Source organism: Triplophysa dalaica, chromosome 5, assembly GCF_015846415.1.
Source record: "Triplophysa dalaica isolate WHDGS20190420 chromosome 5, ASM1584641v1, whole genome shotgun sequence".
Taxonomy (NCBI): Eukaryota; Metazoa; Chordata; class Actinopteri; order Cypriniformes; family Nemacheilidae; genus Triplophysa; species Triplophysa dalaica.
Genome location: NC_079546.1, coordinates 11,536,040 through 11,824,397, shown reverse-complemented (window position 1 = coordinate 11,824,397; position 288,358 = coordinate 11,536,040). Strand labels below are relative to the sequence as shown.

Sequence of the window (288,358 nt, the reverse complement as noted above, 5' to 3'; positions counted from 1 at the left end):
TTTCAAAATGTCTGGAGTACACTCCTCTAGACTTTATTTAAATCAAAATTAGCATACTTTGTGGGCCTAGTTATCTTTTTTCATGTCAAAAACATTCCCTCCACTGCTTTTCATCTTTCTGCACAGTGTGATCATCTTTTGCTTGTGCGCGTGTGTGACTGGGGCAGACGAAGGTGCAAAGATAAGTTATCAGACACACTCACTTCCTCTAATTACCTTTTAATAGACGACCATTAAAGATTTCTATCCTGAACCGTAATTAACCTGGGTCCACTCAAACGCCAGTCACTTTTATCTGTCTCTATGCATGTGTGAGTGTGTGAAAAAACTAAAAGTTTAAAGCGATTATCTGATGTACAACTTGTCAGATGGTAACCTCTAACAGAATTGAAACAGTGTATTCGTGTGTGGCATAAGGTTGGGATATCAGACCATAAAACAGATGCTTACCCTTAACTGCTTGCTTTAATCAATCTGTATCATTATATTTATATTAAGTATTTTGGTGTCCTATCAAAATGTGGTTTTATCTACTTCTGTAAAATCGTTACAGGCTTTCACACTTCATTAATATTAGATTATGAGACGTCTTTATCTATTTGGTTTCCTTTTTGATATCCAATTTAAAGTGATTTCATCTACCTGTCGAGCCATCTGTTTAATTGTTTTTACCAAAAACAACACCAACTTTGGCGTTATTATGGTTAAGACTAGTTGGATGGTGAAGTTGTGCAGCATTGTAGGGCAGGCCGGAAAGACAAGAAGTTCTGCTTTAGCTATGTGGAGTTGGAGAAGATGTTCTCATCCAAGTTGACTTCCAGGCAGTCTGAGATTAATGGCTCTGTGGTGAGATTGTCTGCTTGGAAAGAAAATCTGGGGTGTCGTCAATTTGGGGTGTAACGGTGCGTGTATTCGAACCAAACCGTCACAGGCAACATTCCAAATACAGTTATCATTCCTATGCCCTACTCCCTTTAAAGGGCAGAGCCCTCAGAGTTTAGACTTTGGAGTGAACAAGACATTTGCGTGCCATTATGTAGACATTTGGAGTGCACTTGGCAAAGGAAGCAACATAATTTCCTCATTATCTTCAGCTGGCATGTTCACGTGACAATGCAGCATTTTGTCCGTCAGCAGATGTCGCTGTTAAAATGGGATATCTTTAGCATAAAACCTGTTTGCAAATAAACAATACATTTTATATTTTGAAAAAGTATATATATATATATGTTAACGGCGTTAACGTGCTGCGTTAACATGAGACTCTCATCGCGCGATAAAAAAAATGTCGCCGTTAATCTATTCTCAAAGTTGGGTTGGCAGCTGGGTCTATACTACGCAAGCTATGATGACTTTCACCTTGATATTTGAGCGCGGATGTATACCAGCTTAACTGCACTGTACGGGGCGAGAACAAGATTTTTCAACTCGCGTGATTCGCACCTCCTCATCATCTCATGACCAGGGCTTCATTCGCGCGATTCGCGCCGCAAGTAGGTCTATCGCATCTTTGCATTGACTTAACATGTAAATCACTCGCACTTGACGTGCCATTCGCGTTTGGTCTGAACACAACATATCGTCACTGTGAAATTACCACATCAAACGTAACGTGCTAACATGGATGCAGCTTTGAAGCCGCCGGGTTGCTTCAGGGAAATTTTATTTTTAAGAAGCTTCCCAATGGAAACATCGACAAGACTAAGGTTGTTTGCACCTTGTGCAATGCGGAATTGGTTTAGAGAAAAATAAAATCTCTTAACAGGTAGTGGTCTAGCTTTAGTCGAAACCAGTAAATTTGTATTGGCACCTAATGTATTATGGCTCCTGTATGACATATCGCTTGTTGCTCCCTCACTCTTTGTAAGTTGCTTTGGATAAAAGCGTCTGCTAAATGACTAAATGTAAATGTACTGTAGGAGCTCTTCCAGTCTCAAGTACCACCTAAACGCAAAGCATCCCTTAGCTAATGCGGAAGTAAACACAAGTACATCTTATTGAACATAATTTATTTTCATCACCAATTATCATAGTAAAACAGCTTTCTCAAGCAGTTTGTGATGCATTTTGGAAACAGGAGATGAGCCCCTGGTCTAATGCGCCACCTGGCTTGAGACACCCGTTCTCAAAGACTTACTTTTAATCATTATTTGGGTAGCACACATATTCTGAATGCCTTCGGCAGAATTCAAATGAGCCATTTTAATCTAGATTAATCTAGATTAATTCCAAGATTAATGTAGATTAATCTAGATTTAAAAAAAATCCATGCCCACCACTAATATATATATATATATATATATATATATATATATATATATATATATATATATATATATATATATCAGTGTTTATATATAATATAGCATATTTTAAAAACTTAATATAAAAATATAAAATGTATGTTTATTTGCAAACAGTTAGGTTTTATGCTTAAGGATAATTTTAAAACCCTTTTTAACAAAAGCAGCGACATCTGCTGATGGACACAATGCTTCGCTCTCACTTGAACATGCCATCTGAAGATAATGAAGAAATCGCGTCGCTTCCTTTGCCAAGTGCATATCAAACGTCTACTTAATGGAACGCAAATGCCTTGTTCAGTCCAAAGCCTAAACTCCTAGGGCTCTGCCCTTCGAAGGGTGTAGGGCATAGGAATGATGGCTATATTGTGGAATTTTCCCGGCGACAGCTCGTGACGGTTAAGTAAGAATACGTGTACCATTACACCCCGTCGTCAACATAACAGTGATGAGGAAAATAACCTTCTTCTCTGTGATGGGACCAAGCACTGGTCCTTGAGGAACCCCAGTATCCATGTGATGTGATTTGAGACTCAAGCCATTAAAGTGGAGTACCTGAAATCTCCAGCAATGAGAGGGTTGCTGAAATGTTCTCATGATTAACTGTGTTCAACACTGCAGGGAGATCCAGGCAAATGAGGACAGATTTGTATTGTGCTATTATGTCACCTTTTAAGTCTGACTGTTCTTTAGCTCCCATGGGCTTTCGGGATGGCCAAGTGTTGCACATTTCAGAATTTTGGTAGATACTGTACATCTCCGTAGATCATTGTTCATATCCAATATAATGAATGCGGTGCATTCAAACATCCTATTCATTTACAAACACGTTTTGCATACTTTGCATCAGGGAAGTATGCATATTGCGACACAAGGATTGAGTTCATTAATGTGCTCCCCTTCTCTCTCACGTCTTGCTTGACTCTCAACTAAATTAGTTTCAGCCTCAGACGGCTCGCCCACAGACCATTCACAGCCTGTCATTCACCAACATGTCTGATGCGCACTGCACAGAAAAATGGCAGCCTATTGTCTGACTCTTATGAAACGTCCGGAAGTTGGAGTGCACAAGTTGTTATTAGTCTGGAAAGACTAATAAAAATGAGAAACAAACGTGTGCCTTTGCCCACATTTGGTAGAACTGAATTATTCAAATATGTTTTGAGTGTAGTCAATAGCTTCCTCTACTTTCAACACTGGTCTTTTTTCCCTGTGCTGACACAATTGTGTCTTTACAGCGCCCTGAGGATGTTTTGTGGTCCGATGTGCATGATTGCGTGTTTTCATGATTGGCAATGCAAGAACGTTTGTCAAAATCTGTTCTTGGTCGATTTACATGTTTAAGCAATCAATGTTTGGCTGGTCTAGCATAGGCTCATTAGTCTCTGATTGAACATGCCATAACTACATCATCATGACCCAAAATTCACCAATTATTTGAATTTCCTTTATTTTTTTGTATTATTTGTAACTATATGATTCTGGAAATGTTTCTAACAAGCATATTTATTCAGCGTCTAATTCTTATTGGCTGTTCATATTATAATATCGTATGTAATAGGGGCTGCATTGATACATTGATACATTGATACATTGATACATTGATACATTGATACATTGATACATTGATATATTGATACAGTGTTCCTGTTGCCGGTTAATATCGTCATGATGTCATTTCCCAAATTCATAAGTCGTGGTACTCACAGCTCAAAAATGTTTTGTAGTCCCATGAGCAAAGATGGCAGGTTTCAATTTTTGTGCCTCTGGGAGGTCATGCATCAGCTGAAAAACTGCCAGTTGGATGAAAGGAAAAGCTAGTGAATAGCTCTTTCTAAGTGTTACATTCCACCTTGGTCCAAAAAACCTTGAAGTGGATCAGATTTAGGTCCATTGTCAAAGTCTGACTTTGTGAGACAACCTATCCCATGTGCTCTTTGCATTTCCCACATCTGTCTCCCTCTCTTTTTCTCCGTCTTCTCCTGGGACTAGTTTTGGGGGGGGGTTGCATTCTGTGTCCCTCCAAAACTCACATTCTAATCCCTTGTAAAACAACTTTACCCTGCAAGAACAGAACAAAAGAAAGTCAGTTTATTAAACAAGTCAGTTCCTAAGTAATTGAGCGACTCACTGTGAGTCAAATACACGATTGAGTGAGCAATTACGTTGAACGACTGAAAAAAAGTGCTTGGAATGCTAATGCCTTAACCAAATTGTCTTGTTAACACACCGGACCTTTAGCATTCATACACACTTATGTTTGTGCCAAGACGATAGGCTTGCGCGCGTGCGTCCGCGCTTACGTGAGTTAGCATCTTTGTTTAGCTGCGCTTTTAGAGTTACCGCGAGTCAAGCCGATAGATTAGAACAGAGCCGGGTCAGCATCTGACGTGAAACAATTTAGCTGTGTGAAAAATGAATTACACTCGAAAATGAAGTGACAGGCGGAGGGGAAAAGAGGTGAGCCACAGACCTCTGGCACTCCGGAGAGGAGAGGCCGAGCGCGACCCAGAGCTGCGAGCCTGTGTGGGGGTTGATTGAGAGGGCAGGGTCAGCAATCTTTCTGGCTGGATAATTTGGTTTTGACAGCAGCTGTTGCATGGCCTCGTCCTGCCCCTATTAAAGAGGGAAACGGGGCCGATTATACACACACGGAGACCCGCACACCTACTCCGTCAATGTCACTTTTCAGCTGGTGATCATAGCAATGATGAGGATGAATATTTGGTTAATAGTCTGAACTTTTAAGCATTCGATAGCGAGGGGCAATGGTGTGTGATATCACTTATCTAGATAAACAACTTAATTTGTATCATCTCTATTTTTTACGCTCTCTGTCCTTTTTCCGTCTACCTGATGAGCAAGCTGTCTAGACTGTAATACATTTTAGACATTCCTATCTCTAGGAATAAAATGGATTGTGGCTGCCGCCTGTTCTACGTATAGATGGTTTCAGCAGCAACAACATACACGAACGTTCAGTCAGGACGACTGTCGTCAAATTCAAACAATAGTAATGTTTAAGGTTGGCGGAATGAAACTCTCGCATGGACAGAGCAGGAGTGTAGCAATACATGTTCCCCAACATGGGGAACCGGAACAGTTCATGATGCATAAAATAATTAAATTAAACAGATAACAAAAAATCTAAGCACACTATTTATAAAAAAGAATCGATTACTCTCCCTACATAAAAAAAGCCAAAGAAATCTTTATTCGAGAGTCTTAGATCTTTCCAATGATATATAGTTTGTCATGATTTGATTAGAAATTACGTACACAATATTGATGGAAACTTAGGTGTCCCGTGTACGGAACGGGTAACAGTTAACAGGCTACAATTCATGTACCGTAATAATCTTCAGTTCAGAAAATGCACTTCCTCCCTGAAATGACCTTCCGTCTCAAATGACGTGAACTAGATGGCTTACAAGGAGCATCCGTTAACTCCTCCCATTCAACTGTTTCAATTTAAAAAAAGAAAGCCACGTCCACTCTTTTTCTAGTTTGAAATCCCTTTTCACTCTGAAGAGTGTCCTAATACGGAAGTCAAAACGATCGCAACTTCCGGTTCACAGGGAATTAAAATAGGAAGCAGTCTAGTATGTGTCGTATGACTGTTGGTAAACGTTAATTAGCTGCAACTGATGTGATCAGCTGATGCAAGCTTGACTTGCATAATATAAGGGCTGTGCAATATATCGAAATAGCGCAAATATTGCAAATGTGCATATCGCAATGGTCAAATAATGCGAAACAAATGTTGGTTACATAATTTTTTTAATATATTTTAATACAATTTAAATTTGATTTTAGAAAAATAAATATCGTATTGCAAATCGAATATCGCATTGTTTAGCATGCTATCGCATATCGCATTTTACCTCAATATCGAAGGAGATTTCAATAGTCTGTAGAATGTCCTCATATCGATTGTTAAGTAAGCGTGTGTCTATTTACGTGAGAGTATCAACTGAATGAAATGTCTTGCTGAACATTGTGAAGACGTGATTTAAAGCAATTTAGCGGAAATGCATGTGCCATTTTAGCTTAGACTGTGCAATCATACAAACCTTTTGTAAGAACCCAGTGTGTTTTTTGATCTAGTCAGCCCTTAGAACATACCACATGCATCTTTTCGCAGACTGACACACTGTGGGGAGGGGATGGATTCTGTGAAGGATTGTGGGTAATGATCATTACACAGTTTGCCAGCACTAAAACTATCTATTATACTGATGACAGCTCTTAACGGGAGCCAGCAGTATGTATGAGCGTTCATTCCCATAGTAGACAATATGTTCCTTGTTGCTTCACAAGTTTCATAAAAGTAAACTAAATGGTTTTGTTGGAGACACTTCCATAAGTTTTGTCCTCTTGAGAGCAGTTTCTTGTCTACACGCACATGGACTACATAGACTGCAGCACTCGTGTAAAGGGATAGCTCAAGCAGAAATGAAACAAATTATTCATCCTCATGTCAATAAAAACCTGGTCATGACTTCTTTTTTTATGGAACACTAAAAAAGATGTTTTGAGAAATGTGGTTTTGTATGCATGTAGTGGAAGTCAATGGGGTTTATACCAACATTCTTCGAAATATCTTCTTTTGTGTTCTGGTTAAGAAAGAAAACCATTCAGATTTGTTATGACAAGAAGGTGAGTAAATTATGAAAGAAATTAAATTTTGGGGTGTAATATCTCTTTAATTCTACTATAATTTAAGTGGCAAAGACCTGTGCTGGGATTTGAATTCTTCTACAATTTAACATACACAACATTTACAAACATAAATTATATTCTAAATTATAGATTTATTTAAATGAACAGCTTTTCAACATCAGTCCTCTAACAAACATTTACAAATCAAACCGATCTAACCGCATTCATTTGCTATTTCTAATAAATAGCAGACAGTGATCCTAATTAATAATGACGATCTCATATGTAGAGTGGAACCATGACTCTAGCTCTCAAATTCCTTATCGGGCGCTCTGCAGTTGTTTGTTTATTTGTGTTTGTTGTGTCAACATACAGTGAATTTTATTATATTTGTGTATGGATAGGGTTTGGAACACTCATCACACGTTTTTTATATTTCAATTTTTCAAGCACCCAAATACACATACAGAGAGATGTCTGGGTGGCCTGTGAGGTAATCATGTCCAGGATTGGAACGCAAATATAAACTGATGGATTGTGGATGAGCGCATGAGCCTTGGCATCTCCATGACGATATCACCCAATTTGACTGACAGGTGGCACGGCATCGCGCCGTTTACCAATCGGAGGCCATCAACAAACTCATCAAAGATGAATTTTGAAAAAAAGAAAGAAAAACATCAATGCAATTGGATGAAAAAAAATAGAAGAGACGTGTAGGAATGCGGCTACTTTTTATTCATGGGTTTACACTGCAATATCGGTTAGGTCAGCGGCAAAGAGGAAAAACACACGTTCATTTTCAAATTCCGCCCGTCATTCAATCTTGTCCAGCTGGGATGGCATACTAATGCACAGAGCCACACACTCACTACGGCAGGAAATCAAAAAGTCTTATCTCCACATATGAATATCAAAATGAATATGCAGCACAAAAAACAACATAACCCACTGTTATGCTACTTAAAACATCGGCTTAATCATATAATTACAATATAATAATTTATCTCTGTGCCCACTCAATTAATTGGCAGATTTGTAATTACATCACTATGTGATTAAATAGCAAATGCATTCAAATCAGCTAACAGTTATCCTCACAACACCAATGTTCCATTATGAAATCACTGATCATTGAAAATATATTTTGTTTCATTTATTTTTTGTTTGGTAAAACAAACCTATAGTGAAATATATTACAAATAAAGACTGGGAACAGGACTTAAAGGGATAGTTCAACCAAAAAATGAAAATTCTGTCATTATCTCCATACCTGTATAAATGTTCTGCTGAACACAAAGGAATTATTTATATAGAATTTTTAAATATAATTATAATTATTTATAGTATTTACTTTCCCTACTATGGTAAATAGTGGGTGAGATCTGACATTTTTCCAAATTTCTTCCTGTGTGTTCAGCATAACAAAGAAATTGATATAGGTTTGGAACATTTTAAGTGTATTTTATGGGTAAATGATGACAGAATTAAATTTTTTGGGTGAAGTATCCTGTTAATGGCTTTAAAAGTGTATCTCACTTTTTTGGTGTCTGAAAACACTGCACACTTCCTTTAGAAACGAAAGGATTTGAGTCATTGTACTTACTGTGCACATTCGTGTTGTTCTGGGTCAGGTTAGGGGTGGATTTAAGGGTCAAGAGTCTAAATAATGTACCAACAGATACTTCAAATGTAAATTCATTTGAAGGACACATTTGATACAGTACATTTTTCTTGGAGACAACTAATATAAAGTGGTCTAAAAGTGGTTCATTTCATGTTGGCATTTAGTGTACACAACAGTGTTTTTAACACAAAATCGAAAACGGTTTGCAGTTTGTGGTTTCGAATACGTGACAACAGCATCTGAGGGACCAAAAACACAACTTTTAAAAAAGTATGTGTTTTTGAATACGATGCTGTTCCCGGTTTTGTGTACTGTAAACAATGAGAATGTGAATTTGTGAAAATGGGGATGTCAAGAGCATATGTTTTAAGTGTTCAGTCTATAGGCATGCGTGAGTGCTTGACAAACAACAATAGCAGACAACAGAAGTGTGTTTGTGCCGCTCAAGATAGTCTTTCTCTGATTGAAATATCCTACAGGTGCCAATACATCAAGTCGTTGTGCGGAAATCAGAGTTTGAATTTGATATTTATAGAACTTAAATGTTTACCCAACGCAACTGTAAAGTACTGCACCTAAGTAGCATATTAACTATAAATGAAGCGTTTTCTAAATGTATCTGGCTACACTCAAGTCAACAAAGATTCATACTGTATCACACGCATGCACAGCCTTTTTTTGCTGTACCCGAGCAAATAAATAAACAAGCATCTGTCTGAATGACAGTTGCCCATGACAGTTACGTTTAATGCATCACCTCATTTCCATTGAATACGTGTCATTCAATTGCCAGAGGCTACCATCTGTTCTCTTCATTTCAATTCTGTGCTATTGTCGAGCAATATTTAAGGTAACCTAAAAATGTTCAATTACAAACTTTGAATATGTGTACGCTTCAGGGACAAGCACTAACATTACATGTGTGAGTAATGGGTTGGGCCAGGAATGTGATATTGGAGAAAGAAAAGGAGTACATAGACGTGTCAGTATCAACCAAATTGTTACTATTGAAAATAAGCAGTCAATCAATATAGACTTGAACTGTAATTCTTAGGGTCTGGAAATAGGCTTTTTTTCCCAAGTGATTTTGTACTGAATACAGAGAGCCATCACCTGCTCGCTAACCAATAAACCTGAAAGATATCATTGCCAACCCTTATGCACAGACACGTAAATGTATGCAGTTGTTTCATTTCACGAAATTACAGGTCTTGATTTATACGATTTTGCAATCTCTCGTTGTCATGATAATAGGGAAGAAAATGTGAGTAGCTAGATATTTAGGTGCAGACCCTGCAATTTTCCAACTAGAAAGTGATGCCTGCAGCTGTCAGATTGCTAAAAGGATCCCCATCCTCAATTTTTAAGTAAACCTTTTTATTTGGCTGAGGAAGTACAGAGTACGAGCCATTTGATTTTAAATTGAAACCCCTTTATTCAGAAGGAAGCTTTCAATTAATGCATGAGCCAATAGAGAAACTGTGAAAGGGATGAGATAAGATCGATGTTAAGTAATAATTGGGCAAAAAAACATGGCATTTGCAGACGTTTTATTTATAAATAAGTGCAGCATGTAAGCGTTGTAGTGTGAGATACACTGGGTCTCATTCACTAATAATTGCGTAGATTTTTCGTATTAATACGCACATTTGAACTTCTCAAGAAAACTTTATGCCTAATTCACAACACGTGTGTACGCACATGAATTTGTTCTTAACCTTGTCCTAATCTCCATATTAAGGCTTTCAGCCTTACCTTTCCTTTACCACCTGTCGTCACTTAAATCAAAGATAGTCCAGGCAACCCCATGTGACGCTGTCTACAGACGCGCTCTCACAAGTAACTCCAAGTGCGTAGTCCTCAAATTCATTGCATACACAATAAAATACATTTTATACAGAAAGAATTCTCGTTAGCCGGCTTAAAAAAAACTGGTATTCAGAGAAACCTCGCAGCTTGAATTTTAGACTAATGTAGTTTTTTAATACATCATAGGATAATAATTTATATACTGTATGTATATATAATTTAAAGTATACCATATAACTATTATCTTAAGATGAAACATACATTTTGTCATTGTGTTGAACAAAAGAACTCGTGATTTTTGCGTACGTGTACTTCCAGCTTTTCCTATCCTTTTTATTTGATTTAGAATAAATTTTAGCACAAAAGTTTTAGTGAATCATGAATTGTTTGTGAAAACCTTCAGAAGCAGGTTTCAAGCACAAATGTGTGCATACGCAAGCTTTGTGAACGAGACCCATTGTTTGTATCTTTGCTTTACACTTGCAAAGCTACCAGTAGAATTCACGTGACTGTGAAGTATTTATCTATGATTTTTATATTTTAGATATGAAATATACATTTCATATATTTTATCAACACTGACCTTCTTAAACCTCTTATCTCCATTTTTTTATTTTATAAATCGCCATTGTTAGTCCCCACCTTTGTTCTGGGTTTTGCAATATCTAACCAATAAAAAGTATTGAAAAGTGATTTATAGTATTTAATAGTTTAGAAAGTACAGTGTCATCCATTTCCTGAAAAAAAAAATCTTCTGAAAGACAGCAACTATACTATAATGTAAATGCATAAATATTATTTATATTATTAAATATATACTGCACATACATAGTTAACCACTGCTGCTTTCTATTTAGTGTAAATAGTTTTACACCAAATTGTTATGTAGTATGTGGTGCTATTAGTTTTTTTATACAAAACTGTAGGTTCAATGTAATGAAACAAAATGTACTCGGTTTAATACTACAAAGCATTACTGAACATTAGATCTGAAAAAAGTAAATAAACACGCTATTCTGAGAGAGCAGTCTTAATGCGAGGGTTTAGTAATCAGACATCGAATAATGACCTCATCACAGCGTGCTTGGCTGCAAACGTCTAAATTCCGTGTCGTCAGATTTTCTCACATACATTTGAACCAGCTGAAATATGAAAGGTCATGTCCATTAACAACAGCGTTTTCTTAATGTCAGTGCTTTTAAGAGCCCCTGCTAAAGCACACCTCTGAAAGCCAAGCATCACTTTATAACCACCGATGGGTTCAGACTGCTAGTTATGGAATCGGAGCTCGTCAGGTCTCCATAAAAGGAACGTTAATGACATTAATGGCCTATTACTTTAAGTGCAAAAGAAGGCATAAATGTGCCGTCTCTAAAAATTACCTCTCTGAAGATTAAAATCTTTACATGTAGGGAACAGCAACAAGCCATGTAAAGGTGACTGTACCTTCGAAAAACTTGATTATTAAATGACGGTAATTTAGGATGGAATGGACAACATTCTTCAAAATATCTTCTTTTGTGTTCTGCGTAAGAAAGAAGTCTGAAATGATTGTTGACTGGTTTGAAATCACAAGAGGTTGAATATCAGATGACATAATTTTCATTTTAAGGGAAACTCTCTCTTTAAAGCGTTCAGTCAAAAAATAAAAACAAATTGTAAAGCACCTAATCTTAACCAGCAAACTAACTAAGAAAAAGAAAGAACAGACTGTTCTCAACCGTCATCAATGTTTTTTTTTCAATCTGAAGGGTTGCTGACATTTCTTTGAAATCTCACAGAACAGATAAGAGTAAGCAGTCTGTCAGATAAACTGCTCAGTCAGGAAAACGGTGCCAGAATCATTACAGTCATAAGAAAACCTTGCGTCCCCACAAATGTGTTTGCGCCCGTTTCATTTCTCAGAAGTGGAAAAAATGGACTGTTCTCTAATTCAGTGCTTCTTAAATGTCACAACAACATGTTTCCAGTTACTCTCTGTAGAAGATATTCAGCTTTTATATTTAGTAAAAAAAAGAAAAACGTGGAAATTGCATATGTGGTGGTAGGATTAGTGAAGTACAATTTGTGAACCAAACATTCTTTTGAATGAAATCGCTTAATTTGAATCACAAAACCTGTTCTCAAGCTCATGTCTCTCACTGTCTCTCTGCCCAGCAGTCAGTGAGTTGAAGGTGCCTCGTAAGGAAGCCATCAGACATCCTTTTCAAGTCACCATAGTGTCACATCTAAAGATCTATAACCATTTCAGGCTCTGTGGAATCATTTATTGACATCAATGCATAATTCTCTGTAGAAATTAGGTCAAGTGGAAAAAGAATGAATTTAATTGAATTCACTCCTGTCAAAAACTCCTTCAGATGTTATTTGTATTATTTCAACCAACCACTAAATTCCGCAGGATTGTGGGACTACAAAGCCAGTGAAGGCTGCATCTATGATGCCTTCAAAATCCCGACCAGATAAAAGCATCTCGATAGACAGGAAGTGATGCGCATATTAGGATTCAACACTCTTATTAAACACACGGAAAATATATTCACATAAAGTTATGATAGTCTTGTGTAATGTATATTTAAATTCTAAATGATTATGTTTGTATGATCTTAATTATTATCTGACTTATTGTTTGGAGCCCTTCTTCCCAACAAGCATAGTTGGAAACACTTTCTGGGTGCACCACAACAGTTCCTGTTTGTAACCACATTCATAATACTATACATACTTTTCTTAATTAAACACAAATTCGTAAACCATGTTTACTCCCCAATCCTAATATTGAGATCAAATTCGAAGAGCGCTTTTCCACAATCGCGGCAAATTGTTCTTGTTGCCTAATCGTTCCACTCCGTGCAAATCCATGCCAGCGGTACGTAAATGGTTTCATTTTCCACCTCTGGGCTGATAACGGAAAGGTGTAGAATGTAAACACAAACGCGCTGCCTTGGTAACGCAAGAGACTGAGCTATAACGCCTCTGTGCGCATTCATTAGCACGATTCCGAGCCGAGAACAGTTTAGCAATCGTGTCATGTCAAACCAGGCTCACGTGGAAACATAACTGCAACCATTTCAGACTGTGCTCAGAACGGTTCGGTGCGATGGTGGAAAACGCTCTAAGATAGATATAAGAATATCCTAAAAGTCTTATTGTTGATTATCTTTACAATGGCTTGAAATGATGTCTAACTAAGGTTTCCTGCAAAGTCCTGTATGATAGGAATATTGTTACGTATATTGAAATTGTGTTGCCTCAGCTTTAAAAAAATCTTTACCTTGCCTTGCACTTATTTGCCACGAAAAGTTTTGATTTTTATCCCAGAAGTTATTCAATCATTGATTACAGTGCATATCTAAATTACCTTATACTTTTACAGTTAACATAATTAGTCATATTTCTTTTTCATAAATCATTCTTATTTGATTTAATTAAGCAAAAACAAAGTTTGCTCGTGCTCTTTGGGACCTATTTAAAAACCTCCTGGTTTGAAGCTTTTATCGCAACCGTGACTATCACAACACAAATCAATTTAGATTGAAGTGTGAGATTAAGATCATCGTAGAATATATCTTGTTTTGGTAAATTAAGCTTGACTGACTGACAGTTTATAGCAGTGGCTCGCTGTCTCAAGCACATGCTAGACTCGGCCTTAGACACCACACCCACGGACCGCCTACAGTTCATTCACTGACCGTCTTATGCATTTTCCACAACAACTTAGAAATCACTTTTGATCAGGCAAGCTGAAAAACAAATCATGTTTACAAGGTCTCCTGTCGATACGATGAGCACTGTTGAGTATAGGACTAATCACAGAAGTTGCCAAACCTGAGGTTTTAAAGGTAAGCAGCATCAAATCCATAAAACATATTCAGAGTTTCATTTGAGGCACATGTTAAAGTCACCATGAAATCAATTCTTATTTCTGCACAGAGTATTGCACTGTTTATTTACAAATGTATACGACATATGTATGTCGTTTTTTCATTCATGTGCCCACATCTTCGTTGGCAGATTTAAGTGATAGTTCACCCAAAAAGGAAAATTCTGTCATCACTTACTTCAAACCTGTATTCAGAATACAGAAGAATGGCGGTACCCATTCACAAACAATGCAAGTAAATGGGTACCGCCGTTATTCGGTTACCAACATTCTTAAAAATATATTCTTCTGTATTCTGAATACAGAATGCAGAAGAATATTCTGAATAGATCTTTTACTATCTTTAACCTTTAATGGCAAAACCCCTCCTGTCTGTCTGCTTCCAATTCCATTTCTCACTGAAATATACTTTTTTAAAATCAAATCAATTAGCAGTGGAAAAACAAGCCAAAAAACAAATTAAAGTTCTCTCATTCATTATACTCCCTCATGTTATCTCACATAAATACGCTTCTTTTTCAACTCGAAGCCAATAAATATATTTAGAAATGTTCAAAGACCTGACGTGGCAATACGAGGCACAGTGACACTGATCAATGAACATTTTATAGAGAAACTGAAATAGTTTTGCTATTATTATGTATTTCTTAAAGGGGTGATATAACTCGGCTTAAACGAATATTATGAATTGTTTTAGATGTAATGCAATGTGTATACACGATTTTAAGTAAAAAAAACACTGTGCTTTCCACATACCGTGCATGTTTGTATGTCCTCTTTGTCCCGCCTCTCTGAAATGTGCAAATTCTTTCAAAGCTCATCGCTCTCAAAAGCAAGGTGTGCTATGATTGGCCAGTTAACCAGTGCGTAGTGATTGGTCGAATACTGCAAGCGTGTGACGGAAATATAACGCCTCTTACTATATTTAGAACATCAGGTTCCAAAGCAATTGTACTGACAGATACGCCCACCTAACTTGCGTATACATTTGGGTGGTCTTAGTCAACTCATACCACAAACTGACGTTGGTTGTGGGGGTGTCTTTACAGGAAGGGGTATTCATGCAGGTCTGGGTGAGCATTCGCTTTTAGATAGAATGCATCTTTTGTTCTGACACTTACATTTTTTGCAATTTCACTTGTCTAATACATGCATGGGCAACACACCGAAGATACAGAAAAACATGTATTCGCGACATGTGACCCCTTTAATTGAATCGAAGCACTCTTAGACTGGGTTTATCTGTCCAAAAAATTAGATTACATCCGTTGTCATTGTTGCAATACAGGGGTTTCATTTTTCATGCTTTTCTCTTTCAAGCATTCTGGACAGACTGATCCATGGCGGTTCGTTGTTCACTGAATAATCAAAACACCCACTCGAGCTTGTGTGAACATTTCTCTTCTGACGATTTTAGCATAGACAAGGAAAAGATCCGCAGATATCGAAACGTAACAATAACTGAAAGTGAGTTGTACAGTGTGTCTTGAATAGCTCCGCTGGTCTTCATTTCATGTATTCTTGTATCACTTTCTTTTTCCAACATAATAAAAATGAAGAAACCAATAAGTATTTCATGTTCATTTCTTCACCCTGTCAGGGTTTATTTTGCGATAATGACCGTCTGTCTGTGCATTATCCCTTGAAAACGAACCGCCACCCTTCATGTGTTGGCAGAGTAACCTTTATATACATGAATTAGGCACAAAAGTAGGCCCGTGTGCTGACGCTAACAGACAAAGCATGGATTGACTGATTTCGGTGAGTCTATGGGTTTTGTCACAGGTGCAGTGTTGTTTGCACTGGCTATTGTGAGAATGTTAATTAACTGTGTGTTGTATCCAGGAGCTTTAGCTGGTAATCCCGGTTTAATTGTGTGTGTGTGTGTGTGTGTGTGTGTGGGAGTCATGCCTGATGCAAACCTTACAATGACGATTATAAGGCCAAAGCATGTATCACCGGTATGCAAAGGGATTGAATATTATTGGGAATAGTGTGTATGTGCTTGTGTATCAACCCACTCTTGTTTGCTTGTGTGCAATGGTGTGCCAGCATAACCCACAAAGGAATGTTTCCGGTGTTGCCAAACCTGAACAGAAAACAGCTGCCGTCAAGTGTGTACTTGCGCGTTTGCGTGCACACGTATGTGTGTGTGCGTGCTTCCACTCAGAGAACTACCCATTGCAAGAATACACACACAGCCTCTCACAGACTGCTGGTTTTCTGCATGGGAGCACAGCATCTGAAATGGCTGTCACTGCAGGATAATGAGTCCTGTTGTTAAACAGGTCTCTCCGCGCATGTGTGCGTATTTGAGGGAGAAATGCTGTGCGTACGATCGTACGGATGCCTGTGTGTGGGAGGACAGCCTTTATACACCTGTCTCTTGAAGTCAATTTTGCTGTGATACCAAAAATGATTGGATAAAAGACTGAATGTTTATGGCTGTGTGGACACACAAGCGACTCATGCTTGAAACAGCCCTACATCAGACATTTTACATCTGAGGTTTAAAAATATCCAGAGAGAAAAACTTTAAATAAAAGGCAGAAAGGAGGTTTTGTCTTTTATACAGAGATTTTACCCTTGTAGGTAAGCAATGCTCTGGTGAGGCGTTAGGCTGAAGCTACACATCGCTAGTGCTCACTTGTGTTCTTTGCTATTCTTTGAACAGTTCCCTGATGTATTGCTTGTAAGTTGTTGTAACCTTTTGAACAACGTGTGCGAGGGGAGGTTGACGATGGCCGTTATGCAACGTTTTTATGATAGAAGATTTCTGGTAACATATTAGCTTGTTTTTATTTAGCATATAAGCTTGTATGTATGCTAAAGAGACAGTTCACCCATCATTTACTCACCCTCGAGTTGTTCCAAATCTGTATACATGTCTTCGTACTGATCAACACAAATAAAGTGATTTGGTAGTATGTAACCAAACAGTTCTGAGGCACTTTTGACTACCATTGTAATTTTTCCTACTATAGGAGTCAATGGTTTCAAAGAACTGTTTGGTTACATACTACCGAATCACTTTATTTGTGTTGATCAGTGAGCTTTCATAATTTCTTGCGATATATAGTGAGTAAAATAATTATTTGATCCCCTGCTGATTTTGTAAGTTTGCCTGCTTACAAAGAAATGAAGGGTCTATCATTTTTATGGTGTGTTTATTTTTAACTGCTTGACAGAATATAGAAAAAATATATATAAAGGTAATAAATTGATTTGCATTTCAGTCAGTGAAATAAGCATTTGATCCCAGAGCAAAACATCACATAGTACTTGGTGGAGAAACCATTGTTGGCAAACACAAAGGTAAGACATTTCTGATAGTTGGTCACCAGGTTTGCACATGTGTCAGGATACATTTTAGTCCACTCCTCTGTAAATCTTTAAGGTTTCATGGCTGTCGCTCAGCAAATTGGAGTTTTAGCCTCCTTCACAGATTTTCTATCTCGACTAGGGTCTAGAGACAGCCTAGGACATTTAGTGTGCTTCTCCTTAAGCCACTCTTTGGTTGGCTTTGTCATTTTATAGGCACATCCAAGACCCATCTTCAGTGATCTAGTTAAGGGGAGGAGGTTCTCGTCCAAATTTTTACGGTACACTGGCCTGTCCCTCAGCCCCTCAATGCGGTGAAGTCATGGTGTGACCGTAGCAGAGAAAAAGCCTTAAAGCATAATGTTTCCAACACGGTGCTTCTCTGTAGGGATGTTGTTCTTGGGGTCATAGTCAACATTTTTCTCCCTCCGATTACAGGAGTAAATTTTGGTCTCACAGCAGTGCAAGCACTTTCTCCAAACCTCTTCTGAATCATTTTGATGTTCATTGTCAAACTTCAGACGAGCCAGGCGGGCCTTCTTGGGCAGGAGGACCTTGCAGGTTCTTCAGGATTTCAATCTAATGTGGCATAGCGTGTTACCAATGGTTTGCTTGCTAACTGTGGTCCCAACTGTCTTGAAATCATTAACAGGCTTCTTCCGTGTAGTTCTGGGCTGATCTTTAACCTTTCTCATTATCATCTTTACTACATTGGGGAAATCTTGGAGGGAGCTCCAGACCAAGGGCATTTGATAGATATTTTGTATTTCTTCTATTTCCAAATAATCGCACCAACAGTTGTCTCCTTCTCACCAAGCTTCTGTCTGTAGCCTATTCAAGGTTTGTGCAGGTCTACAATCTTGTCCCTGACATCCTTTAGACCTATTTGGTCTGGACCATGGTGGTGGAGAGGTTGAATGGAAGATACAGTCTCTGTTGTCAGGCATCTCTTATATACATAACAAGCTGATTTAGGAGTACTTTCTTAAAGTGACAGGACTAATCTGTGGTCCATATAGGCATAAAACCAATCTGTCGAGCCAGAATTCTTGCTAGTTGGTAGGGGATCAAATACTTATTTCACTGACTGAAATGCAAATCGAGTTATAACCTTTATATAGCATTTTTTAGCCTGATTTTTTGTATATTCTGTCTCTATCCGTTAAAATAAATCCACCATAAAAATTATAGACCCTTCATTTTTTTGTAAACAGGCAAACTTACAAAATCAGCAGGGGATCAAATAAATTTTTTCCCACTGTACATTGTAATTCACGTCTTGTGATTATTTTCTGCATAGTTTCTACTGTGTATATAACAAAGCGATTAAATGTACATTTTATTTAATTATGTACTATACCTTTATTACTCAAACGAACAGTTTGTTCTGAAATGGCAATTCTGCTATTGTATTCAATACTCTTACCTTTATGTCATTGCAGACCTTGCGTGCATTTCCCGAACAAAGACATTACTTGCTGCTTAACCACGATAGTATGATTTTTATGAAAAATTGAACAGCTAGACTGTTTCTCAAAAACATCCTCGTTGGTTCAACAATCCGCCTGTTACAGTAAGTCCGACATCATTCAGCATCGCTTCCGGGTACAAACTGTCTATCAGATGTAAAAAAAGTGCTGTAAAACTACCAGAACCACCGAAATAATTTACATTTTTTTAATTAACCTATAATTCATTTTTCTGAAAGATTGATATCAGAGATTCTGTGAGCCTGGAAACTGCAGCGATCATTCTGAGTTTATAAAACTTTAGCTCAAAATAGGTGATATGGATAAACAGTATTTATAAATGACTGTTTAAATAGTGTCCTCACTTCACTTGTGTACTTGTTTACGTCCCAACAAGGATGCTTGGAAATGGTATTCTTAATGTAATGACTTTACATGCGGATATACTGTAGTTGATGATATCACCAAACATCTACTAATCTCTATATTCAGATTGATTTAATGTCAGATTGTTCCTTTAAATAATATACACTGCATCCAAAGACTACTTTTGTTATCACATTTTTGTTCTTCGTGTTTTTAATTCATTCTTTTCCAAGTTTCCTGGTCTGTCTGGATCCCCAGGGTCCTAGAGCATTAATACTCTTGACAAACTAAAAGACATCAGATAAATTGCGTATATATTTACAGTAATGGATATGAAATGGTCAACGTTGTACTTGATTCTTTTGCTCAAGGACACGGTCTGTGTAAATCATGTCATACTAAAAAGAAGGATTCTAACCACAGAACTTCCAACCATTAAAATTAGCGAATCTATTTGCGAATGTTTGTTGGAATGATGGGTCATAGAACTCGTATGCTGGTACCGCAGAACTTGCAACCATAGTGGGCTAATGATGCTTTTGAGAAACGCACCCCTGTTTGACGTTTTTCTTCTGTAGACAAAGAAACAAAGAGATTTTTTTATTCTTTCATGGAACTACAATGAATAAAAACTCGAAACACTGAAATGTCAGTATAGCTGCAAAATCATCAGAAAACACTTATAAAAGAACTCTATACAACAAGTTAGGTTTATTGTTACAATATATCATAAATCCTTTGAAGCCATGGACTGGGGACAGATTATGTTCCCTAGTTTTCCTTGCAGAATATATGAGAAACGAAGCACTTTTTATTCATGAACTGAACAACTTTTTTTGAGTTCGACCTCTTCAGTGAATCATTTTGAGAAACAATTTGAGAAACAAACTGATTCAACAATCCAGTTGACAGCTCAATGGAGGGAAATATTATTAATGAATAAAAGCTTGAAATGTAGTCTCTTCCTTGACCAAAGCTATGATATGACAAAAGAAGAATTGAAATATAGCATTACAGCCAAATGGACAACTTTCGTGATACTTGACTGATGCGTTAACTCATTTGCGAAGCCTCTGTCCCATTTATTGTTATTGCATCAAAAGGGCAACCACCATATTCCTCAGCGTTTCTCTTTTTGTGTTCCACAGTTTGGAACAGGTGATTCACAGAGACAGGGTCCTTCAACCATAGGCAATACAAAATTGTTTGTTTGCTTCTTCCCACTTCTTTTGAGAAAACAGAAAAGACGAATGAGATATGACTGAGAATTCTCTCTCTCTCTTAACACATCCTTCTCAAAAGTCCCGCCCTCTGTCTATCCTAGATGAAGTCTTGCCCTTTGATCTTTCATCTTTCAGTCCATCATCCTTTCTTCTCCCCTCCTTCTATCATTATTTCTTTCCATTCTTGCTGACTTCAGGCATATGTTAAATTTATGTATGCAGGCTGCAGTCATGGGAATAAAGATCTACACACACACTTGACTATCAACTACACGCATTGGAATGCATCTGCCCTCATAAACAGTTGGATGAAAGAAAACACTTCATCTTCTCTCCATCCTTTCATCCGTTGACTCTGGTGTGACCTCAGGGCGATACGCTGAAATGTTGCTTTGCTGACACCAGCTTTGGCCTGTGTTGGTGGATGCGATGACAATGGAGGCTTTTGATTGGTGGGGTGGAGAGAGTTACTCGTGTGTTGGGTATAACCAAGTGATCACATGACACTGAATTTTGTGACATTTCACAAAACAGTCTGTTTCACATTTCTTCACCTCCCGGTCCTGATTAAACCCGTGTCCGAGCGGGAAAGGGTTTGTTTCAACAGGCGAGTTGTTCCATCCTGGTTACCCACCTTTTATAATTTGTCCACGTAACTTCTACCTCGATTTTTATTTTCTCCAGCTGGGCTTGGCCCAGACCCACACACACACGTCTCGTGTTGTACTTTTTTTTTATTTTCAAAGGTTCTGCCGAACTGACTCATCCCCTCTGGCAGGGCACCCCCGTGCTGTCATACATTGGCGAGGTCTGCTGCCCTACATGACTTGGCTCAGGAGGGAACAGGCCGTGTGTTGAGGGGGGAACAGGGCGGATGTTACTGTGATCGGACCCCTGCAGTAATAAAACTCTCACTGCTGTTCAGCATACACGGAAGTACAGCTCAGCACACAAATAGGCTTTAAGAAGTTTGTTCATTCTCTAATAGTACTCCTGAAGTGCGTAATTTTCTTCGCCACCAGCAGCACCAAAAGGAATGAATAAAACGAACTAGATACTTTCATTCTTCATAGCAGCAGTGAAGACCGAAAGCACTTGTGAGATAGTTCAGAGAAATCAACCTATACATAAACAATACTGTTAACTGTTGACACGTCCGTGAATGTACACCAGTCTGTTACTGAAGGGGTATTTCCACACCCTTAAAGACCCAGTGATATTAATAATTACGATGCCTATTTTTTCATGAAATATAGCAGCATTTATTATAAATAGCATATCAATGTAGGTCATTCTCTTTTTAAAATTCATAATGTCCAGTAAAAATCTGAATAAGTACTCCCGTCCTGCAGGGACTATCCATCTTAAATGACGTAAATTAGAAGGCTTGGGCGGAGCATCCGTTAACTCCTCCCCTTCAACTGTCAGTCTGCTGAAATGGCTGTTTTTATAAATCAAATCGCAGAGAAAGACGAAATCCACGCCCACTTTCTTCTCATTTGAAATTGAATTTCACTCAGAAAATGCGTCAAAATATGGAAGTAAAATTATCTCAACTTCTGGTTCACCTGGACTTTAAATACGAAGCGCACAAAACATAACGTGATTCGTTGTTTTTCACTCGCGTACTGTGTGGACACAGTGTTATAGACTACTTGATGTTTTAAACGTTTTATTTATTATTTATTTGCCCTTTTTCTGAGCTTGGAAGCCCTTGATCCTTCAATTTTTATTGCATGGAAAACCGCAGAATGAACATTTCCATTTTTTCTTCAGCAAAAGAAGGCTATGGGTTAAGAATGACATAGGGGTAGTTACATGAAGACCATTGTCTATTTAATTCCAATGTTAAAGTGCGAGCTTCTTTTTAAAATGATTTAAATGTCCTCGTATGTCTTTGATAACAAAACATCAGTATGTGCATGAGCAGTTGTGCTTTTTTTGAATGACCAGGTGAGCGTAGTAGAAATGAATGAAAAACACCTTTGAGGGAGGGGGAGGAGTTGAGAATTTCAGCAGGATGCAAGAATGAATAAAGGTCTCTCCCTCTCTCACTCGCCATCATTCTTGCTTGTCCCCTCCGAAGAGTTCTCATCATTATCCTGGTATCTAAAAATATCACTGTCTTCCTAGCTCTTTTTTTCTGCTTTCTGGGTCACCCTCTTCTCGCCTGCTCTGCTCCTGTCAGCATCCCACCAGCTGAGCCTCATAAACACAGCCTACAGCAACACACACACACATTTGTGCCTCTTCGCATTGTAAGCTGAAGCCTCGCACCTTTGCATGTTGGTGTCGTATAGAGTAGAGAAATGCGTGTGCGTGTGTGTTTGCGAGCATTACATAGTGACTGCTGTCATTTGATCAGCAGGATATTCTCATAGGGTACGTGAACTTTATTTGTAGGAGACAAAGTATTAGGTTCATCCATCCTCAAATATCAGATTACGATATCAGAAAAGGTTACCTATTTCCTCTCTCAAAGCGAACAACAGCAGACTGCTTTACTTAAAGGTTATTCTCATCGGAAATATTACATGTGATCTGTTCTTCTGCAGAAAATAAGGCTACCTTTTTTAATTGGTGCTATTGCAGCTTTATTGCAATCTGTGCTCTTTCAGTAATATGTTTTTATAAGTTAAAGGGAAAGTTCAAGCAAAATTGAAAATTCTGTCATCATTAACTCACCCTCCGAGTGTTCCAAACCTGTATACATTTCTTTGTTCTGCTTAGCACAAAGGAAGATATTTGGAAGAACGTCAGATACCAAACGGATCTCATCCCCCATTGACTCCCATGGTATTTATTTTCCCTACTACGGCTCTAAATGGGGGATGAGATCTGTGTGGTTACTGACTTTTTTCATATCTTCCCTAGTTTTAAGCAGAACAATGACATTTAAACAGGTTTGGATCAACTTGAGGGTGAGTAAATGATGATTGAATTTTGCCTGAACTATCCCTTTTCAGCCGTGTCATCTTAAAGGGATAGTTCACCAAAAAAATGAAAATTCTGTCATGAGTTACTCACCCTGAAGCTGATCCGAATCTGTATAGATTTCTTTTTTTGGTTGAACACAATGAAAGATATTTAAAAGAATGTTAGAAACTGAGATTTCTGTGGCACCATTGACTTAAGTGGGGAAAAATTATTACATTTTGTTATGTTGAACACAAAATTAGATATTTCGAAGAATTTAGGAAAACAAACAGTTCTGGTGAACTGTCCCTTTAATATACAGTGGCAGCTATACACAGACAGAAATTTTATCGCTTTGAAGGTCACGGTCAAGGTTTAGGAGATCTTAGCGATTACAACTTTATTCAGTTCTCCTTAAAAACAGCAGAAATAAAAATATGACAGTATGTATATTGAAATCTCTGACTTAGCGTTCATAAAATAGACTCATTTTGTTGTTTGAGAAACACAACTGACCCAACATAGCAGCAATGGTGTAACACATCAACAAATAAGTGTAGAGTAGAACTACTGTATCTAAAATAATATACTCTTTTAAGCATTCAGTAGCGCTAGTGTACAGATATTACTTCCCCTTTAAATCTGAAAAGTTCCCCTGTCAGCTAGGGGTCATTTTGTTGTAAGAGTCTAGTCTGGCACACACCTGTGTGAGAAAATAATAAAATACACTCCTAATAAATTTTAATTAAATGTGGTTTATGTAAAACAAATTTTAAAACCAAACTTAAACTATACAGTGGGTCAACACTTAGTTAAAGATAACTGAACTGTCAGCATAATATAAATACAGAGCACTTGAGCTGTGTTTGAGAAAATGAATTAAGACTGAATAGAATAGAATTAGAATTAGAAACTTCTGGTAAATCTAACCACAGCAGTTTGAGCAATTTATCACCCAAAAGTCAAAAAATGAAATAAGAATAATATAATTTAAATAATAATATAATAGAATGATTTATTTATTTATTCCATTATGGTAATGAAGATTTGAGACCAGAATGCACTTAAGCACTTACCAGCTAAACAGTCATACATACAGTAGTTTTAACAATGTAGGCATAAACATGTACATATAAAAGTACAATTTTAAGGTACACTGTAGATGCAGTTGTACATACAGTAGTTAATACTGACTTATTGTAGATTCTGGTGTATTTCTTAGGAAACCGATCTTGCTGTAGACAGCGATAGACAGTGTAGCAATTAGAGTGACAACAATGAGGAACAGTGAAGGAAACTATAGAAAGTATTGTTGAAATATTATATTGTTTAAAATGGCAGGTAAATGGCGCTTAACTTTAGTGACAATGCGGCTCTGCAGACCAACTTTATGTCCCCACCAATGTCAAAATCAATCTGATGCCTTTGGATTTTATGGTGATCTGACAAGTTTTCAATTTTTTTACCCTAACTCGAAAATAGAAAGCAGAACAAATCTTCCCTGCGACTAAACTGGAACTAAAATCCAAGCCAGGATTAATACTGACCAATCGCAGCCCACCAAAGACATTTCCTCCATTGCATCACATGGTTAAGCATTTAGTGCTGATTTAATCTCTCTCACACGGTTTGCATCACGTCTGTCCAATATGACATCCGATAATTGAATTTGCCTTCCGACATGACTCAAATTGGTTAAATCAATTGTAGTCTTGGTTCCAATCCACGGGGCAATGGTGAAAACAACAGAAATATTCCTGATTCTGTGTTGCTGAACATTCAGAATTGTGTTAGAGACATGTGCTTATACACTGATTGAATTGATCCATAGATGAATGTACTAAAATAGTTCTTTAAATATGACATTCGTCCCTATCAGCGCAGACCAATTTTGCCCCCAAAGCACGATTATACATAAAATGGAATAAACTATTATAATTAAACTTCTCCTAAGCAAGTTTTGTTGCACTAATTCTTTTTGAATACAAATGTATAAACCAGACGCAGACAATCTTGGTCTCTCTAGAAAAAAGAGGTGTATTTATTTAATTAATTTTATAATACAGTCAGTAGATTTAATTTGTACAATACACATCATTCGTTTTCATACGTCTATGATTTACATAAAATATCCCAATTTAATGATGAAGATTTAAGACATCAATTTTAGTCCCAAGCTTTTGTTATACAAGAGGAAATCGTATTCAAGCGAACATCAAGTTTGTGACGGAACTGAAAACGCCCTTGTTACTGAAATTGCAACTTTTATTGACACCAGGCCCAGCGAACGCCAGGTTCTAGGAATGCATCTATCTATGATGACATTGATAGGTTGAACACCGCCTCCATAGAAAAATATCAACAACTACTTCTCTGGCCCCGCCCACTGGTAAGATTACGACAGTACTGAAGTATCACAAGTTGCGCGGAACCAGATAGAGCTAGCAAGCAATAAACGTACCGTTAAAGAACGCAAAATACTGTGCAGTGGCTGGTTGTGGGTCGCTTCATAACCTTCCTTCGGATTTCCAACATTACTAATGTGTGGTTATAGTTTATTTTTAAAGACGTTCCAGCTCACATGGGTAAAACATTGAGCGTCTGTTCGCTTCAACTGGGCGTTTGTAGGGCCAGTCTCAATACCCGGTTAGAAAATAGACTTTTAGGTATTGATTTTGATTTCTTTGAATGTAAAAACCATGCAAACATTTAGGGTTAGGATCTTTGTTTTTATCTTCAGGCCACAAATTAATATATTCATGAAAAAATGCCATGTGCTTTCTGAACTCCCATTGGCAGCAATGAAAATACCAGAAAAGTGGTTTAACCTTGATTTTATGAAGCAAAAGGAGTTTTTTGTGTACAAAAAAAATGATTCAATCATTTGTTCTCTTCTACGACATGAGGGTAAGTAATTAATGAAAGAACTTTCATGCTTCATTGGACAAAGAAGATCCTTAACTCTTTCCTTGCCATTTTTTATTTATAACCCTATTCATTATTTATGAAAAGGTTTGAGTTTTTCTAGCTATCTATGTTTTCAGTTTTATGCAGTGAGGGAACTGTTATACATCTGAAAGAGTACAGCATTCACAGATCCAAAAACAAGTAATTGCTCTGTTTTGATCATCGTTCTAAATCTTATCTGGACGAAGTCTTTGACCAAAACACAATTTACTCAGCTCTTCACCTTCATATATTTTTATCCATAGTCTTTAAAGAAAACTTCCCACATTCAGGAGAAGAACAAAAGAAACATATCAAGATGGAATAATGTTTTTTAAGCAGAGGATCTGGGCCCGGTTGCAAGAAACCCCTTTGGGTAAGAAAGCCCTTCATCCTAATTGTAACAGTTTTTTTACTAAGGCTTTTCATACCCAAATGGGTTTCTTGTAACCGGCTACTGTTCTCTCATTTGATATATTGTATGCATATTGACAGTTTTGTAAAATGTATCATAGATGCTTGCGCTGGCAACTTTATTAAAAAAACACTGGCCGGGAAAAGATTTAAACTTGCAACATCACATCATCTCTCCTCGTGTCTCTGCCTGCCTTCTAGACATTTCTTCTTGGATGAAAGAGCATCACCTACAACTCAACCTCTCAAAGACAGAACTCCTGGTTATGGTGGAAAACCCTAGTAAAAAATAAATATACTAAAATGTTTTTGAAAAACATTTCATTCCAGTGTTGGGAGTAACGCATAATGCAGTCAAGCCCATGCAAAGGATCCAGAATGCAGCTGAACGTCTAGTTTTCAATCAGCCTACAAGAACCCATGTAACACCCTCCTGATTTCACTTCACTGGCTGCCCGCATCAATTTTAAATCGCAGACACTGGGCTTCAGAACGATAACAGCAAATCCGCCCCTTTACCTAAACTCACTGCTCCAGGACTACATCCCCTCCCGTCAGCTTCGGCCTGAAAATGAGCGACACCTGGTTGTTCCATCACAGCGAGGCACCAAATCCCTTGCAAAAACCTTTACTCGTTTGGTTCCCCTGTGGTGGAATGAACTGCCAGCCTCCGCCCGAACTGCAGCATCCTTCACAACAAAACAGCTCAAAACATACCTGTTCTGAATTTATTGGACTAACCAATAACTGTCTGTCTTGTGTCCCAAAAAAATTAACTTGTCGTTCATTTTCTTCCTTGCTTACTCCAGATTTAATCCTCCTAGTAGCATTGCCTTTTAAACTGATGGTACTGTTTAGCATGTTGACAAAATGTTTATATGCTCTCCTACTCGTATGCCAAATGAATGAATGTAAATGTAATGATTTAGAAGCATACACCAATGTTTTGAAAGCTACACAGATCCACAGTGTTTACACTATCCTGCAAATTATCTCTGCAGATTAAATTTGCAGACATGTTTTACAATGATAAATAACACACAGCACCTGTAGCACCTTCTCTACACCAGACGCAAAGCCCAAAATGTAAAAAAACCCTACTGTTACTAATATAGAATTTATTGTAGTTTTTCGCCAGGGCCGGGTCTGGGGGGCATTTTTCTTGGGCCCCTCCAAAAATATTTAGCTGACAATTAAAATAATTCAAATTAAATATTATTACATTATTAATATATACTTATTTGTATGATCTATTAAATAATGATGACAGAAAATTTGGAAAATGATTCATGGAATGGAGTATTATTATATATCTGCCCAACCAGAATATATGATTCAGTCGAGCGAGCCTAGTACGGGGTCTGTTTGTTGCACAAAAATGATAAATAATATGGAACAGAGTTTTTCTCTTTTTTTAATTAGTCGCAACGTGACGACATAAGTTGTGTAGACTCTGTGTACAATGATATCGGTACATTTAAATGGTCCTGAATTCTAGTTTAGACTGTGATTTGGAAATGGAAATGAGAGGCGTAAGAGGAGTACGTGAGAGTGTTGTTGTTATATTCTGGTTCTTTGTAAGAGATGAAATACAGTGTGTGTCTGTGTGCGTGACGCACAACCCTCACTTTGTTCATCAGTGTAAAGCACTACTGAAGAGATGTGCTCACCTGGCCAACAGCACACTCCAGCCAATGAGAGAGAGTGAGAGAGATGGAGGACGAGGGGGGTTGGATTGGCGGGTGCAAAAGCTTTATTAAAATCCATTAGCAGAGGAAAAATTCTAAATATGATTTACATCGCACATCAAACACCAGTAAGGATTAAAACCTGTCATTACCACAGTCAGTCGGTGTAATGGCAGTTAACACATATCGAAGCCTACACGTTTCTGAAGTAGTGTATCAGAAGAACACAGTCCAAAATTGTGACCATTCTGTTATCATTTACTCACCCTCTTGTCATTTTAAAGTCCAAGTGAAATATAAAATTATAGTTCCTATTTTTGCATGAAATAGTGCTGTGTTTAATTCTAAATAGTTTATCAATGTGGGTCATTCTCTTTTGAAATTCTGAAAATGCACTTCCGTCCTGTGGCAATCCATTTTAGATGACGTTATGTTATACTGCTTGGGCGGAGCATCCATAAACTCCTCCCCTTCAACTGTCAGTCTGCTACAAGTTCCATTTCACAATAGAATGGCTGTTTTTATAGATCTAATCAAATCGCAAAGAAAGACTAAAGCCACACCCACTATTTTTCTCATTCAAAATTCCATTTCACTCGGAAATGCGTCAAAATATGGAGGTTAAGATGATCGCAACTTCCGGTTCACGGGGACTTTAAACCTGTATGACCTTATAATGGACTGTACTATGATGTCATTCTATCATCTGACAGGGAATGTTTGAGGGAATTAGCAGACAATCTCAGTAAGGTCTTGCCAGTGCACTCGTGCTGTCCCAGTATAAACATGAAATTCCATTCCTGAAGATCCCTGTCCTGCAGAGTTTAGCTACAACCCCGAACGAACTGAAGAAGCTAATCAAGGTCTTAACAGGTGATAATTACAGATAATTCATCTTTACAGCTAATTACAGACAGGTGTGTTTGATTAGCGTTGGAAGTAAACTCTGCAGGATGTGGCCCTTCAGGAACGGAATTTAATAGCCTGATGTAGCGTGTCGCCATGATGTCTGGTAAGGAACATATAATCTGGAAAGCATTGGGTTTTATTAATTGTGTACAAACAACTGATGAACATTTGAGAAATGTGGATAAAAGAGAAATAGAGAAAAGTTGCATGCTAAAAAATATTTTCGCATTTGACAGACGCTTTTTCCCCAAAGGCTATTTTGTTTTGTTTTTTCCCAAGCATTACAGGGTATACGTTTGATCAATATGTGTGTTCCCTGGGGATAGAACATATAACCGTTTATAACCACCAGCTCTGATCGCTTGAGGGTGCTTTTTTAAGATGGGACACTTTGGTCACTGTATACAAAATATTGAATGAGTATAGTGTTCTATAGTGTAATTTCACAGATTGTTTGTTTAATTAAAGGTGCAATGTGTGAGATTTACACCGTGTCCTGACCAAACATGACGTGCGATAAAAAGGTATCTTTCCATGTTATCAGAGATTTTGTCCTAACCAGCCGCGACATAATAGCATGATTGAATATTTGGTATTGCTTTTATAGTTTACCGAACAGCTTATTACAACAGCAAGCTTGTTAACAAGTAAGGACATACCAATGAGAATCCCAAATGTCCTCTTTTGTGTGTAACTTCTTTCCTAATGCTACAGGTTGACAATCATACAAAATATGCATCTAAGTTTTAGTAATCTCAGATTTGAGGATGTAACTTTTTATTGTGAGAATATACTGTAACATCATCAATGTTTTCAAGTGCTGCAAAGACAAATTTTATTGCTACCATGTATCATTTTAGTGGGCGAATAAAATTGACTTGCAACCCTGGTAGCAAAATATATTGCTACAGTATGATGTCTGTTTAATATGTTTGTTTTATACTGTGGATGATGTTGAGATGTTCTTCTAAACAACTCTAAATAGTCTGTCAGATGTCAGACATGCGTATTGGACATGTGGTCTGAAGAGGGGCCTGACCCATGAAGACCCCATCAAAGACGGTTTTTACACTAAATGATAGCAACTGACAGCAGCTAGAAAACAAGAGCATGGTATGTCTTGGCAGAGCTGCCATAGCTCTTCGGTGTAAAGACACTGTATAAGCTTTTGCCGGGTCAAGGGAATTCCTGATTTAAAGATATAATTTTAAAGAGGTCCTATCGCTTCTCTCTCATGTACATCACTGCCAAGCTCTAGTCTAATGTACTGTGCTTACTGTAACCACATAATAATGTAAACAGATACCTCAATATTGTTCTATCTATACACTAGAGGTGCATATTTCTGGTGCATGCCAACACATCTTTTCTTCCAGTCATCCCTCATCTGACCATCCTTCTATAGATATGTACATATATGGATATGTATATTATAGAAAAGACAACTCAACATTGGTTAGGGTAACACAAAGTGAATAAGATAATATAAGGTTGAATTTGGATTCTCTGACACCAAACTCAGAAATAAGAAAGCATGCTGGTGAAATTTACTTTTACGACGGGAAACAATTTGTCCTATATCCTGATCAAAACTTTCCATAAAATCACAGACGACGGCAATGACAGGAAAAGAACAAAATCACAAAGTGCTCGACCCTGTTTGACTAAGTAAAAGGGCCGTGTTACAATTAACCCAGCGAAAGGTTGTGCACCGCTCACCCCTACGCTATGTAGATTGCACAGAAAAGGTTGGACATACAGTTATGAGAATGACATAAGTATATAAAATGGGTTATTTGCATAAAATATTGTATTCGGTAATGAGGATACCATCAGCAAAACAGTTCCCCAACGAACACATAATGTCCACCTGATCATATTTTACCAGGTCCAAACCTTTGCTGCATTGGCTGCCGCTCATGTTTAATCATAATCCCTTCTGTCCCTTGATGTTACAGTTAAACAAATTTGAATGAAGAACACAGTTTTTTGCTATTGGGTACTTCATTAAAAAAGAAGAGATCATAAAAAGGTTCACAGGTTCAGCCATAACTACAGTTTAGTTTGGACCTAGAAACAGAGGTAAGAAAAACATTAAATTTGGTTAAATCAATGAAAAAACAACACTGTAAGACATCTGTTTGGTGTGTGTTTATAAAATCTGTAGAAACATTTATCTTACGATTGTACGCAAATACGATGTTTAAAATAGAAAAGGATATTTAAAATATAATGCTTTCCAGTCAACACTATCCACCTGTGATATCTTAAAGGCTAACTCAGACCTACAGTACAGCAACCAGCATATGCTGGGTTAGGTATGTTTTGATGCTGGTTTGGCCATCTTAAACCAGGACATGACCATCTTAAACGTGCACAAACCAGCATCAAAACATACCATACCAACCTATGCTGGGTTATGTATGTTTTGATGCAAGTTTGACCATCTTAAACCAGCTAAGGACCAGCACATGACCAGCTTAAACCAGCACCTGACCAGTTTAAACCAGCACAAACAAGCATCAAAACATACCATACCAACCTATGCTGGGTTATGTATGTTTTGATGCAGGTTTGACCATCTTAAACCAGCTAAGGACCAGCACATGACCAGCTTAAACCAGCACCTGACCAGTTTAAACCAGCACAAACAAGCATCAAAACATACCAAACCACCATATGCTGGGTCAGGTATTTTTTGATGCAGGTCTGACCATCTTAAACCAGCTAAGGTCCAGCACATGACCATCTTAAACCCGAACCTGACCAGTTTAAACCAGCATCAAAGCATACCAAACCACCATATGCTGGGTTAGGTATTTTTTGATGACGGTTTGATCACCTTAAACCAGCTAAGGGCCAGCACATGACCAGCTTAAACCAGCACCTTACCAGTTTAAACCAGCACAAACAAGCATCAAAACATACCAAACCACCATATGCTGGGTCAGGTATTTTTTGATGCAGGTCTGACCATCTTAAACCAGCTAAGGACCTGCACCTGACGATCTTAAACCGGCACAAACCAAACATACCAAACCAGCATATGCAGTTTTTTTCAACTGGGTATCTTGACTTTGAACGAAATGCAGAAGGTTGCTTTACTCCAGACGACGATGTGCTGATTTTGCCCTCCGCAATTTTGCTGAGATTGATTTGGGGTTTGCGTTGTGTGGTCTCTTTCCATCGTGATGTTTTGGGCTCTGTTTTGGTTAGAAGGATATTTCTCCTGAGAGTCGACGTGAGGTTTCCTCCAGCGAAGTCTTAGATCAAAGTTTTATGATGGAGGGAGCGACTGGTCGAGTGTGTGCGTGTGTGCTGCACCCAGATCAGTGGTTATTGGAGTCATTAAAATGTGCAGATATGTATCACAGCACCTTCCACCAACACCAGCACCACAGGTAAACATATCCTTAATAGGATTCCTGTGAGACGTGTGTGTATGTATGTGTGTGTGTTTGTGAGGTAAAAATAAGAAAGATGGGGTTAGGGTAAAGTTTACCGTAACCTCAATCTAACTCCTAATCCTTCCTAAAGGGAACATGACGGAACATGATTCCAATTCCAAAGCCTAACTCTAAACAAAACCACACAGAGCACTGACCTCTGTCTCTCTCTCTTTCTCCCTGTCTTCCATTCTTATCACTATGTTAAGTTGTTACAGCCGAACTGAGTGCTCTGTGTGCCCCTGTCTACCATTTATAGAACACAAACTTTATATTCTCGGTTTTCATCCTTCTCGGATAAAGACACTTGTTCACCGTGTGAGGTTTAAGGTTCAATTCCAGTCCCCCTGGAATGTTTTAGATGTCTCCCTATATAAAATCCCTGACTCAGCTCATCTACTTTTGGGTTATTTTTGGCAGAAAACATCTACAACTTGTTAGACTTCATGCAGAGCCACGCAGACTTGTCGGTGTTTAACATCACAGTACTGCAGAGCTATCTGAGACTAGAGGATTCTGTGTCCTTGATCTCAAATGAAGTTCTAAATGTAGGTTTGGAGCCTAAACATTTAGCCCTGTCAATCATCATTAAGAGAGTATATAAGCGGCATCCCTCCTCTTCCCCATTTCCTCCTGCTCTGTTCCTATTGAGTTGGTCAAATCACTCTTGTGGTACTGTGATGTTAGCCTGTGTAGTACAGCATTAAGTTGAACAAGTCTGTTCTGGAAGGGTGCTGATGAGTTGAATCAGATGTTTTATATAAAGAGGCATGTTAACATTGCAGAGTGCAAAGGATTTAAGTAACATTGGCGAATGCTAGGTTAATATTATTTAACATGCGACTCCATTTCTGACTAGAATAATGCAATATCAGTTATGCTGGATCTTCCATGTTGTTTAAAGCAATAAGCCTCTCAAGGCCCCGTGTTGTTGTGTGTGTAAAATGGCTGGATGCATGACAATAGTGTGCTATGAATGGTTACATTTATATGAATTTATTATATAATAAATGGTAAATAATATTATTCAACATGTTCATTTTACATCTGCAAAAAAACTTTTGTGGTCTGTACTATTTAATTAGCTTTATAAAAGACAATACAGTATGGTACTAGCTAGGTAAATGTGTAAATGTGTGAGTAAGTGGGTGGGTGGGCGGAAGTATGTGTGTGGGAGTAAGTCAGCCTAACTCAAATGCCTAGAGCTGTTAAAACTAGTGTGTAGCATCTGAACTTTTCCACTCTCTAGCTATCTTCTGTATAAAAAATGGCTGTGCAATAATTATATTTCTTTTAATGGGGAAAAACCAAAACCTCAAAAGCAGTCAAGATTACATTTGCAATGCTTTTTCACAACTCAAAAATGTATAAAACCAACGGTGTCAAAAGTGTCCACACTATAAACTGATTATCTGTCGTTACTGTGCATATTAAAGAAAACTTGAATCCCAGCTAACACAGTCATTCGGACGACATCGCCATTCGTCTTCATTTGGTCACCGTGACTTTACTTTGTGACCACTTTCTGAAGATCTCTTGGCAACGTTCCATTTCTTAGAACTTTTGCTTACGTTCCAGGAACGTCCGAGCCACGACCTCAAATAACATTGTGAATTAATCCCATGGAGAAGGTTGTAGCGACATGATGTACTGGTCTTCAGATAACCTGGACACTGGTCATTTGATTAATGATTCTAGTCATTTTTATTTATTATGTTTTTGTATGGAAAATTGATGTTAGTAAAATCGGGTATAATGTCAAGAGGAATGCTATAAATCCGATTTCTGAGAGCTATTAAACAAGATTTTAATTAAATACTACATATATAATAAGAATAAGAATATAATGTTAAGCTTAAACATAAACATAAAATATCTGATTGTAATCTATAGTGCTGTGTTGAGTTTTATAATCGTTATACTGTGCTTTACACATATTTGAATAGATAATTACTCCAATTATGCATAAAATGTAATAACGCACAGATTAAATCTCAAACTATTCCTCCATGTGAGGGATGATAGTTGTTTAAATTCAATTAAAAAAATAGATTTTAACAACGTGACTGTTTGGTCGAAGAACGTGCTCATCGCGTCCCAGAAACTTTATTTGGTATGTCGCTGCGTTGAATATGGTACGTTCCAGGTATGTCATCAGGAGGTCTTCTCCATGTCCTAACAACGTCCAATGTCACGTCATCATGACGAAATAGGAATCACAAAGTTACGTCGCTGGAACGTTACTATGGTACGTCGTTGCAACGCATATGGTCCGGTCCAGTTACGTTGTCACAACGTAACTGTGTTAGCTGGGATGAAAATTACACATCCAATAAATTGAGTTTGATTTCTCCCATTCAGTATGTTCTAATTCATTTTAGACTATGTATAACTGCCTTATGTCGGCAACCTAAATATAATTAAACCTCGTTAGTGACTAAAATGGAATGATTTAAAGGTTCAGTGTGTAGCATTTTGAAGGATTTATTTACCAAAATGTTATATATAATACAAAACTATGTTGTGGGTGGTGAAGAAATACCTTCCAAATTAACCAAAATGTTTATATTACCTTACAATGAGCCATTTTATGTATATACACCGCGGGCACACCCTTACATGTAATTTATCAAATTGCACAGCCATGTTTCTATAGTAGCACTTCACAGACAAACTGAGCATGTTTCGTAAAATGAAGGATGCACGGGACTATGTTCTTATTCTTCGGCTGTGTTTTGCAAAGGGAGCTTGCAAAGCCACTACATAGAAGGATTAACAGAAGAAGAGAAAGAACAATAACAACATTTTCGTGTAGTGTTTTTTATTAGAAATAGAAACGGTTCTTTGTTGCAGTAAGAAGTGAAATTTGTGCTAATGGCGGACCACACATATGCTACTCTGCACACGAGCCGACAGAGCGTCAAATCTGTGTCGTCAAAAAAGAGAAAATACGATGGAGCAAGGCAAAGTCGAGACAAAAAACGTCAGAAAACCTGAATAAACATCGGCGTGGTTCTTTTCAAAAAGGTGGCCATGAAGCAGGAATCGGGTTTGCTAAGCGACGCCGAAGTTGCCAGCTTTCTGCTGGACCGGTAAGTTTGTCTAATTTCCACGATATAAGTGAACTGTTTGATAGCTTTAGCTAACAGATGAGCATGATCATCAAGTGAAGTAGCGTTTTTACTTGTAAATATTTAGTACTTCGTAATTGTATGATAAGTCCTTGTTGCATGGCCGTGTGCAAATCAAGTTAGAAATCATGTTTACTATCAGAATTTGCATAAATCGGGTGCAAGTTATTTTATAATACTGCTTAGCTTCCACATCCTCTCTTGTGCGGTCCTCCCGGGTAACGTTAGCTCCTTTGCCTCTCCTCGCCCTGCCTGCATCTCCAACATCCCTACCTCTATGCCCTCTTACTACCTGTGTTAAGTCCTCTGATTGACTCTGTGATGATGAGAAAAACGTCTGCTAAGACTTTCGCGGTTAGATTACACGGCTTTAGCATTAGCAAGCCGTTTCAATAGGCTGTAAATTACGAACCAAATTACCGTGCCAAAAAATTCTATGCAAAATATGCGAATAAATCACTGACACAATGTTAACAAGTAACAATAATATTCACTATAACGATTAGAGTAAATGATGAATTAAATACATTTAATTTATTTATTTTTCTTTGTAAATAAACCTCGTCACTTGACTTGCCAAGGTTAATCTCTGCTGTCTCAAACAACAACATCTCTGTCCTGTGTCCGTAACTTCAGTCTGTTGTTTGCCTGTGAGACGAAGATTGAAATTATCAACACCACCGATAATGGCCGCTATCATTTACGGAACCCTTTTGTCCTGTGACGGCAACCATAGCCTCTCTAATGGGAGGGAATGGGGGGTAGAGGAGCTGTAGATTGCAATTTCCTACATCGCCAATAGTGGCCTCTGAAACTTACACACAGAACCATTAAAATCAGCAACTCAAGTAACAACACACAAGTAACACTCCTCATGCATAGTCAAACGAAAAATCTGACACCAGATATCATTTTTGATATTTTTTTAAATTGACTAGTTAGGGCAGGACACTGTAGTTCATTTATGTAAATCCCATGAATTCTTGATACTGTGTCCTACCAGGAAAATTGATAAAACTTTGGGTCCAAATTATTCAGACTTTTTTTTCTTTAATTGCTAATACAACCTTACATCAAAGACTAACCAAAATGATGCATTGCTTGGTTCCTCTATATTGGTATTTTCTAATTGTGTACTTACATTTAACACCTGACATCTATTCAGCGTAATCCATTCTGTCAATGTTATCTGACATTATAAAGATGAATTTGTTCTGAAACTCTTTCCCTGAGTTTTTGTCATATTTTATTGCCTTTTCTAAACTATAGCGAATAAACTGTGATAATGTGAGAAATGTAGGAGGAGTCTTAGTACATTTTTGTTTTACTGTATCTCACCGAGCCTTCATTAACTTATATGTACAATCAAATTAATTGATGTCACTTGAGTTTAATATTAGTATGTTGCTATGCTAACAATCCTATTCTTTAAAGGAAACGTTCTTCTCAAAAACAAAATGTGTGTTATTTTTACTCACCAACTTGACGGTCAACATGTTTTGAGACCTTCCGGCATCTTCGGAACACAAATAAAGATATTTAGGTGACATCCGAGGGATTTTCATGGTTCATCATGGTTATAGTTGTTGTCAAGGTCAAGAAAAGTACTAAAGACGTCGATTAATTGGTCCATCCGCTCATAGTGGCTCAATTGAATCTTTTTGAAGAGACGACAACCTGACTTTTTTTAATCATCTTTCCATCACTGCTGTCCTTCCTTTTTTCTTATGAAAAGTGTTATGAAATGAGAAAGGTGGATAAAGAGTAAAATATAGAGAAGGAAAACGAACACAGTTTCCACAAACGCTCTCACATTTATAAAGGCTCTTAAATCAAGTCATGACCTTAAACACAGAAAACATGCTCAGATTGTGCAACACACACACACACACTTATGTGCTTTTGCTGTGAATGTGTGTTTGTGTGTGAGAGAGGGCGAGAGAGAAAGAGAGAGTGTGTCAAACACAGGAACTGTTCCAAATGCTCACAAGCTCAGAAATGATGATGGGAAGGATTCCACGCTGTAATGAGAAACAGATGACCACTTACATCAGTGTTTATGTGTGTGTGTTCTGTTTTGGCTTACTTCTCACACATTATTATTATGGCCACTCTATTTAACTTGTCTAACAGAGTGTACTTTTATTTTGTGTGTTTCCATGTTTTCTTGCCCCCCCCCAACCCCCTCAAATCATTCTGTCTTCTGTGTCTCCTTTGGCCTCTAAATGAACTTACATGAGATCTTTAAACATCGTCCGCTCTCTCTTTTCACTTCTAACTTGGTTTCACATAACATGACGAAAAGTGTGACGCTATTCTGTACAATTATGCATTGCCTTTTTGGTTTAATACTTAAATACCGCAACACTTTGAGATTTGCAATGTTTTCTGGACGGTTCACTGTACTAAACACTCACACTATCACAAACACTCATGCGGTAAAACAAGTTATATTTTAGCTCATTATTTTCAGATTTATTTAGATTTCAGCTTGCGGTTTGATTGTATGGGAATGATTAAGTATCGTATAAAACACATATTTTTATTATTCACTGTTTGCAACACAATCCGTGTTTAATGATCCGTGTTTCTATGTACTGCTGAGTTATCTGTTTGAATCAGTTTAACAACATGAAGTTGAATCAAGATACTCGAGTCTCTGCTGATCCCGCTTGGGTTTTCCTGAACGGACGAGGCGTTTGAGTAATGAATGGGAAACATGCGTCCCTTCGCGATCGCATTCAGGGCAGGGGTTCCTCCGGCTGCTTACGATCACGTTCCGATGAAAGGAAATTATTGGATGCTAACAACTCGACAGAAAGAGGAATTACAAATTGCCCTTATTGTAGACATTTTAGAGACATTTTTCATATTAACTTCTTTTGTGTTCCACAGATAAAATGCTGTACACAAGCTACAAGTTTGAATGAGATGAGTGAATAAATAATTGATTGTTTAACATTTTTGTGTTGTTGGAAAAATGAAAGATACATTTGTGTACAATACACTTGAAGTTGGTACCAGTTTTAAGATTTAAGTACAGTTCTTTTGTATTTTGGTTTTTAACTGTACAAACTGATGATGTTACGCTGTATAAGAATAGTAAATCGTTACTTTACTTATAACTCATCACTACTCTCCATTGCCACAAGGGGCACTATAATAGGCAAGATCATAGAAAATGTCTTCCTAAAGTAAACCTATTTACATGTTTATCTAAATAATGTGTTTGGTGTATTGGAAAACAGACATGAGGTTACTCAGTCGACCCCTGTAAGACATGAAGTAATGCATTCTACCCATAAATACAAATTCTCTTATATTTTACTACTTTTTTACAGCTCCTTTGATTCCCGTTCCAGGACAAACATTGATGACATTTTTATATCAAATTCTTCATTTTTGTTCACCTGAAGAAGAGATGTATAGATCTGGTTGAGTAAACTATGAGAGAATTTGCATTTTTGGGGCGAGATATTTTTTTATTGTACGATGGCTCACATAGTTCTATAATGTTTTCCATCTGTGTTTTTCACTTTATGTTATAATCTTATTTACTCTCTCACTCTTTTCTTTTTCCCACCGTGGGGATTATAAACTGATATGGCATTAGTGTTTAGACACCTTTGAAAGGTACAGTTTGGTAACATGAACTGAGAAAATCTGTGGTTAGGGTGACCACCACCCAACAAACCAAATGTGGGACAGGTAATCCATTTGTGTGGGATAACGTGGGACACCATTGAAAGGTAGCGCGAAACTGTGATATAAAAACGGAATGAAAACATTTTATAAAAAAGTTTCGCTTATAAAAATAATTTGCCATTTAGTCCATCCCAACTACAACATAATTAAGGCATAGATAAAATGTTATGTAACTTGAAAAACATAATGGCGATTTCAGTTTGAGGTTCGTTGTCACTTACATTTTTTAGCACAGAACAGACGTGGAGTTGTCATTTTGTAAACTTTGAAGATCTTCTGCTGGCAGATGTCGTACCCTCTTGATGACTGAAATCACTGTCCCCTTCTGATACATTGGGTAAAGTCAGGCTCTAAAAAATAGTTGCATTTGTTTGAGCTTGTTGGACACCAGTGCACAGGGTTGTGCTGTTACATAGTTAAATAAACAAGGGCGCAAACAAGCGTCCTATGTGCGTAGCTGGTTGAAGAACGTGTTTCTTAATGTGACAACTAAAAACCAATAGACTGATGAAATTGCGTGACATTTTCTCATTGTGCGACGTACAGGACAAGGGGTGAAAATGCTGTGCGGTACAACGCAAAGCGGGACAGGTGGTCACCCTATCTGTGATCAACATTTAAAAACACAAACACCATATCAATACTGCAATTCCAGTTTTCCATTAGAGCTAAAACACCTCATATCACTCATGGCAGAAGATAGAGGTTTATCCCCATATCTTAACCCCTGACTGCCACGAATATCTGTGTGTATCTTTTGTGTGTGTGTGTATGTGTCAGATCATGCTGACAGATATGAGATTGTTATTATTGCTTGTGATGCCCTTGGCAGCGATATGGCAAAGGATATTTTCCACACAAGGTGTGTTGGCGTGTGGAGCGAATATTATTGTCTGTGTGTGGGTAAGTGTTTGTATGTGTTATAATGCCCTAGGTGTAAAGAGATCCCACATGGCAGTTCAAGTGTTTCCTGAGAGGGGCTTTTACCGGACTTCCTGACCGGTGTAATCATGACACACAGAGTAAGCCCCTACAAACCTATTGCCTCAGAGCAAATGTGATGCCTCAATTTGCTATCTATCCTGTAAAACAAATCTCACGAAAACAGTCAAGAACTGTTTGTCCCAGATAATAGTCAAAAGTAGTATATCTAAGGTGATGTGTTGCTTTATGTTTTGCTGGAATTTCTCAGTATGTGGGTTTTTTTTGGCTTATATTGGCAGTTGTACAATCCATTGTGTTACAGAGGTGACGGCTTTTTTTTGTTGTTGATGTTTTTAGTTTATGTATTTTTATTTTTAAAGTATGAGGCAATATAATTAATTTAACTAGATGCTTAAGTGCTACAGTAATGGAATGAAGTGATGGTAGTATTAATGGTCCAGTTTATAAAATTTTGCAGCATCCTGTGGTGATGTTGCGAATTGCAACCAACGGCTCACTCCACCCCTCCCTTTTGAAGCACCACGGTGGCTGGCACGGAACTAAGATGTCGCCACATTAACGCATTTACAAAACACCCTCTGTGTTTAGAGCTACTGCAGAAACAACATGGCGAATTCCATGTAAGGCCATGTATGTAGATAAAATAACTCATTCTAAGGTAGTAAAAACATAAGACTTCATTGTGTAAGGATCTTTATACACCTCCGAAGACATAGTTATGTATATTATATTGCTTTACGGTCAAAAGATCTTCCAAAAACGACACACTGGCCCTTTAAGAGGTAGTTTCTATGATGTGAAATGTCATTCTTGGGCCTGTTCTTTATTATGTACATTTTTCGTGTGTTGTTGCTAGAACTAGATTGTTGTCGAACAGTAAGTGTAGTAACTTTCTGATGGTACAGTACGTCTATTAGCTATTTCATGAAAGTATTTTAGAGTTTTATCAGATCACATACGTACATAATCTATTTCACAGAGAAGAAAACACGAGATCAGGGGGCTGAAACGACATGATATGAAACTTCCCTGCTGAGGGTGAGATGAGCTAAGACTGACAAATTGTTTCTCTCCAAAACAGGAAGTGAGAAAAAATGCACTTCCTGCTCAGACAGTTGGGTGCACAGGCTAAAGCCCACAGAGACAACGAGCCTGGTGTATCAAATTCCCAATTTTACATCTGTTTTCACAGCCTGAATCTTCTTTTATACGGTTACGTACAATAGAAAACAGCATTTTGTCATTGATTTATTGTCGCGTAATATTTTAGGGAGGTTGTCGCACCATCTGTCTTCGTCCTTGGATCTTCTTCTTCATTTCACAAACCGTACTTGACATATTTCTGGTATTTTGCTTTGTTAATTCATGGGCACCGTTTAAACAAATTGAATGTATTACAACACAACTGTGGCATTGTTTCCAGATTGATTTTTAGTTTTTACCACACACCAGCTGATATTGATATACTGTGGCAGCAGTTGTCTTACATTTCATTTGAGTAAATCCGCTGTCTGTCAAACCTGTGTCATTTATATCTGTGGGCGATGCAGATATATACCCTGAGTGAGCTGTTCATTATTACGGCTTTCAGTGTTTTAATAGTTTGTCTTTAAGGTTTAAGGTCACAGTGAAGTATTTTAGAAGGATATGTCAGTAATTTCCTCTAAAACTTTCCTCTGTATGCATTGTACAAAAGAAATCATGAGATGTTTTAATATAAAGTCCATTTTCTTTAAAAAAAAATTACTTTATTCTTTTAATATTTTGTTAAAAATAACTAAGACTTCATGAGACTTTCATGCAATGCTAAGAAGTCAGTGGTTCTCATCTTGTGGGCTGTGACCCCAAGTAAGTATCCATTTTGATGGAAAGCTAACCATCTAAATGTGTGAATGTATGTGTAAATTGTGCGAATAAAACAAAGGCTTATCAGCCTTACAGAAACATTTTCCATATCTTTTGTCGTTGACATTAAAGGCAAATAATAATATTATTTTCAATAAATAATTTGAATTACATGGGTGACATGTAGATAGGCCATTTTATTGGGCACTTAATATAAAATTCACTTACAATGAGGATAAACATGATTTTCTTTTTTTATCTGTCTTTATACAAATAGTAACCACTTGACAACCACTTATCTGAATAATGACATCTTTGTATTGAGTATCACCCTGAAGTTTGTTAGGTTTCTGTTGTTTGTGTGTTTGGTTTGAATTAGCCTGAAGTGACTTATGTATACCTTATTAGTTTTCAATAACTACAATAGAAATACAATTCATTTTTTTCTCTGTGCTTTTCTCGCTCGCTGGCCCGCCAGCCAACTCGGTTATTGATTATTTTCTCCATATGTTCCATAACCTCTAATTTCCCAACAATTGGCTCAACACAACAAGAACATCAGAGGTCTCATTCAGGCTATGAGAGATCAATAACTCATGATTATCACTGATAAAGAGCAATAAAGAGCTGAGGGAGGAAGATTTGGAGTGTGGAATGATTGGTCAAGTGTTTGTATTTATCAGAAGTTCTATTATGAGGTCTACTTGGCCTCACAACCTTCAAATAAATGGGCGTCTTAAAAAAAAACACCTAGTCGTACGACATACTTTGTGTTTCGAGCTTCGGTTTAGATGGCATTGGGGATGGTTTTCTTCAGTTTCTTCATTTCATACATTTGGTCTTTATTTCAAACAAGACATGAGGCTAATACGGTTTGATCATTATATTGTACAGGCAATAAAACCTACAATATAAATAAGTATAAAAACAGATAACACAATCCCGGTGTTTGAAGTAATTTAGCTGGAGACACACAGATATTGATTAATTTCTGCTCAGCAAATCCAGATTTCACCAGCTCTGTATAACTACGAGATGCATCTGTGTTTGTTTGATGTGTCTGTGGAGTAGATTTGATTTGGAGAGCACTGTAAAAATAATGTTTTGACATTATTACTTACAGGGATTTTAAGTGTTTACTCATGGTGTGATAGGATTAAAGATGTATCCATTAAATTCATTTCAGGATATGTAACAAGATGGCAAACTAGAAATAGTTTGGATTCATAACAAATATATTCCAGTACGTATGTACAGTACGGTTAAGCTCTGCTCCAACTCTGTAGTTTCAGGGAAAAAAACATGAAGTAATCCCTCACTGCCAACCTGATCTCACTGGAATTCGAAATTCTTCTTCCCACATTTGTGACTAATTTGTATGAATTTGTACAATGTGAATCAAAAAAAAACGTATGATTATAAGGAAAAATATATATTGAAGCCCCTCCTCTAAACCTAACAGTCACTGACATGGTAGCAAATACTACATTTTGTCCTAAAACGTACTAGTATGATACTACAAATTAAAGGGGTCGTATGACACGGCTAAAACAAATATTATCCTTTGTTTTAGATGTAATGCAATGTGTATACACGATTAAGGTATAAAAACTCTGTATTTTCCACATACCGTACATGTTTGTATCTCCTCCTTGTCTCGCCTCTCTGAAATGTGCAGAATTTTTACAAAGCTCATCGCTCTGAAAAGTGAGGTGTGCTGTGATTGGCCAGTTAAACAGTGCGTAGTGATTGGTCGAATACTGCAAGCGTGTGACGGAAATGTAACGCATCTTAACATATTTGGAACATCAGGTTCTAAAGCAATTGCACTGACAGGTACGCCCACTTTACTTGCGTATACATGTGGGTGGTCTTAGTCAACTCATACCACGAACTGATTTGTGGGGGTTTGGTTACACGAGGCCTTTCAGGAAGGTCTGGGTGAGCATTCACTTTTAGAAAGTATTTTTCGTCTTTGATTTTTTTCATCTTTTGTTCCGATGCTTTAATTTTTGCAATTTTACGTGTCTAATACATGCATTGGGAACTTATAACAAAGAGACCGAAATCCTGCATTCGCGCCATATGACCCCTTTAATACGAATTAGCCCCCTTATAAAATACTTACAAATTCCTGTGAGATTATGTGGCTGCATGTATCCTTTATATGCTTTCACCATGTGGTTTCACACATTCTAAAATTCCGGAAAAATTGCAAAGACATTTTTAAGAAAAATTCTGGGCTTTTTCACATTGTGTGCTTGCACGCATCCTGGACTGTTTTGACATCACAATTTGCCATGTAACATAGGCTACATATTCAAAATCTGAGTTTTCTGTGACCACAGTGGAAGTGTTTACAATACCAGGCAACCTATCACTCCAGTACATTATAATCTTTTTATTTGTCTTTATACAAATGTCTTCTTCCTTGCTAGTGAGCTGCCCCGGTCAAATAGTTGCATGATAAAGCGATGTCACTTGCTCTTCCTTTTCTTACAGAAACATTACGCCGCTGATCCCAGCAATGTTAATAGGGTCTGATTCTAGGATTAAATTGTCTGACATTCCATCTCTGGTTTGAATTCACAATGAACGTTCTCTGGCAATCTGATGAAAAATTCCCAGTGTCAATGCAGCAATACAGAAGGCAAACCCGGAAAAGAATCAATAAACTCAGTGATAAGATGGTGGAGTCAAGAGAAAGGCTTATAATATTCTTAGATTTGAAAGGGCAATATACTTAGACATGCTATTTCATCCAGTATTTATAGCTGTTATATATCCACCTTATTTTTGAGCGCAGAATTGAACAATGTGACGTACTTCCTTTTTTTCTTGAGACCATTAAAACACCTCTGGTAAATGTTTTTCACATCGCAATGTATTACACAGTGGGAGGATGACCTGATATATCATATGAAGATATATTAAGTTATTTCGTATTTTCTCTCTTAGTTTATTGGTCTTCCATGCGCAACTATTAAAGCACAGAGACGTAACGTTAAGTTACCAGTAACTTACATGCACAGTGGGAAAGTCGGTTGAAATTTGTCCACGAATTTGTGTTTTTGAAAGCATATGTGAATCAAAGTCAAAATGGAGCAAACATTCCTGGATCCTTACAACTAGTAACGGAAGAATTCCAGCAACGGCTGGTTGCTCTTGTATCACAGGTCTCCACCGAGCTGCAGCATCCATCACAACTTTCCAAAAACAACTCAAAACATCTATTGAATAAAGAATGATGTCATGTTGTTCATTCTCTCTCTTATTTCCTTAAGCTTTAAGCCTCCTAATAACATGGCCTGATAAACTAGGCTATCTGTACTATTTAGCGTGTTGACAATAAATTTGTGATTTGGATAAAAGCGTCTACCAAATGAAAGAAATGTTAATATCCTGTAACTGTTAACACAGTCATGCAGTGTCACTCGCACTATAAATGCCTTTGAACGATATGTATTAGTTATTGTAGTCAGGACGGTCGATTGTCCAGGAGAAAGGGCATTCAGTGGGCTAAAATAATGAATAATGGATGCAGATCATACGCTGCGCAACGTCCAGATTCAGCTCTGTTGCACGGATTAAGGTAAAAAAACCTTCGCGTTTCTACCGGCTATTATAGAAACTTTGAACTGCACACATTAAGCTTGTACCTTTGAATACATAATACATATTTACTAGCCAGTCAAAACGGCACACTTGTCTCACTAGCAATACGACTGCCATTAGCTATAGTAGCGCATCGGAAGTCTAAACACAAACAGCTGAAAGATGGCGGCGCCCACAATCACGCCAAAAATAAGGCGGATAGAGCTTAGCATCGTTTTGTTAGCTTAGCAACATGCTAATGTTAAAATCGATTGCGCGTCTCCTTCACTACCAAAACGAATCATGATTTTATCATAGTTTAAGTGTAGTAACCATGGTTTTACAATGAAACAAAAATGTTTTCTACATTCAAACCATGGCTATTTTGCATTTAGAAATGCTAATGCGCGAAAAAGCTAAAGAATTGGTAAATAGAATCTATGTAATTAGCTGTGTTTTCTCATGTGTTGTCACAAAGAATGATGGGAAGTGTAGTTTGGTCAAACCTTATCCTCATTATCCAGATAAACAAGTTAAATAAAAAAAAAACTGCATAATGCGCTATCAAAAAGTACAATTAAAACCAAAACCAATTAACTTTCACCATTATTCTTGATACACTCTTCCCCTTGCCTCGAATCTAACCACATCCCCTAAAATCTAACTACAGTTCCCACTGGTAATTACAACCTTGTGCCATGTGCTGGCATTCGTCTGTGCTCATCTTGTAAATATCACCATACAGGCATGACTTGAAGGCAGCAATAGACAACAGTCATTGACAGCAACACACAAAATCCTAAAGTGAGACAAAAACATCCAAAGCGCAATATACCCTCTACAGCCACTTTTCAACTCTATGTGTAATCGTTCAGGGTGTTTATTTCAAGTGTCTTTGTTTGTCACTTTTCTACTTTACAGACCTGCTAGCTTAGCGTGATGAATGTAGCCAATAACATCATGAGCGCCTCCTCTGACATTCTAATGTTACATTTACATATGCTTACCCGCAAGGCCAAAAGGCTGCTCCTTTATCTCTCGTAGTGTGCTTCTCGTTTTCTATATCCAATCTAACATAAATATCACCCACGATAAAGGTTTAATTCTTAGATGATTAAAACAAACTAGCAATTTATACTAGATGCACTATACTTTGCATCTACAAAATAAACTTCTGGGTAGATCTAAAAGATCTAGGTGGGATTATGATGGCTATTGCTTTAACCCTTTCAGCAGGTATGCATTTGATTTGATTGCGAAAAGAAGGTGTTATGAGAAGGTGTTATGTACCCGAATGCGGAAAGATAGTTGGAGGGCAGGGTGAATTTGTGATTTCATTCTGTGAACAGAGCAAGCTGTTACATTTTAATACAAGATTGAAGACCAACAATATAGAGGGTTTCATCTTAACAACATAAACAAACGTTGCCGCGCCTGCGGACTTTTGTGGCCCCAAATGAACTTCCGGTACACATTCACACACAGTGTCTGTAGATTTTTTCTGATCACAATCAAAAGAAACCGAGAAGAAACGTTACTTGGCTAAACTTGTTTCTGTAATATTTCGAATTTAGACTGCGATACCAATCTCAACCGCTAGATGTCAATGTACCGAACGTTTTTTTTAAATGCGACCGAACTACAGGACCCATTCAACAAATCATTTATTTAATAGAATTATTAGACCGTAAAATAATTATACAAATTCATATAACACAAAAGAAATAAAATATTCCATTCCATTCCATTTTCTACCGCTTATCCGAACTACCTCGGGTCACGGGGAGCCTGTGCCTATCTCAGGAGTCATCGGGCATCAAGGCAGGATACACCCTGGATGGAGTGCCAACCCATCGCAGGGCACACATAGTTATATTATTAGACACTAGTCAAACACAAACCGGACGGATTGTTTAAATGCGATTTACCGAACGGTTTATTTAAATGCGACCGAACAACAGGACCCATTCAACGAATTGTTTATTTAATCAAATTAAAATACAACAAAATTTAACAAATCGTTTATTCGATACAATTATTAAACAGTAAAATAATAATACAAATTAATATTAACATAAATTAAATAAATATAAATAGTTATATTATTAGACACTAGCCAAACACAAACTGGAAGTTTACTGGGCGTCAGGCATGCTCGAGTCTATATTACCAGTGGATTACTTTTATTATGGATATATGTGGTTTTTGGAGCATTAACACTTACACTTTTGATTTGTGTTACAAAGATAAGAAGAACAAGTTTTTTTTTGTGTCCATCTGAAAAGAGAAAGTTATATACCCCTAAGTTAAAATAAGGGTGAGTATATTATATATTGAAATGTACTTTTATGTGAACTATTCCTTTAAGAAATTGATCAGGGAAAATATTTAATTTTAATCTCATGTCAATTATCTCAATTGCATGTTCAGTGTCATCCACAAAGGGACCGTAGATGACAATAGGACGTCTTTTTTTGACCTCATCCATTGTCTCATTGAAAAAAAATCAACATTTACATCAATTGAAACAGCATTTCAAAGAGACCACACATTTCATAATTGCATTCAAAACCGCTTCAAACCCTGTGTTATTCCTGTCCTCTCTCGACGGGCAGCTTTATGAAGCCTTAAACTGTGAACAGTGGCTGCACTTTATTTCCGCCTGGTTAGGCAGAATAGATCCTCATCAAATCGCTCTTTTTAAGACAATGTGCATGTGGGTGTATGGCTTTGGGCTTATTTGACAGCATCAAATGGATTTCACAAGAAAGGAAATATCGTCGTTTATGAAATAATCCCCGCATAGTTATTTCATCCCTGCGCCGATGTATGCGTGCCGTTGTTTTGCGCTTTTTCTCATTTTCCTAAATCCTTTTTCCTTTTTATTTCCCCTGAATGGATTCTGACAGAAAGAGACAGGGTGGAATAGACTTCGAAAGGCTGACGTTGTACATACTTTATTTAGATTAGACGTGCTGATGATATGGGCGGTGAATTATACCCGAGATCTCAGGTTTGTAACAGTATTGCATATTGTAGTGGAAAACAGAATGAAAAAAGATGCTGGAAGTCCCCACCAACTAGAAAGACTGTCTTGTTTGACCAGCATCATGAACCAGACCAGTTCCGAACCAGTTTAAATAAGCCTGAAACTTTGTTTTAGTCTTGGCTATCCGTTTTATCTTCTCTTTTCTCAGCTCCTGTAGATAAGAAAAAGAACAAATGAGATCTTGCTAATATCTCAGTTATTTCTTCAAAACTTTAATGAGATTAAATAGTCAAGTATTTCTCATAAGAACAAAACTAAGAAATCGCACAAAAATGTTGATTTTCAAAAATCTCAACAACGTCTCAGATTTGCCAAATCTGCCATCAAAAGTCAAGACTATTGAAGATTTTAATATGAACTCAAACATTTTTCAAGTAACTGTATGAGAAATATCTGAGACTTAATGGATCTTTATAAAAGCAATGAAGTCGAATATAAAAGCATTTTACATGCTATGAAATCGAATTGAATGGCTACCAAATGCATAAATGTGTTCAGCGGGGTTTCCTGGTTTCAGTTATAAATATATACCTCTCTCATCCGTTTATTCATTTTAAAATGAGCCAGAGAGGTGTCTTAAGTGTGTGAATGTGTGTAAATATGGTCACTAACAAGATTACAAGCCTTAAGAGAGTAGGTAACGGGTGAAGATGGAACATGTTGTATGTTTAAGATAGCACATTTAAGAATAAACATGCTTGCACCCACACATACTCTTGCTTTCCATAAAACCAGATTTGGCTTTCCGGCTGGGTTTGTTAAGCAAACCTTTTTGCTTATTGGTTGCTTATTATCCGTTTTGGTTGGTGTGGCAACCATTTGTCTTTGTGAAGACAAAGCAACACTTAGAAAATATGCCACGCGAATACACTTTCAATTGCACAACAGCAGATGTTGAGCTGGTGTTAATGTGTGATCTTGAAAATTGGCCACTTTAAGTCTCCATTAAATCTAAATTGACCCAGTTGACTTTCTTAATACACTTCCAGATCACATTGTGTCCGACTCATTACCTTGTGATATTCCAATATTATATCCACACATTCGATACCCTTTTCCACAGACCTACTTTAGGCCGCGTGGCCATTGGCTGCAGTATTGCTTCTAAAGATCCGACTCCATTCTGGTATGAAACATCAACTTTTCCAAACCAATAAAATCCTGTTCAATAAAATCATTTTATCTTGTAAAATTTTCTGTCTTTTAAACGTCCGTATACAAGATTGCAAATGGCAATATCTGTCACGGGACACTGCTCCTAGAAGTCTAAAGCACAGAGACACTGATGAGGGTACAAGGCCATCTTTAAAAATCCACAGAAAGTCCAACACAAGCATTTCATCGACGACACCAACCCAAACAAGACATAACTTAAACAGTAATAGTGATGAGGTGAATGCAGTCAGGTGAGGGGGATTGCTTATAGAGTGCAGGTGAGGAATGATGGGAAATGCAGTCCTGATGATGTGACAGATTGGGGTCGACAATATCAGTTTGAAAGGCACACTAAAGGTGCTTTTTTGTTTATGTTCTGAATTTATACCGACACCTGTTGAAGTAGATGCAGCATTGTGCAAAGTTCTTTGTTATCAGTGTCATGGTAACATTTAAATGCATTCTGGTTACTCATGAATAACAGTCTGGTTAGAATGTATACAATAATAAATGTTTCCAAACCACTGGAGTTTTATTCTCATGTGACTGTATCTCATCTCATTTGAAGTTATATTTTAAAGCTATATAACGGTAAAAAAAAGAAGTTGTTACAAGTAATACAGTCATACTATAACTGAGACTGCCTACTCATGTCTGTGGCTTATACATGTCTTTTTTATATGTAATAGTATCTCACTTTGAGTATGTCTAACTTACCATTTTTAAAATGATGGTTCAATTATGATTTACTCGTCCTCTTGTCATTTTAAACCTATATCTCTTTCTTTCTTCCGCAGAACACAAAAGAAGATATTTCGAAGAAAGTTGGTAACCGAAATGCGCCGGCACCCATTCACTTCTACTGTATGGACACAAAACCAATCCAAGTGAATGTGTGCCGGTTAACGATATTCTTCAAAATATATGTTCTGTGCAGGGAAAACCATCATGCAGGTTTATTAAGACAAGAGGGTGAGTAAACAGTGACAGAATTTTTAAAACATTTAAATACGACCCCTTAGAAACACATCACTGCATAAAAAAATTCATTATGATTTAATATTATTGAGCATGAGACGTACAGAGGAAATGAACGATTATTGGAGTCTCACACGTACACTAATAATGAACAAATATGATTTTACAAAGGAATAAACCTATAGCTTTACCTTCAACTATCTGATTTTACATGGCCAGTGAGGCACGGTTAAAAACACAAGGTGACAGCAATAAAACAGGATGTGGTGATGTGTCAAAGGGGAAGTAAGCATTGTTAGATACAGCAGTAGTGTCACATGAATTGTGTGTCTGTCTTCTCATTTGACTCACAGTCGTTTTATTAATTCTATTTATTTTTTACTCGTCACAGTTGAATCCCTTAACGTTAATGCTTTTAAGACAAGACAGTTCGCTCAAAAATGCAAACTGTGTGCAGTTATCCATTCGTTGTCCAGATTATAGTTTGCAGAACTCAAAAGTGCTTACTCGGTTTCAAGACATACTATTTGTGTTTTAAAGCACTTGATCACAACACTTCAATAGCCTGTCCGGGGCTTTTAGCTATGAACAGAATCAAGGACATCATGAACAATTGCCAGTAAAACAAGAAGGCTGCACGTATTGGAAAAACATTTGACAAAACTGAAATTGAAAAAACACATTATACTTCAGGGTATTTGGCCCACTTTACATCATGCATGTCTCAGTATCTGCTTGTTTAGACATGATGTAAGGAGTACCGTTTCGGGGTCCAAGCCCCCATTTCGTACAAGTGACATGACTATTTAAACAGACGTTTATGATCACTGTTTATTCATATCACGTTTGCGCTAAACTTATAAACTCATCGTGTACACTATACAGTCTTCAGGCTCACAGAATATCCAAAATCAATATTTGAATGATTATTTAATATATTTTAATTATTTCAGAATGAATCGCTGTCTGGCCATCTGGGATTTCGTTATACAGAAAAAGGTTAGAATTTAGGTTTTTGTGGAGTTTTGTCGTGCCATGATTGTTTATTATCATTTTTGGTTGTTTGCCGTGGCATCTGACAGAGTGTTTAGATCCGGCAACGGTGGTGTGTGACGTCAGACTTAACATGTGGAGTGCCTGTTTATAGTACAGTAGAGAAGCTAGATCTTAACTAATAGATCAAGGCGTGCTGTCATTCATTTTTTGGAGGAAACAGGTCCACTAGGGGCACTGAAAGTCTTTACGTGTTTAATTATTATTTTATATAATATTTCATATAATTGTAATATTTTGTTTATAATATATGTATTATGTGTGTGAGTTTGGACTCATAGGCCTGTTTATTGTCAATAGGCTACTTTAATTTCGTTGGCACATTAATCATAAGACTTAACATAACTAGTATATAATAATGAATCTATTGCCTTCCTTTAGCTGAATATAATGTAGGATTTACGCATGGAAAAGGTTAGACATTATAATATTAGGGACCTTACAGAGAGATGAGGTAGTGAGAGAGAGAGAGAGGGAGAGCTGAAGTGATTGTAAGGGGCGGAGGAAAAAGAGACTGTTTTCAGCGCTATCACACTCAGAGCAGTGCAGAGAGACAGTCGGAGTAACAACGCTCACTCACTCACTCCTATCAACCGCTTTCTGTCCGAACAAAGCCCAAGCTGCCCGAGCCTCAACCATGGTCTCTATAATCTCAGACCTGGACCCCCTCAAGAGCTGGAACGTGTTAAGGTAAGACCCGAGTCACCCGACCCGAACATGCATGCGGAGAGCGCCGAGTGTGTCTCCATCTATCCGCGCTGAGGACGCGCTTTTGTAGCGCTCCGCTCGACATTACGCACTCCGCGCCTCGTTGCCAGTGTGTGCTATTTCGGTTTGAAAAGTGTGTGCGGGACTTTTTTTCTTGAGTTCTCACTTACTGTCATGTGTCTGACGCACGGGGTGTCTTATTAACCCTTCGAGGGATCCCAAACCCTCCCCCGAATACGTCGGGAACTGTTGAAGCACAGAAGTAAACGGGTCCGGTATGAGGAGGATTATCGGACCGGGCGCGTCTCGTCTCATCTGTGATGCGGGATGATGGTGCTGATGCTGAGAAGATGCAGCGCGCATCGTTGCCAGTTTTATATAGAAACAGCACGAAAGTTCATTTTGACGAGTGAAATCAATCGACTTTAGGTTATTTTAAACCTTTTTAGGATTCCGCTATGGCACAGTGTTGCGCATATACAGCTGTTACGCAAAGAAATGTGCGTATTTGAAGTTTTTTTGTTTGTCTTTTTTCTTCTTTTTCTTTATTTTTAGATAAACAGCTTCTTTATCGTTTGGATGGTTTCTACTTTTTCTTCTTATACAGTTTATTGGGGACATCGTACAAGGTTGACTCTATCCCTAAAATCTTTTATTGGCTACATAGAGAAGGTGCTTTCTGTGAAGTGTTTAAAACATGAGCCAATCTACTTTTGAGACAACGCCATTGTGTGAAGTCAGTTCTCTGTCAGTTTTAGGAGGAAGTATAGAAGGGCAACAGAAACCACAGAAAGCCTGTCATGATGTATCATAGTTCCGCTTTAGTTCTCGGAAGCTTGCACACATTTACAACAACATATGACCCCAAATAGAGAAACATTTAAGCAAAACAATTTCACTCGAATTAGGAACAATATATTCATTCGACATTATATTGTATTATATGTAACCGTTATTTAAAGCTTTACAAAGTTATTGACCTTTTAATGCCACTTTATATTCCTATGCACATATCCGGAGTTAATTTTTGAATGGCTTATTAATGAGGGTATGAAGTGTACTATAAATACTTTGGATCCACAGATATAGTTCAGGATTCTGGGTTGTTGTAAATTGGGGCACCACTGTATTCCTCACTGAATTATGAAAATAGATCAAGGGTATAAAGATGACATGCTGTGCTCTCTTAGAATAAGTGTTATTTTTGGTCAATTATTTATTCTGGTAAGCAGGTCACAGCTCAAGATGCACCGAAATGTGCACTCACATACATATCCATAAATGTGTACTAGCAAAAATAGATTTCACCTCTGATACACTTTAGGTCCCTTGAATATTTGACCAAAAAGCGCAAACGATACGTACTAGAACACACACACAAACATGCATACTGTCCAGTTTTTCACTTTAGCCTGTTCCGTCAGAGTCTACTGCTGCATTTAAGTAGACGTTTCCAGATCAATATGGCACCATTAGTCAGTATGTTCCGTTTCTTACTCTTCGACTGACGATCACAATTTCAACCCAGAGCCAGGGCATAGTCTTATGTTCGGAGAGAAAGATGGCTGAGGGGGGAGGACGCGTGATGGATCACCATTTGTCTTCCTCTTCTTTATTAGTGTAGAGGCTCTAGATGAGCCCGAGGAGCAGGTGCCAGACCATCTCAATAAAGACCAGCTTAGGATCAGCTGTTGCCCTGTCGTCCCTTCTCTTCTTCCTTTACCTTTACGTTTCCTTTTTCTTACTTTTGCTTTCCTCCCTCCATCCTTCCTTCCATTCTTTCATTCTTTTTTCATTCGTGGCCCCGGGGCTCTCGGTGGCATTCTTTACAGCCTAATGAAGCCACCCGACGACCCGGAACACTGTTGTCTAATGAGCACACACTTGTGTGTGCATGTTTGCGCAGCATCCGATTAACTTTCTAATTATCTCTCCTTTGGTTCAAACTCCTTTTTTTCTGTCGTCCTTTATTTGAGTAAGGACCGGAGAAAACCGAGATGGAGCTAAAATTGGATCCAGAAATAAACAGCGGCTTTGCTATTTATTAAGTTGATCATTCCGGACGCGAAGCTGACGTGCCGCGCAAACAAATGCTCCAAACAAATACATCTGCATTAAATTTTCTTTTCATGCATGTTTGTTTCGAATTAACACCTTTGAATGTCTCGGCTTGCAAAAATGTCTGCATGCGTAGTTAGAATACATTATTGTGAATTGCATCTGAAACGAAGGATTGTAAGAATAGTGCAAGTCTCTCTCCATCCATCCAACCCTATCTATCTATCTATCTATCTATCTATCTATCTATCTATCTATCTATCTATCTATCTATCCATCTATCCACCTATCCGTTTTCAATAGATCCATTTTCCTCTCTCTCTCTCTCTCTCTCTCTCTCTCTCTCTCTCTCTCTCTCTCTCTCTCTCTCTCTCTCTCTCTCTCTCTCTCTCTCTCTCTCTCGCTCGCTATCCATCAATCCCTCTCTGTCTCTCTTTCTCTCTCTCTCTCTCTCTCTCTCTCTTTCTCCATCCATCTCCATCCCTCTCTCTCTATCTATCTACATTCTTAAATGTATTGTTTAAAATTGTTGATCGAGGTCACCTCCCCGACTTCTTTTTTCTTTCCCTTACTTTTGCGCGAGCGACTTAAACTAGAAACCGAGAGATGCAGCAACTTCTGTCAATGCAAGCAACAAGAACAAAAATACCATGGAACTCATGTCCGCCCACACAGACACACACAATGAGTCATGAGCACATGCATAATGTTCTAACGCACACACGCGCGCGTACAAGAACACAACAGCGTCTCTGTCACGCAGACGCGTGTGCGCCGCGCGCTTCGGAAGGCAGGTTGAGTCGGTAATGAGAGGCAGCATGCTTATTAATACCACTTGATTACATTGAAAATTACTTTAAATAACAATGACAAGTTGTTGCCTTTATTGAATTAGCCGAGAGGCAGGCGGGGGAGATGATGTGATTAGAGGCATATTTAAACACGAGATTCGGTATTTTCACGCCCAATGGCCAGTAAACTTCTCTTCCTATTTGACATCCTTATGTCTGTCCGTCTCTTTCTCGTTTGGACCGAAATAGAAATCAAGTCATTTCGGAGTGCGCTGGAGAGGCAGTGGAGTGGCAAGCATCGGTCCTTAGCAGCGGGTGACCTCTGACCTTTGCAGTGTTGGTCTTAATGAACGCTGTTAGCGGCAACGGCTCTGAGTGTGTGTTTAAGCGTCTGCCCAGGACGCATCCGTAATTATCTGGCTGAGTGGCTTTTCTGTGTGTGTGTGTGTGTGTGTGTGTGTGGGCGGCTCATGCCGTTAGCCTCTCCCTGATCCCCGGCATTAGCGGCTGTCTGCAGACAGTGGGGCACAGACGGGCATCGCAGATGAACGGCATTCAGCGCTGATCTCTGCACCTGTACAGCCTCACACGCTCATGCTGCTTGTGCCTGTCACTCCTGCCGTGCAGTTCTGGACACAGAGTAACAACGAATATAACGAGAACGTTAACCGTGTGATTAAAGCTAGTACTTTAGAACGCACAAGCGTTTCCACGGTTGTATAGCTCCGTCTATATCACGATTGGCGACTTCATATGAATTCCTATGATGTGAAAATGAGGGATCATTCCAAAAAAGCAATAATGAAGCTCCTCCCCCGAAAACCTAACCATCGCTGGTGCGAAAGCGCGTCGTACATACGAACGAGATCGTAAACATTCATATGAATTAGCCAGCTTGTTAAATAGCTGATCTGTAAATTCAGTGCATTTCTGCTTTTGGCTGTTTTAATGTGGCTTTATTAACATTCATAGATAAACGAGATAAAAAATTGCATTTGTTGTTTTCGGGTTGGTTAGACGTGTACTCTGGTCCTGTGAAAGCTCGGGGTAATAAGGAAGAGATGTGGCAGTGCCGAGCTAGAGTGAAGACAACATTTGACAAGTGTGTGTGTGTGTTCGATTCGCTGCTCTCCACAAGCGCTCTGTATTATTGGCTGGAGTCAGAGTGGCGATGCACTGCCCTCCGTCGTCTAGTCAGCGTACCCATTATACGGCTCGTATGTGCGCGAGACCAATATCGTTCCTCCGGCTGACATTTTCAAAGCTATGTGAGTTACCCAGATGGGCCCACCTCTCGAAGACGAACCCCCCCACACTCACTCTACCTAGAGAACGTAATTACAATTATCAGCTCACCCATCACAATTACAGCAGAGGGAGAGAGCGGGGTAGGGAAATGAAGGCAGACAGAACAATAGACAATAGGAAAAATTAGACAGCCAGAGATAAAGGTGGAGAAGAGACGGAGAGCATCGTACCGCTTTGTTAATGGGCCTGCTGGTGTACTTCCTGTGCCCCAAAAGGCTTTCAAGAAGCCACGACACGCACACTGTCGCTACGCAGTCTTTTCTGTAAACAACATTTGATTTCTTAATTAATATCTCAATTGTTTTCCTTAGAAAGCAATGGGATTAAATGGAGACCGATTTGTCTTGATGAGAGATCGTACCAAGCAACACTTCTCTTCACATTTTTCCTGATGTTTGCTATCCTCATTAGTTTGATAAATAGTTGTACTGCTTGTCAAACGATTGTTTTTTTCTATAAGGTATTTTATGGAGAAATGTTGAACACAAATAAATACGATCTAAAATTGACATCAGGATTGTGCTCCCGTGTTCCTGTTATTGGACACCGGGTGTTTGCGCGAACGATAGAAACTGGGATTTTTTGGCCGGTTGAAGCAATCGGGAAATGGTCGCAGGATTTAAATGAGACCGTCTGTGTGCAGCATTGTTTAAGCTGTAGGAGAGCACAGAGCTCTGGACAGAGGCTCTTTTCAGGCCTCGCTGAATGACCGTGATTAAAAGCGAGTGTCTGACTGTCTGAGAGACTATTGTAATATCTCTCTCGTTCTCCGTCTCCCCTCTCTCATTTTGTGCATGTAGGCAGTTTTCTACGATAAGGTTGAAATCCAGAGAGGCATATCAGTGCTGGTTTCCTCCTACGCTAGTTCTGAGAGGAGAATGTGCTGCAGCTATGTTTGAGGAGTGCACTTCAGGAACCATTCATAGAGCTTTTACCCTTACACACACACACATCGACACCCACGCACAGATTTTTAACCCGTGGATGTTTCACTTTGCTGTCAAAAGTAGCACCCGCTGTCTCTGCACAAATGTAGAAACCCGCTCACTTTTTACTAGCTGGCTAAATGAGGGCGTTATTATATAAAGGTAATTCTGAACGATCGCCATCTTAATGCCTAAAAAAACTCATCTAAATAAAATTGTATTGTATTGTTTCTATATTAATACATAATTGATATCGACGGTTTCAAGCAGCAGCAATATAAACAAACATATGTGGCCCAATTTGAACTTGAACTACTGCAAAGAATCAATAACTGTGAAATAGTGTTAATGTCATTTAATACAATTAATCGCAGATAACAACCTCTCAATCTGACAACACATGGTAACCTGGATGCAGCAAATCCTTTTGACAGCTTTATTTTGACAAATTAAACATAAATATGTATTTTAATAACATATATGACATTCTTATTGCAAAGGATTAAACCAAATTGCCTGTTGTGTGACATTTGAACAATGTTCTTAACTAAAAACCGATAGTAAATGGCTTTTTTTAGGTCCGCATTCGGTTAAAATGAGCTAACCAAATATTTGCAGTTCACATATCATGTCCAGTTCTTTCTCATGTGGCAAGTAGCTGTGTAATAAGCGGGGTAATGTACAGTCAGCCAGCTGTTATCGCGAAATAATCCGCTTCAGTTTGATACAATAACCTCTGTATCGTGTGGGGTGCTGATCACACTGTCGGGGTTTACGTATTCCTGTGATAACAACGGGATGGCTGCAACTGTCGCGACTGGCCAATCAGAATCAAGCATTCCAACGAGCCGTGTAATAATTAACAATAAAATAATATCATAAATTCAATATAAAACAAATTGTATTATAACCAACACAGACCGAAAGTTATCTTTGGGCCAGGCAAGGCATGTGCGTCCGATGAAATGTATATGAAAAAAGACTTAAAGAAAGCTTTAGATTTTTATCTTTATATTGATTTGAATGATTTTTATTCTTGAAGAGGTGTCTGAAAAAGGTTCTATGGTCATGCTTTTTGTATCTGTTGTGTTGTGTAATGTTTCACGATTCACTTGTATTTATAGTTTGAAGTCCCACCATAACTCTCATGGTAACCATCAAACCATCTACAGTACCAGCAAATGCAAATTTAGCAGTTTTACAAAATGAGGTTTTTCTTAATTTTGCTAATTTGGGAAATTCAAACTACAACGAAGGAAACACTTACAAGCTTGTGTTATGTACGCATGTAAGCATGCTGACACTGCTCAGTCCAGAACTCTATATTTCAATGAAATGTGTTTGTTTTTATTCCTGTGTTGCATCTGGGGCAACTGAATATTACATGATAAATGTGTGCAGGGAAAATATGATACTCGTGGCTGTGTATATGAACACAACTTGTTTTTCTATATTTGTGCGAGTGTGTGTGTTGCTTTATAAAATTTTCTGTTAACAGTAGTGCGGGATTATTGTCAAACTGCTTGGATTCTGCAGCCTCATGCATATTTACAGAGAAGCGCTCCTCGTGTTCGCACACTTATTTTTTTATTAAAAAGAATCGAGTCTCTTTCCAGATGCTGCGCTTTGGGAGAGAGCGCCACGCTCATGGGTACAATCTCTCTTTTTTTTCGCTCTGTCTCCCTTTCTCTCGGCCACATGCTGATATCCTTTGTTATGATTTTACGCCACAGTTTAAAGGGGATTGTGGGAAGAAGGCGACCTCTCTCTCTTTTACTATCACACACACACGGGTCAGGCCAAATAAAGCGATGAATCAAACGGGAATTAATAAACCGGACACTCTCTAATACTTTCGTCATTAGAAACAAAGAATAGATTGATGTAACTTAGGAAGGCTTGGATGGCCCGGCCCTATAAAGGGGAGAGGGAGCATCGTGAGGTCATGAGGTAGTAAAATTCATGAGCCTTTTCACTTAAAGGGCGGAAAACATTGTTATCAGAAGGGCCAAATATATCATGAGCCAATTATAGTACGGTTAAGTTTGCCTCTCTGAAGCGCATACACTCTGATGCCTCTGAGCTGCATATATTGAGCATTGTATATTAACAGATTAAAAGTCATGGGTGACAATATCTCAAACACTCGCATAGTTATTGTTCCCTTTGCACGGTCAACTGTGATGTTAAGTGAGAGTTTTACTTGCCGTAACAAGATTTTTTGTTATACGTCACATTTCATGTGTACTTTAATGCATTACCGTCATGAACATCACTGTAAATTATAGCTTTTCCTCAAATATTTTCCCTTCTCCCCAGCTGTTTGTGTGTGTGTGTACATCTTTACATTAGCTAGCATTAACACAGGGAGTTCTTGACTTCAACTGTGTTGTGTTGAAAGCATCGTTTATTCATCCTAATGTCATTCAAAACCTGTATATGGCTTTCTTTACGCACTCTATTAACGTCTCAGTGGTTTAGCATCTATGGAAGTCAATGAGGGCCCATGTTGTTTGCTTACCAACATTCTTCAAAATATCTTCTTTTATTGTTCTGCATAAGAAAGAAAGTCGTACAGGCTTGGAATGTCAAGAGCCTGTAATGATGCAACTAAGTGATGGCAGAAGTTTCATTTTCAGCTGAACTATCCCTTTAATCGTGGTTGTTGCGGTCTCTGCACTGTTTCTTATGTTTTTACTCACTGTCAAGTGAAAGGCAGGCCTTATGCTTGTAAAAGAGATCACACACACACATCCCGGCATGGCCCAGTGAGTGTCAGTCCCTGGGGATTAAATCCAGCATGTGGTCCAGAGCAAGAGGGCAACTGTATGAGTGTGTGTTCTCCTCTGTGAGGGTCTTTTTGCATAGGTTTACCACATATGAGAGTAGATTGTGTATTAACAGTAATGGTTGTATTTTCACTTGTCATTCTGGTTGGAAGTAAGAGTTCAGTGAAAGTCGGAAGCGTGCGCATGTGTGCGTGCAGGAGGGCCGCAGTGTTTTTCCAGCTGTGCAGAGCTCAGGTTGTTGGACGGTTAAGTGGAGCTTTCGTTCTGATTAACGTCAGGTGACTGAGCCCAGGCAGTGTGCGTGTGATATTTTTTAACTTTCCCTTTCTCTGCTCTCGCAGGAAGACAAGAACGTCTGTTTCCTGTCGTCTCCGAGCGCTAATGAGCACACTGTGCACGCATGCATACACGCGCAGCTGGAATCTAGGCAACACCCTGCAATATTTTTACTCTTTTTCATTTTTGTCTTCTCTCTTTGGTGCTTTTTTCTGTCTTTGATATAGATCCTTTGTGCGTTTCCGTGGTTACGCTGGCTTAATGTCGTACCGATGTGACTGTTTCAGCCATGCTAGTCATCGAAACTTGAACTAAACATTTGTTTTTCTTCTCACTTTTTCTGCTCTCCAGCCATTGTATAACCATGAAAAATCTGATGCACATTGCACACAAATGCGACAAGAGATTTCTACAAAAAATGTTTTTGCTATATCTGGGTGTTGGGTGTACAGGTCGAGCACATCAAAGGGAAAAATATGTTTGCGAGTCTTTAAAAGACGTTCAAGACATTTGTCTTTCGATAGGCCTTAGTAGACAACATATTTCTCAGCACACTCATGTTGTTCGGCTTGTTTTTTCTTGACGATTTCACAACTTCCTGTCCCCGAAAGTCTTGTAAAGCGAGTCAGGATTCCTTCAGGGTTGTTATTGCATTTAAAACTGCAGCCTGTTCATTTGATTTTGGTTACAAATGAACAAAAATCAAGTACATTAAACATCAGTGATCAAAACCATCTCCTTATTGTTCCCCAATTCACAATGGTAAGCTTACAGAATCTCATTGAGCCCCAACGTTATAGCAGAAATGTTATGTTTACAGCTTGGACATGAAAGATTGCCCTTCATGACAACTGTGAGGGGGGTGAGTATTTTTATAACTCATTGTAGTAGAGTAGGCGGGGCGAGACCGTGGTTCGAGTCCGGTGAGTAATTGTGAATTAGCGCCAGCTGTGCGCACACCGGCCTCGAATCACGTAGGAGATGGGAGCATATAAAAGGAACGAGCGACCGGACCGTCGAAGAGAGAGGACCGGGCCCGAACTTATGTTATGTTTGTATTTATATTTATGTTCATGTTTTGTTCGCCGGCGGTCGTCCGTGAGGGGCCGCCGGCTGTTATATTAATTTATTAAATGTTTAAGTGTTTGCCGGTTCCCGCCTCCTTCCTTCCCTTTTAATGAATTTTGTTACACTCATCCATTGATATTATATTAAGCCTTAAAATTGGTGCCCCTTAAGTGACAGGTGGTTCAGCAACCAAGCACCTTAGGTCCACCCACGTCCCACCTTTTACCCATTTTCGGGAGCGACACGCAGAGACGCGCTGCTAAGATGGCGACGACCGCCTCCTCCAAATTTAGGCTTCAAAATTGCTCTTCACAAACATACGTGTGACGTCTCAGACAATACTTCCATGTTTTATACATTCTATGACCCACGTATGGAAAATAGTTTTGCAGGTAACCTGCAATTTTGTGTTTTTAACCGAGATGGCATCAAAAATGACAGATGTCAGTTTTAAAATCAACATTTAAGACAACTTGCGGGTCTCAGACATGTTCCTACAAGTTGATGAATTTCAACTCGAAATGTGACACTCGTGACGCTAGGCACTGAGACACAGTGAGCTATGATGCAACTGCCGAAGAGTCTCATAGTGGGAAAAATAAAACTGTTTACCTTTTCACTTTCAGTTTTCTACAGTCAATTGTTTATACGACTTCACCGTCCCAGCCAAAGCATCAAACACACAGCATACTCAAGATGCCAAGTCAACATTCTGCCAGCGGTCTTGCCAAACCTCCGCTGATTCAATCATCTCTACAGTTGCCTTTGGCTCCCTCTCGGTGCTTCTGGTTAAGTGTGAGCACGTCCACGTTTGCCCACCCTCGTACCCCTATCACAGCATATTTAGGCACAGCGAGCGCTCATCTTTGCTGTTAATGCCTTCCACATCCCCATAAAAATTATGAGCAGAAACACATTACTGGCAGCGCACCCCATGTCTGCGTTTATTAGCCTATCAGGCTGGGTTTATATCTGATCACGCCTTCGCTCTAATGAGATCTCTTTATAGCCAATCAGGAGCGCATCTCTTATGTGGCAATGGACTGATCAAATTTATGGTCAATAACCCGCCTTTTAACGATGATGAGATGTGGGCGACATCAATTTTTATTCCTTTGCGATCCGTCCTTGGATGCGCGGAAATCTGCGCATGTTGTGGTCCGGTGCCCGGCTGAATGAAGGTGTTTCTGGCACTCTCGGAAGGCTGACCTGCACGCCCGGAGCAAGGGCTCTTATCTGAGGCAGAGCGAGTGAGACGGCCCCAGGAGTCTGGACATTACCAGGCCTTCTCAGATCCTAATTATGGGGGGAAGGTGTGGAATGAGAGTGGAGGGCCGGCGAGGCAGCCAAACTCAGACCCCTCGAGTCCCATTACAATTACTGCTGAGAGACACACATTCGAGCGTATGGACATGCTCGTACTTGCGCTCACACACGGCAATGAACGTACACAACCCTTTCGCCCTGGTGCGCTCACACACACCGAATCGAAGCACGTTTCTACACTCTCATTCTCGCGCGTAATTGGAATAGCGTCGATGCCTGCTCCCTTCGGCCTTAACGGGACACGCTTCCGTTTTTTTCCGTCACCAGAGCCACGCACATACAATCTCTGTCACTGTTTGTCACAAATCTCTAAGGTTCTATAAGAAAGACGGGTGTTGTTGTCATGACTGACAGGTTTTATATGTTATTGATGTGTGTGTGTCAGAGATGTCTATAATGCCCAAAGAAAGCTTTGTGTTAGCATGCCCATTAATCTCAATAGCGGGACGTGATATGAAATGTCAAGCGTGCTTGATTGTCTTACGGCACAGTTACAAACACTTGAGTAGCCACTGTCCTGAGCCGTTCTGGCGAAGGAAGCGGGCAAGAAAAAATCACTGTCAAATGAAACAATATAATATTAAATTATGTAGTACACGTCATTCCAAATGCAGAACACAAGAGAAGATATTTAAATATTTGTTATTATGTTGCTAGCAAAAGTTTGCAGTTCATAATTTAAAACAATAAAGGAAAAATGTATTTTGCATTCTTTCCATTACTGTGAGGGGGCGCTATTTGCAGGGTTAGCATAAACTCTTATTCTACATATTATTATTATTATTATTATTGATGTTGTTAATAATAATTATGCAATTTAAAATTATTTACATTATAATTATTTGTATTATTATTATATTATATATTATTATAGTACAATAATGATATTAATAATAATGTTTTGTTCTGTCAATGTGAAAATAACAGACACATTTTTACCGATATATTGTTTTTAGTCAGCTCCTTAAATAACAATATGTCTCATAAAACATTTTGGGTAGATATTCTGATGCTGTGCACTTGCTTGGATCAGCCATGCATTCATGTCTTTGTCCATATACTGTACTGTACGTATGGCCTTTAAAATCCAAATAATGGCACTTTTGGTCTGGTTAGCCTACAACTAGATATATCCCAACACACACAATCTCTTGTGTTCCAGAAGTAAGAGGAGGGGGAAAACAGATGGAACGCTAACCTCGGATGACCTCACAGCATTTCCAATGCAACATGTCCAAACCTGCGTAGCCACGAATAAATGACCTACACAGAGATACACACATACATGCATAGACCAGATGACAATTCTCTTTCTTGTGCTCTGGCAATGACCCGATCTCCGGGTGACACGTTCACCTAAAAGAATGCCGAGCGTGTACGAGAGACGGTGGGAGAGAGGCTGATGAAAGAATTAGAGAGAATGAGAGAATGAAGGTCTTTGATGAAGCATGGCTTTATGTAATCATTCTCATGGATGACCTGTGTCGTGCTGGTTCCAGGGAAATAAAACTGTAGAGCACGGCAGTGTGTTTGTTTCATGGCCACATTCATGTTTTTTTTCTGTCATATCTACTTCTCTCAATCAACGTATGCATGCAAGTGCAACAGGCTTGTGACTGCAGGGTTGTGGTAACCCGTGGGAAAGAACATTCTTGTTACGTTAAGACAGCAGCGAGGTTGAAAGCATAGCAAATGGCGACATTTGATGAACCTTTTAGTTTTCAAGCATTTCATCTGGAAATAGGCTGTACGAATCTTTCCCCAAGAGTTTAAGAGATCCCAACAATGTCTGAAAATGTGCTCAAATGTCAAAGATGTCAAACATTTCTCTCTACAAGACCGATTTCTCTGAGCTATGCTCTCCGCCATAGCTCTCTAACCGTGTATGACCAGTTGACTGCTGAAAGCATAAATAGCCCGGTTTTTATATCCATTGATTTCTATTTCAAAAAGAAGTTCCAATGGAAGATTTATAAAGGCTTGCACGTTTTTATTTTCAAGACGATGTAGACGTGAATAATTAAAAAAGATTATACAGTCAGATTAAAACGTCAAAACCTGTATCTCCCTATGTGTGATTCCTTGACTCCCACATGTGTCAAAAAGTGTAAAAAAGCATGCATGCTCATGTGCTCACGTGTCCGCCAAGCTGCAGGGTACTGGCATTGCGATCTCTTCCATTCCACACTGCTTTCATCCCTATGTTTGAAAGGAGAGGCCAAGCATCCAAGCGTGCAGCCTATGGGGTGGTGTGTGTAAATGTGTCCTCATGTAAGGCCCAAAAGCAACCTCATTAATTCCTTTGATACCGTCTGATTGGCCCGGCATCACTAAGTCGCATTAAGAACTGTATTTCCTCGCTTTAACTTAATGATGCTTTTCCAGCCAGCGCAATTAACCATGGCTCCTCGGGAGTGTGCGTGCATCTTTTTAGATCTGTTTGTGTGGGCCTGTTTGTGTGTTTAGGTGCTCTTAAGTGCAATGGAAAACTGGTTAGACTACAAAGTGCCTAAGCTTTAACAGAAAATTGCCCTGTGATGAGTGCGGCCCTTTAATAGGCCTCTAATGTCATATGTTTCTGCAACATTGGCGGAATATTTTCACAATTCACGGTTTCTGCCGTAAGTCGTTTAGTTACTTGATGGAGATTTAATGATATGAATTGACTCGTTTTCTTTATGGATTAGTCAGTAGCCTATATAGTACGACAAGAACTTTAATGACAGCCGTGAAGTTGTTCGGTAACATTGGCTAGACGAGGATCACCAGTTTGTTTACTCATCATCTGAGTAAAACTACATGCATTATTACTTTTTTAGGCATGTGCGAGTGTGTTAAACCTGTGTATGCTTGGGGCATAGTGTTTCTTTATAGGGTAACATCGCCAACTACTGGCCTGGCATGCTTAATACAGCGTTTTTACACATTTTCATTTTTTGACAATGTCATTATGTAAAACTTTTGAAAAGCGTTTTCATTCTTACTCCGTCATTGTCATATCCTGAGTAAAAACGAATCATTGGGTTTGTTTAAGGCATTAAGGCAGTTACATGTAGTCAGATATATACAACCAATTTGTATATTCAACTTTTGAGGTTGGACACATTTCTTGTCATTTTGAGATAGAATTCAACCGTGATTGACACGGAATAAACACATAAAAGTCACTCTGTTGTTTTTTACCAGTTTATTATTGTAAAATATAAATGGTATTAGACAAACCTGCATCTAAACCTTATGTTAAAACTAGAACCGGTTTATTGTTGTAGGACGTCTGTTAAAGGGATAGTTTGCCAAAAAAAGGAAAAATCTGTCATCATTTGCTCACCCACGTGTCATTTCAAACCTGTATGTCTTTCTTCCTTCCAAAGGAAAACAAAAGAGGATATTTTGAAGAAAGTTGGTAACCGAACAGTGCCGGAACCCATTCGCTTCTATATGGACACAAAATCAATTCGAGTGAATGGGTGCTAACAACATTCTTCAGAATATCTTATTTTGTGTTTTGCTTAACAAAGAAAGTCATATTGGTTTAAAATGACAAGGAGGTGAGTAAATGATGATAGAATTGGCATTTTTAGGTGAACTTTCCCTTTAACAAACATCCTACAAGCATCATTTTGGGTGAACCACTCCTTTAAACCATTTCTTTCCATCTAAGTAGTAAGTGAACCAGACTATATGTCTGCTCACGTGACACTATGAGAATGCAGTCTCAGGCAGATCAGTGGTGCAGTACACACAAAACTCCTATTGTGGGATGCCGAGAATTCAGTGTCCTGTGATCGCACTCGCTCACAGACATTCTTTGTGAGACACATTCCAGCATGGTCTTGTAGACACTCTATATGTGCATACATGTTATCCAACACAGTGAACACACAGAAACGGATACACGCTCACTATAACACATGTTGACACAAATCATGTTCTGCCCATGTAAATATGGTGTGCGGTGGTAAGTTGCACAAACAAGTGGTAACATTTGGTATCAGGGTGGGCTCAGTTGACCTTTAAAGACACAGATGCCACAATCCATCCCCTCACTTTGCTATTTAAATGTGTTCAGTCTCTAATGTGCCTTATGTGGTAACCTACACTGTTATGGAATCTTGTACAACTTGACAATAATATTTAAAATGTTTATAATATGAACAATATATTGGTATTTAAAATAATCACATTATTAAAAAACATTATTATTTTTGAACATCATCACAATACTCTATGCTAATATCATAAATAATTCAGCACGTCTTTAAAATTTTGCCCTCAGAAAATTGTCCGCCTTGTGTTGACTTTGACTGATCACAATTTTACAAACAAATCAATAGATATCGCGATAAAAAATTGCCACACAAAATTACCATCTGAAAACCATTACATTGCTCAATGAAAAATTAAATTATTATTACAGTATTAAATTCCAAATTTTTGTTGTGATATTTTTCTGGCATCCCTGCTGCTAGAATACTAGTTTTTCAAATGGGACTTTTTGTAAAAATATGTTATTCTAATTTGTGACCCTGAAGCACAAAACCAGTCTTCAGTAGCACGGGGACAGTTTTAATAAAATACAAAAATACATTGTGTGGGTCTAAATTATCGATTTTTCTTTTATGCCAAAGATCATTAGGATATTAAGTAAAGATAATGTTCCATGAAGATATTTTGTAAATTTCCTACCATAAAATATATAAAAACATTATTTTTGTGAGTGGATGTCCTGCCACAGTGCCCCTTATTAACAACTTCAAAGGCGATTTTCTCAATATTTTTATTTTTTTGCAATCTCAGATTCGTGAGTTTTAAACGGTTGTTTCTCAGCCAGATATTGTCCAATTATAACAACTCATTCATCAATAGAAATCTTATTTATTCAACTTTCAGATTATGTAAACATCTCAATTTCGAAAAATTTACCCATAGGACCGGTTTTGTTGTCCAGGGTTGAGTTGCTGCAATATTATTGTCAGAATGCTTGGCGTACAATAAACCTTTAGTATTTAACGTTGTATAGGGGAATGGTGGGTGGGTGTGGGGGTGAAACCAGGTTTAAACAAGTCCAGGGTAATTTATGAGTGTGTCATGAGTTTAGGGCTTTAAAACTCTATCAGGGAGGAAAGCAGATAGCCACAACGCAGCTGGAGTTTAACACCACAGTAAATTTTCTCTCTGTCTGACACAATTCATCCCTCCAGCCTCCCCTCAGAGAAATAGAGAGATTATAAGGGAAAGGAAAAACAGAGGTAGAGTTGGGGTCACATGATCATGAGGCATGTGACCGCTACAATGATACAGTAGATGTGTTCAAGATGTGTGTGAGGGAATGTTTGTGTCTGTAATAGGAGACGGGGGACCTTCTCTTTCCCCAATTTCCTAATTTGGTTGTCATAGCAATAACAAAAACACATGGCCGCTCATGCCCAGAGCAAAGTTTCGTCACTCCAGTCGACTTAATAACATCATTACTAACACCATTACAGCCTTTTGGAGTCTGTGTATGTGTCTTTATGAGAATAAGAAACTAAAATGTGTACTTGATGTGGTGCGCAGAACACAAGTAACTCATTTGAACACGTTTTCACTGTTAAAACCTTACAGAAAATACTGTACACTGTAAGACAGGCATTCTTACTGAGCATTTTTGTGTTGTTTTAAGTGAAAATAAACCTAAAACTTCTTAAATCAATGTAAAATTACATGACAAGAACGATATGAAGCATGTTTTAGTGCTAGTTGTTTTAAAAGAAATGTGATGAAGTAAGTTTATGGTAAAACAAGCCAAAAAATCTGTCCATGGGGTGAGAAAAATAAACTTGACTTCAGTTTGACCTTTTTCTCAACTACCTATTTGAAGTTTATTTTTCTCACCCCGTGGACAGATTTTTTTGCTTGTTTTTACCATAAACTTACTAAATTTTTGTATTATTTTTCATTAAAAAAAGACCAAATACCTTCTCGTCAAGTAATTGTATTTTGATTTAAGAATGTTTAGATATTTGTACTACAAAACTAGACAAAGACTCTTAGTGCGAATGTCATTTTTTACAGTGTACTGTGGAATTCTGTACCGTACCTTGTTATTTTTTTACAACGGATTTACACTGTCAGGGGTAACACAACCGCTTCCGGTCACCATCCTTAAATGAATAAAATCTGGATTAACCTGTAGATATTTCTCGGGGAGAAAGACAACAGAAGGGGAAGAAGAGCAGGTGGACAAACAACAAGAAACATGCAGCCACACACACGCACAAAAAGAATAAAACAAGCAACTCGATGCATATCTGATGTCTCATCGTGGCATCTCTCTCTACCCCTTGGTCTTCAATCTTACCTTGACAAGAGAAAGAAGCAATCGACCCTTTACACTAACATGATTTTGCCCCTCCAGGCCCCCAAGGGCCAGCAGAGGAATCCCCGGGTGAAGGCATTAAACTCATTACAGGGCATTGTGTTTCTGTCTCCTTCATTAACTTCTCCCAGAGCCATGCAGATCGGCCTGAACGCGAGCACCCCGACCCCATCTGTCTGAAATGTGATCTAACTTATGAAATCTGCAGCCTACGGCAGCTGTGCAATCACATTACATCCGCGAGATTAAAAATATATTGAATTTTTTTTCTTCTCCCTCCTCTTGCCCTGGTTTTGTTCAACCCAACGACGTGCTTCCAGTTCTCTCGCTTTTTGGGTTTCTCAGCTTGTTTTCTTGTGTTCGTATCATTCTGGGTAACATCTTGCGTTTCCTCAAGTGGATAACAGTGTTAAAGAGATAGTTTGAATGAAAATGAAAATTCTGTCATCACCTTTTGATCTTCGTGTTGTTCGTTCCTCATCCTGTTTCTTGCGCGGAACACAATGGGAGATGCTGAGCTGAATGTCCAACCGGCCTTTTCTTATACGATAAAGCAGATGGTGATCCATGCACCAGAAAGCACTTAAAAAGTGATCTGTATGACTCTCTTACACTATATTTAAAATCGTCTGAAGCCATACTATACTATAATAGTTGTTATGGTTCATTCCCAATAGGTGACCATGATTATATTACAAGAACATTGTGAGTGTGCCAGATTTTAAAGAAGGAAAATGTGAGAGAAATTTGAGCTAGTTTAGAAAAGAAGTATATATATTTATGGCATTTTTGTTTCATTTTGTTTCATTTCTCCCAAATTCCAAATGAAAACATTGTTCTTGATCGCATTTGTTTTGGAGATCATTGAAAAAGGTTAAATCTGGATCTGACACGAGAAGATTTTTCTACATGATAGTCAATAGCGTCCCAAATATGTTTGGTTACTAGCATTCTTCAAATATCTTTCTTTTTGTTCAGCAAAAGTTACAGAGGTCTGGAACAACTTAAGGGTGAATAAATGATGACGAATGATTTTTGGGTGAACTATCCCTTTAATGTCATTCCTGAGGTCTGTTTCGCGTCATTCCTCACGCTCGCTCACAAATGATTGAAATGATATTTTTAGTGTTTGTTTGGATCCTGTAGTGGCACAAAATTTAAAGAGGTCATATGACACGGCAAAAACTAATATTATTGTTTGTTTTAGATGTACTGCAATGTGGTTTAAGGTTCAAACCTTTCGCCTTTAAGGTTCAGAACGCTCAAGTGAACTGGCCAATCATAACACACCTCGCTTTTCAGAGCGATGAGGTTTGTAAAATATTAGCACTTTTCAGAGAAGCGGAGCAAAGGGGAGATACAAACATGCACGGTATGTGGAAAATACAGCGTTTTTTAACCTTAAATCGTGTTTACACATTGTATTACATCTAATGCAAACAATAATGTTCGTTTTAGCCGAGTCAAATGACCCCTTTAATAATTTTCTTTAAGCATTACCCCCTTCTTTGGATATAGCGGAAAAAGCCTATATTGTTTTCCCGGATTTATTAGTTCCGCCAGGCCAATCACCATCATTTCTACTGTCACCTGTCATCTCCACCCATCACTTAGACGCTGATGAGGTTTGCGATGTGTATGTTATGTGTCAACGTAAATTACATACACCATAACGGACACCCGCATTTCGGATCTTGGTTTGGAGAACTGGCCCGAGCAGGTTGATGGCGAGTGTGTTACGTTGCCGATAATATGATGTGGTTTGTGTATGTGTGACACAGAGCTCGACACGGATGGCCAATTACTGTCCAGTGCAGGAAAGGACAGCCGTCACCTCTTTTTCTCCTAATGCTGTCACCACAATGACCAGACAGAATCATCTGCTCCCACTGGGAGTTATTACTACAGCGCTCGACACACACACACAAACACACTTAAGACCTCCCAGCTGCTCTGTGGTCCTGCTCACATTGTTCGGTCAATTTGTTGGAATATGTTGACATTTTTCCAAGCTATTAAAACTCTTCAGTGTGAACGTTAAGTTGGATCTATGCTGTATCAAACTAAATAGGCAGGCGGTGCAAACTGAACTTTTCAGGGGTATGGATTTGCTCTTCTAATGGCTTAAATGAAATGTCACTTGCTTAATTTCATGCTCGGGTTTGTTTTAACCTAAACCCACTCGACCAAAATTTTCCTGACGAATACGGCAGATTTTCTCTCCCCACACATCCCCAAACACATTCAATCGAAAGAGAGCCGTTTTAAAACCTCATACACCAATAGACCACAAATGTACGTGTCAATTTATTTGTATTTCTTGACGAGGATTTTGCTTAATTAAAAACTGTGCAGAAAGGCATGACGCCAGCACCTGTTTCTGTCATTTCTGATTGGGCGCTTGCTTAAGGTACTACAGTAATATCTGCTCTACATTGCATGAAGAACAATTTTTCATATCAGTGCTTTTTCATGGGGTGGAGGAATAAATTCAAAATCTTGTGTTGGTGGAAGTTAAAACATATGTACATTTGCTTCCATTACTTCCGTTAGTTACGTGTAACGTGATTGACACATTTTCATATGTACAGGTTTTTAGTAGCTGAAAAAAATAAGACATCTCTACAGTTGTGCATTTCTGCATTGTCTTTGAATTCCAACATCCATCGACATCTAACAGCAATGTGAAAGACTGAGAGAATGCAAAAACACATGAAAATGTGAAAAGAAATGCCTTAGATAAAAGATAAAATACATGTAAAATCACCCGTATTGTGTCGTGAACACCAAGATGCACATGCTTTTTGCAATATTCAAGATCTGCAAAGTGCATACCTGGCAACCTTTTTACACGTTTGTTCCATTTTCAGCAAATAAATGAATAAAAAAAATTGGTCAAAGTTGGAATTTGGGAGAAATGTTGTCAAAACTCAAATGAAATCATTTAAGGGTGGTGTCTTAATTTTTGTGCGGTTGTGTTATTGAATGGAACTAAATGGAAAGTAAACACTGTTATGTTTATAGAGGGTTTCAAAGCAACAATTTGGAACAAACGTTACTGCGCATGCATGCATTAATGGCCCAAATTTAACTTCTGATACACATTTAGCCAAAAATCGGGTGGTAAATCTGGTAACAAGAAAATTAAATAACACGTAAATTACATCAGCTAGCAAGTTAAAAGTATGTTTTGCCAGTGTTATCGGCTAGCCATTATAGGAACCGTTAATTGGCTAAACTTAAATGCGACAAAGTTACACGAGCCATGCAAAAACAAAAATATTAAATAAAATGAAAATACAATAAAATTCAACATATTGTTTATTTAATACAATTATTATGCAATAAAATATACATTAAATAAAATATAAATAGTTATATTAGTAGCCACTAGCCAGACCGATCAACAAACACACACCAAAGTTAACTTCGAGCCAGGCGTGTACATCCAATAAAACCATTTATTACTTGATTACTTAACTTAAATCATTGTTGCAGATTATAGATCTAAATAAGTAATTATTCATTTTAGCTATAACCTTTGTTGTTATTACAGATAACCTCAGTTACAGGTTTAACTCTATAAAGGCTAGGTTTGGCTATTTCTTTTACATCTGTACATCTGCTCTGGTTCCTCTATGCCTGTCGGGTGAACCGTGGTGCTCCGATCAGCTTTTCTCATGAATACCTTATAATATAGATCAGCATTGATGTAGAAAATCTGACCCCAGGTCAGCGAGAGTGTCGGCGTTGGAAAAGGGAAGTGAGTGTCGGCTGTAGACCTGTGATAAGCGGTGATAAGAAGCGGCTACACACATTGTCAGTGATGTCTAGAGGTGTTGAGCCAAAATCCATTGAACCGTGATGTAAACTTTTCCAAAGCGTATGTGCATGTGTGTGTGAGAGTGTTTATCTGAAAGAATCTACACCTGGAGAGGGCAGATATCTTCAGTTTTACCTGACGTTCCTCTTTTTACAGATCTTGCGCGCATGTGAGGAAGTGTGTGTGTACTCAACAGGGTGGTATTTATTTCATGGTGTATTGGAGTGTGCAAGGTTTATGCATGAGTGGGTTAAATGCATGCAGATAAAGAGGAACTTCTCAAAATCAGATGTTTGTTAATGTTCATTACTTTTTTTAAATATGTTGGAGGCCTGGCGACCCAAGTTTTTGTTAATTCACACACCTAAAACTGACAGTAGAAGTTATAAGACCACGTATCATTATACTTCCAATCGGTAGAATGGAAGTGAATGGGCGTTGACTTTTTGATGCAGCTCCAAAAAGTGCATCGTGCATGCGTGCGAACCAAAGGCTTGTTTTTCCGGCAAACGACGGTGATGAAAGCTCCCACGCAGAGGAGATAAATAAAATAACAAAATAAAAAATGCTGCGTTCATCATCCGGAACACGCCTGCGTCATTTGCCGGAAAAATTCAATTCAAGTTTATTTATATAGCGCTTTTCACAATGTGTATTGTTTCAAAGCAGCTTTACAGGGGCAAACAGGAAAAACAGAAAAGTTAAAACACAGCACAGTGCATGGTATTTATACAACGAGTAAGTTCATTCTAATAAATAACATCTAATTTCTAAATAAATAAATGAATGAATGCAGTCTCCCGGTGAGCAGGCCAACACTGCCCTGCTGTGGCGAGGAACCCAAACTCCAATGATTGATTAATGGAGAAAAAAACCTCGGGAGAAACCAGGCTCAACCGGGAGGGCCAGATCCCCTCTGACGTGTCATAGCTGCACTCAGACTGGTGACATGTGATTTTAGTTTAGCATTTAATACCAAATATTGTAACTTCAGCATTAATAAGACAAATAGTCCGTCTTTGCTCTTGGTTGGGGATGTAGTGGTCTGAGCTGGGATGGTCCGATGGTCATATTTCTCTTGGCAGATGGTGGAATTGCCTTAGATGGAGCTGGGATGGTCAGTCAGTCTGCAGCTGTATCTGGTGTAATCTCAAATTGGGGATGGGCATCTGTCGGTCGTCTGGACATGGTGGAACTTCTTCCTACCTCGGGATGGGCATCTGTCGGTCGTCTGGACATGGTGGAACTTCTTCCTACCTCGGGATGGGCATCCCGAGGCAGAGGCGGAAAGAGAATAAAGAGAATAATTAGCGTAGCTGCTGTTCATTAACTATGCATTAAGTGAAAGCTTGGCTGAAAAGATGTGTCTTTAATCTAGATTTAAATTGGGAGAGTGTGTCTGACCCTCGAATAGTATCAGGAAGGCTATTCCAGAGTTTAGGTGCTGCGTATGAGAAAGCTCGTCCACATTTGGTGGATTTTGTTATTCTAGGTATTGTCAAAAGTCCTAAGTTTTGAGATCTCAGCGAGCGTGATGGGTTGTAACGTGATAAAAGCTCGGTTAAGTAAGTAGGTGCTAAACCGTTCAGGGCTTTGTAAGTAATTAAAATAATTTTAAAATCAATGCGATACTTAATGGGTAGCCAGTGAAGCGATGATAAAACTGGGGTTATGTGATCGTATTTTCTTGACCTAGTAAGAACTCTGGCAGCTGCATTCTGAACTAACTGTAGTTTGTTTATCGATGATACAGGACAACCACTAAGTAGAGCATTACAATAGTCAAGCCGTGAGGTCACAAATGCATGAATAAGCTTTTCTGCGTCTGCAACACATAAACTATTTCGTAATTTGGCAACATTTCTAAGGTGGAAGAAGGCTGTTTTTGTGATATTTGAGATGTGATTTTTAAATGACAGGTTGCCGTCTAATATAACGCCTAGGTCTTTAACTGTATTTGTTGGAGTAACAGTGCAGCTTTCAATTTGCAGGCTGTAATCGGAGATATTCGGTTTACTTAATTTTGGTGCTATAAGTAATATTTCTGTTTTGCTAGAGTTTAAAAGGAGGAAATTACTAGTCATCCAATGTTTTATGTCCTCGATGCACTCTGCCAGTTTGGATAGCTTAAAGAAAAAAACAAGCCTCATGTTCATGTGCATTCAAGGGATAACGGATGTTAGACATTATCATTAATGGCGTTGTCAATATGGATATTTCTATTAAACAAACACATCGATTGTCCTCAGAAGACCTTTGTTAAGACCACTGAGCCGCGTTGAGCCGTTCTTTGATCGATAGATGCACTGTTTGGAGCTTCAAAAAGTCGACGCCCATTCACTCCCATTCTACCGCTTGGAAGTCAAATATTTTGCATTATTCTTCAAGAAGAAAGTCATAATCCGTTAGAATTCCTTGAAGGTGAGTTAAACATAGTGGAATTTGGATTCTTGCATGAAAAAACCCTTCAAAACACGTTCAGGTCACGTTTCACCCCAAAGGCAAAAGAAAGAAAGAAGAAATCATATTCCCATAATGAAGACAAAGCCTATTTTGGGACCATTAACTAAGCACATTCCCCGAAATTGTCATTACCGGAATGTTTTAGTCTCGGATTTGTTTGTTATTCTCATTATTCTCAGTGGTGATTCTCATTAGATTCACATTACTGTAATACAGTGTAATATTTTATTTACATCAGGGTAAACGAAAGGCATTACAAAGTAACAAAGTTAAACTTTCAATTATTGATTTATATATATATACATAGACTTATATTTTCTTTTTGATTATGGGGTGAGTTATAACGTAAAAATCTTTTCAGCTGTTTTTGGAAAGTTTACCCAGAATACCAAAATTCGAAATGTAATTGTCTAAAACAATAACATTGAATATACACGCAATGCACGATTACATACTGATGCAACTGAAGTCCATCCGTTGCACATGTGAGTTGTTTGCCTCCACTACCTGAATTCACTACTACTCATTACATCGCTTTAGAATATAGCTTCAAACACAGACATGTCTGGATGTTATTACCACTCCATGACAACGCAATGACATCATCGGGAACTCCACGCCCACCTCTTATTTCAACACACTGGTGCGAGGCCCAAAACATGCGCCTGGTTCTCATAAAGACGTTGTGTGCCGCATAGTATGTAGATGAGAAGATATCGCCCTGCAGCACTGATAGATGTGTGAGCCATCGTGCTGTGTGTGTACACACCATAGCTTTATCTTATTACATCAAACTCTCCATTAATGATGCATATATTCAGCCCTCCTGTAGGGAGTGTGTGTTACACACATGAAAGTTTGTTTTCTTTTTCATCGCTGTCCCACTTCGGGCCGCTCTGCTCGGAGACCATTTATCACAATGGCGAATGTTTAGTTGTGGTATGAAGCTTGAACGTAATTGTGCGCTTTTTGTGGTTGCTATGGGCGTCATTTTGCAGATCCCCGACAGACTTAATTAGTTAAAACAAAGCGAGATGTCCATTTTGTCTACTTCTCCACCTAAATTTATATTGATTTGTTCACGCCTCTCGCAGGGATTAAAAGTGTGTTTTGTCCCGTCGCCAGCGGTTTTTCCTCGTTTCTCGCCAGGGAAGTCAGTCAACGTTTTTTTCTACGGCTTTTCTTTTCTTAAAACGCGCGCCGTCGACAATCGTGTCCTCATTAAAACGGCATTAAAATTATGCAGGTAGTTTATGAATGCCTGTGGCTTCTGCCAAATGTAACCACACAGACACAAATAGACACTTAAAGAAACACCAGGCTTGATAAGTGCACTGCTGTTAATTGGCAATGCAGGAAGAGGGTTTGGTAATAAGCTCTTTATTATCAGTTGTTTTGTTCTTGTTTTAATATGATTTTATGGTTGACTGTAAAAACTGGCAAGGTCCAATTTAGTGGTTGGTGCCATACTAGCTCTGTTCTAAAGCCTAGTGAGCTACCTTGTAGACTAGTGTCTACCAAATAAGGCGGCATCCTAGCTGAAATGTAACTTAGAGGGATAGGTCATCCAAAATGAAAATTCTTTCATCATTTTGTCATGCTCATGCCATTCCAAGACTGTTTGACTTTTATTCTTCGGCAGAACACAAAAGAAGATATTTTCAAGGACACTGGTAACCAATCGACGTTGGCTTCAGTCGACATCCATTATATTGAAAGAAAGCAACTGAAGCATTTCTCGAAATATCTTTGTGTTCTGCAGAAGAACGTGTATATACAGCAACAGTCAAATAACATGAGGATGAAAAATTATGACGGAATTTTTATTATAACAAAAATGTGGAACTACACAAGAAACAAAACACATTCTTGACCCAACATAAAAAGACAATCTTCAAAACGGTCTTTCTTAGTTTGACGTCAAGTTATTTCAACATGGAGTGGCAGAAAAAACCAAGATACTACTGCAAATTTTAATTTCAAATCAGCATTTCTAGACGTGTTGTGGTCATTCCAGTCCAGTATCTGTTACATTTCAAAGATATCAAACCTCAGGTTTTCTCAAGTCTGATGATCCAGAAATCCAGATGATCACATAAAAATGAGTTGAATGAACTTTTCTTAAATACAAATACAATTTTGTATACAATTTTAAGTACAAATGTATACAGAGCCTTTTTCTGTTATTTTAATCTATTTTTCCCGCTTTTATTTTCTGCAAATAAATGCAAATTTTTATTTGAAATTTGGGAGAAATGTTGTAAGTAGTTAACAGAATTAAACAAAAATGGTAATTTTACCTTAACACATGCCTATATAGTACATTTTAAAATAAATTTTCTGCGGCTTTATCTATCTATATAGCAACCTGCAATTTGATTTTTCAAACAGAGATGGCGATAGAGACGCTTATGTTACAAATTAGATCTTTAACTCATAAACATTGTTTAAAATGTACATTTGTGTCTATTTCATCTCTGCTTTGGACTTCTTTAACTGAACTGCAGTTCTTTCTTGGAATGACATCTTAGAATAAAGCATCAGAATGTTTGCTGCCAGCAGTTTGGACCAGCTTTCCCGCCTGAACTCAACATTGACTCCCTACGATGTTGCATATGTAGCCATTTTAGTAGGTTTGGAACAGTGTGGCACTGTTCGTTCCTGCGGTTTAGTCGATATGTGATGAGTGTGTGTGATAGAGCAGTCCTTCAGCACATACAGATAATACACTACCGTCTGAGACGTTAGTCGGCTTTTCATCATGGTGATTGATGGCGTGCAGACCCGGATCTCGAGCAGTTATGATCATATCAATTTGCCGCCAACCTCATTGACATCTCTTTACAAGCCCGTTATCTATCGTTCTTGCCGTAATGACACCTTGCGGAAGGACCGCACGGCTCATCGCTCTGGTCCCCGGCGGAGAGGGCCCGGATTACGCCGTCAATATAAGGGCCAGATTAAGTGGTAATGTGAGATTAACGCATGGTATGAGTTTATTAAATGGGATTAAAGATGACATTTCACCCCAGCGGGACACCTCTGACATTAACATTCGAACTCATTTATGCATACATCCAGAGAGAGATGACAGAACCGTTACCATGGCAGCCACGAGTCGCACCGTGAAACGATGGACACAAAGCATTCTCTGTATTTTCATTTTTTAAGTTTTTGTTTCCAGATAAACTTAATTGAAATTTAGTATTTGCTGCTAAAACGCATTTCATCATATTATTGCATGTAAAGTCCGTTTCTACGCTCCTGTTCTTATATCATTTTCTTTCCTGTAGTATCATGAAGTGTCAAGGTGGAATTAGTATAAGAGATGACTTGTGTAAAGGGCAGATGTGCAGGGGGTTGGTTTGGTTTTGGTGATGTGGGAGCCACAATGCTTTGTAATTTATAATGACTACATATTATTTATTTTAATTACATTACAAATCAGACAAAGAGTGTGAGTCAGGGATTGATGGTATAGGACAGGGGTGCCCAAAATTGGGCCATGAGGGCGGGGTCGCAGTCGAATCAGTTTGATGAAATTTGACCATCTGTATTTATAGTTTGTGGTTTATGTATAACAACTTAAATCTATCTATCTTCTTTTAATAGTTGATTTGACATATATGTATAATCTGTATTTTATATATATATAATATTCTGTGTTAGTGTAATTTGTATGCACCAAGGGTCTGAGAGTAATGCGATTTCAATCCTCTATGTACATACAGTATATATGTTCTGTACATGTGGCAGTATTGACAATAAAGCAGACTTTGACTTTGACTTTTGAACAAGTAAAGTAATGAGTAAATTACTATAAAATAATATTATGTTAGACTGGGATCTTTTGTGTTGTCATTATGCGTGTTTGGATATGTGCATGTTTGCAGTTGTACTGTAAACACCTTCAAGGATAATGGGGGTCTCGAGTCACTGGCACTGTTATTTTGGGGGTCATGGGCTGAAAAGTTTTGACACCCTTGCTATAGGAAACACTTATAAGAGCAAACATATACATGATTTATAGAGTTATATAGCATGACTGTGTGATATTGCTTTCATAAAATAGCTCATCTGAAAACAAGGAAAACTGCCCTAGTGATGTTCTGGTCCTATACTGTATCAGCGCTATTGGATCATCTTTTATCTGATCATATTTAACAACCTGAACTTACTTTGCTTGTCATTGAACAACATGGTTATCTTCAGCCATGAAACACCATTTTTAATACTAGTGGGATGTATTAAAACTGAATATTCTTCTGACTGAGGCTCCGTCAGACCCCTTAAAGGAACAATCCAAACATTCTGTCTTCATTTACTCACCCTCGAGTTTTTCAAATCTGTCTAAATTTCTTTGTTGTGATGAACGGGGAGAAAGTTATTTGGAAGAATGCTTGTAACCAATCAGTTCTTGACCACCATTGACTACCATAGTAGAATTTTTTTTTTTTTTAAATGAACCGAATTTAGGAAATGTTTGACTACCAATGTCATTTTTCCTACTATGGGAGTCAATGGTGACCAATAACTGTCAGAATTTTCATTTACAGTTTAAAAAAAGACTACACAAGATTTATTGCCAATGTGTTATGTTAGTAACTTGAGAGACCAGCTTGTTTAAAGGTGTGTATCATAGCAGGGCTTTAAAACACCAGCATGACTGAATACAAAATGCTGTGGCGGTTAATGAAATCTTGGCATGGTTGTGCAACTCTTCTCCTTTCGTTCCAGAGCTCTCCTGTTACACCGCACAGCTGTGGAGTGTGTGTGTCCTGTTTCATTTCAACAGACCCTTGTTGCTCAAGTGTTTTAGTATCAGTACGTTATAGACAAATCTTTTCTTTCTCTGATTATTTATTTTGCTGCGTTCTCTCTGAGACACACATCAGTATGGAAAACAAATGTCGTCTCTTTAATATCTCTGTTGTTTCTCCAGACTGGAGTGTGATTCAATTCAGAGCATAAGGAGACTTCTGCTTCCCCTGTAAAGATCCCAGTAGTCTCGTGTGTCTCTTCTAGAGTTTCAGAAGAGGTCTTAAAGGGATAGTTCACGCAAAAATAAATTCTGTTTGGTCACTCTTATCATTCAAAAGGCGTAAATTACTCTTTTTTTTCTGAGAAGCACAGACAAAGATATTTTGAGAAATGTCTCAGTGTTTTGTGTACATACAATTGAAGTCAATGGTGTTCGGTTATAAACATTCTTCAAAATATCTTCTTTTGTGTTCATTAGAAGAAAGAAAGTCATACAGGTTTGAAATGACATCGTGGTGAGCAAATTATGAAATATTTTTCATTTTTGGGTGGAAAATCCCTTTAACAATGTTATCAATTATCAAGTCTATATGAACGATCTTATTTTTGTTTTCTAAAGTGTTTCCTCGTGTTTTAAGCCTTAATCGAACCAATTGTAGTATTTGTATCTCATTTGTCTCCCTATTTATTTTTCTTCTATATTTCTCCCCCGAGGAAACAACGTTTTTGAAGTTAGTGAAAATGAAACATAACCGAGAACTCCTGAGCCATCGAATAGAAACATCTAAGTGATAACATATTCATACACATGTAGACCAAAATATAGGCTGCTGACATGTATGTATGTTATAGCGTTATTCTATCGGGGTCTAGCGCATGCATTGGAGTGTTATGTATGAAGACAACTAGGACAGTTAATGTAGCACTCAAATTGCAATGCTAACAGCAGCTCCCCAAGGGCCTTTCTTTTTTATAACCACACACATCCGCTTCATCTAGGGCAAGGGCTCGAGGCTGCTCAACTCGCCGTCATTGATAGTCCGAACAAAGAGGTCAAAAAGAAATGTTCCGTGTATGGCGAACGGCTACGTATGTTTTGCGTGTGTTTCCGCGGCAGCATACGAATTGTGATGTTATTCTGCCGGGTCATTATTTGGCAGTGGCACTTTTTGGCAGGATCAGTGTTTGGCAGCGTACCAACCTTCTGCCATCAGGTGATACACTGCCCTGCTGTGTGTGTCTGTGTGTGTGAGAGCCGGCGCAGTGAGAACAGCTGCTGGGGCACATCTGTCTACCGAGCAACACGTACACACACAAACACACACACACACACACAGACACTCACTCAGTTCAGCAGTGTATGACAACCGTTTCCTAGCATTCAAAGAGTTGTTAGGGGCCATCGACACAGGACACATTCTTGCTTCCCCCTTTGCTCATTTTTTTAAGTGTAGGGCTTTGAAAACATGCACTAGACAGACGCATATGAGTTTTTTAGGTTTTCTTTCATATGTCAGGTTAAAGACGCTTATTATTGGAAGTAACATCACAAAGTGCTCCTCGGAGGGTTGTGTTCAGTTCAATAGTGTGGCGGCTAGTTGTTTTAAAAACACAAGACCGGAGCTTTTGTAAAGTCTCTATGCTGTTTAAAGTGAAGTTAATCTCAAAATTACGTTCTTTTTTACTCGCACCACATGATGTTCAACGTGTTCGGAACACAAATAAAGATATTAAGGTGACACCCTAGAGATTTCCAAGCCTCTTCATAGACATCACGCTTATAGTTGTTGTCAAGGTCCAGAAAAGCACATAAGACATCGTTTAATTGGTCTATCCGCTCATAGTGGCTCAATTGAATTTTTTGAAGCGATGACAATACTTTATGTGCGAAAAACATATCAACCTAAAAACTTTAATCTATAAATTCTTCTCTGTTTTGTCAGTCTAAGGTGCGTGTTCATGAGACTCTTTGGCGCATGTGCGTTCGGTGGGGGCAGACGCCGCTGTTCTGACTGACAAACTCTATGTTTACAAGCAGACACGCTGTATATATGCTGGTCTTCGTAAATTGTCTCATGATTTCGATATTGAGGAAGACTTGCACATTTTTGGCCCAACCGAATGCGCATGCGTCAAAGTACTCTCATGAAACGCACACCATAGACTGGCAAGACAGAGAATATATCGATTTTAGTCGTTTGGTTATTTTTTCGCACATAAATTATTGTCGTCTCTTCGAAAAAATTCAATTGAGCCACTATGAGTGAATGGACCAATTTAACAACGTCTTTAGTGTTTTTCTGGACCTTGACAACAACTATAACCATGATGATTATGAGGAGGCCTGAAAATCTTTCGGATGTCAACTTAATATCTTTAATTGTGTTCCGAAGACGCTTGGAGCTCTTAAAACATGTTGAACGTCATGTGCGTGAGTAAAAAGTAACACAATTTCGATCGAACTTCGTACGTTAAAGCTGCAATTCGTAACCTTTGCACCTATAGCGCCATCTCTGTTTGAAACATAAAGCTGCAGGTTTTATTTGAGGAAGCAACCACCCAAGGATACCCAAAGAAATACATCAACAAAATACTCAGACCTCTCTTGCAAAGTGCCGCAACACTCTAATCTAGGAACCGGAAAGCAATGCACAAATATTGAACATTTTCAAACTTGAAAAGTGACAACATAGCGACTCGCTGGCAACCACCCAGAACATCTTAAAAGCCACAAAGGAAAACCCTAAACACCCTAACAACTACATAACAAACACCCTTGCTCTAAAACGCTAACTTTTCACTCTCTCCTCTCTCTGGAGACATAGATTGATATCGTAGCCAGTTCCTCATAAGCAGTGTCCTGGGACAGTTTAAGATTGTGTATGTCAGTCCAACAAACAAGCCAAAACGCAACTCTTCTATGACCAGACTGTGTACTCTAAGTTCTTTATAAGGTGCACATCTTCATTCATAAGTGGTAGGCATTCTGCATTTATGTTTATGGATTTTTTGTGGGAGACTTTAATAGCTCATAATGCCTCATAAACTGAGATCTGCGAGGGCTTGTGGGTAATGGAGCCTATGAGAGAGGGAGGGTGTAGTTGATTGATGAATGCTGTTGTCTAATCTGTTGCTTAAGGTTATGTAACTCGCTGTGTAACTTCAGTGCGAGTGTGTTAGATTGATAGGGTCTTGGCTTCGAGCAGTAAATTTACCCTTTGAGCAATTCCCGTCAAATGAAGCCTATCGCTGGACTTCCACGACAAGTTTATTTGTCGTCCCCATTTCCTTCCCTCTCTTTTATACACGCACACAGACAAAAGGAAAAATGTGTTTACACATTTATTTGCAAAGATGTAAGATGCTGTCTGAAACTTAAGCATAATTAACCACATTAAAGTCTACGTTTTTACACCAAAACCTATGGCAGTGACATCAGTACTGTAACTTTTTATTAGTATGCGTTATGTAATGAGTGTAAATACATCTTTAAATACCTCGTGCCGAATCCTGCCCGGTACTTGTCCTTTCTGTATTTTTTTACTGTCTCTATCAATTAAATTACAGAGGTGTAACACAAATCTGTGTAAACATTTTATTAAATATTATTGTAGAGAGATTCAAAGTAGGGAAGGAAGGAGACGGGAACCGGCAAACATTTAAACATTTAATAAAGTAAGAACAGCTGGTGGCCCCTTACAGCTGACCGCCGGCGAACAATACATAAATACAAATACAAACATGTTCGGGCCCGGTCCTCTCTCTTCGACGGTCCGGTCGCTCGTTCTCTTATATGCTCCCGATCTCCTGCGTGATTCGAGACACAGCTGGCGCTCATTAACAATTACTCACCGGTCTCGAACCACGGTCTCGCCCTGCCTACTCCACTACTACTATTAATATACAATTTTTTTAATGAATTTTGTTGAAATATATATTAAAACTACAATATAGAATCACCTGAAAATCCATGTCTCTCATCAACAACTGACCGATCAGTTCTGACTTCTATCTCTTTACTACTCTTTAAAAAAAAAAGACACTTAGCTTTGTATACTGTGGTAGGCTATATGAGACTAGTTTTTTATTGCACTTATGCTTTTTGTTGTCCTTATATTGTTCCAATTGCTTCCATTGTTTATATCATCTCAAATCTTTGGATAAAAGCGTCTGCTACTGGAAATTACTTAATGTAAATATAGTTTGACCAAAATAAAAGTCCTTTTAAAATCTTGTCAGAAATCACGGACACAAAAAGGATATTTTAATAAACATTGATAAACATCAAAGAACATTGGACCCCATTGACTTCCATTGCATGGACACAAAACCACCAAGACGTTTCTTTAAATATCTTCATTTGTGTTCCCCTAGAGAGTCATAAACAGTTTTTGAACGACACAAGTGTGTTTAAATGATAACAGAATTCTTCTTTTTGGGTGAACAATCCCTTACGTAGGAGCAAGTGGACTGGTTTTGGTGGAAAGGAGTAAAAATGCAGATCTTAGCTGTAATGTCGTAAATAGTGTAACACTACTCAAGTAACAAATATTGACAGACATTTGCTAGAGTTTAAAGTCCATCAAAGGAAACTAGGATAAAGCCGTGGGTTAGGGGTTTTCTTCCTCCCAAGAGGTTAAATGAGTCTTTCTCGTTTCAATCAAACTCTTATTGGGCTGTGAGCGCCAGTCACCCAGAGAGAGTATCAGCTTCACTCTACCTAACTCGAATCGGACAGGCAGGCCGGGATGACCTAAGGGCTGACTGACCATACACATACACAGCACTCTCCATTTCCTCAGTAACACATCTTTTCATTTTACGTAGTGTTCTAGACAGGTGTGACTCAACAAAGCCACATACTGTACCACTGTGAAAGGTAGAGGGTTCCCACACTTTTCACAGAAGAAGCAAACGGAAAAGACATTTTGGTGAACATTTTTATGACAATAAGATTTATCATACATAAAAAAAATCTATTATATATAAATTCTTCAGTGGCTGTTGTAACACCAAAATACCTTGTTCATCTAATAGTCGCTGAGACGAATAATGATTGACAGGACATTCTGTCGGTCGGTTCATTTCTATTTCTGTGGTGTTGTGCTGGGTAACCCTGGCTCAAGTCAAATGTCATTGGTCCAATATCCTTCTTCAAATCTGTCATCAAATATTTGCAGGTTGGCTTTGACTGTCACTTTGCGCATTTTCGCTTTCAGCATGGACAGACGATTTATCCGTCCCTGGAGACAAGTACATATTCAGAACAAATAAAGAGAAACTCTTTCATCAGGAAGAAGTTTAGTGACTGCCGTCAGCTCAAGTCTAGTCTGAAGTGCATATAAAAACCACCTGCGTCAACGAATGCATTATCGCTTAAAAAAATGAGACGTCTCTCAAGCAAGCAAAACGTATATGGAAAAACAAACTCTGTTGCACAAAAGCTTTGATAAGAGAGAGGATGTGCAAGCGTTTATGCGCGAGACTGATAGAAAAAAAACGAGTAACGCACGAAGATGAGTAAAAGAGACGCAGACGCACAGATGGTGGGCTGTTGAAGAGAAGATAATGATTACAGATGAGCGAAGATGGAATCGGCACAGTAAGAAAGAAAGAGTGATAGATAGAACGGGAGAAAGAGGGTAGACATTTCATTTCCATCTACCACCCTCCATTTTTTTAATAAGGTAATTTTCTGTCGAAATCTAGCCGCATATTAAAGGGGCAAAGTGTTTTCAGACACGGTATCTCACAATTTAGCTACAAATTGAGGGGTTTATTTTGAATTGATTGGTTAAGTAGAAATGCCATTTGGGCCTGCGTGTTCGTGCACGGGTTATGCGACAAAGCACACGTCGAATTTATGGTTGCAAAAGAGGTTACATCTTAGGTGAGGTAGACCTTTCAATCTTTCTAATTTAGGGTCTTTTGGTGTGTTTGTGTATGCGATATTAAACCAAAATGTTTTTTTACACTGTGAGTCTTGGTGCTCAGTTAGGTGACAAAGGTCCGAGCCTTGATCTCATTCCCCTCTCTACATTTCTTCCCTAAAAAAATCTGCTTTGTATTTCATAAAGGTGTCATTTAGCCTGATATTTCAACTTCAGCATATGGTGTATTTATTTTGGACAGTATATGAGACCATGTATGAAAAGTAGGTGCTACAGAAACAGATTACATCATCGAAGAATTGATGCCACGAACTTGGCACACATTTGCTCACAAAAATGCTCAACCTGGCAACCCCAAACCATGGCAGATTAAAGGTAAAGTTACCCCCTAAAATGAAAATTCGGTCTCAACCTCTTGTCATTTCAAACCTGCGTGGCTTTCTTTCTTCTAAAGATAGAAGATAAGAAGATATTTTGAAGAATGTTAGCAACCAAACAATGGTGGTACCTATTCACTTGCATTGGTTTTGTGTCCATACAATGGAAGTGAATGTGTACTGACATTGTCCAGTGGATTGGGTTCTGCGGATGAAAGAAAGTCATACAGGTTTGAAATGACAAGAGGTTGAGACCGAGGTTGAATGCAAGATGACAGAATTGTCATTTTTGGGTGAACTACCCCTTTAAGAGCGCTTGTCTTTTTTTGTGTTCTTCATCAGACAGTCAGTAAACCGGGCAAGGGGCGTGCCATCTGAGGTTGAGACTAAATAGAGAGAAAAGAAAGATGTTTGTGAGTGCGAACAGTTCTGGGTTAAGGCCTTGCATAATTCATGCCAGTCAAGCTCTATGGTGAAGGTCTACGCGGGCGAAACTGTGGACAGATCTCTAGCTGTGTGGCTCTTTGAAATGGAAAGTAACCTCCAGCCCACCTTTGGTCTGATCACCAGAGCTGGCATACGCTATCCCTTTGCATCCCTCTCATTTGGGCCGGAATAAAGGAATAATTCACCATTAATAAGTGCATAGCTGGCGTCCTGTTATTCGACAGAGCTGACGGCAGCTGTTATCAAACAGTGCCCGTTTCAACGGAAGCTTTCAGAATCATGACCGCGCACCTCCTCGCTGGCATCCACAGGGGACCAATTTAATAACATGCGATAGGAAGCACGGCCTCTTTCTTTCTGCGCGACGGGAGCATAGCAGTAGGGAAACGGAGGGATAAGAAGAAAACAACACAAAAAGAAAAAACAATTTGGAGTGGGCTAGTTGGTGCTAACAAGAGCGGGGAGTTCATTTTGATTACCTGAGCTTGGGTGCCATGTTGAATGAGGGCCAAAATTAGCCGTAGCGAATTGGCCACAATTGATTTGCTCTTTGAATACAGCAGTCTGGCTTTTTTTGCCCGTGTTTGAATACGGCACTGGACCCTTTGTATATTTTTTTCTGGGTGTAGGCAATTGAAAAGGGCAGACATAGTGATTGCCAGTTTTTATTTCTGTTGATTTATTCCCAGAAGCACAGCACATCACGTGTTGCCACACACACACACACACATGTGCTATGGCGAATCTCCTGAAACCTGTCAAAAATATGTCACATGCCACATTTGAGTCATATTTTTCCTGACAAACTGTTTTTTTCGTACATCTCCAGGACCATTATTTTTCAGTTTGCATTGCAACAATATATAAAATGCATTATAATAATATTCTAATTATACAATATTTAATCATATAAATATATTTTTTTTAAGTTTCCACAGGTTTAATGAGATTCCCCCACATATCCTACTGTAAATAGTACTGTACCAACCCGTACATAGTAGGAAATACTCTACGGTATTTCGCATTAATAGCCGTCGATTTAGAGTGCAACGCAATTTGCCTATGTCAGCGTAACGTGTAAATTATGATTCATACAGGAACCGGTTGCTAATGAGGTGCTGTATTAGCCATTTGTAATTGTCAGTGGGTAAGATTATATTTTTTGGGTGAAATATGTCAAGAGAGCCTGAAAGAGGTGCTCGCAGTGTGCTATTCCTCCTTCACTCTCTCGCTCTTTTTCTCTCTCTCTCCGATCTTTCACTTTTTGCTTCTTTTGTGCTCAGTGGCTCGTAACGCTCCATATGTCTGTCTGCTTTTCCTTGGAGAGAGAGAGAGAGGGAGAGGGGGAGACATTAATACAGGCACCCTCTGCCTCGTACATTCACTGCTCATGTTTTCCCAAAAGCCGAACGCTCTGAAATGACAGGAGAATGGTGGGATTGGGAGAGAAAGCGAGAACGAGGGTGTGGATGATTGGACGAGTGAGAGACAGACAGTTGGTCTGTTCAGATTGAGAGAGAGGGGGTGTAATGTGTGCATGTGTGTGTGTGTGTGTGTGGTGTAGACAAAAGTGGAGTGAATGTTATCTTGCAGTCCTTGAATGCACGCATGAGAGCTCCCCACGGAAATAAACAGATACACGTCATTACAGCTGTACTATTACAAACCATACAAATACACAAAAACACCAACGTTTTTGTATTTGAATAGTTTAAATAATATTGGAGCTCAATACTGAAATATCAATGCTACTGACATATGTTGTTTTCCCCAGGATCAATTCTTATTGTAAACGTCAAATGTGTCAGTTGTTGTTATAAGAGGAAAAAATAAAGTATTACTTTAAGTGAGGTTTATTCATTTATTTGTAGTAATATTTTATATTAAATTGATATGATTATGGGTTATAATTTATTATTATTCGTTTTGTTTTTGGTTGTGTTTGTATTGTTATATATTATTTGATTTAAATGTATATGTTTTTATTATAATGCTATTTATTTGTTTGATGTTAAAGTCTTAAATTTGTTTTTGTATTTATGGTATATTTTTGAATGGCTGTAATGTAAAATGCACAAATTACCATCATGGTATTTAATATAAGATCAAAAAGAAAGTGATGTTGACTGTTTTTGACTTATTGAAGTACTGAATTTTCCCTTTTTTTTCTTACAGGCAAGACGCAAGTGATCTCTCTGGAACTATACAGAGGTAGGACCATCTATCTCTCTCTTGCTCTCTCTCTCCCCTTTTCTCACTCCCTCTTTCATTCCCTTTTATTTAATTCTCCCACTTTAATAATGTGTTGACAGCTGTATACTTAGGATGCTTCTTGAATCATACACAAAGCTCATTGTATTTTTGTACCTTCAAGACCTTTTGTGAGGTCTTGAGTAGATCGCTAGATTGTGCAACTGGCCGACACAACATTTATACGTTATATCTCTTCATGGAGCTGTCCATTCATTTGGTCTCTGTCGCATTTAACAAAACCCACCCATGTAATATCAAAATAGGGACGTAATAGTTATTTTGTAAATCCAAGGGATGTTTTTAAGCCAACAAAAGAAAGAGAGTAATTTTATTCTGCCTTTTAAAATACCTTTTTAGTTCGAATTTTGAATCAGCATTAACTGTAGACTTCACAGAGAAAACGTTCCCAAAATGCATTGCAACAAGCTCAGTGAAACCCCTCCAGTAATGGAGATCGAGTTGAAAAATGTCAATTTCAGTATTATGCTGTTAGCTTATGCAATATAAGTCTCTCATGAACTTTGTATTGTGTGGTACGTGGAGTTGCTGCCTACATACAGTAGATAGCTCCAAACCAGTCATTAGAGGTTCAATTTTAGTTTCTTTATATCTAGGTTGGTGGATAAAGTGAGAAAAATGTTGACTATAATTCCATACTGAAAAGAAAATATGGACAGGTTAGCAATTAATTATTTTACCCAGTATTTCTGTGTGATATGCAGTTTTAGGCCTAATGCAGTTTTACACATTTCAAAGTATGCACGTACTTAAAATGTCTCTTACATCACACATCACCGAGTCTCGTCCGATAAGAAAGCAACAGGAAAAGAGGATGATGGGATTGTGGTGAGAAGAGAGATGAAAACAGGAACGTGGTATGATTAACATTTCCTTCTCTGAAATTCTGACACCGGAGAAGAGCAAGATGACAGGGAACGAGAGAGCGAGAGAAATAAAGAGGAGGTATTCTCAGCGAGTCAAGGGTGCAGAGTTGAGGCTGGTAAAGATCTGTGACTGAGGGCCATTAAACCCAACCCTACGGCTATGAGACGACACGTCAAGAGAGCGGGCGAGAGGTTTTTGATAAACTGCTGATCTTAAAATAGCTACACCTATTTTTCATCTGGGATTCTGTTAAGAATAAATTGTCACGTCTCATCTGGAGAGGAGCTTTCTTCATCAGGGCGGCACGGAGAAACTCAAAGCCGATGCCAGAGTGTGCCACCTTTCCGTTGTTACAGTGATGCGCTTTGGGTTACCCGTCGACGAGCACCTGATTGACGGACAGCCTGCTAGATTTCAAGGGCACTCGGAAGGAAAAAAATGTCACTATGGGAAAGTGCGATGGACAAGGGCGTTGGAGCAGGGGTAATGGTGGACATAAATTACAGGGGCACTTGCTGAGGGAGGCTCGGTTGAAGATGAATAATCTCACAGATTCAAATCCTTACTTCGATGAGGATGTATGTAACCATATGCCAATGTCTATGTATGCTTATGTTTCATAATATTGTCACTCACTCGTTAAACAGAGATCATCCAAACAACACCCCAATTTAGTTTCGTCAATGGGTCTCATTTAAAAAAGGACAAAATATAGACAGTAAAACTAAATTCTTTGTGTTCATCGTTTATTAATAAATTAACGTAAATTGTCCAAAAAAATTCAATGCGAAAGAAATTCTGTTTTACACTGTCAGAAAAAAGTTACAAAAGCTGTCACTGAGGTGGTATCCTTTCAACAAGTACACCTTTGTACCTAAAAAGTGCATATTAGTACCTCACAGGTACATATTAGGACCTTTTAAAGGGTACCGTCCCTGCGCCAGCTTTCATACTTTTCTCTGACAGCGTACAAAGAGATTTGTTCTGGTCATATTTAATGAATTAGTTCACATTTTTATACCTCGGTGATGATCACTTAATTTAGGAATCATTGAAAATATCAAATAACTTTCCATAAAACATGTAAAATGTAAACCAAGAAAACACATAACATAAAATGTCTTTCTGGACAGAAAAAAAGGAACCTTCTCTCAGACACATTCTCAAGATTTGGGATTTCCAGGAACACAATGATGTCATGAGCTGAGCATAAGGCCTGTTTCGTGTGTGCATATGGATCTAATTTGCCAGATATTGTTGGATTAATCACTGTTTGTTAGAATTCCCAAACTGCACATGTGCACCACACCCGGAATTACCTCACTGTACATCAGCACGCCAAAACCTGCATGTATATGTGTGTGTTCCCAGCTATTTCTGTGTGGTTTTATGTGGTGTGCACCGTCAGCAGGCGAAAACAAGTCAAATATGCAGATGAAAATTGAAATTCGCAAGAATAACAAAACAGCTCCAGGAGTGAGAGGAAATAAGACACACAGAATGCAGAAAGCGAGAGGAAATATTGAATATTGCTCCTGTATTAGTACAAATCGAATTTACTGCTGTGTGTTTTTGTGTAATCCAAGTACACAAACCATCGCGTTGCAAATGCACTACCGTGTAGGCTACAACTCTATTGCACATTAGCAATGGTCCGTCCCGCTAAACCAGATGTGTTATTTATTTAAATATGTTGACAGCTTAAATAACTCACTTCCTCAGCAAGATCCTTTTTTAAACTGTTTCTCCAACATGAAAGTAGTTGACCTGGAAGAGAAAAGCTAATCCAAGAAAGTTTATTTGTTGATTCCTGCTATCACGCTAAGGATGCCTCGCATGCTTGCTTTGTGTTGACACACAATGCGTTCTGACAGATTTCAGAAAGCAGTAATGCTGAAATCAAGCTTGCGTGACTCGAGGTTGAAACATACTGCAAGCAGACATACCATATCTCCAGTCCTGACCTTTGAATCGGCTCTTTAAAAAGATAAAAGTCTACTTGACTACACAACACATCTGGATATATGTCTGGTTGTAGCATCGTGTAAATATCGTGCTGCCACGAGCACTAGAAAGTTGTTGGACCCTGACTTTACCCGAGTAAATAACTGACAGTTAGGAATACAATAGCACAGATATTTCTGTTACAGCATCTCAAACCTGTATGACTTTCTCATAAGAAACAAATAATTCAATAGTTTAAAGAATCTTCACACAGAACTTTGCCTTAGAAAGAGCCTTGTGTGAGGAACAAACAAATGGACTCTGATTGAAAATCTATTGCAATTTGCTAATTGATATTGAGTCCAGCTTGTGAGTCAGATCTCATAGATAAAGAGATATTTCACCCCAAAATGAAAATTCTGTCATCATTTACTCGCCCTCTTGTCATTTCAAATCTGTATGTGGTTAGGAAGACGTGACGAGAGCCGCAAGGCGGTGCCGGTGGCGTGATTGATAGTTTGAATCAGCTGTGTGCTCTCCGTCCCGGATATCTCACTGTGGAGATTGGGAGCATAAGAGGACGAGCGACGGGACTGTCGAGAGAGGACCGGTCCCGAACATGTTTGTATTTGTATTTATGTTCTTGTGTTTTACTTCCGTGTTTTTGTTTTGTTCGCCGGCGGTCGGCCGTGAGGGGCCGCCGGCTGTTATTATTTATATTAAAACTTTGTTTAAGTGTCTTCCGGTTCCCGCCTCCTTCCTTCCTTTTATTGAACCTCGTTACACTGTACAACTCATTTTTTTCTGCATAACGGATCCTTTGAAGAACGTTTATAGCAGAACAGTGGCGGGCCCCATTCGCTTCTACAGAGAGTCGATGGGCACCACCGTTTGTTCGGTTATCAACATTCTATAAAATTTCTTCTTTTGTGATCTGCAGAAGAAACTGAGTTATACAGATTTGAAATGACAAGAGGGCGAGCAAATGATGGCAGAATTTTCATTTTTGGGTGAAATATCCCTTTATCTATAAGAAAAAAAGTCATACAGGTTTGAACTGACAAGGAGGGTAGACAAATCATTTGGGGGATTAACTGATTGTAATAGACGTTATGTATGTAGATATTTCCTACGTATAAATATACAATTTGGAATGACATGAGGGCGAGTAAATATTTGTATTTCGGTCATACTAGCCCTTTAAAGAGACCTCATTTACGATATTGCTTTCCGACAGCGACCGTCCGAAATACGGCAGCGAATGCACAGATGCTCCGTCTCTCTTTTTTCCCGCACCCTCCGTCACATAACAAAGGGAAAAGGAACGGAAAGAATGGGAACAGTGGAATAAAAGAACGTGTGACTGTGTAATTAGATCCTGTGTGCAATCACAGATTCCCTTGTGCTGAATGACTGACTGGCTGTTAGCTAGCTGCATCAAAAACCATTTCTTTTTTCTTTTCCAATCCTTTTTTCCGGTACCGGGGGTCTTAACAGCAGCGGGGGGGCTGAGAGGAAGGGGGGCAGAATCGGTTGTCAGCTAATTGCGTCTCTCCGTGGCGATTATGCTCTCATAGAGAAAACAACCGATAATTACGGGAGCCAGGATGGCAGCGCGAGAGAGCGGTTACCGAACCGTCATGGCGGTCGTGTGGGACCCGGCCTCATTATCACCACGGAGACTGACCCGCCCCCTTCACCCCAGCAACCGTTCTAATTACCATCCAACCAGACCTGTCAATCAACGCTATTTATAATCCAACTCTGAGGGACGAAGAGAGAAACAGTGTAGGAAACGATGTGAAAGTGGGTCCCCGGGTATCGCAAGTAAACCTTCAAGGTTTATGAAAAGCGTTCTGGTTCGTCCCTCGTGTGAATAAACGTGGAACGTGAATGAGCCTGTTTATCTCGTTTTGTTCTGTGTTTTTTCACGAATTGATTATCCGGCCTCTTTTCATAAGAACCTTTTAAAACTACCGACAAAGAGAACTGAGTAGACTTCCTTATTCTTAAAAAATCCCCCAAAACACCAGAAAACATAGGTTGTAACAAATTAAAATGTCTTTTTTGTAGCGCTTGTGCTTCTTCAAAACGTCATTTAAATGTTTTCCGCCAGATGTTTGGCGACATTCAGCAGATGTTTACGCAACGTACGACGTTACTGTCTTTATATGATGTTATTGACGTTTAAAAATAGTATTAAAGCCTTTCCAGATGGTGCGGTTTTTGTATACTCCTCATGCCATACGTAAGTTTACATACATTAAACACGTTAACAACATAATTGATCCAAAACAATGTATATTTTCTCTATCTAGGTCATGTTCTGCAAACAGCCATATCGTTTCTCATCGTAACTATTGTTACATTTCCCATAATGGCCCGTTGGCGTTTCTCTCCTATTGCGAAACTCTGAATGAGGCACCTGAGGTCAGGCCTTGTAAAGGGTTCATTACGCAGCTCTTTGAACTAGATGCGCCACAGAGCCCCATCTCCATCTTTATTGTAAGGCCCCTGGAAGAGCTCCACGAAGAGGCCTTATGTATGCTGAGTGATATGAGGCGTGAGACCTTGGAGCTCTGCCCTACTGTTACTAACAATCCTAATACCTCACAGATGTGCTGGATCGAAAAACAGCTGTCTAACATTACGTACGCACACAAAAACGCCCATAGCCCCCAACAACTGGTGCATGGGATGTCTTACCCAAGCGCATTAACAAGCAAATCCAAAAAAATCACCACCACCGAGAGAACATCCTTCTTTCATAAGATTCTAAAACCTCCATCTAAAAAGCATTACGCTTGTCACCGAACACTTTGTAATGTCGCTTATGCCTTCTTGTGAATTCTGCTTCATATTTCGCATTCGTTCATGCATATTTTTGGATGTTTTGCAAAAATATTTGCGTTTGTTGTTCAGCTAGCCGACGGTCCACATGAATACGGAAAGGTTCTAATCAGAGAGATGCTCCGAATGAGTCTTAATGCTCTGCTTAATTACACATTCGCACACAAAGTCCCGTCCCTCATCCCTGATTGGGTTATTGTCTCAGATCTTTCTCCGCTAATGACCGCAGGGCCCCCCCACGCACTGAATATTCATGAGAGGAAGTGTCTCACTAGATGGCAGTGGCGCACAGTGTGGCCATGCTAATGAGCTCGCAGGGGATTCATATTTATGAGATCAGGGTGGAGGAAACGGCAGTTCGACAGTGCGTATGTGTATGCGTGTGTATGGTGTCGCAGAACTAAATGGCAAATCAGTTCGACAGCAAGAGTGGCCGGTCAAACACACTCAGTGAAAGAGCAAAAAGTGGTTATTTCACTTATAGAGGATTTGGTGCATCAGTTGTTTCACGGAAAGAACATACGCAACTGCAGTGGTGCTGCCTTCACGTGTTTTATGTTTATGCATTTGGCAGACGCTTTTATCCAAAGCGTTTTGTCTGCTGGGGATGGAACCCATGACCTTTGCATTGCTAAGAATTGAGCTACATGAACACTTTTAATGGGATTTGAGAAATGATGACAAAATTGTAGGGTTTTTATAAGGTTTTAGTAGAGGATAGGATGTAGCGAGTTCAAAGAGCCTTTAGAAGGCTCTCACTTTCCAGGCTGGCCTCTCACTTTGTCTTTCTATTTCGAAAATTCCACACTGTACAACAAATTGTTCTCAGAGATACTGTTCCCAGCCCAGACAGGTCCATCAATCGGCAAACACCCTTACCGAGTTTGACCAGCTAGTGTCTAACCCATTCACCTGACGTACACACACACACACACACACACACACACTACAATAGTACACAGTCTCTAACACTCACATGCCTATCTAATGTAAAGTGTTTTTTGAATGCAAATTTTTTGGAGTAGCTGATCTCCAAAGGATTTCAGAGTTTAAACACACAGTCGCGCAGACATACTTGCAGCAGATGAACTAGTCCAGACCTGAGTGTCAGTTTGACAGCCTCAAACCCAGAGGAATGCTTCCTTTTAGCTGACAAGAGAGCAAAAGAAACTCTTTCATTTGAGACTGACTGATAGAAATGTGCAGCTGATGCATTTCAAATGCGCGCCTAAATCTAATTCTTGAGTTACTGTGGTTGTAACAAATTTAAATGATCTTTAAATGTCTGTTATTATACAAGATGTGTTATTTTTTTAGCTATACGATTAAAAGCTTTCACAGGATTCTATTAACTGTGTCTTTTAACTGACAACAGAACATTATGCTAATGCTCACTATAGCACCCCATGTGGCCTACTTCTGTTTTGTATTGCACTCTGACTTCTTAACAAAATGATTTGTCGTGTAGCTAACATTCACAGGGTAGCATAGATGCATCCCAAATAGCATTCGTATGCTATGTTCTATACGCTGTGTAGTATAAATACCCAAAAAAGACGTGCGCTTTAAGTATCCGGATGATGCTCTCATTCAACCGAAAATATGAATTGTGGAACGTTTAAACTTAACGTAAAGTAAAATGTATCGTACTTCATTTTCATAATAACACACATCTGTGAGATGTCGATTTGATGTCCGCATTTACATCTGCAAAACGTCTCTGAAACGTCTCCTGTTGGATGTAACAAACATCTACAAGATATTTAGCAGACATCTTACATGCGTACCTGCGTCCTGGGTTGGGAAACAAATAAGACGTAAAGGCATAGTGGGAGATCCTGTCCAGAAATAATTTTTTGTCATGTTGGTTGGAAATCTCTTTACATCCGGATAGCAATCAAGAAGTATAGTGGTCAAATAATACTTTTATAATTATATTTCGTCTGCGAAAGGAGTAGATTGAAAAAGCGTTCACCCAATCGGAACGTTCTGGCCGAACACTGTGACAACAAGTAAACCTACAAAACCAAAGTCAGTTTTTGAAAGAGCAGAGACGAGAAAACGTCAGGAACGAGGAAAAACCTGAATTAACATCAGTTCAGCTTTTACACTAAAGAGACAGCTCTGGCAGGAAAAGGGTCTGAAAGATGATACCATGGTTGCTCTCTTTCCTTTGGAAGGGTATGTACATGCCTCGAGAAGAATTTCATAGTTTGTAATTCTTTACGTGGATTTCCCATTCGTTTGGAGGAGGCGTGGCTTTGGACGCCCAATCGCATAGAGTCTGGGATTATAATTTCAGTGCTAGCACGCTTAAATTAGCACCTTTCCAAATCAACCACCCCACCTTAAAGGGTCCGTTATTTTACCTGTTTGGAAAACTTTCCTAGGACAGGAAGTGGATTAAAGTGTAGAATATAACTCTTTTAACATTTGATGTTTTTGGCATTACTTTGAGGTGGATGTTTTGTAGCGTTGACAGCTCCTTACGGAGAGCGGGAAATACTTGGATTATTTTGATGCTTCTTTATACCCAAAAATACGCAGAAAGAAGAAAGAGCTGTGTTTTCTCTCGCTCTCTCTCATTAGCATCCTAATGAACAGATTCTCTACATCTTCTGTTTTCTGTCATTCTTATAGAGACTGTGCTGGCTTTGAAGTTCTTATACAGACACAATAGTCCCTATTCCTCTTTGAAAGCGCACACACACGCTGTCCCTTACAGAGAGTAAGGTCAAATATTGACCTGAAATTCAATGACAATGTAGAAAAATATTAATTTATCCTAGGAAAACATTTTTCCCTATAAACAAATGGCTTTTGCTGTGCGTGTGTGGATGTGTGTGTTCTTTGAGGATATAATTGAGGAGACAGAACTCCAGAATCAGGCCTCTAATGGAAGGTGACAAATTAATTTCTGTCTGCTAATAGCTGAAAATAGAACATGCCCGACTGGCTGTAGCATTCTACGTGCCGCTCTGAAGTTTGAGCGGGTGGGTGTGTGCGAGGGGGATAGATCGAGGGAAATGATCATTCAGTGCAGTTGTTTGTTGTCATTTTCAGAATAGAATACTTCCAATTTTGAAAAAGCTCTGACAGACTGTTTGATAGAAAATAATCGGTAAAAATAAATAAAAAATGTTGGAAGACGATTGGAAATTGTGTAAGAATACAGTGAAAATATTTTTTGAAAGCACAACTTGGACCCGCCTCTCTTACAAGGTGCGTTGCAGCAAACATTTGACAGTAGTTCAACTTTTAACGTATTTATTTTGTGTATGCAAAACCAAACACACAATACTTTTCACAATACTTTGCTCAACTAGTGCGAGAAATTTTTGTTGTTGCCTAAAGTATTGTGTCGGGCCAGATTGCAAAGGTTTTGTTTACGGGCCAGTTTTCAGCTTTAACGTGTTTTGTCAACACAATTCCTATTTAGATCTCCACTATGCAGCAAGAACAGGCTCTTGAGTTTATTACAAGCTTCTCACTTTTCATTAGACACATATACACACACACAGTTCCTGCCAAACCTTTGATCAACCGCATCATGAATAGTCACGTTGACAATAATTCTCATCGAGCGCTTCACTCTTGCCATCATTCATGGATTTGATCTTTGTGTCTTTAATCTCCGCTGATTGGCGGTCTTAAAATTAAAAGGGGGCAGTGTTTGTGTTCGATTGGCCATAATAACATTTTCCCAAGAACAATGGATGATCTATCTCATCTCGTCCCTCTAATACGGTTGTCCGAACGCCTCGAACTTAAGAACAATTCGGCGCTACGCTTTCATGTGCACGTTCTAAAATAAGATTAATTCTTCATATCAGCAGTCTGATTGTGAACCCGTGTCTCTCATGCAAGTTTTATAGGAGCTCCTTCTTCTAAACTGCTGCGTCAAGCTTTTTCTTTGGGAAAAAAAATCTAAATTATTCATCTATGTTTTGGTGCATTCCTCCTGCAGAACCAGAGAGAGAGAGAGAGAGAGAAAGAATGAATTGAGGGTCTTCATTTGTTCCAAGGGTCCCATGTGGACTGAATTTTGATCTGGATGAGAGCTGTGGACCCAGTGAGAGACAAAAATGACGTAAAGCTACAAAAAAGTTAGGCCAACAGCTGCTTTGAATAGGTGAAACCACACAGCGCTAATGTCACATAATTCTGACTATAATCATAATTCAAATATTCAGACAAAACAAGAAACATTTCCGTCTGCCTCTCTCTTTTTTTCTGTCTCTTTACCCGGGGAGATGTTACTTTGATATTCCATCTCTTAAAGCCTTGAACATTTAATATTGCTTTAATTGATTGCCGAAACCCATTTACTGTATATTGTGTGTGTGCACTTCTTAATGTTGGTATGGATTTCTGTGTGTGTTATTCATACATTGTGACACAATTGTAAGGATTAATCTTTAAGCAATCCTGACTGTCCAAGCTAGAAGCCATTTTTAGACTTATAATGAATTTGTTACGAAAATATTGAACCATCTATTTATATTTTACAGAACCCTTGTTGATAGAGTCTAAAGATACAAAAATGTGTATGAAAACATTTTCTATTTGAAAAAAGGGACGTAAACGTGCGTTATGGATGTGACAAATAAAGGAAGCGGTTTTTGGTAGACAACAAACTTTGTAGGATCTCTGCGAAATAAAATGCACAATCCTGAAGCTATAATACCCAATAAATAGAGAAGGGATGCCTCTTTATAGAACATAAAATAGTTACTTTATATTCATTTTCATGTGTCCATTTATGAGGAATATGTAGCGTTATGGATGTGACAATCCTGAAAATGGCACTTACAAAACAAAACAAATGCTTTACAAATTTGAAAAGAGATCTCACATGGGTATTTGAACCACCAAATGTTAAAATCTGGGCTGTTACAATATTAAAAAACTTGGTAACAACAAAGGTTGACATTTTCATGGAATTGCCCATATTTGTTATCTGTAATTCTTTGTATGATTAATGGGGTGTATATACTCTAAACATATGTGGTGTGGGGCAAACATTTGACCTATAGTCAGTGTTTAAAGTAGCAAAATTCTACAATACCCAACCCCTTATCCCATCCCGCTTGACCTCTGCGGGGTCATGGGAGGGCTGGACTCTTTCCCACTATCTTAGACCGCAGGCGGGATACACCCTGGATAGATGGCTGGTGCATCGCAGAGCACTCACAGAAACACACACACATTCATAGCCACATTTAGACATCTAAGGGCGGGTTTAGTAATTCTAATTAATCTATTTTGCATGTCTTTAGACTTGGGGGGAAAACTGGAATACCTGCTATAATGTTCTGTGTCCTAATAATATGCTAATTGTGAATAGTAGAACGTAGAAGGTTTTTAAACAATCCTGGGTTCTGCATTCTGTTTATTTTCTGTTCCAACCAGCTATTAGTTAACACAAGAACTGTATGTGCATCCATTTACGTCTGTTTCTGGAAGGTCCTTGAGGGAGATTTTAGGATGAAATGCCCCATAGTACAGTCCTAGGTCAGTGTAGGAAACTGTTGAAACATTGACACTATTGTGTCTACACTTATCCGGATACATTTTAAAAGCTTTTTTTGTCTAGAAAAATGTCATCCGTCCACACTTGCATTTTCTAAAAGCTGCTCGTCCACACTGAAATGTCTGAAAAGACTTACATCTCTGTTTTTGCACGAGTAAAACTTAAGACGCTTTGACATGTGTCATCTCTGTCAGGTGTTTATTTACTTTCCCGCTTCTTTGAAATGTCACGGCAATGTAGAGGAAATGCAGAGTTTTTTTTTAAATAGACAGACCAAAAGGTAAGATGTTTTTTTGGGTAATACAACACTATAAAGTTGGAATAGTGTGTCCCTGGGTTCCACCGCTGAACAAAAAATGCACGTAAACATTACGTTTTCTATGCAATCTTAAGCATGTATAAACTGACATTTAAAGATTGTAAATCTTTACAGTGGCAGTGAAACAAAAAATGACGTTTCCTATTTTTCATTAAATATGCGTCGTTTATGGTAAATAGCTTAAGAGTGTGGGTCATTCTCTTTTTAAAATTCATGTGCCCTCATAGTATTCTGTTCAAATCTGAAAAGGCACTTCCGCCCTCTAGTGAGTGACTATCCAATGATGTGAGTTAGACAGCTTGGGCGGAGCATCCGTTTACTCCTCCCCTTCCACTGTCAGTCTGTTGCCGGTTCCATTTCGGAAGGCTATACCTGTTTTTACACATCCAATCACATCGCATTGAACAAACAAGCCACGCTCACTGTTTTGATTCTCGTTCGAAATTACGTCAGATTACGAAAGTAAAAACGATCACAAATCCGGTTAACGGGGCTTTAACAACACTATCTAAAACATTTAAAAACAGTTTTTAAAGTTTTCGAAAGCCTCTGCTCACACTTCAAAACAAAAAAAGTGTTTTTCAATAAACTTCGTGTTGAATTGACGGACTGCGAAAATGGAGCGAAAAAAAATCGTTTTCAATTAAAAATGTTAATTGGACAAGGCCTGTATGAGTGAAAGCAATTGGGCATTGAGCTTTAATCACCCTAAAGGAACACACAATTTGTACAGTGACTACAGTAGCGATAAACAGACAATTAGAAAATTAAGACAGTCAGATATAAATGGAAAGCAAACGGGCAGAAAGAAAGAAGATAGAGGCCTGCGCAAGAAGATCCTGTAAGTAGGTCATTTCATTAAACTGTAAATGCAAAAAGTGACTTGACAGAGGACGTTATGTTTGTGCGATGAACTGCACATGATTTTATAATCGGCCTGCTTTGTCTGTGTGTGATGTGCATATTGTCCCAGGCCTCTGTGTCTCTTTATGCAGAGATATCATCTATTTTCATCCCGTTTCACTGCACCGTTCTTTCGGTTCCATGATTCATTTTTGTATCTTTGGTCGTCTCCTACCTCGTTTGTCTCATCTTTTCTCCATTCCTCTCAAGTAGCCTCTTCTTGTCTTATCTCATCATTTCTCATCTGTTCTTTTCTCGACTCGTCTCTTCTCAGTTTCTTTATGTTAATCTTAAATATTGCACTAATCACTTATAATGGGCCCAACGGACTAAGGCAATTGACTGTGATTAGGCATCTGTCTCAGACACAGCTAATCAAATGCCTTTGCCGGAGATCACAGGAAAGCAGGGATCATGTCTGGCATATCATTTCTCTATGGATGCCAGCAATAACTCGACTTGAACCCTCACGAAGACAGACGCGCCGATTCACTCGTTGCAAAACAAATGGCAAAAGAGAGACTACCTTGATCACAAAGGAGCTGAACGCAAACACTCTCGCAAATTGCAATGAAAAACACTGTGAATTAAAATTGATTGGTAATGGATTTGGCATTTTCGTCCGGCCTGCTCAAATGTGGCTGTATGCTTGCCACTCAGAAATGCTTGCTGCTGGACAACCATTACATTGACACCGACTAGCTCGTATGTGAGTGGTGGGGGGGCTGACGTTAGGGAAAGAGAGAGCAAGAGAAAGAAAAGGTGGTGGCAGATGGAATGGAGAGACATTCCAAAGTGGTTATTTTACGCTCCTAACCAATTTTATTTGCCTGACATCCATATTCGAAAATCAATATGGTCAATGAAAGGCGCATTTCGAATCAGCACCAATAGAAAACGTATTTTAGAAGCCATTGAGAGATGTGCTTCTATTGCAATAAATAACTTTTTAGGACATATAATGGGGCAAATCTGCATAGCAGGTGTTTGGTAAACAAATTACTTTGCCAATTATCACAAGTGTTATGGAATATCCAGGCGCGCAAAGGTGCAACACAAAATTTTGTCCTTTAATGAATCGGTGCCCTTGATCCTCTGATGTGTTTTTCTTGCGATGAAACTTTCATGAGCCGTAATAAACACAATGCATTTTTAAACAGGCAGATCTGGAAGACATTTGGAAAGGGGAGAGAGAGCTAGAAGCTTGTGAAAGGAGGAGACATTTAAAATAGAAAAATCGTGAATATGTTTTTTTTCCAGAACAGTGGGAAAGAGAGAGAGATGGAGAGGTAAGAGCAGATGGGGAATATAAAGAGCAACGACAAGAGGTTATTTTTACAAGAGTGTAACTTTTTACCAAAATGTCCCCATTGGGAGGCGAAATAGGCTTCTTGGAACAACACACGCTCTGAAGCCTCATTTAAACTAATCCACATCCCTGATGGTTTTCTGCTTTCCCACTACCAGAATAATTCATCAAAACAATGGTCCTCAAAAACTTAAGCCTCTTTATAAGAATAAATAAATAATTACAATAAAAGCAACACAGTTCGTGGCTTTAAATTTGGTGGTTTAAACAAAAATCACGAGAAGACGTCCAGTTTTTTTCCCAATGGAGAAAGTTTGATCAAATATTAAGATCTCCGTTGTGCAGTTAATAAGCAAGTACACATGAACATTTAAAGGCGTCTCCTTAACTTAACCTGATTTGCATTGGTGAGTTAAAACAATAATTCAAATTTTACACATTTAATAGGTAATGTCACTTTGACATCATTTGACTTCAACTGATATAAAGAAGCTGCAGTTTATATCTTTTGTCCCCCATTCACAATTTCTGAAACAAAAAATTGCAGGTTACTTTCTACTTATGTTTACATAGGTTGTAGTCAATTAAACTGACGTCTCCCACAAAATCGTACTCCATAGCTTTAATCATAAATCATTATAAATCATCTTTTAAGCTTACCGTTGGAAATCGGGGTAAGGCTGATTTCTTTCTTTTTTGTTTTAACCAACAAAATTGCAGATTGCAGCTTTAAGAAATGAAACCAAATGACATCAACAAAATGTATGAAGGAGATCCCATTCTAGTTTATTACTTTTTAAAGCATGAATGTTTTAGGAAACCTCTCAGCGCATTCACTCGGTTTTTTGTTTAACCCCAACAAAGTTAATAACTTTTCTGACAATGATTAATCAATGATAAAAACAGAAAGCTAATAATTGTGAGCTGTCCGGTTTTTAGTATTGAATAATAAACTCATTTTTGTCATCAAGCAGTGTTCATGCCTTACGATTTTGCTTCAGTGTTGCAAATTTAGGGACTTTGTCGCTAGATTGAGCAACTTCACACCCATTTAGCAAGACTGATTAGACACCATTACTGCTCCACAAGTGCGATGTCAATTTCCCATGGCAAGTCATTTATCCGTAGAAGTCAGTGGAAGAATGATGTACTGATCCTTATGCGGATATGCATGTTATTAGCATGACATCATCTTACCAAGCAAGCTTTTTTCCTTGAAAATAGTTGGCAACACAATTGTGCGTTCAGACTTTTTTATTGTTTGTGTCGAATTTAAGTTTATTTACAGTATGCTTTCTCACACATTTAAAAAATTGTTTGACTTAGAAAAACCTGATGGGATGGCATTAAGTTGTGTATAATAAAAAAAGCATCCTGTATAAAAGGCCCATTATTTGCCAAAAATGCGAGGAAAAGAAGAACAGGACTTCCTTCAGAAAAAGATTTGTAACCAAGCACCAAACCTACTTTTGTAAAATATTCGTAGTCCAGTCTATCATTTGTACAACTTGTACAGACGGGCGAGACCAGATACGAGCTGTCCTCAGGGACTCGGGGCATTGCAGGCATCCAACAGCAAGCTTCTCAACGCTAGCAAGAACCAGGGTAACAGCTCTAGCTCTGGCCCAAAAACAACATGAGCTGTCAGAAAGGGTTATCACAGCCCAGTGAATCAGACAGAAGGGGGGAGGGAGGAGTGGAGAGGAGAGGAGGGAGCCGATGAGGGTGGGTGGGAGTGTTACAAGGAGCGACTGAGCTAGAGAGAGCGATTTAGACACCAGAGAGAAGGGCCAGTGCACACCCGCCACAACCAAAAGTACAAGGATCGTGTGCGTGTAGTGCGTGCTTGCGTTTGGAGTTACGACGATGTTGGAGCACTCGTCTGAGCTGGGCTTTGTGCCGAGTGTGTGTGTGGACAGCATGCGCTACCCATCCACGGCAAACAACCCTGTCTCCATGAGGAGCACAGAGGAACTGCTACTGAGGTAAAGCCGTCCCCGGACAATACACAAAGACATGCATGCATGTGCGCGCACGCACGCTAGTGCGGGAAGGATCGTAGCTGCAAGCTTGCGGTGAGATGTTTTAGGAATGTTTGGTTGACGGCAGCCCTGCGGTTTTGTAGGCGAGGTTCGCTGACATGCCGTCCGTAGGCCGTTTGAGTGCATGCAGATTTGTCAAATTGCAGGATCCTGACTGCGCTGCACCGCCTGCTCTTGTCATCCCAGTCGTAGAAATTCACAGCTTGTATCGTTTCTCTCGATCACGTCTCTTTCCTGCGGTTGTATCCTCTCAAAAACTAAAGAGTTGATACAGCCATCAGACATGTGTTTGTGCCCGGAGGAGCGCGTTTATCACTTACCCAGCGTGCATGCGGGATGCGTGTGTACGCGAGAGCCAGAGAATGAGAGAAAGAGAGATAACCTGTCTCGATACAACTGCGAATGCAAATTGTGCATGGAAGATGCAAATCACCGGCCGCACTTGTTACAAACGTCTTTGTGTACTTATTGCGATCATTTTAATGTGCATTATTGCATCCCACAATGCGTTTTTATGGACGGTTACATGTGCAAACACTTGCGAGAACATACAACCTGAGTTTGTTTGGATGTAATAATCGCATTAAACAAAGAGAGATAGATGAGCAGGAAGGGTTAAGCCCCGTCCCGCCACTAGAAAGATGTCTGCTTTTGTTTGCACGCCTCTCCAGCGATTGGATTTGGAGGGGGAAGTGGGGGGAATGGTGAGTGGGTTGTGTTAAAAGCGCTCTCAACAATGGGACGCCCCGACAATGAGGCTGTCACTCATTTCATGGCTTGTTTTCCACCTCTCTTTTCTCATCTCTGGTCATTTTTTAGAAGCACAGGAGAAGGATGCTTATCAGCCCGTGCTGTTTTTCTTCCAAGGGCTACGGGCAGTTAATAACACGGGTGTTTAATGTGTGGAGTGTAATGGGGTGTGAGGGCATTAGTTGGGCCGGAGAGCCGGCCATGTTGGTTTAAACAGCAGATTTATTGCCTTTTACTCATTCACCGTGCTCGTGCTCAATGGCTTTTAAAATAGTCCCCTAAGGAGCATGAATCTCTCCCATGACTGGTGTCAGGTCTTCTGCTGTTTAACACACGCTCGTAACTCAATGACCTCCAATAAGAAATGGCAAATGGCTTGGTGCAAGTGTGTGCCCACTGAAACGCATAACAATCACACACGACTGAGAGAAATATGACCGTCTGTTTGTTATTGCACCCTAACACGACACTTTGAGAACGTTTACGTTTGCTGTTGTTGATGAATCGGAGTGATTTATGACATTGGGTGAAGCGTCACATACATGGGACAACCCAATATACCGACCAAAATAAATCTATTACACGTGCCCCTGGCATTTGATGTAATGCTTCGTATGCTGCGGCTTCGCATCGATTTATGTCGCTATGCCTAACTTCAATCCATCTAATTCTGAATGTACCGTAATGATGTCTTGAAATACAATGACTACAATTACGATTGATTGCAAGGTGTTATGTTACTGTTGTTGAACAGCTCTGATACATCTTTTGTTGTGCCGTTTACGGTCTGGCTGGTTTCTATAGCTGTGTTTGAAAACTTTGCAATCTGCCCACCAGACATCTTTCGGGCTTTATGGGCTAAGAAACTAATGAGGTGCTTCGCTAGACACATTTACTGGGCATTTTAGTCTCGAAATGTAATGAGATGCCTACCTAGACAACATTTATGGAAATCAGTATCAAACCCTATTGAGTTGCATAGCTAGACAGTGTTTTGGGGTTTCTTAGTAATAAAACTTACAGACTGCCTGGGTGAACTATCCCTTTAAATCTCAATGATAAAATCTTTACGTGTGGGGTTTTTAAAGACAAACAGAGGATATTCTCTGGTTAAATTCTTTAACTAAGGCTGAAATTGTTTCTCACACAAGCCGAAAGCGGGGTTAAGCAATCGCTGATGATCCCGGGTCAGATCGTGCTTCGCGGTCTGTCATAAAAGCTTACACTTTCTCTCTAAAACCACTCGTAGGCATTACCGACTTTTTGCTACAAACACTGGAATCTGCACTCTGCAATTAGTGGTTTGGAAAGCCTTCATTGCGGTAAAACAAGGCGATGGCGGTCATGTCTGTATGTGCCTGTGGTGACAGCCCGCTGTCACTGTGCATTCTGGGATATGCGTGTGTGAGAGTGTGCTGCAGAAACGGGTGTTTTCGTGTTTTAGGAGAATGACCTGTCCCTAGGTACCCACCGTCGAGACGAGGCTCAGCGGAGCTGCGCGAGTTTCAAATGAAAATAAATGAGAAGCAGTGACCGGCGCTCTCAGGGTCCTGCTTTAATGAGGGAAACGGGGGGAGGGATGCTGAAACAAAAGAAGCGGGGGGGAGACGGAACGAGAGAAAAAGAAGAGAAAGGTTTCTTAATGAATGTAGGACTTGGAGAGAAATGGCAAATTTATTTAAACTCCTATTTCTCTACCCAAGACCTCTTCAATTAAACCTGTAAGGTCCACTGCGCAGGACAAAAAACGCACAGGGGATGGCATTCTGGGATAATATGGGAAGAAATGGGCCTTTAGTTTGAATGTTGGGTGATTTCTGCGGTTTAGCATGTGGGTTGTGTGCTGTGTGTGGAATGAATATTAGGATAGTGTACTAAGCCTCGTGTTACTCTTGCATGGTGATGTCATAATAGCATTACAACTCGTCGGCATGGTGACAGTATAAACAACAGAGGTCAAATAAACATAGAAGATTAGACAGGCTAGTGATCCCAGATTAAAATGACAAGCTTACACATATACATTTTCTCGCTCTCTTTCTTTTTTTGCTCACTGTAAGTATGGAATGTTACACAAAACATTGCAAGTCCTGCTGAGCATTGCATTGTGCATGTTAACATGCATTCTCTCAAACCTCAGTACTCGAGGGGCTGTGTATCTGGATGCTTGTTTGAAAACAGTACATGACCCGAAGCAAAGTATGTACCGTAGGTGTACTGTACATGTCTGTTCATTTTTTTATTAATTTTTTGCTCTCATCCAAAGGAGCGTTCTGACTGTTTTACATAATCCAGAGCTAATCAACTATTCATGAGCCCAAAAGGATTAATCTGACAGACCGCAGACAGTCCACCATGGGCTGGGCCTTATGACAAAAATCTATGGTAGAGATTTTTACTGTTTTTTTAAGTGTTTTAGATGTTTTTGTGCTGATATCAGTGGACAGCACTGCTTTACAATATTTACATAATCGATGATGTACCATAGAAGAATGTAAAAATACAAAGAAGTCCAGACCAGGAAAGATGTTTTATTTAAAGGGTGTAAGGCACCCCAACATAAAGCAGTTAAGTTATTCACTACGGAGACTGACTGCATTAAAATAAAGTCAAATTTCACTGTTGTCTGATCACAATGCGTAACCATATGGTTATGCGATGGTGTGGTTCTTACGTGGCGAGTCGCAACCCCCAAAATGAGTCATAGTTCTGTTCTGAAAATGCTAACATTTTTTATGTATACATATTAATTAAAAGTCTGCATAGTTACATAAGCAGGCTATTCAATAATAAAAGTTACAAGGAAACCACCGGACGCAACACAGGCAACAGGATAATGGCTCTGTTGTTAATGGTGTTGTAGTCTCGCATCGCGCAATATCTAATGTAGACAAAAAATGTAATAACATTGGGTTCAAATGGGTTCTTTTTTCTTTTATTTTGTCATGCCATGTCCGGATACAGGGTGTAAGTATCATTCATCCGATGATAACATGGACCAGTTATGCTGGCTATATGCTAGCTATATGCTAGCTATATGCTAGCTAAAATTAATATGAATAAATTTCAATGTTTAATTTCAACATTTTGTACACCCTTTAAAATTGTGGTTACTGTGCTGGGTCATTACATGATGTCCAAAATTTAATCTGCGCAAAAACAGCAAAAAAAACCTTGATTTTTTTAAATCAAAATATTTTCTTTGTTGAATTTCCAGCAAAACAGTTATAGTGTGAAATATACCCGTACTGTGATAAAAAATGATCCTTAATTTAAGATTTCATGCATACTACCTTCCTCTGCTACCTGCGTTTATTTTCACATCAGCCATCTTTAACATATTCTTCTTTATTGTTTTTCTCGCTGTGTCTACCTGCCACGCCCCCCACCCCCTTCTCTCTGTACGGGATGAACTCCTGGGTGTACTATTTTTGTCTCTGTGCGTTGCAGCCTGCTGGGCCTGTCTCTTTCTCTCTCTCTCTTTTTGTCTCTTGTGTTCCCTCGCTCTCCTTCTACGTGGTCAATCAATACGTGTTATAGGCCAGCTGGGTCCAGACCCATGGGGGAGAGGCGTAGAGAGAGAAAGGGAAGGTGTGAGAAAGAGAGAGCGATAACACAAAGAACAGGACCCCAAGAAAACGAGGGATAAGGTGAGGGAAAGAAAAAAAACATGACAGCAAAAGAACAGGAGATATAAAAAGAAAGGTAACAACAACAGCAGTAGGATGAGGGACAGGGAAACCTTTGACCTGGACGTGTGAGAGAAAGAGAGAAGGGATGCAGAGGCAGTGACAAAGAGGGAAACCCGAATAAAAGACGTCTTGTGGCTAAATTCCGTTAACGTCAGCAAGAGAGAATTATATCAGCCCTGAAGTGCTTTCATCAGATAGACTTCTTAACCCCGAGAGAAGCACATGCTGAGAAAGAAGAGACAAAGATGAAAAGGAAAACATGAAGGCTTGTGGCATGAGCTCTTATTCGGAGCTGCCTAAAGGTGCTGTAAGCTATTTTTTAATGCCACACGTAAATTGTCCCTATTACCTACACGACATCTCATCTGAGAATGAAATCTCATCCGTCTCTGTTGACTGTTTTCCGCTGACTGTAGAGAGAAAGTTGGAGGGATGGAAATTGTGCCCATGCACTTCAATCCTGGTGATACTAAACTGGGAACTATATTCAATGCCAGAGGGAGGGTGCAACAAAGTTCTGTAAAATAAAGGTTCACACATTAAAGTGGCCATAACTCAGACAGTTTCTGCATGTATATGTTAATCTTGAGTATTTACAGAATAGTATCTTATACCTCAAATATCTGTAGAGTCTTTAGTTTAAACATATTTATAAAAAAATATACAGCGATTATTTCCCAAATAATCGGAACTAAATAACGTGTGCTCTCATTGCCAACAAAACACAGACATATGACTCAGTTTCACTTACCGCGTGCGGTTCGTGTCTGGCATCTTTCACCGCTCCATTTAGCAGTTTCAAACGATCTCTAAATTCAGCGTTATATCCACCGCTTTGTTCTTAATGCTCGTCGGTTGATGCGTGGGTGGGCTATTTCTTTGGCCATGCTGTGGGCATGCTTTTCCGGGAGAATTGCCCAATAAGGCACTAAGAAAAGTTGTCACGTGTACCGCTTTTTCATGTTCGAAAAAACTTTCTGAAACCTCGGGGGGGGGGGGGGGGGTGTATCGAGCACAGTAATACTACATAATACGTCCAACTCGTTTTTGTTGTTTTTTTATATAGTTTCCTTAACAGGAAATGCATCTTGGCGTCCTTTTAAAGTCATTTTGATGTCATTTTACTGTCTGTTTGATGTCTTTACATAAACTAACCTGCAGTTTATGTTTTAAAGGAAGGGTGATAGGCAAAAGTTACATATTGCAGCTTTAACTAATAAGAAAATTTCTCTATGGCTTTTGCATACAGTATTCGGTTTGCAAGCAATAGTATCATTTTGTTCGTGGAGCAGGGTTTCACAAAAAGGGTGTGTGGTTCGAAAGAATGTATGAAAGTAAATCATCCAAAATTGCCTGAAAACAGCTATATTAGGTGATGTCGCACCTTTCTACACAAAACTTCTTTGAATTTCTTTATGGATTAGCCGTTTACTGTGGGTATTTCTTTGTCTAGCTTTAGCTGTCTGCAGGCCTATTCTGCTTAATTTCTCTACAAATAAAATTCCATTTAGTGAATTCATCATCTCTGTAACATGCGTAACAGCAATAGGGAGCATTTGTAAATTGCCTCTTTATTGCACAATCCATTATGTTATGGTATATTTGCTCAAGGTAGTGAGTTTTGCTTTGTGAGGCAATGGCAAAATGTTTGTGAATATGTCATAGAGCGTTCATTTCTTTTACTCCTAAATTGATCTCTTATTGTAATTTCATTGGTGCACAGATTGATCCCATCACTCTTGTGTTCGAGCTGGGTGAAGTGGTATATGTACTCATATTTACTTTTTGGTCTGTTCACGCCTTACAGGGCTTTATATATTGACTGGAATAATAAACGAATAAGTATTTTATGCATATTATGATTCACTTCTGCTCAAGTGTGCTAGCTGTAGGCAGTATTGACAAAAATGTTTCTTAGAAGAAAGATAACCCCGGATCATTCTGGATTATAATAAATTGTGCAAAATCATTAAAATAATCTTCACCTGCATATAAAGTGTTTCTATTATGCTCTAGGGTTAGTTTTTTTCTTTGTGTTCTCACAACTGTTACAGAAGGATATCGATTGTGTTTTCCGCATGCAAAAACATCTCTATTGAACGGCATAACGTTTATACACAATTTCGTGTGTGTAATGAGCAAGAGTCAGCATGGGTTATGTGTGGGTCACGCCACGCTGTCGGGTACTGGTCACAACACACCGCAACGTGTTTTATAAATACAGGTCAATTTATTCTGGTTTATTTTCGCCATGCTTCCTGCATAAGTGTTTAGTTTAAACGATTTTTAATGACAGCTAAAACCATTGCACTTTTTTTATTCTGAAGATCTTATTATCATATCACTATCGACAATTGAACAGCATATACTGTAAAGCAATGCAATTTTACAATGTTTTCTAATTTACGCATCATCTTCCTAGATCTTCCACATGGTAATGTGCAAGACAGCAAGATGAGGAAGAACTCTTGGTTATTCCGTAGCATTTTCGTGTGTATATGCATTAAGCATGAGCGCGTTTCCCATGACCTAGTTCTTGCACATGCTCTGTAGAACCGAGTTTGAGACCCCCTTCCCCCTGGGGCACGTGAGGGGAAAACAAAAAGAAAGCTCGCTACTTCATACGCATCAATGGATGAGCACAGTAAAACGGGAAAGTGTGTCGCTTAATGCACTTGCAATACATTTTCAGTACCTACAGTATAGGTTCCTTTTTCATATCTCGCACTGATTTAGTTTAAGCTGTTACAATTGATACATTTCCCATAGTAAGTGTAGGGTAGGTAAAGATTACAGAAACACTGTGCCCTTAATAAAATTGTCATTAAGAGGGAATATTTTTACTGAAGAACATATTCAATTTCAGCTTTGTTTATCACACAAATCTATCTTGTAGCTTCAGAAGACAGCTTACAGAATGTAGGTCGTATGGACCACTTTAATGATTTTCTGCCCTTTGGGAACTCTGTAGCCCCAGTCCTTAACCACGTTAATGGCATTGAGAAGAAGAACAGCTCTGACATTCTGCAAAATGTCTTTTGTGTCCCATTAAACTAGTAAATCACAAAGGGTTGACAGAATATTCATATTTGAGGTATATATTTGTCTCCATTCATGCTTTCCTCTTACGCATGTTGGGCTGTGCACAGAGATGCATTGGTTAAAAACTCGCTGCAGCAGCGCAAGGAGCCACGCCCCTCTCCCTCTCTTTCTCTCTCTTTGGTGCTTGATGCTCCGAAGCGCTTGGTTGTATCGGAAGAAAGGATTTTGAGAGATTGTTTGGGACGAAACTTGAATGACTGAAGGGAAAAGAATGTGGCAAGTGCAGTGAGCGTATGTGTGTGTGTCCAGTGCCGCTCGAGCTGCTGCACCTGTCCCTCTCAGTCTCCCGCGCCCAAACTCGGCAGGCAGGCAGGCAGAGTCGCGCGGAAGGCGGGCGTTATCAAGTCAGCGGCGCACAACACGATCTGCCCGAACATGACTTCGTCTTACAATCTGGATTTTCTCCCCGAGATGATGGTGGATGGAAGATTGCTGGGCACCGGAGAGAGGATGTAAGCGTTTAATTGTTTTCTTTATCTCCCGTCGTCCTATTTGCTGGCGCGAGCGTGTTGACAAATAGGGCACGCGGCGGCGTGTTTGCTCCGCGTTGTGTTATCAGCCGTCAGATAACGGGCTGATGCTGTTCTTGATGTTGTTTTTGCATTGATTGTGGTGCTGCTCCCGAAACGCGTCGGGGAAATAAACACGTTGGGTGTAGCGCTTCGTGATCGGACGGTCCGAATCACGTCTCGGACACTTGACTGCAGAGCGAAATCTAGAGTGTTTGTGCGTGTTCGTGTAACACTTCGCTTGTAGATAAGGAGGCTTATCTGGCGAAGCCGATTAAAGCATCATTGCCAGACACTTTTGATTATGGGACAGTCAACAAAGAACTTAGGTTACTTTGAGTATCCTCAAAAGCATTTGTGTATTTGGGGTAAACTCAGCTAGACTACCGGTAAGCATCGAGGGGTGATTTGCTTATTTTTTCAAGACTCTCAAATGTTTTGTTGGGCCCACACTGATGTTATATTGTTGCATCTTACAATGATTCACATTGATCAAATAATACGATCCCCAGTGCCGTTTCAGCTCGTGCATGAGTACGAGACATGTGACTCGAGCACTGTTAAAAACATGCGCCGCCGCTCCGTCTCTGCTTTTAAACCATAGGAATGCGCAATCTCTCTCTCTCTCTCTCTCTCTCTCTCTCTCTCTCTCTCTCTCTCTCTCTCTCTCTCTCTCTCTGTTGTTTCAAATTTGATTTGTTACGTGGCATGTGTTTCCTAAATCAGATTAGATCACGCGCAGCGCACGTAATTCACTTTAAGTGCAGTTTGGCAGGGCGCGAGGGATACTTTGATGCAGCATCGCGAGCTGCTGTCCCACTTACGTCCGCTCGCTTTAAACAGCCAAGGGTTGACGGACGCTTGTTTAGTGACGAACATTTCGCCCCGTTCGCTCGTTTACACAAAGCCTTTTAGTGCTATTACACTCTGGGGTATGTTAACGATTGATAGTTTGATATTTGTTTGTAACCTATCATAAGGACACTTGGGGACAGAAGGTAAATCTAAAAAGTCATGAATGAAATGAAAAATGGTTCATAATGGCTTGTAAAACGTTATAATGTATGCAAGAATGCATTAACAAAATGAAGTGTCTTCACTACTGAAAAAAAACCGTTGTCTTTATTATTGCGTAATTCATTTTGTATGGGCAGGGTAGAACAATCATTGCTAACCATTGATGTTATAGCCTGCCAATCAAACCAATTAACCAATCAGATCAATGGATTAATTAAAGTCCCACCCTCAAAGTTCCTGCTGAATGCTGTTTTATGCAGAAATGTCATATTATTGATGTGAAAGGGTCCACATTTATGTACCAAACTATTAAAGAAACGAGGATACAAGTCTCTCTACAAGAAAAACAATAACATCGTTCACTGCTTAGTGGGTGACTTAAGCAGCTTTAATAAGCTCCACTAGGTAGATACTGTAAAACGTGAAACACTTTCTATTCTAATGCTTGTAATTTGGTTCTTTGCTCTTATTTTTGTTCTTTGGCTGTTCACTTGGCTTTATAGCTGACATTTTAAAGCTGTGTTCTTTCATTTAAAAATAGTTGAAGGCTACACATGGCACTTTTTAATTGAATATTTTCATAAATTAAATTATTTAAAAATAGTTAATAGGTCAGCTGTGGAATAGAAATCGGTATTGATAAAAGTGAGATGACACACATAACTGCAATGCTGGTTTTCTGACAACCTAAAACATGACTAAGTGTATTTCCAATTTGCCTGTAAGAAAGATAAACATTTAGATAGCAAATAAACATGGACATCAGGTTCCTCATTGCTCATCTCTTTATTTACTTTTCTAATGAATAGCTAATAAAACAACAATTGTTCATGATCATTTTGCTTTTGTTTATAGCTAGAGCTAGAGCGCCTTTTTCTGTCGCTCATGAATGTTTCTCTTTTTGCACAGGCCTTTTCTGTTCCCGTTCAGTTCTAAGGTTCATTCACTTGCATTCTTTCGCACCTTATGTGCTTTTTTCTCACATCAAGTCATGTAGGTAAATTCGCTGACAAGCAGGTTCACCATAAGTGTAGCCTAGCACTTCTGTGACAAAAGTGTTGCTTTCATGCTCCCAATACACACACAGATAGGAAGGTGGACAAGCAGCATCCAGCTGGCCCGTGTTCCAGCGAGTGAATACTTGCTAATCTCTCTCTTCACTACGTGATAAGCCGCTCACCTCTGTCAGAGAAACATAACCCACACACACACTCACTCGGTGAGAATATAAAACACCTGTCTCTTAAATCCCCAACGGTGCAGTCTACATTTTTGCCTGCCATAAGCCACTTCAGCTGCCAACTTTGTTGTTGATTCTGGATTCTGGCTTTTGTTTTGCATCAAAGTGAAGTCATTTGACTGGCTAACTTAATTTTAGATCATAGGAACGCTCCAGTGGTCCTCCAGGATACAAAGAAGCTCTTATTGTGCATGAGAAATGCGAGAGAAGGGCAGATCATAGTTCCGGTGTGGGCCGTGTGGGGTTCAATGAACTTGTTTTTCCATCCCACTGGAGACGGTGTTGGAGGATCAGTGGGAGGGGATGTTGGCGCTGCATAGGATTGAGTTCTTTTTTATTTTTATTACTTTTTTACATAAGATACAAGCGCAATACTGATACACATTTTAAAATAGGTTATCAAGAGCACATGAATGATATTGTGTGACTCTTATGGTGTTTTGAATTGATGTTAGCTTGTTGCAGTTGTTTTTTCTCTTCAGCGAGTGAGTATTCTTATGTTTATAACCAACTGGGAAATCTGTAACCTTTGACACTTGGCCGGTCCGAGTGGTTTTCTCACATCTGCTATTAACCTACAGCTTGAGACATAAACGGATGGAAAGGAAGACAGGGAAGCATGAGGGAGGGGAGGGAAGCCTCCAGCACTTACAGGGAACAGCTTCATTCCAGGAATTGCTGGAAGATAACGGGATGATTTAATGAGTGGGAAGAATTGGGTGTTTGTGAGCGACTGGGGCAGATACATGCACGGGAAATCGCCCAAGCTTAATGTGAACATGAAATCAAAATTGACGTTTCTGGTATTATTGTGCACGATCGATCAGCGCATGTTTTTCCAGACGGATAAACTTTTAAGCATTCGTCAAAATATAATAAGGTTTTTTTCAACAACTTTCTTACTTGGCTATAGTCAACTATGGAGTCTTTCTAAAACAGGTTATAAATCATGGACTCTTTCTAAAACATGTTTACATGTGGGTTAATATAATAAAACAATAACATGGCTATTGTAAAGCTTTCAAAATATTCTGATATGAAACGCAATGACAATTTTTTTTCAATACAATCCTAGATAGATAAAATCCTAAATCTTGTTTTTTTCAAGATGAACATTTTGTTTTCCTATTAACATATAGGTAAACTACACTCAGTGTGTGACACACGGTTATAAGAAGTGAATGTGTGAATAGGTTGAATGAATTTTAGAGAGACTGATGTTCCATACTCAAGGTTCTTATTTCAACAGTATGAAGTTGTATAGTGTGTTTCAGGGTCAGTTTTGTATGTGCGAGGGGTAATGCATTACCCGTGCCACCATTTTTCATGTGCCGGCCCAGTGACTGATGAAGGTTTGCGGTTGCTAGGGTCCAGAGGATGTTGTCACCACGGAAACACATAGGATTTTTGCCATATTTGTACCCGGGCCCTCATCCCACATACACACTTTGCAATTTCCCTCATTTACCCAGTCTCCTCAACGTTCACACACTACTTTCTCTGATTCAGAGATGAGCATCACATCTGTCTCTCTTTCTCCCGGTGGTCACGTGCACACTTGTGACGTTGCCTTTCAGGCACTCAAAAAGCTGACTGGAGTCAAGGCAGGATTGTTTGTCTAGAGTTCTTTAAACCCGATGAACAACATTCTCCCCGGTGGCCTTGAAACCATTGAAATCTCTTTCTCTCTCTCTCTCACACACACACTCTCACACACACTTAGACTGAAAACAGACATTTTTATTGGCCTTGCAGAAAAAAATCCACTCGCTTAGGAGAGACCTGTGATGAGATTCTGTCAGTTCTGTTTTCATCATCAATTCGGGTTTAAACATGTATTTGTAATTGGGTTTTTTTATATTAAAATGCATACATACCACATTTCCAATTAGTAATAAATGTAATAATTTGTTCAAAATAATTTCAGCTTTCTCGTGTCAAAGCCGTTTTGTGAACAGAATAGCTACAAGAGGGGCCTACACAACAGCGATTGTATCACGGTTAAGAAGCGTTGTTAGGCACGACATGGAGCGTCATAATGACTTTCATTTTATTTTATTGCTCAGTTTTATTCAGTGCAAAATGGAAACGCGCCGCAAAAATGTTCAAGCGCTATTAGCATAGCAGTTAATAAGTCAAAGATAAAGAACACTAGTTGGTTAATGTTGATTTGGCAATCTGGATGTCTTTTCGAATTGGATCGTTCTATTGTTTTCCCTCTTGATCCCCCCCTTTCCCCCCAACCCAGTAAGTGATGTGAGATCCCTGTCCAATATTTATTCACTCCATCTGTATGCCGGCATTTGCCAAAGTCGAGGCTTACCTCAATGAGTCTCCGAGGACCTTTTTCTCTCTGTCTTTTCCTGCCTTTCCCTTTTGTCGCATCTTTCCCTCTGTATATTTCTCTCTGACATCACTCTTCCTTTTCTAACGTTTCGTAATCTTTGCATCCTCGTTTTGCCACCTTCTATGCCCACGTTGTCTAGTCATTCCGCCCTTTTCTCTCTCTCTCTCTCTCTCTCTCTCTCTCTCTCTCTCTCTCTCAAATGTTTTACTTGTTTGATTGGGCTCTTCAAAAGGAGAGCTCATTATTTGCAGCTAGAGGGAGCAGAATGCAGGATTAGGGGAAACATTTGAGGACTTATTTTCTTCTGCCTGTTTAAAAGGTAGTCATCACTGCGCTAAAAGTCACACATACACACACAAACACGCACATGGGGACTCAAGAACCTGGAACCCCTTAACAAAAGTGCTCCAGCTCAGCTCTCGTGTTCGAACAAACTTATCCACATCGCACACTTGTGTGTGTGTACACGTGTGTTTGCTTGTGCGGGTTGGGTTGTAATCTCTGTATGGATTCATTCTAGTTCTTTCTAACGTATAGCGTCAGACAGCATGCCCGCACAGCTCATCGATCATCTGATGGATATCATACATGAAAATAGCAAGCTACAGTTTGATTGACTTATCAGCCGGGGTTTGTGGATCACTAATACAAGAATTAACATTGCGTTAAACGTATGCTTTGCAAGATGGCTCAGACATATATCCTGCTATATATACAATTAGGTCTCGGAAACGTTCTTTCAACATTCCAATTAAGTGTTTATCATTCTGTCGGTTGTATTTTTTTATATTGTGGTAAGAATTAAAACAGGAAGTGCTTTTGCAACAGTGTTCTTTACTACTTGCAGAATGGCCAAAGAAGAACTGACGGCCTCTGCCTAAGTTTGATTAAGCTATGACGTTAGCGGCAATAAATATTTATAAGTTATTCAACAAATATGTTTCAGACGAAGCAAGTAAACAAGATTCTTCGAGTAAGTAATATCACAGTGAGAAAAAAATACTGCACAATCGACCAAAACGAACATATTTGAAGATTTATATACAGTTTGGTGGAGCAGGATCGATTAGTTTTACTGTAGGCTAACACAGCAAAACACCATAGAAGAAATGGGCGAGAAGTTCCAGATATGTATTAAAGGAGAGGAACCCAAGTCATGTCTATGGACCTGATTATCATCCTGATAAACTCAATCAATAGATTAAAGTATAATGTATTTATTGTTGTATTTTGGTGTGCCTGTTGGCACATGGTGTAAATAAAAACCGGTGCTTACTACACGCTAATCCAAAACAGTGGGCGAATAGTTCTTTTAGCATAATTCTTATGGTCAAATTTCTGGCTCTTCTATGCTAATGAATCTCAACATTCATAAAGAATCCTCTCGATCCCCTCACTGACAATCCCCAGCATGCCTTGCCCATCCCCAAGACCACATCAGGCTATCAACCTTGGCTAACACAAAGCCCCCAAACCTTTCAGCCGCCTCCCAGATGGGCAAACAGCCCCGCGGGGTTCCGTGCCAGCAGACAGCCAGGGCTAAGAGACAAGGCCTCACCTCCCCTGGACAGTTCTGATACTGACGCCTCTCCAAAGCGCAACCAAGTGTAGCAGTGTATGACACCGATCCCACCTCGCGCCCGGTTTCTCCCCATCTCTACACCTCTTTCACCTGGAGGAAACTAGGCCATTGCATACGAAGAGACTGTTGGGATAGCGATGTCAAGGCCAACCTCTACTGTGACCGGAAAATGCATTCTGATTTGAAGAAGTAAAAAGATGAGATTTTCCCTTTCTCTCATAAAACCGATCAGTTATATAAGAATGCAGGAGTCTTCGCTGTGGGGACCATGATGATAGAGTAATGAGAGAAAGATAAATGTGTGTTGTATAGGGTTATAGAATTTGGTGTGTGTGCTCAGTTAAGGTTTGCGCAAGTAGGCCTGACTGTTTTATTGCAATACTTGATCTACTGCCGGCTCGCGGGCCTTTCTACGCTGTTAAGGGCAAAATGGAACGATTCTGTCTCTACCTACCCTCGGGCTGTGTCTGTGCAAGAGTGTGCGCTGTCTTTGTACCGCTGCCTTTTGAAAACAGACGTGCTGGAGATGTTACTACCATATAGTTATACCACATATAACTGTTTTTCCAGTATGCATGTAATACCCGACTGACCTGATATATATGCCAGAATGTGCAGTAGGTAGTGGAGTGCCCTGCGTGGGATGCTGTATCCCGCAATGTACTCGCTTTGCTATGAGTCACAATAGAATCTGGTATATGGAAAGTGATGTCTGTTTGCATTGGAAAAGTTTGCATTGGCTTTATTTTGACAGATTTAGAAGAGTAAAAAATAGGTTAAATGTGTAACAAGTGGCTTTTGATTTGTGTAGAGAGTTTGGAGAGTGGCCTGTATAGCAGACGCTTAAAAACTTATCCGATTTATTTATCTTCTGATGTTGAATACTTGTATGTTACTGTTCTCCTTAATATTTATAAATAATAGTGGTCTACTCTGAACACACTAGGGCTGTCACAATATCAGATTTTCACCACACGGGCAACTTGGAATTCATAATAATTCACACGAATAATTGAATATGTATTGTTTTTTTAATAATATTAATGCTAGCAGTCAAGATTTTTCTTAATTTGAAATGTATTCTCATTTTTGGACCAATGAATCATACTCAAGATATGAACATGTTAAATGCATAGCATTGACATAATCTTTTTTCAATAGGCTACTAGTATATTGTGACACCCCTAGTACACACTACTCAATCTACACAATATAATAATCAGCACGTTTCTGTTTGATTAAAAAAAGGCACGTAGAGTTACAATTAGTTTATTTTTACATTCACCCTTTCATCCATTCACAAGATGACATATTTAGTGGAACATCAAGTAGAAAGCATCTGGAAATGTCAAGAGGATAAAAGAGAGTATTAAAGCGCACAGAAAGAGATGGAACCAGGAAACCAGATGGATGTGGTGAGAGAGAACGAGAACGAAGAAAGAAATGATTTTTCGCAATCATCATAATCAACTCGGCCGTAAACCGGTGATTTAGTTTGTACCCTATTTTGTATCATTTTTTGTCATTGTCTTTCCTTTTTTTTGCCGTAATGATGTGTGCATGAAGGACGCACACACACACACATAGACACAAACCTTGTAAGCCTATGTAGATAATACTGCCTCATTCACATTTAAATGGAGTCCATCATTGTTCTCCTACACTTGCTGCTAATTTGGTGAGGTCACCGTGTCTGGCCTCTGAACCAATCGCCACGCAGCATCCGTTCTCCTTGTCATCCACACCCACGCACAGACACACAAATGCACTCACATACACACGTGTGAATGTGTGCGTGCTCGTGAAAGAGATCGTACACGCTGGAAAAAGCTGGGCCGGTCTCACTTGGACGCGAGCGAGCAAGATTACACAGCTAACATCTGGTGGTGGTTAGGACTGAAGTTGATTATGTAATGCGCCCGGGGACCGCATGTCGTGGGCTCGTTTTCGAGCAGGGCTGGAAAAAAACTTCTAAACGTTTAGGTCCCCCAAGGCATATCATATCAACCACAACTGCCATTGTTTTATTTTCATAACTTGTTTTGTGGAAATTGCTCTCCGATAGCTTTGTATGAAGAACCCTGTGGAGGCAGATGAAAGTGGGAAAGAGGTGAAGACAATGACGCTCCCTCATGGGCAGATGTCACAGCGCTTGGGAAAACACACTTATTGTAGATGTAGCGAAGTTGACTGTTGACTGCTGCCATTATCGATGCACCAGTGAGGTCGCCCAGGGCTACGCCACCATGTTGATGTGTTGCGTTTTGTTGTTGTTTTTTTAGCTTCATTGACCCGACTGGCATGTACAAAAGAACTTTCCAGAACTACAGAACTAGAAAGATGACACAGACAAAATATATTTCTGTTTAGGACTAAATGCACAACCGTGTCTAAGTGGCTAACTCTAAATTTCTGTTATCATTTCCTTGCACTCAATTTCAAACCTGTATGACTCTCTTTAATCTGCTGAACAAGAAAATATTTTGAACAATGTTGGTAGCAGGACCTGTTCACTTTTAAAGTATGGACACAAAACCAATGCAAGTCAATGGATACCACTGTTGTACAGTTACCAACATTCTTCAAAATATATTTTATGTTCTGCGGAAGTCCTTCAGGTTTAGAACAACATAATTGTGAGTAAATAATGAAAAAATCTTCATTTTAAGGTCAACTATCCCTTTAAATTGCCTCAAAAACTGCTGTTAACGTTTAGCATCATGAAGACAAGTCAATGGACTTTGGTGAGGATCATGCTGACAGGACTTCCGGGAACCACAGAAGCGGTCGTATGACAAATACCAAGATCAAGGGTACTTTCTTGCATTTATTTGAATCATTCGACCATGAGTAGTGGAGTTTAGCTGCTTATTGTGCTGCTAGGGACAGTTTGAGAATGTATACGACTGTGGGCGGATGTGTGCGCCTGAAGCTATACAGTAATGCTTCACCGCACTCAGTAGCTGAAGTGTCTGTGTGCGCTTTGATCGAGAGTGCCCCGCTGGTAGATTTAGTTACTGTAGTAGATGCGGTTGCCACTCCATAGGGAATCAGTGCACATTGGTGCCTAGTTGTTTATGTTGATCCGATTTTTGACACAGTATACAAATCAGTTACAACACGGAAATTTACATTTGGGTCAATGACATACCGATTTTAAAATACAAATAAATAATAATATATATTGCAGTTATTCAAGCCAACAATAATGTGTGGTATACACATAAATGAAGATACAAAATTTAAATTAAGTGATTTTACTGTTTTTCATCTGTTAATAGGCCATGGCATTAAAGGGATAGTTCATCCAAAAATGAAATACTGTCATTTCAAACCTGTGTAAATAATTAAACCGATCTCATCCCCATTGACTCCCATAGTTTTTTTTTCCCTATTATGGCAATAAATGGGGGATGAGATCTTTTTGGTTACTGACATTCTTCGAAATATCTTACTCAGTGTTCAGAAGAAAAGAGACATTTACACAGGTTTGGAACATAAGTAAATGAGTAAATGATGACAGAATACATTTTTTTGGGGTGAACTGTCCCTTTAAAAATGTCAAATGGTGCGACTGTGATTCGTCTTAACTTTGAATAATTTCCTTGACATGCATAACATTTTTTAAGTCTTTAGTATTTAAAATGTTTAGAAGCAAAATATTAGAATTTATTTGTGGTTTGGTAAGTTATCATCTCATCATTTTGTCTTCTTAATTTAACCAATTTAACAAAATCCCTGAAAATGGCATACAACTGATATAATTGTTTTAAAAATACTATTAACTTAAACATTCTGTATCAGAGATTCATATTTCAGCCACAAAATGTTTACTTTTTTATTTTTAATTGAATAAAATTATTATTGTTATTGGTCGCACCACATGATAAATGGTTTTTACACGTCAATGACTCATTAGGAAATCGCTTTTATCAAAAGTAAACAAAAGGGTCCAATTTACATTCAGTATTTTTTCTTGGGAATTGAACCCATAACTTCTGCACTTCTAAAGCACAAATCGATCTACAGAAACTTTACAACTTTGACTCTTTGTATCAACACATCGTTTTTGGAACGCTCAAGAACTGCGTGTGTTTACAGTAACTTGTGTGTACAGTAACGCATGACAGTTTTGTAGACCCATGCCAGTTTCACTCCTACTTGCTTGTACCTTTCTGAGAAAGTGTTTGTATAAGTGTGTATTGACTCCTCTTCACTTCATTAGTGGTATAGTTAATCAATGCACTCCATTGTTGTTCCACCATTAAAGCCTCAATGGGCAAGCCCAGGGGACAGAAAGAGAGAGAGATAGAGTTAGACGTGACCTAAAAGCCCTTCTTCCTCTGTGATGCTCGGTGTAGCTTAGTCTTAGAACGTGTGCTTGTACAATATTTTTTTTAATTGTTTTTTATTGACTAAAATATTATAACACTTTTTATTGTACGCACATATCAGTTTCAATTATGGAACGTTCTGTCAGCGAGTCATTAATAAACCCAGACATGCTGATCCAGTTCATTTGTCTGTTTAGATGACATACAAAAATATTTGAACGCAGAATGCTGTAATTGACCAATTACAATAAGTATTTCAAAAGAGATGTGTATACATATTTATAGATTTTTAAATCAGTGATATTTTCACAAATTGTTTTTATATTGCTGATTGGGATTTCAGAACATAGAGTTTTCTCGACTGTACACTATTTGTGTGTTACTGAATGGATTCATTCCAGCACCTTGCAAAGTCATTCTTCAGCAGTGTGAGGATGGAAAGAGCCACCACATACAAAGAGAGCCACGGTGACAGTGAATAGAAAGATCTGGAAGAGTCAAGGATAAAAATGGGGCAATGGATGTTAGTGAGCGAGCAAGGGAGAGAGAGGAAGCTCTTTTAGCCTGTCTAATGTGCGAGTTTAACTGCGGAGAGAGTAAATGGCTCTGTTCAGTGTGCGGTCACAGAGAGACCCGTTCATTTAACTCGCCAACCTCTCCTGACTGATTATACCACTCCAACAGCCGGCGTTCTTCTTTCTTATCGTCCATTTTTTTCCTCTCTTCATCTCTACACCTCAGTCTTCTGTTTGCTCCTGTCAAGACACTAGCTGTTCTCCAAAATCAAAGCACCTTCCAAGAGATCATATAAACCTGTCACAGCATTGATTTTCTGTGTAAGGGTTATTCTTACAATGCGATAAATGTTACAATACACGTTACATTTTATTGCGTCCGAACGCATACCAAATACTCTTTTATAAACTTATTGCAAAATTGAATTTAATCTGGATGTTTATTTGACTCATTCTGACAAAATGCTGACAAATATTATTTTGACTTTGAAGCCTCGTTTTGGCCAAATTTCAAGAATGCTCCTTCACATTAAGTACGTACCTATACGTATTAATTCATATCTACTTTATTTAATGCGGACGAGTTCTGTGTAGTTATAAAATTGACTTTATTGATCTGTTGTATGCTGTGTATTAAATGTTTTGCTTAGCATCACAGTGTTAGCTTAGCGACATGCTAATGTCGAGAATGATAACTGTAGAGCGCATGCATTGATGTCACTTTCCCACGTGAAGATGCCAGGACACGCTCCCTTGAGATGTAATTCACTGCTTTCAATATGAGAAACAAAGAAACCGGGACTAGTAATTATTTGTTGAAATAACAAGCAGCCGCACTTAATGGTGATCCGTACTACTACTTTACGACAAAGGAATCAGGTGTTCTTGGACACTCAAATGTTGCGCGGATTTGCATTTCCTGATGTTGTAACCATTCATTTTGCAGAGTGTTTTATAATTCAAGAGGGCACGTTCTGGCATGTTCATGTGGGAAAGTGACCACACGTGGGATCTAATAGATCACCATTAACTTATATTGGAATAATGCCCAAAACACAATACAAAATTGAATTTTATAATGGTTAACATAAGTGCCTCCTGACTTTTAACGCAGGTCACTTTAACAAACAGGTTTTGACGTGAAGGAGGCCCTCGTTCTCTCTAATACTTTAACAAATAAAAAAAGGTTATTGCATCGGTTATTGCATTAGAAACAAGCAGAGCTATTAGCCAGCGGGTAGTTTAAATTGTTTGCTAACGCGGCGTCATGCTAGCGGAGCCTCTAGCAGCTACCGTTACAGTTAAACGATATATCTATTCATTGCTGCCTTGAAAATCTATCAGATATAGGTCTCAGGAGACAGGGAGTAAAGAAAACGTTGTATTTTGACGTGCCTTAATGCCTTTCTGCCTTGGAATGCAGCCTCCGAGGGCAGCACTTAACTGTAGGACGAAGGCGAAGTGTAACTGTCAGGACACGGCTCGTTCGCCGTTGTGATCTGATATCGCATCGTTACCTTTTTGCCGATGCACTGATGCAAATCAGTGAATCTTCCCATCCCTATGTGCCGTTCGCCGCACATCCCGGACGCGCAAGAGTCGTGGTGCTCTCATGCACGAACGTCGTATATTTTTGGGTGAACTATCCCTTTAAATCATTCACTAGGCTCACCAGAGCTACTTGTCCTTAATGCCTTTCTGCCTTGGAATGCAGCCTCCGAATGTAGCACTTAACTGTCGGACGAAGGCTATGTGTAACTGTCAGGACACGCCTCGGTCTTTGTTGTGATGTGATATATCATATTTTCGCGTAGCAGCAATGACAGAACGCGGTAGTAAAACAGTTCAGAGAAATTAACCTTCATATTGAGTTTTACCGATGCAAATATGTAAGAAACAATGCATCCCGATGCAAATGGCAACTTGTATCCGACTAACAACTCTTTAGATGCATCGCTACCTTTTCGCCGATGCACTGATGCAAATCAATGAATCTTCCCATCCCTATGTGGCGTTCGGCGCACATCCGGGATGCGCAAGAGTCGTGGTGCTCTCATGCACGAACGTCGTATATTTTTGGTTGAACTATCCCTTTAAATCGTTCACTAGGCTCACCAGAGCTACTTTGTCCTGTCCAGGTTTTCTTTCTCTCGTTAAATTCTCCTTAGATTTGTCTGGTGTGTTTTCTCACACATCCTTAAAGGGGTCATATGAAGCGAATACATGTTTTTCGGTGCGTTATAAGTTGCTCATGCATGTATTAGACACGTAAAATTCCAAAAATTTAAAGTGTTGGAACAAAAGATGCATTCTATCTAAAAGCGAATGCTCACCCAGACGTGCCTGAAACGCCTCTTGTAACCACACCCCCACAAATCCAGATCGATTCGTGGTATGATATGACTTAAGACCGAATTTACACGCAAGTAAGGTGGGTGTCCTGTCAGTACAATTGGTCTGGACCTGATGTTCCAAATATGGGAAGAGGCGTTACATTTCCGTTACATGCTTGCAGTATTCCACCTATCACTTCGGACTGGTTAAATGGCCAATCATATCACACCTCGCTTTTGCGGTGCAAAGAGGAAATACAAACATACACGGTATGTGGAAAATACAGCATTTTGAACCTTAAGTTGTGTGAATTACATCTAAAACAAACGATAATATTCGTTTCAGCTGTGTCATATCAACCCTTTAATGACTCTTCATTGCTGTGTTTGTTTGACTTTTTTAGTTTTTGCTGAATCACTCTTGAACTATTTAACTTGTGTGAGGGGCTGGGGGAAGGACAGTGGTAGAACACTTATGATGTAACATCCTCCATTTAATTTTGTGTGTTTTATATGACATAGAGTGCTGTTGTGCGTTCAAGTCGGTGTGTGTGGCGCTCTCAGTCCCCCAGTGAGTTGATAGCTCATTTCTTGCTGTTATAATTGCTGCCTCTTCTCTGATGCTGGATAATTTGTGTGGCTTGATTAATGTTGAAGCCATATTTAAAAATGTCATTTTTACACTTCAAAATATCAAGTACAGCCATCAAAAACCTGCACTGCTTGACACGCTCACACTAGTTTTACAATTGGTTCTGTCGGATTTGATATTGACCAGATAAGTAGCAAACGGTGGATATTTTTTAATGATTTTTTGTGTGTTAGTTTAACCTTGCATTATAAATGTATTTTCACAGCTGTGTGTTAAGATTTGCTCTTGAAAGATTGCTGTTCTGTTTACAGATCATAAGAAATTTAATTCAGATTCATTCTACTTAAAGGGATAGTTCCCCCCAAAATGAAACTTCTGTCATTTATTCACCCTCATATCTTTTAATGTCTGTATTTGACTCTTACGTCTGTGGAACACAAAAGAAGATATTTTGAGAAATATCAAAGTGGTTTTGTGTCCATTCAATGGAAGTCAATGTTGTTTGGTTACCAACATTCTTCAAAATATCTCTTTTTGTCGTCTGCAGAAAGAAAAGTCAGGTTTGGAATGACCTGAGAGTCAGAATTCTTATGTATTTTGGGCAAACTTTTATACTATATAATAGGGAAGCTCAAGATCGGTGAGACAAAGTTTCAAATAGTTTCAAAAAATTGTGTTTGTGTGATTTTCAGATGTGTCATCATCATGTGGGTGAAGTCAAGTATACAACACCGTGTTTTAACCTTTCTTGTGATCTGTCGGTTATCTATGCAGACTCTCATTTACGGCCAAATAAAATCATGGGATGTATACAGAGTGTGTGTGTCTGTGTTTTGTAGCACTATAACCACCCTCAACTTACAAATTTAATGGATAAACAAAGCTCCGCTGCAGAGACTACAATTGTATTTATATTGCAAAGCGGAACATCATAAACTTTACTCCTTTGGGGTGTTAAAGTGTAACCTTTACCCCTGGATGCAAGCTGGGCTTCAGTCAACACCCCTGTTGAGTGGCAGTTTTAGGAAGCTGACCTTTGCACAAACACACACACTAGCATAAACGCACATGCATATAGTCCAACAGGTTTCTGACCTTTCCGCACATTTCCACACACTTGCAGACGCTAAAAGGAGCGGACAGCCTCCCGGACCTCTGTCAAAGTATGTGTGTGTATTTTTGTGCGTTTGCGAGCTACACGTTTAGACAAATAAACATCTCGCTTTAGGAGGGTACATTTTCGAGTCCAACCAAGCCCCGTTCCAATGCTGACTTTTAAGCCTGTATACAACATGTTTGGTCAGCTTAAAGGGATAGTTTACACAAAACTCAAAATGATTTCATTATTTACTGACCCTTGTGTTATTTCCATCCTGTATTGCTTTTTCATCTGCAGAAATAGAGATATTTTGTAGAACGTTGACTTCTATTGTATGGGCACAAAAGCAATAAAACATCTCTCTTAATGTCTTCTTTTGTGTTCCAGAGATGATAGAGTCATGTACAGGTTTTAAATGACATGATGGTAAATAAATGATGATTTTTTTGTGAACTGTGCCTTTAAATGTATCGTTCCAAAATATAAAGAAAATATTCTTTTTGTGATTGCTGAATCAATCAATTTTTGTTTTGGAGAGAAATGTCAACTATAAATATTGACTAGTATCAATAAAAATGGTTCAATCTAATAAAATATTAACTGTTTTCCCTAAACTTGGCTTCACCATGTTGCAATATAATTTATTGAAAATATTTGTTCCTCTTGTGCTCTTCGTTTATAAGCAACACTTTGTCTGGTGCGGAATTGTTATGCATTTCAAGTTAGTGAACTTATGAAGTAAAACTGGGGCCAACTATAGTTTGGAATGGAGCTACAACACGTACAGTCATTCATACTAGAGGCACGCAACGTGTCTTAAACATAGCTGTAGCGTAGGCAAACCCATTCTTACATTGTTTCATTCTCTCACACATACACACAGACTTCGTAGAGATTAGAAGGTCGGTAATTGAGCGGGACACTTAGCATTATTCAATTTAAAGGGTGACAGAGCACATCTGTCATCATGGAGCCGGTCCCCACAGTTACCCCCGGAGATGGCACGCGTAAAGTTTGAGTAATGCCGTCGCGCATGTGGAGCGAATTGTACTTACGGCGCGTAGCTGGAAATTTGCTTAAAGATCCGTGATACTGAAAGCAGCCATAGACATCTGGGTAATCACTTCATCAATCTCTGTTTTTCTTTGGCCCTGGACTCCTCGACTGATCTGAAAGTCAAAGCTGATTTACTCAAGCTCCCTCTGTCTATGAGTGGAGATGCTCCTGTCATCCTGAGCGTCGGATGAGACACTCAGGGGAAATGTAGTCATTGATTGACGGTACTGTGAAGTACAGGGTGGAGGTCAATTTAATGTGGCGGAACGCAAAAGGGAGGAGGGACAGATCGATCCTTGGTGTTGATTGGTCGGAGAGAACGGATAGACACTTCTTATTGGCTGTTCAGGGAGTTTTGAGATGGCAGCTTGGCTTTGTTTGTAGATCATTTTTTCAGTCTTGTGTGATCAGTTAATGTGTGTCTAGTTCAGTGGTTTCAAACTGGGGGTCGGGCCCCCCTGGGTAGGTTTTTTGGGGGGCACAAAGGAATGAACCTTACACAAGGGAGGGCCTTACAACAACGTAGCATAATTATTACCAGCCAAATCTGCAAGATGTCTTGCAGGGAAAACCTAACGACATTTTTACAGATTGCCCATGGTCAGATTGTGTGTTAACTACTTTTAACAAAGTGATCCCTGATCAATACCATTGATCAGTCCATCTCTACAGCACTCTATCCCAATCCGTTCATCATTTCCCACGCCCGTCTTCTCTCACACACGCACATCTGGCTGGAAAGACCTTTGTTTTATCTTCTTTTTAGACCCATCTGTCCCACTCTCGTCCACATCTGCCTTTTCCACCCAACCTTTTGTTCATCTCCTTGTCATTGCGTGCAGGTGTGTGTGATTGTGAATAACTGCCAACAGCCGTTTGAACTGATACAATATTAATGAAGATGCCCTTATCATCATCGGACATAAGTGCGCACGGGCTGTCCGTAATGCACACGGCCACGCACAGACAGCGGTGCTTAGAGCAAGCTGCCAGGATTGTATTTACATTTAAGTTTATAATTCAATAGAGCTAGTGAAACAGCTTGATCCTAATCAATACCCCCATACAGGTGCCTGACCTTCAGTCCAGGGCCAAGACGCCAATTTATAGACCTTCACTTAGCACACAGCACGCTTAATTATGAGCACAATAAGCAGGCCAGAGAGCGCACAAACACACAAATAAGCACGCATTTGCATTCTTCACTTTGATGTCGAATGCGCTACAAGCTCAAATAAGCGTGAGATTTGTGGGCACTCTGTAGAGAAATGATTCAGTCTAATAGAGATCTCTCCTTGGAATACACACACACATATAGAATAAGGTTTATGAAACATTTAGGAGGACAGAGCCGACAGAAGCAGAAATGCTGTGATCTGTCTAGCGGATTAATCCATGAATCGTTCTCCTCTTCCTTCTTTTCTCCTCTTTTTTCCTCTCACTCCCTTCTAGCCCACTGCAGTTCTTATATCTCGCACTTTCACTCCATAAATTCTGAATGACCTCATAAACATAAACAAGTCATTCAACATTTCTTTTGAATGACATTTCTGCTGATATGAGGGAATTAACCAATAATATAGCAAACAATCCAGTCAAATCTGTAAAGATAAAATCAGCCCTTTATAGTCTAAAAATGTTAACATTTTAGTATAAGATTTTTTACATTGCGGTTATCACGACCGGAAAAATTCACAGTGACGGTATAATAGTGATATCTTTTTAAATGTGTTATACATACTGTATAATGCAATTCATGTCAATCATCTTTAATTTGGTTTATTTTGTGTTTTCTTCTTTTTCACATTTAAAATTCAATTGTAAGGATCAGAGAGAGAGAGACAGTTTGTGATGATTGTGTCTTAATGTGTAAAGGATTTATGATATTTTCAAGTTATCAATAAACAGGAGATATGACAAATATCACGGTTATCATTGGTACAGTATATCATGTCACCCCTTGTTACATTACACTATAGTAAATCATTATCAGTGTTTCTTATTATAGTATCCATATCAAATTGAACAGGGAAAACCATCACATACTGTAACATCCTTGAAATATGCAAATCCCAATCTATAAAATCAAGAAGTATCCTAAAAACAACTTATTGCTTATGTTAAAGCCTTTTGTTTTCACTTCTCTCGCCATTATCCTCTGGTTCCTCCCCTCCGTCTAACTGTCGACAAGACTTGTATATTGCCTGCGTGCTACAACGCTGACACAAACACTGTCTCGTGTAAGAGATATAGGCCTGCAAAATGTTTAGTCTGGCGAGTTGGCTCTCGTCCGCTCTGTTAACAAGATAATGGGATTATAATGGAATAAATGACTATATATAGACCCTCGAGGTCTGTATCACACACACACAAGCTAACATATAGCACGCCGTCTATGAGGGGATGTAATCTGCAGTCTGCGTTCAGTTCAGTCTCTGATGTTGCATTCTAATGCGGCTGTCTGAATTCTCTGCGAGTGTAAGATCAATGTGGCGCTTAGACGTGCGCGCTCGCTCTACTCCTTTCATACGCACCGGGCCGTGGATAAAGAGCAAACACCGCGAACACGCACCTATATCACGCACAGGCGCTTATCGCCGACTCGTATACAAAGAGAAAGTGTAGGCACACATCTGGTGTGCTTATCACACACATACACACTACAAAGAGTGTCATTCTTTAAGGGTGTGATAAAAGTGATGGGGAATGAGTGATGGAGAGAGCGTTGCATTCGTTTTGCGGAGGTATAAACAAACAGAACCGATACAACTCCAACAATGGATAAATGTCATTTGAATGGAACAGGAAGGGATGGTGGATATAAAGGTGCAGCAGACATTACAAGATCCCTCTTGTGTCTTCTAAAGGTGCACAATAATTGCGTTCATCGGAAATAATTGCAATTGCAGTTAGGTCAAACTATTACGATTAGACAATTATTTAATAAGTGTGACAACCCTTGCTCTGATAAGCAATAATGTGTGTGTGTTAGCTCTTGGTTCCCATCTAACATATTGTCAGCATATGGTGCTTTTCAGCCATGGCCTCTGAAGCCAAATGTTCAGAGCACTTTCATTCTCGTTGGGTCATAGCGTGTATGTGTGTGTGTGTGCAATGTTTATGTCCTCGCTGGAATAATTTGGCCAACTCAGGCTCGCCAGAGCCCAATCACTTCAAGCTTGCTCGCCGCTGTTTATTTTATTGACTCCCATGTTTTCGTTGCTTTCCTGTGCCTTCGTGCGCATTTCTTTCCCTTTCTTTCCCCCGTTTCCTCTTCTGTCAGTATCACTCTGTTCTCGCAAAGAAGCGTGAAAACACGGAGGTGGTTCTTGCGAAGGAGAACTTGAAAGATAGACGCACTTGACGCACACTCTCCGCCATCTGTTGGGATGTTAATTGCGGTGTTTTTCCATCCCATAAACCGTAATGAAAACGAACGCCTCCCCCTAACGTGCCCTAATGAAACTTGTGCGCGTTTCTACACACCTCCCTAATACATGACATTATGGGAGGACTCATGTTTGTTTTTTACAATCTCCAACCAGGGACGTGCAGCTAGCCGCGCTTGAAAGTTTGTGCTACGTTGCAACTCGGGCAGATGTTGACTGACAGTTAGCGTCCATCTTTGCGTCATTTTGTCGTTTGACGATCTAAGATGCAAGATATTGTCGAAATGCTTCCCGGCACTGATGACAGACGAAAAGAATTAAAAGCAGATGGAGGAAGGAACAAAAGGGCCGTGAAAGACTAGCTCGCGGCTTTGGCTAATCTTACCGTGACTCACCGGCCTGATGCAGCTACGACACCGAGGGAAATACATGCTACCGAACAGCATGGGCAAGGCTTTGTTCATTTTGTTTATTGACGTTTTTTAAATTAAACCAACATGGTTTGCACTTGGTTTTTTAAACGCTAGCTTTAGCAGCGTGTCGTATTTAGCGAGCTGTGATAAAGTTAGGACTGAGCTTTAAGGATGTCTAATTAAGGCGTCTGGAAGGGTCTGAATGTCCTTGGAGTCGGAGCACCTGCAGAGAAGACGACGCGAGCAAACAAAGGCAGCGGTGCACATTCCCCCGCAGAGGAAAGACAGCTCATCTGTTCGACGGTTCGCAGGCGATTGAAGGCATGCATTGTGGTTTAGTTCACAAGCAGGAGTAATTTAACCGTTCGCGTCAATGGAGCAAATCTAATGTTTTCTTTTGTGCTCGGCAATCGGTACTGTTCTCCACAAAGAATCTTCTCCTTTCTCTGTTTAGAGAAGAGCGCTTTAGAGAAGGGTAAACATGGTAGAGAAGGGTAAATGCTGTAATTCATCCTCGGTTCATGCTAGGCGATACGATACCATTCTTTTGTAAACCGTTTGTATTGAATCAATTAAAATTCTGTTTGTCGTACAAACACTTATGCACATTAGTAGCACATTTAACTAGGCATTTGCGATCGAAACCAATAATGAGACACATTCTACACAAAGGATGGGTTCCGTGAATGCCGATTCTTTGTGGGCCTGCTGATAGCTGACTTCTGATTTTGTGAGGCTGATTTATCTTAATGCTTGTATAATCTGACTACTATTGGACAGCATATACAATCCTGGTCAAGAATGATTTCATCAAATATCATATTAAAGATAAATATACTGTATAATTAAAATATTAAAAACTTTGTATTCACTTTGCACAATTGTACCTGGGGTATAAACTTAAACTTAGCTTTAATAAAAATGTAGGGGCTATTTTTAGTCAGTCTGTGCTTGATTTCTAGTGAGTTTTTCTTTCCCTTTCCATTTTTGTATATTTGTTTACAGATTTTACATAGTAGAACCCATATTCACTTTTTAACCACCAATGTTTTCCAATAAATTCCTTAAAAATATAGTATTTTTCTCTCATAGTTTGATGATTTCATCGAACCTGAGCGAGCATTATACCCTGCGGACATCACTTTTGGCCATTCGGTAAATGCAATTCAAATATTTGTGGGTATTCATTCACTTTACCTTTTTGCATCCAACCAAAGACAATTTATTGCATTTTACTTATGTATCATGCTGGTAAATGAATCTGAAGGTAGAAATAAGAATGGTATGAACCTCTAAGTTTCGAGAAGTTCATCTCTCCAACGATGAGAGAGAAGAATTGCAAGGGAGGCAGGTGGGCAGATGGGGAGTTGTCAGATGAAGGACCCGCTGACCAGATGTTCACACGCACAAACACACAGGCGCGTAGGTGAGCCACAGGCCATGATGTGCTGACTTGTCGAAGTTTGATGATGGTCCAACTCATGGTCATTATGATTGCTTCTCATGTCTCCACTTTCTGCACCTGCTGTCTGCCCGCCAGCCACATGCAAGCACACACACACACACCTTAAAGGGATACTTCAACCAAAAATTACTCATCTTCAAGTTGTTCGAAATCAGTATAAATAGATTTAGAAAATAGATTAAAATATGAATATCGTTTATATTTGGAAGAATGCTTATTACCAGACCCCCATTGCCCCCCATTGCCTCCCATAGTAGGAAAAAATACAATGGTAGTCAAAGGTGCCCTAGAACTGTCCTACATTCTTCAAAATGGCTTCTTTAGTGTTAATAGAACAAAAATAATGATAAAATATTTTTTCCTACTGTGGGAGTCAATGGGGGGGCAAGATCTATTTAGTTATGAACATTCTTCCAAAAATCTCTGTGTTCGAACAAAGAAATTTATTCAGATTTCGAACAACTTGAAGGTGAGTAAATGATGACAGAATTTTCATTTTTGGGTGAAGTATCCCTTTAACATGGATGCTGATACCTAACTCAAACCCCTACAGTATTGAACAATTGCCATTCCGGAGCATCCTGTGTGTGTCTTTTGGAGATATTCGGAGTGACTTTTGCAGCATCATCAGTCCCGTTTCCCCTGCTCCACCCTGTTTCCATAGCAACAGTAGGGCAATAAAAACAGGGATGTTGTTGGCAAGATTTTGGCAATCCTGTCACACTGTTGCCTCAGATTTCCACTAAAGCCGCTTTCAGCAGCAAAAGTGTGTATGTGTGCGGAGCGGCACATTTATGAGCGTAGTGTGTCTAGTGTCATTTGAGGAGCACTTTTCCTCTTAAGCACTTGATTCCATAAACATTTGTGAGGAGACATGGCTGCTTTGTTTCAGCTCTCTAAAAGAGGATGAGAACCCTGTGTACATGCATGCTGTAGATGCAATTCATATTTCGCGCCTAGAACACGCTATCTAGTCAAATGTCCCGCTGTGTCTGCGGCACTCTGAAAGGTTAGACGATCTCCATCTCGATGCGCGCATCGCACCCTATGTGCGTTGCGACCGCATCGCTCCCTTTTTGCACCCACCTGCCACGTGTCTACGTTTAAAGTAACGAACTTGTGCGCTAAATGTGTAGCTCCATAGGATTATTAATGTGTGTGTTATATGGAGAGAACACATTTAGTAAAGCTATTACAATGGTTAAATAAGTCTAACTAATGTTATTTGTTTAATATTAGAGCTATTAATTACTTTCATTTGTTTGTTTATTTTATTGCCTCATAAATGTCATGCATGAGTATCATAAATTAGCATATGTCTCGCATTAGAATTACAGAGTGTAGGCGACAAGTTAGAAAGCAAGTAGGAATGCAGCGATTGGATTTCTGTCCTGTCAGAGCTTTTTTATTGTTTAATAAACGCCATTTTAAAGTATTTGCTGGTTAAAATGACTGCATGACTTTCACAAACAGTTTGTGTTATCAACTGTATCATGTCATCCCCACTGGAAACAATAGATTTGCCGCTTTCGCTGATGTAGCGTAGCTTTATATTGTGTAAGTGCCCTTAAAAAAAGAATGCCTGAAAGTGCAGTTCTCTGCAAGGATATTATAAAAAAATGTTATGTGCCATTTCCATTAGCCTCAAAACACAGTGTAATGCAGAGCATGGTAATAGTACAAAAAATCTAAAATTAAATTAAGAAGTAAATACAAATAATGTTCTTATAAAATGAATGCTATTAATAAAGTACATTATGCTTCATTTTTACGAGCCTTTCTTTAAAGTATGCATTTGCATTTCTTAAAACTTAAAAATATTTGACATCAAACGGGTTGATTTTATAAGTTGAAAAAGTAATAGGTTAATATAAGTTTTGTCTTACGAAAAGCGAGAGGAAGAATGAATGATTTTGCATGTTTTTTTATTCGTTCGAAACGACACACTTTGACACTTGGTGCATAGTACGACTGTGCATAGTAATTAAAAACGGTTCTCTTAGGTTTACCAGTAATGAAAACATTAATAAAATCGTTCAGAGTCCAGTAATTCTTTTTCCATATTAACTATTCCATTTTCGAGTAAAATGTATCGCCATGCGCTCCGGTGGAGTTGTCATTGTAAAAAGAAATGTCATTTTTTATGAGCAGTTTAAAATGCTTCTCACTAAAACAAGTTATTATTGTGTTTTTTATGGCAACTTGTGCGTGCATCTCCTCCTCGTTAGCGCTGAAAGACGGCATCTCTCCAGCTCGCTGCTTCATTAGCAAGTGTGACATTTATCACATCAGCACCTCGCGTTTCCATAGTTACCATGAAAACTTCTATAGCACCCACCCCCCTTCACACTTTTAACAAGTGGAGTGATTAACAGAACAGTTTTGTACATCTCACACATGCCCACACACACACACACCAATCTATGTCACTCTTCATAGTTAAGATGGTATGTTTTTCTTAGACTAGTATCTTAGACCTTGAAAAATAATGGTTTCCTATTTTATATTTTGTTGTTTTCTTTCTTGTCTGCTGACTTTGTTTACAGGAAACGTTTTTTCCTAGATGTTTTTTTTCTAAATATAGCCGGTGTTTGACGTCTCTGACAGTTGATGAACGTGATAACAGGAAATGTCTTCCTGGAGTCGTGCTGTGTGTCTGACCTTGGTGTGTGAGATTTTGTCAGTATGTGTGTGGTTAGATTCACTAATCTTGGTCAGGACATTGTAAAGGACAACTGCTTTTCATTGGCTGCATCTCAAAATCTTGTGAGCGGCCTACATAGACAGCGGTTTTTGGCATTATGTGTGTTAAAAGGTATCATATTTTAGGCATTAATATTATTATTATTGATATTTGGAATTTTTTAAATATTGATGCATTCGGTCGCTAGATAGCACACTAGCATTTAGCTCTTAAAAATGGCCACTCGGATATATAACCAGCATTTATTTTATTATGTATTTTATTTATATTTAACCTCATTTATCTGCCCGAGATGAACATAATGTCATGTGTGCACCTTTTTTTATGGTTTCAAGTCTTTCATGTTTTATGCTAAGCTACATGCTACTTAACTAGCGATGCAATACAGAATAATTGTTCATTTAGTTTCACCAATTTCCTGTATGACTCTCATTTACTGTATTTGCATTTGTGTTATATAGGCCCCTCTTTAATATCGTTATCTGTACGACCATTGAAAAATATATATCGGTCAACCACTAATTTTTACATTAAACATGCCTATTGATGCTCGAAAATGTGAATGACGTAAATGCTTGAACAAGCCTACCCAAAATGCATTTCTCATCAAAATGTGTTATACATAAAAGACCATGTTATGCCATAATGAATACATAAATAAATAAAACATTCCTACGATGCCCAACATTCTGGCTGATGATGCTAAAAATGCCGTCTAGGTGGGAAGCTTATTACATTTCGAGACGCAGCCCCTACCTGCTAAAAGGAATTGCTGAACAAACTGTTTCCCACTTAAATGATTATAGCACAGATTTGTCACTAAAAGGGACATTCAGCATACAGAGTCACTCAGCGGATGGTTTCGCCATCACGAATATGATTGACAAGCCCCAAATTATGACTTGATGAAAAAGAGACAGAGGAATAAAGCGAGAGATGAACCATGGAGAAACAGAGATAAATCTTCCTTATTAAGTGTGGATGGATTGCGTATTTTTCCGAGCTCGGAGCAGAACGCCTTATTTTTATGTCCAATGAGATTAATTAGGATCATAAAGCTTAACTGATGAGTGGAATTAAAGCATCACCTGTCGCCAGCGAGAGAGGCAGGTGGAGATACGAGACACCGGAGCTGCCAGACAGGCGAGTGTTAACTTGTACTGAAGATGTGATTGAAAAAAATAAATAAAAATCACTTTTTCTCCCTCCTGCTTATACACACACACTTGTCAGCTGTGCTCGTTTTTTAATGGAGGAAATTACAGGTTTGCAACTTCCACCAGCTGCCTGTCAGCTAGTTTATGTGCGAGGATTGGATGGAGGAGGGATTCGGTATCCGAATTACTTTCTTGGATTTCATTTCGGCTTTGTCACTTTGTACTGTACTTTGAGATGACCACATTATACTATCTGTTATAATTGTATATATTTAACAAAGGCACGCATATTTTCGTTTTAAACCTTTTATTCAAAGAAAGCTAGAAATGATCTATTTTAATCTTTAACTGTATGCAAATATACTTTAGGAAACATTCAGTACTAAATTCTTTTTGGATGTTTATCACTGTTCAATATATGCACACCTGGGAATGCACTTGTGCATGTGCTTTATTAATGTGTCAAGACAAACTATAATTATTGTTCTTAAAGAATGGATTATTATTAAAGGGGTAGCTCACCCAGAAATGAAAATTCTGTCATCATTTACTTACACTCATATCGGTCCCGTACTGTAATGCTTGCCTGCGCAAAACTCCGCCACATTTGCAGTCTAGAGTTTACACAGTCTTAGGTAGTTTCGTTTTTTGGCCGTTGCTGAGCATTTTGCCTTAAAACGGCACCTTCGAATTTACATTGAAGCTGCTTTTAAGCATGAAAAGATTATTTTCACAGACAAAAAACGTTAAATATGTCATTTTGGTGATCAAAGATGATTTGTAAGGAATGAAATGAATGGCTTCAGGGGGACTTTAACTCAAGATAGCATACAGCCATGAATCAGTAGCAGTCATTAAAAACAGCTGGTGATAATGCTTTATACAACTCTATAGGTTTCAATGCTGAAAGGTGAAATTCTTTTATATCATTATATCGTCCATATCTGTTATGCAAGTTTTCCACTTAATGCGAGCGATTCTTGCCATAGCAACCACACAAAATTATAAATGAAACATTGGTATTTTTATTGTATTCTTTTGTATTGCTGCCATCATTTCTGAAAGCATTTATAATGGTTAGTGGGACGTTTCCCATTGTGCACGACAACTTGATTTACAGTTTAAATAACCTTTATCAAGGATGTAATGCTCCAAATTACCTCAGTCTAGCCGTAACTGTGACTCCAACCATAACTTAGGATATATTCTTTATGCAACAAGGCAGGTTTTCTAAGAACAAATGATTACTTCTCTTGCAGTATTGTTGTTGTGCTGGTTTTTACTGTAAGTACACGAGTGAGTGTGTGTGTTTCAGAATTCCTTACATCAGCACAGACACCTTAAGAGGAGCCCGGGCTGATGGAAGGTCTAGTTAAGCCATTAAGGCAGACAATTGACTCAAATTGAGAGAGAAGTGGATGGAATGAGAGAGGGAGAGAGATAGAGAATGTTATGGCAGGAGTAGATCCTCTTGACAACTTAATCTGAGCCTCAGGATTTACATTCACTCACTCACACACATACACACACACACACACACATATATATATACACACAGAAGCACTTTTATTTTCACTTTGTTGCTTTTTCTACCTCGTCATCATAGAAGAGTTGAAGAAAGATGGTCTAAATAAAGGCCAATGTATTTACACTGTTGCATCTCTTCTTAGGCCTCTGTTGGGACGGGGACTGTAAAGGATTGAATGATTTTTGTTCTACAGTGTATCCAGTTCCACTTCCTTAAAGATTTTGCAGAAGCACTAGATAATTCATCCTCACTACTCTACACTGCAAAATTGCTGAAGCAATTCTTTTTCGAAAAAGATTTGCCTGGGTGCCATTGCTTGGGCAAACTCCAAAACTCATGCGAGTGGTTAAGCCTCTGTAAAGGCCTGTTCACACCCAAAATGAAAAATCGAAAGATTACTCAACGATCATATTAACGTCCACAGCAGCGGGTGGTTTGTTCAACGTTATGTTCAATATTCATTATTACTAAACGGCAAGAAAAATCACTGCAATAGTATCGTGCCTCAGTTGTGGTTTGAACAGGTATTTTCATACATTTTGGACGATTTTTATAAATATATTTGCCTTTTTATCGTGAATAGCCCTGGAGTTCTCGAACGGAATTTTGGTTTCATACTTTAGGTGCAGAATAATGAAACAATCAGCTTTAAAGGGCTCACACTTCTAAAATATGAAAAATCCAGCACACAAGCTCAAAGGAAACATAGTATGGGGCCGTTCACACGGAACGCATCTTTGTGTATATACCCTCAGGAATGGTTTTAAAAAGCGCGGCACTGAAAGTTAGACTGGATTTCCCAAACAGCAGGCATACACAAAAGCATTGCATTTATTGTGTTGCTTCGGCTTGTGCAAGTAATTATTATACAAGAAAATGATTATATTATAGTATTATATTCTTCTCTTAGTTTTTCTAAAGTTTATAAGGAATTTTGCGCATAAGCTAAATTCTCAACTTTGGATGGAAACTCGGCTATTTATGAGCTGTGCTGCGAGTAAAAGTTGAAATTCGTTCAACTTGACATTAAGACCACTGAGTTCTAAGTAAATTTTGTTATTTTGAAGATTATTTAATGATGAATCAAACCACACTGTATATTTGTTATTGTGCGCAACCAGTAAGGATGTCACAAAGATGGATGAGCTCTTATTTTTTCTACGTATCATTTGTCATCATTATTTTGCTTTCATGGCAATGGTTTTTCGTTCATCAGCAGAAAAAAATCAATCTGAAAGTGATCCCAACATTATTGCTGCTCTATATATAATACAAGCTACGCTGTTTTTTTAAATGTATAACTTTATAATTATTATATTCACTGTTTTTTAGTTTGAACGGACCTTAACTCTGTTGGGCTGGATGCTCAAATGGCATTTAGACCTCACAAAGTGCAGCGAAACAGTGATGATGTGTTCATGTTGAGTCAGACATAAGCAGTAGAAATTGCAATTTATGTTACAAGTCTGATGTTAAATGATCGAGCGAGTGTGTGAGCCATTTAAGACCATCGAGTTGTCAGTCCTAAGTTATTTCGACTGGTTAGAAGATAATTCGCTCATGAATCAGACTACACCGGTCACGCTGTACATTTGTTATTTCTGGCAACCAGTAAATATGTCACAAGAAATATGAGCTCTCCATCCAATGTATTATTTTTCATCATTATTTTGCTCAGCATGAATCACATTCGATTCAAACGTATGGACTTAGCCGAGGCATCATTACTTCTGCTGTGACGATGCAGATTTTGCAGCGCAGGGAATTTTTTTTGATAATGCCTAACATCAATATTGGTGGGAAAAAACGACGCTCAAGAAATGCTATTAAAATCGCTTCGCTGTGCTGTTTAGAATGAGGAAAACATAGATTTTGCATATGAACTGGTTCTCGACCCTCAACTCTAGGCCTGAGTGTGTGCGTGTTTGTGTGTCCTGCAGCCCGCTGTTACAGGCTTCTTGTGACTTGTGCCTTTGTATTCCTGCAGGCAGGCCTTGTCGAACGAAACAATTACTAATTGTGACACACACAAGCGCGCGCACACTCACGCACGCACGACACCCTGACACTCACAGTCCCATCCCTCTATGTGTATCAGAGTCAGGTTTCTGGCTTTTGGCCCCTGCGACAGTGTCATGCTCGCTTCTCTCGGCATTATTGCTTTTTGATCGGTGGCGAGGGGTGCTATTATCGCCAGGGGATTTATTGGGGTGGGGGTAGCTGAGCAGCGGTTGCCGTGGGGACCCGAGGGGGCAGCTTTCCTGCGGCGCATTCAGCAATGTCCTTTAAGCAGCTCAAAGACGTGTCCGCCGAGAGAATAGGGTCCTTCTGCAAGAGATGGATGAATCGAGTGCAGAGGTCTGTGCCTTTTCGCTTTATCTTTAACCTTTTCTTTTTATCTGTCGCTCGTGTTTAACACTAGGCCTTGTTGTTTTGAATAGAATGACAAATGGCGGAAAAGGAAAAGTGGGAGGCCTTGTGGTCGCCCCATTGACTGGATTGTTTCACCTCTGATCCGAGAATGTGTATGAACCTAAAAATGATTTTTATAAGACCTCAGGATCTGTGTATTGGTTAAATCAAATTGAATCCTTATGTACATATTTAACACCCTTATAAGAGTTATTTACATTATTCTTTTTTTATTTCTCCATAATCTCTTTCCCTAATACTTTTCAGGGCGAGACCAAGCTGCTGAATACTTAATAGATGTTAATTTGTATAATTTACTCTATATAATGTATAAATTGAGTTCATGACTTGTCATCATGGTCTGTAATGAAACGTTTTGCATAAATGGTCCGGGCGGACTGGAAAAAGAGTTTGGCATTGTTAAGACATCTGACAGTTAGTTTATATATATTATTGCCAAAGAGAATAGCACCAATGCAACACCTCCCTCTAGTTGAGTTCCTCAAATATACTCCTCGAGAACATGTTTTATAATTCGGATAAACTGGCACAATTTACTGAATAATGAAAACTACCATTTCTCGTGTTCAGAGAATAATGCCTAATTTATGTCAATATGTCCTTGGAGTGATGCCGGTTTCCAAAGGAAGAAGCTTGTACAGCGAGTAGGCTCACACGCAGAACGCTTAGTGCGATAATTAGTCTCGTGAGAAAACGGATAAGCGTGTTCAAAGAGGAAAACGTTTATTCATTTATTTTTGTCTTTGTGTAATGCCAACAGGTGGGTTGGTCTTCAATAAGCAACTCCTCAAGTTGAATCAGAGTGATCTGGAGTTGGTTCAAACGCGATTCACGCGTTTTGTCATTTGTAAACACAGAAAGGGAAAGTGTACGGTGTGTTTGGGTCAATAATACTCTTGTTTGCTTTCATCTGTTACAAGCACACACAATTTCTCATGAACTCGTTGAACTTGCAAGATGGCCATCTTGGTGACACATAAACGACTTGCAACATGACTGAGCTTAGGTGTATTTATCATGTCATGATCTTGTTCAATTCGGGTATTGATTCAAGACAGCAGTTTAAGGGGAATGTTTTGAGATGAAGTTAAGCTTTATTGACAGCAACTGTGGCGTTGATGATTTACCCCAGAAAATCCCCTTCCTGTCAGATGTGTGTGTATGTACAGTTTTGAAACCAATTTTAAAGGGATAGTTCACCCACAAATGAAAACGATGTCCTCTTGTCATTTCAAATCTGTATGACTTTCTCCTGCAGAAAATACAATGGGTTTTGAGGAATGTTAGTTACCGAACAACGGCGATACCCATTGACTTCTATTGTATGGACACAAAACCAATGCATTCAATGGTACCACTGTTGTTTGATGACTAGCTTGTTTCAAATTATCTTCTTTTTTGTTTTGCAGGGCGAAGTCGTACAGGTTTGAAAAGTTGTATTTTATAAGATTGCTTCATACGACGGCCCTCAAAACTAAACGTTTTGTTTGTTGAAGCAATGGTCTAACCAAGCGTTTAACTTTTGGGCGGGGCTATTTGCTTGTTCAGCCAATGGCAGATGTCTAAATAATTTCTAACTTGGCAGATTCTTTAAAACACAGTCTTTCTTTACTGTCCCATTAAGACTGTTTACCTGCTTAGTGAGCAAGACATTACACACACACACACACCCACACACATGTACATAGCACACGCTGGGTGTAAAAACACTGTTGTGATTTTAACCAGCTTTTGTCTCCGTGTCGTCCTGCTTTAATGAGGAGCAGTTGTCGATCTGACCGGCCCACAGCTGCTCTCACTGTGAACATTTAGACCAAACAGTCTCGCTCACCTTCTTCCTTTACCCTCAAGTGTCTTTGAACTGCATCATGTGTGTACACTCCAAATAACGTTCGATTTCTCTCTCTGCAGTAACGGTACAGCTGTGAAGATGAATGGCGCCCTGGAACACTCGGACCAGCCCGATCCGGACGCCATTAAGATGTTCGTGGGACAGATCCCACGCTCCTGGTCCGAGAAAGAGTTGAAGGAGTTGTTCGAGCCGTACGGAGCCGTTTACCAGATCAACATACTGCGAGATCGCAGCCAGAACCCACCGCAGAGCAAAGGTAGTGTGTGTCTCCTTTTTTTATTTGCTACAAGTTATATTTTGCATGATTGTAACATGTTATCTTTAGCTTGTGACTTCCTGTTTTGCTGCATATCTTCCTGTTTCTGATGAATTTTTCATACAATGTTTTCTCGCTTCTAATTTTCTTACAAGTTGTTGTTTCTAAAAGCTAGGAAACTGCCTACTCATACAGCATTTTAAGACATCCTAGACACGTTTACAAAGCCAATGTTCTACTTAAAGATAGCTACCAACATTAAGTTTGAGAATCTTTACCTTATGAAATGTAAACTTTTTTTAGAATAATAAATGTGTGTATAGCTGCTTTGTAACAACACAATATTGTGGCAAATTGATTACCCTTCGTGTTACCATAGTTCTAATGCAAATATCATGGTGAAACCATGGTCATTGTAGTAAAGTGTTAAAAAAAATTGGTTTTCTACTAATACCACAGTCAAGTATCCAATGAAATGCCTGGAAATTTGCAGCTTTGTTTGATTCATTGATTAATTAGGACGGGACATCCCCTGGCCTGATAAAATAACCAATAATTAAATAATAGTTTATAAAGATAAGTAATAATTAGAATAGATTCTAGAGAGCTTTTGATTGGTCAACAGATTTTGAGGAGAAGCTGGCGTGCAGAATGATGTCATAGAGTCACGCTAGTTTATTATACTTTATTTTCTTAAAGCTAACATATTCATGCTAAAAATCAAAAACTTCCATTTTCATGTCATGGGGACTTTAAAGTGTGGTTACTGTAATTGAATATGTTTTGTAAGAGTTACCATAGAGAAATACATAGAAATATTTGAATTATTAAATCATTTACAAGTATTTAATAAAAGTCAAAGCATTCTAATTCAAAGTGCACAATTTTACCCAACATTTCTGTGTACTGTGTATTTTCATGAGATTATAGATTTACATAGTTAAATTAGCTACATGCTAGGGTTGGGCCGATAGACGTTGACATCATCCATCGCCAATGACTGACAGCCATCACGATGTTGGGCAGGCATTGTGATTTCCCTGTATGACGCAATTTTCATCATCAGGAGGGTCCGCGGTCGTCCGCACATCGCGTCCTGACAGCCGAGTCCAGATTATGAGATTCTGCGCATGTGTCTTGCTTGTCCATTCATTCAGAAGAGCATTTCAAAACAGTTACTTGTGACACGAAGGACAGGAGCCCATGTAGGCGGTAGACAACAGAGCAGCTCACTAGGTTTAGTAACACAGTTATATTGTAGGCATTAGCCCCACTTGTGTGGAGTGCCACAGAGTTAACACTCAAAAGGAAGATGGCATGTGCATGGTTACAGTGCCGCCCATTCCATTTCCTTTCTCTCTTTTGGCAGATGAGTCAGGGTAAAGTGCAAGAGCATTACTCTTTAAATCCTAATCTTTCTCTCAAACACACACAGTTGTGTGTCGGGCCTTTCTGTCAGAGCTGTGTGATTGGCTTTCACACGGGGGTTATGTATGAGTGTTCCTGCAGTATTGTTAGCGGCAGTTAAGAGTGTTTCTCTCAGGTCCCGCTTCATCAAGGCCTCTGACACAGCCGGCGAGCCGTAATGGCCACCGCCAACCTTCAACTGCACTCTGGCCCATTTTCATTTAGGAAAAGGTCGTGCATGGCTCCAGCTGTTAAATTGGATCGTTTTTGTGGGGAAATTTTTCAATAAAGTCACGGGGTGAGCGTTAACTTCCAGTGTCTTTCCCTGTGGCGTCCACCAATTAAGATGTTTCTTCTCTCTGACCGTATTTGGTTTTCCATTTTTCCTCTCCCACAAGGACATATTTTTACCTTTGAAAATAACCAATTAATGGACGGATTATATTTAGAAAAGTGAGCAGTTAATCGGACGTCATTTGAGGTGTCCTAAAGCAACGAACACACAATTTTAGATAACTGGAGCTCTGCGGCTTACTGAAGATAACATATACTAATGTCTTTTTAACTGGACTTGTCCTAGAACCGGTGTCTGGGTGAAGGGATTGTCGGGGAAATGTTATATCCAATAGAGAAGGCCATGATAACAAAACTATGTTACTATGTATTTTTAAAATTAGTAATTTTTTACATTAATTTAGGACAAACAGGGAAAATGAAGATAGTTCATCCTAAAAATGTATGTAGTTCAAAACCCGTATATGAGTCTTTCTTCTGTGGAACACAAAAAAGATATTTTGAGATGTTTTGTGTCCATACTATGGAAGTCAATGGGGGACAGGGTTGTTTGATTACCAACGTTCTTCTTAAAGGGGTCATTTGACGCGGCTAAGACGAACATCATTGTTTGCTTTAGATCTAATGCAATGTGTATACACGATTTAAGGTAAAAAACGCTGTATTTTCCACATACCGTGCATGTTTGTATCGTTGCTCCGCCTCTCTGAAACGCGCTGATATTTTACAAAGCTCATCGCTCTGAGAAGCTAGGTGTGCTATGATAGGCCAGTTCACTAGTGCGTAGTGATTGGTCGAGTACTGCACGGAAAAGTAACGCCTCATATTCGGAACATCAGACTGGGCAGGCGACGGTACAATGAGATTTACAAATCGTGTTATGAACTGACATAGATTTGCCGGGGTGTGGTTACACGGGGCATTTCAGGCAGGTCTGGGAGAGCATTCGATTCTAGATAAAATACATCTTTTGTTACGACACTTTTGCAATTTTAAGTGTCTAATACATGTATGGGCAACTTATAGCACACCAAAGACAAAGGAAATTTCCGGCGAATCACCCCTTGAATATCTTCTTTTGTGTTCTGCAGAAACAGAAGTCATTCAGATTTGGAATGACATGAGAATGAGTAAATGGTTAAAGATGACATGAAATGTTGAATCGTATTTATTTAGGGTGAACTGTCCCTTAAAATTATATATATTTTTTGCAAAATGGTACCTTTTTAATCCAGACAACACATGACTTCCATTGTATGGACAGAAAATTTCTCCAAATATTTTCTTTTGTGTTTCACTGAAGAATCATATACAGGTTTTGAACAACATAAGCGTATGAATGATGACAGAAATTTCTTGCATGGGCCAGTGCCGTTTTTTCAGGCCAAATCTGCATTGAATGTTTTAATGTTGGGCAACCAGCACTTTGTCAGAAAAGAAGTTGACATTTCCGAGTAAGACTAGGGAAGAAAGTCGCATCCATAACACGCTGTGCCGATTCAAAGTGGGACGTCTCACCCCGTGTGCTGTATGTCCCTGCCTGGCCACCATAGTCCGATCATCAGCGGGGAGGTGCTTCCGAACAGACGGCCTCACAGATCGTCTGCCCCCTCTGCCCCGCATGTGTGTGTGATGCCAGAATGAAGGCGCAGAATATAAATGCACCCAGAGGTGAAGAGCAGGAATTGTTTATCAGTGCCGGGCTGCAATTTCGAGGCGCACACACATACACAGAAACAGACTGTCCCTTGTTGATTGAGCGATGTGAGAGCGGTCCAGGGCTAAATAGCCCTGAGCAGCTGGGGTTCTTTAGTAAAGATGTATTCCTGTGTGCCTTTGAAGTCCGTCACACACACACGCCTACATGCTCACAGGATGAATGAATGCACTTGTGTGTGCGCATCTTTTCAGTCCCCGGACACGTAGACCAGGCGCGGAACGACCCAAATGTGTGTGTTTGTGCGAGCGCGTCCTCTAAGGCCAAATGCAGACGTGTTATGCTAATGTATTGAAATTAATTCTAACAGATGTGTGTGTTTGTGGAATTAAGTCTGTACCTGTGAGCCATTTGACAGTCTGTCTCTTGTGACGGATCAAAAGCAGATTCTGGAAATAATTGGCAGTTGTTTTAGTTTATCGAGACGACCGTTACGTAAAGAAGAGGCACAATGTGACATTTTCAAGTGAAACAGGAAATTCAATGATAGATTTAAAATAGGATGGTATAGGCATAGGATGGGAATGTTGGGAATCGTTTGGATGAGAAATGGTCCTACCGTACTAGAGATTAGAGTCAGCTGTGGAGGACACCGCTCTCGGGTAAACTTAAAGCAATAGTTTAAAAGAAGAAACAATTAAAAAAAGACATCAACCCCATGCTGTTACATTTTTTTTCACAAAAAAAGAAGACTGGAGCTGTCAAGGTCCAAAATGAAACTCGCTCAGAGTGGTTCATAAGATATCCGCAAATATTCTCCTCAAAAAACTGTTAAATGTAACAAAATTATTGTAATTTTTGCTATGAGGATGTTGATATTGTATTATGAGGATAAATAGTTGAATTTTTACCCCACTTTTGACGTATAATGGCCTTTAAACAGCCTTGATGATATCAGTGATGATGATATCATTTTCCAAGCGGAGCAAGTTATTACATTTTAATGAAACATGACTATGGCAAATCTTTTTTTTCTCTTTGGAATAATGTGTGCTTACGAAGCGTGCACAGAAAATACAGAAATCAAATAAAAAAGTGGTTCTTTTGAACACCGCTTTAACCGTTATTAACCGTAACTGAAAAAAATCTCAAAATCAGCCAAAGATGAGACCTCTGGACCGATCCTGCACTGAAATCATGGAGTCGGCCCATCAGCGAGTCTCAGCACGATTACGGACGGTCACGGAGCTCTTGAGGCGGTCGCACGCCTCACGGTTTTATCCCGTCTTATCCGTCTCAGGTGAGGCGGCACTGTCTTTTGCGCCGCATGTCAGCAGTCCTGCCACATACGAACGTGGAAAACGCTTCGGGGCCGGCTGTCCCGACCCCGCTGCCTGGAATTGTCAAACGTTTCCAGTGTCGCAACATGATTAAACAACCACTGTCGGCGCAGAGGAATGAGACGGCGGCTAAAGACCAGAATGCCTGCGTTTCCTTTGCTTTTGCTGACTACTCTAGAATGAGACGGATCTGCAAGCACATATGAGATGAGTGTTTTGTATTAGCTTGTTGTTTTGAAGGCAACATTTTTTATGGCTTTGGACATCTGGGTGTTTTAGAAACGAAGGCTGAAATGTAAAAGCCAAATTAACCCATTACTGTAGTGAAGTTATTGAAACACAGGGCGTTCAGAGAGATAGTATACTGCTTTAATAAATGGATGGATTTATTAATAATCATAACTCTGTCTGGTAATATAGTTCATTAGAAGAACTGTAGAATATTGTATATTTGTCAAGGAATGTTGTAACTTGGGTTTTTAAAATATAAATGCGAGAGTTAACTGGGGGTTTGACAACGGCTTCATTTTTAAACTCAGATGTGTCCATATTATGATCACTTTTGGCTTCACTGGCCTTACGCAACTTCACGGTGCCTTCCAAGTTATTTAACTGCCGTGTTATTTAATACTGATGGAATATTATGGGCTCATGTAGTATTACTATCAGAGTAGCTGTGGAGTGTTAAGGCTCATGTGGTATTAACTAAAGTCTCCGTACACAAAACATTCGTGCGCACCTTCATAACTTTCGTTGCGGGGGAATTGTCCGTCATACACGCAGGGCCTCGTTGATAAAATACATGCAGTAAAATAGTTCATTAACCGTTCTTGCATATGTCATTCCGAACGACGAGCAGAACGACTGTGTGTATATCATTTGTGTTAACATTCCTAAATGAGTTTAACAATTCCACACAACATTTTCAATCAGTTCGAAATATGTAAACCGAAGCATTGGATGCTTTTAAGCACATTCACAAATGCATCATTTGAGAACAATTTGGGCAAAACGCTTCATGAATGAGGCCATGTATGGAGGAGGTCTGTAGATATTTGTTGCTGAGATGAGTTGCAGCCTCCTGTGTATTCTTGCTCTGCCAGGATTTTGACAGTCGGCATCTGGTCCACATTGCTGCTTGTTCCTGCCAAGAACCGGCTACTTAGACAGGAAGAATCTTTTTGATTGACATTTAAAGCGACCAACCACGGTTTGTTTTGTTCTTATGTGTCTTCCTATGTGTCCATATCCCCAAACGTAACATCATAAAAGGGATATACAGACATGTTAGGAGCCCTTTGCACCCTGACTACCTTAAGTAACATTAATACAGCCAATCACATTGAGGATCTGGCCATCTTTGTATACAATATACAGTACACAAGACAGTTTGTAAATTGTCCATCAGCGTTAACAAATGCTAAGCATTTTGGGGGTCTTACGGTATAATACACTATAATTCCTTCCGGACAACCCTGGGGTCAATGCTCTGCTTCAGGCAGAATGGTGATTGATCAGATATGGGATCTTAATAACACTTTACCTCATTGGTCACTCCCAATTGGGTTTGAACCTGTAGTCTTTGTGTTAATTGACCCGAACTTTTTGGCCATCAGTTATGTCAACGTTGAGTAACGGGAATGAGAGAGTTTGTATGTGCATGGCTGTGTTTGGTTAGAACTGTGTGTGTGTGTCTCTGGAAAATGATTGCTTTGGCTGTGGTTAGTAGTGTACTGATGCCAGGGACGAGCAAGGCCTTAGTTTATCCTGCCAAAAGACTCTCTCTCTGGCAGTTAGTAAAATAAAATAAAATCATATGTATATCTAGGTAACTGAAAGCTTTTTTTTGTTCAAGGACAGTGTTTTGAGCGCGTAGAATGAGTGTCAAGGTAATCCATCTAGGTCGATCATTTTGATGTCAAAAGACAACACTGTTTTTCTCAATGGGCTTTTTCGGCCTGTCTTTGCTGTAACATACTGGTCCACAATCTCTTAGTACTATTAAACAGATATGTTCTGATTGATTAAGTTTTTTTTTGTTTTGTGTGTTTTTTTTTAAGTCCACCTATGGCCAATATTTATATTCTCTTACAACTTATTTTTGATCATCAGAATTATATAACGTAGGTCTTGTAGTATACGCAAATGTATGAATATGCAAATGAGTCCCCGCCTCCACTCAACACCAGCTCATACAACCTGATCCACTCGGTTAACTGTGACAGGAATACTCAAAAATGGTTTAATATAACTCATTATATTAAACACATCACATAAACATACAAACAACATAAAAAATACAGAAATGTAAATTGCCTTTGAAAGACTGTATACAACACAGCAGTCTTTTGGCTTCTCTTAGTCACTTGTTTCTGTTGCACGATGCTGAAAAACCGCCTGCAGTGAAATATCATGGTCCAAAATCCTTTTCCACATTGCTGTATATTAAACATCTAACATTTGCTCATTGGCTGTGATTTTTGTCACTTCCAGCATTCACGCTTTCGGAGACTACAAGCGAAAAAACCGCGCTCACGTTGTCGTGTCGTGTCTGGTGTTAGATCAGTTTTGGGATCTATCTTTCTTATCCCTTATCTTCTCTCCAGAGTAGTTTGGCAGAGATTTGTATGACAGCAGTGAGATTGTTTTCTCTCTCAGCAGGTAGTGAGACGAAAAGAAAAGATCAAATCCACTTGGCTTATTGCATGGTTAAAATGCTTACCCCCCTCTCTCTCTTTTTCTCTCTCTTCCCGTTTGTTTTCCCAGGGTGCTGTTTTGTCACATTCTACACACGGAAAGCTGCCCTGGAGGCCCAGAATGCACTGCACAACATAAAGACCTTAACCGGGGTGAGTGTTTGTTTATTTGCTCATGTCTGTCTCTTTGAAAGACAGCGAGGAGGAGAAATTCTTATTCATATGACAATTTCTCAAGTTCAAGTTTTTAATCTGTTTTTCCGATGTGATTCAGGAAATGTGTGAGTTGGGATGGAAGAGGGAGTTTCGGGTCAGGGAGAGGGGCTTTGTCTCGAGTTAAAGGGGAACTCTAATGGGTTTAGCTCTAGATCTTTATTGTAGATGGTGTGTGTATGCATGTGTGTGTGGACTGTATGGATTAGTGAAACTCTCTGTTTAGGGTTAGACAGAGGGTAGAGGCCCCAATTGATATGGGAACAACTGCTCGGCCTAAGACTTATTAGAGCGTGTGCAAAAAGATGTCAAACACGGTTTCAAATGTTTGGTACTAATTAAAATGAGCAACGCCACTAACCCACAACACAGGGTCTTTGGATACTTTTTATTTGGATTTGACACACCGAAAGCAAAATACATTATATGCGCAAGTAAATGACACACAAGGTCAATGCAAAAATGCTAATGCTTCTTTGGCCGCCGCAAATGCGCAATTTTTGAAACGTGTCTTGTGTGCATGTTTAAACATTTCGACTTGAGAGGGATGTGCGAAGTCACTTTAAGTTCCACAATGTTTTTATTCGCGCGAGTGACTCAAAAGCGAATAATCTAATGAGTAAACTAGAGCGCGGAACACGATGCTTCACTTTTGGTGTGAACACTATTTAAACACAACGCTTATAGCAGGGAGCCCAAAAATACAGGCATGACGCGAAACCCAACAGCTGAAAGCTTGGGTGTATTGGTGGGTTTTTAATGTAAAGAAGCTTTTCTGAGTGCTTTTAAAAAAAAATCTATCTTAATATGTGGAGATGGTGGTCTAGTGGGTTAAACCACTGAACTGGTAAATCAAAAGGTTGCTGGTTTGATCCCAGCAGCCACCACCAGTGTGTCCGTTGTCTGCTATGTATTGAAATTAATAGGTAAATGCTACGGTTTATTACTTTATCATTATTATATTTTACACTTTTATCCATAATAAAGCATATTTTGGATTTTCATGTCATGTCATTTCATTTAAGTTTAATTTATTTTGCCCCTTCTAAGAGGATGGGCTTTCAAAAGATGTGATATTTGAGTGGCGACGACACATTTTCTGAATTTGAATTTGTTTATTTACAACAATTACACAAATACATTTTAATTTGGTGATTCCCAGTTATACAGTTTTGTTTCCAATATGTGTGATGTAGCAAAGTCGTTTTTTCATCTAGAATTAGTTTTCTGGCCTCTGAGCTCTGAAACCGCAGCTGACGTCTAAATTTAACACACACAAACTGAACATCAGCACAGCTTTCACCTTAACATGATCCATTGGTAATTGTCATATTGATGATCAGTACAATCTCAGTACTATACCTGATTTAACTAAAGTCTCTCTCTTTCACGTGCACAATCGTAGGTTTTTCTTTACTGGTCTATTTGACAGTGTTGATTCAATTCTTTCACCTCTATGTATTTGTTTATAAGTGGGTTAACTTGTAGATGTTATGAATTATTACACAGTCTGAATTGGTCTCAAGAAGGTCCCGTCCTTTTTGTGTGTTCGTGTGTAGGAGGGTGTTAGCGTCAGTAATGGTTGTTTTTCATTTTTAATTGCATATTGCTTAGTTTATTGCTATCATTTATGCCATTTTGTGTGTTCGTATGTATCTGTGTGTAGCAGCAACTTATAAAATCCCCACTGTGCGCCCATCTGTCCTGCGCCTGTGATCTTTCACAAAAACATACACCGTGTGTCCTTAAACCACTGGACGGAAAACTTTTATTCTGGAGCAACATATCTGAAATTTGCAAATTTCTTATAACACAAAGTGACATTGAATTTAAACGTAGGGATAAATCCTTTTTTTAAATAATCTGTTATCCATATTTTTATCTATATTATATAATGTTGTCTTTCTGACAGAGTACAGTAGCTACTTAAAGCACTGAAGTGATCGGTTTGAATAAGTATTTGTAAAGTATTTCTTTATGAATGTAAAACAATTGCGCTGTCAAGCGGTTAATCGCGATTAATCGCATCTAGAATAAAAGTTTGTGTTTACATGATATATGTCTTTGTACTGTACATATTAATTTGTATCCCTAAACACATACACACTTACACATACATGTATATTTAGGAAATATTTGCATGTATTAATTTATATTGCATAATTTAATATAAATTATACTTAAAAGTTTATAAATGTGTAGATTTTATATTTTTCATAAATATTCATTTGTGTATGCATTTATAAATACCAAATTAATATGTCAGTACACCGACATACTGCATAGTATGTACACACAAACCTTTATTCTGGATGCGATTAATCGGGATTAATCGCTTGAAAGCCCTAAAAACCATTTATAATCTTAGAATCAATTCCTGCAGGTAAATTGAGGCTTAAAATTGTTTTGATGGGCAGTGTTGCATTTTTCATAGTAGAAACATAAAAGTATGAAACTAAATGTGTTTTGCGTTTAAAAAAAGTAAGTTGTAAGCCTTTGGCCAGAAAGATGGTGTTTGTTGTGTTTCCGCAGTGTTTCTCAGTCAGGACCTACTGGTCCACTTTGCGTGTCTGTGTGTGCTGAAGGTCAAAGATCAGAGTTGAAATGAAGTAAATGATATCTTCAGCTATTTCTGACTGCCTTTATAATTTGATACAACCCGAGAGTTATGGAGCTGTCAGTCTTTTTTCACCCATAGACGGTGGGGGGTGCGTGGGGTCATGTGGCTGTGATTTCTGAGAGCAAGCATGTATATTTCATGAGAAGTAGGTAGCAGAGCATGATCTCTGTAATTAGTGCCTTGGCCTTTACTGGCGAAGATAGAGAAATCACATGCTAGAGCGATGGCCCTCAAAGAGGCGTGCGTGCATGTGTGTGTTGGACAAATCTGATCTCTGGCAGTAGATCAAAAACAGGACCTAAACTGTAGATCTACACACACAGGTGCAGAGAGCTGAAGGTGTTAAGAGAGGAGGAGAGACTTTGAGAAAGAAACAGAACAACCACCAGGAAGTCAAAGTTAACCTGATGTATTTCCATTTAAATATACTGTTAGCTGCTTGAAATGCTGTTAGCTGCTAGTTTTCGACAGTAGTTCCAGGTTGTGTCTGTTTAAGAGTAAATAAATGCTAGAGCTGACACCGTGGGATTACATTTGAAAACGTGACATACTTTTATTTTTAATAGGGATCTTAGACGATTAATCGCTTTTGTGTTTACATGGCATATTCATTTTGTATTTATTGACTAGTGGTGGGCCGTTAACGGCGTTAGCGGCGTTAACGCAGTGAGACTCTTATCGCGCGATAAAAAAAATGTCGCCGTTAATCTATTCTCAAAGTTGGGTTGGGAGCTGGGTCTATACTACGCAAGCTATGATGACTTTCACCTTGATATTTTAGCGCGGATGTATACCAGCTTAACTGCACTGTACGGGGCGAGAACGAGATTTTTCAACTCGCGTGATTCGCGTCATTCGCGGAAGCAGAAGCAGCCTCATCATCTCATAACCAGGGCTTCATTCGCATCATTCGCGCCGCCTCATCATCTCATAACCAGGGCTTCATTTTCGCGATTCGCGCAGCAAGTAGGTCTATTGGCTCTTTGCATTAACATATAAATCACTCGCACTTCACACGCCATTCGCGTTTGGTCTGAACACAACATAACGTTACTGTGAAATTACCGCATCAAACGTGACGTGCTAACATGGATGCAGCTATGAAGCCGCCGGGTTTGCTTCAGGGAATATTAATTTAGAAACATCGACAAGACTAATGTTGTTTGCACCTTGTGCAATGCGGAATTGGTTTAAAAAAAACACTTTCTCTCAACAGGTAGTGGTCTAGCTTTAGTTGAAACCAGTAACTTTGTATTGAGATCTAATGTATTATGGCTCCTGTATGACATATCGCTTGTTGCTCCCTCACTCGTTTTAAATCGCATTGGATAAAAGCGTCTGCTAAATGACTAAATGTATATGTACTGTAGGAGCTCTTCCAGTCTCAAGTACCACCTAAACGCAAATCATCCCTTAGCTAATGCGGAAGTAAACACAAGTTCATCTTATTGAACATAATTTAATTTTCATCACCAATTATCATAGTAGAACCGCTTTCTCAAGCAGTTTGTGATGCATTTTGGAAACAGGAGATTTGCCCCTGGTCTAATGCGCCACCTGGCTTGAGAAACCCGTTCTCAAAGACTTACTTTTAGTCATTATTTGGGTAGCACACATATTCTGAATGCCTTCTGCAGAATTCAAATGAGCCATTTTAATCTAGATTAATCTAGATTAATCTTGGAATTAATCTAGATTAATCTAGATTAAAAAAATTAATCTATGCCCACCACTATTATTGACACATTTACATACTAGGGATGCAACAATGCAGCTCACCCACTGTTCAATACGCAATTATTTTTTCACCCACGTTTTTGGTTCGGTTCTGATGACTTGGCACATTAAAATATTTTTTCATTGGTCCATGCTTATGTGACAGTAAAAAGTTTAGAAGAAATAAATCAATTTTACTGAAATTGTCTTTAATTTTCTTGTTCAATTTCCTTGTGTTTGAATAAATATAAAGATTTATACTGGCAGCTCACAGCAGTTTTTGGTTTACTGTTCCTCTACATGCCAGTAAGCAATAAGGAGTAAGCTTCTTGAAGAGGTTTTGCGCATCAGAATATTTAAAATAACGAAACTTGCGACTGCTGTAATGGAAGTAAACGTGCCGTGCGTGTAGCACATACACCTGCACTCAGTGGGAAAGGCCAAAGAGAATATATTAACAAGGTGCACCACTGCCATTGCAATATATTGGAAGAAATGCAATGCTAAATAGCTGCTCGGAGGCGCTCTTGATATGACGTAAATAGCTGTCCGAAAGGCCGCAGAGTGGTATGACTTTCGTTAAACGAACTTTGGCATGGTGCTGTAGACCCTCTTTCTCCATGTCCTGGGTGAGAGCAATGCGAACGTGCTGCTTTCGTATGCAGTTAATAAATACATTCTTGATGTGCCAAATTCAGACATTATCACTTTAGTACAACTGGCACACAATAAAGCCAGCTCGCGTCTGTTCGTCAGCATTATACTCAACAGCACATTGCTTCTTGTGTCGCAGGCAGCCTCGCTTCACCGCCCGACCTCCACTCACTGTTATATATTACTCTTTGGGATGCGTTTATCTATATTATCACACAGACATACAGACAAACACGGACAGAGCCAGTTCAGAGTGTGATTAAGCACACGGAAATAATTTAACACAAAACCGGAAAACCGCAATTCAATTACACGTATTGAACCGTGGAGGTCGTAGCGAACGGTTCAATATTATATTCAGAATTATGGCGTCCCTATTACATACACGTACATGTTTACATATAAAGGAAATAATTACATGGTTTTATTTATATTTACCAATAGTTTAAATCATATTTAAATGTTTTTTAATTTGTATTTTTTTTATATTCATGTATGTGTATGTTTTTATAAAAACTAAACTAATGTACACAAACTTATATTATGTAAACACAAACTTTTATTCTGGATGCAATAAAACTGTGATTAATCGATTGACAGCCCTAATTTTGAAATGATTCAATTTCAATTATTGTTTTATCAACATAGCGTTCATGTCGGGCTGACACCTTGTATCTCCATTGTTCATCATTTTTAGTTTTGGTTCATATATCCAATTGCATATCCTTCATGTTTGTCTATGGGTTTCGCAAATATTTTACCAATTCAAACGATTAAAAAGAGCTTCTCATCTTTGACAACACAGTGTTTAAGTATTGAAAATTCAGTATATTTTTCGATTTCCTGGGAGGTGGCAGGTTTGGAAATGAAAGCTTTCTGTCCGACAGCGACAGCGGGAATAATTCATCTTTAGCTAAACATTTTTAAGGCACGTAAAACATAACACAATGGGATTACACTAACAAGCGGCAACAAACACAGACATTCTTATTAATAGAATGAATGGAGTTTGTTGGCATTTGTCCGTGTTTGTTGCCATTTATTGGATCAGTGTAAATTAACCTAAATTTTTTTTTGTTAAGCAGCACATCAACGTATTGACGGTTTTCGATGTTTTTCAGAATCACACAAAAATGTTTGAAACCACATATTTCATACAGTACACAAGGGAACATCGTGTACCATTAAAAAAAAAATTGCGTTCACTACATTGGATTGCTATCAAAGCCATTTCTTGGGTATGGATGCGTTTTAATTAGTGGTGGGCCGTTAACGCCGTTAACGCCGTTAACGCAGTGAGACTATTATCGCGCGTTAAAAAAAATGTCGCCGTTAATCTATTCTCAAAGTTGGGTTGGGAGATGGGTCTATACTGCGCAAGCTATGATGACTTTCACCTTGATATTTTAGCGCGGATGTATACCAGCTTAACTGCACTGTACGCGGCGAGAACGATATTTTTCAACTCGCGTCATTCGCGGAAGCAGAAGCTGGCTCATCATCTCATAACCAGGGCTTCATTCGCGCGATTCGCGCAGAAAGTAGGTCTATCGCCTCTTTGCATTAACATATAAATCACTCGCGCTTGACACGCCATTCGCGTTTGGTCTGAACACAACATAACGTTACTATGAAATTACCGCATCAAACGTGACGTGCTAACATGGATGCAGCTATGAAGCCGCCGGGTTTGCTTCAGGGAATATTAATTTTTAAGAAGCTTCCCAATAGAAACATCGACAAGACTAAGGTTGTTTGCACCTTGTGCAATGCGGAATTGGTTTAAAAAAAACACTTTCTCTCAACAGGTACTGGTCTAGCTTTAGTTGAAACCAGTAACTTTGTATTGAGATCTAATGTATTATGGCTCCTGTATGACATATCGCTGGTTGCTCCCTCACTCTTTGTTAGTCGCTTTGGATAAAAGCGTCTGCTAAATGACTAAATGTAAATGTACTGTAGGAGCTCTTCCAGTCTCAAGTACCACCTAAACGGAAATCATCCCTTAGCTAATGCGGAAGTAAACACAAGTTCATCTTATTGAACATAATTTAATTTTCATCACCAATTATCATAGTAGAACAGCTTTCTCAAGCAGTTTGTGATGCATTTTGGAAACAGGAGATGAGCCCCTGGTCTAATGCGCCACCTGGCTTGAGAAACCCGTTCTCAAAGACTTACTTTTAGTCATTATTTGGGTAGCACACATATTCTGAATGCCTTCGGCAGAATTCAAATGAGCCATTTTAATCTAGATTAATCTTTTAGTTTTAATGCACATCAACCACTACATAAGACACTTCTGCATCATCCTGTACACTTAATATATATGTTTGAAAAATAAAAACATGTTTTTATGCGGCCAAAAGCAAAATGTATCCATCCAACCGACTATTAAAAAAACACAGATGAAATACGTTTCTGTACAACCCTTTACTCAGTAAATGGTTCGATATACTGTTGGTGCCAGAGCAAGTGTACGAGAGAAATATGGAGCACAGTTGGCGTTTTATCGGCAAAGTGCTGACAAATCACCTTCAACAAACCCCGAGCAAACGTGCATCTTCATTCTGTTGATGAGGAATAGATGTAGCGAAAAAAATGACGCCACATTAACAAGATTACAGCGATAATGTCGAACATCAGAGACGAGGTTGATTGTGATCTCTGTGCTTGTGTCAGCGTTAATGAGCGTGTTGTTGTAAATGTGCCGTGCTCCGTCGTGAAGTGTTTGTGTGAATGTAACCGGCGTGTGTGTGTCCTGTGTTTCAGATGCACCATCCCATACAGATGAAGCCCGCAGACAGTGAGAAATCAAATGGTAAGTGTTTGTACGCGTCTGTCTCTTTCTTTTTCCAGGGTCATTCGACTCTACGTTCGCTCTGTGGGTTTGTTTCTTTCTGGTTCTGTGTTTTTGTGTGTGTGTGAGGGACTGAATTATTGAAAAACCAAGAGGCTTCTGGGTCAAGAATAGTTTAAGCATCTGCCCAAGCAGTGACCCGCACGCGTCTACACATTCACGCTCGTACAAATCATACCGCTCACAAAACCATTGAATGGATGTGTTTAGAAGGTCTCTCTGATGACTCTTTTCAACTGAAATGCTGCTGGTGCCAGAGGGGGGCTCGGCAGGGGGGTTGTGTAAACCTCTTTCAGAACCAGCAAACGTTTCTATTGATTTAAGAGCAAATACGCAACAATTTTATTGCATAAACTGCTTACAAACACAGCTTCACGCCATTTATGTACATGGCTTAAAATCATTTGCTTGTTTGTATAAACCTGGCTAAATTTAGTTTGAGTCATGCTCAAAAAAGAAATATATTTGCCAGTGGGAAAGAAAAAATAATTTCAAAGTGTATTAACTGTATTACTGTATCTTACAGTTTTGAAACTTGTTTTAAGGATGTTTGTGGAGGAAAACAAGACCTAACATTGATTCAAGATATTTTTGTCTGTGTTTTCCGGCTAACTTTTGGTAATTTCAGTTTTTGGAATTCAATATAATGTATTCCAATATGAGCAGGCTTCCATGTAGTGTTGAAAAGTTATTTTAATATATTTTTAACAATAATATAAATAATAACATTCATATTCAATCAATACACACGATGTTTGTTAAAAAATACGTGGGATAGATGGGAAAGGTAAAGTGGTATTGTACAGCGCGACATACATGACACGTCTATAAGGGTGGAATGATGGGATTTTGTGAAGTTAGACAGCTTTGTTAAATATAACGGGAGGTTTGTTTTATCTTATGTTCAAACAACCTGAGCTTTTTGAAAGCTTTGCATGGTGAGGACATTGTCAAACTTCCCACCCATCCCAGGCCACTGGCAGTTTTCGGTTTGAGACCTGCGGGTATAAAAGAGTAATTGATTGAAAAATGAAAATCATCATTTACGCACGCTCATATCACTCCGAACATTCTAGGCTTTTTTCTTCTGGAAAGCTAAAAAGGAGATAGTTAGGCATGTTGTTAGGGACTGACAGCCTCGATCACCATTCCCTTTCACTGTATTAAAACAGATAGAGTGACACTGAATGGTGAGCGACACTGTAATAACATGAGAGTGAGTAAATAATGAACTTTAAAGGATAGTTTATACAAAAATGACAATTCTATCATGGATTACTCAACCTCAAGTGTTTCTAACCTGTATACATTTTCTTGTTCTGATGAACACAGAGAAAGATGTTTGGAAAATGTTAGCAACTGAGATTTTTGGGGAACCATTTACTACTATAGTTGAAAGATTTAAATGGTAGTCAAAGGTGCCCCAGAACTGTTTGCTTTCCTAAATTCGACAAAATATCTAATTTTGTGTTTTTTTACTATGGTAGACAAGTCTTGTTAGCGAATGCCATCACCCATCCAAATGGCTGGTGCTCTTGTGCGTGCGGTTAATCTGATAGAATACAATGCGAGAAGGGAAAGCTTTTGAAGCAGCACATATCGCCGGCTCATCCTGTCGCTGTTAAATGCACAAACAATTCAAACAGCAAAATTAACAAGCATGCTATCGATTCCTAGAGTGTAGCGGTTTGCTTATCGGTCGCCAGGCGGCAAGAGCTGACGCATTCTTTATTAAAAAAAAATTGGATTACAGTTACCCCTCCCTCGTTCTCTCAGTTTCTAACGAACATACATTCAGAGGCGCACACAGCTGTGAACATTCACCTTTCCAGTGTACTTTTAACAGTTTTGTTTTAACCTACTTCACTGCTTTCATCGTAGTGAAAAAGTTTAGATTCCGTATCTTGTTGGATCTTCCGCAGTCCCGTTGTAATGATTTTGCTTAGAATACATAAAAAATGGTAAAAAAAGTCATTATTTGCATTGTGTATCTCAGAGTTACTTTAAACCATTAATTGTGAAGTTCCAAGACACATGGTGACAAATTTCTATCGGTTATGATAATAAATATAATTATTTTCTTTTGGAAATTAAAGCTTAATTTGTATTTGAAGAATTTGGTTCAAAAATGAAATAGCCAATGTTCAAAAATCACGTTTTTTATTATTTGATAATGTTTTTATAGTGTTTTATTGTGTTAGTTATCTGTATTTTTTTAGTTATTACGGCTTCAAACAAAACAAACCAACTTCAGTTTGATGGATAGTAATTGAAATGCACAATAAACATTTAGTTATCTAATTTTGGAACCAAACTCTTCATTTATTCATTTTGATTTAAAAGGGAAGACACAACATAACGTCTATAACTATTTTACGAGGTAACAAAATTTGTCTAAATCTTGTTTGTGCATTTTGTTACAATCTGCCTTAATGCCAACAATGGTTAAGTTTAGGGGCGGGGTTAGGGGTGGGGCTAAGTGTTCTAATACATTTACTGATAACAAACAAAATAGGCACCTTGTTAAATAGTTTCCCTGTAACATCAGACTGGGTAAACATATATAATGATTTATATTGTCTGTTTTAATTATATTACCATATTCAATCCTTTAGAATAATGAATATTAAGTAGTTCTATATTATTATTGCCCATAATTATCTTAAAATATACCAGTGCCATTGTTTTGTCTCAAGATTCAAACCAATAATGTATTCTTCTAAGGCATTTTTATAAAAGCGACATTAATGTCTTAATCCATTCAACTAAATTATAGTCTTGGTTTAGGATAAACTGTGTCTGTGAAAGTGGGCCAAGATGTATATAACTTTTGGGCCTATAACTATGATTTTTACTGAGAGTGTTGACAGTACAATTTGTGTACTGTTGATGAAGAGCAGCAATAAAGCTTGCCAGAAAACACTACTCATTCCGTCGGTAGCAACAATACATTTCCCATTGTTCTCTGTGACAGAACAGGAATGATAAACTACATAAAGCATCAATTACGCACTTAGTGCACATCCCTTGCTCTTCATTTTGTTGCATTAGCACTAAAAAGGCTCTCCGTCTTTATCATTTAACGAGAGAAAGAAATATAAAATTGCGCAGTACTTCTTTTCCGAATAAAATCACATCAGGCATGTCACTTCTCCGTCTTTGGAGATTGTAAAGAGGTACCCGGGAGGACCTGAATGCAGCATCTTTTGCGCATACACGCACACACAGATTACAGGCAAAAGAGAGCTCTCGGGTCATTGAAAGAAAAGATCAAAGAGAAACAGGGAAAATAAAACGGAGGGGCTTGTGAGCGCTTCGAACAGAGAATCGTGTCGGGGTCTTGATGTGCTAATGAGACATTGATCACGTGCAGCTGTAACGTTATTTAATCCCACTCGTTTGTCTCGCATTGTTCATCACGCTTGTTTTCTCCACGCTTCATCTCGCTCAGCGGTGGAGGACAGAAAGCTGTTCATTGGCATGGTGTCCAAGAAGTGCAACGAGAACGACATCCGGGTCATGTTCTCTGCCTTCGGACAGATCGAGGAGTGCCGTATCCTGAGGGGACCAGACGGACTCAGCCGAGGTGAGACACGTACATGCACACTTATACTGACAATATTACCGGTGTACACTTACCAGGGTTTACTTTAAAGGGAGCACGGATCTTCGTCACGCTTTTTAAAATGAGTTTTTGATCCATGAGGCTTACAAAGCTCAAAGAACATTTATTAAAAAACTAACATTGAGTCCTAACCAGACGTGACGGGCTAAGGCAACATCGTTGACAAGTGACGTGCTTTGGAACATTTCATCTCTCGCTCGTTTCTTGTTTCTATTTCTGTCGGGTCATGCTGGGTAGCACCGCCCACTGATAATTCTCATTGGTCCACATAGCTGTATACTAAACATCAAACTTGGTCTGATTGGCTGTCACTTAGCATTTCACTTTCAATCGAGACCAAAAAGTCTTGCTTGGACAATGATGACACGCCAAAGCGACATCAGAGAAATAGTTCAGCACAAATTACACCTCAACAATATTGTGCTTGAGCATTCCACAATGGCCAACCAGCAAGTACGTTCTTCATCTGCTGTTCACCCAAAACGTAATGTTCTGTCATTATTTATTCACATGACTCGTTCTTCTGTGAAACATAAAAGAAGAAATGTTTCAGGGGTTTGTGTCCATAAAGTGGGAGTCAATGGGGGTCAATGTTGTTTGGAGACCAGCTTTCCTCAAAATATCTTCTTTTGTGCTCTGCAGAAGAAAGAATGTCATACAGTTTTGGAATGACACGAGGCTGAATAATTTTATTTTGGAGTGAACTGTCCCTTTAATTAGAATAACATGTCAAGACATTGTTATCATTTTAATGTAACATGTTAAGAGTTAGAGATTTTTTTTATTAAATTGCAAATATTTTGGGTATGAAAAACAAAATAAAATAAAAACAAGTGTAAAAAATAAGGTCCCTTTATTTGGAACGCTCATATATTAGACCTGGCATTCGTCTTTCTACAATCTTGTGGTTTTATTCTGGAAAACATGTTCATAGTTAAATACTTATTAAGCATGTTTAAAATGGGTTGTGTGTAATTTTTAAAGCGTGTGTGTCTGGGTTTAATGAGAGCAATAGTACTAAATGTAGTACACGATAGCATTCAAGATGTCTCCTGCTTTATGAAGGCTAACCTGCAGGGAATTCTACCACACCTCCAACTTCCCACAATGCTCTGCTTTCACATACAGGCCCCTTGTCACCAGCCGTCTTTTATCACTCGTTTATCTTCCTTATCCACCACTCTAGTCGTCTCTCCATCCTCGGTTCAGTCCCGTTACTCCACCGCAGTCCTTATTTTCTCCTGTCCTCATGAATATTTTAATTCCACAGGAGATTAGCTTTATTCCCTGGGCTCGTGGCTAGAGATATTCGAAATGGTGCTGTAAGAGAAACTACCACCCCTTTCTATGAAATTAAGGAATGAATAAATAAATGAGTAAATGTGTAGGCACAGGTGTGTGGTAAAACACAGGACGAGGATAACCGCTCTCTCGATGTTATTAAAGAGATCTATCAATCGTCATTGAACTACGCTATTAATAAAATATAGATCAGGCCACATGTGAACGCAGAGCCCTGGGAGCTACCCCACTTTCTTCAAAAAACTCTCATCTCTCGCACGCTATCCCTCCATCTTTGTCTCTTTCCCTGGTTTATTCAATTTCAATGACACTGGTGTACCCTTTCAGGTATTTATACTTCGTTTTATGACGTTTCTGTTAAAGGAATTCTATAGTTCAGTTGGTTATTATCCCAAGAAAAATCTTGATTGACCCTGAAGGGTCAATTTGTGATATTGATTATCTATATCTCACTATACATTTTTTTTAAGTTATTATATGGCTATTTAGCAAATAGATCAATAAAATGACATCAAATATTGATTTGGGTACAAATTTGTAGATTATAAAGGCCGTGCATACTGTAGCTAAATGAAATTGGTCGGTTAAGCTGTCCTGACATAAAATAACTACTTTTGGCTGATATTTCAATGATCGACCAATCAGGATCAAGCGTTCCAAAAAGCAGTCTTAAAATTTATAAAACACTTTCCTAACTAATTTAATTCCTAAATTTGTTTTGTATTCTTGCTTGGGGTTACAAGTCGAAAACGAATGTCAAACTTTGAATTTTCCAGCACTTTTCTCCTGTGAGATGCTATCTCTAACCCTTTCTCACCCTGCCAGTGCCCACAGATAACACCCATAGTGTCTGAAATTGCTTTAATGTTGAGGCCAATTAAGCGACTAAAAATAAATCGCCTTTCATTCCACTTGCACTGCGGTTCGTAGGGGCCAGATTCACTTGCTCTGAAATGCAGCGTTGTATTGAAGGAGAGGGATTTTAATGTTAAACAAAAATAAGAAAGCTAGGTTCACTGGAGCACTTAGACAATGCTAGCAGATTTATAGCACAACCGTGTGGTCTTAACAGTGTACTGCAGGAAAAAAATCATAAATCATTAATGCCTTAAAGTTGGATTGAATGAGATTAGTGTTGGGACGTGTTGTGGAACACAAAAGACGAAATGTCTCAGTGTTTTTGTGTCTTACAATGGAAGTCAATGGGGGTCAACGTTCATTGGTTAGCTATAAAGTTCACCCAAAAATATAAAGTCAGTTATCATTTACTCGCCCTGTTGCCATTTCAAACCTGTATGACCTTTTTACTGCAGAACACAAAAGAAGATATTAAAGAAAATGTTGGCGACCGTACAACGGCGGTAGCCATTGACTTGCATTGGTTTTTCCATGCAATAGAAGTGGGGTAACACTTTAAAAAAATGTTCTTCAAAATATCTTTTGAGTTCTACAGAAGTTGTTCACAGGTGTTGCAAGAGAAATACTGAGTTTGAGAGTACAAAAAACATGGGTCAATACATGAATTTTCATCCATTTCTCTCTTCTTTCCCTTCTTCCTTTCTGTCTTCTTCATTTTCTATCATATTTGCGTACGTAGAGATGTCAGTAGTTAACCCAGTAACTAAGCTGTCCATCCATGTGAGCACGTGTTTGTCCTCCATATGTTCAAATGTCTTAGACTGCACAGTAGAATATAGAGAGAGCCGCGTTTTCCCCCAAACATTCCTCCATATGGCCTGTACTTTTGGCTCCCACTTGTACAGCCTCGATTCCAACGCTTGTTTCCCAGATGCCGTTTCAAGCTCTCCCGAAGCACTCACACCTCCAGAGATCATTTGTCTTGTTTACAGTTGTTTAAAAAGAAGAGCCTGGGGTTGTCGGGGTAGATCTTTCCCATATTTAAGTGCTGATGAATATTAACAAAAGCGATAAGGGTTGGGGCGTGAGTGTGCACAAAGTAGTTGTAAACGTAATACTTTTCTATAACAAAAAACGTTTGCATTGAATAGTGTGTTTCTGTAACGTCTCAATATGTAAGGCTTATTTTTTGTTGATAGTCACTGAGTTGAAATCCTTTGTAAATCCATGTCATCCAATCTCACTTAAGAATAAAATACAACCTCATAAATTGCAAAAGAACTAATAATGACAATTGCTTTGATAACTTCCTTAATAACTTCCTTGTGAAAAGACCTTTTGTGAAACACTCATTTTGTTTGGAATGAGCTGTGGGGCAACATCCTCTTCCCGCGGGGCCTTTTAAAGACAAAAAAATGCTCGCTGGAATTCATCCATTATGTGGGTAATGAGACTTGCCCCACAACTCTAACCTCATGGTTTCCAACCCACCACACCCAATTTAACTAAAATCTGGATCCATTTGCTGACAGTCATTCTGTTGAATGTGTATTTTGAGATGTTGAATGTTGAGTGTTTATCTGAAGCTGAATGTTGAATGTTGATTGTTCTATTCTAGCAACTGTAGAGCACTGTTGTCTGCTGTGTTCTTTGTACGATCTTTGTTTTTTGGGCTTTATAACAACCTGTCCAACCCTTTTGTCTTGTTTTGTTTTTCTCTTGTCTCTCCTCCTCCTACCTCTACTCCCTCCCACGATCCTCCCCTACTTCCTGCAGGATGTGCGTTTGTCACGTTTTCAACCAGGGCTATGGCACAGAATGCAATCAAAGCCATGCATCAGTCTCAAACCATGGAGGTACTGTACTCTTCTCTACTCCAACTTTCTCTACTCTGTCTCTGTGGTCTGTTCCAAAATGGAATGAGCTACCTATGAAGCAACGTCTAAGTAGGCACCAACGTTGCTCTAAGGGTCTTTCCTTCTGCCAATTTTTAAATTAGCATTATTGTAACAAACACAGTGGACTCTAAAGCCGTTGGACGAGAATTGTCAATATATTCCATAAATAAATGGATAAAAATAGTTCATTCTAATTCGAATTGGGCTGTTTTATTCAATATGTATGTCTGTTGTACAGTTTTGGTAGTATTACGATATTAGCTTAGCAACATGCTAATGGAATGGAAAACACTGCAGTCAGTCTTAGTGCTTTGAATTGTGCATTGCGCTGCTTTTAGTTGCTTCTTATGCATTCCAATTTGGTCACTCTCTTCTGTTTTAGTTAGAAGGCTCCCATGAAAGGTAGCACCTTATTTAGGAAGTAGACACCAAGACTGCTCACTACATTTTGGAACAGTGCCACGCACTCTCTCTGTCTTTTTCTCTCTCATATTTCATTTTTATTTGGCGGCCAGTATCACTACCATATACAGATTATAAAATATTCCTTATAAAGTTAGATGAAACTTTTCAAACAGAATTTTCCCTCAGTCACTTTTCTGCAGAACTATCAACACCATATTAAATGCTTCTATGCTCCCTGTTATTACTGTCAGGCGTTGGCCAAACCACCCATGGCCAGACTGGTCAAACCAAGACCCCTGCACCCACCAGTCTGCCATTAGCAGTCGGGTCTAACAGTGACGATGTCACAGACGCTTTAATAACAGATCTCTGATGGACCCTTGCATTGTGATTGCCCTGTAGAATGCGGGCGTGCAGCTCTCAGAGTTTAGCGGTCCATCTCGTCGCCTGTCAAAACGTCAAAGCTCTGACACACCAAATCAGAGGGTTCTGACAGCTGTCTAATAGGGCCTTGACTATACGGCTGTGTGTGTGTAAGTTTAGGTTTGTGCACGCATGTCACCACTCGCCCCAACTTTAACGACATACGTTAACCCTTGCAGACATGACTTTTTTTAAACACCCACGCCCGGATTTAAAGACCACTATTAATCAATCAGAATGGATTCTTAATGGATTGAAACTTTTTTTACTACTCAGTTGCGTGAAGTTTTTCATTCTTAGCAACATTTGCAAATATATTGAATCCTAATCCTAGTGTCTCTTATTGTGTCATTCTCCATAGAATGTATCCAAAAAGTCTAAGCCATGTCTGTTTATAAAAGGGGAAGTAATTACCGGTTCACATGATGTTGGGTAAGTTGTGTTGGGTCGATGTTTGTTTTAGGCCAGATCCCGTGCCCTCTTCTCACACAGAGGAATTCGTGGCCTTTCTGAATGTCACAACTTAATGAAAAGGGATATGACAGTAGGGTGGTCACATGCCGCCACCTGGAAACACACACACAGTTGCAGTAGGTTTTGCTTTTTTAATTTAGTCTCCAAAGGCTCAGTACAGCAGTTTTCAGTCATCTCCCTGGACGTTTTTAACCCATTTGACCAATTTATGTTTGTCTGGTTTTATCTGTATGTGATTGTTTTACTGTGTTATGTGTGTGCCCACAGATGCACCTGTATATTGCATATTGCATTTGCTTGTTGTAACAAAGTAAGGAAGGAAGCGGGAACCGGAGAACATTAAACCACTTTTAATAAAATAATTAAACAATAAAATGAACGTAAAGTGCCGACAGCCCCCTCACGGTCGACTGACGGCCACACAAACATAATGAAAAATAACATAAAATCCAGGCCTGGTTCTCTCTCGTCCTTCACTGCTGTCGCTCCTCCTTTTATGCTTCCGAGCTCCTCCGTGAGAGATGCGAGACCGAGGCGACGCGCACCGGCCTCGCACCGTTTCCTCACAGCTCTCGTCCCGCTCTCCTTGTCACACTTGTCTACTTCGTATTTTTATAAGCACTGTCAGCACGTAAATGTAAAGATTTAATATGTACCTGTAATGTATTGTTAATAAAATAGTTAAATATAACATAAATATTAATTAGGTTTTATATATGGTCATTTAAATGTAAAAAATAAACAATGTTTAGATTAATGTTTTAGATTTTTGGACTTTCACAGAATATAAGTTACATAAATAAAAATATCTAATAATAATAAAAATATGTATATTGACCTGGACTTGTTATGTTCCCTTGTAATTCACCATGAAGCAATGCCTGATTTTAAAACATACTCTTTAGGTTCAAATGCTTATGTGTTAGCCTGAAGAGAGAGTGTGTGAGTGTGTCTGAAAAAAGACTGAAACACAGAGAGTGAGTAATGAGATTTTTAGGTCTCTCGAGATGCTAGCTCGGAGATGGCAGCACTCGAATGACAGCCTGAGTTGAATCTCATTTTTTTCCTCACAAGTTTTATTTTTACCTCCTATCCGTCTGAGAGCAGAAATAAGAAAATCAGCTCTCAGAATGGAGGGAACACCGAAGAAATCTTCGGTTGGATGCGAGGCGCTCCACCTCCGAGAAAAGCAAACGTTCTCCCTCACACACATTGGCTTTTACAGAGGGTCTGTGATCTTTCATCTTGTTACTCTGTGTAGCAGAGCGCAGACAATAAAAGCGGTCGAGTGATTTATCTGAGTGAATCAGCACCTGTAAGGTAGAGACAAGAGACAGACATTTAGAATAATTGCCTTGAAGCAGTTGTCTCTGTCTTTCGTCCTCTCGTGACACCATATGGGCGCCCTGCGTTCGTTTCGGTTGCCTGAGGAACAGCTTTAATATTAATACATGTAATGATGTTTCATTCTCAACTGAATTTCATTGACATTCTTACATTTTAACATCCGATGATGTGCTTATGTGTGAGAGATTTCTAGCAGCTATTGTATGGCAGCAGAAAACTTGAAATATAATGCACAATTACAGACTACTGTTTGGCTGAATCTCAGTAAACCAGTCAAGTCCAGGTCATGTTTCAACCAAAAAAATAAATCTAAATAAATTTAAGGAATGACTTTGATGACAGTTAAAATGCCCATTCCTCAATTATTACGTATTTACGTTACTTTTATATGAACCAGCGTTTAAATTATTTTAATTTATTTATTTAACTTAAAAACACATCCAGTTGTATTTCGATCTAATTTCATAAAATGTAAAAGCATTAAAAATAGCATTTTTGAGAGGCACAATGGTAAACAATAAAAAAATTGGGTGGACTAACACTTCAAGAACTAGCACAGGCCCTTCTGTTATTTGGCACTGACCCTCAGGGTTCCGCTAAATAAGCATCACAGGTCCAGCCTGAGATGTTTGCCCCGTTTTGTGCAAGATAGAGAAAGCATGAGAGATTATCAGAAACGCAGCAGGTCTGTAGGGTGCAGTGTGGGCCAAGGGGTGGGAGATCTTGCTCGCTCTCTCAGGCAGATGATGAAATAGTTTTATAAAGCAGGAAATCGCTTTCCTGGGAAATAAAATCAGCCACACAGGCACAGCACACAGCTCTCATTTCACCAAGAACTCCCGTCGCTTTAACCGGTGTGTGTGCGCGCTTGTGTACCATTATCAGTTTATGCAGTACCACCGCACACGATCATTGCTCTTCTAGATGCTTAGCTTTCTCTTTTTTAACGCTTTCTCCCTGGCACTTTCATTCTGTTCATGCAGGGCTGCTCCTCCCCAATGGTGGTGAAGTTTGCAGACACACAGAAGGATAAGGAACAACGGCGGCTCCAGCAGCAGTTGGCACAGCAGATGCAGCAGTTGAACAGCGCGTCTGCATGGGGCAGTCTCACTGGGCTGACCGGCCTCACCCCACAGTATCTGGCAGTAAGAGGACACACCCACGCAGCCACGCCCACCAGCAGCACAGCCAGCGCGGCCGCCGCAGTCAGTCACTGTCTCCGCCCCCATCCCTATCTTAGTGCAGACCACAACCTTTCTCTCGCCCTCTCTGAGCCAATTGTAGCCCTTTCCAACCTCTCATCCTTTAGAACTTTGATCTTTCCTCGATCGAAACCGGTCCCTTTACTCGAAATAGTGATGGTTGGATCTGCCGTTCACAAATCAACAAATGTATCCACTCATGTTTATTAAAGTTATCACATAAGTAATAAATAATACATAGTGCTTAGGAAGTCCATTTCGTGCACCCATGTCTTCGTTCTCCTGAATATAAAGGATACAACCTGATGGTGACATTTAACTCATTTACTTTAGAGTTTGTCCATAAGGACATGAGCATTGGGACAGATCATTTTCCCTTGCATTTTTCCTCTTTCCAATAGATGTATCCATTTCTCTGTCATATTGAGGTTAGCTTCTAGCTTTTTATAATTTATGATGGTCTAGTTCAATGTAATCCTAATCTCTAGTGTCATTTAGAGTCCATTGTCCACCCCCTTTCATGTGCAGAAACTGCCCAGCCCAGCAACACAGTGCCAGCGAAACTCACAGGCGACTCTTTGCATGAAAGTTTTCACAGGCACATATTTAAGTCATACCTAGAAGTGCCTTTCAGGATTTTCATAATCATTTTAAGTTTAGTATTATCATCACTTTTACTATGAGCATTATGTTTTGTTGGTCGAGTGCTCACAAATAATTGTTTTTTTCGGAACAGATTACATTAGGCAATATTTTTTGTTTCATGAAATATTAAAAGTTGTTAAGTTTCATAATGATTCTCAAGTCCTAACTAGGCAATTCATGATACAGGATCTTTTCTCTGTTAACAAAATAAATGAAATGTTTTTAATTTTCTCCTAACCATCTGTGCAGTCAAACTAAGTTACGCACAGTCCCATCTTTATACCTTTACATTAAATATCAATTATGTCCTAATTGGCTGTGATTTTATTTGAATTTAAGTTTGTTACTCTCAAATATTTTGGTAATCTCAAAATTAAAGCGGGCCTCGTCCTGTTACTTGAGGTACACCCTTAGGTAATACCATTTTAGAAAAGCTTTTGTGTTGCTTTACTGTTGACAAACTGCCTTATTGAATACATAAAACTTGAAAAGATAAAAATCAACACTGCCTCATCTAAATGTATCTAACACTACCTCATTGAAACATTCTACTTAGATGCTATTATCATAAACCCAAGTATAATGATGATTGTGACTTAATGTTGTTTTTCTCACTTTGTTTCTCCCAGCTGCTCCAACAAGCAACCACCTCCAGTAACCTAGGAGCGTTCAGTGGTATTCAACAAATGGCAGGTGAGATACTGATCTCAGATTTGTGTTAACCCAACTTGCCCCATTGTAGCTCCTTAACTAAACTCCCATTCCTCTACTAAACCATTCAACCAAGCTCTGGATGACGTAACAAATGCTGTTCAACAGATCTTAACCTAAATATCAGAACCAGGAGTTTCTGTCTCAAAATTTTGTTTCAACACTCTACAGAGTCGTTGGACGTTACAGTGTCTAGCACAGTTGGAAGCGCCTGTTTGTCTGTAAGAGTATGTGTGATTGTGTGTCAAAATGTGAAGATGAACTGAGACTTGACAATGTGAATAAAATCCATTATTTCCACAGCTATTCTGCTGTATGTCAAAGCTTCTTTTGTTCCTTGAAAGAAGAGTTTGTCTCATCTTCAAATCACATCCTCTGTGAGGATTGTCAGTGACCAGATCATAACGATTTGACCCATCAACGGTTACCTGTCTTCAGCTTTTTACATTTTCACTTTGCCAACACTCAAGCAACAGACGAAGCAAAACGGCCTTTATCTGAAGAGTGTACTTATCACAATTTGTCCGTGTCGTGGATTCTGTCAAATTTACCAAGAACCCATAGAGAATAAAGCAACATGAGATGGTTGTCTCATGGAAGCAACATGACATGTTATTATTTCTTCATGCTGAGTTGGTTTAGCACTCCGAAATATGATTAGTGTTTTCAAAATCAGCCAGTGGGCTTCTGCCTATACGCGCTCATTTCTTTATTCCTAGTTGGTTAGTTTGCTTTCTCTTTTTACTGTCTTTTCCGTAACGTTCCCTGTGTGCATCTCTGTTGTTGTCAGGTCTTAATTGTGGTCTGTTTTTCAAGCTGCCAGGTCTTCAAGGAAAGTGAAATATTTATAGCACACGCTCCCGCCTAATTGCAGCTGCTAAGGATGAAAGACAGAGAACGTATTAGCATCCAAAATGGCTTATAGTGTGTGTAGGATGAGTGCCTTTATCTCCTAAAGCCTTCCCCCAGGACAGCAGTTTTGCCCACCAGAGAGTGGCTTCCTCATTAATGTAGGCTCTCGTGGAGAGGGCAAGCAGGACTGTGGTTTTTTTTTGTTTATCATTATAAAGAGAGTTCTGGAAGATCTTGTTTAAGTTCAGCCTTGCATCTGTGACAGCCTCTCAGCAAGAGTCAGGTCCGCAACAAGCCAAACCAGTGGCAGCTGCCACCTCACAATTAAAGAGCGAGAAATTCTCACATTAACATAACAATTGAATTCATTTCCTGGACCTCATTCTTTAAAGGAATATATTGGGTGAAAACAGCTTAGTTTTAGCTGTTTAATCAAACAGTTTATTTGCGGAAATGAATGCCAGTTGCCCAAGAATGGTGGACGCTGTGGTTGCTTGTTATAGATGCAGATTATATACAGAATTATAAGACATTTAAATTTTAAGTCTTCATTTATTCACACTCCTGTTGCTCCATCTGACATTATTGAAATGTGGTGACATTTCAGATCTTGCAGTCAGGTTGTTCCATACCTGAATGAATGGAACGCAAAAACAAGATTTGAAAGCTATCAATTAGGTCCAGATTTCTATTTAAAAAGACTTAACAGGGTAAAATAACCATCCCCATGCTCCAGAAGCTCCAGAAGAGTATTCCATTCCTGTTCCACGGTCTCCATCAAAGTGCAACAAAGCCAAAAAATAAAACAAAAGTCCATTGTGCACAGTCTTCAGATCTCAATCCAGATTCTTGCCCAATAGGACCGAAGAAACATAAGAGTCTGCATATAGTGTGTACGTGCACGCTACTTGAAGTTCAACCCGACAGGAGCTCTCAAACTCAACAGGATTTGAAGGCTTTTCTCAGTCGAATTGTGAAATCTTTGGGCCCCTCCATCTGTCACCTGGCAACCGTCTATGATTGGCAGTCGATATATACAGCTGACATCTGCTGTGTCTGTGCTGTGGGTGGAGTTATGAGCCATAAGGAGCTCTATTACACATGCTGAACATTCAGCGAGAGCCAACATCACCTCTCCTGACACCTCTCTCTCTGCTCAGTCTGCAGAGATGGTGTGAACACAGCGCATGGATCGGTCTCTATCACTTACGCAGAAGTACCCTGCTCGACAACAGAATTCACATTGTGCCAAATACTCAGCACCCATTTTCTTACACTCGTGTGCCAGAAACTCGAAATGATTCTTTTTCCACTTTATGTAGAAGCACAAAGGCGGTCAAAGAGCCCTCGATTTCCGTACGTTGCCTTCCTGTTTGACCTCCCACCACTGTACTTTCTTATCAAGTAAAACATAATGCAGCTTTTTCAAGCTTTCTTCTTCTAGAATACTATTCAAGTCAACCTGGAATCCAAATAGACTTTAAGCCCTTTTGGTGTTATGAATGATTCATTGGTGCACGGTACTCCAAAAGCAATGCCCTCATAGACTAGGATCATATTCGTTTGATTCCCGGATCCCTCTTTTCACCTCTTGCAAGCACATTTGATATACAGATCACCTCTCACAATCCAAATTGAATTCTACAAATTAGTTTTTACTTGGAAAGATGCTGCATGATGGGAGCCTCATGCCTACCTTGATCTGTAACACGTTACGGCAGCACCGCTTTGTATCACGCCCTGGACTTTGTTTTACAATTAGAGATACATTTAATGCCTCTAATTGCTTTCTGTGGTGTGCTAATTAGACTCTTAATGCACTGCTCTTGCTTGCTCAGTGGATCGAGAGGGCAGACAACCGTGGCGTCCCCAGAGCACTGTCTGACCAATCCAAATTACACACCGCTGCGAAGTTAAAACTAAATATTTGATCATAATCGCTCCAGATTCTGTGCGTCATTGCTTTTCAGGGTGTTGACAAGACTGTACAGTTCTATGGCTGCATTTACACTTGGCATTAACATGCAATCGCTTATCGAATCAAGCAGGATCGGATAACCAGCCAATCAGGACGCAGTATTTTTACACATGTCATAATGAGGTGGCATCTTTATCTGATTGGATCTCTGTTTCCCGCCAAATATCTTAAAGTCTGCAGAGATGTAAATTATTTTCAAAAACAGTTTTCACTTGTGATTTTACTTTAGTTGACCTTGATATACAGTATATAGGGCCGAAATTGTGGCCAGATGTGGGAAATGTGCATATAATTTACTGAGAACGAATAGTTGTGCAATGTTTGGACGAGAAAGCAAACTTTCAACGTCCCACACCCGATGCCCTTCGTTATTTCTGACAGCCTTCAGAGAGAAGGCTGAACAATGATAGTGGGCGGGGTTTATGGGGCCGATTTCTGTATTGCGTTTAAATTTCCTTAGGATCTGAATAGAAGTACACTCTTGCCTACCTCTGCACCAGAAAAGTACAGATGAGATAAACATTTTGATCACAAACTTGTCTCTTTAATATGTGCAACGTCCGGATAGAGGTTGCATGTTAATACCAAGTGTAAACCATCTTCTTTCCAAACATTCCAAATTCAGACGTCCTGCGTCTTGTTTACGTGTTTCTCTGTGTGTACGTCCTTACTCGTAGTATGGAGTATATACATTGCGTGTATATACGACACATGCTGCATTTTCCTGTTGTATCACTTCCAATCTCTGTCCTTCTTGGCTACACGCCACTTCCTGCGGCGTGCTGGCGTCACGGCCGCCGCATGCAACGCGCTAATCTAGAGTCACCTTTGGAGTTTTTCGCTCCAAAGGTAAATAATTTCGCCCTTACATAGACACACACCACGATTTGAATTTTGTAGAAAGACATGCGGCACATGAGCATCCTTTAGTGCAGGTGTGGTTCCCTTCATTATTTTACCATGCGCAGTTAAACACACATCCACACACTGACACTTTCTTTTTCTTCAGGTATGAATGCTCTGCAGTTGCAGAATCTTGCTACTCTAGCAGCAGCAGCGGCTGCAGCACAGAGCTCGGCCAGCCCGTCCACCGCTAGCGCCCTGACCTCCAGCACAGGGTCCCTGGGAGCCCTGGCCAGCCCAGGTAACCAGAGGCAATCCCAACGCTATCATCATCATCTTCGATAGCGGTATCATCAACACCATAGCATCGTTGTCCCCCTCATACGTTGTAGTATAGTCCGTATGTTTTGTCAGTCTTCATGTTGTGTGTTTTGGTCTTGTCCATTCATCAGGGTTCACCGGTTCATCATGTTTGGATGAGTGTGTGGATGTGTGTGGTGTAAAGCCGGTAGTGACTTTGACTGTGCTTCACTCATTTTGGAAGTCCTTCTTTGTTGAAACGTACAACCAAAAGACACAAATAAGTGTGGCACATTGATCTACGGTTAGATAACCAATCTGTGTCTCGCTTTGCAACTCTTTGCTGATTTTCTTTCAGACTTGCATTTGTTTAAATGTGGCAAAGAAAACACAAGTTCTGGATGAAAAGTTGAATTTTCTTTAAAGTGCTTTTCTTTGATGTCCTGAGCGCTGCTTTGTTGGGAGTTTTTGATCTTGTAAAAACATTTCCATTGCTATAATCTTCATTGTCATAATTATTTCGTTTGTTATGCGGAAACTAATTTTAACTGATGTTCGTTCAGAATCAAAAAGTTCCATATCCATCTACTGTATCAGTCTATACATCCCTTTATCTCTTAACCTTTTAGGGCGGAGTGAAATCTTTATTTACAGTAGTGTACAGTTAAAAAAAGGAATTAAATTGTACTGGTCATTTTCTGGACATTATCTCTTAGTTTACAGACATTTGCATTAACAATAAAACGACACTGTTCAATTGTCAAAATATAGCTTTAAAAATCAATAAGAAAAATTGATTCACATTACTATAGTACATTGTGCCCTATATTGATTTTATTTACAGTGCAATTGTATTATAATGTATTTATTTACTGGAAATTATTAGTTTTATTATTATCATTATTATATAGTAGGGGTACACTATATGTCCAATTTATCTAAACGTTTGCATATCGCTGTTGTTTGCAATAGCATCATTTTTTTTTTTACAAATTTGAATATAGTTAAATTTACAACTTCAAGACATAAACATTTAACATATTGTATATTGCATTCTTTAGCAAGTTACAGTATTTTTCTTCAATATTGTGCATCCCTGCCAAGTAGTGTAAAGATATTTTAATACACATAGTAAAATACGTTAAAAAATGTGTTATATTGTTACATTTGTGTACATGAATATTGGTATAACTACGTATTTTTTAAATATTGTAACAGGGTAAACACTTCTGAACAAAACAACTGTAAATCTATACATTTATAAAAAAATTATATAATTTTTACTTTCCTTAACAATGTGCATAATGATATCTTTAAACTACTTGGTATGGCTGCATGGTATTATTATATACTGTACTGTATATATATTTTTTAAATAAAAACATTATGATAGATGAAGACGGCCACAAGCTGACTTTTGTTTGAAGTGCTGACGCAAACAAACAGTTAAGTTAGAGTTTGAATCAGAGATTCATTAAACCAGACAGTTTGAGATCAAAATTAGTCTAATGATAATTACGCTCATTAGGAAACTTAATGACTAAATAAAAAACGTATTAAAATCATGCCAGTATTCACAATGTTGCAATTTTACATCAGCAGCAAAATCATCACGAATAATCAAGATGTTACCCAACCCGTCCATCCATCCATTTCCCCCCCTGAGTACCCCCACCAAAGCCTGTGCATGTCGAATTGGAGCTTTGACCATTCCAGTGTCATCTGTGACTTTATCTGTACATTCAAACGTCTCTTTTTCTCTTCCATCTCTCCATCTGTCTCTCTTCTCGGCTCTTTCTGTCTTTCCCTTCAGCAGGTTCCACGGCTAACTCTAGCATGGGTGCGATGGGTTCCATGGGTTCCATGGGTTCCCTGGGCTCTCTGGGCACACTGCAGGGTCTGGCCGGGGCCACCGTGGGCCTCAATAACATAAATGCACTAGCAGGTAGCGTCAACAGTGAGTACTACCCTTCATCAGCCTCTCCATCCCAAACCATACAGCATCACCTCATACTGGCCGCCTGCTGCTCATAGAGATGCCCACTCTCGCACACATTACATTTAGATTTATCCATTTGGCAGATGCTTTTAACCAAAGCGACTTACAAGTAGGAGAGCATATAAACATTTTGTCAACACGCTAAACAGTACGGTTAGCTTATAAACAGTACCGTTAGTTACAAGCCATAACCACAACTTACACTGATGTTTATACTCTCTGATAGTATGGTGACAAAAGTGGGGGCATCTCTCTGGGTTTACATGAGAGAATGTTGGGTGTAGCGTAGCCCCTGAACACTTGGCCCAGCTTCATGTATGAATGTTATTCCATGACAGAATGTAAGAAACGCATCTATTGGAATCCTAAACAATACAGTTTTCTAATTTCAAACAACCCTTTTTTGGCAAATTTTTCCTATGAAAAGGACACTTGTGATGTCATACTTGTTATCCAATGAAATGACATTCATACACTGCGGCTTTGTACGAATACTTACTGGGGTCACTCTATATGTGCACAATGAACTTTAGTGATTTCTTGCTAAAATATTGAATTGAAGTGTGAATGTTAAATTGCTTCATCATTCAAATCAGATCAAATCCATCTCTTGTAGTTTTTTGTGTTTACACCAGTCGGCCACATCTCCACACACATGCTAACACACCACCACTCCATTGCTCACTGGGTGTTTCTATAGACGTGCACTTGTTTTGTCGCTACTGTTTGTTTACTTGTTCTGTGTGTATGTATGTATGTTCTCGTAGGAATGTGAATTTTGATCGAGTTAGGACTACACTGCACCCATTTCTAGTGTTACGCTGAAGGAATGTTATCCTAATGGGCGTTGTGGAGTGTAATTACTAAGAATAGGCTAGCTAAAGATCATAGCGGTCCGTGCATGTGTATATGTCAGCGTGCAGGCACACAGGCGAAATCTCCTTCGCCGGTGACCTTTCAGCCAGGTTTCTAGTTTTATAAATCAACCTCTTTCTAACAGAACAATTTGAATTCATTTAAATGACTCTCTTACGCGCACACACACATGCTCATTTAAAAGGGTGTATAGTATAATTAAATATAAAAGGTCAGTATTGTAATTATTGCTGGATAAATGAGGGAGCTGACCGTCCAAGCACTTCGCTCATCATTTATTGTTTCCAGGCCGTCAAGCCCAAAGGCCAGTCAGTAAATACTCATGAATCAGTCTTCATAAACACACGCACACACACACACAATGGTAAATCCTTAATCACACGTAGTTGCATTGTGAAATGCGTAAAAGCGCAATTTGCGTGTGTTCTCTCAATGTGCGTAATAGTGGCTTTTATCATAAACTGCCACTTCTTAGGTCAGATTTGTGTCTTTGAGGTCAACTGATGTCTCGAAGGAGCAATCATTTTATTAGATTATTGCTGAGCAAGTTAGTTGAGGTTAGCAAAACGGTTGTGTGTTAAGGAGGTGTGTTAAGAGCTTACATAATGAAGTGATGATGTTGTTAGTATCTTTGAATTAGCTATTTCTATCAGCATACAATTTTTGAATTTGTGGTGTTGTTTCGACAGTAGCTCGAAATGGACAAACTGGTCGTTTCGTAAATACGTTATCTTCTTCGGCAGATAAACGAAAACATGACGACATCTTAGTCCTGAGCTTCGGTAGGGATGGGGGAATGGTGGAGTGAGCCGTTGGATGCAATTCATAACCTCAACGCTAGATGCTAAATTTCATACACTTGAGCATTAAGTTATAACAAATCCTATATAATGGCACTAACATTTGGATTCAATTTATTGTCATTACACATATAACAAGTACTGTGTAACGAAATGGATTTAAGAAGAAAAATACAGCAAACATGAGGGAAGTGGAGAGAAAAAACAGATACACATAATACACCATAGACAAATACTTGCAACAGGGTAAGATAATCCAGCTCCGATAAGCATTTGAAGGAATTTTATAAGCTCATCAGTTAAGTACTGTAGTAATTAAGGTTATTTTGATAATATGGTATAGTGTTATGGTTTAGAGTTGGCGACCAGAAGATTAAGAACGTAAATCATCCACATAATGCAACAAGATAACAAACGTCCAATGAACTCATGATTGCTATTCTGAGGCAACATTGTCAACCGTCTAAATTCAAAATTATAGACCTTAGTTATGGTATACATTGTATTTAATTCAACAGTGTGTGTTTGAACAGTCGATAAATTCATTCAAGGTCGAGAAAGTTTAAATACAAAGAAAAGGTGCAACTATGCACTAGCCAACTATGGCTGGGTTAAAAACAACCCAATTGGCAACCCAGCGCTGGGTAAATATTGGACAGAACACATGCTGGGTTTAAGTAACCCAGCACACTTATTGAAAAAAAACAAAATGTAGTCATTTTAACTATTCATGTGTTTAATTCTGGGTTATTCTTGCTGGGTTATTCTTAATTTATTCTGTACTTCTTTGTCAATCAAGACAATTGACATTTGTTTTTAAAAAATACATTTTTATTTGACTGTAAAAATAATTGTTAATAAAAATGTCAACTTTTACACCCAGTAACAGCAATATTTTTAGATTTGCATAATTAAAAGGAAACAGTTTAATTATAATACATAAAAATGTTTCATATCAAACATTAAAAAGCATTATAAATAACATTATAAATGACTAATAAACATTCTACACAATATGTAGCAACAAATGTCAATTAATAAAACTAACTAAAGACATATAAATTATGTATAATACATTATGAATTACACCACTTAATACATTAAGAAATCACACGTGCAGCAAATCAACTCATTAAATACAGGCTACCACACTCGTCTTTCTTTATCATATGCATAAACCTTGAAATGTTTGGTTTAAAACAGAGGGAGCAACATAATTGACTGGCTGCTTAATATCCAGAGTGGACGCCGAGAGAGGCGTTCCTGAACCGTGATTGAGGGGCTCGTTGGGCACTCGCCGGTTTGACTCAAATTTTGTTAAATTCTCACTTAAGTTCATAAACTTAGCTTACATGTGATGGGGTTCACTAAAATTTTATTAATTCGCATTTTCGCGCATCTTCACAGGACTATGCGATGTCAATTTATCTGTAATGGTGATCTGAGGTAACAGTTGCTGGTCGTCTAAATTATATCACTTATGTTAGTTAAGACACTGTTGCCTTGCAAAACGTTACAAATTATGCTTATTTCAATAAATATTAAATTAAAATGTAAAAAACGTAGCTTTAAATTGCTCCAGCCAGTGACTTTGCCCCTTTGTTCTTTATAAAACTGAAAGTTGCGAAGTACACTCAACGTCTTCAGGGCGGTAAGCGCACGAGACTCTTCAAATAACCCAGTGGCAGAAACAACCCAGCGGGTTTAACCCAACACCTTGAAAACTAAAACTACCCAAAAAGTGTTTAACATGTGGAAAAATAACCCAACAAAACAACCCAACGGACTCAACCCAGCGGTATGGGTTAAAAAATATCCCAGCCATTTTTTGAGTGTATAGTGCCATAGTGTTAAAGGGATAGGTTACCCAAAATTGAAAATTATTTCATCATTTACTCAGCCTCATGTCGTTTCAAACCTTCTTCTGCAGAACACAAAAGAAGATATTTTAAAGGATGTTGATAACCAAACAACACTGGCCCCCATTTACGTCCATTGTATAGACAAAACCATTGCAACATTTCTCAGAATATCTTCTTGTGCGTTTCAAAAAGAAATATACACAAGGGTTTTGAAAAGGGAAAGGCGTTATGTGACGTGTTATGCCCGCACCTCAAGGATGAGGAACTGTTTTATTCCCAGGGCCATAGATGCTATGAATCAGGCCCGTAAGATATTTATCGGAAGGTTAAGGAACTTGGACTTTATACCTTATTGCTTGCATGATTTGCACTGGTGTGATGTCGAAGTATCTACTGTATCTTTACTAACTTTGTTTAAATTATTGTTTTTTGTGGAAGCGCATTCAAAAGTTCGTTGGGTTGTACTATAAAGGACTATAAAGAATTCAAAATGACAGAATTTTTATTTTCCGGTGAACCATCCCTTTAAAGTCATCATTACAGTTACTAAACAAGATCTTGAGAACAAAGTAAAACCTGCTGTCGGCACCACAAAAACCTCTTTCCTCTGAGTATATCTGCGGTGATGTATCTCATATGTTTACTAACAGGAGTTGCACCCCGGAGCACGTGTGCATCTGTTTCCGCAGTCAGGGGTTTCGCTTTTAATGGACCCGAGGATGCATTTGTATTTTATTAAAGAAGTTGAACGTTTTCCCCAAAACCCCTTTAACACAGCCAAGATTGCTGATGGCGAATAATGAGATAATTAAACGTGGATCTCCGCTGTGTAAGGTTAAGGAGGTGACTGGTCAGATGTTTCTGTGTGTCTGAGGGTCGCCGTGGTGATCGTTTCGTGCTGCTGTTGTGACATAGTGTGCATGTGTAAGGCCGTGCTCCTCATTTGCATACACCGATCGGTATATTATGTATGTTATCTATCTGGTGTTTGTTTGTGTGCGTGAGTGGCGTTGACGTCGTTTTTAATGTCGTTTTTAATTATACCCTGTCGACGAGTGTTGTACTTTCTACGTTTGTGTTTTTTCGTTGGATTTGTGTGTGTGAGTGTGTGTGGTGTCGTGTTTTGTGCTGTATTGTAGAAACACTCCCTGAGTCCAAACGCTAACGAGTAAGAGCACTTCTTTTTTCTTTATTGTTGGGTTTTATGTAAAGTTGCTCACATGCTCTCAGGTATGGCGGCTCTGAACGGCGGGCTGGGCAGCACGGGCCTGAGTAACGGGTCGGCCGGGCCCATGGACGCTCTCACGCAGGCCTACTCAGGGATCCAACAGTACGCGGCTGCCGCCCTGCCCACCCTCTACAGCCAGTCCTTACTGCAGCAACAGAGCGCTGCGGGAAGCCAGAAAGAGGGTAGGACAGCAAACACAGACCTACACAGACTCACAGGTTGCGTTTTTGTTTCACGTCATCTTTCAGTTGTTGTCTCTGTGAACGTGGTACAGGCAGCTCACGCTGTTTTTTAGGTTCTTGCAGCGAGCGTTGCCTTTTTTTAATGACGGCGTGTCAAGACATTCATGTAGATTTAGTCAATTAAAGCCTAGAGCCCCAGCGTGTAACATCAGACTGCTGGCATTACCAAACAAAATACATAAAATGCAACACTTTGAACGAAACAACAATGTAGTTTAGGTTTACTTGTAGATGGTTTCAAAGTGCAACATAAACAAACGTTCCTGCGTATGCGCGCGTTCGTGGGGTGCAGTTAACTTCACAAACAATATAGTGCCTGTAGATTATTTCTGATGACAAGCAAAAGAAACCAAGAAGAACCGTTACTTTGCTAAACTTGTATCTCCAATATTTTGAATTTTGAATGCGATACCAAGCTCAACCGCTAGATGTCAATGTACCGAACGGTTTATTTAAATGCGACCTAACTACAGGACCCGTTACAAAGTAAACATTCAACAAATTTAAGCAAATACTTTATTTAGTACAGTTATTATACACAATAAAATTATAATACAAATGAATATTAACATAAATAAAATCAAATATTAAGTTAACTGGGGGTCAGGCACGCACGCGCATATCCGATGAAACGCTCTATTGTCTTTGTACATTTCCATATGGAGATACTGTCTGTACTGTACGTTCAAACCCAAGCCTTCAATGACTTCGTAGTATTTCAGTGCCGCGGCCAGAGTTCTGGTTTGTTCGCTAAATGTGTACATGTGTTTCCTGTGTATGGAGCAGGACCTGAAGGGGCCAATCTGTTCATCTACCACCTGCCACAGGAGTTCGGGGACCAGGACATCCTACAGATGTTCATGCCTTTTGGAAATGTGGTGTCTGCCAAAGTCTTTATCGACAAACAGACCAATCTGAGCAAGTGCTTTGGTATGAACTGACATGCAAACACACACATGCTAATGTTAAGAACTGCATTGAATTTACAGTAGACACGCAGTGGTTCACTCATTCGTCCAGGGTATTACCCTCTTTAAAATCTCATGTATAGGAAAGATATACATTTATTTAGCTACAGAAAAAAGTGAGAGACCATTTCAAATATTAATTTAATCATAATTTATAGATATATTGTGGCTATTACAGTCAAGTGTCTTTTTAATTTCAACAATATCAAACATGAAGTCTTCCAACAGCAATGTGAAAGACTGACAGCATGACAAGACACATAAATATTGTGATAAAATCGAGGTTATGAAATACTTTTGTTTTACTTTTCCAAAATACATGTACAAACATTACTGATTACATGAGCTTTTAAGAGAATCCTAATAGTAAGTTGTAAATTTAGAAAAACTTACAATTATTTTGAAATGGTCTCTTAAATTCTTCTTTGGCTCTATAATCCATTTAGTTTATCACACAAACATTTCTATTGGGCAAAAATAATAATAAAAACAGATGAAAATGACAATATAAACATTTAGACATATTTAACAGACTCTAGTGCTGTGACACAAAGCTTTTTGCACCCTGTTTACAACAAAACAATGCATTTTTGACACAAATAATATCTGTATTAAGTAAGATTTTTAGTGAAAAGAAGTAGTAAAGAAGATTTATTGCCAAAAAAAACTGTTTCGTAACAAGTTAGTCCACAAAAGCTAAAAAGTTAAATAAAAATAAAAGCTTTTCTACATGTGCTTTTTCAAAAAGAAGACACAGGCAACATTCAACGGATCCCATTGGGGCTTCTGATGATATATTATACAAAGCAAAATGATGGGCCTGAGCATAAAACACAATATTATTTACAATATTAGAACCTTTATTAAATATTTCGAGAATGCTGGTGAACCTGTATGAAAATTAGGGCATTTTCTTACCAAATCATCACTAACACCCCTCAATGCAGCGAAAACCTCAACGAACTTTACCCAGACTCCGTCTGAATGGGTTTTAGTGTGGAAAAATATTTATTTAGGTTTTATACATGCAGTTTGCTTGCGTCAGATGCGGTGCAAGCAGCATTTCTTGCAGCAGGATATTTCGCTGCCAAACATGACTTCGGCGCTTCACAGCTCTCTTTTCTCCGCAGGTTTCGTCAGTTATGACAATCCAGTATCAGCACAAGCTGCCATTCAGGCAATGAACGGGTTTCAGATCGGCATGAAGCGCCTCAAAGTCCAGCTCAAGCGCTCAAAGAACGACAGCAAACCGTACTGATCTTAGCACTAGGGCCTCTCTCATGTTACACTGCTAGGGTAAGTCCCCACTGCTGCCACGGTTACCAAACTGGGACTCCGGGGGGGAGGGGGGAGCACGAGGGGGAGTCCACCCTTTGAGGGAGCCACTCTCCTGTAAACTTCTTTTTTGTTGTTATTTTTTTATTATTAATAACAGTATTATTTTGTCTTTTATTTCCACATGAACGCTTCCATTTCCGCCATTATTTTGTATGACTTGCGATGGACGAACAGCTATTTACAGTCAAATTTTCTTTTTTTCTTTTCATTCGAGTCATGTGTAAAGTATTTGTTTTTTTAAAGTAAATATTTATACAATGGCTATTTCATTTTATGATGAACAACAGCAGAAAGGAACGATGTATGAAGTATTCTTTTGTTTCTCTTTGCGAACCTGAGGCTTGTAAGGACAAGTAGAGAAGGTTCCGATATGATTAAAGCACCAATATGCACATTAAACTTCGCCCTTTGACCTCTGGTGTCGGTTCAGGGCTTTGCTGCTCCTTCGAACCCTTGGCCCACTGGCACTAGAGAGGAAAGGGTTAAACCCGCTGTGGCCTCTCTGTAGTCAACGGCAACAACTGCCTGAACAGCTTCCTCAAAAAATACTTGCCGTCAAATGTTCAGTGACTTTTATTTATATTTGGGTTTCTGTCAGTAAGGGTTTTTTTGTTCAAGTTCTTGCTTGTTTTTTTTAAGTTTTTTTTTAAGAAACAAGTTAGTTTATGCGTCAGATGATTGTGGTCTTTGTCCAACAGAATTTGTGTAGAGCGTTACAAAATATTCTGATCTGTCGATGGTTAAAATGAATAAAGCATTCTAGGTTCTATGTGGAGGGGTGTGGGAAAGAACACTTGATGTCTATCGAAAGAAAAAAAATTGAATCGCAGAAAGCCACAGGCCTGTAAATTTCATTTGTAAAAAAATGCAGTTCTATTTTTATACAAAATTTCTACTGCCTCTGAAGTAAAGGACTTTATTTATTATCTTTTAAGTTATTGGGTTCCGAAAGTCGTGCTCTCTCTATCCAGAGCCTGGTCCAGTAGTCTTATAAAGTCGTATAACACAACCTGTTGTGTGACAAGAACACAGAATCATGTGCACAACCCCTCTCTCTTTCTTTTTCCCGTCTTTTTTCCTCTTTCTCCCTCTCGCCATTTCCCACAATCCCATCCGTCAGGTCCCTCTTTGTCCTTTTTCTTCTTTCCTCTCCTCTGTCATAAGTAGTGGAAACTTATTTCGTTTTGTTATATGTTTGGTTTTTGATGTACACCCCCCAAAAAAACAATAGTTTCCCCAAACAGCGATCCATCTGCGATCTTATATCGGAGACCGGGCCGAGATGGATACTTTTGGGTGTGTGTGTTTCTACTGAGGAGATCAAGAGTGTTTGTTTGTACTTCATGTGGTTGAACGAGTGCCTCATTTACGTGTACGTGTTTGCAATCTATTTGAATTACGTGTATCGTACAAAGAAAAAAATGTCGTTAAAAATGCTAATGTGATGTCGGTGAAACGCTGGTTAATAGGGCTGCTGCTGTTGTTGTTTTTTGTCTGTTCGTTTCGTTCCTTTTTGTATGTTTGTTGTTCTCATGGTTTAATGATGTTAGTTGTGTGCCGGAGCGGTGTGTGTAACTCTCCTCTCCCGTTTTCTTTCCTAGAACTCATCTCCATGACTCTATGCTCATCGTTTGCCTAGCATGTCTACGTGGCGTACAAAAAAGTCTCATCGTCCCGTCATTGTTTCTGATGTCTTTCTGAGTTCTCCTGATCATAACCTGGTCTCCTTCTACTGATCTCTGAACTTTGATCTTAGCCTGATCTTTTTGGAATTTTTTCGCATGTGACCTCATTTTGAGCTTTTGTTTTTTGTTTTTTTGATTAACTGGTGAGGGAGGGAACGAGGGAGGGAAGAAAGAGAAGAAAGTATAATAATAATGTGAAAACGCTGCATTCACTCTTTAGAGACAGAATATATTTACTAACATAACCAGAGCATCATTTTAAGAAAACGAAAAAAAACGTTAAAAAATCCTGTGGCGAAACAATTACGAATATTTGCTTTTGTTTTGTTTTTCATTTGTCAGATTATGATTTCTCTCTTTATGTTGTTTTCTTTTCCATTCATTTAAAGTAAACTTGAACGCTTAATACAGGGATTGGCGTCGGGACTTACTGTCGGCAACACTCTTCATTTGAGGCCTGCCGTAAGAAACCTACGCCGGTTTCTTAACAAAATAGACTACTTCCACACAGTTTTAATAAAAAAAGACTGTCTGATCGATATTAGAATCTCTCTGGTTTTTACATTTTTCAGGCAGTGTAAAGTTTTTTAAGGCCATTTTAAGTGGCTTGATTTCTCATTAAAGTCTATATAAAACCACTTTTTTCTAGAGTAGTAAAGGTATTAAAAAAAGAAAAAGAATAAAAAAACAAGGTTGCCCTGTTTGGGGGGAAATGCTACCTACGTGTCACACCTTTTGCTGAACTGACTTACAGTTAGACAATCCGTGGTTTAAATGCACATGAAATGACCTATATTTTATACTGTTTAAATGTATAGAGGAAAAAACAGAGTTTGTGTAACCCGCGGTCCCGTCGGTGCTTTTCGTGGATAAAGTCGTGGTTTCATCAAGTCTAACAGTCTTATTTGTCTCATGTTTTTAAAGAGAAGACTAAAAATCAATTTACTTGAACAATAGACAAAGCCTTTCATATTACTATTACTACTACGGTTTTTGTTCGTTTTGTTTCTTCCTGTTTTTCTTTCTTTGTTTTGGTTTCGATAGGAGTCCCTCTTTGCTAAATTTCTTGTTGGGTAATTAGCTATATAAAAATTCTTAAAGTTACAGTGTCGGCTTGTGAAGCATCTGTGTCATTATATTATTTCATTTCTATTGTGGGAAACAATATTTAGATGTGTTATGTTGTTCAGCAAAATGTGATTTTTTTTTTCTTATAAAGAGTGGAATTTAGTGCCAAATTCTGACGGTACATCCTGCCTACAGCTTCAGTGTTTTACTTGTGAAATTATTTGATAACATGGGTATTTTATTACGTAAGTGTTTTGTATGGAACCCTCATATTTAAAGATATAGATTTAAAAAAGGTTGTTAACTTGCTCTTCTGTGGTCTTGTTGCCTGAAACTGTTCATGTTTTTTGCTTTTCTTTCTTATTTTCTTTGTAAAGATGTAAAAAGTGCCCATGTGTCATAATCTCTCTCACAAGCACACAGACACACACATACACACACGCGTTCACAAGTGAGCACATATGCACACACATGCACGCATACACACACCTGTGCTAAAGGTTGACCTCACAACCCTCTTTTCTTCGACGGTGTGTGTATGTGAGCCCCTGAGATTGAGTCTCAGCAGTTCTCCTCACACACACACACATACATTAAGGGTCCACTTACACCACCGAAGGCCGACTTATTTACTTCAGAGCCAAATGTGACAGGAAAACGTCGTCTGATGCGTTATCTTTGCGAGTGAACGATTTATGCGTGTCGAGACACAGCATTGAATTTTTTATGTGTATCGGTAGTTTCACTTTTGACCATCACACACAACAGCTGTTCTATGTTAGTTTCTGTTAAATGCGAAATCTCAGTGTAGTCTTGCTTCCCGCTGCCTTTGTCAGGACTATTTAACGTTAGTAGGACAAGCAAAAGCGTCCTGATGCCAAAGTTGTTCACACTCATTATTTGATAGCGCCTGTAGCACTGCTGAAAACGTTTACACATCTTCTTCATGCCCGTATAAGTATTGTTTACAAACGTAGTTTACAGGCAGCCCCCTTAAAAGTCGTTTACTTCACTTTATAGCACTATTTTCTACCCTAGCTCTGCCGTTGCCTTAACGTGTCGATCAGTATTAGTGGGCTGGAATATTTTGCTGCACAATGAAAACGTGTGCCGAGGGTTGGTGTGTCTGTGTAAATGTGCACATGTGATCGATTGTTTGTACTCTATCTGTCCACGTTATTTTAGAAACTTAAGCATAGATCTGCCAACTTTTTAGCCGGTTTAAAAGCAAAGGACCTTCTTTCATGAAGCACACACTGAGAGCTGGTAAAAAAATGGAGAAACACGACTGTTGGGTATTAAGGAACCTATGTTGGGTTTTTTCAGCTCTAAATTCTGGGTTGTTTTAACCACTGGGTGGGTCAAAAATGGACATTTTGACCCAGTATTTACTAAGGCGGCAAAAAAGCCATTATTGTGTGAAATCCTACATTTGTTCTTCAAACCAATACTGAAATTGCTCCAAAATTCTTTTCTCCAAAAGTATTTAAACTCACCATTGGGTCAAAATGGACAAACCCAACTGTTTGGTTCAATCAACTCTGCAAATGATTTATTTTGGACCATATATTGGGTTAAAACAACCCAGTACATTGGGTTGAAACAACATTTTTTATATAAGTAAAATACAGTAAAATACCATAAATTGTGATGTAAAATTACATGTTTTTATTGTAAATTCTCAGTCTTTTCTGCCGTATTGCAAAACTAAATAAAACATCTGTAATAAAACAGTAAAATTACGTTATTTTTATATTAAATACAGTGTTGGGTAAACCTAGTTACTAAGTAATTAGTTACTGTAATTTAATTACTTTTACCTTGAAAAAGTAAAGTGAAGGATTATTTTTTAGTTAGTTAATTCTGATGTAATTGAACTAAATACTGTGCAATATATTCAATATCGGAAATTACATACAAATTCTAAGCCTAACTTTTAAACGTCTGCTTTAACGTATCCTCACATTTGTATACTTTGTTCAGTTAATAAGGATCATTTATGTAGTTATGTATAATTTATTTGAATGAATTAAATAAGCCGTTTCATGTCTATCCTTGAATCAGTTCTAATCAAGGTTGATGTAGGATGTAATTAGTAATAAGTAATGAAATACTTTTTGGAGAGAGTAATTTGTACAGTAATCTATTAAACCATTGAATATGTATTTAGTAACTAGTAATAAATCACTTTTTCAAAGTAACTTACCCAACACTGGTTATTTGTTAATATCTGTAAAAACATAAAACATTTGCAGAATAACATGTTTAACACGGTAGGTTAATTTATAATGTAGTAAATTGCATTAAAGCATTCATTTCTAGACAAAATTAGCATTTTGTGAACCATTTTGACCCCCAAAAATTGCTCTGCTCGTGTCTCATGAATAAGGCCCAACAGATTTGTTTTCCCTTAAATCGGTTTCGTATCGGGAAGTGACAGTCAGTCAGTCATTGCCAAATTTTATAACCGCTAGCACAAACACAAAAGCACACTCGTTAACACGCAGTATTTAACCTGATGACTTGTTTGCTTACCCAGTACTCGGTACAGACTGGTTACCCGTCTCATAAATTTGAACTCATAAAACCCTCCAAAGTTCCGTGTGGCATGCGGAGATTATAATCATGCAGAGGTTTCATTAAATGCCACTTTGTTCGATTTCATTTGATTTGCTTGATGTAATATCGCTGTAATGGACTGCGGTCTAGCTTAAGTATCTTTACCTCAGCTCAGTATCGGGGCTTCACAAACACTGGCGGTTAGTTTCCACCATAGTTTTCACGTTCGTCCGGCGCACTTCATCACAATCAACTCCGCCGACTTCAGACAAACAGGGTACGTTTTCACGGCCAGCACAATTTTGACCATACACACGCATAGAAACACATTCGTCTGATGTTAAGTAAAGCACAAGCTCACAGCAGTCTTTGCAGGAGTCCTCGCTGAGACTCGGGACTCAGGGGTTTAACGCACCACACACATCTGAAACCTGTTTGTTGTTTCTTTGGTTCATTTCTTTCTCTTAAGTGCTGTTTAACAATTGTATTTTGAAGAAAAATAATGATGTGTAGTTTCTTTGCATTTTGGCTTATGTCAAGTTTTTTGAAAACAATGTATGTGTTTATCTAACGTGCCGTAACAAAAGCTTGTCGTCTGTAGATTAATATCATTTCGTTTGATTCTGAAAAGATTTAAATAGTTTTAAGTATTGTCTTGAGAAAAGCCAAAGTCAATGCATTTCAGTGGATTATGTAAGCGTGATACATGTTTGTTTGACAACACTTTGGAAATCTGTCATTGGATGGGAATTGAAAAAGTACAAAAAAAGCAGGCTTTCCTATTTCTATCACTGATTGTACTTATGCCTTTTGTACCAGTGGAACTTTTTATACTGGCAATTAAAGGAAAAAAAAAACTATCCGACAGGCTGCGCGGCCCCAGCCCGGGGCCGACGGCGACTGCTTCCCGAGTTTGATTTCTAGTTGGCGTCCAGAACGGGAGGTTTTGATATAACGATTTTTTAGGAGAACACTTTGGCTTGGTATCCTTAGCCTCCTCTTCTTTAATCTTCACGTTGCTTTCCTTTCTCCTTTCGTTTGTTTCTTTTCTGGGAAAGAGGGTCGAGGAGTTTTCCATTTGGCTTATAAATACGTAATGCGGTTTGTCTTTACAAAGAGTCTTTGCATCAGCGGTAAGTTTCATTTAGTTGAGTATTGTGCTGTCACCATGATAAGACGATTAGACGATTTAGAAGTATTTAGTCACCTTCAGTGGATAAATGTATTAGTTTGACAACGAGATAAAAGTAATTTGAGGACTTTGCTTTTAGCTGTTTAGATTTTTCTGGTTTCTCTGTCTTTGCTGTTAACCTAACTGTGTAGCTGGAACAGTCAGACTTATTTTTGTAAATGTATGTTGTGTGATGCAGTTTTTTGCCTCTGTCTCCGATATTAAACCATTTTTCCTAATACTCGTCTCTTTCTCTGTGGCGTGGCGTTCCAGTATCTGTCCAGTATGTTGTACGAATGTTCTGGTGTTTCACGTCTCTTCTCTATCTCCCGCCTCACTTTTCCCTGTATCGTTTGTGGTTTCATTTCTCCAATATTTGCTTTCGTTTGCCTTTTATTTACATGAGTGCTGTTGATTTCAGTCCCGTCACCAAACATGGTAAATATACATAAAGATCTGTATATGTATATTTCTGTGCAGCCCAACTTGCTGTAACAGTAGATGGACAGCCGCTTCGTGCTCTATTTAGAACGTGACCCGATGTGAGGCCATTTTCCTTCGGGACGTAACGTCCGACCTCAAAAACGAGGAACCGGGAAATGGTTCACATCGAGTCCAAATTGACCCATTTCCTTATAGATTCCACTAGACCGGATGAAATGCAATGTACAAACTCAACGTTGTTGGGGTTGAGGACATGCTGGTAGTATAAAACTGAAGGTGCTGACTATAATGAGGTCACACTGTTCTGTACTGTACTGCTGCTATGGGCGTAGCCCCCCGTCTGTTCCTGTGTCTGTGTCCCTTCACTATGTGCTGTCCATGTCTGCATCCCTACAGAGATACCAGAGAGTCCCAAATCAATTTACTACCATTATAAGAAAATAGCGTTGATCATTTTTGTGCTCCAGAAGGTATATAATAAATAATATATATGCTTGCTTTTTTATCAGTCATATTAAGTATATGGAATAGTTCACCCAAAAATACAACTTTTTATAAAAACGAAACGCTCATTTGACTGTAAATTGAATGAGTGGTACTAAGTTGAACACAATACGAGAGTTTTGGTTGGACAATAGTGGGTGGTGACTCAATAGAATAAATAAAAGTATATACGCCGAGTATATATAACATCATGTGTACTATATTCCGGGATACTGAAGCTTTGTGTGTGAAACAAACTTGATTACAGAATGTTTATTCTTGGGTGAACTATGTCTTTAATGCTTCAGAAAAGCCACCAAAAGCATCAAATAAATATATAAATCATTGAAGGAATGCAGGTATTTCTGTTCAAATTTACAACGTAAAAAAAAGAAGAAAAGTTCCTACTAAGGCATACATTACAAGCGTATTGAAAAGTAGTAAATTTGTGAGTTACAATAAGTACCTATAAAAAGAAAAGGTTTTGTATTGTTGCGTTTTCTGATATGACACTTTTAAAATACATGTGACAGCTGCAACGCTTCAGAAATGTCAGAACTAAAGGAGTTGCATGACTGAAAACTGTATAAAGCGTCAAATCATTTTATCAAAGACGTTTGCTGGATTCCAAAGGCTTCACATCATGCAACAAAGAGTTTCTTCTGACTATGAGCCAAAGGAAGAGCAACATAATGGAGAAAAAACTCATCCTGACCATGTGAGGCTGCAGGACAGGTAAGGCGAGAATAGTGTGATCATGAGCCAGTTTATTCAGATTGGCATATGGGTTTTTACTTCATTACATTTTACTATAATATAACAATGAAAGCGAAGGTTTAATGTTACATTGTTTTGTAATGATATTATAAGGATTTTCTATTGGTCAAATTGTTGAATACACTACTTATTAACGTATCAACTATTAATGTATTAGAAGTGGATAATAAAAGCAATGACGCTCTTATATTACAGTAAATTGATCTAAAAATATTTTTGTTCTTTGGCTGCATGCTATAAAATTCTATTTAAAGTGGAAAGAAAATAATAATAATTATTATATATCTTTATTGTCATTGCGCAGCTGTACAACAACATTTTTGCTTTTCTTACAAAAAAGGGAACCGTACACATATACGTGAAGTGGAAAGAAACATATTAGGATTATTTTATCAGATTGTATACAATACGTTGTGTCACTGACACATTAAACAAAATCAAAACTATTTTCTTAATAAATACATTGTGGTTGAAGGAATAAATAAATAATATTTAACAATGCATGCTCGTGTGCTGTCCTCTAGTGTCCACACTGCGTAGTTGCACTTATAAGAAAATAAGGGGATGTTCACGTGATAAAACAGTCATTTAACTGTATTTGAATATCTCTGTGTGTGTGTATATATATAAACATGTGTGTATATATATATTTATAACTCAAATTTAAAAAAATACAAAACATTGTTATCATATTTTTATTGTGTTAGGAGTTCAGTCCAAACAAACCAACTGCAGTTTGTTTGATATTAATTGGAATGTAAAATAAAAACATAAAAAAATGAGTTATCTCATTTTGGAACCAAACTCTTCATATTTGTAATCTAGAAAGTCTAATTGTAACGATATACTGCATACGTGGTCAACCTATAGGTCGAGTCATACATCAATCATGATTTGAAATGATAATATCAACAGGTTTGAAGTAGTGGATATATTGTATTAGTTCTATGAGATGTCCTTAAAAAATAAAGTGATTCTTTTTATTCAGACAAAATAAATACAATCGGGGGTATACATTAAGCAGATACATAGGAAAATGAAACAAGATACAAAGAAAATAGACCGCATCAAAAGAAAAGGTTAAATAAAAACATTGAAATGTTATAGAAACACATTTTACAACTTTCTTATTTGTCAAATATTGGATTGATTTGAGGAACTGTAGAATTTCTGCCTTTAAAATTAGAAGGGCTTGTCTCCTCTACATTTATGGATGCTTAATGTTGCCAATAAAAGTGACAAATTGATTAAAAAGTCTAATGAAGTAAGTACTTTTTTCATGTAGCAGTGCACATAATTCTACATTATATACCACTTGTATACCACACGTTTTTTAATGTTTCATCTATTTATTGTATTCTGGAATACTTGGATAATAAATATTGTATTTGTAATCCGTTACACTCAATGCTATTTACAAATGACATCAAGTTTGATAGGAACCACATAAACAGTAAGTTCATCAAGATTTATTTCCCAACAAAATGTATGTTTAAATACTCTGATTTAGACTAAGCCACGACCCCCTGCAATACAGCTAATGACCACCGGGGGCCTCCTCCCACCGTTTGGGAAGCACTGTGTTATTCCATAGTTTATACTCACACAGTTAACTCTATTCTAAAATGTGTAACAAATATAAATAACACATAAATGTTTTTAAACTGCACTTCAATCATTTTGTCAGGGGTTGTTAAACTTCACATTTCTATGTACACACAATGCAAGTTTGTCACAGTACGATTTGTTTAAACTACTGTAACACATTTTCTCACTATAATGATTCAACCAAAACTGCTGACTGTGTTTCTTTCACTCACCGGCAGTACTTCGAAACGTCATTAACAACATTTAAATGTGCGAAATTGGGATTGTAGTGACATAATGTGCCACAAGATGGAGGCTCAGAAACATTTATTTTCTCCAGTATACCGCGGTGACTACTGGAAAGCATTATTGTTGTTAAAACAAATTTCTTAAAAACATAAATGTATGATGTACTTTCTACTAAACCAAAACATAATTTAGTATACATATCACTTGTGTACTTGGCCTTTATCGCGATTATGTTTTTTTGCCATGCACCGTGTACGGCAATATGATTTGAATGACGGATTAATGATGCATTGTTATATAATTAACTCCTTAATGAATGCATATACATATCATCCATTATAATACATGTTCGCATATATGATACTAAAATTCGACATGCTTTTTCTTTATTGGTAAGAGAAATGAACCGAAGTGTGAACTTTGTAGGCTGACTTTAATTTGACATAAAGTGCATAGAAAGGCTGTTATCTAGCTGGACTCAGCACGCACGCGTGCACAATAACAACGCGACTACTGTATTGTTTTGATGCGGGACGAGTTTGAGCTGCAGCACGCGGCGGGCGGGAGGCGCGCGAGCACCTGAGCCGCTGTTGCAGGGGTTTCCATAGTGAGCACAGTTCTCACTCACTTCAACGGGATCACCGCCGACTTCCTGCTGCTGGACTATGCGACTATTCCGCCTTCATTCACATCGTGGGACCGGGTGAAGGGATGTAAGCGGAGCGCGAATGCAATCTTCAAAGGTAAATGTGTGCTTATTTATCACCCGTGAATGGGAACTATTGATCATGATAAAGTTCAGCGTGTTTGTGGTCCGTCCTGCTAAAGTAGCGTTAGCGGGGGAGTCTGAGCGCCTTACAGAGAAACGGGGCTGTTAAAGCGATATCTGTCACCCGGAGCATGGCAGTGTGTGACATTACGGGCGTTTATACGCCGTTACATAGGAAAGACGTATTTAATTCACTCTAAAGCTGTTTTAAATTGTATTCAATGAGGCCTAGCGAGCCAAATGCTCGGACGGCCTCCAGCAGCGTATTGACGTGACGGGTTGTTCATAAACACGAACGGTGCGTTCTGGTTGGCTGAGAGTCAAAGATGCCGAACGCTGATTGGCTGAGCTTGCTGTCACTCATTAGGTTTCCCGAACGCCTATACATTTTTGAAGCAGTATTTCATGCATTTATTGCAATTAAATACATTTAATCAGCATTTTTAAACTTTGTACCCAACGCAGTGGTGTCTTGAATCCCCAGCATAGTCGTTTTTAACAACGTGGTGTTCTTGAAAGTATTTTGAAGTACCGTGTAAAAGCGATGCTACACTTGCAATAGTATTTAGTATAGTGAATGCCAATGTGACGTCTCTTATGGTAGATTTATGGAAGAGTCAAATTCCAGCCATATTCAAATGAATTAGACTTTATTAATATTACAGTATATAAGCTATTCTTATAATACGCTTAAGTGGTTTTATTATAATGTCTGTGTAGTGCAATCTCAAACCCCACTTCATGCTTCATTACCTTCAAATTAGTCTTATATAGCCTATAAAATAGCCCTATGGGAGTTGTATATTATACTGTAGGTGTTGCATATATGTATGTCACTCACATTACTGTCCCGTCACTGTATATAGAGGAGAACACTCAGGTCTGACATCAGATATTAACTCATGGGGGCGGTTTCCCGGACAGGGTTTAAACCTAGTCCCAGACTAATTTAAATGTTAGAAGTTTCTTGATCGAAAACAACTTGCAATCACACATCTTAAAATAAAAAAGTGTGATGGTTGTGTCTCGAGATGTACACCAGTAATGTCTTTTTGTAAATGATGGTTTTAAAAATGACTTAATTATCATAATTAAACTAAGGCCTAGTCCTGGTTTAAACTAATCCCTGTCCGGGAAACTGCCCCGTGGACTTTTAGTCCCAGGAATAGATAGACAAATAGATAGGTACAGCTAAGTTTGATAAAAAACCTGTAAAGCTTCTTACAATATAGACAATTATACTTGTCTCATGTGAAATAAGGTCATGTAGGCTACTGACAGTATAAAAGATGCATCGCCATCAAATAGCACAGAAATAATCTACTTCCAGTTCTGTGAACAGTTGGCAGTTTGTGGATTCTTGTGTGTTATGTATTATGTTAATAAAAAAGAAAACAGTGATCAAGAGAGCCTGCATCCTCTAGACAGTCACGGCAGCTGGCCTCAGGCCTTTATTCTTATGATAACTGGTGTGAATGAATTAAGAGGCAATCCAATAGCTAAAACACACACACGTGCAGGGGTGCCGCTGGGGTTTCTGGGAACTCTGGTTAATTTGTACTCCGGGCCCCCAAAGAGTTACAGCATATTATTTTCAATAAGAGACAAAAGTAAATACATCTGAAAGGTTTATTAGTTAATTAATTAAAAATGAGTCTAAATATTAGTCTATAAATAGAAAAACTAAACCAAAATATTAATTACATTACCAAGTTACAAATACTTTTGCACACATACGTACTTGAGCTGTTACACACGCAATACAATTTTATCATTTAAACATGTTAAACAACGACAATTCATATTTTCTAGAAGGTGACTTTGTCCCTTAAATAAGACTAGATCAAGAAATGCTTGACCAAAGCTTGTATAGTTTGTATTATAATTATCATCACCATATTCATAAATACTTCCTTCGCATATTGTGTTTAAAACAGTCTCAACTTCTCTTCTCTCTCTTGTTTCTCTTTTGTTATGCTGATTTTACCTGCTGCTGCGCCATGCCGATACACATACAGAACTGTGAAGCACTGCCCCAGTGCCACTTCTCTGAATGATCCGCTTACGTCTTTTTTAGGGGACACACACACTGCATACGTCTTAAGGAGACAGGCACATACACACACAGGTTCTGCTGGTCCCCGAGTGAAACAAGGGCCCCTAGAATCGTCCTCATCCCCCCCCCCCCCCCCCCCGTTACGGCGCCCCTGCACACACGTACACACAGATATGTGATGGATGAATGTGGCTAGAGAAGTTGAGATGAACTGATGGGGAACTGAACTGGTCTAGTTCACAGATAAGGATAGATCACTTCCTGTTTGTGGGGGTGGATCTTTGGATAGCTTTCATAGCAGGCACATTACATGCTTCTCTGGTGGGCACTGTTGTGGGACACAGTAATTACGTTTGTGAAATATGTCCCCTAACCCAGCAGCGCACAAACACACACACACATTGCTACTGTTGTTGTATTGCGGGACCTCAGGGCTGGGTTATTTTGCTAGGAATCTGCATATCTTTTTTTGCTAATATTTCTATGAATTTTGATTACACTTTAATATTTATTTCTGTTTTCCCTCATAAATGAGGGGTTTCAAGGATTTTATAGCCCTTTTTTTTAATAATAGTTTTGATCCGGATATTGTTGCCAAAAAGAGGAATATAGAGGAAGTCATTCGACACTGCAAGGAATCCGAGCAAACTACAAGACAACATAGAACACAAACCAAACAGTATGGAGTGGGAAATGCGGAAAAATACGGGTGTAAGCAGCGCATTAACATGCTCGCATAGCAGGAGCTGCACGTAAGCAGCAGTGCAGCGATCATTTTGGCGCCCAGTCTATTTTTGCTGCTCTGCTGACGCTCAAATTAAAGCGACAGTGCATGCGTTACGGACAAAGTCCACATGAATTGACAGGAAAAGGTAACACTTTTACCTTTAAAGCATGTAAATGGTGTCTAATGGGTTTTTAACAGTCGCCATAAGTTTCAAAAACAGTTTGCTAGGAGTTTTTTGGCCAAAACCACAACAGCACATATAAATGATTTATAATACAATTATATCTTAAATGATATGATTATATTGCATATGAAGAAATGGAAATCGATCGCATTATGGTGATGCACGCTGTCACGCCTCACCGAGGTGAAAATATCTCAACCTTTCAGAAAGGTGCAAGCGCACCGCATGTCATGTGACAAGAACCAACCAGCTAATATAGACAAGCTCAATGAAAATGGAGACACAGAGCAAATTATTTTCAGTGCATGTCGGTTACACAACGGCTATCGTGGCCCATGGTTGCTTAGCGATGACAGATGCCAGGATAGCGCAAAGTCCAGGCGCTTTGGACAAAAAGGAGAATGCAGTGCAGCTCGTGTTTTCTGCACTGTTTTAGACGCGAAATGTGTATTGGGCCTACGTGTAATGTATGAAACGGGCGTTAGGCCTTTATTCTCCCCCTCTGTCTTGAAATGCACAGATCTTTATTACCGTAAATACATTAAGAGTCTATACAGTCCACGCCGCACGCGAGCTGTAAATTAACAGAAAGCCTTTGCTTGTGTGAACAGCACATTTGTGTATTTACCATGAATTTACCAGAATAACTTTACCAGTAATTTACCAGCATTGAAGAGTAAAAAGGGCCATATGGGTTGCAGGATAACAAAATAGTTATAGGTTAGATTAGATTCAACTTTATTGTCATTAGACATATACAAGTACAGTGTAACAAAATGTAGTTTAGGTCTAACCAGAAGTGCAATTAGCAAGTGCAGGATATACAGTGTGAATAAATACAGAATACAATATTAGGAAAATACTATAAAGGTATTCAATAAAGGTACAATGCAAGATTTTTGCATTAGCAGGGTTATACATTTTGTTTACTTGTGTTCTTACATAATCCCAGATTTTCCAATCAATGTTTGAATCCAGAGAAATTTGCCGTTTTTACAGTGTAACGTCGTGTATAATTTGACAATACGTTACTTGCAGCTAATTCAATAAAATTCAATAAAAATCGTGCAATGAAGCATAACAGGAACTTTATTTCATTTCATCATCCACCACAAACATGATATGATATTCCCTTCGTATTGATTTAACAATAGCAGTGGAGGGGAAGTACCAGGGCAGTGTTGTGCATTTTAATAGTCAAGTAAAAAGTGTGTTAACCAACATTGTGATGTTGGTTAATTTTATACATGCAACAAAATAATAGAAAAAATATATCCTAAACTTAGTTTCAACCTAGTATCTGAATTCAAGTTCACACTGGATGTTCAGCTACAATAAATGAGGACCGTATGCATGTTAACGCAAAGCGTTAAAGGTCTCGACATTCCTGAGCTCCATCTCTGGTTCTGAAAGGTTGCCCAGCGCCGCTACAGATGCCCGCTGGCACAGAGAGATGGTTTGGCTCGAACAGAACACACGCACTGATATTCAGATGAGGACAATGTGCATGGCTGATGTGGTTGTTCTGAATTCACTTGTATAACTTCTCCCTCACATGGCTGTTCCTCTTTCTGATGTGCGAGCTGAATGTGCGAACATATGGCTGCAGTAATCCCATCATTAAGACCGGCTTTTCCACAGTCTCCCCCTCTCTTTCTCCCTCACCTACCTACTGTTTTTCTCCCTACTTTCTTTTGATCTTAGAAGAAATGGTTTCCCAAAAAAGATGGCCTCCCTTGTTTACCTCACGTTAATGTCGTTCCAAAACCTGTATAGCTTTATTTCTGAACTCGATAATGCTTTGAGAAATATTCACACTGCTTCTCGTCTAGTGCAGATGGTGAACACTTTATTTCTTCTGCAGAACACAAAATAACATATTTTGAAGAATGTTGGTAACTGAACAATTGCGGAACCCTTTGACATTGCATTGGTTTGATGTCCGTACAGTAGAAGTGAATGGGTACCTCAGTTTACCAATGTTTTCATGTTCTGTCCACATAGGGCTGGACGATATGGCCAAAATTGATATTGAAATATATTTATGCATTTCGGTCCATACGATATATTTTAACTGACGATATAGACAATATAACAAAAAGTAAAATGTAAGATAGAAGTTCAGGGAGCCCTATGATATGAACAATAAATAGCTGATCTAATTCATTCTAGATGCCAGCAGTGTGCAAAGCTACATATGATTATTAGAATCAAATATTTTTGTAAGGGACTGTGCCCTTACCCTGTGTAAGTTTCAAATATTATAATCACGTTTACCAATGCAATTAAAAATAACTTTTCTAAATGTGCTACAAAGCATAATTCCATAACTTAAAATGTGCTTTAAAGCATTGACATATTTTCAAAGCTCTACAGGGGTACAGGCCTCCAATAACTTGATTAGTTTCAATTATTAACGTTCACTGAATTTTATGTATGATTTTATTTCCAGTAGTTTTTGGAAAAACTTTATACGAGATCCGCCAAGCGTTACTACAAGCTGACAAGAACCGTTTTCATTTGTTTCAGTGTCTTTCAAAGTCCCTACAGTGTGCTTCAGAAATTTGCCATTCTGTTCTCGAAATTGAGAACTGTTTTAACGTTGTTCGTCTTTATTTTCCTGTTGCAGATCCTTTTTGTAAATGAATAAACGGACAAAAATGATCAATAATAAACTTAGCCCATGTTTACACTTGACTACTCTTTCAAAGCTACTAGTGTTTGTTTTACATTTTAATCCTATGGAGTAAACCGTGTTTTCAAAAACATCCTGAGCGCTTTTTAAATGCCAGCTCCGGCGTCTTTCTCTGCAGCTCAAGAGCGTCCTTTGAGGTTTGAGAAAAGTTCAACTTTTCTGTTAAAAAAAATTCCCACGTTAAGCTCCTTTTCACCTGCTTACCAATGACAGAGACCTGTCGTATCCATAACAACATGCGAGGAACGTGATTGGTCGAGAAGGCTTTAGAAAATAAAATATCGGCCGAAACGCCCGTTTGAAGCATAGCATTGTATAAATGTAAGTTTAATTTTCACTTTCAACAACTTCTGATTGCATATGTATCGAGAAATTAGTTTTGTAGTTTTTAAATATGTGATTATTTATTGCAAAGACGCTCTCTGTTTGTAATTCAATTAGACTTCTGTTACGCTGCCTATCTGTTTCTCTGGGCTGCCTTCTTGCACAGACGTTGACGAAGAAGTCATGGCTTTCGGCTGCTGTTTGTAACCAAACGCTGCCAGCGGTTTTTAACTAAAAAAGCGCCTTGGTCAACTTTTTCTTCTCAAAAAAGAAGTTAACTGTGAACAAGGGCTTAAACTAGAGATTTATACTGGGGCAAGATGGAGTGACGCTCCATAACACCAGTAGACACTGCCAAGGAGCAGAGCGAGGGCACAGACACAGAAGTGTACAGTTGTGCTCAAAAGTTTACACACCCCTTGCAGAATCTGGAAAAAGCTGAAACGTTTGTAAAACTAAGATGTAATTAAGGTTTATTTTTAATTGAGTCCTGCCTTGAGCAAGTTATTTCCCTAAAGAAATGTTAACATAAAGTTCACACTAAAGAATAATAGCAGAATTTCTAAAAATAGCCCAGGGCAAAAGTTTACACGCCCCTGATTCTTAATACTGTATGATGTTACCTATACAATTAATGACAGTTTTTATGTTTAGTCAAAGTTGCTTAAGGGTTTCTTGTTTGTCATGAGTCATTAGACTGTCCACAAAACGTTTGACAAAGTCAACACGATTCATTTCAAGTCAGGTGGGTGTAAACCTCTGAAAATGTTTTTAAACATAAAAAAATATATTCCATTTCTTGAAAAACATTTATTTATTTTTTTAATCTTCTGAAGGACATTAGTAAATGAAAAAATGAGATGTATAAATGAAACAATAACAATTTACGCCAAAACCATTTTCAGAGGTTTACACCTACCTGACTTTAAATTAATAGTGTTGACTTTGTGGGCATCACTGAATGTTTCTATCTATTGTTATAGTTGTGTATGAGTCTCTTGATTGTCCCCGATGTATCTCAACATCATACAGTAACAGCTGGACATGAGTAAAATATCCAGAAATGCTGAGAAAGAAAAGATTGTGGAGGAGCTGGGTGATTGTTTTGAAGATCAATGGACAGTCTAATGACTCATGACAAACAAGAAACCCTTAAGCAACTTTGACTAAACATAAAAACTGTCATTGGTTGTTTAGGTTACATCATACAGTATTAAGAATCAGGGGCGTGTAAACTTTTAGCCAGGGCTATTTTTTGAAATTCTGTTATTATTCTTTAGTGTGAACTTTATGTTAGCATTTCTTTTGTGAAATAACTTGCTCAGGGTAGGACTAAATTAAAATGAAATCTTAATTTTCAAAAATACTTATTCTTCCAAAAGTTTCAGCTTTTTCCAGATTCTGCAAGGGCTGTGTAAACTTTTGTAATGAAATAGCGAAAAACTGTTTAAAAACATGCTATAGTTATGGAATTATTGTCCAGCCCTATGTCCACAACAGGTTTATTAAAACTTTTTCGTGTCGCAGTCTGGACCGTAAAAAAAGGCTTTTGAAAATGATGACGCATTACTCATCATGTGATGCATTGGATGCTCTCCAGATCGATAACATTAATGTCAGTTCTTATATTCTTCAGATTGCATTTCATAAAAGGAGAATGAATGTTTTCGAGTTGTTATTCTACGGTGGAACGCGAGGACATCTTCACTCGCTTTTGAAACTTTGTATTTATGTGTTTAGCAACAACTCAACCTCATCATCCATCCATTTAGGACGTTTTGGAAACGCTTGAAAACACTAGTGTGGACCAAGTGCGTTTTTAAATAAGAACTTTCAAATCTGTTTTGAATAGTGTAGACGTCACGTAGTCTCAGTCTTATGTTGGTTGGAGCATATGATTTTCGTACATCTTTAATCTAGTTTGACTCTGCAAGGTCAAATTTGAAAGCTTCGAGAGAGGGGAGGATGTTTAGAAAATATTCAGTCTGTTTTTCTCTATCATATCTATCGTATGACTCATACAGACCAATTTTTGATACTTTTATTGTGCCTATTATATGGCTTGGCAGAGTGTTCAAGTTATTTTTCCATTAAAAGATAGTTCTTTATTACTTTTTTCTTGTGCAGAACACTAAATAAGATGTGTTGAGGAACGTTGGTAACCAAACAACATTGGACCCAATTGACTTCCACTGTATGGATACAAACCCATCAGACATTTTTCAAAATATCTTCTTTTTTTGCTCCACAGAAGAAAGTCTCATATAGATTTTGAACAACATGAGGGTGAATTAATTATGGCATATTTTTATTTTGGGGTAAAAAATCTCTTCAAAGAAACAGCCTTGAAAGAACAAAAATAAAATATATCATTGTCATTGTGAGCATTTCCTTGAATTATAAATGATTGCTCATCTTACAAGTGTGTGAAATGCAGAGGTCTTATTCCCATCTTAATCAACCCTTATCATTTCCTGTCACCTCCACCCATTCTGCATCATCTTATTACAGTGATTACCTCCTCTCACTGTCATCCACTGCTTTCCCATTACTATCATCCACTCACACACATTCAATTAAAGTAATCATTCCCCCTTCCATAGTGAATGGTGACGGCAGGAGGCCGGGCAGTGTGTAAGTGAGAGGGGTTATTAGTTGTCCTATACAATGGAGTTATTGGGTAAAAACAGAAAAGGCAGGAAGGATCATGACAAGGCGGGTGATGACAAAGTCATGATGTCGTCATGTGTTTTTGTTTAGAGCTGTGTGGGAATGATTTTCATAGTGGTTTATGTCATAGACCACTTTGACTTTGAAGTTGCTGGGGGTTTATTCTCACCTAGAGGCATTCATGATATGCAGAAGACTGTAAATAAATACTGCGGATCAGTGAATCTTTTTTCTTTGGAGCATCCCAACCTGTAATTTTCGGACAAATGGGTAACAAAGTTAGGTCTGAAATGAAATGTGCAGATGGCATGTGCGGTGTTATATTTAGTTTTCTACAGTAATGCAATCACAATCATGAATTTTTATGGTTTAAGTGTTTAGATTTCGTGGTTGTAATCTACCGATTAAATTTTAAGTACAGTGTCATTTTTGCTTTTCACTGGTGTACTTTTAAAATTTCTAAATTTCCAACATTTTTGCACGTAAAGGAACAGTTCACCCAAAAATGAAAATTCTGTCTTCATTTAGCTACATTCAAGTTGATAGTATACTCTGTATACTTTTTCTTTGTTCTGGTGAACACAGAGAAAGATTTTTCGAATGATGTTTGTAACCAAACAGTTCCTGGCCACCTTAGTGACCACCATAGTAGAAAAAATTGCTTTATAACTGTATTTGTTCTGTTAAACACATGAGATGATATTTTGAAGAAAGTAAGAAAGCAAACACTTCTGGAGCAGTTTTGACAATCATTGTAAATTTGTCTACTATTGTAGTCAATGGTCGCCACTTAACTGTTTGGTTACAAGCATTCTTCCAAATATCTCTGTGTTCATCAGATCAAAGAAATGTATACAGATAAGAAAGTAGTGTTGTCTGATTGACGATACTATCGATAGCTGCGATAGCTGATAGTGATAGCTGATTCCCTAAACGATAGTTGGCTGTTTGCCAAAAAATGTTGCAAATGAATATCACAAACATGCATTGCGCATGTCTTCATGCAAGAGAGCTTGCAATGCGAGTTTTACCTCATGCCAAAGAGAGTTTATAATGTGCGGGCTTTGAGTTTTCGGTGCAAGAGAGAGCTTGTAATACGTGCAGCTCAGGCATTTCCTCGCAGGAAGTACTTTGCGCGTTTAAAACCAGCGCATGAGTTGTATCCGTCTAGCAAGCAAGTAATAACAGCGCATGCGGGCATCAATGATGCATTTGGATGAATGATATTGACTTCTAGCAATAGTTGACTTTCTCTCGTTTAAAAGATTGCCGTGGTAAGTAACAATTTTGCCAACTGCACTGAACTTAAACTCTGATAGAATGCTAATTTAAGTCACACATGAGCATTTTCTAGACACGTAAGATTCTGTTTTCGTCAACAAATCCAGCTTGGATGAACGCGTAATTATACTATAGAGACTAAAGAGAAGATCGCTCAAGGGTATTAGAAACAACTCAGTGAGTAAATGATGACTGTCTCTTTAAATACACTGATTTTGGTTAGATTTCAATCACTATTATACTAATATTTTGGGTCATCTATTACTTTGCTAGTATACTTCCAAGTTTTATGTTGGATGGGACTCATAAATGACACTCATATAAAAATCTCTATAGTATTATCTATTTTGTTTGGATGGTGGAATCTTATCTATGCTCACTTTTGAGAGATAACATTATTCGAGCACATTAACTGGCTGACTGGAGTGCTGCAACATTCTGTGGATGTTTTTCTTGCCTTTTTTGCTTATCAATTTGACTCATTTTAATCTTGGTTCCACCAGTAAGGTGGAAAATAGATTAGCAACCATATAATCGGCTAATAAAATCAATCATTTCATAGTTATTAAGTAACGTAAAAAAACACATTCATACAAACTGAGCCATCCATTCCGAATTAACTCTTCATAAACATAACATTAACATAAATTGAGATGTTACATAATAAACAAAAGAACAATTAATACAGCATATTCCAAATTTGTGAGAATAAGCATGTCAAACCCGCCTTCATACACTGAGGTAAATAAAAACTATCTGTAACAATTGACTTTGGTTTACCAATAATAATAAAAAAATTATTAGTGCCCATTATCGGTACTGATATAGTAAACCTCTTGTTTTCACCCCAATTTCTTGACATTTCGACTTGATGTTCTGATATTTTGGCTGGTCTTTTTTGTTGCTGAGGATGTGTGTGTTTGATCTGTGCAGGTCATGAGTTCCTTGAGGAGAACAGCTGTTGAGAAGAACCTTGCCTGGTGCTCACACCCCAACCGACACGCAGCATCACAGAATGAGTGAGTACATACATCATAAGCATAACACCACAATGTTGATACAAAAGACGAACACACTCATTAAACATAAATATGCACATTTGTTGTCTTTTGTGTTTACAGTATATTGTTGTAACTTGTAGCCTTAAAAAGGATTTTGTGGATGAACACATTGAATCTGAGCAGCAGTGTGACCATGTGTTACCATTTTGACTCAGTCTGACTTATAAAGATTTTTTTGTGGTAAGCTGATATGTTTTTTTAAATTAGAGGATTGGGTAGTTTAAAGGTCCAGTGTATGTCATTTAGCAGTATCTAGTGTCGAGGTTGCGAATTGCAACCAACTGCTTACTCCACCCCTCCCTATCAAAGCACTACGGTGGCTGTCACAGGGCTATGTTTTTGCTTCTTGGCCGAAGGAGATAACGTATTTAGGAAACACACTCTGGAGAGCAGTTTGTCGGTTAAGGGCTACTGTAGAAACAACATGATGAATTCCATGTAAGCGGACCCTATGTAGATAGAAATATCTCATTCTAACTGTGTGTCACATCGCCAGCGACACCAGGCAACAAAGCGACGCAATGTCATTCATTTCAATGGAAACTCGCCTACTTCTGGTGACAGGAAGTGGGTGTGTCTAGCGACGTGACAAAATTTAGTTTTTCTCAACTTTTTGCAAATGACGAGCGTCTTTCGGGGGCCACTACCATTAGTAGTACTGCATTGGAGCTCACGTCGTCATTTCTTGACACAGCCGCACTGGTGGTGTGTTACACAGTATGGTAATAAAACATAACGCTTCGTAATGTAAGGTATTTATACACCTCTGAAGACATAGCTTTGTATATTATATTGCATTTCTGTCAGTATTAACATGTGACAGATGGATACATAGTTAGATATAATTTGAAGTTTGCACACCTTTGAAAACTTTTGTTGTTCACTTGCATTTGCAAATTTGCAGTATGCAGGAAGGCTACTTTTCCACGTTTGTCATAGCCAGGGATCCAAGATAAGAGTAGAAAGAGTAGAAGTGGCTTTGGGTGTGTCGCTGTGTAAATAACGTCAGAAGACTTTGAAACGTGAGCAATTTATTTGTAGACACGTAGCTCATTGAATCTTGTTTTAAAACAGCTTGAGTCCCATGAAATCTGGTTAAAGAGCCACTCTTGACTCGGATTAGATAAACTCAGATCCTTCATTAAGTTCCTGTAAGAACAGGGTTTTATGGGAGTTTGACTTGTAATCTCACAGATGGCTTGTTTTAGGACGGCAGTGAATTTAAGTGTATGTGGTTGCTGTGGCGAATGTGTGGAGATTAGAATGGTCATCTTTGGTAGGGCTGATTTGAGAGTTTAACCGGATTTGTTTGTCCCATGTGGAGTCCGCACCATACCATTTAACAACAGCAAAGGTACTGAATAGTCAATATTTTAACACTTAAAGATGCACTATGCTTTTCCACAGTGAAAAGTTTTGCCACATGTATTTACAATCGCTTACTTGAGGCTTCAGTCATATCGGTGGGCTAGAAAAGGTTGTTTTAGTTTCATATGATGTGGTCCTGCTTCATGGTGGTTGCCATGTTGTGATCTCGACAAGCTGTATAACGCTTTATCTCAAGGGGTATGAGGCGTTTGATACCTTAAGTTTCAATTGAAATTTATTCTAAGGGGTCACGATTCGATTCGCAATCAATTCTTGACATACTAATAGGCCTAAGCATATTCATCACATCATCCTGTCACATTTGTATTTAGAGTCAGTCTAGTGTTAGCAATTTATCTTCTAGTATCTGAACGGTTATGCTTCTGTTGTGAGACATTGAAACAATTATTAAACAGTGATTAAACAGAACTCATGCTGCATGTTAACTGGCAGTCATTCTACGAATTGGTAAAACCTTGATTTTTAACTGTGACGTAGTATAAAAAAGTCATTACCTAGGTCAAAGGTTTTATCCGCTAATGTCATATTATTATGATGTTATCATAATACTTTCTTTTAAACTTAAGCATGTGTAAAGACAAATCTTGGCCTACCATGCCTCACAACCTGACATTTTAAACATTTGCTGCTAAGTTATTATTTTTCAGAAATGTTACAAAAACAAAGTTAGTTATGTTTGGGGTAGTCTTGCGTAGACAGACCTTCATGTTTATGGTCTGGAACTTAAGTGCTGTCTGTGTAAGAGTGTAACAGTGATGCATGCCTCGTACATCCTAATTCTTTACTGCACCTTTATGTTTCAAAACCCAGAGCAACATTGTATCTGAAAAACAGAATTTCACATAATAAAGGAAAATATTTAAATAATACTGTAACACATTTTTTATCATTATCTCAGCTCTCTGACAGCCTGGGAGCCGAGACATTTTTCCCTTGTTGTTTTATTACACAGTACCCACTGTTTTATTATCCTTGTTTTGAGCTTTCAATATAGTTGCATAGTGATGTTGATTGTTTATTTTAAATGGCTGTAGGGAAATCTATTAGATGCATCATTCTTTTGTTTTTATGAAAATGCTGCAGTCTGTCTTTCTTTCTTTCCTTTTATCCTTCTTACGGGTGCAGGCTGATAAGAACAGGTGCCCCAAATATAAGATTTCGGTCAATTTTACTCAACCCAAATGTCAATTCATACTCACATGGGGAGCAAAAGAATGTTCCTTAAAAAAAGGACACTTTTACAAAACAAGCGGTCTACAAATACGCGTGTTCTGACACTCACGGCATATTCTTGTTTCCGTCTTTTAGCCTCTAATGCTCGACTCAGCAGGGTCTTGACTCTTTCATCTTTAACATCAATCAGGATTGAAAAAAAGAGAAAAAAAACAAAGACCACGTTAAAACGCACCTGAAATAGCTGGACAGCTACACAGAAGAAATGTGTCTGCGTGTGTGTTCTTGGCAGCTCTTGTGGATGTGGTGCAGACAATTTGACTTTGGTTTCTTCTGATCTAATTTCAACTCTCGTTTATGTGTACAAGAGAGTATTGGCAGTACAGCCTATTTTTTGACGTTGTATATGTGCTGTCTGGTGTTGAGGAATAGGAGGTTGTGTGTGTGTTTGCATGTGCATGCGTGTGTGTGTGTGTGTTGAGTTAATTACCCTTATTACCCCCCGCTCATACCCCTGTGAGTGCAGCTCTAATGAGCGACCTGACATCAGCCAGGATGAGCTTATGTATATGAACCATTAATAAAAAAAGATGCCTTTTCATTTTCCCTCCTGAGCATCTAATGTTTTATAATCTGTGAAAGATTTGGTCACACCCTATAATTGAGTCGTAATGTACTGTGACATATGGCGGCATTACCAGCTGCCAACAGAAGATTGGGTTTATTGATGATGCGAGGACAGATGCACATTGAAAACTAATAGAAAAGATGGTGAGTTTATTATAAATGCTAAATTGGCAGTACAAATATGTTTGGGTGGGTAAAAATCTGATAATATTTAGAAAACATCTGATATAACCTGTGAATGACGGAATACAGACAGATCAATTTGTAAAGTTGCCACATTGCCCATTAATAAACACATGATTCATGAATAAAGACAACTTAGTTCAGCCAAAATGAAAATTCTTCATAATTGACCCCTCTTGTTATTCCAAACCTGGATGACATGGATACTTTTGCAGAACACAAAATAAGATGTTTTAAAGAACGTTGGTAACCAAATGACATTGGCCCCAAATTGACTTCCATTCTATGAACACAAAACGCGAGACATTTTTCTAAATATGTTTGTTTGTGTATCACAGAAAAAAGAGGGTCTGAAGGTGAATACATGATGACAGATTTTTACAACATAAGGTTGCAGGTTACGTTCTGCATATATTTATTTGGGTTGAAGTCAAATGACAGCAAAGTGACATTTCCCACAAAATCGTACTCGACAGCTCAACCAATACACCTTTAATAACATTGATTTATTATGTACCTGCTCAATGAATGATTTCTTAAACATTTTAACCAAGAAAAGTGCTTTAAACCATTTGTTTAGCACACTCTAGCTCTATCTGTTTACACAAGTCACTTATTTGAATTGTTTGTTATTAAATGCAATAGGATTTACGCATGTGTAAGTGTGGCTAAAGTGTCGTTATATACAAATACTTGTTAGGCACACTGTATTTATTTCTTAAGCCGACATCAAGCCATCCAAAGCTCAGAGTTATACAACAAACATGCCCGTTTAGCATGTCGTGTGATGTTCACCCAGATGCCCATGATGTTGAGTATGTGGGTGTGTTTGCACAGCTAACTAGATGGATGGTCACAGGAAGGAAGTCACTGAGGAATGTGATTACATTTCACAGTAAACAGTGGAACATGAGGAAATGGATCTGTGCCCTTTTAGTTTGCACTCACACAAACTGTCTGGACTAGGCTACTAACAGGTTACCATAACATGTAACAACAGTAGTTTTGTCTGTGGATATTTTATTTTCATTAAGCACGTTTTGCGGGCTCTCTTCAGTTAGCTAGAGTGTATCATGTTTTCTTTGCCGCAATACATTATCTCTTGTTTAAGGGCGTGTGTGACTCAGGAGAGTAACATAGTGCATGAGAGTAAAATGTTTTCAGCGTTTAAATGCCTACAGTACATCGTTTGTACTTCCTTACGGGTGGACCCACATGAACTCTATGCCTGTAGACCTTGTAACATTTCCACAGATGATGAATGCCTCACTGTCACAGAAAACTATGCACACCTTGCATGGCAAGTTTTTTTTCATAGTTGTAATGTTTATACATTTGATGCAATTTGTGCAAAAAACGTGAAATAACTTGTGGTGGATATGCAATGGAAGAAATAACTTGTACGTTTGACTGGTTTCACAGGCAAACAAGTCCTTCTTACAAGGTTCAAGGTTGTTAAAATGACTAAGGCCGTGTTCAGACTTGACATGTTTTTTGATAAGAAAGCTGGCAGCGTTTGGTTACAAATAGCAGCCGAACGCCATGACTTCAGAGGCAGCTCAGAGAAACAGATAGGCAGCGTAACAGAAGTCTATTTGAATTCTTATCAGAGAGCGTTTTTTCAATAACTAATCACATTATAAACTTCACTACAAATATCTCACTATGAAAGCAATCAGAAGTTGTTGAAGGTGGAAATTAAACTTAGATTTATACAAAACCATGCTCCAAAGGGGCGTTTTGACCGGCATTTAATTTTTTCGAGCTTTATGTTGTGTTAAGACCAATCGCGAATGGCGATCTTTACACAATTTGAGCGATATATATATACGAGACTGGAGCCGCCTGGCAGAAGCCCCTCCCATGCAGTGAAGTGAATTTGACGCGTGAATGAAGCGAATTTGATGCGCGAATGAAGCTAGTAAACTCAAAATGTTCAAGCATCCAACTACGATTCATTTGCGCAAGTCGCGTTTAGTCTGAACACACAGTTAGCCTTCTCGACCAATCACGTTCCTCGCATGTTAAAAAAAAGTTGAACTATTTCCATCCGCGTCGCCCCCTATTTGCGCACGCTTGACGGGCATCCTTATTTAAAATGCTGAATATGCGCATTGAAAAGACGCAGAACGTCAGTCGGGCCTAAAAAACGCTCGGCACTGCATAGAATTATAATGTAAATCAGACACTAGCAGCTTTAAAAAAGAAGTCTAGTCTGAACATGGCCTTAGTTAAAGTTTTTGAGTTACATGGCATTGAAATGGAAAGATAATATTATTAAGGACATATCTATATGAACAGGGCTGTGTATTGTGTCTTGGAACATATGTCTGTAAAATAATTTAAATAGTTTCAGATTGACAGAAATTTTGATCACAGAGGTTTTTTTGGTTTCTCTCACACATGAAACTAAATGACAGAGGTTTGTTACAGTTGCCAGGTTTCCATCCAAAGTTGCGAATTTAGCTTATGCGCAAACTTGGAATACACCATAAAAACAAAAGATCAAAATGTCCCCTCCAACAGTTGAATGGACCAATCAGAATTGGGTAATCTTTTGCAATGAATGTGAATCTGCAGGATAAGAGATTGGCAAACAGGATGTGACGCACTTTTAGTGTTTTCCCAATCCTCTCTGCTTGACATTATAGAAGGCACATTTTTGTCTATCTTCATCTCATACACATATACTGTTTGCTTTAAACACTGTGTAGTGCAGTGAGATTTCAGTGACTCTGTGCAAGTCTAAACCTAATGAGTTCACTCTCCAACATTCATTATTAGAGCTCAACTGAGGCATGCAGTTAAACTAAGCCCGAATTTTACAAGTCAGAGACTGTTGTTACAATGACGCAACACTCCATCTGACACACTGAGGATCTGCTCGGCACATCTTGCGATAGAAATGCTGATTTCAGATCAGTTCCGCTCAATCCATTTATCAGGTTTAACTGATACAGAATAATATCCTGGAGTTTAATTATGACCCAAGATCACAGTAGGTGTTAAGAACAGACCCTCTCTCTTTGTGTCTCTGTTACACGGGATAACACAATTGTGGGGGGGTAGAGGGGGCAGAATGTCCCCTCAATTTCCCATAACGTCTCTGTGACAGGAAGCCAGGCTGAACAAATTGCTTTTTGGTTGTATGTGTGTGTTTTCTGACCTGAAGCGTGTAATCAGGGCAGTAGCTGTCTGTCTGGTCATCTCTCTGGTTGCCATCTATCCGTCTCTATGACGTCACTTCATCAATGGCAACTTGCTAAATAATGCAATATGCACTACAAAAAACGCCTTAAGTCTGTTATATTATAATATATATAAATTATATTAAAGCTCCATCAACCTTATTGGTTAAAAATAAACAAAATGTCCTTATTAACCAAATACATAAAAATCAGTTTCCCAAGCTCTCCTTTCCCTGATTCACAACGTTAAACTAGTAATGATGAATTTAATTTGTGTGCTTGGGCTTGATTTCGCTGGAAATACTGCTGGAGCCGACTACCAGACTGTTGAGAAGTCACACAGTTTTTTACGGCTAGTGTTGAATGGCCATTGGGGTGGGTGTGTTACGCATATCTGGCAACCCAGATCATCGACACAGAGATACAGTGCCCAAGCACACTCACTAAACGTCCAGTTTCATGTTTTAAACATAAAAGGCACAAAAGAGGGATATGTAACCCATTGCTGCTTTAAAATACGTTATAATATAAAAAACTGAAAATTATATAGTCATCACTGCAACTTCTGATCAAGACAACACAAACCAAAACCGACTTTGACTACATTTTTTTTTAAGGTATTAAAGTCATTCAGTTATCACACACCATTGCGACCATATTTTAATAATTTTGATATACAGTATCTTGTAGCACTACCTCTATCCACCCATTCATCTGAAATGTTGTCTTTTGGCCTGCGTTTTGTGAAAGCGCAGGTCTCATGAACTCTAACGAACACATTTGGAAACACCGTGAAGGTGTTATTTACTGGTTGCAGTATTGGTGAACTTGCACTGCAGTTTGGTAAGCAGAGGGTTATGCAGCACTCCACCTGCAGTCTCGTGATAGTTGTGGTTAAATACAGTCACATGATTCTTATGGTTTACTCGCAGTGTTATTTTGTGGTGAGCTGTGATGATGTAATGCTGATGTAATGTTACTGTACTGCCATTATGGAGATCGATTACAGTGGAACTTGCATATTAAGTATCTTTACAACACAACATGTCATCTTTACAACACACACACACACATGCATTAGTGTGCCATGATACAATTCTACCTTTGAGCGACATCAGACTGGTAACAGGTAACCTGTGATATGTAAAGGTAGCTAAATAGCATGCTTAGAGGTGTGTGTGTTTTTAATTTGTGTGCATATTTACATTACATTTACATTTATGCATTTGGCTGACGCTTTTATCCAAAGCGACTTACATTGCTTTATCCTATACATTTTTACATAGGTATTTGCAATCCCCTGGAGAACAAACCCACAACCTTGCGCTGTTAACGCAATGCTCTTACCACTGAGCTACAGGAAAGCTTATGTATGAATGTGTGTATGCATGAGTGTGTGTATGCACGACTGTGTGTAATATTAGGCCTGGGTATCGGTTTACTGTATATGTTTCGACAAGCTGAATCAAGTCAATGATGATAGATTTAATACAAATCCTATAGATATTTCTAAAAGACATCAGTAAACATCAGATTACAATGATGAATTAAAAATTGAAATGAGGAGGCACAATCCTGTGTATTAAACCTTTTCGGGTACACTTGGGTGTATTGAAACAGACCAGTCGCACCTTGATCAAACAGGGTCAGGTTATTTTAAATTTAAGATTTAACAAATAGAATTACACAAAATGAGCTTTAAAGAGAACCTGCAATCATATGAACCGCTGTCTGTTATGTGAAGGTGATTGTTAAATTTGACGACACACCCATATCCAAATGAAATGTGTCCGTCTTTCTTTTTGTCTTTCTGTCTGTCTGTCAGCCAGCGCTGAGATTAAAAAAAGTTCAGAACCCCAAAAATGACGATTCCCATTCATACTATCCTCAAAATGATAGATGACCGGCCACGTTTTCTATTCCCGTTGTGCGGATATTTGTAGATCAAAACAGCATTCACATAAACCGAGTCCTGAATCAAGGAGGAACAGAGGAGAGAAATGAGAAAGAGAGAGTTGAGGGGAGGGGAGGGGCTGTTGTAACAGATGCTCTCTAATTTAAAGCTGTCAGAGCACAAGCCGGGTTGTGGAGAATAAACGGCAGAGAGAGACAGAATAGAGCGAAGCAGTCCTGGTATTGATTTGGATGTTTGCAACAGCAAGAGAGAGAGTAGTCTGTAGATAGAGAGAGAACTGTAGTCACTTTATCTAGATGGTCTCTCTCACCTGACACACAAACACACTGCGGTTATAGGAGATTGAACCGGACTCTTGGTGTCTCTCTGCCTTAAACGAGAAGAACCACAGCATCACTGAGTGGAAGAGGAATTTGTGTCTGAGAAAGAGAGAGAAGCAACGAGAAAAAATGTAAGCGATCAAGAAAGAAGACGCGGACCCTCGTGTTTGGACCACAAGGACTTGGAGAAAGCAAATTCTGCAGGAGTATTTTTTCGCAGGACCCGGTGTTGTTGTTCTTTAACCCTGAGGCTGTGGATTTGATACGGAATTAGGAAGTTAGGAATATTGAATTTATGCATTACTAATATGTTTTTTTGTTTGTGTTGTGGACCAAAGCTATTGCTGGATTTGCTATTTTATTTTAAATGAAATGACATTAATGGGACCAGAGACACTATAAAGAGGAGGAGACAAGATACTCGAAAAACATGAATGGAAGATCCCATTTGCTATTTGATAGATGCATCGGCAGTTTACTTTAGAAGTGCACATTTTTTTGTTTATCGAATAGGATGTCATTTTAGATTTGATTTCAGATTTATTGAAACGAATTCTTGACAAACATCTGGACCTGTGCACCGTCAAAGCATTACCACAAGGACCAGTAAATTATAATACTTGGTTGGATGACCTAGACAAGACTTTATCGTAGAATTCTTTTCATGTGTATTTGTGAAACAAGAATGAGGCTCTTCGGTCTTTGTTCTGCACTGTCTCCACCTCCTGCTACACCTTGTATTCACATCTCGGCTCCGCCTACATCTAAACATGCAGGTGCTGCAGATTGTTAAAGAACTGGTGTCGCCCTCTCGCCGCCGTGCTGCTAGCAGGTTTGCAGGTGTGTATGTAAAAATAAGCGAAAGCGTTTTTGTATGCATATGGTTTGTGAACTGATGTGTTTTATAGCTTGTCATTGGAGTTAATTTAGAGGTTTCGCACCAGCTAACACTCGACAGGTGCAGAGATATACATTGTGTAAGGGAGGGAATATGAGTGGAGTTGTGTGTGTGTGTGTTTGGCAGTCAAGGACAAAGTAAGGACTTGTCTAATGATGAAAGCTGCTTTATTTGCTATTGAATCAATAGTCATCGTCACGAAACCATTGAAAAATGTTTTTAAATATTAAAGTAATGATTTAAAAGTAGTGATTTTTAATTTAAAACATATCATTCATTAACATTAAAATTATTATAATAAAGCTCATTGTGTTCTCCAACATGCACAAAGAATAATTTTAGCATATGAATGATTTTTTGTGTGTTTTATTGCATTTTATGCAGAAAATCTCATTACCGTAACACATCAAGCTGTATCTGAGTGCATGAACTGTTGTTACTTGTTAAGTGTCCATGTTTTCCTCCTCAGTTACATTTTTAAAGGACTGTTTACACAGACAGATTTTAACATCAAAGGACTTTTTTGTGTAAATTGTGTAATTTTTAGCGACATCTAGGGGTGAGGTTGTAAATTGCAAACAACGGCTCATTCCCTTTCAAAGCTATACAGTGGCTGACACAGGGCTAAGATGTCGTCACGTTCTCTTTGCTTTTTGGCCCAAGGAGATGACTTCAGTTTACTTTAAATCCTCCAGTTTGCTAAAATGTACTAACTTCTTCTCGTCTGTTGAACACAAAGTGAAGAATTTGCATGCTTCTGTTTTCAGGTCTATAAGAGTCAAATTATGATTTACAAAATATATCATGTTCTATTTCTATTTTCAAAAGATATTCGACTATAACGTTCCTATAACCAGCCACCTCTTTGAGCGTCATTTTTCATCTTTCCCGCAAACATGGCTCTCAGAATTCATTTGGTTTGCGTTGTTTAATTAAAAGAAAAGCATTTTGAACATTTCTTTAAAACATTTACTTTTGTGTTCCACGAAAGAGATTTTGTTGGCAGGATGAGGGTGACTGAATGTTTTAAATATTCTAAATGCGCTTTTAATAAACTGTTTTTTGTATGTCTGCATGTGTATGCAATGTGTGCAATTGCTTCAGAAGGGAGCTTCCACTCTTGTGCAATACATCAATTTTAAACCTAAAGATGCTCCGTATCGTTTGTTTGCTTTTAATTACAAAACTTTATTGATCCGGCCTCATCATTTAGCAAAAACTAATCCTCTTTAAGCTTTGCTAATGGTTACATTAGGTTACATTTTAATGGTTTTCACCTTTTCTTATAAAGTATGTTCATAGAAAAAAGGCATTGATCACAGAATAGATTTCACAGATTTATTATGTTTGCCTGCATATACTGTAGTACGACTATAGAGTTTATACATTTATTATTGCTCAGATTATCAGTGTTGCTAGAATTTGTTGGAAAATATTAAAGTTCGCTTTAAGATTTCTGCCTTTGGATTTTAGAGTTGGTATCTTGACAAATCGGAGCACAGTTTGAAAGTTTAGGATGTCTTCAAAAACTCTGAAGGACAAAAAGTGTTTTCAAGCTATTATCCGGTCAAACAATTTAGATCTTAAAGATACGTTTAGATATTTTCGAGATGACTGTACTTTTAGTTTTATCTTGTGTGTGTGCTCTGAGTGGTCTGTAAAGTGTATGTGTGTGAAAGGAGCTCTTGTTTGTTAGTCAGACTGGTATGTAGTGTGTGGGTCTGAAGTGTGACGTTTCTCTGAAGTAAACAAACAGCAGTATTGTCAGAGCACGTCTCATTGCCTCCTATGCTACATGCTGTCATATTTGTCCACCAAGAATTTTCTTTTCTCCGTTTTATTTCCCTTCTTTCGCTGTCTCTCAGTCGTGTTCTGTTTCGCTTGGACTGATAAGAAACTTGATCGCTTTCAAGCTTCTGAAAGTTTTTTTCAACATGCCGAGTGAGGGAATCTGATAAGTGTGTGTGTACGTTTGTGTGCTTTTGTCAAACTCATGCAGACCAAAAATCTGAATTGCAATGACGCAGATCTTGGAGAGAATGAGCCAGGTAAGACATGATGACATCACCAGGATTTTTATATCAGCTAGGTGTTTTCTGGAATGTTAGACCTTTTGTTGCTCTTTTATCTTGTTTACAATGAGATTGTAAGAGAGATTTGGATTGTTCAAATAGGAGTTGCGAAAAGTTGCTGGGTTTGATGTTTACATTTTTGAGAAGCACACTTCTCCCTTAGTTAAAAGAGGTGGCACATTTTTTAAAGACTAAAGACTGTTCATTTGTCAGTGTACCATGTAAAAGTACACATTGAAAAGCTAAATTAAGAATTATATTGAATATATAATTAAGCAACACCTTCACAAACCAGGATATCAAATAATCTGCTAGATGCTATAGAATAGACGAAGATAGCTGTCCATGTGTACATTACCCAACTATGTAAAACTAGCACAGACAGAACGGAAATAAGGGCCCCTGGTGAAAGGCCTCATTTAAAAAGTTATAAGCTATAAGAGTTTTTATTCTCTTAGAATTAAATAAAAGTTCATGCCAACCGTTACTCAAAAAAGTATACATTACACATTCTTTATTTGAAAATGTGAGTGACATCCACATAGTATTCCTCTTATCAAAGCCTCGTAATGGTAATAAATGACAGAAATTGGACTGTCAAACCTATGAGTTTTTTTCCGCCTGTTTGTGCCCTTGGTCCCTGCTCAATCCTGTCTTTCGTTAAGGCTGAAATAAGGGTGAAATGAAGTACGAGTGAAGAGGAGGTGAATGTGGCTCCAATCAGACCTAACATTATATTTATTTGCTCAGAGAGAGAGAGCAGCAGCTTAATTGAGAAAAGAAGGGCAAAACATAATGAGTATCTGTGCAGGCTAAAATTTGCAGCACATATTCATCTTGTCTATGTGGGTACTACTGTAATATAGACCATTTCATCGGACGTGCACGCCGGGACTGCATTTAACATCGTCTGTGTTTGACTATTGTCTAATAATATATAACAATTTATATTTTATTTTATTTAGTTTTATTTTAATATTAATTTATCTTATTATTTTATTGGATAATAGTTTTATTAAATAAACGATTTGTTGAATTTTGTTGGAGGTTCATTATATTAAATCTTTTCCTGTAGTTTTGTGGAATTTAAAGAAACCGTATGGTACATTGACATCTAGCGGTTGAGCTTGGTATTGCAGTCTAAATCCAAAATATTGGAGTGACAAGTTTAGCCTGTTCTTCTCGTTTTCTTTTGCTTGTTATCAGAAATAATCGACATGCGCTCTATTGTTTGTGAATGTTTACCGGAAGTTAAGGGAAGTCCACGAATGCGCGCATACGCATTAATGTTTGTTTATGTCACTTTGAAACCGTCTATAAAATAATGCATAAAAGAATTAATGCTTGAATTTTGGTTGCCATTGCTAATAGAACGAGTTGCTATTTAAACATTTATAAATGGCTCCTGAACAATATTTTTGAATAGCTTGTTTATAGGCTTTTTGCATTATGGTAGTAGGATGTATTATATTTATGCATTTGGCAGACGCTTTATCCAAAGTGACTTACATTACATTACACTATACATTTGTTTTTTAAGTATGTATATACTGTTGTCAAAAAAAGTTAATAAAAAAAGATGACTCTGGAGAAAAACTGTAACGTTCCTCAATTTGTAAATTCAACTGTACGTTAACGCAATTACAGGGTAGTATATGGGGCAAGGTATTCTTGGGTTTTAGAAAGTCCCGATGCCATATCATGGTACGCTGAAATGAGAATTCTCAAAGTACCCGGATGGTCTACTGTTTCCGGTGAAAATTCTAATTGAGAAACCATGGATTCACGGCTGACATTACCCACAACTCTCCGCGAGAGGGCAGAGTTTAGTGACGCTTCACTGCATTAATAAAATGAAATAAAAGATGATTCACTTAATAAATGCGAGTAAACAAAAACGGGCACTTCTGTTTTGCGTTTCTGCACTAAAATGTCAATTTTTCACAACAAACACAGTGCATAGTATAAGTAGGCAAATTGGTACCCAGCATATGTGTCATTGATGTGTGCTTTCAGTGTACTTTGCTGATAGTTACAGTATGTCTTGTACCAACTGATAGTGTGCAAAAGTTCCTTGGTGTGCCGGCTTTGCATGATTAATTGATGTTTAGATAACAGGAATAAGATAGTGAGGGATTTGATCGGTGTCATGTTATTGCCTGGAAAGTCTTTAAAAGTGCAAGTAGACTCTTCTTTGTAAGTGCATCACACTAAATGTTATTTTGTTACAAATGGCTGACCGAGGGAAGGGTCTGAATTATTTCATTCCTTTAAAAGTCTGATTTGTACAATTAAAGCTACGAAGGAGGCTGTGGTTGGAATGGTAGATTGGTGTTTGGCCAGAAGCCGCCCATGTACGAGTTTGTGTGAGTGATATAATGTAATGTAATGACAGACGCCACCACAGAGTTTAGTTTGTTTGTCTGCGTGTGAAGTCATAAAGAGACAGACTATTCACATCGACATCTCAAAACTGAAAATACCACTTTGAGGAAGTTCTGGGTATTTAAGAGAGGTTGAGGGGTTGAGAGACAGAGATATTAAGAACACAGCAGGAATTGAGGAGTTCATAATAGGGAACAATCAAAAATAACTTCCTGATGTGTCGATAAAAATAGCCAGAGAATGTCTGACTGACTGATCCTCTAAATACCTCCCCCTGAATCTTTGTTAAGTGGTGTCAGACAGTGTCAGTGTGTGGGAGACATAAAGCTGGATGTTTTTTTGATCCGAGTGAAATCATCTGAGATGCTAGTGTGAAGTAATGAACAAGAGGCACATGTCTGTGTGTGTCAGTATGTCTGTACACCAACATTGTGTCTCAAAATGTCGTATATCTTGAAAACATGTTTGGGTATCTTATGTTTATAAAATATGAAATAACCAAAATTTGGACAGGTTTTGACACATTTGTTTGGTCTTGTAACTAAAGATCAGCAGTAAAAAGACAATTTAATCCCAACTAAAAATGACCTTTAACACATAGTTAACATCACCTTCAGACCTGCAGGAGAGACTTGCATAAATTATGCATAATTTCATGGTTTATACTTAATTGTAAGTGTTTCATGGCAAATTCTAAACTGTAATTGTCCTTCACAGCTTTCTCTATTCATTTTCAAAATACTTATACTTTAAATATACTATTACTTACCGATTTTATGTTCTAGATGTGCTAGATATTGCATTCTTTTTATTCTTGTTATTCTTATTAGTTATTTTATTTATATATTTGACTGATGGAAATGTAAAAATAATGTTCACATGCTTCAAAAAACTATACAGTAGTACAGCTTGACTCAAGGCCTAAAGAAAATACAATATTTTATTATATGATGACTGCGTAGCTTATCATTGAATATAGTTCAAACTAGAACAGCTGAAATGTAAAAGCTATAATGCGATAAAGCTTTAACAGCAAGAATACATTTATACATACAAATGTATAAATGTACAAATACCTCGTTGACATATGATGGCGTACAGCAGTTATCATTTTCAACCCATTCTAACTGATGAAGTCATTTTCACAGCTTGAACAAAACCTCTGTGTCAGCCAGCTGGGTAATGTTGCCTTGGTAACAATATTCAGAATTCGTAGCAACACTGGTCAATAAATCAAAGAAAATAAATGTTTTATGGTTTTAAACCACATGTACAGTATTGACAATTGACATATTCCCTCTTTATTTAAATATATTTTTAAAAAGGCATTTAACATTTTATATGGATGTAGCATTGGTGTGCTAGGGGTAACTTAAAAGTTTAGTGCTTCATCCGTTTTGTACCATACGCATCATATTTTGACGTTTTCATCAAACCTGAGGGAGGATTAAATCCAAATAATGTACAAAAATGCCCTCCAAACATCACTTTTGGTCACTATTGTACAATAGATCAACATATTTACAGCTCTGGCCGCTCTGTAAACCTGAATATAAGTTGGGAAAACTCAAAAAATTTGAGTTAATCAGTCACATTAAATGGTTTGAGTTATGATGTTCCCTATTTTAAGCAAGCAGAACTATCAAGTTTTGAGTTTGTTGTATTCATGCATGTTTCTTACTTCCTGTTAATTTTTAACATTTGGTAAGGTAAATCCTTTTTATTCACAGTTAAATAAAAGAAAGATCTTTTATCTTTTTATTAAGAACCTAAATATTTCAGCAACATCAACAATTAACAAACAGCCTTCACAGAGAGTGATGCAAAACACATGACTTATATGGCACCTCCCACAACCAGCAAAACTCTTCTGAACGATGGTAACCCCCAAAATACAACAAACTCTTCTAAATATCCAAGATAAATGAACATTCCATGTTAACAAGACTGATCCTTTCTAAAAACGTGAAAAATAACACTTAATTTCAAAATGTACTCCCCTAATCCGCAAAGCATGCTGGGAACTGAAAATCTTTCTCAACAAATCATGCTGAATTAACTCATTTTAATCAATTTAAATGAACTTAAAAGTACAAATTAGTTTCAGGAACTCAAAATATTCAAAATGTTAGTTATATTTTTTATATAAAATTAAGTTTTGACTACTTTTAAATATATAATTACTTTGAACATTCTGGTTTACAGTTTGCGGTAGAAAGTATGTTCAATGGGGTCAACTGTCAAAAATGGGGTCAACTTTTTTCGCTATTGTTGTGCCCCGGTTAATGTGGTTGTCATTCGCTGCACAAACATTGACTACTTCCTTATGCAAATGTGCTGAGCTAATATTTGCGAGTCCCTCACACAAGTTTTTACGAGCGCTAATAACCCCAGCTATAAAATGGAGCAGGTCCCGCCGTAAAAGTCCAGATTTCACCACTGCTGATGTTTGTTCTTACTTATTTACTTTAACACTAATGATTTCTGACAATTTGTTCTAGTATCTGTGCTTGACAGTACGGATGTGTAAATTGGCAGGAAAGATAAACTGTGATTTCTTCAGTCTTATTCACATGAAATGAGGACTGTTAATCTGACAAATGACCATTAAGAAGGTTTGAAATGCGTTTCTGCAGCCGAGGCCTCTGGGAACATTCGCTGGCTCTTAGAAATAAGTTTGTGCCCACATACGCTCGGCGTGAGCTGTCAGGCTGATGTATGGAGCATGAACGAGCAAGTGTTGAGAAGAAACAGTGTGCTGAGTGAATGCTAATATGCCGTGGAGCCCATTGAGATTTAAGAACGGTAACTTTATAACCAGCAGCCTTGTGTAAACACTGTAAACTCTTCACGCCTTGTCGTCTCTTTTCATTTTTTGTCATCTAGTCTCTTCTCGTCTTGTCGAGTGTACTTTTTTCTCTTGTGGTTGCTTTCACTCCTTTGTTTTGGGGCAATTCTATGCGTGATAGTTCACCCAAAAATGAAAATTCTGTCATCATTTACTCATCCTCTTGTCATTTCAAACCTGTATAATTTTCTCATTTTCGCAGAACATAAAAGATGATATTTTGAAGAAAGTTGGAAATCGAACAGTGCAATCACCTATTCAATTACATTGTATGGACACAAAACCAATGCAAGTGAGTGGGTGCCGATTAACAACATTCTACAAAATAAAAGTCTCGCATCCATAACAATCCATATTCCTCATGATTGGGCACATTAAAATAAAATAACTATTTTATTCTACAAAGAGCCATCCGTGTTGTGTATAATTGCTTCTGGTTTGCATATTTTAATTCACAGAAATCCTACATAGTAGGATGTCTCTTAAAAACACACATCCACAACCCATGTATTTTTCTCTCTTTTCAAACGTATGCATAGATTGATATTTTTCTGATGTCTGGACTTTATAATCAGGGGTTTAGTAAAATATACACAAATGATTCATTATATTTGTAAAAATGAATTTTTGTTTTTGTGACCGAAAACTAGATATTTTTCAAAATATCTAGTTTTTGAATAAAAACGTCACATTCATAACGCCGGAGTTTCCCTTTTGCTGTTCTTTTCCCTTCCTCTCCTCCTCTCTTTTGAGTGTGTTTTATATCCTGTACATCAGTTAAACACACACACAAACGCACAAATCTTTCATAAATGTTCATTGGCATTAAAAGCCTATTCATCCAGCATGACCAGTCTAGCTGGCTTTGACCCAAGGGCACTCTGAAAGCTGGTGGAAGTCTGGGGGATTATGTGTGTGTGTTAAGTGAAGTACTGCCTGAGAAATATTGTCTAGAAAGGGAACAATGCCAAACAGGCAGTGGCAGAGTTGACCTAAATCCTGGAGGGGTACGTTGTGAATGGCTGTATTAAATTGGCCAAAATTTTTTTTGGCACCAAGACATACAAAACACAGAGTCCTACATCTGTAGATGAAGTGAATTTTTCCATCTCTACGTGTGTGTCACTACACACTTTACAACATCAAAGTGCAGGCTGAGATCCAGTTGGTTGGGTCTCTCTCTCTCTCTCTCTCTCTCTCTCTCTCTCTCTCTTGCTATCTCTTTCTACGCTTCTTTTGTTGCGATAACGGAATGTCCCGGGTTTGAAACGGGTTACGCTGTGTGAAAAGCATTTTCTGTTGAATTCCATAGAAAATAATTTCACGTCATCTCTAGTTTACAAAATAAAAGCAGACAAGAAATCGTTTTTTACAGTAATTCGGAAGCAGCATTATAAGCATGCTAAAATTTCACTGTGATGGACGGAATTATTTTAAAGCACAAATGTGTATTCTAAATGTATTATTAATTCCACATAGCCTTTGAGTAGTGGGACTTCTTTTCTACGCTTTGTATTAGTATTGTAAGCAAGATTGATAGTTATATTATCTGTCTGGTATCTTTGTGCATTGCAGCCACAAGATACTGTAGCATGAAAAGTTTGTATTTTAACATTGCATTGCAGTCTACATGTTTTTTAAACGTTGTTTCTTTTACAGACAGAGGTGAAGTCAAAATGTATTTTCTGTGGTAAATCCAGCAAGCTTTCCATAAAGCCTGACTTGCATTAAACCATGAACACTATTTTAAAGCAGACCTTAGTTGTTTGCTTAAGATGTGAATGACGCACTTTGCCCTTGAGAACCACATACTCGGTCATGTTTGAATAGCCAGTTGTTGCTATGCTTTAGATATTAGAAAGGAGAAAATGTGTGTGTGTGTGCAAGTGCGTATATGATTCAAAGAGGTACAGCGTCTTTTCTCCCAATGTGTCCAAGCCAGACTTATTAGAGAGAGGATTCATTTATTGGCCAGTGAATATTGTGTCTAATTTGTCTCTCTTTTTCTCTTTCTCTCTCTCTGGTTCCAGCGTCTGATTTGGAGCAGGATGCTGCAGGAAAGTTGGAACAGGAGCGAGCTGAGATAATCGCCAAATATGACAAGGTGAGGAGCAACAGCCATTATTCACTCGCCCACGAAATAGCTTCCAATCCACTTTTCAACATAACACAAACAGAACAACAAGATCTGAAACACATGCTTGCTCCAACCAAATGCCTACTTCTGCTGTAGTCTAGAAATACTAAGCTGAGGAAGTAGATGTGTACTTTTTATTGTAGTGCATTTCTAAAACACTCCTTGATTTAAGAAAAGCATGCAACAGATGTTTTTCACAATCTATGCATTTACGATCCATTTTAAAACAGTCTTGTATCTGGTTAAATTGTTTTCTCTGAGAGGAAGAGACACGTTAGATGAATGTAATACAATTAATATTTATAATAATAATTGTTGTTTTTATAATTTAATAACAGATCTTTTTCACAAGCTTTCTACTTTACAATGTATGTATGTAATACATATGTAATACAATTAATATTAATAATAATGATCATAATACAGTAATAGTTGATGCACGGAAAACATTTTTTTATTTAATTTTTATTCTGTATAAAGCTGTGTTCCTCTTGTGTCCAGGTTTTAAATTCGACGGCTGTAATTGAGTATAATCTGAGCTCTCATTAGGGGGCTGTGACTCTGAGACATGTCTGTTAATTGGATTGTCATAAGCTCCCTTGCGCTCTTTTCGTGACTCAGAAAGCACTACCACACTTTTGATGTCGCCAACTAATTGACTCTTTTTTTTTTAAGGACCGTTATGATGGTAATAATGATATTACAAGGAGAATTCACCCAAAAATGAAGTTCATCATTTAATCACTTTCATGTCTTTCTAAACTGGTATTACTTGCTTTCTTCTGCAGAACACAAAAGAAGATATTTTGAAGAACGTTGGTAGCCAACATTGGCCCCCATTGACTTCCATTGTAAAAAAACATGTTTATGTGGCCCACGCCTGCGTCTCACTTCATTGGCAGCATCTCGCACATGAGTGCCACGTTTTTTAGACGTCTTGTCAAGTAAAAAATGTCAGTTCCGGAGCAGGGGACCAATCAGAACTCCCCGATGATGGACCTAGTAAGCTTTTGTTTACAGTAGCAGTAGATTTTTAAGCGCAAAGATGCTTTCTGTTTAAACGCCCTGGTGTGAATTAGAGTTGGGCAATGTCTACCAAATTGGCATCAGACGACGCCTACAGTGAAACAAAATGATTGATGATGACATCAAGGGGCGGGGGTATATCAGTGTGCTGGATGGGCATCTGCAAGTACATTTAAAACAATTACATCATAGCTCCTGGCTGTGACCAAATCGCAGTTTGCGACCAGTTTTCAAGGATCCGTCTTTTGGAAAGACGGGTAGATCTCGAGCCCACTAGTGGACGAGCTTGACACATGCACAGACTCGGCTGTCAACATTTGTACACGGACGGGAATGTGCGGTTGACTGTGGCGCGGACCCTCCTGATGACAAAAATTGCATCATGCAGGAGAATCACAATGCCAGTGTTGTGCCGAGAAATGCACCCTTGCCAGATTACGCAGTTTAAGGAGTTAGAATTAGCCAATCGGACAGCGTGTTATTGAAGGAGGTGCATAATCTGGCAGGGGTGCATTTCTCAGAACAACACCAGCCCAACATCGTGATGGCCGTTAGCCATCGCATCGGCCATGGACGATGTCATCGTTTATTGGCACAACCCTAGTGTAAATGTACCTTTTTTTGGACGGGTATGTACACTAAAAGTGCACATATTCAAAAATGTAAGGGCAACCAAAATATTAATGAAATAAGAATACCTTTCATTTAATTTCTTATGATTTGCTCCAAAAGGGATTTTCCATTTTACCCTGCTTGACCAATATGCGAAAGTATAACATAATTTCACCAAATATATTAATTACCTGTCTGAAGGGATGAGTCGTAATGGTTGACTAGTAGGTTTGTAGGGTTGACAGTTTTGTGTAGATTTGAACCCATATAGTTGTGTTGTTGTGGGTCATGCGCAAAGAGGAAGTGAGACACCGTATGTGTGAATGCCACTGACCCAGGAAAGTGACGTAGTTTAATCCACACATATTGTTTCATGTCAATAGGTAATCAGATATTAAAATACTCGAGTGTGGATGCTTCTGCTGTGTGGTCATTGTCTGAGAAATTAGAGATGGATGGATGATTGAAAAAAGAGTGCAGAACGGGTGTGTCCTTGGTGTGACCCAGGCAGAAATCCATGCCATGCATGTCTTTGATGATCATATCTCACTTTAAATTTATCCTTGTGGCATACATGAGAGTGCAACACACATATAAATGACTGTATGCGTGTGCCCTTGATATGGCTTTTCCCTGAAGCACTTCATTTTTTATCCTCTGTATTTTTATCTCCTCCGTGCTTTTTCTGTCTCTTTTATTGATTCGTTTCTCATGTTCTTTTCTAATCTTTCAGGGTTCCCTTAACAATTAAGATACTCTCATTTTCTTTCAGTATACCAAGTGGATATATATTGCATATGGTTTATTAGTAGTTCATTTGGCATAATTGCATATTAGTATGATGATGTGGCTAAAATGCTTTTTATATATATATATACATTGTATCACACTGTCTAGATTTGCATATTAAGGACATAACCAAGTATTGCATTGCATATTTTAATACGTTCATACCGCAGTGATGTCATCACCTTTGGTCATATTTTAATGCTTAATACATTTTATGGTTATCTTTTTACCACATGCTCTGGCTGTCCATGTAAATAAGAACAGTTTGATGCTTATTCAATAAATGCTATTTCAATGGACCTATTTCACATTTCTGGGTTTCTCAGCAGCGGAAGTGGTCATAGTTGGGTAAACTTCTATAGCGGTGAATGGGAGACTACCACAAATATACTTTTGTATTCTCATTGCATTCTGATAACGGCAGTCAAAAGAGAGAATGATGCCAAATTAACCGTAACGTGATAAAGAAAAACTTTGCGTTAACTTTCTTTGTAATTTGATGCAAATTTAATATAAGACAAAGTAGAGTGTTAGAAACCTACATACATAAAAAAAAAGGAAAATATTAAAAACTTAAGAGGATTAAGATGTCGATGACTGTTGAACACGTCATCGCAGGCTTGTGAAAAAGGTCCATTAATAATTCAAACTACACTTTTTAACTGTGTCTTATTGCATATTAGCTTAATACTTACATTTCTCTTTAAATGTACTATCACTTTAAACAAATTTGTAATATTAAGTAAATAAAACTGTACATGTGTGTATGTGGTCAACGGTGTGGTTGGTCCATTTTTGCCAGCTTCCTCTTTCTTTATTTCTACTGTTTGAGTCCTGAATATGTTCTGTACTGAATTGTTTATACTTCCCATGTGCCGCCCTCTCCTTTTTACCTGACCTAAAGGGATATTTCCTAATTCTGTCATCATTTGCTCACCATCATGTTGTTTCTGTATAAAGACATTTTTTTGTTGAACACAAGTGCAGATAATCAATAATGTAGGAAACCAAACCCTTCTGGGGCACCATTGACAACCATAGTAATTTTGTTTCCTTTTATGGGGGCAGCGGTGTCCTGCAACTGTTCAGTTACAAACTTTCTTCCAAATATCTTCTTTCGTGTTTAGTGGAACAAGATAATGTATACTTACTGGTTTTTTTGGTGAACTATCCCTTTAAATATGTATGAACAGTGGGTTTATAGAGCATATGGATCCATGGGGCTATATGGATTTGAAAAGTCCGACCTCTATACACACATATAGACTCACACTCTATCTGGACTTTTGTATTAACAAGATTGTTATATTTGTGCTTTCAGGGTAAAGAAAGTGCACAGGTGGAGACGTGGGAGGAGACCAACTTTGATCTGTATAAAGTAGTGGACCGCTTCGGCTTCCTGCAGTAAGAGACATCTATATTCTCTTATGTGAGGTGTGCCGTGTTTATGTGTGTGAGTGTTGAAACAGTCTGGCTGTTCGGGCCTATCTTGACATCCCTATTGCCCTCTTCTGTCATCTCTTTTTGGCAGAGAGGGCTGCGGTTAACCCAGGCCCCTTTAGCAGCAGTGCACTATGGGGTATTTATAGGGTGCCACATGTAGCTGGCCGATCAGAAAGCTACAATTATACTTTCAGAGAGAGATGGCAAGAAACAGGAAACAAAAAAACAGCCCAAGATACTGAAACGGAATTATAATACTGGAGGAGGACGTGAAAGTATAAGCAATTAATATGGGCAAGCAGACATACAGACAGATAGATACTGTAGATGAACAAGCACACAGACAGAGAGACAGGAAGTGTGATATTGTACAGTGATATTTTTGAAAGGTGGATAAGTTGAAAGGGAAAGTTTACTCAAAAATGTAATTTACCCATAATTTAGTCACCCTTATGCCATCCTAGGTATATACCGTATCACCATCATAGTTAGAATAAATTATACTGTAAGGTGAACTAATTTATTCAAGGTTTGTTAACACCAAGAATGATAACTTTATCTGTAACTGTATAGCGTCCATACCAACAGACAATTGCAATACGTTTTTATAAACTTCTGAGCTGAAGTTTCAATGCATGAGGCCTTAAAATGTATTTGATTTTGAATGGATGTCAATGGTTTATCGTTCATCAGCTAAATAAAAAAAAAAGGCTCTGACAGTGGTCCCAACAATATTGTTCCTCTGTATGGTTAGCGTTGAATATGTGGATTCACTATTCTCTCAAATTTAGAACGTTTTTATAGTATAATTAAAAAAAATTATAGAACTTTTATGGTAATAGTTCTTAGTTCTTAATGTGAATGGGGGTTATATTATTTATTAATTATAATTTATTGTAGTTTTATTAATATTTGGAATTTTATTTGATCAATTTTTTTGTGTTCATTTTTGTTTCTTTTTTATCGGTTTTGCACTGTGCTTTTGTCATTTTATTATTTATTTATGTATTTTTAAATAAGATTAATTTATTTTATTTAAGTTTTAGTTTAGTTTTTATATTTAGTTAATAATTGTAGTGCCTCAACGTTTTGTTTGGTTCTGATTCAATACTGGTTTAATACTGTTAGCTTTTGTAAACCTTATTTACCTTGTGGACATGTGTTCCAAAAAAAACACAACTGTTTTCATTATTTTCATATATCATGACTTCCTACACGGCATTTTAAGACGTCATAGATGTCTTGGTAAACCTTATTTACCTCGTGGACATGTGTTAAAAAAAAACACAACTGTTTTCAATATTTTCATATATCATGACTTCCTACACAGCATTTTAAGACGTCATAGATGAATTTGTGACATAAAAGTTGTTCTGAACAGAAGAATGCCAAATTCTGAGCAGATTTCTACAAATATACTGTGATTATTTTCAGAAATGCATCATTTTGAGCTTCTTGTGGCCTTAAACGTCGAGCAGAAACATTGAGCTTTATTAGATCTCTAGTCACTTATGAGGTTTGATTTTGGTCCAGATGCTGCCATACAGGCCATAGATGTCTTTCCTTTGTGCACAGAAGACCGTAAAACAGCTCAGTAGGGTTTGGAACAGAGCCATGATGTCATGACATCGGTTCCCTGGGTTACCTCGTGAATGTCCCAAAATGGTTTCCATGGAAACGACTGTTTCCTGTTTGTCTAGCTGACTGCGACCTCACACTTTGAACAGTTTCAAGGGTGGGGGTTTCAGGGGCATCGTTACCAATAGCGATGTTTATTTATCCAGTCAGTGTACTTCCTGTGGAACAAAGTAATTCCCATTTTCAGTAAAGCATGCGAACGGCTTGCAGGAACCAAGATTTGACGTCAGCAAAATAACCAGTGTATGATTTATGGTTATATACTGGTTGTTCGTCTGTAAAGCCATGATGATATCAGAGCTGTGGGAACATATTAATTGCTTATAATAATAGATTCATAATTTAAAGCCTAGTATTTGAGATGATGTCTATGAGAATCAACTGTAGAAGGAAATTCCAACGTTTTGAATGTGACGGATGCAGACAAAAGTTAAAAGATAAACTCTGCGAGAATGTATTTATAACCAATATTTTGTGTAGTATTGTATAGTTTGTTTATATTTTCCTAAATCCCTGTCGTTTGAGTCCAAATATCAGAAAAATAAATGTTTATACAAATGTTTTCGATTCAAGGGAAACAAACATGCATTATGGATGTGACAAAGGGACTGATACTTTGTATTGTTGTGAATTAAAATGCACAAACCAGAAACAACAGTACCCTAAATAACGGAGCTATTCATAAAACATAAAATAGTTATATTTTAATATTCATATGCTTAATGTATGTAAACAATTTTGAAAGTGCTACCAACTTGACTATGGAAAATTATGGTTATAATTTAAAAAAAAACTTCAGAGACCTCACATGGGTATTTAAACCACCAACATCTGACTTACCGGTATGGTGAAACCTTTTGTTTTGAATGTAAGGTGGACATCTGAATGCAATTTCCCACTTCAACTTAATATTATATACATTTCCATGTTTAAACTTTATGTTTATTTTGTCTTTTCACAGTGAGAGTGAGCTTCCAGCATATGACATAGGGGAGGAAAAGGTGAGCCCAGACCTGTGTTTATGCCTGTGGCACCAGATCTGTTTCATTTGAGCTGGAAACTAAACTCAGGCCCTGCATGTTTAAATTGTGGCTCTCCATCGAAGTTCAGGTGGAATGATTTCATCAAGTGTATTGTAAAAAATCATGTGTTTTAATACTTTTATTTATGTATGCGGCAGACACTTTGAACCAAACCAACTGACAGTACATGTACAGTGTTAGCTACACATTTCATCAGTGTGTGTTTTCATGTGAATTGAACCACTTTTTCACCGGTTTTGTTATGCGAAATTGAGGTACAGGAACAAACTTGGAGAGAAAATACACCTACAAAAAGAATCTAGGAAATTATGTTTAGAAGATATGCTATATTTTTCACATACTTTTGAGGCTTCTGTGAAATTTGACTTGACCTGATCATTTTCACAGCTTAAACACTTACAATATAAAATTCTAAAACTGATAATGAACTGAATAAACATTTCGATATTGTAAAAACAGAATAACATGGCTGTTTTAGAAACCATCATCTTCTCATGTAGAATGAAATGTTCTTTATTTCATGGTAACCAAAAATTCTGTCAATGTAATACTGCATAAACCGTTTGCACTGCATTCAAACCATTTAGACCTCAGTGCACTCCAAAAGCCCTATTAGGTAAATTCATTTTAGGTGTTTAATGTGTTTGTTGTCGTTTCTTCTGTTTAGCAAAAGCATTTGGAAATTGAGAGAACCGCAAAATGGCTGAAAATGTTGAAAAGCTGGGAAAAATACAAGAACAGCGACAAGGTGTGTGCATGTCCAAAACATACTTTTTTACAAAGTCCTTGAGAGAGATACAATCTGCTTTTAAGGAAAGTATTTTATCTTGTCTTTAAATGACAAAACCTCCATCTGTTCTGTCGCTGTCCTGTGTTTAAATGGTCCCATAAGATCACCACTGTCCTGCTTCAAGTGCACAAAATCTGTGTGTGTTTGTGTGTGTCTCTCTCTCTATTTAAATGCCCCTAATAGGACATCTTAATAATACAGTTGTCTAGTTTATTAATAAGAAACATCACACAAGTAAGTGAGTGCCCATGTGCTCAATATCAATACAGCTGTGGTTTGACTAAACATATGAGACCACAAGCCATAGTTTTAGATGTAATGCAATGTGTTTACACGATTTAAGGTTAAAAAACGCTGTGTTTTCCACAAACCCTGCATGTTTGTATCTCATCTTTGTCTCGCCTCTCTGAAATGTGCACATTTTTTACAAAGCTCATCGATTTGAAAAGCGAGGTGTGCTATGATTGGCCGGTTAACCAGTGTGTAGTGATTGGTCGAATACCGCAAGCATGTGATGGAAATATAACGCCTTTTAACATATTTGGAACATCAGGTTCCAAAGCAATTGTACTGACAGGTACGCCCACCTTACCTGCGTATACATTTGGGCGGTCTTAGTCAACTCATACCACAAACTGATGTTGGTTTGTGGGGATGTGGTTACACGAGGCGTTTTCAGGCACGTCTGGGTGAGCATTCGCTTTTAGATAGAATGCATCTTTTGTAACCGACACTTGCAATTTTATTCATGCCTGGGCAACTTATAACACACAACTTATAAGACACAATAAAAAACAAGTATTCATGCCAAATGACTATAATGTATATGTAATATATATGACTGATGTCATTCCAAACCTGTATGACTTTCTATCTTCTGCAGAAATCAAAAGAAGATATTTCGAAGAATGTTGGTAACCAAACAAATTTGGCACCCATTGACTTCCATCGTCATATACAGATTTTGAACAACGTGAGCGCGAATAAATAATTGTTGGGGAAACCATCGCTATAAGATAAAACAATGTTAACTCCTTCACATACGTTCTTTTTACTTGTTTGAGTAACAAAAATTGGTTCACTCACTCTGCATTTGTAGTCAAAGAGATGAAGTTATTGACTTCCCACACACCGGCGAACCCCCATCAACAAACGTACAAACTAATTCAAAAACACGATTTCTTGTTTTATCCAAAGAAGCAAACGGTCCTAATTCCCTCATTTTGCCATAGCTATCGAGATCAGAGAACCGCATATATGCGCATGTTCGATACGTAGCAGTGAGATATGTGCCCGCTGCTGTCTGTCAATAATAATCTCATCACAGGCGCTCCCAAAGATTATTAATATCATCATTATCATAAGTGAACTACTCAGCGGCCATCAATTCACACACACATACGCAGATGGCCCTGAGGGGGGAAGAGATGGTCAGGAAATCACTTAGTGCCAGTAATGTGGACAGATGAGAGCAGGAAACGGAAGAATGTTCATTCTTTTCATTTACCTCTCCACCCCTCTGCTATCCTACATCACTCACTATATCTCGCTGTCTCTCTCTGTTCCAGCGGTTGGGTTTAATTGTGGCTGAGAGACGATTCACGTCTCCCATTAGCTTTTGTGGGCTCAGCGTTTTGCTTTTGAGCTCTTAATCTAGCCTCTGATGGGAATTTAATCTTGATTGACAGCACAATTACCCGTGACACACAAAAGTGTGTTCTATTAAACTAATATTGAATGTTTAGACAGTGGTTAACTACAGTATACTGTATTGAGGATGTGCTTGCTATTTTATATAGAAAAATATTACTGTTGTGTTTCTTTAATGTGAAGATGAACTTTCATTTTCATATGAATTCTTTGCACTATTTGAGGTCTGATTAATACTGATCATATTTTCAACCGTTTCTCCAGATTTTGTTTTCTGCAAATAAATAAACATAAAAACGATATTTTAATTTGAAAACTTTTAGCAGTTTACAGAAACAAAAACGATTATTTTACCTAAAGATATACCCATAAATAGTACATTTAAAAAAAAGATCCTTAATGTTTTCCACGGCTGTTTGTTTTTGGGTTTAATTTGTAGTGAAACCATGAGTAGTTTTCATGAAGGTCGGGAAGAAAGGTTTTTTTTTGGTTTACTTATTTTATAGGGATGTGCGGATGGTTCAGACATTAAAGGGGTCATATGGAGCGAAGTTTTCTGTGTCGTTTGTGTGTTATAAGTTTCCCATGTATGACGCGTAAAATTGCAAAAATTAAAGTGTCGGAAACATAAGATGCATTTTATCTAAAAGCAAATGCTAACCCAGACCTGCCTGAAACGCCTCGTGTAACCAAACCCCCACAAATCCACGTCAGTTCATGGTATAATTTGACTAAGACCGCCCAAATGTATATGCAAGTAAGGTGGGCCTACCTGTCAGTGCAATTGCTTTGGAACCTGATGTTCTAAATATGGTAAGAGGCGTTACAGTTACTTCACACGCTTGCATTATTCAACCAATCAATACGCACTGGTTAACTGGCCAATCATAGTACACCTCGCTTTTCAGAGCGATGAGCTTTGTAAAAAATGTGCATGTCCTCACGAGGAGCAGATACAAAGATTGAACGGTATGAGGAAAATACAGCGTTTTTTAACCTTCGTATAGACACATTGCCCTACATCCAAAACAAAAAATGTAGCCAATGGTAAGTGCCGATTAAATCAAAAACGTGTGGAATATGTTGGTTCTATACGCTAGAATTTCATTTGGTGGGGCCATTGATAAAACCTTTAAAACTTTTTGTTTTGACCTTGTTCATTTAAGTTAAAGAAGATTGAAATCGTGTATAAAAATCAGAGCCATCTTTATCAGCTGGTGTCATCTACATAATGGTATATCGGTACAGAAATATCGGTTCATATGTAATATTTTATTAAACAGCCGTTTTAAAAACCATTCTTGTACATGTGATTCAATATAATGGATGTACGAATGTATGTGGTTGAGTTTCTAACCCATTTAGTTGTGTGTGTAGCTGATGAGGAGGATCTATAAAGGGATTCCACTGCAGCTGAGAGGTCAGGTTTGGTGTCTTCTGCTCGACGTCCCCAAAATCAAGGAGGAGAAGAAGGACTTTTATGAGGTAAACACACACACACTTACTCATACACAGGGCTCCTTGTTTTATGGGGACTTTTTATAGATGTAATAATGTTTATACTGTTCAAACTGCGTGTGTATATTCTATACACAAAATTTTATGTTTAAATAAACATCATGGGGACGTTCAGTCCCCCCACTGTAGGGTTTACCGGGACCACACACACGTTGGACTTGAGTTCCCTGAGGCAAGCACAAATGTTATGGTTAAATATGACTTTCTAAAATAAGCAGCACCTGAGGTTTCGAAAGTAACACTTATGTGGTTTGACACACGCACCGCAAAATATCACTCGGACAATAGCAGCTTTACTAAAGCCCAGCAGCGTCCAGCTGAGCAGAAAACTCGCTTTTCAGTTTGCAGAACTGGACCTTTGTGTGTGTGTCAGAATTCATGCTGTGGTCTCGGAGCGTGTGCTTGGATTCATTTGTTGCCTGCCGAGTGTTTGACTGTAATTCATTGGAAGTTTTTATTGTTTATACAATCATTTGTCTCTCTCTGTCTCTCCAGAAACTGAAGGTCAAAGCAAGGAGTCTGTCTCCAGATGTTCGTCAAATTGATCTGGATGTAAATCGTACATATAGAGATCACATTATGTTCATGCACCGCTATGATGTCAAGTGAGTGTTTTACACGTGCACACACACACGCATAAACAGTTCTTATCTTATTGCATCAGTGCTCTGCTTTAATAATAACATTTCCCATAATGCACCACTCATGATTTCCCAAAATACAATTTAAAAGGGCTTAAAATGAGTAGGTCTTCGGTTTGCATTTATATCATTTATCATTTCAACCTAAACTGTTAAGATAAATGCAGGAAACATTATTGGATTCTATTATTTAACCACAGTTTTTATTACCTTCAGGCTTCAGTACAGTAGACTTTTATGAAATTAAAGACAGCCCTTTTCCATCCACACAGTCCGACAACTTTCCATCTTAAATAACACATTTTTCAATGAAAATATGATACTTGATAATGGCTTTAAGAAAAAAATGGGCTGCTTTACACATACTCCATAGACTTCCATTAGGGCCTGATCAGACAGAACGCGTCCTTTGCTGTGAGACGCACCTCTTTTGAATTGTTTTCAGTTTCCATTGTCCAATCAAATGAGAGGGGAGGCGGGGCTCACCTTGTGGCAACGAAAGTTTACATATGCTTGGAACGTCTGGAGACATGGAAGAGAAAGCTGTTGTGGCTGTTTCGGGTTACCTAGCAACATAAAAAACGGGTGTTTTGCGTTTTCGACCATGAAAAGCGCGCTCTGTGTGATCACACCCTTATACTGTAAATGCACTTCGGTTTTCTCAAACATATCACGGATGCTCTCTAACTTCTTACTTTTAAACCCAGAATTGAATTTTTGAGAATGATAAACATCCCGCCATGCACGGCTTTCTCGCGGATAATTGTTTTGCGAAATGTTGCATCGAAGCTTGTTTCAACTGGAGCGAATTGCACTATTAATGGAGTCCCTCGATTTGTGCTTTGTCGATGCTTTTTCATTTGCGTGCCGTATAGGATCCCTTGAGTGTAAAATACATTTTTACAACCTCCTCAGTGATGCTTCCATCTATCATAGCCATAAAACTGCAGCTCTGAAGCGAAATGAGAAAGTTGAGCGCCCAATTGCGCAAAGAGAGCGAGACGCCCACACCCTCCAATTCTCGTTGAGTTATTGGTGTATTGAATTATGACAGGGCTAAAGTGCGGGTATTGACTGATGTGACATTTACCTGGAGAGATGTGAAAGGGTCGGATCGTTCTCACAGTGTGACTGTATACAGCTGTGAGCGGGACAAGGAAGAAAACAGCAAAACACTTAGAAAGAGATGGAGAGAACTCTGATATGAAATAAATGATGTCATGTATCATAGAAATGCAGGATAATGTATGTGAATGTGTTGTGCTGTGTATTTCAGACAACAGGATCTGTTTCATGTGCTCACCGCATACTCCGTTTATAACACGGTGAGTCAAACATCCGTTTTCGTCCTCAGGTCTTAACTTTAAAAAGGTAGTTTGTCATCAGGTTGTTTCTCTAGACTTATATTAGAAGAGTAATCCAAGTCTTTTTTTCAGACATGAGTATGTGTTTGCACTTGTTTTATGTGTGGAAGGAACTGGCAGATTATGGATTCTTTCTTTCGGTGTGTAGGAGGTGGGCTATTGTCAGGGCATGAGTCAGATTACAGCCCTATTACTCATCTACATGAACGAAGAGGATGCTTTCTGGGCGCTGGTCAAACTGCTGTCGGGACAGAAACACTCTATGCACGGTACACACTCACTTGCTCTTTCCCTAATACAGTAGTACAGTAGCCAAAAGTGAAGATGAGGTGTATTGTACAAAATAGATGAAACAAAATGATTGGTGGAATTATTAGGGAATATATATACAAAAAGAACTTTTACAAACTTTGTGTGCAATTTTAAGATAAGCCTTCTTAAATTATTCTCAAAGCTGAGCTTCAGTTTATACTCCATACACACAAACGCAATACATTTTTATCTTAAATAAAATATTTGGATGAAGGAGGAAGATGTCAATTGTCGTCACTTTTGGCCACTACACGTACATACAAGTAGAGACCTATGTAATTCTCTTATAGAACACACATTTAGTAGAGTTTCAGTAGGGGCCAAAGGTCAGGATCCACATTTAAATGGATACTCCACCCAAAAATGAAAATTCTGCCATGAAAAGATGTTTAGAAGAATGTTAGCAACTGACTTTTCTGGGCTAGTCAAAAAATGGCGGTCAAAGGTACCCTAGAACTGTTTGTTTTACTAAATTCTTGAAAATATCTTCTTTTGTGTTTAACAGAACAAACATCTTTTTTTCTACTATGGTTTTCTACTATTTTTGTCAATTATGGCCCAGAAATATCAGTTTCTAACATTCATCCAAATATCTCTCTTTGTGTTCAACAGAACAAAGAATTCTTTACAGGTTTTGGAACAGCTTGAGGATGAATAATTCATGACAGAATTTTCATTTCTGGGTGAACTATCCCTTTGAAAATGAACTCAGAGCTGTTGAAATGTTAATGAACGTAATGTAATGCAGTTAAAAAGACGAAATGAAGCAAAATATTGACATAAACTTAACATTATAATTTTATTGTTCAACCTTTCATTTGAATTATTACAATTATGATATATTTTTCATAAAAATGTAATCATATTAGAAACAAATTAGAAGTATTATCCTCATATGCACATCACAGTTCATACTTGCAATTTGACAAATGTTAACTTGTATGTTTGCAGGTTTCTTTGTACCAGGGTTTCCTAAACTCTTGCGCTTCCAGGATCATCATGACCGCATTCTGCAGAAGCTGTTGCCCAAACTCAAACAACATCTAGTAAGACATACACCAACATTCACCTCCTTGATATACTGCATTACATTTCACATGTAAGCTGGCTCCAGGAAGTACCTGATTTTTTACATCCATAAAACCGCATTTATACACAGTGTATATAATCACATGTGAAGTCCTAACACGGGTCATTTCTTAACTATATACAGTTTCAGTTTATAGGTCGAGTTTTCATGACAATTACAGTATATGACATATATCAGCAATTATTGAAAAAAATCCATCCAGAAGCTACAATTCACCATTTTTGTACCTTTTTTACTCCAAAGCTTGGTTGAAATGGTGCTGTGATTGTTGTATTAACGTCTTTTCCCAAACAAACCGAGTTAAATCTCAGGGGCAGCTTGCAAACCCTGAGTCTCTTGTAACGGAAAGAGCTTAAAAGAAATGCCAGCCCCGGGATTCATTAAAGGGCAGATTATTTAATTAAAGGGACTATTAATAAATAAAGAGATAGATGAATGAATTCATTATATGTGCGAGTGAGTCCCCTTTGATATGGATTAAAATTCAAAGTATGATGAAAAGAGATACGCCTCACTCTTTATAGTCTTTTGTTTTGCATTTTCGGGCGCATATACTGTACAGTATGTCTATGTTTAGGATTGGAAACTATCATTTTACTTGGGTTATTTTTACTCTTGTGTAATGTGTACTGTGGACAGTGAGGGCAGTTTGAGATTCCGAAATGATACATTTGCCAAATTGTGCATTATGCAATGACTTACACTGCAAAATCCTGTTGTGCTTTCATATATACTGAACTGTGATAAAAAAAATCTCTTTCATTTTATTGTCAAGACCAAAAGTTTTAATGCAAAAAAAATATGTGACATTGGTATAACACTTTTACTTTGTACTATTTCTTTTTTATAAACGAAAAAGTGCATATAGATTGTGACTTGCCTGTGAAAACCCAGCATAAATCATTTTTATTTATGATTTACTGTATTCTACATTCAATCATGCCACATAATGAAAAGAACATTCTGTGAAAATGTAACCTTGATTTGTTCAATAGTGACTCACTAAGGACATGTCAAAAATTGAAATCATATTGAAATAATGATTGAAATCCAACTTTAATGTCAGATATCTCATAATATTAATAATTTAAGAACATTACAAACAAGGTTTGAACTTGTTCTTAATGTTGCTGTGTGCATGTGTGTTTGACATATGGTTCTTTGCCGCCCTCTACAGGATAATCAGGAAGTGTTCACCAGCCTGTACACCTTGAAATGGTTCTTTCAGTGTTTCTTGGATCGGGTGTGTACTCTTTAACGCACTTTTGTCATTTAGATAAATGCACTGTTATCATGTTATAGCAGTATGTCATTTTGTAGGTCTTTTCATGTGTGTATTTGTTTTTTTAATAGACTCCATTTACTCTCACCTTGAGAATTTGGGACGTTTATATTCTAGAAGGAGAGCGAATTCTGACGGCGATGTCTTACACCATACTCAAACTCCACAAAAGTAATAACACCTCAGATTGTGTGTGTTTACATAGTTATGTTTATGTATTGCTTAATGCTTATTATTTGGTCCTTCATACCTGTGCAGTTTACGGTCATTATAATAAGCTTTATTTAAAAACAATAGGCGTCTTTATAAATATCCAGGTCACCGTCTGTATGTGTAATTTGTCTTGTCTGAGTTTTCAGACATGCTAGTGTCACATTCTAGTTTCTTTTCTATGCGTGTGTGTGTTTTAGAGACCCTCCTAAAGTTGTCCATGGAGGACCTGGTCAAGTTTCTTCAGGTGACCCTGTCAAAGGATTTCTTTTACGAGGATGACATTGTAATAGAACAGCTTCAGAACTCCATTTCTGAGCTCAGACGCTCTAAACTTGAGCTGCCACCTCCAGGTACGGTCACATGTTTACTTACAAACATACAGTTCTATCATAAAATTTAAGGCTGCAGTATGTCGCCATTGACACATCCCACTGCAAACATTGTTAATCTGTTCCTCTTTCTCTCTCTGTTTCTATAACACACACACACACTTTCTGCTGCTATGTGCCGTGTGTCTAATCTGCGTTCTCTCCCTCTCGCCTCAAACGTAGCCTCTGCTCACACTAGTGCGTCTGGGAAAGGGGGGCACCAACCCTCCTACAAAACCAACCGGTGGGCAATTACATGCTGACTACTCTATCTGTCAATCAACCAACCATTCGTTCGTCTTCTCCCACTACGCACACGCCCTCCCCTCCTTTGTTTCTCTGTCTTTCACAAAGCCTGGGTTCTTCAGGACAATGTTTTTTTTTTGGTTCCGCTACACTGTTTCGGGAAGATCTCAGAAACATTTGTTGAAAGACTATAGAGACTGTTGCAAATCAGTACGCATTGGTTTATTTTTAATGATTTAGTATTATTAAGTATTTTATGTAGTTCTGTAGTTGCGTGTCTAACAATATTTTTGTTTGCAGAGAAAAAATAGTTCGGTTTAGTGACCGTCTGATCAAGGTTGGTACATGTGAACAGGGTCCAAAATTAACTTGATGCCTCATGTGCCATGCAACTGGTACTCGGCGGTTATTAATTTTGGACACTGTATGTGAATCAACACATTTTTGTCTTCTTAAATGTGAAAGGATTTATGTGTACGTGACTTCTCATGGCATTCACCGCCCCTCTTAACACAAACCAAGAGCTGCCCCAACCATCAGTATCTCTTTGTGTAAATGTTCATCATTCCCTTGACGTTCTCTTCAGTTTTCTTCACTGCGAACCTCGCGAATATTGTGCGTATACTGTGTGTTCCGAAATGTACCCAATGCATCCTTTCTCAACATGGTTTACATGTCACTCAGGCTTGAATTGTAAGTGTTGTGTTGATTTTTTCATTTAATTGTATCTATGTCTTCTTGAATCCTCAGTCTTCACAATCTGAACTTTGATTTGACACCAGCCGTGGATGTTTCTTTGGTTTCGTTTTGTTTAATCGAGTATAAACTGTAACACTTTTGCAGTTTGGTTCCTCAGAAAGACTGTTGCATGACTTTTGCACTGTGGTGTTTGTTTATATTTGTATGTTTTGAAGACCCCATGAAATTGTGTTGCGTGTTGACGTACTTCCCATTGAAACATAATAACGAATGGCTTTTTATTCGTTTTTTCCCTAATATTACAGAGATAGTAGTACTAATGTAGGGGACATTATCATTAAAGGCATTTCAAGGAATAGTTCACCGAAAATGAAAATACTCTCATTGTTATTTACCTCATGCCATTCCAGATGTATATGTCTTCCTTTCCTCAATTTAACTCAAACGCATAATTTCTTTCATCTTCTAATATGGAACCCAACTGTTTATGAAGCATCAAAAAGCACATCCATCCATCAATAAAGTAATCCAATTGAATCTTGTTAGTAATATATGTCTTTTAAAACAAAACGATTCATATTTCAAGCTTTTTTAGCCAAATTAAGATGAAAACAAACAGGTTCAAGTGACACATTCAAACACAGAGGAATGTCCGTAACTTGAAATCTCATTGGTTTTCGCGTGTCTCGTGACTAGTGGTCATATGCATGTTTCGTCACAAGGCACACAAATACCAATGAGATTTCAAGTTTAAAGGGTCAATCCGTATTTGTCTGCATCACTCGGATCTGTTTACGTCCGGTGAACTACTTCCTCAATTGGGTCCAAAACTGCGCACTTAAGTCCCTTTTTGGTCTATTTCCTGGAAGAGAGAAACTGTAGAGTTTAAACACAATTATGCATTTAGATTGAAGCATAATAAAGATGATCTCAAAGCCAATAGACACCACCCTAAGCAACTCCAAATGTGATTTCGTAGGGTCTTAAAAACTTCTATGCGTCTTGTGTTTACGTCGACTCTAATTGGCTGCTCTGCTATCGCCCACACAGGTAAAGACGATGAGTTTCCTAAGAAACCATTAGGTCAACTTCCCCCCGAGCCTCCTGGATTGGCTGGATCAGCGACCAATCACGTGGGTAACGGGCAACCGGTCGGACAGAAAGTCGAGGGTCCTCCTCGTGGTCATAGCCCTGCTGCAAGCGCCGTCAGTAAAGAAGCAGGGTTTGTACGCATCTCTGATGGATCGCCTGAGAAGCATCAAGAGAGCCGGCCGACAATCTCCCTGGACAAAGTGCACCATCCTGGCAAAAGTGAAAGGGAGAGGGGAGCGGACCCTTCCAAGGAAAAGTTCCCAACTCCTAACAGCACGACAGATAGTGGCAAAGTATCGACCCAAAACCAGATACATCGCAACACCAGTGCTAGATCTAGCATGCGCCGGGACATCACACCCCGCTGGGTCAAGCCTTCCGAGGTCAAACTGGAAGCGGTCAAGGCGGCAGCACTACGGGAAAGCCAGTCGAGTCTAACGACGGGCGTTCCACCCTCCCCGAGCCCCCAAACTCCAGAGGAGGTTGCAGGGGCACAACGGCGGCCACGTTCCAGAGGGTTTGCGGCAGGCACCAACCGCGCATCCAACGCCTCGCAATACGATAATGTACCGGAACCGGATGGAGAAGTCATGGAGATCATAGAGCTGGAGAAGCCACCATCTCGCCCTCCCTCCCGACCACACGGGGGACCCTCTATGAAGCAAGGCAGCCCCACCCGTCCCCCTAGTGGTGGACCCAGTGTTTCTCAGAATAGAATGCCTAAACAGAGCATGATGTCTTCCAAACCAGAACTGCGTGCACCTTTGCACTACCCACCCGGCATGACGCCTGTCTACACTACCTACTTATCAGATTCTCAGCAAGAGGAGAGACCGTACGGCCCGCAGTTTGGCGAGCTAATTTACGCCACAACATCACGTACCTCATCTAACAATTCTCCAGAGAAAGCACTAATGCACAACAGCTACATAACATACCGGCGGTCACCACCCAGCATGCCCCCTTTAAGGGTAGATCCAGCGGAGCTTCAAACCCAAATGGACAGTGTCGGTGAGAGCGGGTATTACCTGAGACAGCCCACACGGTTGACGGGTTCTCCCGCTTATTCAGCCACAGAACTGCAATATGAGGGGGGATCCAGGCGGAGAGAGGGCTGGTATGGAGAAATAGAGGCGGGGCCTCCACACTTTTCAGCAGGATTACCTCGATCTCCCAGCTTCCAGAAAGCTCAGCTGTCTCCCCTTCACCCCGGTCAAGAGTTTTCCTTTGCTCCCACGGCCATCTCGGATGCTGTGCTCAACTTTAGAGGACCCTACCAGGAGCATTCTGGCAGGCAACAGCTCCCCCCGCTGTTTGGAGTTCAACACTACAGGCAAGCGCAGGAGGCCTTTGCAATGCAAGAGTCAATGTTACTCTGAGGTGAACAAACTGGATTAGAACTAAATGGACTAACGTAAGTGATGGCTAGCGAGAGGTTTTGTTGTTTGTGTTTTGTTTGTTTCCTCTGCAAGTCTTACTGTAACAAACGGTTTGTCAGTTCCAACCGTTTGTACTGTACAAAGACTGACTGAAAAGAGTTTATTTTTGTTCCTGTCAGTTCTTTAACTGCCGATGTGAGCTATATAATGGTTAATCATGCTACGAGAGATTTTTTTTTTTGGTTGGCACACTGAGATATTTAAATGGATTTCCGGAGGGCTTCTCTCATATGGACACAGTTACTGGTTGACATCTATTTTTTACATGTTTCAAATATAAATACTTTATAATTTGATTGTGAATATATTTTTCAAGAACAATGACTTGTGTAAGAAAGTATAATCATGAACAAACTATAACAGTGAAAGAACTGTTGGATAAAACCTTTCAGTGCATAGCTACAGTGTTCAAATATTTTTTGTCACGTTATAAGAGTTCAGATATTTTATGTTAAGCTCAAAGGGAAGTCAATTTAGGACGCCCTCAAAACTTTTTGCCAGTGACCTGCAAATGCAATACATTATAAATCATGACTTGATTCTGAAAACCACAAATACCGAATCTAGACTACACAAGGTAAATTATGTCACTTTTTAATAGTCAAAAATGTGTTGTGTTATCTGAATTCACAGTATGTCTGTGCTGCAGTGTATATTTTAATATCCAATCTTAAATCTTAGAATGCGATAAATGGTCTAGGTGTTTGTGGTGACATGCAGCTGGTGTGTGTGAAAGTCGGTCCAATATGTGTTATTACCTGGTAAGTCTTCTAATAATGAACCTTTATGTAATTGCGAAATTGTTTAATTGCGGTTTTACAAATAGCACAGGTTTTGTGACGGGATCATGCTATGAGTTAAACTGACACAGATCTATTGGTCCTGTTTTGTAGGTGCGCCGTTTTCTAATCTAAAAAGGGAAACTAGATTGAGCTCCTTCCCTCATAACCCATTGACCTATTTTTGAGGGGCCGCTTCTTGTCTTTTTCTAAAATCAGCTTGAAATCATTGACTTATGGCTCTTCATGTGTTAAAACCTGATACGAATATATTTAACTAAGCACACTGCTGTTCTGCATGGGTCATCCGACTGGGTTTCGGCTCTGATTTGTATGTTTTATTGATTTTCATGCAGCGTTTTTCAAATTTTATTTTATTTTCCACCGGAATATGATGTATAGCTGGGTTTTTCTAATTTTATTGATTAATCTGTTTATACCTGTCTTGATGGCATCTGACACTACCAACTCAATTGCCACTTTCATTTCTCTAACACACACCCAATATATATGCTGCTTGACACGCAGTAAGTTGTCTGCGCTTCAAATACCACAAAAACTGTCTTCAGACTGTATGTTGTTTTTAAGCATAGATTAACTTTATCAAAATATAACCTGTCTATTAGCTCGACCGGCTTTCCAAACAGCTTCCACAACATTCCACACTCTTAAGGTATTCTTTTTATTGATTTGCATTGATTCATATCGCTGCAATAATAACAATGTTAATATTTCAATGTTTTATTTGTTAAAAAGCAAGCTAACTTATTTTCTGCTGTAGCCCCAAAATGGGTTGTCATTATACAGACTTGTTTATTATACCCATATTTCATTTCATACAACATCCCAGTCTTTTGATTGTTGGATTGAACATTATTCCGCTGTTAGCCTACTAAATGCAACTTTGTTTTCAGATTGTCCCTTCTCTAATAAACAACATGAGGTGGTTTAAAAGACAAGTGCCAGTCATTATGTATGTGTGTGTTAATGTTAGAAATATTTCATTGTGTTCTCGCACGCCAACAATCAGACTTTTACATAAGGCACATATGAAGGAATGAGGAAGGAACAAGTTCATCAGAACTTACGGGATGGACAGATACTGTAAATGTAAAGGTCACAGGGGCCACAAAATGTATTTGATCATATATAAAGGCTATTAGATTACAACAAAATATCAAACCAAACGGCATCCGTAAACGCATGAATTTTAGACCTTCAGTTTTGTCATTTGAATCGATTTGTGTCAAGGTTATTTTAGTGGGTGTTGGAAGTCAGTTTACTTTGGCATTGAACTCACTATGGCATCCAAACAGAAGTTTCCCACTTGTTTGACAATTTAGAAAATGTACACATTTTATAGTGTGTATATTTTGTTACACTGTTAAACCTTAATATAAAAGTAAACAAATAAATGCTTAATATATTTATTTTTAATGAAGGCCTCTTGGTTTGATTTTTTGTCATAAGTATTTAGACACTTCACCTTCAATGCTAGTTGCAACCACCAGGTGTCTCCCTTCTTCTCTTAAACAGACACCACAGGTTCAGTATATCAATTAATCTTCATTGATTATTATTCAATTTATTACACTGGAATTGAATAAATGAGAGAAAATAAATTTAGGTCGTAATGACAAAGAAACATTGTCCCATTCAAATACATTCACGAAAATCTTGATTTAGCATAAAAGCTTTTAACGTTACATGCTAAGCTGATAGATCATACGATTATGGGAAATGCAGAGATCGTGGGTTTTATTCCTGGGATGTTGAATCCGAAATTCTGTACTGCAGGATGAAGCTATTCATATTTAATCCGGAAACGTCTCGTGAAAATTTAAGAGACCGTTTTTTGTTGTGAAGATAATAGACAACCGCTGGAAACTACGTTAATAATAAGAATGATTGATGTGTATTCTTCATGTAAAGGAAGTCATAGGACTATGGCTGTTATTTCTAGCTCCATTCTTTGTCTAAGCAGATCAGCGTCGTGGAAACTGGGAGATCGAGTTTAATCTCCAGCCGTGCAGCTCACAGGAAAACATCCCCTGGCGTGAATGGTGGTCTACATATCGAGCCCCCCTGGAGGAGAACAGGACATTCTGTGATAAGAAAAAGGTGAATTAGATGAAAAACAGAGACCCAGACAGTCACCTGACATTAAAGCATTCTTGACATGCTTTGTTTAGGAACAAAGATAATATAACAAAAGTGTTTTTTACTGGCTTCAATGGAAACTTTTTTTAAAGACATGAGTCACGCGCATCTTCTAAGAACAATCAATAGAGCTTTTTGTTTTTTTGCAACCTATCATTAACGAGAAGCCAAAATAACCAAAGAGACCGACCTTGCCAAGTCTAAGAGTTAAAAATCCTTAAAGGGATAGTTCACCCTGAATAATATAATCCAAATAAAAATTCTGTCGTCATATATTCACACGCATGTCATTCAAAACCTGCATTTGTTTGTGGAACACAAAATGAAAGTCCGCAGGTTTCAATGCGTTTTGCTTACGAATGTTCTTAAATCGGCGATCCGCGAGAATTTGGGGCTTAAAATAATCAGAAATCAATTTCTGAGTAAATACATACATACGATGGTCTTATCTTAACCTGATTCACATCGATAAGCTTATAATAATGATTTAATATTTGTGCTGTATGGTCGCCCCATGCAGGAAAATTGAATTTGTAAGAGTTCCTCTTCGCGTCATTACATCACGTCCGTAAACGGCTAATTGATCACGTGTGTATGTGGATGCCGCTGCAGCGGCACTGCTACGGGTGACAGAATGTTGTTCATTCTTAAAGCTGTTGCTTTCAATTTAAATCATCGTCTAGATGGCTGTGTTTAAACGTCATCATCTTCAACATCTTAATTCATTAATTTCTGATGCTGATTACATCTGAGGAATCATCTGTTGTCAATAACAACGTAACTTCGCGCTCAGGAGAGCTAAAGTGACAGCTTCGTGCTAAATCAAAAGCTAATATATACGGGAATTTCGAGAACATCTGAAATACTTGCATTTAAAGGTAAGACGTCACTGTCGAGATTTGTTTTTAAAACGTCTTTGTTTCATGTTGTCAGAACAAGAGCGTCAGATATTTTATGTGTTCAGACGAGATGTTTAAGATATATTACTCGTAGGACGTAAAGTATGCGGTATTTTCCGTTTTATTTACAGGTGTTGTCTACATATGGCGCCGCGATATTAAACGCCACAATCAATTCTATATTAGTGATGTTTTTACACGTTTCGCGTTTTCTCTGGTATAGACACGGTCACATGTTACTGTCACCAGGGGTGCTGCCAGAAATTCTGGGCCCTATGGAAACTAAAATGTCTGGGCCCCCTACATTTTATACAGATACAATTTAACCCAATAAACATGCCCTGTATACTTAAAAAAAGATACTAAGCACATTGCATAGTTAAAATATCTAAAGATGAATAGGCCTACAAAGCCTACAAAAACAAGAAAAAAATTAACATTCACTTAACACTTAACACTTAACATAAAAGGGAGAACATTTATTATCTCAATTACACGTTTTATTCAATTTTATATTATTTTTTTCTTGGGCATTTTATTCATATTAAGAACGTCAAGTTTGACAGCATCGATCGTAGCAGCAGCACCGTCACTTCACAGATCACACGACACGGCAAACTGATTTTGTAATTTTTGAAGCATGTAGATTACTTTTTGTTTTGCAAAGTTATCATCATGTGGCGAACAGAGACGTGTTTAGAGGCTTCAATCTTCGCGAAGTTTCGCGCTTAGGCTCACCTTAATTGTTCGGCTGAGACGGGGGATGGGGGACAGGGGCGTAGCAAGCTTTTCAAAAGTGCGGGGGATGGATGTTTTGTTTGTTAACAACGAAAATGTTGAATGTAATGACAGAATGGTACAAAAGGTATAACATCCAAGATATAAAAAGCTTCCCATTTAAATGTGTGATACTAGTAAAGTATAAAAACACATTCGGAACACACAGAAAATAAGTCAAAACTTTGTTGTGAAAATACAGAACAGTAGACTTGCTAATGAATCAGAAATACTTTAATAATCTCAGGGGGAAAAGGGTAAACTTGTGGTAAACTTGATAGTGACATGGGTCTGACACTGTGGCCGCTAAAGTTTGCTTACTTGCACCTTGAAAAGGGGAGATATAAAAAAACGCCACACAAAGCTTTTTCTCTGGTGGTGTAAATAATGTAACAATTTTATGTTTTTAAACATTAAAATAATATACACTTTTCGTTCATAGTTCTTCAACAGGTACAATCAAACATAATAGGTAAGTACCCACAAAAGTATTCAGCTAAACAAAAAAAGGAGGACAATTTGTCCCTCCTCCTCATCAATTCCCTGCCTTCTTCATCACAGTTACTTTATACATTAAATGCCACATAAATAAACGAATTTAGCTTCTGAACAATATCCCAATTTGCAATTAGCATTAGTCTAAAAACTAAATATAATTGAGAAAACACTCGACATATCAACTAAACATAAACAGAACATCTCCCCAAACACCTATCAAGGTTATTTAAAAACCTAGAAAGCATAAACACTCATTCAAAGTCGCTGGAAAAGGGAGACGTAAAGAACCAAAAGATCCCGCCTCCTCAGCACGAGCTGACCGATAACACACTAATAGAGGCGGGACTTAAGGCAGAACAGCCAATCACCATCCGGTCACACTCAAAGCCGGTGTTCTGATTGATTGGGAGGGGAGAGAAGAGGAAGCAGCCGCAACGAGCGTAGACACAGAGCGGACAGAGAAACGGAGGACAGACTGCTGTAAGGCGTTTGTACAAAACTGCGGAAAAACTGCACAAAAAGTGCGGGTGTTTAATCCTCTCAACGGGAAACGTGTGGGTGTTTTAACACCCACATCCCCCACGGTTGCGACGCCCCTGATGGGGGACGTGGGGGAAGGAGGACGTGGGTGTGCAGCAGCCGCTGAATCTGTGTCTACGAGACATGATAACCCGTCCCGGAGACAGCAGAGATGTTATTATTGTTGGATGTAAATCATAATTCAGTAATTATTTTACTTAGCTAGCTGGATAAAAGCAGGTCATGTAGCAACAAAAATAAGTTTTGGAATACAGGAATAGGGAAAGCTACATTTCTTTTTGAAAAACTGTGTGAAATACTGTCGACTTTGGCGTTCTCTGTCTTCTCTTTCCTTCTTTTCTTTCCGTTTTTGATGCCCTAACTTTTGATGTCACTGTTTGCGCTGCATCATAAGTCCAATAAGCATGAGACGCTACACTAGCGATCGTAGCTCGGACAGCGCAGGTGGAATGAACCATTGTAAGAGGGAGGGGTGTGACTGAAACAGTAAATACATTATTTGTTTTAGACATATTTAAATCTATGGTCAAAACGGAAAAAAAAAACATTTAGTGCACGAGAGGCCCTAGCACATTTAATGTATGTATAAAAAAAGAGAAAATAAATAGGAAACTAAAGGAAACTAAGGGGGTCTGCTCTTCTGGGCCCTAAATCAGCCTGGGCCCTTAGAATCGTCCTAACCTTCCACCCCTTTACGGCGCCCATGACTGTCACGTTGATATACAGATGTGCTCTGATGCGGATTGAGTAGTCGGTCATTTAGCAAACCCCATCAGACTTCCAAGGGGGGGGGGGGCTCAGGATGACTAATAATTAAAAATTACACAAAATGAGCATTGAAATACATTTTAAAACAACTAAGCGCCAATATATTTCTCCTATTATTTTCTCCATTTTACTAAAGTTTTTCCAGTAAATTCCAAGCTGTGACCAATTTAATTGGGTAGAAATTTCGTGAGCGGGAGGGGGGCATTGAATATTGTGAATAGAGTGGGGGGGGCCTTGACGTCAAAAAGGTTGAGAAGCCCCTGCTTTAAAAACATCAACAGATCACCCTGGCTAGACTGGGAGACCAGGGGCCTCATGTATCAACGCTGCGTATGCACAAAAACGTTGTGTACGGCAGCTTTCACGCTCACTGTCGGATGTACTAACAGTGAAATTAACTCAACTTTATTTATATAGCGCTTTTTACAATTTTCATTGTTACAAAGCAGCTGTACATGAGACACATTGAATACAAGAAAAACAATGGCATATACCTGTAAAAACAAGAAAAAGATGACAACAACAAAAGACAGACATACAAATGCTCCACACACACAATATGCATACATACTTACTTACACACATTGACATAGACGCACACACGCAAACACACTCCCACACACGCACAGTGAAAGCACACATTTGGGATAAAGGAGAGAGAACCTCAGGTCAAATATTAGACTGACTATAAATTCTTACATGCAATATTAATTATGTTTAACTTCTAAATTCTAAAGCAGCCCCCCCCGGCCAGGCAAATAGTGCAAAACAATATGCAAACGGTGGCGAGGAACCCAAAACTCCAATTGAGAAAAAAACCTCAGGAGAACCTAGGCCCAACCAGGGGATTCCAGTTCCCCTCTGGCAAAAGCTGCTGCCTCTGCACAAGCTCTGCACAAGCTGCACAAGAAATTAACGTGTGAATGCAATTACAGCTTTGTCCGTACACAATGTTTTAGTATGAATTCAACGCAAGTCTTTGTACTTGAGACCCCAGCTCCCGTAAACGGATTTAAGGTCTTAAGGGCCGTTCACATTTTAAGGATAACCGTAAAAAATAACGCTTTTAATATCGTTCTCAATACAGCAGAGTAGCGGGATTCACACCATAACTATAATGATAAAGATATAGAAAACGATATCGTTGGGAACACTTACAGAACGATTTTTTCCCAGCTGATGAACGATAAAACATACTGTCAAACAATTTCAGGCAGACAATGTTTGACTATTGGTGATCACAACGTGGCTTTTATGTCAGAATTAAAGACTGTAGTGGTCAGAAAGCGCATACGTTTATGAGTCAGCAAGATGACAAAATATATGCTTTACATCTCGGAAATGAGCAGCCTTCATAGAGAGCATGCAGCCCTTGCATCAGCAGGTCATCTACATTCATTTTAGTGACTGAGAACACTGCAGCCTTAAATCAACATAAGATTATTGTTATTGTTATCGTCCACAGGTGTGGATGCAAATATAGTAACTTTATAGTAACTTTATAGTTCTCGTTATAATGCGAATGGCCCTTTACTCCCGGTCCTGCAGACCCACAGCACTGCACTTTTTGTAACTTTCCTTTATTTACCAAACTTTGATTTGACATGATTTGATCTAAATCAGATTTAAAATGTCTGGATTATAGGATGTTTACACACAGTGGCCATGCCTGCATCAACATCTGGAAAAATCTCCTCAGATCTTGTACAGTCATATCCCCAAATCATCTGAACATGCAGATGTACACATGAACACACTCTCACAACATAGTGCACCCTCATGCAACACAACTGAAGATGAGCCTGTCAGACTGCAGCTGGTGCGGCTGACTCAAGAGTTAGTATTATGTGGGTTTTAAACCGTAATTATAGGCTTGAATGCGTACAGAACTATGCGGCCAAAATCACTGTTACTATTGCTCATATTTAAGATTGTGGATTTGAACAAATCCGTAACCCTAAGTATTAAACTTTTGTGCTGACTGAAAACCTCAAAGGCTTACTTTAAAACAGGGACCCAACCAATATTTTCTTTTGAACTTGGGCCAATAAGCTGCTACAAAGAAGTTTTTAAAGCATAGTGTTCCATAGTCAGGTAAGTGAATTGTCACATCCATAACGTTATTGTCACATCCATAATGGTCCATATAGAACGTTTAGTGTGTGACACAGTTCTATGTTTACATTTATTCATTTAGCAGATGGTTTTATCCAAAGCCGTTTTCAAATGGGAGAGACTTTAACATTATGTTAATTAGCTTCCGGTTAGTGCAGATTTTTGATGTAAGGAAAGAGTTACATTGTTGTAAAGCTTAGATTTAGGGTTAGTCAGTTCATTTACATAAACATTTATGCATTTGGCAGACGCATTTATCCAAAGCGACTTACATTGGATTGTATTATACATTTGTTTCTGACTACATCCCCTGGGATGGAACCCATAACCTTGGCATTGCTAGTGCCATGCTCTAACCACTGAGGCACACGAAAGCTGTTCAGTGCAGAATAGGTGTGTTTTCATTTTAATTTTCAGTTATAGTCTGTTATTATAGTTGTGATGGAAATAGAAACCACTACTTTCAAAATGTTGTATTTTTTCAAGTAGGTCAGTTCAATAGAATTCTAGGTGCATATTCATGTATCATGTTTATTGATCGAAGCAATCTGTTCATTGTTTGCACTGTATGAAAACTAGGACAAAAGTAGGCTGGAATTTAAATATGATTTACCGTCCATGCTTTATAAAGGAATCGGTCTGCTTTGAGTTTGTGGAAAAAAATGTTTTGCCGTTTTCCAGACAACTTCTGAGACCTTTGAAATGTGTTATATTCCACTGTCTTAACACGGTAACACAGACGTATTCACAAAACTAGAGCACATTTTAAAATCAGCACAAAGATTAAAGAGGAAATGCAAATGTTTGCGGGCATATTTTAACATGTTTTGGTTACGTTCTCGAGGCAATTGTAGCCTATAGGCTTCACATGCATCATTAAGTCTATTATCATGAATAATACAGGATATGGTGTACAGTAAAGAATGAACTTTCAGCGTCAGGTATGTCATTTATCTGGTTGTATTGTTGCCCTGAGGGACTTTGGCGATACGCTGGATGAGTGCTGCACCTTAAACTTGACAGCTGCAAAACTGAACGGATCCCTATTTCTATTAATAATGATAGACATCCAGCAGAAATTAAGTCGTCTGGTTTCAAACCAGTTTTATTCAGCAATTATTTTAAACAATAGTGTATAAAACTGTATAGGGAAAGCGTGACCGCAATATCTGAGTGTCATTATTTATGTATTCATTTTTTGACATAAGAAGGACAACTTTTTCTGTTTGCTCCATTCAATAAACAGAACATTTTGCTTAGTTTTGTTTTCTTCTGGAGCTTTTGAATTATGTCCACTTCAAGGCAGTAAACACATATTTAAATAGTATTATATATGAAGAGTTCGGTTCCAAAATGAGATCCAGTTTTTTTACTGTGCAGTCCAATTAATATCAAACAAACTGCATTTGGTCTGTTTTGATGTGTGCCACGACAACTCAAAAAATACAACTAATTAACACAATAAACACAATAAAAACATGTAAACGTAATAAAAAATACGTCATATTTGCGTCTCTCATTTTGGAACCAAACTATGTGAATAAAGTCATGCAAATGTTTTACAAAGTAGCCATGACATTGAGAGTTTGTCATTGCAACGCTTTTGTTATATCTGCTGAACAGTTTGTTGTCAAAATAATCAACAATTTAATTGTATACATAAATAATTTGGTTTCATTAAAAATAGCTGATTATAAACACCGCTGATACTTATAGCTTGTTGAACGTACACGAGAATGCGCTCGTGTGTGTGTGTGTGTGAAGCTCCGCCTCTGACTCCTTCCCTTCAGCAGCGGCACACACACGCGCTTCGATCGCACGAGACTAGAGTGAGTTTAATACTGCAGTATGGACGAAGACATCTTCATATCACTCATAACCCCGGCAGGGCAACATCATATCAACTTTCTAGGCACGATATGAGATCATATGAGAGTAACTTCACACACAGCGCAACACCAACACAGCAACCGGAGATATCAAACCTTCACACAAGGCGCAAGGTAAACTCAACATATTCCGATATATTCATGCATTAATAAGCCTTTTCTTTTTTGTTTAGTTAAATAATACAGTCACGCGGTGTTGTTCTAATTCTCGTTAACCTTGTCAGTTTGGTTGTGTTTGTATGCATGCTAATTAGATTCATTATGCTCATTATTATGTGACGCCGCATTTAAGTAGCCTAACATGACATTGACTTCTAAAGCTATAACTGAAGCACTATGTTAAAACTTTATGTACGTTGAAATATCAAGTCAATTCAGTTCCATATGGCATATGTGCATTGGCACCTGATACTTGTCAGCTCAGCTTCCTCTCTTAACCCTTAATGTTTAAGGCTATTTCCTAATGGTGTTCTGTAGACTACATAGGTGACACTAAACAATGACTCTTTAGCCCGTTAAATAAATGCTATACTCGCAAAGATTATGAATATTAGTGCTATATTGAAAACGTTTGATGTCAAGAAATGTATTGGGGATGGGACAATACGCGTGTCTCGCGATACTTGTGTGCAGATTCAATATATATATATATATATTGCGATAATTAAGCAATGTGATTATGTAACTTTTAGGAATTTGATATACCAATTTATTGTGATTTTCGTTTTGCATGCTTGGGATTTAAACCGGCTTCTAGACTAGGATTTGACAAGGTTGGCACTGGTGGCACCAATTAGAAATCAGTCAAATAAGTAACTCAGTAACTTTATATCACATTTTTAACATTATAAATATGATCGCATGCTACTTATATCTTTATCTGTTGTAAACAACAGGAGAGCACAATTCCTCTGTGCGCTTGTGGCCAGGATTTGTAATTTGGTCTCATCTCGGCTTTATACTGATGAGATCGTCTAACATGTCTAGTTTAGTCTGACTTAGGGCTCAACAATAAGGATTGTTTCTACCTGCCATGCCACAATTAAAAGGAATAAATCAACAAAAAATGATAGCAATAGCTTAAATGAATGTAATAAAGCAAACACTGTCCAAGAATCCGTGCGTCTCTCAGGTGTTTCAGATTGATTAACAGTTATCGGGTACAGAAATGAGAAAAAGTAATCAAATGTAAAATAGCACTTCACTGTACAAATAAATATAGTTTAAACTTTATCAAATTTACAGAGGTAGATCTGTCAGAAGTGAGTGTTTTTTTAGTCTTGATGAACATTAAAACAGGTATGCTATGTTTATAATGCTGCTGCTGTCCATATAAAAGCCAATCACGTTTTCCAACTGTACGTTCACACGACTTCCACAAGAATGCATCAAAATATGGTCCTTCTATCATTATTTTGTGTAGATATGTATGTTTAGGAGTGATAAGACGTGAAAGAGAACTCAGTACAGCATTTTGCGCTGTCTGAGATGCGCAATACATTGGCAGCGCAATAAAAAAAAAATCGCATTAAAGTTTAAATAAATATTCGTCATCTTTGCTTTCACACTGGTAATGTCGCAGTCTAGATTTGGATTTACAACATAAAGGTGCAGAAAGAATTCTGAAAGAGGGTTCATCCTTTGCTTCCGCCATTTTTTTTTTGTGTTCTCGTGCCAGTTTGAGATGGATACAACATCATCTAATACATTTTGCCCTCTACTGGAATAACGAGTAACTTCGGTCACCTCTTAGTTCAAGTAAAATAATTAAATATAAATCGATTATGGTATAGAACAATCGATTCTAAAATCGTTTAAAAAATCGTGATAGTTAGGTGAATCGATTTCCCCCCATTCCTACAATTTATAAGTATATATTTGATTGTATAGTTTGGTCAGATGTGATCTTGGATGTGTATGAAATTCTAGTGAACATTCTACCTAGACAGCATGTTGGACATCTTAAGCGTGGCATTTTTGAGTATACTATTATTCTAAAATGCCTATAATGCATAAAAGACTCTTACTAAATAGCCAGTGATGCAATTATTTCAATAAATCAGCAACATTAGACACTGAAATGTATTTTTTCAATCTACAATTAGATTCAAACAAAACTTTGTTTTCCAATTTTACTAAATCAAATTAAATAAAAATGTATCAATAATAATAAAGAAGAACCCACTTATGTTAAGAGGTTGTAATGCGTTTTATTCATTGAATATCTTTTTGAAGCCTGAGGCCAAAAGGTGTTTAGTTAGCACCAGACAATAGAAAGTATCAAAAACATGACTGTCCTCTTATGTTTGTTTTTATGGTTTTTTCCATTGTATTGGCTGATAGTATGATCGTCCTCATGCTTTACCTGTTCCTCTGGTCCTGGCTGCCATCCGCTCACGGTTTGATCTTTAAATATCACAACAGCTTGGAAATGGAGCAGTATCTGAAAGGCATCAACAGCACTTATCCCAGCATCACACATCTACACAGTATTGGCCGGTCAGTTGAAGGTAAGACACATCAAGATGCAAAAAAGGCCATCATGAAATGTTTCTACATTAAATCAAAGTAGATGGAGATGTATGGAACATACTTTTTATCAGCCGGGGTGTACTAGGGAGAGGAGTTATGACCAAAATCCCGTTCACACTAGGAGTAATTTTATTTTACAAATAAAATATAAACAAAAATATAATTATATAGAAACTCAAAACATTTCCATGTCACACCCCTTTTAATAATACAGTGCAATTTCTGCTCGAGACTCATTTGAGGGTCCTCCTTACATTTTGACACATGTTCATATCTGCAAAATGTAAAGTTATTTGTACAGTATTTTGTATGTTAGCAATTTGTTTAGAATCCATTGGAGGATGTCTATTGACTGTGGAGGGTTAAAGGCATAGTTCACCCAAAAAGGAAAATTCTGTCATCTTTTAGTCACCCTCTTGTCAAAAGATATTCTGAAGAATGTTGTTAACTGGCCCACATTCACAATTATTAGTCCATACAGCCAGTGCTGTTTGGTTACCAGCTTTCTTCAAAATATCTTCTTCTGTGATGTGTGAAAGATGTCATGCAGGTTTGAAATGACAAGAGGGTGATTAATGATGACAGACGTTTCATTTTTGGGTGAACTATCACTTTAAACACTTTCTAGGCGTGTATGGGTTCTTCAGAAGAGCATGCAGTGTGTTTGAGGCCAGGCCTATGGTGACCGGTACATGCAACAGGTCCAGACTTCTTGCCTCGCCTTTCATCAGAGCTTATTTTGTATTTTTACGTCTCTTCAGGCAGTGGCAGATTGAGCCAAATGCATGTTGTGCCATAGCTTCAGTGGAAAACTTTAGGAAACTTGCAATGAATATGGATTAATGGCACATTTTATACAAAGCTAAAACATTTTTACAATATTGTTTTGTGTGTGCTCAGTGTGCTTATTTTGCTGAAATCTAGAAGCAAAATTGCCCAATTTTTTTATTGCATTTGTAAATGTTTTTGGACACTTTATGTGGGAATGGCATTTCAAAACATCATAGAAGTATTATTTACTCCAAGGGAAGACAATTTAGAGTGTTAAAAGTTATATTGTATGGACATTTATTGCTTACCAAATGGATCTTGTCTTTATTTAATGATTAAGATAGACTAGACCTTCATTAAATGAGCAGGTTATGAGCTATTTAAGTGTCCAAATACAAGTTCTTTAGATTTGGTACTTTGTCCAGGCATACCGAGACCTTCCAGTGTGAGATTCTCTATGTAATACTTTCTACAATTCGCTCTCTGATATGGCTGGGGAATTTTACACCAGTACCTGATACCCTTTGTAATATCCCTTGTAAGTGGGTCATTCCCATCAGCTGTTTCTGCCCTGTAGGTGTTGATCATAGTAACGTCAACACAAAACAATATTTTTACTTACTGAAAGTGATGTCCTTCCAGTTTGATTACATTTTTACCTGCATTTGCACACTGTAGATGTTGACAGATATGCAGTATTCATGATTATTATAACCTTTGAAATAGAAATTGTATTACTGGCACAAGTATATTTGGTACATCTTGGAACTCCTTAGACAAAACATTTGATTGGAATCTTGGCATCTGGCTTAACCTGTGACTTGTCTTTTAGTTTCGGGTTGCCAAATACAAAAGCGTTAATTGTGTCAGAGCGGTTCATGTCAGTGACAAAAAATTCCACTGAGATAACACCTCTCATAATTGTGATCAACTTAACATGTCTTTTCCAAGCTCTTACTCAAGTGTATCTTTAGAAGAGTAGTTAAAAAAGTGTGTGCTTAGACATTTCATCATTACCTTGCTTGTCAATGGTCAAATTTAGAGAACTTCAGCCTTCAGATAAGTACAGAATAGTTAAAAAACATTGGACAATCACATGATCTGACCATCAGAGATTGGCATATAAGAAGCCATGGACAGTAAATATCCTCTTGCTTATTTGCCATAGGGTCTGAAGTCATTTCTTATGCTTAAAGCATAGTGTCATTGCACCTTTTGCTCAACAAAAGGATTCAGGGCAACTACAATGCCACGGTTCAAAGATCTGACTCTGAGCCTATACACCCATACTGAATGAAATGTTTTGATGCAGCCTGTTTTGTCTGGGGACATTTGCAAGAATGGTTTGCACATCTCCTTTGTTATTTGAAAGGGAAATCAGTGCAACAACTAAAAGTTAGCTTTTTTCTACAGTGTGTCAATCTAACAACAGTTGAACGGAGACGGTAAATACAACCCAGGAACACAACGTTTCTTCTGTGTTGGAAGAGTAGCAAATAAGTCAGACCTTTGATTTACAGATAGAAAGGACATTGTTTTAAAATGTATTATTTAGCTCTTTAATTCCATTCTATAGGTTAAGGCTTAAATTTAACCTAAATTTCAGGAAATTGAATGTTAAACTTTCTTTCCTGGGGCAATTTGTCACTAACTAAATGTAGTAATTTTATTAAATGGTCAACATGCTCACATGGTGTTAAAGATTATAGGATGTTGGAGACATTGGTTAATCTTTGGCGAAACTGCTGTTAGTCTGTGACATTTTAAATTAATTCTGTCCGTGGATCAAGTTGCTCTTTTGGCTCGACACAAAACCATCATTGAGTAGAACACATCCGCTGCCAAGCTCTCTCTCTCTCTCTCGCTTGTCTCTCTCCTTTCGTCCTTCTGATTTAAATGCTAATATGTCGTTGTACTCAAACTCGGTGGTCCTCCATAAGCTACTGACCAAATCTCTTTTTTTTTTAAAGAAAAGCTGAGTGCCCTAAGGGCCCACTTTAGTTTATTAAAACCTCAAGTAAACCTCTGCGTCACTGTTAAAGATCTCACCCAGCTATGGCAGGCAGGTGTCCAAAGCTAATCCATGGACATCATATCTTTTTATCTAGATGACAGAGATCCACTTATTAACCTTTAATGAAGCACTGATGTCTCCTTTATCTCTTGGGAGCATTTAGTATTGGCTGATTGTGGCAAATAACTCAACCCCGTTCCTCAAATCCGACCGCAAAGACATTGTGTAGCCATTGTGGGGTCTTGCCCCGTCCAACTAACCTCTTGTTGTAATCCTTCTGAGTTGCCTATTTAAGGGCAGGAAATGAAAGACCCGACTTGACTTCCAGTAATCCAGGACACCACCTGCTAAATCTGGAAGACTGTCCTTGTTTGTTGACCTCACTTAGTTTGTTTAATCAGTGTTACAATAACCCATCAAGGCACAAAGGGTGGTGTACATAGGATATGATGGTCTCTGATGTAATATTTTGTTTTGTATGCTTGATTTGTTAGGCCTTAACTTCAGCACAAGACTAATCATCAACCCAGAAAAAACGGCATTTGGAAACTGAGGCTTAATCTCTTAATCATTCATAAATCTGTTTTGTCCTCATTGACGAACAGAAGTAATGAGCTTTAAGATCTGTTAGCGAAAAACAATGTTGGTAGAGGAAGTAATGACATATCATGTCCTCCAAGGGTTAATGTAACCTGGCAGTTGGCTCTTGAGGACTGTGGTTTTGGAAAGAAACTTGAGAGCATATTCCCTTATAGTTTCACAAAAATCAAGATGATCCAAGAGAACTTCTACTCTTTTATAGATTTGGAGAAAAAATGTTGAGGTACATTAATACTAGCAGTGTTCAATTTATAACAGCATATTGAATCAAATGACCATCGAGACTATTATAGTTTTGGCCATACTGTAAATCTACATTTATCTGTGTTGAGTTTGTGTGTGAACAGGAGCCACTATTAAATTCCTATCACATAAAAAACGTAAGTCTCAATTGTGTGTAAACAAAGCCGTAACTTGAATTGTTTAAACATGTATGCGGTAAGGACGCTCCGACTGAAAAGTTCTGATGGAGCGGAGTCAAATATTTCTAATTCTTGAAGGTTTAGTGGCATCTTTGTTGTGGTCAGACTCTTTATAGTCTTGGCTCAACACTAAGTAACACAGTCAATCTCTGAAACAACTCTGTTTCTTAACTAATGTTTGCAATATGGGATTACTAAAATAAAGTGACATTTCATTTGGCAATTTTATATCATATTGATTTTAGAGTAATATCCATCAAATAATTTTAGAGAGTTTTAAAGGTGGTTTTGCATGCTTTGTAGCTATATCTAACAACAAAGCTGCTGTTTGAATGAAAAACCTTGGGATAGCTTTACCGAAACACTTATGCCGAAAGGAATCGAGGAGCATTATAATCCTCTTTTGATCAATGGGGCTTCTGTGAAGAGAGTGAGACTTCAAAGACCACACCTCAGAGGACTTGACATGGACCACACACACAAATGCTTAGTTAAGGCACAACAGTACAGCTATCATTGGCTCCAGTGGAGGTTCATGGACCTTTAGATAGCCAGATCCTTTTGCACAAAAAATTGTCTAGTGGTGAGGCTGTACCAATAAGTACAGGAATTTGAAAACAATTTAAAACAATTAAAATTTACAGTTAGGCATTTGGCAGACGCTTTTATCCAAAGCGACTTACATTGCATTATCCTATAAATTTTACATGGGTATTTGCAATCCCCTGGGATCGAACCCACAACCTTGTGTTGTTAACACAATGCTCTTATCGCTGAGCTACAGTAAAGCTATAATATATAGTATTTTTACCTATTTACATTTACGCATTTGGCAGATTCTTTTAGCCCCAGTGACTTACATTACATTATTCTATACATTTGTTTCTAAGTATATGCAATCCCGTGGGATCCAACACACGACCTTGCTATGTTAACACAACGCAATGCTCTTACCACTGAGCTACAAGAAAGCTATAACGCCATATGCAAATAGTACAACTGTCATGTTAAAAATATTTATTTCTGAAAAGCTTGCATATTAGAATTAACATTTTGAAAACAAAAAAACAACAACAATTGTTAAAAAAAAAAAAATGTAAATAAGCAGCCAATAATTGGCAAGAATAAATGTGAAACTGTTTAAAAACTGTTTAAAAAATATTCAAGGGCGGTCCTTCAGAAAAATGGCTGATAAAATGCCATATTTATCAAATATAGCATTTATATATATTTATATATATATATATATAGCATTTATATTTATACCATTATAGATCGGAAAATCTAAAAGTCTAAAAAGTCCTTCAACCCTTTTTTTAACGGTTCCTAGCGCTAGGAACCGTTAAAAAAAGGGTTGAAGGACTTTCTCTCTTCCAGCTGGCCCTGAACTTTTCTTTCCTCTAGTTCACCCCATAGGAAGCATGCTTAAACTTGCTCAATGAATGCGAGACATCCATATACAATAGTCCTCAGAGAGACAGACAGCGAGAGAGAGAGTGTGAATGAAAGCTAGACGTGAGATTACATGGGATTGAGTTGCCAGGTACCAGGCCGATCTTTACAAAAACATCATTTGAGTATCTGGTGACTAATGAAAACAGTGACCCATTATTCATGTCACCAGCAAAAGGTCCACGGATGCCTAATTCATTTGCAAATGCACAGGCTCGCTTATTGAAACAGTTGTTTGCAGTCGATTAAAATTTACATTTGGTCTTTTTAGGAAGAGAACTCTGGGTCTTAATACTAGGTCATCACCCCAGAGAGCATCGGAGAGGCATTCCAGAATTCAAATATGTGGGCAACATGCACGGCAACGAGGTAATACTGTTTTTTTTTTTTAAACTATAATTTTTAACCATGACTTGCAGCAGTATAAGCTCGAGCTATTGTGTGACTAAGGTTTCATATAACTTGATTCCGAAGGACCCAGCCCTGCATGTCTGTTTTCTTTAGATAGGGCTAAATTTGGAATCTGAGACGTCCTTAAATAGATCCCGCTATGTGTTTGTTTAGTTTTTCTTTAAGTTAGAGGGGGCCAATGGCAGTCTAAAGGGTGTGGGAAAGGGGGTCCTTGCACTAAAGCAATGCAGTCAGTGGAACAGGGTAGGGTGGATGTGAAGAGCGGTGGACTGTGACATTCACCGGAAAAAAATCAGGGTGGGGTGTTTAGGGGGGATATTTTGCCCACTTGAAGCACTGTAAATGTAGCACTTCCTGTCTCTGTGGGTGGGGGAGTGGGATGAATTTGCTCAAGTGAGACTGATTGGAATGATCCATTTGAGATTTGGGGCTTTAAGTTATTTGGGTTATTGGCTATTTAGGTTAGTGAATGCAAGCTGCATACTCCACTGCCTTTAATGCGCAAGACACCTGCTGAAACGCACTGTAATTTAGCCAAGTAATGGTTTCACCCATAATTGTAATCTTTTTAAAATATATATATATTCATTTTGCAGCCTTCTGACAAGAGATGCTTTGTTTCCAGGCCACTTGTATTCTATCGGCAGCTGTTTTGTTATGTACTACTTTGATCCTGGTTAGTAAGCAAACACCTAGAACAGCACGATCAATCATCACTCTAATCTTTTTTTTTAAATATATATATATATTTTTGCAATTAAACTTTGTATGAACAACATGGTTCGCCACGATGTTCTGATGGCTCTTTAAAGTCGGTCTGTCAAAGCGTCTCTTGTCTGACGGCATCTGTAGCACCATAGTGTCACCTAATTAGACGGCATCCTGTCTGGATGTCTGACACGGAGAGCTGTTCAAATCACGCGAATGCGAGGAAGCGCTAAGGAAACTATTCGAGCATTTAGGATGGGAGGTGCATCTGAAATTACTGTAAGCTTCAGCTAAGCACACATCAACACACACTAAGAGACACATAAACACGTAAACATTACTCAAACAATCCATGAGTCACTTGCTGTGAGGTGTGCCAGACCTTTGCAAACCTCATAGGACAGGAAAACATGGATCTTAATAGCATAACGTCTCTTTAAAGAGATTATACAAATAAATGTTGGTGATGAGATGAGAAAAGACTGTTAAATTAGAGTGAATTTCACAAGAGCGTTCTTGTGTAAGTTATTGAATCCTCTTCGATGGAATAGTTTGAGTAAAAAATAACTTATTGTACTGGTTTACAAAAAATGTGAAGGGAAAGTTACACATCACAACCTTGACCTTTCCATCTCAGTCAGCCTCATTTATACTTATACGTAAACAGGTTAACTTCCAAAATGGACATTTTGTGTGTTACTTGCCCCAACACTGAGAGCCATTCATGAGAAAGGTGAACTCCGGTGAATGTATTACACTGGGTCGAATGACCTTTGGCCAGTAGAGTCGGTGTAGTGTGACTTGCTTGCCTTTTTCAGCTCTGGTTTTACTTGTGTCTTAAATTATTCCACTCCGCGCAGCTGAAGCCAGACTCGGCCCACTGCCTGCACAAGCGGCGCTGCATAAAAGCGTGATTGTGAATCTACAGCCCGCTCTTAATCCGACCGGAGATTTTCAAAAGTGGCTTTCTTCTCCCCCTCGCTCTCGATTTCACTCTCAATCTTATTGAGGACAACTGGATCTGGTTTAGGGACAGTCCAATTTTATTTGGAGAGTTATGAGGGGCCGGAGTTTGGGAGGTCTTGACAGAAGCTGGGGGTATAATGTGTATGAATGTTTATCTTGGAGAGTTTTCTTGTTGTCTAAACTTCCAACTGACACACGCATGAACTGCACAAATGTGCCAATGTAAACACGCAGGCCACGTGCCTGAGTAATCTATGGAATGATGTAGATCAGGGCTACTCATAGTCCGGACCCGGAGGGAACTAAATCCGGACCCGCTTGTTTGGCTTGTGGCGCCGCTGCGCTCGGACCAATCGACCTATGACATCACATGACCGCGAGAGAGAGACGAGACCCGCCTCTTCTGTATGCTTTTGAATCGCTCTCGCGATTTGACGTATTCGAGCCGGTTAATAAAACGACGATTCACCGAGGTTCGTGCACGGTTCTATAGATGAGGATGTCCGTTACTATAAAAACAAAAGTTGACGAAGAAAACAGCTTTTGAAGAGGACTGGACAGAGAGGATTTTATTTTTGGCCTATACCTCTCTGTATGTTTTGCCACTTTTGGATCTGTTGTAAATATATTTTAAATGCAAAATACTCTTTGTTTTCAAAAAAGTAATGTTAATTCATTATAAAAAGTTATAAGGATTTTGAAACAACCAATTGTCCGGACCTTTGACATTCTCGTGAATTCAGATCTGGACCTTTGAAAGTAGACTTTGAGAAGCCCTGATGTAGATCCATGCCTAATCTCCCTGGTTCAGAAAACCATTCATTTAGACTGAAAAGAGAACATCATAGTTGCAAAGCGATCAATTATGACTTGATAGGAAATAATTAATATACATAAATAAATACATTTGATGTCATTTTAACACTATAGCTAAATAAAAAATGTCAAGTTTTCGATATCCCTCTAAAATCAGCCAGCTTGTCCATCTAAAACCAGGCTGGGAGAACGGCTGAAACCAGCTGACTAGTTTAGGCAGGTTTTATACGGTTATTAAAAGTGATTACTGTCTCCCAGACATTTTCGCAAGCGTTTGCTGATTTTGAGTGCAATATTTGTGATGTGGTCAGTCTGTAGCCGTGCCGTCTGAGATTAACGTCTGTCGGATTCCCCAAAAACATTTGAACAAAACGTTTCACAACATAAGCTTAAACCAGATGAACACCATCTTGGCGAGCTTTGTTAAACTGGTTAGCTGGTTTAAGATGAAAGTAGAGCACTGTAAATAATGATTCTGAAGGGCGTTAAATATAACCCATTTTAATCAGTTCAATTTTACTTAAGTATAGTATTTAACAGGTTTAATTAATAAGAATGGGTACATTTTACGTGTGAATGAAAACTTTAAAAAGTAATACAAATATACCACAAAATGATTGATAAAAACAACCCATGAAACTCAGTTCGATTTTACTTAAAGATATTAGCTATAGTAAAATAGATCAAAATGAGTACATTCAACCTATTTGTTAAGATTGATAGTTGACACCTTTAAAATATTGAGTAACGTTTACACCATGGCACTGTGCGCATGCATCAACTTCAAGGAGGGAATCAAGGGATTCAAATCATCATCTTCCGTTCTACTGCTGGAAACCAGAGGTGTCGAGCTACAGGTACGTTTTGTTTAAAGTGTTGATAACATTATGAAAGCAAATGTTTACTTGTTTAACTGTAATATAGAAAGAAATGTGTAATTGGCGCACTTCTGTGTTGTATTGTCAACACCTGCCTGACAGGACAGCGCGAGTGACGTGCTAACAGTAGACATTGGGTCTGAGTAGAGAAACAGCTGGAATATTAATATTATTTCATTCTGTTGATGTAGGTTCTGTTTTACACAGTTTCCAGTCGCGACGGGACCTCGCAACACACTATATAAGGTAAATTTTCCATGTTATTTAAAGTTTTTTGCCTCATTACTAGCCGCTTCAATGAAACCGCTTTTTTAAAAGCGTATTTTTCAGATGTTGCGGCTTCTGTATCATCTGGTTAGGCCACAGTGTTACAAGGGAAGGATTTATAGAGCTATTTCGGTATTCATCTTATTTACGGAGTTATGTGTGTGTTTTGAGTTTCTGAGTTTCTGACCTTTTCTTTCACAGATAGATCCACGCTATGAAACATCAGAAGACCACTCAGGGAGAATTTGCGTATATTTGACTTGTTTAAAGATAAATAAACTTCAGAACACGGGGTATTATTATAGGTGTTTTATTTTATTGTAAATGAATTGACTTTGCAAAGTGTGTGAAAAATGTTTTTTATTTATTACTCAATAAAAAGTAAATGATTCAATCTTTTGTGTTTTGTGTGACCAAGTTAAGGTAAATTCAACCTGTCCAGAATAAGTAATATGTAAAGTTACATTTTTCTTATTGATTATTTATTATTAATAATAATTAGGTTAGATGAAGGTTGCCTGATGGCAATGGGTAAAAAACCAGTTAAAACCTTATTCACTAGCTAAAAAAGTGATCGAAATCTCTCTAAAATTAGCCTGCTTGACCAGCTAAACCATCCTAAACCAGGCTGGGAGACCATCTGAAACCAGCCGGCCAGTTTAGGCAGGTTTTATCTGTTTTTTTTCAATAGGGTTATTAAAAGGGATTATTTGATACTCCAAAAAAATCTGTTGAATTGAGTCATTGAATGATGACAATATACAAGTTTTGTTCATGCAACTACGCCCTTTTTATGTAATTCAAATCCACACACACTATCATTTTGAAACTTGTGATTTTCGCAAGCGTTTGCTGACTTTGAGTGCAATATTTGTGATGTGGTCAGTCTGTAGGCGTGCCGTGTGAGATTAACGTCTGTCAGATTCCCCCAAAAACATTTGAACAATTTGTTTCGCAACAAAAAAGAAGAAATATCAGGAATCTACTGTGCTTAGCCAAATAAGCCCAAGGTGAGCTAATGTGTCAGCACATCCTGTGTAAATGTGTATTCCTGCTAAATGTTTTACGCCGGACCCATATACCTTTACCTCTTTCTCACAGGTGTTTCGTTTCAACAAGTGTTAACAACTTTGCCTCGCACAGACCCACGCACACATTTTGAGTTGATATAGAGGTATTCAAGTGTGATGATGAGGGTGCTTTGTGAGAAGCTTCAGAGTTTAATGGCTGTTTTTCAGGCCTGGTTGATTTTTAGCCCTGCGATGGTGGTTATGGTGCTGAGGAAACTGAGGGAGTGCTCTTTGTGTTGATGTGGTTCTTTGAAGAGGAGTCGCTTCACCGGTGTTCGATCTCCTTGTCTCAGTTCCATTCAGTGGAGCTGTTTTTACCCACATTGTGCAGTTATGTGGACGGACACCACATAAATTGTACGGTAATCAAAAACCAAACCACATCAATGAAGGTCAGGCCACATCAATGACGTCAGAGATGTTTTAACTGAGAAGTGTAATGATAAATCAACGTCTGACCTCTAAAAAGAGCAATTTGCTTTAGTGGAAACTATAAATTGACAAATTAGCTTTTTACGAGTTAAATAAATAGTGAAACACACGAACTTTAGGATATGTCAATGTGGGAGGAAAACAGACTTAACTGTTCTCCTGGAACAGTGTTTGTGCTGAAACAGATGTTTTTCATAGTTTTTTCTTTCTCAATTGTGTCAGTATGTGAAAGCTGATGGTGACAAGTGAACCAAGCTTATCAAACACCGTATTCCATGACAGTTTCACGGTGACAAATGAGTCCTGAAATGAAGACTCAATATTGTTTATATTTCTCTTCCAGCTTGTATGTCTTTCTGTCTGCTTGCCTATCTATCTCCTCAAGGTTTTTCTTGTTTTTTGTTAGTGTATGATCTGTAGTCAGTCACACATTTTAAGTTGTACCATGCATTTACAGTACAGTGATGTTTTTGGAGTTTTAAAATAAGATTATTATAAAACTAAGCCAAAAGTTCACATATAAATTAAATATGAATGATCTTCTTTTGCTTTAAAAGCATCATGCTCTGGGTATTGACTCCACAATGTTGTGCAAAACAAGATGGCCTTGTTATCCCAGCGTGGTCTTACAATGTTCCAAAAAGCAGCCAATGTGTTTCAAAGCAAAGAAATCTGCCTATTCTTACACAGGAATTAATGGCCAATGTCACCAGTTAGCTCAGCTTCTTTGTTATTTCACAGGAATTTGTATGTATTTTACGGAGTGGCTAATATATATGAATAGGTACAATCTTATTTGTACATTTTTGTACGATATGCTTTCGCGCCAGTGACGTTAGGTTTAGAGAAGGCGTTAGGGGAGGGACTTTAGTATTGCTTTTTCTAATAATTGTATGTTTTTGTGTGTCACATCATATCGTAAAAATGTTACGAATTCGCGAGACAGGGTTTTTTCTGGTTCAAAGTGATAAGGAAGTATGGTCATCCTGATCTTGTACACACACACACACACGAAGCACGTACCGCACCCTTCAGTGGCTTATCCACAGTGACTTTGACATATTAAATGTTGACAGTGCAGGAAAAACCCTGAGATTATGTTGTAATGACTTAAAAGGAGTGCAGAATCCTAAATATTTTCTGATTCTTTTTAATGTTTTCATTTCCAGTTTTAAACTAGAGATTCACCGATAAATGGGCCAAGAATCCTAGTAGATAAAAGCATTTTTCACACTATCAGTTATTGGATGATCAGGGGCGATATATCCTGTCAATCAAAAAAAGGACAGGATATTGCAATGAACTTGTGCTCCGTATGTAGAGAATTTTTAATGTTGAGTATTAAAATCATTATATTAATTCATAACATTCAAAATATCTGTATCGGCTTATATTGCTACAAATAATCAGCTATTGTATCTGTGGCGAAATTTAGTATCTGTGCATCTCCAGTTTAAACGTTTCAAAACGTTATTTTTATTTAGAAATTTCATTTAAATTCCAGCTTTTCAATTACTGTATATGGACCCCTATGTGTCTTTTGATGTTTATTCTTTCTAGAAACTGAAGCGACACACAACAATGATGAAAGGGAAAAAAACGGTATAAAACAGTATGGGGAACAACAACTAGGGAAATAAATAAATTTATGTTTTATATATGTGCGTGTCATATTTTTGTTTGTACTCGATTGCCTTCCAATCGATGGTGTGTTCTTACACAGATGACTGTGTGCTTACAGTCTGTTTCAGTTGCAACACACACTCACACACACACACACACACACACACATAGACACAGGGGCAGTCAGAGTTTAACCCACGGCTCGGCTGGTCTGAACTTGTGGTATGTAATCACAGGTCTTACTGTGTCATCTGCTCTCCGTGAGTGTGTGAAAGAGAGAGACAGCGTGTACTTTAACCAAATCTCACTCAGCGACATCTTTCGGAAAAATAGGCTGTAACTTTTCTGCTGTACACACGTGTACACTCACACACTTACTGCAGACCGAGACCATCTGTAGTGTTGATCCGTGTGTCATAATATAGTGCCTCAGGCAGCAGGTCCTGAGAGAAGTTTCGGTTATTGCTTTGCTACACTAATAAACATGTCAATTTCATTCAAAATAAATAATGTGGGTCGATAATAGAAACATTCAAGTTTTTTATTATTATTGTTACAAGACATGTTGTCACTTGCTTGCCGGGTCATCATGCTGGTTGCCCCCTCTCACTGTGCAATGTGATTGGTCCTTTTTTTAGTCATCCAAGTCATTCTGTTAGTCATTAGTAGTGTACAGCACAATACAAAATGTCTAGTTGATGTATCATGTTTTGTTGCGTGTTTTTGTGTTAAGGTCGTAGGACGTGTGTTACTGCTGCAGCTGATCGAGTATCTGACCAGCCGTTACCTGACCGACCCTCTGGTGACGCGTTTGCTGAACAGCAGCCGAGTGCACATCCTGCCCTCCATGAACCCAGACGGCTTTGAATCCTCCACACGGGACTGCATGAACATAGTGGGCCGGTGAGTGTGTGTGCCTCAGAATGGCATAGAACCATCATTGTGGTCCCAAGAGGTTTAACCACAAGTTACCTTCCCAGATTTTAATTGAATTAAAAAATGAATTTAAAATTATTCTTTTATTTTATTTTTTGTTATAATTATATTTTAATTAATATGTTTTTAATATTAATCATTATTGTTTTACATAAATAAATGAATCAATTTAGTATTTTTTTTATTAATTATTGATTCATTTTTTGCTAAGAATAGTTAAAATATGGACTGTATTGTACCTTGAGTTACCACCTCTTGTTTTAATATTTAGTCTTATGGATTGGTGGATGAGGAATGCAATTAAAATTGTATATCTACACAGAAATTGAGACACAAAAAATCAAGACAAATGCGCCAAACTTCATACGGATTTTAAACGGTTTATTTCCCAGCTGCATGGGAGTCTTCAGTCTGACCGTGAAAATCAGATGAGACATTTAGAGACACAACGCTCATTTCCCCCAAATCACCCAAAACTTTACAGATAAGCAGGATACAAAGGCTCAAAACATGCGTCTTATCTGACACTTGGCATCGCATACACACACACACACATCATGATAAAGTTCAACTGTAGCAAACAGACTGAAACTCAAACAATGTGACCCACAGACTCAGATAAATCAGCCTAAAGCTATGAATAAACTTACTTGATCTGTTGTCATGCCTGATAAACAAAACTCCAGCCATGTGGAAAAAAGATGAGTCTATGATGAGTCTTTAAAAGACAAATCTATAATCGGAAGACCTGTAAATCTCAGGTTTTGATCATTTTTGTACAAACTGTTGTTACAATGCTGCTGTTGAGGAGACCGTACCGGATGAACAATATAGTCATACATTGACTTTTTTTTGTTTGTTTGTTTTCAACAATAAATTCAAAGAACAATGATCAAAGCATTGTCCATTATCAAAAGCGATATGGTTGGATAGAGATGGATGATATACTGACACTTTTAAATAGGGAAGACAGGAAAATCCATATTAAAAACCTGAAATGTCTTTGTATTATTTGCCTTAAACAAATTTCATTATCTAAACTCACTAAACATATTAATGATATGAAGGCAAATGTTGATAATGCAGTTAAATTTCAGTTAAGGACCAGTCAGGATTATTTGCTTTCCGCTACTGATGGGTAGAGCAGGGCACATATAGATTCTTATTTATAATATACACTTTGAGGCATCGTACACATTCCCAAATTAAATGTTGTTCCTAACAGACTGTGAAATTGTGCTGACTCACAAGTGGCAAGTGTATTATTTCCTAACCAGAAAGTAGCGATGGACAGCTGGCAAAATTCGAATTGTGTTATAAATAACGTTAGGAATATTATTATGTGGTTAAATATGTAATTCACTTTTTTCTTGTCTGTGAGTGAAAGAGTGGCGGGTCGCGCGTGATTGCTATACAAGGACGCAAACACACGAACTGCATTTAGTATTTCGTATATCAGAATATAAAATAAATGACCTAATAAAACATTAGATGTTCACTTTTTATATACATATTCGACTGGGCTCAATTGATTAAATATTATTAAAAAAAGTATTGTCCGGACCTCTGCCGCAAAGAAAATACAGACAATACTTTCTACATTATACTATTTTCACTTATTATTCCCTGTATGAAACTAAGTCCTATTTTTTATATATATTAAGTGAATATTGTTGTATTCTTTGGTATTTGTGGGCAAATATATTACTAATGTAAGTAAATGAAGGAAAACAGAATCCCGAAAAATTTAAATTGCAAAAATGGAAGATTTCATAGGTTAGGGCTGTTTTGCTTGACATCAGCATTTAATGACACAGATTATCTAAATCCCAAAATGAATGTTTTCTAACATACAGGATAACAACATGAAAACCTGCAGTCACCCACTGTCAGTACAAGCACATCTTTAGAAGTGCACAGCGAAGCAGCTCATTTTTAAAATGAAGCCATCACATCAGATGCCCCGCTCAGTCATATGCCCAACTCAAAAAGCCCCAAAACTTTGGAGACATACCAGCCCTCATCTAATACCATAAAAGCCACATCCTTGAATACAAACCCGTCCTCCTCCTGCAAGTCTAAGACCACAGAAGTGCTTCTGCTCAGATGGGGCGAAATTGGAAACAGATCTGATCTGGGTATGATGATAAAGCGGAGCGAGACGCTTTGAATTAAAGTGAGAGAGGGAGAGGTACAACAGAATAACAGCCTTGCAGCTGTGTACATTGATGATGATGATGATATTTATATGTGCTGTGGTTTGCTCTCAATGCCGTGGCTCTCACTATGAGCTTCCTGTGAGGCTTGGCTAGCCTGTGTAAACCAAAGCTCTCAACCATCTAAAACAAACAACACAACCCCCGGCAGCCACCGTCTCGTATTTACACCCAATACATAACACATGAACTTTCATGTTATAAAGGTATGTTTACACATACAATGATGGCATCATTGGAGGATACAGGGTCTCTATACACATTTTAACTGCAGTCTTGTTGGTAGTTGCTGAATTGGATTGCTGCTCATAAGCTTTGTCATCGTTACTTGGTCACATTTGGCGACGGAACTCATTTTTCAAGTTGGTAGAAATCGGCAACTCTTATAAAAAAAAAACTTTTGATCTAGTTCTGATGATATTTCCTTTCATAAATTAGTAAAAGAAAGTATTGATATTGTTTGGAGAACAAATGTCAAAAGAAAAGTTCTGTTAGGCCGCAGTTCATAATGGAAGTAAGCATTGAAACGCATATTTCGGCCAATTCAGATGGAAACGGTAATAAAATATTCTCTACGTTACACAATATTTTTGATAGCTTTCTGTAACAAGATTTTGCTGTTCAACTCCGGGACAAACCATCATTTCCTTTGTGTGGAAGTATTTTGTAAAAACATTCACAATGTTTGAATATTCAGAGGAGCACCCTACGATCATTTTGAAGTCAGAAGAAAATAATTCTTATGTAATACTACTTCGATGTATTACTTGGATAATGTCTGTTATTAGTCTGTGGGAAAAGGTTATAGCCGTCCTCTGAAGACAGGAATAATAAGACCAAAATAAGCAATAGCATACGGTTACCCTTTCGATTCAGAGGAAATGTCGTTCTCCAAGGACTAATTGACAGGATATGGGCGTTCTGATGAGAAACCTCAAAACTGCAGCGATTCATTTGGGAAACAAGCTATTTTCAGATGCTCAAGTACTGTTGTCGTCAGATTTACATCCAAAACAGCCGTACGTTTTCCTTCCAGCTTAAGAAAAGACAACTCCTGAGGTTTTGGATGGCTAGGGCGACTTGGATCAAAAGGTTCCACAAATGTTTTGGCTTTGGGTTCCACAGTTTTCCTATGGTTAAACGAGGCAAACACACACGCAAACAAACCACCGGTCAGTTTGTCACTGGGGCAAATCAAAATTATATGAGTTTCAGTGAAAACACTATAATTTCATGCACAAGAAACATCTGGACTATGAAAATGTTTCCTCAGGGGTGAGTTGGAGAGTCCTACGTCTTCATTTCGGTTCACCATGTCAAGCATGTACTAAAAATGCTAGGTATTCAGATAGACTGGGACAGTTTTTGGGCGTTGTAAAATGTGTCAAAAGGTGGACAGATCTACCTAAATTTACCATGTATCTCGATGTCGAAAAGTAGCCAAATCTACTGAATTCATCCTATATATCGAATGTCAAAAGGTGGCCAAATCTACTGAATTCACCCTATATCTCGATGTCAAAAGGTGGCCAAATCTACTGAATTCACCCTATATCTAGATCAAAAGGTGGCCGAATCTACTGAATTCACCCTATATCTCGATGTCCAAAAGTGGCCAAATCTACTGAGTTCACCCTATATCTCGATGTCAAAAGTGGCCGAATTTACTGAATTCACCCTATATCTCGATGTCCAAAAGTGGCCAAATCTACTGAGTTCACCCTATATCTCGATGTCAAAAGTGGCCAAATCTACTGAATTCACCCTATATCTCGATGTCCAAAAGTGGCCAAATCTACTGAGTTCACCCTATATCTCTATGTCAAAAGTGGCCAAATCTACTGAATTCACCCTATATCTCGATGTCTAAAAGTGGCCAAATCTACTGAGTTCACCCTATATCTCGATGTCCAAAAGTGGCCAAATCTACTGAATTCACCCTATATCTCTATGTCAAAAGTGGCCAAATCTACTGAGTTCACCCTATATCTCTATGTCAAAAGTGGCCAAATCTACTGAATTCACCCTATATCTCTATGTGAAAAGGTGGCCGAATCTACTGAATTCACCCTATATCTCTATGTCAAAAGTGGCCAAATCTACTGAATTCACCCTATATCTCTATGTGAAAAGGTGGCCGAATCTACTGAATTCACCCTATATCTCGATGTCAAAAGTGGCCAAATCTACTGAATTCACCCTATATCTCGATGTCAAAAGTGGCCAAATCTACTGAATTCACCCTATATCTCTATGTGAAAAGGTGGCCGAATCTACTGAATTCACCCTATATCTCGATGTCAAAAGTGGCCAAATCTACTGAATTCACCCTATATCTCGATGTCAAAAGGTGGCCAAATCTACTGAATTCACCCTATATCTCGATGTCAAAATTGGCCAAATCTACTGAATTCACCCTATATCTCTATGTCAAAAGGTGGCCGAAACTACTGAATTCACCCTATATCTCTATGTCAAAAGGTGGCCGAATCTACTGAATTCACCCTATATCTCGATGTCAAAAGGTGGCCAAATCTACTGAATTCACCCTATATCTCGATGTCAAAATTGGCCAAATCTACTGAATTCACCCTATATCTCGATGTCAAAAGGTGGCCGAAACTACTGAATTCACCCTATATCTCGATGTCAAAAGTGGCCAAATCTACTGAATTCACCCTATATCTCTATGTCAAAAGTGGCCAAATCTACTGAATTCACCCTATATCTCTATGTCAAAAGGTGGCCGAAACTACTGAATTCACCCTATATCTCTATGTCAAAAGGTGGCCGAATCTACTGAATTCACCCTATATCTCTGTCAAAAGTGGCCAAATCTACTGAATTCACCCTATATCTCTATGTCAAAAGGTGGCCGAAACTACTGAATTCACCCTATATCTCTATGTCAAAAGGTGGCCGAAACTACTGAATTCACCCTATATCTCTATGTCAAAAGGTGGCCGAATCTACTGAATTCACCCTATATCTCGATGTCAAAAGGTGGCCAAATCTACTGAATTCACCCTATATCTCGATGTCAAAAGGTGGCCAAATCTACTGAATTCACCCTATATCTCGATGTCAAAAGGTGGCCAAATCATATTTTGACTGGTAGTGTAGATGTTCAAAAGATGTAGGGACTTCTTATGTTGAAAGTCTTAAGGGTTATATACTTTTGGTAGTTCACCCAAAATTGAAAATTCTGTCTTCTTTTACTCACCCTCGCCATTGTTTGGTTACCAACATTCTTCAAAATATCTTATTTTGTGTTCTGCAGAAGAAAGCCATACAGGTTTGAAATGACAAGAGATTGAGTAAATGATGACAGAATGTTCATTTTTGGATGAACTCCCCCTTCAAGGGCTATATTCTGTTATTACCAGTTGAATGTTTATGGTCCAACAGAGTACTTCCCATTGGTATGTCGTCCTTTTGTTGAGTGCCAACAGTACTGTTGTTCAGAGGCACTTTCAGACAGTGTTTTTATAGAAATGTTCTTGCATTTGTGTACATTCAAACACGGCATGTCAAGCCAGGTTTGACATTGATCAGCACACATCATTGTTCATCATGTCAAACCTTGCGTAACTTGTGTTGCGCTCCATTTACTGTCAATGTTATTTTCTATGAAACCCTGTTGTATGTCTGGGTAAATGCTGTAAAAAAACGACAGAACTTTTTTCATGCAGTTTTAGAATTTGGTTGAACTGTCCCTTTAAATAGCAGAGAAATACACTTTAGGAATTTTCCAATAGCCACAAAGCACAATTTGATGCCTTTCAACTCTGAGATTAATGGCTGACACACATGCAGACGCCTCATGACATCTTTGATACTCCTCCAAAATAAACTGACAGCACTAGAATGCCGTCAGACGAGGATTTTTTACGGCTACGTGCCCGCATCAAGCTCTGTGTGGCATGCAGCGAGCAACTGTGTGCGCGTTCATGAAACCACACTATTGCCTAAGTGAACCCAAAGAGTAAACCATGGTAAATCAGTCTTTACACATAAACAACGACTCAAAGAAAGTAAACCCCGCCACGCTGCGTTTACTCGCCTCGTAAATCTATGTGTCGCATGTCAGAGGTGAAGCAAGGTGCATTTTTAAACCTGAACTTGGATCAGTCACCATATCTAAACAGTGACAGATACAAAAGGAAAGCAGATGAAGACTGTCGGACAAGATAACAGATGCTCACTTTGTTCAAACTAACAACTCCCCACTAATGGAAACCTTAAGGGCACTTTCAGATAAGTAGTTTATAGAGGTCAAGGCTGTTATTCAAGCATTTTTATGACAAAAGAGGCCTGCGCTCCACAAAGATCAGCGTAGGCGTGCGTCATGATTTAGATTTAGGGCTCTTGCGAGAAGAATCAGGTGTCTGGACGAGACCAGCAATCAGGGAACGAAAGCAACGCTTCAAGCCGAGCCTGAAACACAAGAGAATACAATAGGATTGATGAGATAGTTGCTCATTTCTCAAAGTAGATTTCAAACCGAATGAAGAGGTCTGAAATTTTTGAAAGAATCTGGCGTAAACAACTCCATCTTTACCATTAAAGTACAAGAGCAGAGATAACAGGAAAGTCGTTTTTTGTTTTTGGTCTGTTCGTATGCCGGTGAAATGTGGCACACACATCCTGTTTATTGCGTCTGGGTCGGTTTCACATTGCGTTGCTTTTCGACGTCGACCACCCAGGGAGACTCCCGTCTCAAACCTCTAAAGAAAAAACAGACGTGATGTTAACCTTTGTGTTTTTTTGCTTGTTTGAATTGTCATAAGCTCAACAACAGATCTGGCCTTGTGTAATAATTGGTCTGGCTAAACATAATGGAAACTGTCAAGGATGTGAAAGGAATGGTTCACCGAGAAGTCATTTATTCATCCTCATGGGTTTCAAAGACTGTACATAACTCTGTTATGCAGAACACAAAAGAAGATATTTTGAGAAATGTCTTGGTGGTTTTGTGTCTATACAATGGAAGTTAATGGGGGTCAGTGTTGTTTGTTTAGCAACCTTCTTCAATGTATCTTTTGTGTTCTGCAGAAGAAAGAAAGACATACAGGTTTGGAATGGCGTGATTGTGAGTAAATGTCATTTTTCCTTTAAAGAGGAGGCATTGTCCAATGTTTTTAGAAATGAGATAGATTCCCAGGAACACATACTGTTGGCTTAAATGGATACCTTTAATGTATTTATGTGCATTGTCATTTTTATGCAGATTAAAAACAGGATGGTTTTTCCAGGAACTCTGGACTAAAATCAAGCTATTTATGAGTCCAGCTTTCTTTATACTACAGTATTAATGTACTAAAGCAGTTTTGATGATTTTTCAGCTTAACGTATCATTCAGACCTGCTGGATCAGCACTGCCACATTTGTTGACACGGAGCGGCTCTTTAAAAGCACTTCAAAGCATTGAGACAGTAAGCAGATAGGAGACCCAGAGGGACACATTTTTGCACTGTGTTCAGGATTAAAACTAATTCCTTCACCCGACAGTGTCACGGCAAACATTCTAATCCACACGCCTTAATGTAGACCCAACAGTGTGTAAACTATTAGGAAATGCAGTCATTGGACTTTTTTTATGTTGATTTGTTAGTTAGCCGTTTGATGTCGAAGATGTTGGTGTCGGCATAGGTTTGTGTTTTCAAGCCTTTAAACTGCAGATGATAGACTCAGGTGTGCTATTCAACACATCAACAAAAGAATGAGGTTGATGTAATGGAGCTTTTACAGTGCAGTTGACATTGGTAACCAATGTTTTAGCAACATCAATCAATTGGACAGATGGAAAGATAAGCGTAACACACATGACAGGTGAACAATTGTGACTGACAACACATAAATGGAATTTTAGAAAAGTTTTATAATAAATGTATTTGTTTTTTTGTTTATGGAGGGCTGCAACGTAGCACACTTATACCTCCTGATACTTGTGTAGCTACTATGTACACTGTAAAAAATTTGAAGAAATTAAAACGCAGAGTATTTATATAGAAATATTCAATAAAATAACATGTTTTTCTTGTAAATTTGCTGTCTTTTTCTGTAATTTGACTATTTTTAAACGTATTTCAAAAGTAGACTGTAAACGAATCCCGTAAAAACAGGACATTTTCCAATAGCTGAGGTATTGGAAATATACCGTAAAATAACAGTTTTTCCCGTAAAATTGCGTGTTCCCTCTGTTTTTCTTTTGAATTTGCAGTCGTTTCTGTAATTTCACGGTTTTTGACTGTACTTCAAAAAGACATTAATTTTTTTTTACATTATACATTATTTTGCTTTTTACAGTGCATCTAAAATGTGAGTGTGTCTCTTTTTTATGTTTAGGTGCTTTAGTGATCTTTTTTTTTTACAAAAAGTTGAAATATAATTAAATACTCAAAGGAAACAAATCCCACATCCCTGTCCATTGTGCCGTGCCGATCTACTTTCTCAATGTCTCACATAGTTGATTTGTGAATCGGCATTTAGTTTCACTGAATGATGTATTTTAAATAAAAAGACTGCTCTCTCCTTTACAGGTATAATAAGAACGGAGTGGACCTGAACCGGAATTTTCCAGATGCGTTTGAGGTGAATAATAATCAACAAAGACAGAAGGAAGTCGAAGCCATCATGAATTGGCTGAACACGGAGACCTTCGTCCTTTCAGCCAATCTGCACGGAGGGGCGGTGGTCGCCAGCTACCCGTACGACAACAGCAAAAGAGGTCAGTAACTTACTGATATTAATGAAGTCATTTTACTGCTTTCAACTGCTGTTTAAGTGAGAAAGTGACAGGAATTCATGTTAAAGAAATATAATGGGTAATTGTTTAGCATAATGTTTTATTAGTATTAGCTATTTTAACCAATCAGATATGCATAAAGTGTATAGGATATCTTGTATCCTCACGAGAATACAAAGCAAAGGTGGCCTACTGTGGCTTACTTTTTTGTTTGCTACAGCAAAAAAGCAGAATTAAAGATCCGATGTGACTTGATTCAGAAGCATTAAAATGAGAAAGTTAGCATTATTTACTGCTATTCACAGCCAATACTTGGAAAAAGCTCAATATTTAGATAATGCTGATGCTAATCAGGATATAAGGTTTAAAAAAGGTGTATTTTCTTAAAAAGTGGCCTCTCACAGATACGCCACAGTGAACGCGTTGAATTGCGAGTTCAGCTCGGCAAGGATCCCACTGCTGAAAGGGTAGACATCTGACACAATACAGTAGGATTAACAGGAATTTAATTTGCTGTCATTCAGGAAGTGAGCTACAGGAAGGAATGAGTGTCACTCCTGATAATGACGTGTTCATTCACCTGGCAAAGACCTACTCCTTCAACCACACAGATATGTATAAAGGAAATACCTGTTTTGGCTCAAACTTCCCCAATGGCTTTACTAATGGATACCAATGGTATTCTTTAGCAGGTAAAAGAGATTTTTACGTGAAATGGGGTGATCTGTATAATGGTGTTTTGAATACTAAGGATTTAATTGAGTTAATCGAGATTAGTAAGAACAAACAAATTAAATAAGGTAATTATAACTCTCTTTCTCTTTCCTCAGGGGGAATGCAAGACTATAACTACGTGTGGGCCCAGTGCTTCGAAATCACATTGGAAATCTCTTGCTGTAAATATCCTCAAGAGAGCGAACTTCCTGCTCTATGGGAGGCTAACAAACCTGCTCTGCTAGCCTACATGAAGCAAGTTCACCTAGGTTTGCACAAAGAACATACACATACACCCACGCACCAACAACGCCTGACATATACACTTGAATACATTCAATTTACAAGCATTTAAATGTCAAAGTTAATGTCCTTTCCTGTGGAACACAAAAAAGGATATTTTAAGAAACGTCAAGAGGTCCTCTGTTGTTCAAAAACAACGCTACCATCTTCTTTTGTGTTCCACAGAGGAAATAAAGTCACGCATTTTTGTAATAGCATGGGGTTGAGCAAAAGATGAAAAGATTTTTTTTTTGGTGAACTTTGAAACAGAAACAGGAGCCACTGAATCTACACTCACTGTATGAACAAGCTAAGTAAATATTTAGACGGAGCTCATATTCCAACAAATGTATCATTTTTAGCCAACATTTAATTGTTATTCTCATGACGCAACATAATGTACAGTATTAGGGCGTACACACACAAAAATACGTATAGTGTAACAGTAAGAAATAAATGACACCCACAAACACACTACCATCCTGACCTTTGGTGATGTGATAGTCCCACAGCTAATTTATTGGAACAGAGCTCTCATTATGGACTCCCACTACTGTCCACACCCTGTATTGATGTAACGTCCTTGTAACCCAACCACATGCAAAACCGAACCTCTGTGAGCCAATATACACACCACACCTGAGCTCTTAAAACACGCGCTGCAAGGCAAACCTTAACCAACTGGGAATCACTGCTACATCCTGCAAAGGGCATGAAACTCTTATTTGTGTTACACTGGATACTATAGCTTGTTGTTTGTTGGATTGGGTGTACACTTAAAGATCCAGTATGTACTTTCAGGTGTTGCAACTTTAATTAGTGTTTACATGTAAAACTGACTCCAGCCATACAGGATTACATAAGTAAATGTAGCAGGAAACCAAGAAAAATATTTGACGCTTTAGTGTGAAACACATCTGCTCTGTCAGGACCAGGGAAAAGAGACGTACTGTACTGTAGATGTTTTACAGGTTTGCGCAGCTGTCTGCTTTTTCAACACGTGCATGCTCATTTTTTATAGGCTCCGGTGCTGTTGCTCTGGTCACGTAGACTCGTCGGGCTGTAATGATGCGGGCACTCATTTTACGCTTCATTTAAACTGATATGATCTCTCTCTTGTGCTGTAACATTATGTTCGCACACGTATAAGTGCGAAAATGAGTAAAGGAATTCCCTGATGTTAGTGGTTGGACATTTGCCCAGTTTAAAAAAGACCCATACCTAAAATATAAAATAAAATGAATTTGAGGTATCAATCATCTCTGTCACAAAAGTTGTTTGGCTTAATTTTTTTTGTTTACTTATGAAGTTTAACATGCTGAATAAGAAAAAACTTTTTTTACTATTGATGGCATTCACAAATAAACTAAAAATGATTTTCGCACATTTATACATTTCGGGATTATTACTCGTACACAGAAATAACAAGGTACTGACATAACACTGAGCTCAAAACATCAATATAACATAAAAATTAGCAAAAAAAGGGTGGTACAAAACTTCATAAGTGTACATTTGAAGAGTCTGTTTTTTGTCCAAAATCATGTTTTTATTGTTATTACATTTACATTTATGCATTTAGCAGACACTTTTATCCTCAGCGACTTACATTGATTTATCCTATACATACAATTAATATCAAACTTCAGTTGGTTTGTTTATATTTAAGCCATAATAACTAAAAAATTACAGCTAACTTCAATATAAAACATGATTTTTGATTGATCACATTTAGGAACCAAGCTCTTCATTTGACTTTTTTGTCTTTATGTCTATTACTGTCCTCACGAACCAAGTTCCAGGCGTATTCACCCATCCTCACTTCATCAAACCTTCCCCGTGCTACAGACATTTTTCGAATTTTCTGACTTGGACAACAGGAAATATTTGTTTTAAATGTTTGAGTTTTTATACAGTTTTTGTTTATTTGTAATAAACCAATATATCCTAATTATTGATATAAGCTCAAAATTTACATGAGCTACACTGAAACATTGATGCTACATGAAGATAAATATAACCACAATAATAAGCGCCTCCGAATTGTACAAGAACTATAAAAAGGTCGGGTGAAACAAAAATGTGTTGCATTGTGTTATCGTCCCTTGGTGTGGATGCTATTAAACTCTTAGTCATGTTTGTGTCATCGTAGTGTGGACGGCCCTTTACATGCCAAGTGTATTTTAAACTAAAAACTTCAATTATCTGAACACACCCCTGATTTTAAGTATAAACAACAGCAGAGCAGAAATGCCCTAGCAAAATAAAACGCTAAAAATACATTTATTTATACTAAATGTCAATGTCAATTGTGAAATGCTCAAGCTGGAGTGTTTTAACAATAATCAAAGATTTTCTGTTTTGTTATCTGCAGGGGTGAAAGGTGTAGTTATGGACTCAAATGGAAACCTGGTCCAGAATGCCATTATAGAAGTGGCAGGGAGAAGTAACCTCAATCCGTTTAAGACTGACCGTAATGGAGAATACTACAAACTTCTGCTGCCCGGCACCTACACATTCACAGTAAGAGTGCGCCCCCTTGTGGTCAATTGCAAACATCCTTGAAAGACTTCTAAATATTGTGTTTATGGTTGTTGTTTAGAATATGGCTGTGAATTTCAGGAAACAAGGTCCAAGTGATGAAAATGTTTACTGTAGTGTTTAAGAATGTTGAGCCACAGCCTTTGGATTGGCAGGAATGCTTTTAGCATATGTGGATGGAAGGCAGTAGACACCATGTGTATTCATTTCCTCCTACCAGGAAAATGTGGCTTTTTACGAGAAGTAATGTCTGTTTTGACGTTTCTTTGCCTCAGGATCACCGTAATGACAGATAATTACAAGAGAAACACTTAACAATGTTAACAGACAAGTAGCCAGGTGAAAGATGACAAAGGCTTTTAAAAGTTAACAGTACATTTTAATAGACAATACAGATAGCAACAGGTGACAGGATTAGACTTCAAGAATGTGGTGCCATAAATTTTGAGTTGAGGGGGGATAAAACAAGTCCAGTTATTGGAAATCATTGATCTTATGATTTAGAATAGAAATGTACTTAAAGGGATACTTCAAAAATGTTTGGATGAATGCAGAGAAAGATATTTGGAAGAATGCTTATAACCAGACAGAATTTGCCCCAATTGACTACCATAGTAGGAAAAATCAATGGGGGGCAAAATCTGTTTGGTTATCAGCATTCTTCCAAATATCTTTCCATGTGTTCATCAGAACAAAGACATTAATACAGATTTGGAACAATTCGAAGGTGTCTAAATGATGACAGTATCCCTTTAAGTCAAATGAACTCTAAATGTATCCTTTGCGAATAAACACATTTGACACTTTCATTTCGAATAAACCTGGCGATGTTCTCGAAAAATGAAGTATTATTTATGTATATAATTTAAAAATAAAGTGTATTTCACATTATTTAGAAGCGTGTTACTTTGTTTACAGGTAATATACCCAGGGCACAAGGCGTCAACCGAGACCATTTCAGTACTGTATGGTCCAGACACCTTCTCAGCCGTCACGCAAAACTTTCTCCTTCAAAAGCTTGACTACAGCCCATTGATAACACAACTGCCAGTGTCCACCACTACATCAGTTAAAATAAATCCAGGGAACAACAGCGCCTCCCTGCTGGCCAACACCGTCACTGCACTCACAGCACTTGTTATCCAAAGACTGCTGCGGTCCTGAGATGGTACAAAAAACTTGACGACAAGCTCTCTTTTGCTTTTCTTGCACAATCAAACTTTTTATTGACTGTTATATTTTATACAATATCATGAGACCATCTATCATCATGCAGGGAAAGAATGCATTCAGAACCTCATATTTGATGCCAAGCTCTATCTTAAAATGAGAGTCCTTCTAACATTTGTAAAAACAGCCTGATGTGATGACACGGGCTGCCGTCTGTCATGTTTGCGAATCAATATCTAACGTTACAAACTCTAAATGTGGGTAAAATGGCCCCTGGCAGTCATGGCAATAATGAGTAACCCATCAGTTGATTAATATGTTCATAAGGGTTTGGGGTCATAATGTAATACATATACAGTTTATATAATAATACACAAAATATATTCACACAGTCTTATTTAAGACTGGTGAATTTTATGTACTCAATCTGTTTACATCAAATCCCAGAACCTGATATGTAATATGACGCAATGAAGGTGAATGGTATCTGAGAAAGCTTTCTGTAGAGAATGACTGAATAGTGACATGAAGATAATATAACTTGAAGGTAGTGCATATACACATATGTACGTTATATAAATATGTATATATATTTGTACTCATATGACACATGTATACGTTTTTGAATCTCTCACTGTGTTTCGCTTTTAAAATTAGAAAGTTGTGCCGATAGTTTAAACAAATGACCCTAATCATTTAATTTGCTTCTATTTGTTTTGTATATTAACAATGTCTCTTTGCCAGATGTATAGATGTAATGATGAAGAGCCAAAAAAAAACCTTGCTGCCCATTCTACCTCATTTACTCAATCTCAGATTATAAAGGCAGCCAGTGCCTTAAATAAACCTCTCATGAATATTCACATGATTTCTTGTCTGTTACTGTATCTCTTACTTGTGGGCAATTCCATGCACATGTCAACCTTAAAGTTTTTAATAAAGCTTTTCACTATACTGATTGAATTCAATAGTTTTCCAAAGTCAGGTAAGTGAACTGTCATATCCACAATGGTCCATATTCCTCATAAACGGGCACTTTAACAATAAATATACTTAAATGGCTCTTTTATAGAACATAAAATGGTTGTCTCTATGGGTTGGGTAATATTGCTTCTTGTACATTTTAATTCACAGAAATCCTACAGGGTACGTTTTCTCTCAAAACCATGCGTTTTTATTCACATCCATAACCCATTAATTTTTCTATTTTTATAATAGAAAACTAAGTGCATAGACAGATATTTTCTAATGCCATTGCCAGGACTCTGTCATCAAGGGTTTAGTAAAATATAAACTGGTATTGGTAATGTTTACATTCCGTAAGTAATTATTTCAAGCTTT

The 288,358-nt window shown here is 38.3% G+C and overlaps 3 protein-coding genes across 32 annotated transcripts; all 3 read left to right on the top strand.

The window, feature by feature from the left end:
• Nucleotides 1–52,993: 52,993 nt before the first annotated feature.
• Nucleotides 52,994–193,565, top strand: celf2 (cugbp, Elav-like family member 2). Of its 28 annotated transcripts, none has more exons than XM_056749297.1 (15): nt 52,994–53,127; nt 89,983–90,018; nt 145,014–145,210; nt 152,675–152,757; nt 160,580–160,628; nt 164,119–164,253; nt 168,229–168,308; nt 171,983–172,144; nt 173,476–173,539; nt 177,397–177,531; nt 179,344–179,487; nt 184,280–184,477; nt 185,324–185,467; nt 186,636–186,801; nt 188,445–193,565. In XM_056749297.1, the coding sequence occupies exons 1-14, from the start codon at nt 53,075–53,077 to the stop codon at nt 186,761–186,763; spliced, it is 1,608 nt and encodes a 535-aa protein (XP_056605275.1). In that variant the 5' UTR covers nt 52,994–53,074; the 3' UTR covers nt 186,764–186,801; nt 188,445–193,565. The 28 variants fall into 28 exon arrangements, with proteins under 28 accessions (XP_056605275.1, XP_056605261.1, XP_056605249.1 ...); XM_056749283.1 differs by having other exon boundaries at nt 184,280–184,513; XM_056749271.1 differs by having other exon boundaries at nt 171,983–172,204; nt 184,280–184,513.
• A 3,813-nt stretch (nt 193,566–197,378) lies between these two features.
• On the top strand, nt 197,379–248,755 carry usp6nl (USP6 N-terminal like). 3 transcript variants are annotated; one of them, XM_056748121.1, is made up of 15 exons: nt 197,379–197,609; nt 208,506–208,591; nt 227,662–227,735; nt 231,517–231,599; nt 234,238–234,277; nt 234,987–235,067; nt 238,137–238,244; nt 238,773–238,882; nt 240,195–240,243; nt 240,431–240,551; nt 241,546–241,640; nt 242,862–242,927; nt 243,038–243,137; nt 243,377–243,529; nt 245,543–248,755. In XM_056748121.1, exons 2-15 carry the CDS (start codon nt 208,588–208,590, stop codon nt 246,961–246,963), a joined length of 2,505 nt encoding a protein of 834 aa, XP_056604099.1. In that variant the 5' UTR covers nt 197,379–197,609; nt 208,506–208,587; the 3' UTR covers nt 246,964–248,755. The 3 variants fall into 3 exon arrangements, with proteins under 3 accessions (XP_056604099.1, XP_056604097.1, XP_056604098.1); XM_056748119.1 differs by lacking the exons at nt 197,379–197,609; nt 208,506–208,591 and adding an exon at nt 217,305–218,268; XM_056748120.1 differs by lacking the exons at nt 197,379–197,609; nt 208,506–208,591 and adding an exon at nt 220,106–220,374.
• Nucleotides 248,756–257,350: 8,595 nt separating this feature from the next.
• cpm (carboxypeptidase M) lies at nt 257,351–287,880 on the top strand. Its single transcript, XM_056748854.1, has 9 exons — nt 257,351–257,562; nt 259,792–259,958; nt 265,511–265,608; nt 273,144–273,313; nt 282,105–282,292; nt 282,835–283,002; nt 283,141–283,293; nt 285,681–285,829; nt 286,766–287,880. The coding sequence occupies exons 1-9, from the start codon at nt 257,489–257,491 to the stop codon at nt 287,009–287,011; spliced, it is 1,413 nt and encodes a 470-aa protein (XP_056604832.1). The 5' UTR covers nt 257,351–257,488; the 3' UTR covers nt 287,012–287,880.
• The last annotated feature ends 478 nt before the right edge of the window (nt 287,881–288,358 follow it).

Coding starts and splice junctions, on each gene's coding strand:
- celf2 (XM_056749267.1), top strand. CDS start 105,670: ATGTTGGAGCACTCGTCTGAGCTGGGCTTTGTGCCGAGTGTGTGTGTG. Junction 177,532..179,343: donor GGGAGCCCTGGCCAGCCCAG/GTAACCAGAGGC, acceptor CTTTCCCTTCAG/CAGGTTCCACGGCTAACTCT. Junction 184,514..185,323: donor AGACCTACACAGACTCACAG/GTTGCGTTTTTG, acceptor TGTATGGAGCAG/GACCTGAAGGGGCCAATCTG.
- cpm (XM_056748854.1), top strand. CDS start 257,489: ATGAGAGTAACTTCACACACAGCGCAACACCAACACAGCAACCGGAGA. Junction 257,563..259,791: donor ACCTTCACACAAGGCGCAAG/GTAAACTCAACA, acceptor ATTGGCTGATAG/TATGATCGTCCTCATGCTTT. Junction 283,003..283,140: donor CCAATGGTATTCTTTAGCAG/GTAAAAGAGATT, acceptor CTCTTTCCTCAG/GGGGAATGCAAGACTATAAC.
- usp6nl (XM_056748119.1), top strand. CDS start 218,199: ATGCAGGTGCTGCAGATTGTTAAAGAACTGGTGTCGCCCTCTCGCCGC. Junction 227,736..231,516: donor TAATCGCCAAATATGACAAG/GTGAGGAGCAAC, acceptor TTGTGCTTTCAG/GGTAAAGAAAGTGCACAGGT. Junction 234,278..234,986: donor ATGACATAGGGGAGGAAAAG/GTGAGCCCAGAC, acceptor TCTTCTGTTTAG/CAAAAGCATTTGGAAATTGA.